Genomic DNA, 262,739 nt, shown 5'->3' with positions numbered 1-262,739 from the left:
CCCGGGAGAATCAGTTCAGCCCTCTTTGCGGATAGCAAACACTGCTGCGTTATCGCCAAAATAACGCATGTGGTCGTATTCACAATCACAGATGTGCTAATGGAAGTTACATCGTAGGAGGGGAAGTGTTGATAGCAGTAAATGGTAGTCCCTCTTGAAAAGAACGCTCTGTTGTCAAAACTAAGGATCAGCCCTCTTATGCCGAAACATCGTGAGAGACACCGCACTCGCTTTTGTTGGAGTATTCATTCATTTTTAAAGTACATGATTGTGTGGACCCTTTTGTGACTTTAGATACCACGAAATTGCTAAGCTGACTTCCCTTTTCCAAGGCAGCGCCCTTTCGCATAGCCCATTGCCACGAAGTGGTATATATCCATGTAAACATTGGAGAATCAACGCGCTGATATTATTGCAAACTTTTTTTTGGCCGTGATGGAACTAAACCTGACTTTCCATGCTGAAGGTCTAAAGTTCACTTCTCGATTCCAGAAGTCTCCATGAAAACAGAACTCCATCCCACACGATTGATGATACCCCTACCACGTGTGACTCCTTCGCAGACGTCATTCAGCAGAGGCAGATACCCTCACGCATTCAATGACCTAGAATGGCAAACCCTAACGCTCAACAACATCAAGTCAATTAACAAAAAATAACTATTTTATGTAATGTTTTTACTACTCAGTCTTGTAGGGTACTACTTCCCATTGAACCGACTGTGAAATTTGTTGTTTTAACTAAACCGAGAAAGTAATTCTGAGCATTTTAATAGTGGTTGATATTTTTTTGCTGCTTTCTTTACATGTAGGACAACTTATTTAATGGTTAGTTACTCTACTATTTTTTACTAATTTCTGTTGGTGTAATAGGAACGACCAGATCACATGTAGTCGTTTTTACTAATTTATATCTTACGAGTGTGGTTTCAGACTACATAACATCGACTTGTTTTTACCATTTTTAATAGAAACGTACTTACTTCCCAATTAGTCATAATTCGAGAAATCTGGTGGTCGACCGTTGACAATTTTATTTAAATTTCTGGCTGAATCTATAGTGCCGAATAAAGATTCATGTGTGAGGAGATTTGTTCTTATTTTTTATCGGAAAGGGTCGTCTTTTTTCCCCGTTGTCTTTTTAGCATTAGCCTGTGTTACCTGCCGTCTTTTACATGTAACCGTAGCCTTTTTTACCCGTTGCCTTTTTACCTGTTGCCTTTCTTACCTGTATTCTTTTTTCAATACCGGGCCTTTTCACCGAAGCATTTTTACCTAGATTCATGGAAAGATGAAAACAATAGTTGAAAGTGGCAGATTAGGTTGTCCCTTGTGGTCAGGGCAGTCAGCTCAACAACACCATCATCGAGGCGAAAAATTGATATGTTTTCGAATTTTTGAAAAAAGCCTATGTACATGTACAATGGGCACGATAGCTACAAGATGCTATATACTCTAAAATCTCGAATACAAGGTCTGAGGCTCCGCCCCATTTATTACAATGGTTTTGAATATGGATGGGCCAATAAGTCAGGTATATATTATTCTTTTATCAATGGCATTGGGCGATGGAGTCGCATGTGTTATAATCACGCTCTGATCTTGACTGTCATTGCCAATGAAACGAAACCAACATCACTGGTTATAGTAGGCCCTTTCTGCTAATAAAAGAGTCCCAGCCTACATGTATTACTTAGATTGACAGTCAATATCAGCGTCATTGGCTGACATAACAATGTGAAAACTTGACAATCCCTCCTTCATTGTAGTGTGGGGGCGAAGCCTAGGACCTTATTCGAGGTTTTAGAATCTCTCCTCCATTTTAATGAATTGGGACGGAGCCTCAGACCTTGTATTCGACGAGGTTTTAGAGTATATTTCATGAGCATCTAGATGATGGTACTATCCAACATTTAAAAGTGTGTCAGGTTTTTGTTTTACACCTGGTACTATCAAACACTTGTTAATCACCCCAATAATTTAAGTCACGGGTCAACGTCTGGCCGGCACGCGCCAATCAACCAAATACAAAGAGAAAGCCAGGAAAGGGCTAAGAGCACCTGTTTCTTGTTTGCGCTTGCACGATCCTCCATTATCCTTGGTCAATCGTATTGTTCACAGTTCCTCATATCATTATGATACAATGTACATTATGTGTGTAATGTTAGTGTAGCCTGACAAACTCGTGTTTGGTGACACGCGGGAGGAGGCAAGACCGCCATTGATTTTTAAGCCTTTCAGCAGTTATCAATCGGAAATTTGGATATGATATTCTGAATAGTCAGGCGAGTAACTGATGAAATTAAACTGGTATTTGTCTGCAGAAATCTTTCGTCGTCGACACATGTAATCGGAAAAGTTTGAGAAACGTTGATATTTCGACCCGTTTAAGCCAACTCGCAGAAACAAATTAGTATATAGTTGCCAAATTAGGCCGAGGGAATGAAAGTCATAGAATACCGTCCTAATGATTTCAAAAGTGCATGAGGCTTTTTTTCATTTTTCATTTTTCATTATTGGTTGAATTGAAGACCAATTCCCTGGTCAGAAAACATAAAAGTGAATGCCGCGCGTGAATGAGTCATTTTGAGTCTGACGTCCAATGAGGCCCCTTTTAATTTGTATTACATAGTACGCCTATATGGCCTTACCCTATATAATTTTTACTGTGTTTTTCTGCTTCTTTGGACACATATCGATCACCTGATTTGCAATTTGAATGAGAAATACCATTTCTATTGCCCAAAAAACGAGTGTTTTCATCAAAATAATACAAAATAATGAAAAATTTTGACCAAGGCTTCAAACCCATGAGGGAGGCGGACGGTATTCTAGGACTTTCATTCCCTCGGCCTTAGTAAATAATGTATCTAAATTATATTTTTTCTTGAAATTATTTCATTATATCATAGACTTGCCACAGCATATCTTTTGACTACCTCCTCAAATATGTATAGTGATATAATCGGAACCTATTGATCTGGTCTGGATCCTCCAACCTGAATATTCAATGATGGCCTTGTCTCGTGCATACACTGTGTACATGGAGTGCACCTCGAGACTACACCGCCTTTCATCCATTCTGCATATCGTCGGTTAGGCCTAGGGTTAACTAGTTGTATCTGCATTTTTGTCAAAATTAATTTTATTATCTTAAATTAATGCACACTCAATAACATTTAATTACAAGTTTAAATCGTACTTGTAGCTATGCCAGTTGATGTGTAATACACAAAACACTCCTCAAAACAACTGCATTTCCATTGAGTTTTGAATCTTCGATTGTGTTTTTCTCAGAACTACCGAAATGTCAGATACAACTAGTTAACACTGAGCTCGCTATGTCAAACCAGAGTCTTTCTATACAATATTGTATAGAAAGACTCTGGTCAAACTGATCAAGATCGAGCTGGATTAGTCTTCAGAATAGTCTGCCGTGTAAATGCACGCCAATGTTATCTGGCCTGGTCTGTTCTGGTTCGATGCCGTCTGAAAAGTTAACCTATCTCTATTATTAATCCACTTTGAAACGCGGTACATATTTTTAAGGGTTGACAATAGGTACCGCCATTTTGAGTAGAACTTGAACTCATAAGCAAGGGTGGGAGGCTGTTCTCCGGAAAACAAAAAACTGACTCCCGCCCTTGAAATGAGCATTCACTACGTTTTGAAGTAGTTCCAATTGCTTTATGATTTCATGTTCTAGCCAAAATGGTGGTGCCTATGGTCAACCTTTATAAAGACAATGCCATTCGACGTCTGGTCTGGTATGATTTGATTTGGTCCCGTTTAGTACATGGCTCTATTTTCCCTTTTTTTCGGGATCTTAAAAATGAGTTAATAGGCAAGCGAAATGACGAAATCTGGTTAAACCAACCTTCACCCTTCACATTGCTGAAAAAGGTTAATACAAATCATTTTTTTAATTTCAATAAGAATTCATACACCGCGAAACATATACACGATATTAAGTCAGACGACCATCCCTTTATGATTTTTCACTCTTAACGAGAATTACGTAACAAGCACATACACATTGCTAACGAGGGACGTTGTCCTCCACTAATGAAAGAGCGATGATAGCCACTAATTGATGCCATCCGACCTGTGAACGACTTAAGGGAGGTTGTTATCACCTCTACGGAGCGCGACACAGCAAAGGTGCAACAATTTACACAGGAAATTCTTTCTGCGGTGCGACGAGATGTCGGTAATTTTGTAACACTTCCTCGAGTGACTTTTCTCGTTTAAAAGCGCAGTCTGAAATGGTTAGATCAGTTGTCCTCTTCAAGCCGCCCAAGCGAACAGAGCAACCGAGGTCCAGGATTGAGTCCGAGAAATTTTCTTCTCCGAGTTGACGCCGAGTAACCCACAACCCGCGATCTTCCAGGCCAAGAAACGAGGTACCGGGTGGAGTCTGAGAAATGATCTTCCAAGAGATGACTCCAATGAACCGACGGGCAGATAACATCCACCGCACGAAAACATTGATCTAAGCGTGTACGTAAGTTTGTTCCGTAGAAATGTCCATTCCATTCACAAATCACGATCATGACTTTAATACCCAACCCAACACGTACCCGACTTTCCCCAGCAAGCACTTGATGTCGTTGACTCATGGACGTGATCGTAGTGGTATACGATGCCACGCCCATTTTGCAAAGTTTTTGATAATTTGTTCTCTTTTCGATGAGTTGTCATCACTATCATCATCATCATCATCATTATTGTCTTCGTCGCCATCTTGTTTTCGGAGTATTTTTCCATTTGAAACATTTTCTACCTGAAAACGTTCTGGGTTTCGTTCTGGGCAAATTTTATACATGTATAAACAGTCATGCTATTTTCTATGTTTTTGTTTTTATCTTTGCAGTCCTCTGTTGGGATTAATTCGAACGGTATATATCTCATATCTGTTGCATGCTTGCCTTGGTCACTAGTTTTGTATACATATTTTATGTAAAGGTTTGTCAAAAAATTGACATTTTGTTTGCTCTCAGTGAACGAAATCATGTTTTTGGTTTTCGAAATCTACGCCAAAGGTTAGGTGTATGAATGGGTGGTCAGAAACGTTTAGACTGTATAGCGCTGATTAAGCATATCATCTCTAGGTCTACTGAAAGGTTTCAGGAATAACCGGGATACAAGGCTGATAACCTCAACTGTAGTTGGTATCAGACTATAAACCCAAACATTATATTTTACCTTTTATCTTTTAGCATGTCGGTTCTTTTAATTGGGTTTCGAAATGAACAACCTAATGGTGTTATAATTATGTTGGTTTTCGAAGTGTGCGACCAAAAGGTAGTGGTCGGTTTTCGACGCTTAATACGACAAACGATTTTCATGGTTGCGATTGAGTGCTTGATATTGTGATGAAAAATCATTTGCCGAATAGTGTTCGCTTATTCCTAATCATCATTCTGAAAGCGATTATTTAGCTATGTCCATATTGGGTTCCCATTGTAATATGCAGGGATGTTTTCATCAACCGCTACTTCACAGACTGTGAAACTTTCATATTTCCTTCTTCAGACCTTTTAATCACGGTGATGAATGTAAGTGTTTTTCACTTGGTGGCTCTTTGTATGTGCACCGTATTCTAACACACCTCGAAAGCAACGTAGTATTTCAAACAGTGTCTCGTTTTTGTGGCAGAGGTCTTGATTTTCGATCGAGATAGGAATGCGCGATCGATTTTACGTGCTGTGTTGGATTCAGCGAAACAGATAGAGCCATAGCTGGAAAGAGTTTTCTCGTGTCATTTTAGGTGTGCTAGAATTGAAATCTTACATTTAACTGAAGGGTGCCTCCCTCTAGTAAAATATAGACCGACGGTTGGAGCTCACATTCTGACTACGGCTCAGGCACGATTGAGTCCGCCAATGCGGTGTTGATTCCTTAGTAATGTACGTAGACAACTTGCTGCTTAAATCTGGCCGTGCTATTTACGTAGACGCCTAACACATGACGTTTATATACATGTCGAAGTCCGTTGCGTACATGCACTTCGATTTACCATATTCACTATTTTGTCGGCGGCCGCCACTGACCGGAAGTTGCCAAATTGTCACGTGATGCTGCGACTCGTATGCTTGTAGATGAGGTTTTGTGCGATGATCATTGGTGGTGACAATATTCAATGACCGTCTTACAAAAGCCACCTCTGAGCATTTTTCACCGACACCAGAGAACCGAAACTGCAGTATATATCTTACAAAGCACGATCACGAACGGTTATGGAAAGTAACTTCCCTGCTAAGTTTATTCATGGGCCTTGGCAGTATCTTCACAACGGTAATCGAAGAAAATAATTTCCTTTCTAAATTTATTCATAAGGCCTAGCCGCAGTATATTTAACAATTATTGAAGGTAATTTCCTTGCTACACTTAAGTTTGTCATGTGCCTCAGCAGTACCTTTCACGGTTATCGAAGGTAACTTCCTTGCTTTTTAGTCATGGGCCTTGGCAGTATCTTCAACCTTATGCAGCTATTACTCCACGTGCAGGGTTTATAAATGGTTTTTAACAGGGTCTGCAACCGTATGAAGGTTACTTCCTTGCAAGGTTTATTCATGGGCTTTGAACAGTGTTTTGATTGTCCCACAAGCTTTTATGTGATTAAGTGGCCATTATTGTATATCAACTGTCAAGTTTTCCATCTTTGGCTGCTTTGGTATAACTGGTGTACCTGCATATTCCTATTAAGTTCGAAATGTCCAGCAAAGTCTCAACATGTGTACATGCATACGGACGCATCATTCGAAACCATGGTAACAAAACAACGATAATAACAGGTGTAAGATGCCCCATAGATAGGTGTCATCTTCATATTCTATACGTGTTACATAACTCTGCCTCCAAGCTAATTTTGCATGACAGTCATTTGAGAGAAGCAAGGCAGAACAAAGAAAGATGCTCTAGTGACACGTCCCATGGGTAGAATACAAGCATTAGTGTATTTGAGCTTATTATGAGATTTTATGTCTTATTTGATGGTGGTCTAACCAGGGTTCTATCCTTGTGGGAGGCGCCAGATACGTATCTCGTGGAAGCTGCCCTTTTCATGCCATCCTGATCACTGCCTCACTTCACTTGATGACTACTACGGCGTTGGTTGGATATTTGAAATCCATAGTTGAATTTACAAAATTCAAATTGTGTAAATACACACTGAATATACATGTCAACAATGCCTTTGCGTAGACCGATAAAAAATACTATAAATGCCTGGTGTAGTATATACTGATAATGCCCAACGGACTCATTGGTGTATAACAGATAATGCATAACGGAATGGTGTAGTACTGATGATACATAACGGAATGGTGTAGTATTGTACATAACGGACTCATTGGTGTAGAACTAATAATGCAAAACGGATTGGTGTAGTACTGATGTTCCAGTTTTGTTTCAATCAACTGGACGTTGGTTGCACCGTTTCTTGACTGCAAAACGCTGCCTGAGATTGACTTTTGTAGAAAATCAAGAAACTACAGGAACTGAGGAGGACACCGAACCAATCGTAATGGACGACTGTCCCGACTGAAGTATTTGATGAAGGCGTTTTCTGATTATTTATTTTTCATTTGCATGGCAATTAAATGCATTGGCTTTCATTGTATATACTAGCATTATATCCGTGGTGCAGGTAGGTTCAAATCACACTCCTGACGGAGCGGACCGGCCTCGTTCCTCACCCTAACTGTTGGGGGGGGGGGGGATGCTGTCTACTGTTACCCATGTAATAAGGTTCTCGAGTTGTTTATTACCAATTGTCTAATCAGGGTTTAGGCCCTTCGTTTATATAGAATAAACGGGTATGCCCGGGGCACTTCCACGCACCCATTCGCATTTACAGAGTGTTCTTGCCATCAAAGGTACATCACTGGCCATTACACATGTTACAAGCGTTTCGCAGAGATCCTAGATATTCCAAAACAATAAGGAAATGTCCTAAAGCTAGGATGAGAAAAGTGAAATTTGAAGTGGGAGAGTGCTTACGAGCACTTGCAGGACTATATATGTGTTTTACGAGCGAGTACAAAATGAATATCTGGAAGATCCCGCGCAGTTGATGTGACGCAGAACGCAAAAAGGGAATCACCTCGTACTCGGATTCGGGCGGTTGCTAATCCTGTCTATTAAACTACCAGAATCCACCGTCCATCGTCCGTCGTCATCGTCAATAGGCAAGTTTCACAACCCTTACGAACGACGAAGTACGAACTACGAAGTCATCGTGCTAATTCATTTACGTGACACTTGCAATACAATGTATACATGTACGATGAATCGGGGAAATGTTCTCAAACAATCGTCGATAATGTTCGTTTACGCCATTACGGACTGCATACTTTGTATAGTTCGTATTCCTCCTTCACGGTTGCAAAACCTATCTCTTGTCATCGCCATCTTTCCTCCTCATTGTTTTTGACCTCGTCGTCTGTCGTCGTCGTCGTCATCTTCATCAGCATCATCACCATTAGTGTATCCTGCATAAGTTGATACTAATGATTTATAAGATTAGTAAAATTGCATTCGTGGACTTTTCGGTTACAAAACCTAATAATTCCTATCGTAGTTCGTGAGCAGTGCGGAACCTCAGTTTCGTGTTATCATCAAAAGTCATAGCACCACAAAGCATCGTAAAGAGCGCTGCCCTTGACTTTCAGAAACCGTGTCCTTGGCATATCGGGTGGTATTGACGAGGTTGGGGAGATCAGATGGGACCTTGCTCTCTGTTTACTCCTGGCATGGATAGTGGTTTATTTCTGCATATGGAAAGGAATCAGAAGTTCAGGAAAGGTAACCAGCCATGGCAACTGGTTGAGATATGACCGCAACAACCGTCAGCCTGTTTCAAAGGATGTTGACATTAGCCGTTTATGACCTCTGACGCAAATTATCGGGTACCTCTGAATCCTGGTCTCTTTTTGGAGACTGACGAAAAAAATATTCCAAAATACGTTTATACATAACTTATTGGTGATCATCGGTAGAAAATTGTGAAACTCTTTAAGGATCGCCGTCAGTTTAACGGCAGTCTAGCCTGATCGCTAATGGTGTCTTTATCACTTTCCCTCACCCAGGTGATGTACTTTACAGCAACAACACCCTATATTCTCATGTTCACCCTTCTCATCCGAGGGACTTTGCTAGACGGGGCAGTGGACGGCATCATATACTACTTAAAGCCAGAGTGGAACAGATTGTTGGACATCGAGGTGTGGGTGGACGCGGGGACACAGATATTCTACTCGTATTCTATAGGCATCGGGACACTCACGGCGCTGGGAAGTTACAACGAATTTCATCATAATTCATATAGGTATGTGATCAGTTACAGGGATAAAAAAAACATATTGGAGAGATACACTTAGATTACTTTTAGTTGTTGGTAATACAATTTTCTTCACAAATAATATTGGCGAGAGTTAAAATGCCGGACAGGTTTAAGATTTAATATTTTGTGAGTTATCAGCTAGGTTTTGCAAGCTTACGTTTTACATTTACGTTTACATTTTCTTAAAAACGAAAACGTATGTAAAGTTTTCTGTCAGGTTATGTTTTGAAAAAGAATTACGATTATATTTACGTTTTCAGCTATACTTCCGGAACAAATTTCACCTCCTATAGCCCCGAATTTACACATAAACAGCTAACATGTGCATTGTACAGATTCTTGTCTATATTTCCTCATCACATATCGATGTTATAACCCGTGCGAAGCCAGTAGACAGAAAATCGAATCCGTAAATTGTGCGAAAGGACTTACGCGTGTCTCGCCGTTAAGGCGTTGACACTGAAATTACCTGGAGCCGCTCAGTGTCATTAACAATTACGCTTTGAAAATGTAAAACGTAAAATGGGAGCCAAAACGTAAGCTTGCAAACCTGCCTATTACACAAGGATTATAGGACTCTTGTAGATTATCGGCATAAGGCTGGGTTCGCATAGTGCTAGTATTCTATACTGTATTTGGTATTCTGACTATTCGTGTTTATGGTGCCCTCCGAATAGTTCAGTCCTATGTGATTCGGTAATTGACACAGCCTTGTTAGATTTCCACTATACCCCAGCCCTCCGTAACGTGCACCGAATACCGTATAGAGTATAGATTTATGTGAACCCAGCCTAAAGCAGATTACTAGCAGAATACAAGTATGCGCATTTACATGAACTTATCCCATCTACGTATAATTTTTGATTGGAAGTTATTTTGCAATTCCATAACAGTCACTGAAGTTGTAATCTCTCTTGTCTTATAAACTGCGCACGTGTTTTTGTTTCAGAGATTCCATTATATTCGCCCTCACGAACAGTGGAACCAGTATCCTTGCGGGGTTCGTTATATTTTCAGTCCTCGGCTTCATGGCCAACGAACAAGGTGTTGCAATCAAAGACGTCGCGGCCTCAGGTAGGTACCCGACACGATTCAGTTAAGCGTTAAGTTTAGTTCAGTTCAGTTAAGTTTTCTGGTGCGCCATTGGGTTATTGATCAGGCGACTCGGCGTAGGTGGTTGATCGTGCGACGGCGCCCGGTCGAATATGCACCGATGCGGACGATTTTGCCTTTAGCCCTCTAAAAAGCGGTAACCAAGATGCCAGTAGCACTTCTATGGAGCGCCATTTCACGCAGTTTCTCTCCTCTATTTCAGGTCCTGGTCTTGCCTTTATAGCCTACCCAAAAGCAGTAGCACAGATGCCGGTAGCACTTCTATGGAGCGCCATATTCTTCTTCATGGTGATTCTTCTCGGCTTGGACAGTCAGTTCGTCGGCGTGGAGGGCTTCGTCACAGCCTGCGTGGATGCGTTTCCTAAACTGCTTCGAAAAGGCCACAGAAAGGAAATATTCGTGGCTTTTGTTTGCCTGATTTCATATTTTGTTGGACTATCTATGTGTACAAATGTAAGTACCTCGCACTTCAGACTATACATTTGCCCCATCCGGTTTTACTCTTTGAATGAAAATATATAGAGGCCAGGCGGACTGAGTGATGATAACACATGATCATTCAGCTGCTCAGCATTTGACACAGTGCTGTCGAACGGCTTAGCAGTAAAACGTCGCCTCCACCAGATTTCTCCATTGACAAAAGACGTTTCAAACTCATCCTTGTGTTCTCTGAAAAAGTCACAATATTAGACAACACAATTCCATTTCAGGGCGGGATGTATGTGTTCCAACTGTTTGACTACAACTCTGGAAGCAGAATTGTCCTGTTGGTAGCTTTCTTTGAGTGCCTCGTCGTAGCTTGGATATACGGTAAGGAATAAGCAGACCATCTATACTGAGTAATGCCTTTGCAAACTTGCGCGTTTTCGCCGCGATTTTCATTTTGTCCAACGAATCCTTCAGGCATTGTGCACACCAGCAATTTAATTACCGGTTATACAGCTAGCTTATTGTTCAAAATCCAATGCCTGTGGAAGTTGATGCATGTGACTCGGATACACGCTTTCCTCGTTGAACGCGACATCTCGGATATAGGCATATACTGTCTTCTCCCACTTAACCGAGCGCCAGGAAAATGGCTCGAAAATGACTAAGTCCAGAAACAAGGCAGTCTGTAGTTTTTACCGGTGGGTTGCAAACATTCAATATGACAGCCAATTATATTAATCAATGGTTAAAGGAAGATAACCTTGTAAATGTTGTCAATTCAATAACGCCTGGTCGCGGTCAGGGCCAGTAATCCCTGCAGTCAGGGTGATGATTATTGAAGTTACGTAAGTTCATGTAAATGGTTGACCAATCCAGAGTCTTTCAAATGAATTTATTTTATCTAATCGATTATGGAATCGTTTTCTTCTGGGGGAAATCCAATAAAGGGCACTTTCGTGTCAAATATCATAATTGTTGTCTGCCATCTTGCCTTGACCACGTTCTTCTGGTAAGATGCACGCAATGCGATGGATTTTGTGGGTAGGCCTAGCAGGCACCCTGATGATGTTAACGTATGGAATGGAGCATGGAGATGATGTTGACAGCCCTGACACTGATACCACTACTGATGATGATGATGATGATGATGATGATGATGATGATGATGATGATGATGATGATGATGATGATGATGTAGATGATGCTAACCAGGCTGTACCTGGTGCATGTAGGCAACAGAAAAGCTACAGTCTCAATCAGAAGAGACATACCAATTGGAGCATGCTATAGGATTACGTCATGCTGAAACTGCGACATCCTTTGCTAGACACCACCGCATAGCACCGCAGACATTTAGACGTTGCTTAAGCACACAGGATGACTTGTTTGCCCTCCGAGATATATCAACTCAAGACCATAGAAGACGGAGGAGACAACGGCAACACGGCACTGATGCACAAGGTAGTGTTTCTACAAGCATTATATTCCTCGCTAAATGGATTTCCTTCCTTGTTGGCCTATACCGACCGGAATAAGTCCGCTTCTGTGTCATGGACGGAAGAATAAGTCGCACTATACTTCAAAGCGACTGACCCTGACCATTGCCTTTAACAATGTCAGTATTATTGTTCCTGGGACCTTTATTCCTAGGACTAACATTTCGTTCATACCTGTGGTTATCGGCAATCAATATTTCCAAAGATGTTAAACGTGTTAGCTTTTTTATTTCAGCATACTGGCCCGAAATGGAAAACAATTTGAACACCTGGTTCCTTGAGCGCCGAAGACTTGGTTTCCCTGTTTCCGGTGAGGATATTAAAGGGCAAGCTGAAAGAGAATTTCGGCAATGGTGGGCAGAGCTTCCGAACGAAACGAAGGCCGAAAGACAAGAACAGAGACCCCTGCGATACCTTTTCCATGCATCTGCACATTGGCTTAGCAACTTTATGGAAAGGTGAGTTTCATTCCGCTGTTGCATGGATCGGCCTTAATGGATTGTATGCGGTGAATTTTAACAATATGCAAATTCCATTTAAGGAAACAAATCAGCTATCGAAGGAAGACCAAAGATTCAAGGGGGTTACCAGACAACGCCCAGGCTTTGGTTGCCGACTACCGGGGAGATTTTGCCGACCTCATCAGAGACGCTGATTTTGATGTCATCATGAACATGAATGAGCTGAGACGTTCGTGTTGTTTGATATGGTGCCAAGATCAACAATGGAAGCGACTGGGTCTCAGAATGTTGACATTAGATCATCCCAAGGCAACCCGAAACTTGGATGCACGGTGACTCTAGTAGTTACGACAGACGGACGAAAAGGACGAGCCAATGTCAACTTCAGAGGCTTGGCACCAGATGGTGACGTCATTCGGCAGCTTCAGGCGAATGCTCCAGACAATGTGCGAGTGAGTATTGGCATAGAATACAAGTCCGTGCTTGTAGTACAGGGCATGTACCTGACGTCTATGGCAAGCCAGAGTGGACACAATTCGTATTTTATATCCTTATATATTGTTATTTTATGTGGATATATATTCATATTTTATGTCCATATATATTCCGACCAATCAGAATGAATTTCTTTATACGCACAATAATTCATTTTATATACACATAAATTCCATTTTATGTCCACATAAATTCAATTTTATGTCCACATAAAATCCGATTTTATGTCCATATAAATTATTTTATGTGGAGATATATTGGTATTTTATGTCCATATAAATTAGATTATATCTACACATAGATTAGACCGGACGAATTTATCACCACATAAATTCCCATTTTATATGGACATAAAATCAGCCAATCAGAATGCCGCTTTATATGTGCTTATATATTCCACTTCCGTATTGAAAACTTCTACTTCCGTATTAGAATCGGGCACTTCCGTATTAAAATACTTTTGGCCAATGGGAACCATCGTTTCATTGGCGCGCGCAACTCCATTGTATTGTGCGCGCCAATGAAACGATGGTTCCCATTGGCCAAAAGTATTTTAATACGGAAGTGACCGATTCTAATACGGAAGTAGAAGTTTTCAATACGGAAGTGGAATATATAAGCACATATAAAGCGGCATTCTGATTGGCTGATTTTATGTCCATATAAAATGGGAATTTATGTGGTGATAAATTCGTCCGGTCTAATTTATGTGTAGATATAATCTAATTTATATGGACATAAAATACCAATATATCTCCACATAAAATAATTTATATGGACATAAAATCGGATTTTATGTGGACATAAAATTGAATTTATGTGGACATAAAATTGAATTTATGTGTATATAAAATGAATTATTGTGCATATAAAGAAATTCATTCTGATTGGTCGGAATATATATGGACATAAAATATGAATATATATCCACATAAAATAACAATATATAAGGATATAAAATACGAATTGTGTCCACTCTGGCTTGCCATAGACGTCATCAGTGTTGTCAATGACGGTCATTCTAGTTAATAGTATTATTTTTTAGGAAAATCAGAACTTCTATGACTAAAATTATTATAGGTTTGTCATGGATGGAACCAAAACATTGTGCGTGTCTGACTGTTCAGAAAAGTAATGTAAATGTTCATACTTGTTGTTTATTTTACCAGGTAACTGGTAGTCCACAGGGTTGGGCCCGACACCAATCGCTAATCGAGTGGTTGCAGGCCCTGGTTGTGCCATTTGTAGCAGGGGCCACGTTCCTGTTACTTTTAGACAGGTATCCGGCGCATCGAAATCAGCAATTTCGTGATGCAATCACCGCAGAGAATGGTACAGACACTTTCATCCCAGGATGATGTACTTCGCTGCTGCAGCCCTTGGACTTGACCGTAAACAGGAGCTTCAAGTGTCACCTGAGGACCATTTGGAAAGTGTGGAAAATCGGCCACACTGATGATCAAGGACATTGTGAGCGGATCAACAGGCGGGATGTGGTCAGGATGATCAGCCTCGGCTTGGAAAGGGTCACACAACAGACGATTATGAACGGTTGGAGAGCCAGTGGCCTAGTTCCTGAGGACGATGACGAAGTCGGGGAGGGGGTAGAGATGGTAAATGATGAGCTTGAGCAGTTTGTTGAGGGGATTGAGTTTTGGGAAGGAGAAGAGGATGATGATGTTTTTGATGATGACGTGTAAATCCCGTTTGGATAATAAAATTGATTGGTAAATTGATAAGTAAATCTTTTCTTTAATTTATTCGTTAACAGCAAGACTTCTTTATTGGGACATTCTGCAGACCCATGAAGCTGGATTTATTATAGACCCCATATTAGAAATTTCTAATCAACGAACACTATAGGCATAAAATGAGGACGCAAGGTGTATTGTATTCATTCATTCAGTACAGGACTACCCCATGTCAATGTTCATGTCTTTTATCCACTTACGTGGAAGGCATTGGCAATGCCCACGAAAAGGGAGTCAATTATCAGCTGTGGCTGTTCTTTCTAATGTTCGCCTGCCACCAGTAAAATCGGCCTATTCATTTGGACTTAGTCATTTTACGATTCAGCCGCGCTCGGTTAAGTGGGAGAAGACAGTATTTACTAGCAAAAGAAACTGTCCAACAGAAAAAATACCCCAAACTTAAGATGTCTGTCGATCGTGCCTAGGGAAAGCACTTGTAACACATTTTGGGTAATATGTGATGTTGTTCACAGAAACAAATCTGATTGCGTAATTTGAAGTCATGCGACACCAATTGACGAATACAGGTATATGCGTCCGATGGCTATTACGTAATGAGTACTTTGCATAGTTCAAGGTGCTGTCTTAAATTTAGTGAAAAGGTCGGTTGTCTCAAAATTCCATTTATCATTCCGCTATCCGATCATTGGAAGTTGAATGCAAGATATGCAACAATGACGTTTTAATGCCCTTGGATCGGAGCAGCTGCCCTACTAAGACAGCATGGCTGGAAACACAATACACATGTCAAAGATGACAGTGCGTCATGGATGATGTATTGTACATGTGATGGGTAGACGAGCCTGAAATATCGGCGGAAAACTACCCTTAAAATTCTGAGTTCCATTCCAGAGAGACTTAATTTTGGACTTAATTTATTAGACTTGTAACTTGCAAATTTCACGCAATAACATCGACGCGACGGAGTCCACGGAAATAAGGGTTACATGTAGAACATTGTTGTGAGTGAACATTATTACGGATAATATTGAATTATCAGAAAAAAACTTGACATCAATGGGTTTTTTATCGATTACATAAAGATATATTTTAAACTACACGATACACAGTTTCTTTTGCTGTCGAGTTTACATGTAGTGAACGTTATTCTAAATCTATTGCGCATGCATTGTGTACATGGCATTGGTTTCCACGTAAAATTCGTAGCGTCTCGTTTTCGTTGAAGCTGTCGTGATTTTTCGATCGAGTTATAGGTGGCGCTATCTAAAGTTGTACGTCAGTGGGCTGTGTTCGATTTGAAGAGAATTTGCATCATGCTTTGTGCTGTTTCAAACATCTTCTCTTTAGGAATTCGACGTTTCTATGACAACTTATTAATGATGTATGGCTTCCGGATAAACTATTTCATGTACGGCATGTGGACAATAGGAGCACCGCTCTTCTGCTTGGTAAGTATTGGTGTACGTGTTACACAAAAATGCGTATACTTCCGTCAATCCCAGCTCAGAACTCTTGAATCTCTGTTATTCAGGAAAAAGTTCAAATAGATCTAAAATTGACGAACATGTTTACCTTGGAAGTTTCAGATGGTGATCGACATCATCTATCTTCAGTAGTTATGAATTTGACCGCTAGGTGTAGAGGCCAAACATTGGTCCCACACGTGTCTGGAGCACCATTCGTCTCCATTAATGTTGAATGTTTGAATGACCCATCTCGTAAATCTTGCTGACTTTCTGCCCACAATGTTGCAGTTATACCTGCCAATCGATTTTATAATTGTCTTTGGCTACGTGATCTGTGATGTCCGATTGGTTGAAATCATTGGAAGAGGATTCTCTACTGGCCCAAACCGTTTAAAGCTGACATGCACTGATAAACCTCTACACTGCATCATGCCAGAGTGACTACATGTAAGAATGCCCCCCGCCCCCCTCCATTCAGTTCTCCACAACTCCCCAGGGCTATCAAAGGGAAGGAGAGGGGCCAGACCAAAACAACAGTAGGGAAAAAATTATCGAATTGATATTTGTTTTACTTCCAGGTCATCTTTGTTCTTAGTTCCATCAGCTATTCAGAGTTGACATACGACCGTAAGGGGAGGGGTAAATACATATACCCTGACTGGGCCGTGGGGATAGGGTGGGCCATGGCCTGTGTCTCCGTCGTCTTCATCCCTATCACAATGGCCTTTCAGACAATCAAAACAGTTTGGAAAGGAAAGGTACGCATTTCAGTTTCTCTCAACATTTCGCTTGAAGTTAAAATATTTAGGCGAGAGCGCGTGAGCCAACATTGCACATTATTGGCTCTGAGAAAGTATTTGAATGACTTGTACTGTAGGAGGAAACCGGGCAACACGGGAAAGCCTATTCGCTGTCGAAGAGTCGTCCTATGTATTAGATGAAATACCGGACGTGAAGAAGAAGAAAATGTCTCCTTCGACAAAGCGCCGGGCCCTTTTGTATTTTGAAGGATACTGGTATAGGGTTAGGCCACATGACCGTCAATGGATCAGGGACCTGTTTCATAAAACTTTTTAAAGGAGTTCCTTTAAGGAACCATAAAGGAAGGAGTTATTTAAAATTTAAAGGAACAAAATCAGAGTGTTTCACAAAGTGGCTTGAAGGTACCTTTAGCCTGCCCTTCCTTTAGCAGGTGAATCTACGGTTCACCCACCAAGCGCCCATTAAAATTTACTCGAACGCTTAGTCGGAATTCAATTGAAATGCGGTAATATCTGCTCAGAGGCACTCTGCCGGTTCGTTATGTGATGTAATTATGTTGGATATAGGCCCTTCGTGCAGCGTGTTTGACAAGCATTTTGGCAAATGACAACCAAACTTTTAAAGGGGGGGGGGGGTCATTGATAAATAAACGAATATTTTTGGCTTTACTTTTACTTTGAGATGGTCCCTTATCCCCATGAATCAGTCTATAATGTTGCAACCAATTCCTCTCTTATTTGGTTTCCGTTCATGTCATTGTACCTTGGAGGAAACTCGTCATCCCCAGCATCACTATCAGAGGAATCATCGTCTGTACTATCCGGATCATGTAAGACTGGCAACTTGTATCTGACGGAAACATTGTGAAGAGCACAGCAAGACTGAATTACCATAGATGCTTTTGCAGGAGTGTAATGTAGCTCCTTCCTGAGGCATCTGAAGCGTTGCTTCAACAATCCATTGCAACGCTCAATGATGCTCCTAGCTTTACATTGCCTCCGTTGATAATGTTTTTCCTGTCGTGTTTGAGCATTACCAAGAGGTGTCATAATCCATCTCTTGGAAGGATACCCAGAATCTCCCAATAGCCAACCATTTGGTGGATTTCTCTCGAATTCTCGGCCTAGTGCTGAACTGTGAAGGACGTCGGAATCGTGTGTTCCACCAGGAAAACGGGCTACACAGTTATTTATTATCATGTCCCAGTCACACACAAGCATCGCATTGATGCTGTGAAACCCCTTTCGATTCACGTATATATTTTCGTTGATGCTTGGTTTGCTGATGCGGACGTGGGTCCCATCAATCGACCCAATCACGCGGGGAAATTCCGTTTTTTTTCGAAAAACTTCGCCTTCACATGCTGTAGATTGTTCGGGAAGTACACGTGTTGATCGATACGAGCCGCCAAAGCAGAGGAAACTGCATTTATGCATCGTGAAGTGCTTGACACACTAATGTGATGATTGTCCCGAACACTCGACTGGTTATTGCCACTGGCAAAAAAACGCAACGCAGTGCATACTTGCATTGACACAGTAAGGGCGTGGTTCCTCTCTGTCGGATGCTGAAGCTCCGCCGAAAGCTCTCTTCAAAAATCGATGCAAATGTTTTTTGGAAATCTGTATCGTTTCATAAATAAATCCTCCCGCATCGAATCAATCGGGTCAAATCGATCACGGAATATCCTCTCCCGCCGAATAGCGCGTCTCTCACGCTCTCGTATTAAGCGCAGCATGATGGCACGTCCACTCTGCTCGACGTCCGAAGGCAGAAAAAACTCGTAAAGGAAGCTTGAAGGAACCCCGAACCTCCTTCTGATTTGAAGGAACTCTGTTAACTAAAGGAAGGTTAATGGCACTACCTGAAACACTCGACGCAAGGGCCCAACGCGCCGCGTAGCGGCAAAAAAGCGAAGCTGGCGAAACATTTATAACGGGTCACCGTCACTTATTATTGGACTTATAGCGCATTTACGGGGTTGCAACTATTTTGCTTTATAGTGTCACCAGGAAAGAAAAGCATGCGACCTAACGCCGATCTATTTGTATAAAGTGATAATTGGAAGGTATATAGTAGGAAATATCAATAAAATAATCATTCCATGTCGTCTTTTGAGGGCATTTTTGATTGTAAAAAATATGTGTGTACGTCACCGTAGTCTCTGCAATGATAATTTTATCAGAGCAGTCTCGCGCAACTAGAAGTTCTTTACCTATTAGTTCTTCACTTATTAGTCTCAACGTCTGGCGCAAAGCCAGACGTTTTCCATTACGATTTCACTACGATGTTTGACAAGAAGGAGCAGTGCGCGAGATATGCTAATGAGCAGACTTCCCTCGCTTGAGTTTCTGAAGAATGTTCCATATCGCGCTAAGCTCATCACTGCTGATTATGACAGGCGTGCAACGGTAGGTATCTGCTCCCGAACTTCCACCCTAATACGGTACAATAAGTTACCATTTGATGGGAATGGGACAATGCCCTCACTGTGTATGGAGTCATAGGGATAAGAAGACATTATTCATTAGTGTTGGTACAAGTGATTTTGCCCAAAAAGCATGCGCATTCAAAAAACAAAATATGCAAGGTATCACGTACATGACCATGACGACGTGCAGAAAGTGCACTGGCCAGTGCATACCCTATGGCTATGTACTAGTAAACATGGTAAACATGAACAACATCATTATTCATCGGCAGTTCATTTTACTCCGAGCTGTTCCTGAAACATATAGCCATGATGATTAGGCCTACCATGTACCATGACCAATAACAGCACTAGACGCAAGGGCCCAACGCGCCGCGTAGCGGCAAAAAAGCGAAGCTGGCGAAACATTTATAACGGGTCACCGTCACTTATTATTGGACTTATAGCGCATTTACGGGGTTGCAACTATTTTGCTTTATAGTGTCACCAGGAAAGAAAAGCATGCGACCTAACGCCGATCTATTTGTATAAAGTGATAATTTGAAGGTATATAGTAGGAAATATCAATAAAATAATCATTCCATGTCGTCTTTTGAGGGCATTTTTGATTGTAAAAAATATATGTGTACGTCACCGTAGTCTCTGCAATGATAATTTTATCAGAGCAGTCTCGCGCAAGTAGAAGTTCTTTACCTGTTAGTTCTTCACTTATTAGTCTCAACGTCTGGCGCAAAGCCAGATGTTTTCCATTACGATTTCACTACGATGTTTGACAAGAAGGAGCAGTGCGCGAGATATGCTAATGAGCAGACTTCCCTCGCTTGAGTTTCTGAAGAATGTTCCATATCGCGCTAAGCTCATCACTGCTGATTATGACAGGCGTGCAACGGTAGGTATTTGCTCCCCAACTTCCACCCTAATACGGTACAATAAGTTACCATTTGATGGGAATGGGACAATGCCCTCACTGTGTATGGAGTCATAGGGATAAGAAGACATTATTCATTAGTGTTGGTACAAGTGATTTTGCCCAAAAAGCATGTGCATTCAAAAAACAAAATATGCAAGGTATCACGTACATGACCATGACGACGTGCAGAAAGTGCACTGGCCAGTGCATACCCTATGGCTATGTACTAGTAAACATGGTAAACATGAACAACATCATTATTCATCGGCAGTTCATTTTACTCCGAGCTTTTCCTGAAACATAATAGCCATGATGATTAGGCCTACCATGTACCATGACATGACCAATAACAGCACTCGATCATGTAGATGTCAACAAGTTCACATGAACCGTATAATCCCGCATGGCGCATGTGGGGCAAGCGTCGAAACCAAAGCCCCAAAATCACCTGTTTTGGTCTATTTCACTTGTGTTTCCCCCCTCTCCCAGTCCATAATACATTTACAGTTTACAATCCCCGATCATGGCCCAACAAAAGGTCATCGGTTGACTAAAGGAACACAACTGTTCAATGGATTTATAGTTGAATGCGATCAAACTACGTCTTTTCAATCGTGGATTGTAAATTTAACCCCATGGGCCTAGGGAAGGCCCTATAACAATACTTTCCACACAGTTATTATCTCCGCTGCCTCCACCATGTTACACGCAGTGCTCACTGCTGATTTTAAAAAATGCACCACCTAGTCAAAACAGGACATATGTTCTTCTAGGAATAGATCTCTTTCCAATATTTCGTCATTCCACTATCGTCATCACCTCATGATACTTTCATTGACATTACAGGCACACATCCACAGAGCACTCTTCAAATCATCTACACAGTGGTTATCCAACTAGGATTATAAAGGTAATTTCTAAGCCCCGCACAGTGGGTTTCACTCTTGATAAAGGGGCACTATTGCTAGCAGCTAGGTAGGCAAGATAAAGTTAGACGAAGTAGCCGATAGGGGTCTCTCACCCCTCAAAGTCCGTCACAACTATTCAAGCTTGTACAAGGAATACATGCAGCGCTGACTCTCACAAGACCCAATGGGAATGTCGCACAGTCATCTGTCAAAAACAAGACCTATGTTGTAGTATGATCTCTTGCCAATATTTAATAATTGCACTATCGTCATCACCTCATCATACTTCATTGACATTGCAGGCACACATTGACATAGACCACTGTTGCAATGAACGACACAGTCGCTATCCAAGTAGCATTATAGAGGTAATTATCATTATCATACCTCATTAGCATGTGAACCAATCGCGTCGCGTCCTTTGCGATCACGGCAAAGCCTTATGGAATCATGTCTTTCACCGTTGAATAATTTTTCATATTCCATGCCTACAACTTCAATTTCTTCATATTCCATGGCTAGAAGTTCAATACTAATATAATATCCAAGATAAAGTTACAAGAAGTAGTCAATAGGGGTCTCTCACCTCTCACTGTATGTCCACACTATTCACGCTTGTACGAGGAATACATTCAATGCTGAATCTAACAACACCCAGTGCCCTTACTCTGTATATTATAGTCACTGGAAGATGGCCCATTTCACTCCTTGCTTCTACTTCACCTATAGTCTCATTGCATACGCCTCAGTTCTATGATATCACATTCACTTTCAGCTGTCATGCAACGCAACAACTGTGCTATCTGCCATCGCACATCAACGAAGAAGTGCAGCCGCCCACATTCCACCTCACATCTGTCCGACCAGCTGCAATCCTCGAGGACGCCCCACTGTACCACGATTTCACTACGATGTTTGACAAGAAGGAGCAGTGCGCGAGATAGGCTAATGAGCAGACTTCCCTCGCTTGAGTTTCGGAAGAATGTTCCATATCGCGCTAAGCTGACCACTGCTGACCATGACAGGCGTGCATTGGACTGGTAAAGGTTGGAACTGAACATTGAATATGCTGGTGGTGACGCTTTCTGATGAGAAGTTGGTCGTGACTGATGCAGTATTGTTGGACTTGTCCACAGCATCGTTCAATCATTGCTGTCTGAGCTGCCTTGATTCTGTACTTACCCAAATACTAAGACCAATTGCCTGTTGACTGTGCTTTAAGAGAGACTGGCGCCATGCCTAGAGATATGACTGACCCCTATTGGCAAATTTGTATGACTTTATCTTGCCTACCTAGCTGCTGCCTATAGTGTCCCTTTAACTGCGGAACACTTCAAAGTCGATAAAATGCCATGTTCCACCTTTTAATGTGTTCAGACCGCCATTTTCAAAATAATCAAGTCAGGACACTGCCTTCTAGTCTCATAATAAATTTTGCTTTCCTCAATAATAACATTTCTTCTTCTTCAATGCTTTCATCATTCCAAACTTCTCCTCCTCTGACTTTTACAGGGGTACAGTCATGGCAATCAAAACCCAAATACTGAGACCAAATGCCTGTTGACTGTGCTTTAAGAGAGACTGGCGCCATGCCTAGTCTCTCTTAAAGCACAGTCAACAGACACCAACCCCCTCAGACTCAGAAACCACAAACGCCCAACCCTTCCTGCTACCTTAATACTTCTGGATCATGTAGATGTCAACAAGTTCACATGAACCGTATAATCCCGCATGGCGCATGTGGGGCATGCGTCTAATTCTAAAAGGCCTTAGTCACAGTATATCATTGTTTCTAATACAAAATACATTACGCCTCGTTTTGATCGGAGCGGTCTTGGTATCGTAACCAATGACCGCCTGGGTAGGTATAAAATTCTGAACTTTAGCAGACGAATTATTTTCACCAAGAAGCAACGACTCAGCCCCACAAAACAATGTCAAGAACACGAGATTTTGAAGTATTCCCCGATATTGGGATTTGTGAAGTAGGGAGGATACCCGAGGACTCTTTCGAGGTCGTCAGTCAGGATTCAGAAGAGGTCAAAGACGAGGAAATGGTAGAAATCGAGCTTGACTGGGAATTCTCTTGCTGCGTGACGTCATCTTCACAAGCAACAATATGGCGGAGTTCCGGACACCAGGCTGGATCATTCTTTGACGAAAACGGAACATATATACCTTTCAAATCGTATTTAATTTGTTTAATTTTGAAACCTTTTAGAATAGAAATTAATACCTCGCTGTTGGTCATTGGTTGTAAATTACGTCCAAAACCCTCGGCGAAGCGCCTCGGGTTTTGGACTGCATTTTCGGTCTACCCGAGCGGTCTTGATTATACAACCAATGACCGCCAGCTCGGCATTAATTCCTTAAACCATCTAGACCCACTTTTTGCCAACTGCTTGGCTCAGACCGCCCTTCAGCAGTCCATACTGCCTGGATGGACTGACCAAGATCTACTGTAGGTCAATCAAGGGGAGAAATTGACTCCTTGCGGTCCTGCTATCAGGATACCTCTGTATATCCAACCGTATTTCTTTGTCGCCACACGCATCTGATGAGTCTCTCTTGACGAAACCGCTTTTCCTGCACCTTCATGACCTATCAGGCACACATGGTTGCTTCATACCATCAGTGCACGGTGCCCACTAGCCAAAATCCTTCATTTTGGTCCTCTCTTGTTGCCATGAGCAACAGAGCATGCAGACGCAGGCTACGATGTCACTGATGACGTCACAAGGATGCCATGACGTCATCATGGTGTCATGACGTCGGGTCGACAATCACAGCTGTAAGACAGTCCCTGAATGATCTCTTCATTCAGTTGCGGTCATGCAGGCGCAGTGGACACCAAATTGCCACGTCAACATCATTTGTTATTATTTCCTTGGTGTCCACTGTCTGGGAACACCCCAGGGTGCTCTGGCTTTGGCACTGCACATCTGTAGTGCCTGTGATGAGGAAGTCTCACACTCTCCTATCTTCGTAAGTGGTCGATTTTTGTCGCAACCATTTGGGCCTAAGGCCCCGCACTCACTTCAGAGTGCATTATTAATGGGCTTCAGCTCCATGAAGCTTTCATCAGTGCACCCAGCCCCTGTGGATTTCATGTTCCCAAGGTAAGTATACGTACATTGCCACGTCATTTAAATACTATTTCCCTCCGTATACTTATTTCATTTACTGTCCAACTGTTTCAACCTCTCCGGTTTCACGTGTCTTCTTTAGGCACACAGGTTAAACTTTTGACCATCTAGACCCACTTTTTGCCAACTGTTTGGCTCAGACAGCCCTTCAGCAGGCCATACTGCCTGAATGGACTGACCAAGATCTACTGTAGGTCAATCAAGGGGAAATTGACCCCTTGCGGTCCCGCTATCAGGATACCTCTGTATATCCAACCGTATTTCTTTGTCGCCACACGCATCTGATGAGTCTCTCTTGACGAAACCGCATTTCCTGCACCTTCATGACCTATCAGGCACACATGGTTGCTTCATACCATCAGTGCACGGTGCCCAGTAGCCAAAATCCTTCATTTTGGTCCTCTCTTGTTGCCATGAGCAACAGAGCATGCAGGCTCAGACTACGATGTCACTGATGACGTCACAAGGATGCCATGACGTCATCATGATGTCATGACGTCGGGTCAACAATCACAGCTGTCAGACAGTCCCCGAATGATCTCTTCATTCAGTTTCGGTTATGCAGGCGCAGTGGACACCAACTTGCCACATCAACATCAAAGATTAGTAGTCTAGCAGGCTTGGTCAAATCAATCTATCGTATAGTATGTACACCATATTATCAACAAGATTGGCGTATGATGCATATCTGGATTATAAGATGGCCATTGACGCCTTATTCTGTGACTCTGGCATGCAGTTCACCCTCCTAATCAAGGCAGCTGGCAACTTTCAGCATCTGAACACTACCCGTTAATCCAGTCGTCTATCCTCGCACCTACTCACACAAACAGGGGATAGAGTGGGTTTTGCGGTGACCCCAGACTGAATTATTGAGTCTACTGAACACAGACTGAACAAAATCATGCAAATAATCATTTTTCAGTTTCCCTTTAGAGTAAATTCCTTGGATCTTCAATATGATTCCAGTGAAGAAACTGGTTCCTCGATTTAAAGTAACAGGAAGTCTTTTGATTTCTATATAAACAATTAGAATGTTGTTCATTGACAAGGTTCTTCATCACTTGGTTGAGAAACTGTTTACATAAAAAAACAAACCTTTATTTGTTGTGGGCTTTAGCTGGTTGAACTTTGTGAAGGGATCTTTGTAATTTTGATGAAAATATATTTGTAACTTGCGCAACTTGCAACTTGCATTTCCAACTTGCAACTTGCATTTCCTACTTGCAACTTGCATTTCGAACTTGCAACTTGCATTTCGAACTTGCAACTTGCATTTTCAACTTGCAACTTGCATTTCCTACTTGCAACTTGCATTTCCAACTTGCAACTTGCATTTCCTACTTGCAACTTGCATTTCGAACTTGCAACTTGCATTTCGAACTTGCAACTTGCATTTTCAACTTGCAACTTGCATTTCCTACTTGCAACTTGCATTTCCTACTTGCAACTTGCAACTTGCATATTAGCAAACGATGCCGACAATGTTGTTTTATGCGATTGATGGCTGACAGAAGGCATGGGAGTGTTATAGATGGCGTGGTGGGCAAAAAATATTCTGTTTCTCGGCGTTTTCTGGTCGTACGAGAGGTCCGAAGTGGAGGTGTCTCTCGCTTCAAATCTGGTCCTCGCTTGCCTACCTTTGTTTTTTAACTCCCTATATATTTTTTCCTAGCTAATCCCATTGTTTAGCCCGATAATCCCGCTAATTAGCATTCAGGGGCCTATGATATACTGTCGGGTATTTTTCAAGTGCTCGGATGATTTTATGGCCCGGCCCATTGAAAAGTTCTTTTGGTACGAATTTCTCCAAAGTTTTTACTGACCTCTGCTTTCAAGAATCCCATTTCTTCCTTTTTTGTGTGGTATCCGAATCTGGAACTATTCCCGACTTCCACTGACCCGAGTTGTTGACTGTCATCATCGATGTCTTTCTGCTGCAGCCTCTACTGTCCTATCCATTCGTATATATTTGAACAGAACTTGTGTTTAATTTCAGTTTATCCAATCTATGTGCTGTCATGCAAGCAAATGTTTATATACACCACGTCCTTATAGAACGTGTAATGAAACAAACTGCCGTGGGACTCAATTTTGTACCACCCACGGCCGGGACGCGGCCGGAATCTAGCGGAATAAAAATCCATAAAACAGAATGTTGCAACGATGAGTCACTACTGCGCAATTTATGAATATAATGTGATTTCAATAGTCGGCCAATCCAAGGAGGCAATCAATAATGTTTACAGTGTACGTGGGCTACTGACCTACATTATACTGTTGAGTATGCATTATCCGGTAGACGTTACATAGGATTGAACGATTCACTTTTCACTCTTCACCCCTGACGCCGCACGCCTAATCATTCACTCCTCACTTTTCATTGCTCATTTTCCCAACGTTACACAAAGTTCACGTTTTACTCGTTCATTTGTCACTTGGCATTTCACGGGTGCGGTAATGGACACTTCAGAGGACGAAATGCTTGCCATGTTGCTGTTTTTGAACAACGGACAAACTTTCTTTGTAGTCGTCCATCCTGACCCTGAAAGATTCAAATAAATCACTTGCGACTAGGTGTTTTGTATTGATCCTGTTTATCCCCTCATTTCCATGGAAGTACTATCGGTTTATTACGGCAAATGGCTGTATGTGCTGCAGTCATTCGAGGAAACTCCCACAAGACAAAATACGCACAGCTGTTGGAGGAAATCTTCTCTTGACAGTCAAAATGCGTCCTGCCTCTGGTCCAGTTCACTTCACAAAGAATGAACATGTCCATTCTTTGATTCACGCATAAACTTGATGAAGATAGGGTAATTTTCAAGTTAAAGCCTGGGATCAGCTAACCCCACATATAGGAAGGCCCAAAATACCATTAAAGTCTGCCCAAAATACACAGTTGAAGAAATAGAAAGTTTGATTATACCATCATGATTTATTAAAAGAATCAATAAATTGCGTTTGTACAATAAAGATATGAATGTACAATACAAGGAGTTTGGTGGCCATTGGTTGGCAATTGCCAACATCGCTGACATCTCGCCTGCTAACATCCTCACTGTTTGCCTCCGAACTAGGTTCAGCCCCACTCTCCTCTACCTCCCTTGTCTGTTCCGGTTCCACGACTTTACAGATTCTGATCTCGTTGTTTACACTCATCAAACCAGATAAACCGTCATGTAATACGTCACCGAAAATGAACATGTGCACCAGATGTGGTCGTGACGAATTAATGTGAGTGACCTTGAAAACTTCCCAATGATCATTTCAATGGCATCCTGGTGGTAAATTTTATGAGAAAATACTCCCCCATCGTCGCAGGTTCGTCGAGTTACCGAACTTCGCCGGCCACATGAAGCTGAGATCAATACATGTGTCATCCTTTTTGCCTGCTTAATTAAATTTCTGCGCGCAGGCAGTTTCAGTTTCGACACTTCTGCAGCTGAGCAGGAAGTAGAGTCTTTCACCAGTCTCGTCCATTCACTCATTACCGAGACTGGTACTTGACGGCATTTCACTCGTCATGAACTAGATTTGGGGCGTCGGTTTCCGGTGTCCAATCACGTGTTTTTCACAAAGATGGATAACCACGAGCCAAGTGAAAAACCAGGAATACCAGAGCGCTCGACGCAAGGGCCCAACGCGCCGCGTAGCGGCAAAAAAGCGAAGCTGGCAAAACATTTATAACGGGTCACCGTCACTTATTATTGGACTTATAGCGCATTTACGGGGTTGCAACTATTTTGCTTTATAGTGTCACCAGGAAAGAAAAGCATGCGACCTAACGCCGATCTATTTGTATAAAGTGATAATTGGAAGGTATATAGTAGGAAATATCAATAAAATAATCATTCCATGTCGTCTTTTGAGGGCATTTTTGATTGTAAAAAATATATGTGTACGTCACCGTAGTCTCTGCAATGATAATTTTATCAGAGCAGTCTCGCGCAAGTAGAAGTTCTTTACCTACTAGTTCTTCACTTATTAGTCTCAACGTCTGGCGCAAAGCCAGACGTTTTCCATTACGATTTCACTACGATGTTTGACAATAAGGAGCAGTGCGCGAGATATGCTAATGAGCAGACTTCCCTCGCTTGAGTTTCTGAAGAATGTTCCATATCGCGCTATGCTCATCACTGCTGATTATGACAGGCGTGCAGCGGTAGGTATCTGCTCCCCAACTTCCACCCTAATACGGTACAATAAGTTACCATTTGATGAGAATGGGACAATGCCCTCACTGTGTATGGAGTCATAGGGATAAGAAGACATTATTCATTAGTGTTGGTACAAGTGATTTTGCCAAAAAAGCATGCGCATTCAAAAAACAAAATATGCAAGGTATCACGTACATGTAACATGACCATGACGACGTGCAGAAAGTGCACTGGCCAGTGCATACCCTATGGCTATGTATAGTAAACATGGTAAACATGAACAACATCATTATTCATCGGCAGTTCATTTTACTCCGAGCTTTTCCTGAAACATATTGCCATGATGATTAGGCCTACCATGTACCATGACCAATAACGGCACTAGATCATGTAGATGTCAACAAGTTCACATGAACCGTATAATCCCGCATAATCCCGCATGGCGCATGTGGGGCATGCGTCTAAACCAAAGCCCCAAAATCACTTGTTTTGGTCTATTTCACTTGTGTTTCCCCCGTCTCCCAGTCCATAATACATTTACAGTTTACAATCCCCGATCATGGCCCAACAAAAGGTCATCGGTTGACTAAAGCCAAGGAACACAACTGTTCAATGGATTTATAGTTGAATGCGATCAAACTACATCTTTTCAATCGTGGATTGTAAATTTTAACCCCATGGGCCTAGGGAAGGCCCTATAACAATACTTTCGACACAGTTATTATCTCCGCTGCCTCCACCATGTTACACACAGTGCTCACTGCTGATTCTAAAATGCGCCACCTAGTCAATTGCACTATCGTCATCACCTCATCATACTTCATTGACATTACAGGCACACATTGACATAGACCACTGTTGCAATCAACGACACAGTCGCTATCCAAGTAGCATTATAGAGGTAATTATCATTATCATACCTCATTAGCATGTGAACCAATCGCGTCGCGTCCTTTGCGATCACGGCAAAGCCTCATGGAATAATGTCTTTCAACGTTGAATAATTTTTCATATTCCATGCCTACAACTTCAATTTCTTCATAATCCATGGCTAGAAGTTCAATACTAATATAATATCCAAGATAAAGTTACAAGAAGTAGTCAATAGGGGGTCTCTCACCTCTCACTGTATGTCCACACTATTCACGCTTGTACGAGGAATACATTCAATGCTGAATCTAACAACACCCAGTGCCCTTACTCTGTATATTAGTCACTGGAAGATGGCCCATTTCACTCCTTGCTTCTACTTCACCTATAGTCTCATTGCAAACGCCTCAGTTCTATGATATCACATTCACTTTCAGCTGTCATGCAACGCAACAACTGTGCTATCTGCCATCGCACATCAACGAAGAAGTGCAGCCGCCCACATTCCACCTCACGTCTGTCCGACCAGCTGCAATCCTCGAGGACGCCCCACTGTACCACGATTTCACTACAATGTTTGACAAGAAGGAGCAGTGCGCGAGATAGGCTAATGAGCAGACTTCCCTCGCTTGAGTTTCGGAAGAATGTTCCATATCGCGCTAAGCTGACCACTGCTGACCATGACAGGCGTGCATTGGACTGGTACAGGTTGGAACTGAACATTGAATATGCTGGTGGTGACGCTTTCTGATGAGAAGTTGGTCGTGACTGATGCAGTATCCTTGGACTTGTCCACAGCATCGTTCAATCATTGCTCTCTGAGCTGCCTCGATTCTGTACCCAAATACTAAGACCAAATGCCTGTTGACTGTGCTTTAAGAGAGACTGGCGCCATGCCTAGAGATATGACTGACCCCTATTGGCAAATTTGTATGACTTTATCTTGCCTACCTAGCTGCTGCCTATAGTCTCCCTTTAACTGCGGAACACTTCAAAGTCGATAAAATGCCATGTTCCACCTTTTAATGTGTTCAGACCGCCATTTTCAAAATAATCAAGTCAGGACACTGCCTTCTAGTCTCATAATAAATTTTGCTTTCCTCAATATATAATAACATTTCTTCTTCTTCAATGCTTTCATCATTCCAAACTTCTCCTCCTCTGACTTTTACAGGGGTACAGTCATGGCAATCAAAACCCAAATACTGAGACCAAATGCCTGTTGACTGTGCTTTAAGAGAGACTGGCGCCATGCCTAGTCTCTCTTAAAGCACAGTCAACAGACACCAACCCCCTCAGACTCAGAAACCACAAACGCCCAACCCTTCCTGCTACCCTAATACTTCTGGGTATTGACAGCGCATCCACTGTATGCACTGAACATGTATGGCTCGCCTAGGGTAAATCAACGAGGCTTCCTCGACCCTCTGCAGCGCGGCGGATAGGGTCGAGGTGACCTGGACTAAGCAGTTAGAACTGAGTGTCGTTGGTTTTTGATAGAAGTCAGATCAGAGAGATGCCATGACTGTTTTGATGTTCTGAGGGTGGTGTTACCTGGATGCTTTCTCTTTTTTGTCGGCACCAAGACTCCCATCGATGATACACCACCAAATATCAATTATCAAAGGTCACATTTGAAATTGAAATGTAACGGCGGTCATCATCTCATGGTCATTTTGAACGGACGTATTTGACACAATCATGCCAATTTCCAATGCCAGAGGTATCGGAAAGTGGCATCTGGTCTCCAGCGACAAGCAAATTATTGACTTCTCTGGCAATTGCGGACGTTTAGGAAAGGCTGGCGTTTGAATGTCGCCGCGGCTTTGCCACTGTATCCAGAACGTCATTTAAAAACCAGACATTTTATACACACCCTTTCCATTCTCCATTCAGCTTATAATAATGGCATCCTCCTCGCGCATGACCGAATCTCGTAGAACGTAGTATACGTGGTATTGTTCAGATTGGGGATATTATACAGTGAATTGCAGTGTAGTATACCCCATCCATACACGATCAAATGTAACTCAATTTTGTTCATGATTTCACACAAATGTTGAATTTTTAAACGCGTTATCTCATATCTAATTCTAAACTTGAAGGTCAAAAGTATCTGAACATACCTTGTTTGCGAGAGTCGGACAGGCATGACCACGAACTACATGTAGCCAACTAAGGTGAAATACTGTTGCAGATTTTTTCGTGAAAACGCGTATCGGTTCCTTGTTACTCAGTGATCCCATCAAATGAGGACTAAGAAACATACTATAGGTTATTACATGTTGAATATCGCACTTTTTATTTTGAATTTTACATCTTGATCAATCGAGATCCTTGTAACGTCCTGCAACTAGGATGCGATTACGGCTTTAATCTCTGCACTCAGGATGTGAGGCGCAGGACGACGGTTTCTTTATTGGGATACATTTACCAAAGGCCGGCCCAATACAATCCTTACACCAGTCACACGTCAAACCACCACAGCAGTTGTTTTCACACTGGGCACCGAGCGTCTTGCAGGGAACTGAAAAGAAGAGTCCAAAACTCAATCTCCAAAATACATGTACAGTATTAGCCGCGGCCTAACATTTCTGTTTCATGGCTGAAATTCTTGTTAGGTGAGAACATTTGCTCTTATAACTTTTTGACACTGTCGCATCACAATTTCATAGAATTGTGAAAGTTACATAATTCCATCACCAGAAAAACCACAGACATTCATTCATAACAGTACACATGTTACATGATCACCCCGGGATCTGTGTTATTATAATCGGCTGTTCTTCTAGACACACTCACTCCGATTGTAGGAACCATGATATGGACTCAGAAAATTTACCAGGCCAAGGCTGCAGCAAATTATACAAGTAGGTCCTGTATATTTGCTCTGCGCGAAAATATTCGCTAAACTGGGCCAGTAAATCACCTGGCAACGATTACCAATTGCGAAACTTGGGGATTGTCGAAACCATGCACGTGTCAACAAGCAAATCATGACTAAGAGGCTCCCTTCATAATAAATACTTATTGGTACCGTGTCTGATTCACTGATTCACTGCGACTGAATCTACCTCTCGACCTTGAATGTTCTCACCAGCTTCTCACTGCAACGCAGCCAATCATTGGTGCATCTCTTGCAGCATTATCTACGGCCGGGGCTGCTGCCTGTCATAAAACCAGCAGAGCTCCTGCGGCAGTAGTTGCCCTGATGAACCCCTCTCACCAGTAAACAAGACCTACCAACGCCATAACCTTCCTTGGCCATAACAAAAACCATGAGGATGCAAACGGTAAACAACATGTACTTCATTGCGCCTGAAGGGGAGAGAAAAATGGACATATTAGAAAAGTTACATATTAGGAACTCCAGAGTACATTGACGAATCCAACCAATGGCTGAGGAATACACCGAGACTGGTGACTGCATCATATCGTTTAGTGGCGCCCTTAATACGTACCGGGGATCTTTTAAGAAATAGTCGGCTTTTTATGCCGTAAGTTTGTTCTTCTTCTGGTTCATCAGTAAACTATTTTTCTGAACGTGTTTGATGCTTTTCCAATTTTACTTCAGCTCTTAAATAGTAGAAAAACGCGTTATTCTTTATTTTCAGGACGCACAAGTCCTTGGGTGAAATACCGTTCCCGCCACGTGAATGCACGCCAAGATCCGAGTTTACGTCACCCCGCTATTAAAGAAGCAACGTCGTTTCCATTTATCGTCGGAAAAATCGATATCAGCACCACGACGTCAAGGGGTAGATCCTAGCTCTAGGAAACGCCTTACTAGTGCATCGTTCCACGTGGAAAGAGTCGATGCGTGGAGAGCTAACTCGGGTCAAATCGGTTTCAACATCAGAAAATCGGAAGAAAAGAATAAATAATGTGAGAACGAACTCGACAGAAGTTGTTGATCTTAATACTAAAAATCTTAAAAATCTTTAAAAAACCGGAAAACTTTTTTATTTGCAAAAATGAAAAGGACAAGCAAAACACCAGAAAAATCAGAAAACATACGGAGGACTGTAACTGACGGCAACCTCAATGATGATCCTTGTGTGAGTGGCATATACTGCCTCTCATACCAGGCCATAGTGGACACGAAACTTAAAATGTTGCAATACAAAATTTTACATAGAATATTACCTGTCAATGCCTGGCTATACAAATGTGACCTCACAAACACCAATACATGTAGTGTTTGTTTGACACATAAAGAAACAATACAGCACTTATTGTGGGAATGCAACAAAACCAAAACACCCTGGCTAACCCTCTGTCAACAATTAAACATCCCACGCTTTATTTAGAAGCATGAGTTATTAAAGAATAGAAATTGGTACCTCACTGTCCGTAATGGTTGTCTCACCAATCACCAATAGGCTAAAGCTGCCCTTCCACTCAAGAACTCAGTAAGTGAGACGCCTTGGGTTTAGCAATTTATTGCGGTGCTTGGGTAGAGAAAACCAATAACCCCCCCCCCCCCCCGTTCAATGGCAATGCTTTCAACCTCGGAAGTCCATTCACCCAAGTATTTGCGAGTGCGTTCAGTGTGTGACATAGTAGGGTGATTCACACGGGTCCAAACCGATCTAGTCCAAATATATAATCTTGCCGCCTCGTGTCGATGATGTAGGCTGGACTTCGATTGAGCAATGGGAAGGGCTCGTAAATTGAAAAGGGAGAATGAAGTAATGTGTGATCGTATGAGATGGTATATACCTCCAGGCAGCGTTTCTAGTCCGAGAGCCGCTCAAGTAGCTCGAGGGTGAAAGTAAACTACCCAGAAATTTGGATGACACGGGGAGGTGATAAAGTCATCCGTGCAAGTATAAATGGCTGAATCTAAAAAGATTACCCCGACTTGAAGGATTCCCGCTCGGGGCGTTTAGACGTGTTCAAATATCACCACAGACTAAATGTATGGTATCACCAAGCGCGGCCAGAACAAGACAAATCACGGAATCAACAAAGTCACCACCGCCTCGTGTCGGTCAAGACATTTAATTTTTTTACAACCAAAAAGGGGGATGTAGGCTGAAGAGGAGGAGAGCATCTTGCACACACAACTTCCAGCGATAGTTTTACCAGCGGATTCTATCCTGATGGCAGTCACACGGTGGCGACTCAAAAATAAAAAAACAACAGAGTTTCGTACGTAATTTCGCTCATACATGACAAAATGCGTTTTTCTACAATTGTTCAGCGAAATAGAAAGGGTGACTGCTAATAAGTACTTTTTTAGTAACATCACCCGACACCCCTTCAAGACACTTGATCAACTGCGAATGCGAAAAGCGCGACTTATTTTAAATTCGATTAAAACTAATTATGTGTTTGAATCACCATGCCACCGTGGAAGATGCGATGATAAATTTGTGCAGAAATAACTTACCGTAAATAGATCGAAAGCCTTGCGGAGAAGATTCGTGATGACGTGTCTGTACTGCTTGGAGTCCAATGCTAGATGGGTAGAAGCCAGGTAAGGCCTAGTATTTGTAGCCCTATCAGTTCAAGGATGGTTCCGGATGCGCATTGGACTTCTGCGCAGATAGTTGTCGCGAATCGTGTGGTGAACTGCCTTTCCACTACCTGTTTACCTCGAACCACCACCTGTCAAACTTGATGACTGAAGTGATTCGACGCGTTCCGCCTTTGATGCAAATTTCTAAATAGAATCGATAAAATCGTATACCGAATTTCAGATACCTATATTCATGAATATAGGATATGCTTGATTCGGTGTACACCGTGGTGAAGTCACATACCTGATATTGCTTTGGTTTGAAAATATTGTAGGACGCCCCCCCCCCCCCCCCCCCATTAAATGATGTTGCATCTCAGGTTCCTGTCCGAGGCAGAATTTGCTCGGATGTGGTTCGCCATGATGACTTAGCTAGAGAGATGGGCGATGTTTGGAGAGGTTGCAGTCGAATTCAAATGGTGAGATTTATTAAGCAACTTCCGTCCATACATCTCACCATTCTGGTACTGTCATTTATTGGAGGGGGAACATCTAGGTCGCCAGTTTAACGCAGATGCGAGTCACGATTCGCAGTAAATATATTCACTACGCCGATAACATGGATATCAGCTGTCTTTGTACCACACTTATTTGACGTATCATCCAGTGAGGCACCGCTGATCATACGGTGTTTTGCTATGATTCGGTGCTTCAACGTAGATAAAGTTTTCTCGCTAAGGCATTTTCAAATTATGTACCGTACACATTTATCGTTCAATCATGATACTGACCTTGTTCATTGTTTTGATTCAGGGGACAGCGAGCACTAGACTACCATACAGAAACGCAGCTGGTTGCTACGTGCATATTGGACAGAGGAAAATACATCCAGTTAATGAAAGCCTACACAGCCAGTGAAGTAGTAGGAAATGTCATCCTTGAAAACGAGTCAGGCGCTATTGTATTCTGACGGATTATAGTACATGGTTCAATAAAAGCTATGACCACCAATAACTCAGAGACTTGAGCGCAGAATAGAATAATTTGTTCCCTGGTGGAATATGCTCATGCCGTTCCCATGTAGAATCTCCCATAAATGAACAAAAGGCTACGAAATTGTTATGCTAGTTTTTGAAATCCCCTAGGTTAATTCTCCATAACCATGGCAAGCCGTTTGTTATTTGTTCATTTTAATCAGACAAACTAGTCTATTTTGGCAATAAAAATTTTTCTGCGCATAAAAATCCAACTGAGTTTGATACGAACGGCTTGCCATATACAACCCCAACTTTGCGAAAGCCTCAAATGGTTGTTGATTGTTTCTAAACGAAGTCCTTTCTCTCTCCATTGACAGAACGATCTTTGCGAAAGCAGTTTGGTATTTTAGCATGCTTCCGTATCAATGAAAGCCGTATGACCTTTGCAAATTATAACACAACCTCATGATACATACAGTCCGGCTGATTGCTGGTGCCTCGATCACCGGATGATTCGTGGCCAAAACAAAACATTACAAATACGGTAAGATGACATTGACAGTGAATTTCGGTCTGATCTGATTCTTGACTTGCTTATTAGTGACCGACTTGTTTTCGATGATATTTTATGGTAGGTACTCTGAGCAATGATACATCATCCTATTGGTTTTTGATTTGACTACTTTTCAAGGTCAAAGAGATCAAATGGCTAAAATAGGTCGTTTGAGTGTAACAAAAGCACGTTTCTTAACCGCAAAGCTAACAACCTGAAACTTTTGTACACATGACTCTCCAGGTCAGATAACCTCTGACACCGAATTTCAGTCCAATCTAATTCTTCACTTGGCCACCACAGGGCAAAAACTGAAAAGGTAAAAAGTGCAATATCTCGTTTATTAGTTACTTGTTTTCAATAATAGGTACTCCAAGCAATGATACATCACATGTCATACCGACGTTGATTTGGCCTATTATACATGTAGCTTTTTTTCCCTAACCAGCATGAATCCTAACCACCAAATATCTATACGGGACAATGGATTCTACCCTTTTCATCGAAAGTGTTGCCTGATCGAGAATATTCGACATTTGCCTGAAGTTTGTAGCCAATAGAGCAAATATCAAATAGACAATTAATTATATTCAGGGGTGAGAAATATGTAAATTCCAGTTCTCTAGTCTGACCATTTGCACAATTTAACGTTCATTTGTCTATGTACTCATTTTTTGACAGATATACAATATAGTCGGAATGTGACGAAGCGGAATGTGACAAAATAACAATCAAGCGCTGCTGCTGTCATGTCGCAACGAATGTGAAAAGGTGGCATGAGGAATAGATATGTCATCGCTTTGTTGTTTACAAGAACGATACTGGTGGACTCCTAACCCGCCCTCAAATTCTCTGTACCATCCATTGCTACTGTAGACGCTATTTATAACCGGTTGAAGGGCGCCTGAGCAAAAGGCCTCTCGTAATATGTGTAATACTGTAGGCCTAGTATGTGAAACAGATGCATTAAAACAGGCTGAATTGCCTCAACACATAGTAACTGTATCTCAATTTTGCGTCTGCTCGATTGATCAGGATGAATGAAATTATTCCAGAGTTCGAAGTTTGAAGCATACGATTTTGATTTTACTCGGTTCGCTTGGAGGCAAAAAGGCGTAAGGTCAGTGCGTGACGGAGGCGAAAGTGTCATCCTTGACTTGCTGATTTCGTCATTGATCGTTCATATATCTTTCAATAAACCACATTCATCTCCATTTTGTTTATCGAGCTGTTGCTGTAGGCTGGATTAGGTCGTCCTACGCGTGGTTCCACCTGCGGCGGGTAATCCTGTGGTCGGAGCTGATGCGGCTGGAGACCCTCGGGTTCTATCAGCGTCCTTAATGGCTGGAAAAGATCACCAGGTCAACTGACAGGAGATAAAACCATAAAAAGCGGACCTAATATCTGCTCGAAATGTTGGAATATGATTGTGAACATGGCGTGACCTACATTGTAGATTCAATGATATTATAGTTGAATCATCACGCAACGTCTCGTCTCGTCTCTTCTACAAAACACCGCAAAAAAAATCATAACTTTGTTTATCTGTATGTTCAAATATCTGGCATGGTAAGAGATAAAGCAAAAAATAAGCATTAACTGAACCATAACACTTCGTGTAAATAAATGTGTAGATGCCCTGTAAAGCGTTACCTGGATACGGGCTGTCGGTGTTGCGCAATAGTTACATCAGCGCCTATAACATTCCAGGTCGTAGAAGTTTCAAATGTCTCCGGATAGAACGCCCAGGGAAGAAACGATTCTATTATACTCTGGGCTTAAATATCTGGGACCTGTTTCATAAAGCTTAATGGAGTTCCTTTAGGCCTAAAGGCACGTTAACGACGTTCCTGCCGTTTCATAAAGCTTCCATTAACTATCTAGGTTAATGGTGGCTTTAACCAGAAGTATTAAGGTAGCAGGAAGGGTTGGGCGTTTGTGGTTTCTGAGTCTGAGGGGGTCGGTGTCTGTTGGGTTTATGCCTGTTTCGCCTATTCCTGTTTCGCCTACAAAATTCCTGTTTCGCCTATTCCTGTTTCGCCTATTCCTGTTTCGCCTATTCCTGTTTCGCCTACTTTCCAGTACCCCTACAATAAATCGACTCTCCCACGGGGAACCTTAGGGATGCATGTCCATTTTATGGGGAAAATGTGAGGGGACAATTGGATGATGTTAACGATGTGATGACAATTTGACTAATCAAATGCCATCAACTTTGTTATGCCATGACCGTTTTGAAAGAGTCACCTTGAAAGCGGGGACAGTCCGGGACTTATTTGACCATAGGACCATAGGACCATACTGACACACAGTAAAAACTAATAGATTAAGTAGAGTAAAGCAGTCGTTTATTTTATGAAAACTGAATTCATGAGTTTTTGATAAAAATACATAATATTGTACATTCTCATAATTATTTGATCAAAATCAGCTGTAAAACCCATGTCATAATATACATGTAGGTACAGCACATATAAAGTCAAACAAGGTGGAAAATACATATCATGATATTATGTCAGACAAGGTAACTGATGGCATCAACGTAACTCATTATGTCCCTCTCTCCATTGACGTATTGTTTCAATGCGTACATATGTGGCTCTCCTCGGGTTTGGTCGGTCAGTAAGGGACGGTTCATATTCCTACGTCTGTGGGGAGGTTAGCAATACATTTGAATAGGCGAAACAGGAATTAGGCGAAACAGGAATAGGCGAAACAGGAATAGGCGGAACAGGAATAGGCGAAACAGGAATACACCGTCTGTTGACTGTGCTTTAAGAGAGACTAGGCATGGCGCCAGTCTCTCTTAAAGCACAGTCAACAGGCATTTGGTCTCAGTATTTGGGTTTTGATTGCCATGACTGTACCCCTGTAAAAGTCAGAGGAGGAGAAGTTTGGAATGATGAAAGCATTGAAGAAGAAGAAATGTTATTATTGAGGAAAGCAAAATTTATCATGAGACTAGAAGGCAGTGTCCTGACTTGATTATTTTGAAAATGGCGGTCTGAACACATTAAAAGGTGGAACATGGCATTTTATCGACTTTGAAGTGTTCCGCAGTTAAAGGGAGACTATAGGCAGCAGCTAGGTAGGCAAGATAAAGTCATACAAATTTGCCAATAGGGGTCAGTCATATCTCTAGGCATGGCGCCAGTCTCTCTTAAAGCACAGTCAACAGGCATTTGGTCTTAGTATTTGGGTAAGTACAGAATCAAGGCAGCTCAGAGAGCAATGATTGAACGATGCTGTGGACAAGTCCAAGGATACTGCATTAGTCACGACCAACTTCTCAGAAAGCGTCACCACCAGCATATTCAATGTTCAGTTCCAACCTGTACCAGTCCAATGCACGCCTGTCATGGTCAGCAGTGGTCAGCTTAGCGCGATATGGAACATTCTTCCGAAACTCAAGCGAGGGAAGTCTGCTCATTAGCCTATCTCGCGCACTGCTCCTTCTTGTCAAACATCGGAGTGAAATCGTGGTACAGTGGGGCGTCCTCGAGGATTGCAGCTGGTCGGACAGACGTGAGGTGGAATGTGGGCGGCTGCACTTCTTCGTTGATGTGCGATGGCAGATAGCACAGTTGTTGCGTTGCATGACAGCTGAAAGTGAATGTGATATCATAGAACTGAGGCATTTGCAATGAGACTATAGGTGAAGTAGAAGCAAGGAGTGAAATGGGCCATCTTCCAGTGACTAATATACAGAGTAAGGGCACTGGGTGTTGTTAGATTCAGCATTGAATGTATTCCTCGTACAAGCGTGAATAGTGTGGACATACAGTGAGAGGTGAGAGACCCCTATTGACTACTTCTTGTAACTTTATCTTGGATATTATATTAGTATTGAACTTCTAGCCATGGAATATGAAGAAATTGAAGTTGTAGGCATGGAATATGAAAAATTATTCAACGGTGAAAGACATTATTCCATGAGGCCTTGCCGTGATCGCAAAGGACGCGACGCGATTGGTTCACATGCTAATGAGGTATGATAATGATAATTACCTCTATAATGCTACTTGGATAGCGACTGTGTCGTTGATTGCAACAGTGGTCTATGTCAATGTGTGCCTGTAATGTCAATGAAGTATGATGAGGTGATGACGATAGTGCAATTATTAAATATTGGCAAGAGATCACACTACAACATAGGTCTTGTTTTTGACAGATGACTGTGCGACATTCCCATTGGGTCTTGTTAGAGTCAGCGCTGCATGTATTCCTTGTACAAGCTTGAATAGTTGTGACGGACTTTGAGGGGTGAGAGACCCCTATCGGCTACTTCGGCTAACTTTATCTTGCCTACCTAGCTGCTAGCAATAGTGCCCCTTTATCAAGACTGAAACCCACTGTGCGGGGCTAAGAAATTACCTTTATAATCCTAGTTGGATAACCACTGTGTAGGTGATTTGAAGAGTGCTCTGAATGTGTGCCGGTGATGTCAATGAAAGTATGATGAGGTGATGACTATAGTGGAATGAATGACGAAATATTGGAAAGAGATATATTCCTAGAAGAACATTTGTCCTGTTTTGACTAGGTGGCGCATTTTAGAATCAGCAGTGAGCACTGTGTGTAACATGGTGGAGGCAGCGGAGATAATAACTGTGTCGAAAGTATTGTTATAGGGCCTTCCCTAGGCCCATGGGGTTAAATTTACAATCCACGATTGAAAAGACGTAGTTTGATCGCATTCAACTATAAATCTATTGAACAGTTGTGTTCCTTTAGTCAACCGATGACCTTTTGTTGGGCCATGATCGGGGATTGTAAACTGTAAATGTATTATGGACTGGGAGACGGGGGAAACACAAGTGAAATAGACCAAAACAAGTGCTTTTGGGGCTTTGGTTTAAGGAATTAATACCGAGCTGGCGGTCATTGGTTGTATAATCAAGACCGCTCGGGTAGACCGAAAATGCAGTCCAAAACCCGAGGCGCTTCGCCGAGGGTTTTGGACGTAATTTGAGGTCTACCCGAGCGGTCTTGATTATACAACCAATGACCGACAGCGAGGTATTAATTTCTATTCTAAAAGGTTTCAAAATTAAACAAATTAAATACGATTTGAAAGGTATATATGTTCCGTTTTCGTCAAAGAATGATCCAGCCTGGTGTCCGGAACTCCGCCATATTGTTGCTTGTGAAGATAGTGCTCGCTGTCCCCTGAATCAAAACAATGAACGAAGTCAGTATCATGATTGAACGATAAATGTGTACGGTACATAATTTGAAAATGCCTTAGCGAGAAAACTTTATCTACGTTGAAGCACCAAATCATAGCAAAACACCGTATGATCAGCGGTGCCTCACTGGATGATACGTCAAATAAGTGTGGTACAAAGACAGCTGATATCCATGTTATCGGCGTAGTGAATATTTACTGCGAATCGTGACTCGCATCTGCGTTAAACTGGCGACCTAGATGTTCCTCCTCCAATAAATGACAGTACCAGAATGGTGAGATGTATGGACGGAAGTTGCTTAATAAATCTCACCATTTGAATTCGACTGCAACCTCTCCAAACATCGCCCATCTCTCTAGCTAAGTCATCATGGCGAACCACATCCGAGCAAATTCTGCCTCGGACAGGAACCTGAGATGCAACATCATTTAATGGGGGGGGGGGGGGGGGGGGTCCTACAATATTTTCAAACCAAAGCAATATCAGGTATGTGACTTCACCACGGTGTACACCGAATCAAGCATATCCTATATTCATGAATATAGGTATCTGAAATTCGGTATACGATTTTATCGATTCTATTTAGAAATTTGCATCAAAGGCGGAACGCGTCGAATCACTTCAGTCATCAAGTTTGACAGGTGGTGGTTCGAGGTAAACAGGTAGTGGAAAGGCAGTTCACCACACGATTCGCGACAACTATCTGCGCAGAAGTCCAATGCGCATCCGGAACCATCCTTGAACTGATAGGGCTACAAATACTAGGCCTTACCTGGCTTCTACCCATCTAGCATTGGACTCCAAGCAGTACAGACACGTCATCACGAATCTTCTCCGCAAGGCTTTCGATCTATTTACGGTAAGTTATTTCTGCACAAATTTATCATCGCATCTTCCACGGTGGCATGGTGATTCAAACACATAATTAGTTTTAATCGAATTTAAAATAAGTCGCGCTTTTCGCATTCGCAGTTGATCAAGTGTCTTGAAGGGGTGTCGGGTGATGTTACTAAAAAAGTACTTATTAGCAGTCACCCTTTCTATTTCGCTGAACAATTGTAGAAAAACGCATTTTGTCATGTATGAGCGAAATTACGTACGAAACTCTGTTGTTTTTTTATTTTTGAGTCGCCACCGTGTGACTGCCATCAGGATAGAATCCGCTGGTAAAACTATCGATGGAAGTTGTGTGTGCAAGATGCTCTCCTCCTCTTCAGCCTACATCCCCCTTTTTGGTTGTAAAAAAATTAAATGTCTTGACCGACACGAGGCGGTGGTGACTTTGTTGATTCCGTGATTTGTCTTGTTCTGGCCGCGCTTGGTGATACCATACATTTAGTCTGTGGTGATATTTGAACACGTCTAAACGCCCCGAGCGGGAATCCTTCAAGTCGGGGTAATCTTTTTAGATTCAGCCATTTATACTTGCACGGATGACTTTATCACCTCCCCGTGTCATCCAAATTTCTGGGTAGTTTACTTTCACCCTCGAGCTACTTACAGATGAGCGGCTCTCGGACTAGAAACGCTGCCTGAAGGTATATACCATCTCATACGATCACACATTACTTCATTCTCCCTTTTCAATTTACGAGCCCTTCCCATTGCTCAATCGAAGTCCAGCCTACATCATCGACACGAGGCGGCAAGATTATATATTTGGACTAGATCGGTTTGGACCCATGTGAATCACCCTACTATGTCACACACTGAACGCACTCGCAAATACTTGGGTGAATGGACTTCCGAGGTTGAAAGCATTGCCATTGAACGGGGGGGGGGGGGGGGGGGGGGTTATTGGTTTTCTCTACCCAAGCACCGCAATAAATTGCTAAACCCAAGGCGTCTCACTTACTGAGTTCTTGAGTGGAAGGGCAGCTTTAGCCTATTGGTGATTGATGAGACAACCATTACGGACAGTGAGGTACCAATTTCTATTCTTTAATAACTCATGCTTCTAAATAAAGCGTGGGATGTTTAATTGTTGACAGAGGGTCAGCCAGGGTGTTTTGGTTTTGTTGCATTCCCACAATAAGTGCTGTATTGTTTCTTTATGTGTCAAACAAACACTACATGTATTGGTGTTTGTGAAGTCACATTTGTATAGCCAGGCATTGACAGGTAATATTCTATGTAAAATTTTGTATTGCAACATTTTAAGTTTCGTGTCCACTATGGCCTGGTATGAGAGGCAGTATATGCCACTCACACAAGGATCATCATTGAGGTTGCCGTCAGTTACAGTCCTCCATATATTTTCTAATTTTTCTGGTGTTTTGCTTGTCCTTTTCATTTTTGCAAATAAAAAAGTTTTCCGGTTTTTTAAAGATTTTAAAGATTTTTAAGATTTTTAGTATTAAGATCAACAACTTCTGTCGAGTTCGTTCTCACATTATTTATTCTTTTCTTCCGATTTTCTGATGTTGAAACCGATTTGACCCGAGTTAGCTCTCCACGCATCGACTCTTTCCACGTGGAACGATGCACTAGTAAGGCGTTTCCTAGAGCTAGGATCTACCCCTTGACGTCGTGGTGCTGATATCGATTTTTCCGACGATAAATGGAAACGACGTTGCTTCTTTAATAGCGGGGTGACGTAAACTCGGATCTTGGCGTGCATTCACGTGGCGGGAACGGTATTTCACCCAAGGACTTGTGCGTCCTGAAAATAAAGAATAACGCGTTTTTCTACTATTTAAGAGCTGAAGTAAAATTGGAAAAGCATCAAACACGTTCAGAAAAATAGTTTACTGATGAACCAGAAGAAGAACAAACTTACGGCATAAAAAGCCGACTATTTCTTAAAAGATCCCCGGTACGTATTAAGGGCGCCACTAAACGATCTGATGCAGTCACCAGTCTCGGTGTATTCCTCAGCCATTGGTTGGATTCGTCAATGTACTCTGGAGTTCCTAATATGTAACTTTTCTAATATGTCCATTTTTCTCTCCCCTTCAGGCGCAATGAAATACATGTTGTTTACCGTTTGCATCCTCATGGTTTTTGTTATGGCCAAGGAAGGTTATGGCGTTGGTAGGTCTTGTTTACTGGTGAGAGGGGTTCATCAGGGCAACTACTGCCGCAGGAGCTCTGCTGGTTTTATGACAGGCAGCAGCCCCGGCCGTAGATAATGCTGCAAGAGATGCACCAATGATTGGCTGCGTTGCAGTGAGAAGCTGGTGAGAACATTCAAGGTCGAGAGGTAGATTCAGTCGCAGTGAATCAGTGAATCAGACACGGTACCAATAAGTATTTATTATGAAGGGAGCCTCTTAGTCATGATTTGCTTGTTGACACGTGCATGGTTTCGACAATCCCCAAGTTTCGCAATTGGTAATCGTTGCCAGGTGATTTACTGGCCCAGTTTAGCGAATATTTTCGCGCAGAGCAAATATACAGGACCTACTTGTATAATTTGCTGCAGCCTTGGCCTGGTAAATTTTCTGAGTCCATATCATGGTTCCTACAATCGGAGTGAGTGTGTCTAGAAGAACAGCCGATTATAATAACACAGATCCCGGGGTGATCATGTAACATGTGTACTGTTATGAATGAATGTCTGTGGTTTTTCTGGTGATGGAATTATGTAACTTTCACAATTCTATGAAATTGTGATGCGACAGTGTCAAAAAGTTATAAGAGCAAATGTTCTCACCTAACAAGAATTTCAGCCATGAAACAGAAATGTTAGGCCGCGGCTAATACTGTACATGTATTTTGGAGATTGAGTTTTGGACTCTTCTTTTCAGTTCCCTGCAAGACGCTCGGTGCCCAGTGTGAAAACAACTGCTGTGGTGGTTTGACGTGTGACTGGTGTAAGGATTGTATTGGGCCGGCCTTTGGTAAATGTATCCCAATAAAGAAACCGTCGTCCTGCGCCTCACATCCTGAGTGCAGAGATTAAAGCCGTAATCGCATCCTAGTTGCAGGACGTTACAAGGATCTCGATTGATCAAGATGTAAAATTCAAAATAAAAAGTGCGATATTCAACATGTAATAACCTATAGTATGTTTCTTAGTCCTCATTTGATGGGATCACTGAGTAACAAGGAACCGATACGCGTTTTCACGAAAAAATCTGCAACAGTATTTCACCTTAGTTGGCTACATGTAGTTCGTGGTCATGCCTGTCCGACTCTCGCAAACAAGGTATGTTCAGATACTTTTGACCTTCAAGTTTAGAATTAGATATGAGATAACGCGTTTAAAAATTCAACATTTGTGTGAAATCATGAACAAAATTGAGTTACATTTGATCGTGTATGGATGGGGTATACTACACTGCAATTCACTGTATAATATCCCCAATCTGAACAATACCACGTATACTACGTTCTACGAGATTCGGTCATGCGCGAGGAGGATGCCATTATTATAAGCTGAATGGAGAATGGAAAGGGTGTGTATAAAATATCTGGTTTTTAAATGACGTTCTGGATACAGTGGCAAAGCCGCGGCGACATTCAAACGCCAGCCTTTCCTAAACGTCCGCAATTGCCAGAGAAGTCAATAATTTGCTTGTCGCTGGAGACCAGATGCCACTTTCCGATACCTCTGGCATTGGAAATTGGCATGATTGTGTCAAATACGTCCGTTCAAAATGACCATGAGATGATGACCGCCGTTACATTTCAATTTCAAATGTGACCTTTGATAATTGATATTTGGTGGTGTATCATCGATGGGAGTCTTGGTGCCGACAAAAAAGAGAAAGCAGCCAGGTAACACCACCCTCAGAACATCAAACCAGTCATGGCATCTCTCTGATCTGACTTCTATCAAAAACCAACGACACTCAGTTCTAACTGCTTAGTCCAGGTAACCTCGACCCTATCCGCCGCGCTGCAGAGGGTCGAGGAAGCCTCGTTGATTTACCCTAGGCGAGCCATACATGTTCAGTGCATACAGTGGATGCGCTGTCAATACCGAGCGCTCTGGTATTCCTGGTTTTTCACTTGGCTCGTGGTTATCCATCTTTGTGAAAAACACGTGATTGGACACCGGAAACCGACGCCCCAAATCTAGTTCATGACGAGTGAAATGCCGTCAAGTACCAGTCTCGGTAATGAGTGAATGGACGAGACTGGTGAAAGACTCTACTTCCTGCTCAGCTGCAGAAGTGTCGAAACTGAAAATGCCTGCGCGCAGAAATTTAATTAAGCAGGCAAAAAGGATGACACATGTATTGATCTCAGCTTCATGTGGCCGGCGAAGTTCGGTAACTCGACGAGCCTGCGACGATGGGGGAGTATTTTCTCATAAAATTTACCACCAGGATGCCATTGAAATGATCATTGGGAAGTTTTCAAGGTCACTCACATTAATTCGTCACGACCACATCTGGTGCACATGTTCATTTTCGGTGACGTATTACATGACGGTTTATCTGGTTTGATGAGTGTAAACAACGAGATCAGAATCTGTAAAGTCGTGGAACCGGAACAGACAAGGGAGGTAGAGGAGAGTGGGGCTGAACCTAGTTCGGAGGCAAACAGTGAGGATGTTAGCAGGCGAGATGTCAGCGATGTTGGCAATTGCCAACCAATGGCCACCAAACTCCTTGTATTGTACATTCATATCTTTATTGTACAAACGCAATTTATTGATTCTTTTAATAAATCATGATGGTATAATCAAACTTTCTATTTCTTCAACTGTGTATTTTGGGCAGACTTTAATGGTATTTTGGGCCTTCCTATATGTGGGGTTAGCTGATCCCAGGCTTTAACTTGAAAATTACCCTATCTTCATCAAGTTTATGCGTGAATCAAAGAATGGACATGTTCATTCTTTGTGAAGTGAACTGGACCAGAGGCAGGACGCATTTTGACTGTCAAGAGAAGATTTCCTCCAACAGCTGTGCGTATTTTGTCTTGTGGGAGTTTCCTCGAATGACTGCAGCACATACAGCCATTTGCCGTAATAAACCGATAGTACTTCCATGGAAATGAGGGGATAAACAAGATCAATACAAAACACCTAGTCGCAAGTGATTTATTTGAATCTTTCAGGGTCAGGATGGACGACTACAAAGAAAGTTTGTCCGTTGTTCAAAAACAGCAACATGGCAAGCATTTCGTCCTCTGAAGTGTCCATTACCGCACCCGTGAAATGCCAAGTGACAAATGAACGAGTAAAACGTGAACTTTGTGTAACGTTGGGAAAATGAGCAATGAAAAGTGAGGAGTGAATGATTAGGCGTGCGGCGTCAGGGGTGAAGAGTGAAAAGTGAATCGTTCAATCCTATGTAACGTCTACCGGATAATGCATACTCAACAGTATAATGTAGGTCAGTAGCCCACGTACACTGTAAACATTATTGATTGCCTCCTTGGATTGGCCGACTATTGAAATCACATTATATTCATAAATTGCGCAGTAGTGACTCATTGTTGCAACATTCTGTTTTATGGATTTTTATTCCGCTAGATTCCGGCCGCGTCCCGGCCGTGGGTGGTACAAAATTGAGTCCCACGGCAGTTTGTTTCATTACACGTTCTATAAGGACGTGGTGTATATAAACATTTGCTTGCATGACAGCACATAGATTGGATAAACTGAAATTAAACACAAGTTCTGTTCAAATATATACGAATGGATAGGACAGTAGAGGCTGCAGCAGAAAGACATCGATGATGACAGTCAACAACTCGGGTCAGTGGAAGTCGGGAATAGTTCCAGATTCGGATACCACACAAAAAAGGAAGAAATGGGATTCTTGAAAGCAGAGGTCAGTAAAAACTTTGGAGAAATTCGTACCGAAAGAACTTTTCAATGGGCCGGGCCATAAAATCATCCGAGCACTTGAAAAATACCCGACAGTATATCATAGGCCCCTGAATGCTAATTAGCGGGATTATCGGGCTAAACAATGGGATTAGCTAGGAAAAAATATATAGGGAGTTAAAAAACAAAGGTAGGCAAGCGAGGACCAGATTTGAAGCGAGAGACACCTCCACTTCGGACCTCTCGTACGACCAGAAAACGCCGAGAAACAGAATATTTTTTGCCCACCACGCCATTCTATAACACTCCCATGCCTTCTGTCAGCCATCAATCGCATAAAACAACATTGTCGGCATCGTTTGCTAATATGCAAGTTGCAAGTTGCAAGTAGGAAATGCAAGTTGCAAGTAGGAAATGCAAGTTGCAAGTTGAAAATGCAAGTTGCAAGTAGGAAATGCAAGTTGCAAGTAGGAAATGCAAGTTGCAAGTTGAAAATGCAAGTTGCAAGTTCGAAATGCAAGTTGCAAGTAGGAAATGCAAGTTGCAAGTTTGAAATGCAAGTTGCAAGTTCGAAATGCAAGTTGCAAGTAGGAAATGCAAGTTGCAAGTTGGAAATGCAAGTTGCAAGTAGGAAATGCAAGTTGCAAGTTGAAAATGCAAGTTGCAAGTTCGAAATGCAAGTTGCAAGTTCGAAATGCAAGTTGCAAGTAGGAAATGCAAGTTGCAAGTTGGAAATGCAAGTTGCAAGTTGCGCAAGTTACAAATATATTTTCATCAAAATTACAAAGATCCCTTCACAAAGTTCAACCAGCTAAAGCCCACAACAAATAAAGGTTTGTTTTTTTATGTAAACAGTTTCTCAACCAAGTGATGAAGAACCTTGTCAATGAACAACATTCTAATTGTTTATATAGAAATCAAAAGACTTCCTGTTATTTTAAATCGAGGAACCAGTTTCTTCACTGGAATCATATTGAAGATCCAAGGAATTTACTCTAAAGGGAAACTGAAAAATGATTATTTGCATGATTTTGTTCAGTCTGTGTTCAGTAGACTCAATAATTCAGTCTGGGGTCACCGCAAAACCCACTCTATCCCCTGTTTGTGTGAGTAGGTGCGAGGATAGACGACTGGATTAACGAGTAGTGTTCAGATGCTGAAAGTTGCCAGCTGCCTTGATTAGGAGGGTGAACTGCATGCCAGAGTCACAGAATAAGGCGTCAATGGCCATCTTATAATCCAGATATGCATCATACGCCAATCTTGTTGATAATATGGTGTACATACTATACGATAGATTGATTTGACCAAGCCTGCTAGACTTTTTTAAACACGAGAGCACAGTATCAACCCCCTATCAAGTTGACACGTTGGGAAAGTTTCATGAGCACAGGTCCATTGGTATTTCCGCAAAGTCCCGTAGTCTATTCTTTTAATAGTATAGATAGATGGAGAACACAACATAGAAAATAACCCAGTACATGTTCACCTCACAATGACCATGGAATAGAAAATGGAATAGACACGTCAATATTTGAATGTGGGTTTAAAGATTTTACTGAAGAAACCCAATACTGGCCTACCAGATCTTTTCCTGCCATTTGGTTCCTTAGACAATCTATAGACAGCCTACCTCGAGTAGGCCTACCAGTAACATGGCATAAGCAATCTACTTTGAGTACTACATTGCATAAGATTTTCAATTTGATTGATTGAAACTTGCAACTTGCATTTTCAACTTGCAACTTGCATTTTCAACTTGCAACTTGCATTTTCAACTTGCAACTTGCATTTTCAACTTGCAACTTGCATTTTCAACTTGCAACTTGCATTTTTAACTTGCAACTTGCATTTTTAACTTGCAACTTGCATTTTTAACTTGCAACTTGCAACTTGCAGAAAAGAAACCCTCCACTTGAGGCGAGGAAGTTGATCATTGTTAACCATGACGATATCTCCAGTGCGAATTCGGTTTACTAGTGCGCCTTTCCCAGAGAGATTGTCTTTTTTGCGTAATACTGCAAGATACTCCTGGGACCAGCGTTTCCAAAAGCTACAGTGGATTTTTGCCAGTCGTTGTGAGCGTTTTTGCAAGGTTTCCTGATCAAAGCTAGGGTCCTGTAACTCATCTATATCCATGGTGTAGTACGGCAATACTGTAATGGGGCGTCCATTCAGTAAATGTGATGGCGTTAATGGCGGAAGATCATTAGAGTCAGATGAGACATAAGTCAATGGGCGATCATTAATCACCGCTTCAATTTCAGCTAGAACAGTTTGTAGCTCATCAGCTGAAACAAAGGCACGGCCTAGCACCTTCTTTAGTGTCATTTTGGTTACTCCAATGAGGCGCTCCCAACCCCCAAACCATGGGGCGCGTTTAGGAATGAATTTCCACTCAACTCGATGGCCCGCTAAGTAAGCCTGAACTTGAGGCGCTTTCATGAGTTTATGTTATTGATCCGCAGCTGAAAGGTACGTGGAGCCATTGTCTGAGAGCATTTTGCTAGGGAGAGACCTCCGGGCAGCGAAACGTCGGAAACAACGTAGAAAAGTTTCTGTACTAAGGTCCAATACTAATTCAAGATGGACTGCTCTGTACGGTGGCCCATTAGGGACATCATGTTTTTTTTTAGATTCAAATACGATTTTTTTTTCTCGAATTTTCTCCACGGAATTAAGTATTTTCTCCACGGAATTAAGTATTTTCTCCGCGGAAATAACATTTATCTCCACGGAAATAAATACTTTTCTCCACGGAAATAAATACTTTTCTCCACGGAAATAACATTTATCTCCACGGAAATAAATACTTTTCTCCACGGAAATAAATACTTTTCTCCACGGAATTAAGTATTTTCTCCGCGGAAATAACATTTATCTCCACGGAAATAAATACTTTTCTCCACGGAAATAAATACTTTTCTCCACGGAAATAACATTTATCTCCACGGAAATAACATTTATCTCCACGGAAATAAATACTTTTCTCCACGGAAATAAATACTTTTCTCCACGGAATTAAGTATTTTCTCCGCGGAAATGACATTTATCTCCACGGAAATAAATACTTTTCTCCACGGAATTAAGTATTTTCTCCGCGGAAATAACATTTATCTCCACGGAAATAACATTTATCTCCACGGAAATAAATACTTTTCTCCACGGAATTAAGTATTTTCTCCGCGGAAATAACATTTATCTCCACGGAAATAACATTTATCTCCACGGAAATAAATACTTTTCTCCACGGAATTAAGTATTTTCTCCGCGGAAATAACATTTATCTCCACGGAAATAAATACTTTTCTCCACGGAAATAACATTTATCTCCACGGAAATAAATACTTTTCTCCACGGAAATAAATACTTTTCTCCACGGAATTAAGTATTTTCTCCGCGGAAATAACATTTATCTCCACGGAAATAAATACTTTTCTCCACGGAAATAAATACTTTTCTCCACGGAAATAACATTTATCTCCACGGAAATAACATTTATCTCCACGGAAATAAATACTTTTCTCCACGGAAATAAATACTTTTCTCCACGGAATTAAGTATTTTCTCCGCGGAAATGACATTTATCTCCACGGAAATAAATACTTTTCTCCACGGAATTAAGTATTTTCTCCGCGGAAATAACATTTATCTCCACGGAAATAACATTTATCTCCACGGAAATAAATACTTTTCTCCACGGAATTAAGTATTTTCTCCGCGGAAATAACATTTATCTCCACGGAAATAACATTTATCTCCACGGAAATAAATACTTTTCTCCACGGAATTAAGTATTTTCTCCGCGGAAATAACATTTATCTCCACGGAAATAAATACTTTTCTCCACGGAAATAAATACTTTTCTCCACGGAATTAAGTATTTTCTCCGCGGAAATAACATTTATCTCCACGGAAATAAATACTTTTCTCCACGGAATTAAGTATTTTCTCCGCGGAAATAACATTTATCTCCACGGAAATAAATACTTTTCTCCACGGAAATAAATACTTTTCTCCACGGAAATAACATTTATCTCCACGGAAATAACATTTATCTCCACGGAAATAAATACTTTTCTCCACGGAAATAAATACTTTTCTCCACGGAATTAAGTATTTTCTCCGCGGAAATAACATTTATCTCCACGGAAATAAATACTTTTCTCCACGGAATTAAGTATTTTCTCCGCGGAAATAACATTTATCTCCACGGAAATAACATTTATCTCCACGGAAATAAATACTTTTCTCCACGGAATTAAGTATTTTCTCCGCGGAAATAACATTTATCTCCACGGAAATAACATTTATCTCCACGGAAATAAATACTTTTCTCCACGGAAATAAGTATTTTCTCCGCGGAAATAACATTTATCTCCACGGAAATAAATACTTTTCTCCACGGAAATAAATACTTTTCTCCACGGAATTAAGTATTTTCTCCGCGGAAATAACATTTATCTCCACGGAAATAAATACTTTTCTCCACGGAATTAAGTATTTTCTCCGCGGAAATAAATAATTGATTCCGCTGATATGATTGGTCCTGCATTTTAGAGGACGAGGTCAAGGTGAAACTATTAACCCTTAAAACCCCAACCTTGCGGTAGGCTCGGGAACCAAGCTGTACAGGCGCTGCCCGCTGGAACACGAGGCCGCTTGTCAATCCCGTTTGACATTGTCAGATCTGACTATACGTGTATAGTGTTGGCATGAAGACTGTGGAAGATGTAAGTAACACGATGATTGTCAGATTTGATACGTTTTGAATCATAAAAATGCAGTTGGTAGCATCTTTGTAGAGTGGCCTAGTATCAGTGAAGAAAACGGTACGTGGAGACCCACTGCCGATGTTATGTATAGCTAGCTATCGCGCGCAGTAGCTAGCTATACATAACATCGGCAGTGGGTCTCCACGTACCGTTTTCTTCACTGATACTAGGCCACTCTACAAAGATGCTACCAACTGCATTTTTATGATTCAAAACGTATCAAATCTGACAATCATCGTGTTACTTACATCTTCCACAGTCTTCATGCCAACACTATACACGTATAGTCAGATCTGACAATGTCAAACGGGATTGACAAGCGGCCTCGTGTTCCAGCGGGCAGCGCCTGTACAGCTTGGTTCCCGAGCCTACCGCAAGGTTGGGGTTTTAAGGGTTAATAGTTTCACCTTGACCTCGTCCTCTAAAATGCAGGACCAATCATATCAGCGGAATCAATTATTTATTTCCGCGGAGAAAATACTTAATTCCGTGGAGAAAAGTATTTATTTCCGTGGAGATAAATGTTATTTCCGCGGAGAAAATACTTAATTCCGTGGAGAAAAGTATTTATTTCCGTGGAGAAAAGTATTTATTTCCGTGGAGATAAATGTTATTTCCGCGGAGAAAATACTTAATTCCGTGGAGAAAAGTATTTATTTCCGTGGAGATAAATGTTATTTCCGTGGAGATAAATGTTATTTCCGCGGAGAAAATACTTAATTCCGTGGAGAAAAGTATTTATTTCCGTGGAGAAAAGTATTTATTTCCGTGGAGATAAATGTTATTTCCGCGGAGAAAATACTTAATTCCGTGGAGAAAAGTATTTATTTCCGTGGAGATAAATGTTATTTCCGTGGAGATAAATGTTATTTCCGCGGAGAAAATACTTAATTCCGTGGAGAAAAGTATTTATTTCCGTGGAGATAAATGTTATTTCCGTGGAGATAAATGTTATTTCCGCGGAGAAAATACTTAATTCCGTGGAGAAAAGTATTTATTTCCGTGGAGATAAATGTTATTTCCGCGGAGAAAATACTTAATTCCGTGGAGAAAAGTATTTATTTCCGTGGAGATAAATGTTATTTCCGTGGAGATAAATGTTATTTCCGCGGAGAAAATACTTAATTCCGTGGAGAAAAGTATTTATTTCCGTGGAGATAAATGTTATTTCCGTGGAGATAAATGTTATTTCCGCGGAGAAAATACTTAATTCCGTGGAGAAAAGTATTTATTTCCGTGGAGATAAATGTTATTTCCGCGGAGAAAATACTTAATTCCGTGGAGAAAAGTATTTATTTCCGTGGAGATAAATGTTATTTCCGTGGAGATAAATGTTATTTCCGCGGAGAAAATACTTAATTCCGTGGAGAAAAGTATTTATTTCCGTGGAGAAAAGTATTTATTTCCGTGGAGAAAAGTATTTATTTCCGTGGAGATAAATGTTATTTCCGTGGAGAAAAGTATTTATTTCCGTGGAGAAAAGTATTTATTTCCGTGGAGATAAATGTTATTTCCGCGGAGAAAATACTTAATTCCGTGGAGAAAAGTATTTATTTCCGTGGAGAAAAGTATTTATTTCCGTGGAGATAAATGTTATTTCCGTGGAGATAAATGTTATTTCCGCGGAGAAAATACTTAATTCCGTGGAGAAAATACTTAATTCCGTGGAGAAAATTCGAGAAAAAAAAATCGTATTTGAATCTAAAAAAAAACATGATGTCCCTAATGGGCCACCGTAGCTCTGAGTCGTAACGGCACATGTAAACAGGCATATGTACGACTTGTGTTCCTTGCCTGCTACAGTTACGTAACATTCTCCAGTGAAATCGCAGCCGGTAACAGTGAAGCTGGGGGCTTCATGCAATCTCATGGCATGAAGTGGTGCGGGGATTGGCTTCTTGTAGGGTTTCCCGTTAACCCTTTTGCACATGACACAAGTCCTCAGTAAAGATTTTACGTATTGTCTCAACTGAGTTATCCAAAACCGATGGCGGAGTTGAGTCATGGTAGCTTGTTGTCCTGAGTGTTTCACCATTGAGTGAGCGTCCATCACTAGGAGTTCGGTGAAGCGTGTTTTCGGTGGAAGTAGGATTGGAAACTTTGACCTGTAATCTAAAGGTGCGTTATGAAGCCTTCCACCCACACGAAGTATTTCATCAGCGTCAATGAAAAGGCGAAGTTGGCGCGACAATTGCCCAAGCGATTTCTCCTTTTTCCTCAGGGCGATGATTTCGCTCTCGTACGTGAGACTCTGAATGTCCTTTATCCATGACAGTTCAGCTTTACTGATTTCCTGAGCGGTGAGAACTCCAGTAGTTCGCTTATTACGATCGGTGCGGATGTTGTGTGTAAAGCGCAGGACAAATGCGGTAACACGCAGTAATTTTCCCATTGATGAGTGTCTGTTTGGGTCGATAATCTCCGCTAATCCTAGGCGCGTGGCTTGGCCTAGAAGGCACGTGGCCTTGTTGTCAACTTCTTCACGTGGTTCCTCGGCTACAGTCAAGGTATGCAGGATTTCGCTATCGCATAGTTTTGGTATGGGCCAGTTGCCTGTAGTTAACCACTTAGGTCCGTGCCACCAAATGTCACTGGAGGCAAGTTGTGCTGAAGTTATTCCGCGTGAAATCAAGTCGGCAGGGTTTTCATGCGAGTAGATAACCATGCACTATAGATCCCATCAGGGGGTCCCCCCATGTTTACAAACAAGTTTGTTTGTAAACATACCTGGGGGGGACCCCCTGATGGGATCCATAGTGCATGGCAACCCTGATTAGAACTATAGTGCATGGAAATTTATGCTGACGTCACTATTTGTTTTGGTCACGTGACCAAAGTGGGTAACAACTTTATTCGTAAAAAAGACATGTAAATTAGTGATCCTGGGGGGGGGGGGGGGGTGAGAGAACCTATACACATACTAACGTGTGTATAGAGTGAATGTATAGGGAGAGAGAGAGAGGATATTAACAGATCAGTATGTAGTACTATTTGGACTGTCTTGTGCAGTCAGTACATTCTCCTCATTTCTGTTTGGGTTAGTTAGGAGGGTTAAAGAAAGTTGTTAGGTAAAAAAAAGCAAAGATTTTCTTAACCAAACGAGAAGTTGGTACATTTCATATACATAGTTAGACAATTAGATAATGACTTTATGACCTCTACTGATAAATACAGCCCTATCCAAGCACTCCTGAACTAATATTATGCAAGGTACGTACATTTAGGCTGCGGCACCTCTCCAGGGAGTGGTTTTGCATGGAGTGAATAACAATTGGTTGGCTTTTGTTGATATTGATTTTGAGGTCTAGATATTGAAAAGTCTATTAAAAGCGGTTAGAAAAAGACATTGTCTGCTAAAAAAAAGACGTTACGTAATTAAGTGTTAGAGGGAATTTTCTGAAACAAAAGTGATAAAATCTAAAATGGTAGATTGTAAAACCCAGATGTGAAAAATTAGAAGTTCCAGATCAATTCTTCTGCATCATTGATGGTGCAGAAAGTGCCATTCCTGCACCACATATTGTCAAATACCATGATTTCATCCTCTAGTTTGTAATAGAGGTAGTCTATGTTGATACGGTATTTTAGAAATGATCTAAATATCTCTAGCGGATCGGTGGCTCCTTCACCAAATATTTTATGCACAAGTGCCTTGTAGGCTGCTGCTTGGGCGGTGACAAAAATGTAATTGATGTACCTGTTTGCGAGAGAGGTGAGGGGTAATAACGATATATAGTCTTTTATCGAGAAAGAGTATTCGTTGTTGACTTTCAGCACTAAGCTTGCTACGCATTGAGCTAGAGGGGTAAGATGATGACATTGTACAAAGGAGTGTACGTAGTAGGTCGTCGTGACTCCCACAAAACAGACAATGGGGGTTGTTTACAAAACCTGCGTTATATCTGAACAAACCAGTGGGCATTGCACCATGTAGAAGTCTAAAATGAATAAACGCGTGGTCGTCCTTGATAGGCTTTGAAAACGTAGAGGTGAAGATGGGAGCAACATCAGACCCGGCCAAAAAATCATCCCACCTGTGACCAGGCCTTCTGAAATACTTCTCCTGATAGGCATTCAGACAGAGGACATTATATGCCTGCTTGACTGTTATGGAGGCGAAGGGGAGGTTGTCCCCGTTTAGGGAGACATCATCACCCTTCTCATGAATCCTTGGAACTGCAACCAGAACATCCCTTAGCTGAGGCTTATCAAAGGAGCTAACATTTGAAGTTGGAGATGCGAGAAAATCTACCCATTTCCTAGGAAGGGACTCAACTAGGGCCTTTAGCTCCTTTGAAAGGAGTCGTTTGGAGTTGTCAGGTACAGCTCGATGAATTTCATCAATATTCCTGAAGGACAGATCCGACTGGAGAAGATGTCTAAGTAAAGTTACACCAGCCTTGGCTAAGAGCGAGTTTACTGGAGAGAAGTTAGGGAGAATATCCGGGTTAAAGAAGACTGGTTCGGAGATAATTTGTTCGAGGGTTAGAGTGTCAGGTTCACGAATTATGGAGATCTGGGAGATGGTACGAATTGACTCCGAATAGAACCTTGGGAGAGTGCGGATGATCTCGTTTGGAAAACGAGCAACTAGAAATTCCTGGGTATAGTTGAGGCCTAGAAGGCTCTTGAGGTAGTAGAGAGCAACAGCGTAGCAGGGATGACCCCTTTCCCCGTAAAGGACGTCTCTGAGGAACCGTAGTCGGAAAGCTCTGATTTTGCATTTGACATTGCCAAGCGCAAGGCCACCATCGGAAACTGGTAAAGACAAAATTTCCGAAGGTATCCAGTGTTTGTTGTTGGTCCAGAAAAAATCTAGCATGAGTCGCTGAACATCAGCCACCAATGTAGCCGGGGGTGTAATGACTTGAAGCTTGTATACAAGTGTCGACAGAACAAGACTGTTAATAAGCAACACCTTGCCTCTTTCAGACAAGCAGTTAAGGACAGGCGTCAATGCCCCAAATTTCACCTTGAGCTTCTCCATGGTGTTATCCCAGTTTTGTTTTTCAAACAACGTTTCGTTGCCAAGAAAGATTCCGAGACTTCTCACGCCCTTATTGTTCCACAACAACCCGAGTGGTCGATCAGGTCTATTCCGCCACGCACCGGACCATAGACCTGTGGATTTTGTATAGTTGACCTTGGACGAACTGGCCCTCTCATAAGTGCTGATACAGTTTTTTAAAGCCACGAACCCTGGATTGGATGTAATAAAGACATTTAAGTCATCAGCATACGCACTCTGTTTAGTAGGTGGTAAGTCCGTATCTGGAAAAGACAACCCTTGTATATCAGGATTCATCCGAATGTTATTGAGAAGAGGCTCAATTGCAATAGCATAGAGCGACCCCGACAATGGACAACCTTGTCGAATTCCACGAGTGAATCCAAAAGGAGCACCAAGAGATCGATTGATTTTCAAAATACACTCAGCACCAACGTAAAGAAGTTTGATACAGGATATGTAGAACTCTCCGAAACCAAGAGTCCGGAGGACACGAAAGAGCCAATCATGATCAATCCGATCAAACGCTTTTTCCTGGTCAATGGAAACAACTGCAAGATCTAGGTTGTTCTTGTTGTAGTAGAAAAGCGTATCTCGTAGAAGCGATATGTTATTGAGAATTGACCTATTTGGAACCGTATACGACTGGTCAGGGTGAATGACCTCCGGTAGGCAGTGTTTTAAACGGTTTGATAAGGCCTTTGTGAAGAGTTTATAATCACAACACAGAAGTGATACAGGACGCCAATTTTTTAGGCAACTGAGGTCCCCTTTCTTAGGCAAAAGTGTAACAACTGAGCGTCTACACGATATAGGTAGCTCGCTTTTTGCGACAGCATAGGTGAAAACATCTAGTAAGTCAGGACCTAGTATGCTCCAAAACGTTTTATAAAACTCAAAAGGTAGACCGTCTATACCTGGGGATTTATTACTCGAGCTGGTTGACAAAGCTTCCGTGAGATCATCGAGCGTTAAGGGACTATCACAAGAGTTCCTGAGGTCTTCGGATAGTGTTGGTAGATCACGAAGCAAATGATCCTGAGCATCGGAATCAGTTGGCTCCTTTGCGAAGAGATTGGAGTAGAAATCTTTTGCCATATCCCGTATGTCGTTGGGGTCAGTGACCACTTCTCCAGATTCTTTCCTCAGGTTAGAAATTGTCCTGTTTATGCCCTTCTTCTTTTCAAAGCTAAAGAAATAAGACGTTGACGCGTTAAAATGATGCAAGAACTGGAAACGTGACCGGACACATGCTCCGCGAATTTTCCTTTCCTTCAAAGTCTGAAGTAGCTGCTTTTTCTCCTCAATCTCAGCTGTATCGGCCAAGTCAAGTTGCTTGGGAAGCAAGTCCAACCTATGAATCCCTTGATTTAGTTTGTTCTCCTCAGCAGCGGCTATTCTGTTCTTCCTTATGGAATGTTGCTTAGAGATCAACCTGAGCCGATTCTTTCCAATCTCCCACCAAAGAGAGAGAGAGTCATACTGGGTTTTGCAGGCTTGCCAAGATGTCCAAAAATCACGAACTTCCCTGCCATATGCAGTCTCAGAGAGGATATCAGTGTTCAGACACCAGTGTGGTGAAGGAATTGACGTTTTGTTTGGTAACTGGATAAGAAGTTTTACCGGTGAGTGATCAGACCTGAAAGCTTTCAGGGTCTCCACTTGAGAAACGTGATTTGCAATGTAGTCTGAAACATAGAAACGATCAAGCCTCGCTGCGGAATTCCTTAGGTTCGTGCGACAGGACCATGTGAATTCAATCTTATCTGGATTTTTTGAACGCCAAATGTCAATTAGCTCATGCTTATCGATGACGTCTCTCAAAGCATGACTCGAAGCAACGTTGGTTTCCTTGCCGCTCAGTCGGTCAAAACTAGGCGTAAGGGTACAGTAATAATCACCACCCACAATGAAAGGATCATCGTTGTCTATGGAAGCGAGGTATGTACCAATTGTTTTATAAAACGCTATACGATCAGCCCCATTGTTGGGCGCGTAAACATTTAGGAAGTTGAGACCGTGTCCTTTGAAGGTACCGTGGATATGAATGCACCTACTAGCTACGGGATAATTGACCGAAACATCATACCCTACCATCCTGGAAGAGAAGAGAATGGCTACTCCTCTAGCATTTATGGTTCCGTGAGAAAAATGAATAGTGCCACCCCAAGCAACGTTCCAAAATGCCTCATCTGCTGAGGAAGCGTGCGTTTCTTGTAAGAAGTAAACATCCGATTTGAGCAATTTTAAGAAGCTAAGGGTTTCTGCACGTTTTAATGAATCGTGGCAACCATTAACATTAGCCGAAATAACGGACAGAGACATAATCAAGACAACAACCAAACAAGCCATTGGAAGATACGTAGGTAGATAGAAAGTTAGGATTTATTCAGATGGTCGACAAGTCTTGTTATCTTCCTTTGGGCCCCCAACGAAAGTTTGTTTGTACTTCTGTAGTTGCGAAGACTTCTCTGCAGCTTCCCGACATCATTAGTAAACTCTTTAGCCTTTAGCAGGGGCTTTGGAGAACCTTTAACGTATTTTAGAAACTCGATGACCCTCCTGTTCGAGAAGAGATCTCCTGATTCGTTTGCCTTTATGATTGCAAATGGGTCAGACTGTACATCTGAAGCTTGAGACAGGTTGTCGAATGAGACGGATATCTGGGACATTGTGTCAAGGGAGCGATCCAGATCCATAGCTGATCCATCCTCCGCATCATCATTCCCAAGCTCCGCAATGGGTTCATCAGGAGGTTGTGCGTTTGTTGCAGATATAGTTTTTTCAATACGTGGGACCTTGCGCGAGGCCGAGTCACTATTGTGCGGTGACGTTGATGGGGTAGGCGACAAAGACCTAGCACGCGACTTTCTAGTTGCTGGCTTGGATGGAAGGCACGCTTGATGACTGTCGTTCTTTGTCGGAACTGAATCACTCTCAGCAGCATTTCCAGATACGTAAGGGGCCGTTAGAGAGAAGTTCAAGCCATTGAGATTGAACGGCAAGCCCGTATCCACAGGAGTATCGACTGAGGGCGTGTCAACTGGTTGATGGGGCTGTGCATTGCCAACAAGAGGGTTGAAACTGTCTATTTGAGAGGTTTCCATAGGATCTTGCAGAGAATCCGTATTCAAACCTAGGCGTGGTTGAGTGTCATCTTGAGAGGAATCTAGGTTTTGACGGTCAGTGCTGGCCTTTGGGTCCACAACAACACTCCTGATTGATTTTGAAACATAGTCTCCAACGGACTCCTGCGCTGCAGGTCCTGCGACAGTGGGAATGGCTGGGGTGCTTGTTTTTGGATCATTTGTCGAAGCCAACAAAGCGGCTTGTGCTTTTCCTGCGACAGGAGGAGCCACAGTAGTTGAATTTGCTTTTGAACGACAACGACGCGTAGGATGGCCGATTTTCTTACACATATCGCACCGTAGATTGTTATCTGTTGACAAGTAGACCTTGACCAGGTCAGGACCAGACGGAACCATCAGAGTATACGGCAGCTCTGCCCCGGGATCGAGACTTATCCTAGTTTGTCTACGAAAAGACTTGATGTGACTTAGGCCCTTTTGCCTGGTACCAAGAGGGATGTAACGGATGTTATTGGTTACTGTTCCGAATTGACGAAGCTGCATTATTATGGCATCGTTGGGCAGAAAGGGTGGTACTCCGGAAATAATGAGGTTGGTAGTCGGCTTTCCAACCGGATGAACGTCTAAGAAGTGTCCATTCACAGTCAACCCATGAGCAGTAACAATATTCGCAAAAGTCATAGACGTGAAGAAAACCTTCGCTTTTCTCTCACATTTAGAAGCAGCGACAATATTCTCTGCTCCGACAATTTTAGCTATTGGGAGCAAGTAATCGTCCAAGGTAGCGTCATCAATAAACCTGCATTGTATTCCGTGTTCTCGGCTCATACCCCAGAAAAGGTCCTCTTTTATCAATTGACTCATTGGATTATCCAATACCTCTGCAAATGATTTGCTGCTATTGATTGGTGATCTAGGCCCGTCTGCACTACCAGTGCCTGACGTATGTGTAGGCCTATTGCATGGTGTAGTGTATGCCTTGCTAGGCCCAGGAACCTGAGAATCCTGCATGATTTTGAAAACCAAAGTTCCCAAAAGCCCACAAAGGCCACAAAAAGTGACCAAAACTTACCAGCCAGAAGCTAGCCTGAATATTAACGAAAACAAAGAACCAAAAAGCGAAAAGAAACGTGAAACCTAAATAAGCGAAAACTGTGAAACTATCGGAGACCGACATGAAACGTGACCTCCCCCTACGAGAGAGAGAGAGGATATTAACAGATCAGTATGTAGTACTATTTGGACTGTCTTGTGCAGTCAGTACATTCTCCTCATTTCTGTTTGGGTTAGTTAGGAGGGTTAAAGAAAGTTGTTAGGTAAAAAAAAGCAAAGATTTTGTTAACCAAACGAGAAGTTGGTACATTTCATATACATAGTTAGACAATTAGATAATGACTTTATGACCTCTACTGATAAATACAGCCCTATCCAAGCACTCCTGAACTAATATAATGCAAGGTACGTACATTTAGTCTGCGGCACCTCTCCAGGGAGTGGTTTTGCATGGAGTGAATAACAATTGGTTAGCTTTTGTTGATATTGATTTTGAGGTCTAGATATTGAAAAGTCTATTAAAAGCGGTTAGAAAAAGACATTGTCTGCTAAAAAAAAGACGTTACGTAATTAAGTGTTAGAGGGAATTTTCTGAAACAAAAGTGATAAAATCTAAAATGGTAGATTGTAAAACCCAGATGTGAAAAATTAGAAGTTCCAGATCAATTCTTCTGCATCATTGATGGTGCAGAAAGCGCCATTCCTGCACCACATATTGTCAAATACCATGATTTCATCCTCTAGTTTGTAATAGAGGTAGTCTATGTTGATACGGTATTTTAGAAATGATCTAAATATCTCTAGCGGATCGGTGGCTCCTTCACCAAAGATTTTATGCACAAGTGCCTTGTAGGCTGCTGCTTGGGCGGTGACAAAAATGTAATTGATGTACCTGTTTGCGAGAGAGGTGAGGGGTAATAAAGATATATAGTCCTTTATCGAGAAAGAGTATTCGTTGTTGACTTTCAGCACTAAGCTTGCTACGCATTGAGCTAGAGGGGTAAGATGATGACATTGTACAAAGGAATGTAGTAGGTCGTCGTGACTCCCACAAAACAGACAATGGGGGTTGTTTACAAAACCTGCGTTATATCTGAACAAACCAGTGGGCATTGCACCATGTAGAAGTCTAAAATGAATAAACGCGTGGTCGTCCTTGATAGGCTTTGAAAACGTAGAGGTGAAGATGGGAGCAACATCAGACCCGGCCAAAAAATCATCCCACCTGTGACCAGGTCTTCTGAAATACTTCTCCTGATAGGCATTCAGACAGAGGACATTATATGCCTGCTTGACTGTTATGGAGGCGAAGGGGAGGTTGTCCCCGTTTAGGGAGACATCATCACCCTTCTCATGAATCCTTGGAACTGCAACCAGAACATCCCTCAGCTGAGGCTTATCAAAGGAGCTAACATATGAAGTTGGAGATGCGAGAAAATCTACCCATTTCCTAGGAAGGGACTCAACTAGGGCCTTTAGCTCCTTTGAAAGGAGTCGTTTGGAGTTGTCAGGTACAGCTCGATGAATTTCATCAATATTCCTGAAGGACAGATCCGACTGGAGAAGATGTCTAAGTAAAGTTACACCAGCCTTGGCTAAGAGCGAGTTTACTGGAGAGAAGTTAGGGAGAATATCCGGGTTAAAGAAGACTGGTTCGGAGATAATTTGTTCGAGGGTTAGAGTGTCAGGTTCACGAATTATGGAGATCTGGGAGATGGTACGAATTGACTCCGAATAGAACCTTGGGAGAGTGCGGATGATCTCGTTTGGAAAACGAGCAACTAGAAATTCCTGGGTATAGTTGAGGCCTAGAAGACTCTTGAGGTAGTAGAGAGCAACAGCGTAGCAGGGATGACCCCTTTCCCCGTAAAGGACGTCTCTGAGGAACCGTAGTCGGAAAGCTCTGATTTTGCATTTGACATTGCCAAGCGCAAGGCCACCATCGTAAACTGGTAAAGACAAAATTTCCGAAGGTATCCAGTGTTTGTTGTTGGTCCAGAAAAAATCTAGCATGAGTCGCTGAACATCAGCCACCAATGTAGCCGGGGGTGTAATGACTTGAAGCTTGTATACAAGTGTCGACAGAACAAGACTGTTAATAAGCAACACCTTGCCTCTTTCAGACAAGCAGTTAAGGACAGGCGTCCACGCCCCAAATTTCACCTTGAGCTTCTCCATGGTGTTATCCCAGTTTTGTTTTTCAAACAACGCTTCGTTGCCAAGAAAGATTCCGAGACTTCTCACGCCCTTGTTGTTCCACAACAACCCGAGTGGTCGATCAGGTCTATTCCGCCACGCACCGGACCATAGACCTGTGGATTTTGTATAGTTGACCTTGGACGAACTGGCCCTCTCATAAGTGCTGATACAGTTTTTTAAAGCCACGAACCCTGGATTGGATGTAATAAAGACATTTAAGTCATCAGCATACGCACTCTGTTTAGTAGGTGGTAAATCCGTATCTGGAAAAGACAACCCTTGTATATCAGGATTCATCCGAATGTTATTGAGAAGAGGCTCAATTGCAATAGCATAGAGCGACCCCGACAATGGACAACCTTGTCGAATTCCACGAGTGAATCCAAAAGGAGCACCAAGAGATCGATTGATTTTCAAAATACACTCAGCATCAACGTATAGAAGTTTGATACAGGATATGTAGAACTCTCCGAAACCAAGAGTCCGGAGGACACGAAAGAGCCAATCATGATCAATCCGATCAAACGCTTTTTCCTGGTCAATGGAAACAACTGCAAGATCTAGGTTGTTCTTGTTGTAGTAGAAAAGCGTATCTCGTAGAAGCGATATGTTATTGAGAATTGACCTATTTGGAACCGTATACGACTGGTCAGGGTGAATGACCTCCGGTAGGCAGTGTTTTAAACGGTTTGATAAGGCCTTTGTGAAGAGTTTATAATCACAACACAGAAGTGATACAGGACGCCAATTTTTTAGGCAACTGAGGTCCCCTTTCTTAGGCAAAAGTGTAACAACTGAGCGTCTACACGATATAGGTAGCTCGCTTTTTGCGACAGCATAGGTGAAAACATCTAGTAAGTCAGGACCTAGTATGCTCCAAAACGTTTTATAAAACTCAAAAGGTAGACCGTCTATACCTGGGGATTTATTACTCGAGCTGGTTGACAAAGCTTCCGTGAGATCATCGAGCGTTAAGGGACTATCACAAGAGTTCCTGAGGTCTTCGGATAGTGTTGGTAGATCACAAAGCAAATGATCCTGAGCATCGGAATCAGTTGGCTCCTTTGCGAAGAGATTGGAGTAGAAATCTTTTGCCATATCCCGTATGTCGTTGGGGTCAGTGACCACTTCTCCAGATTCCTTCCTCAGGTTAGAAATTGTCCTGTTTATGCCCTTCTTCTTTTCAAAGCTAAAGAAATAAGACGTTGACGCGTTAAAATGATGCAAGAACTGGAAACGTGACCGGACACATGCTCCGCGAATTTTCCTTTCCTTCAAAGTCTGAAGTAGCTGCTTTTTCTCCTCAAGCTCAGCTGTGTCGGCCAAGTCAAGTGGCTTGGGAAGCAAGTCCAACCTATGAATCCCTTGATTTAGTTTGTTCTCCTCAGCAGCGGCTATTCTGTTCTTCCTTATGGAATGTTGCTTAGAGATCAACCTGAGCCGATTCTTTCCAATCTCCCACCAAAGAGAGAGAGAGTCATACTGGGTTTTGCAGGCTTGCCAAGATGTCCAAAAATCACGAACTTCCCTGCCATATGCAGTCTCAGAGAGGATATCAGTGTTCAGACACCAGTGTGGTGAAGGAATTGACGTTTTGTTTGGTAACTGGATAAGAAGTTTTACCGGTGAGTGATCAGACCTGAAAGCTTTCAGGGTCTCCACTTGAGAAACGTGATTTGCAATGTAGTCTGAAACATAGAAACGATCAAGCCTCGCTGCGGAATTCCTTAGGTTCGTGCGACAGGACCATGTGAATTCAATCTTATCTGGATTTTTTGAACGCCAAATGTCAATTAGCTCATGCTTATCGATGACGTCTCTCAAAGCATGACTCGAAGCAACGTTGGTTTCCTTGCCGCTCAGTCGGTCAAAACTAGGCGTAAGGGTACAGTTATAATCACCACCCACAATGAAAGGATCATCGTTGTCTATGGAAGCGAGGTATGTACCAATTGTTTTATAAAACGCTATACGATCAGCCCCATTGTTGGGCGCGTAAACATTTAGGAAGTTGAGACCGTGTCCTTTGAAGGTACCGTGGATATGAATGCACCTACTAGCTACGGGATAATTGACCGAAACATCATACCCTAGCATCCTGGAAGAGAAGAGAATGGCTACTCCTCTAGCATTTATGTTTCCGTGAGAAAAATGAATAGTGCCACCCCAAGCAACGTTCCAAAATGCCTCATCTGCTGAGGAAGCGTGCGTTTCTTGTAAGAAGTAAACATCCGATTTGAGCAATTTTAAGAAGCTAAGGGTTTCTGCACGTTTTAATGAATCGTGGCAACCATTAACATTAGCCGAAATAACGGACAGAGACATAATCAAGACAACAACCAAACAAGCCATTGGAAGATACGTAGGTAGATAGAAAGTTAGGATTTATTCAGATGGTCGACAAGTCTTGTTATCTTCCTTTGGTCCCCCAACGAAAGTTTGTTTGTACTTCTGTAGTTGCGAAGACTTCTCTGCAGCTTCCCGACATCATTAGTAAACTCTTTAGCCTTTAGCAGGGGCTTTGGAGAACCTTTAACGTATTTTAGAAACTCGATGACCCTCCTGTTCGAGAAGAGATCTCCTGATTCGTTTGCTTTTATGATGGCAAATGGGTCAGACTGTACATCTGAAGCTTGAGACATGTTGTCGAATGAGACGGATATCTGGGACATTGTGTCAAAGGAGCGATCTAGATCCATAGCTGATCCATCCTCCGCATCATCATTCCCAAGCTCCGCAATGGGTTCATCAGGAGGTTGTGCGTTTGTTGCAGATATAGTTTTTTCAATACGTGGGACCTTGCGCGAGGCCGAGTCACTATTGTGCGGTGACGTTGATGGGGTAGGCGACAAAGACCTAGCACGCGACTTTCTAGTTGCTGGCTTGGATGGAAGGCACGCTTGATGACTGTCGTTCTTTGTCGGAACTGAATCACTCTCAGCAGCATTTCCAGATACGTAAGGGGCCGTTAGAGAGAAGTTCAAGCCATCGAGAGTGAACGGCAAGCCCGTATCCACAAGAGTATCGACTGAGGGCGTGTCAACTGGTTGATGGGGCTGTGCATTGCCAACAAGAGGGTTGAAACTGTCTATTTGAGAGGTTTCCATAGGATCTTGCAGAGAATCCGTATTCAAACCTAGGCGTGGTTGAGTGTCATCTTGAGAGGAATCTGGATTTTGACGGTCAGTGCTGGCCTTTGGGTCCACAACAACACTCCTGATTGATTTGGAAAAATAGTCTCCAACGGACTCCTGCGCTGCAGGTCCTGCGACAGTGGGAATGGCTGGGGTGCTTGTTTTTGGATCATTTGTCGAAGCCAACAAAGCGGCTTGTGCTTTTCCTGCGACAGGAGGAGCCACAGTAGTTGAATTTGCTTTTGAACGACAACGACGCGTAGGATGGCCGATTTTCTTACACATATCGCACCGTAGATTGTTATCTGTTGACAAGTAGACCTTGACCAGGTCAGGACCAGACGGAACCATCAGAGTATACGGCAGCTCTGCCCCGGGATCGAGACTTATCCTAGTTTGTCTACGAAAAGACTTGATGTGACTTAGGCCCTTTTGCCTGGTACCAAGAGGGATGTAACGGATGTTATTGGTTACTGTTCCGAATTGACGAAGCTGCATTATTATGGCATCGTTGGGCAGAAAGGGTGGTACTCCGGAAATAATGAGGTTGGTAGTCGGCTTTCCAACCGGATGAACGTCTAAGAAGTGTCCATTCACAGTCAACCCATGAGCAGTAACAATATTCGCAAAAGTCATAGACGTGAAGAAAACCTTCGCTTTTCTCTCACATTTAGAAGCAGCGACAATATTCTCTGCTCCGACAATTTTAGCTATTGGGAGCAAGTAATCGTCCAAGGTAGCGTCATCAATAAACCTGCATTGTATTCCGTGTTCTCGGCTCATACCCCAGAAAAGGTCCTCTTTTATCAATTGACTCATTGGATTATCCAATACCTCTGCAAATGATTTGCTGCTATTGATTGGTGATCTAGGCCCGTCTGCACTACCAGTGCCTGACGTATGTGTAGGCCTATTGCATGGTGTAGTGTATGCCTTGCTAGGCCCAGGAACCTGAGAATCCTGCATGATTTTGAAAACCAAAGTTCCCAAAAGCCCACAAAGGCCACAAAAAGTGACCAAAACTTACCAGCCAGAAGCTAGCCTGAATATTAACGAAAACAAAGAACCAAAAAGCGAAAAGAAACGTGAAACCTAAATAAGCGAAAACTGTGAAAGTATCGGAGACCGACATGAAACGTGACCTCCCCCTACGAGAGAGAGAGAGAGAGAGAGAGAGAGACATCCTTCCTCGACCAGGTACTGAACGTGAATGATCAGTTTGTTTACATCCCTCGATTATGACACTTATGGGAATGACGTCAGACCAAAATAAAAACAAATCATCCAGTTGTCTATTTTAATACCTGAGACAGGTAAATTAAAGATTCCTCCAGGTGTTTTCAGAGAGGGGGAGGGAGAGATCCTTCCTCGGCCCAGGTACTGAGGGCAAATGAACTGTTTGTTGTTATGGTGTCTTGGTTATGACTGAGTGAAATTAATAAGATCACCAACAATATATTGCCGATTGCACAATAAAATGGTGTCTGACATTTTTGAACCAAAGAGGCGGTCGTCCAACTGGCAATACCAGATTGGTAAACGGTCAGAATGTAGGCATCGGTTTTAGAGGACGGATGGTAATTCTAGATAGTGCAGCAATGGTGGGTGGTGAAACTCTGAAAATGGCCGACATCCATATCCCCGATCACGAATATCCAGACTGGAGAAAGGATGGACAATTTGACTGTTTGTTGCTCTATCACGGCGGTGATTGTGCGGAGGCGGAGCGTGTGTGCCAAAAATTGCGCCAGAACAAACATGCCGATGAGAAACCTATTCGAATCTGTTGTATGGAGGCCTGCACAAATGTTGAAAGACTAGAGTATTTTTGTAAAAAGAGTACCTATTTCATGGTTTTTTTGAGTAAAACTTTCACCAACGATGCTGTATGCTCTGATAACCTGAATATGGTGATGAAATATTCGATTACGCAGAGACCTGGATTATGCAGCCTTATACCGATTCACACTGAAAATTGGCACAATCCTAAATCCTACAAGACACCTTTTTCTCTCATAGGTATTCGTGGGGTGTGTCTCGAAGACGATTTATGCGTGAACGGCGCTGCCCGCACATTCAAAGGGCGTTACAAAGACCGTTTAGATAGAGAACGTGAAGAAAATGTTAAATTCAAACTTTGGTACATGAGAGAACAGGGAATACGTTTTTTCGAAATCACGCGCCGAGGTAAAAAAGTGATGCTGAGAAAATAAAAAGGGAATGTGTTGCCTCTCGATGTCAAGGTGTATACAACGCAGCAGGTAGAAAGTTTTTTTTTTCTTACGCTTTAGTGCAGGTGGATAAATTGTTAAGCGGTCTAGACGGCAATTCAACACCGATCGACAATTTATACTGCCCTTGCGGGTTTTTTTCGAGTCCGATTGCTTCATCAGCCCGACAACGAGATGTTTCTCCCCAAGATGTATGGGGTGACCGTAGTTAATGGAGGTTTTTTTCGGGTACAGATTGCTTCATCAGCCCGACAACCAGTTGTTGCCCCCCAATAAGTATGAAAAGAGATATTATTACTGAGTAAAACGAAGTAAGACCATTCGAAAAAACTAATTAATATTCATCTAATCAATAATCAAGATTTTATATCAAACGAATCCCTTGACCAATAAAATAATTTCAGAATAACGAAACAGATATTTTACCAATCCTCATCCAATGAAATGCTCGGAAAATAAATTCGCACTATTTTTTTCAGGGGTATAAAAATGGGTTGATTGTTGAATGGTTGTAGTAAGATGAAATTTAGATTTTTGACATCAGTCATTGTCAGTGATACATTATTTCAAAGAGCATTTATATTCTTGATTCGGAATATAATTTTGTGCGAAGAGTCAAGATGTCAGGAAGAAAACCCGGTGACAGACTGCGTCTAAAAAGGAACCGCCCCACCCACGACTCTACGTCTTTCCGCCCGCCGTCAAAAAGAACTGATGCCAATTCGAATGATGAGAAGACAGGAGGTGACAGTGTGGGACCGTCGTTAAATTTAAGTGCTGATGTGGAGTGGGAACCGAAGACTGATGCTACTGCAGCTGTGGGTGGAGTTGATGTTTCAAGACCGGAATCAAATGAGACAGGGGATGATGCGACCACCAATCCAGAAGCAAGAAGAGAAAATGCGACAGCGTCGACAACACACAAATATTTAGATGAACCTAAGAAAGAAAAAAGGTAGGTGCCTCTCGTGTTCTTGATTCTCTTTCAGAAAGTCTATCGGTATTGATAGAAAACAGGTTGAAAAATTGGCTAAACCCTTTACCTACCCGTGGGTCAGATGGGTTTAGCGATTTTGCTAATATTTTTTCTACTTTAGGCGTTAGCCCAGGTTTGGGGGCATGTAATTCGCCAGCAAAATCGTCCGTATATTCTGCTTTGAACAGCCCCTCACCACAGTCACCCGTAGCTTTGGATGACTATGATGCGGACTTAGACACCTCTGTGTCAGAATCGTTCGTAAATTCGGACGATTCTGATGTAGAGGAAATTATTCCCTCCTCGCAGTCACCCGTACATGTACATGGTGTGGGTTCTGATGTACACAGTGTCAAATCGCAATTATCATCGGGTACACAGCCATTCATCCCCGCATCAGAGTCGTCCGTAAATTCGCCCGACGTCTCTGATATGGAACTACAGGCAAACAGGCCGAAATCAACTTCACCATGTCCATTGTCGCCGTGCACGCAGCCGTTCAGCCCTAGAGTTGAGGTTGGTGATCTCATTGATGTTGACAGTTCCTGTGATGACCCGGTGTTGAATGTGTTGGATACTAGGCTCTTTTACAGGCAGATTCGATCGCCTGGGTTACCTGTGCACCAGCCTGCGTCGCCTGTTGCTGGACCGAGCCATCAGTATTCTCCACCCGAACCTGGGTATTCTCCTGTGGAACCTGATCAATTATTACCTTTCTATACAGATTACCAACCTTACTCTACGGATGATGGTTATGTACCCCCCGAGTGCAATGTTGACTTTTATTTCGATTGGTCACAGGTACAGGCGCCCCAAAACAGTTCTCCAAATTCACCCGTGCATGATTATGTACAGTCCCCTCCATCAAATTTACCCCCACCGGATTATGATAGCGAGACTACGGTCTCTGTGTGCGAATCCGAAAATGAAACCGCGGTCCACGCTTTGGTGGAGATTCTTGACACGCTCGACCAGTCGAGTCAGGATTTTCACAGGCCAGCCTCGTGGGAGATCAGGAGATAGTCCACAAGGTAGGGGCAGGTGAACCCCTTGTTGATGAACATGATGATTTGAATGAAACAAGAGGAAGTGAGCAAAACGTTCCTTTCTATGAGTTTTTTGCTGGTGAGGAGTGGCATCATGACCATTTACCTGTCCACGGTTACACCCATAGGGTACGGGTGGGTGGTATTTCCCGAAACATGTCATTTAGCGATGTTTTAGATATGATTCATGGGTTGTTCACGGATGTTTTGAACCATCTGATGGGCAACGTTGCAGCATCGGATCTTGTTCATATTTTGATTAACGGCCAAGGGTTAAGAGAAGTTTCACTACCGTTTATGAGGATCGACCAGTTGACCGTGGAGGCGATATTGGAAGAGATAGAGAAGATTTGCCAATCAAACGATTCATGGCTTTTTTCGGGTGAATTTTTCATTACATTCCAACACATCGTTATGCCTGTCGGGGGTCGACGTCTTGCTGTCAACAAGGTGACAGATCCTGCTGAGAGAAAGAGACGAAAGAAGTCGATTATACAAATTAACAACAGCGACAATCTATGTTTTGCAAGGGCTGTCATTGTCGCAAGGGCAAAAATTGAAAAACCGTCCAACTGGAACTCAATCAGAGCCGGCAAAGGTGACCTAGATGTTCAGGCCAGGGCATTACAAAACCAGGCTGGTGTACCACATAGACCTGTGGGAGTCGATGACTGGCGCAAATTTGAAGATGTCATCATGCCGAAATACAAACTTGTGGTTTTTTCAAGTGATTGCCGCGATGCACCGGTCTACCGCGGAGAGGGAAGCGGAACACCAATATATATTTATCATGAGCCCGAACATTATTCAGTAATAACCTCAGTTGAAGGTTTCAAAGCAGCTGCTTACTATTGCCTGGAATGTGATAAGGGTTACACGGTCGCCAACACCCATAGGTGTGCCGTAACGTGCCCGTCCTGCCGAACGAAGCCGAAATGTTTATTTGTCGACTGGAAAACCTGCGGTGATTGTAATCGAAGTTTTGTAAGTGACATATGCTATGCAAACCACAAGAAGCACAACAAGGTTGAGAAATGTGTCTGCGATCAACTCCGTAAATGCAAATCGTGCCACAGGATGCATCCAGGGCGCAAAAAGCACGTTTGTGGGGAAGCATATTGCAGTAATTGCAGAACGAGTAAGCCATATGATCATTTGTGTTATATTTCCAAACTGAAGCCGGTTGAAAAAGATTCGAACAAACCGCAGACGTACATATTTTACGACTTTGAGACAGAGCTGATTTCAGAAACCGTTGTCAACCCTACTCACCCCGCTTACTCACAGGTGCCGAAAAGAAGGCACAGCCCCAATTTGTGCGTGGTTCATAAATGCTGTGAACATTGTATTTCCAATAAAAGCATCGAAGAAGAATGCAAAAGATGTCCGAGTGAAAGAGGAGAATTTGTTTTCAGCGGAGCATCTACCCTTGACAAATTTGGGAAGTGGTTGTTTTCGGGCAAAAACCAAGATGCCATATGTATCGCCCACAACTCACAGGGATTTGACATTTTCTTTATCATACAATATCTTTTCAAGACAAGCGGCGTAATTCAGCCTAAGATTATTGCCTACGGCCGGCGCATACTCCGAATGCAGGCACAACAGCTGACATTTCTTGATTATGACTATGCCTCTGGCAAATTTTCCAGCCACATTCCAGATCCCTGAGCAAAAAAAGGGATTTTTTTGCCATTTTTTCAACACCGAGGCAAATAGAACGTACAAGGGCCCTATCCCAAGTGAGGACTATTTCGATCCTGACAGTATGTCTCCAGTTAGGAGAAAAGAATTTTTCACCTGGTACATTGGCCAAAAAGACAAATTGTATGATTTTGAAAAGGAGTTTGTGGCTTACTGTAAGTCAGACGTTGACATACTGAGACGTGGATGTGGTCACTTCAACGAGATATTCAAATCTGTCACCAATTTGTCCCCCTTTGAATCGTCCATCACAATTTCAATGGCATGCAATAAAGTCTTCCGAACTAATTTTCTGCAAAATGAACAGATCGGCGTGATTCCCCCGAACTGCTATACGGAGGACACACATTCAATCAAAGCCACCAAATGGCTTGACTGGGTAGCTCATAAGGAGAATATTAATATACGTCATGCAAAGAATTCGAAACGCGAGTTTAAAGTAGGTTCGTACAGAGTCGATGGGATTCACGAAAAGACCGTGAGAGAATTTCACGGATGCTTACATCATGGATGTTTAAAATGTCATCGAGACAGAGAGACAAAGAACCCCTTCAACGGACACACCATGGGATACCTCTATGATCAGACCGCGAGTAAAGCTAAGTACATCCGAGATCAAGGATACACCTTGATTGAGAAGTGGGAATGCGACTTCGATCGAGAAAGAAGAGAAAATTCTGAGATGGATGATTTTCTGAAATCGCTAGAATATGCAGACCCCATCAACCCACGCGATGCACTATTTGGAGGGCGAACGAATGCTACGCGCCTGCATTATGAACCGGAAGAGAGCGAGACAATCGAATACGTTGATTTTACATCCCTATACCCTTTCGTGAACAAGTACAAACTGTACCCCATCAAGCATCCCGTAGTGTTGAAGGGCTCCGATATCAAGAAAGATCCGCTCGATTATGAAGGGCTAATCAAATGTAAGGTTTTAGCCCCACGTGCGTTATACCATTCTGTTTTACCTTACAAATCTGGAGGAAAGCTGAAGTTTCCTCTCTGCAGAACCTGCTGCGAAACTTGTTTACAAACTGCTTGCAAGCATGACGACGTCCAAAGATGTTTCTCGGGTACTTGGTGTATGCCTGAAGTAAGGAAAGCCGTAGAGTGCGGCGACAAGATATTGAAAACGTTTGAGATTTGGAGCTACGAAGAAACGTTGACGTATAACAAAGCAACAAATGAGCAGGGTTTATTGTCACTTTACATAGACAGCTTTTTAAAGATCAAACAAGAGGCATCAGGTTATCCATCTTGGGTAGTCACAGAAGACAAAGATAAATACATTTTGAACTACAAGGAACACGAGGGTATACTGCTCGATAGAGAAAAGATACAATACAACAACGGCTTAAGAACGATTGCCAAATATTGCTTAAACCAGATATGGGGCCGTTTTTGTATGAACATCGATAGAACCTCCATGTCCATCACCTCAGACGCAGAAGAGTTTTTGTCAAAACTAAATGATGACACTATTACGGTCAGTGATGTTCAATACATAAACGATCGATACGTTTCCATGGTTTGGAGGAAAGAGAAAAACTTTATTGAACCAGATGGTTCGATAAATGTGGTGATTGGAGCATACATGACAGCATGGGCAAGACTTCATCTTTATTCAGTTTTAGAAAAATTAGGCGAGCGGGTGTTATACTACGATACAGATTCCGTGATTTATATTCACAGGCCAAGTGAATATAATCCTGATATTGGTGACTACCTCGGTGAGCTGAAATCTGAACTACCACCTGGTCGAAGCATCTCGAAATTCGTTTCAGCCGGGCCAAAGAACTACGCCTACCAACTCACCAGGGAAGAAGATCAAGAACCCGTTTCTGTTTGCAAAATTAAGGGTTTCACGATGAACGTAAGAACCCTCGACAAGCTAAACTTCGATGCTATCAAAACCATAATTAAATCGCCCGAAGAGAAGATCACAGTTGATTACCCAATGAAGATACAAAGGAAGAAAAACTTTCAGATTATCAGCGATAACATGCGTAAAGACTACAGGTTTGTATAACTCGGTGTCGTACAATGTAAATGAGATGAATGACTTGAAGAGGGATCTGGATTTAGGAATCGCCAGTGGTTGTCGGGATGGTAATTGTGATGCCAGTCATGGTATTTCATTCCAAGAGGTAGTTGGTGGGATCAGGCGATTAAAGCGCGGAAAGACGGATAGTAATCCTAAAATAATGTCAGATCTTTTTATCAATGGGAGTCAAAGGTTGAATGTGTATTTGTCACTTTTATTGAGTTCCATGATGAGTCATGGTTATTGTCCCCGTGGTTTCGTTCAAACCAGAGTTATTCCAATTCCGAAGAACAGCAGAAAGTCTTTGAATGTCTCAGATAATTATCGTGGTATCTCTTTAAGTAGCATCATCGGAAAAATTATGGACAACATTTTCTTAAAAAAGTATGAGAAGGTTTTACAGACCTCGGATGCTCAATTTGGTTTTAAGACTGGTGTTTCTACGGCGGCGTGCAGTTCAATTGTAAATGAGGTCATTAATTATTATAAAAGCTGTAACACAGCAGTATATTGTGTCATGCTGGACGCTAGCCGGGCTTTTGATTGCGTGCATTTTGTAAAGTTATTCCGTCTTTTGACTAAAAAAGGGTTGTGCCCGTTTGCGGCAAGGTTTCTGGCATCTTTATACACCCAACAACGGGTGAGAGTTCAATGGGGGGAATATGTCTCAGCAGAATTTGCTGTCTCTAATGGTGTGAAACAAGGTGGTGTATTGTCTCCTGTACTCTTTGGTATTTACATAGATGAGCTAGTGGCGAATTTAAAGAAGGCTGGTTTTGGGTGCCATGTTGGTAACCTCTTTTGTGGCGTCTTTGCCTTCGCAGACGACCTAATCATGCTTGCACCCTCATTACGTGGGTTGAAGAAAATGTTGAGTACAGCAAGTTGTTTTTCAATTGACTTTAATATTTCGTTCAATGCATCAAAAAGTAGATTTTTAGTTTTTGGGTTAGATGATCCACCAAGGGCATTGTTTTTTGAGGGCACACAGATACTATTATCTATGGAGGAAGAACACCTCGGTATTATTTTGGGTCCTCGTGTTGATCGGAGAAGAGTAGAGCTTTTAATAAATGACTTGTACAAAAGAACTAACATGTTAATGGCACAGTTCAGATTTGCCCATGCGCATGTAAGGTACGCACTTTTCAAAAGTTTTTGTATGTCTTTATATGGTTCTCAGCTTCTGGGCTTGTCTAAGCCTTATATGGCGGAATTGTTTGTTGCGTGGCGGAAGTGTCTGCGACGGGTTTTAAATCTACCATACAGGACTCACAATGATTTACTACCGTGCATTGTTCACGACTTTTGTATTGAAATTGAATTAGAAAAACGGTTAATGAATTTTATGGGTGGTATGTCTTCATCTAAGAATGTATTTGTCAGCTTGTGTTTTAAACTTGTGTGTCAGGGGAGTGAATCTTCACTGGGGAGAAGTGTCAACATGTTGTATGCAAAATATGGGTTAGATAGGAACAATGTGGACAGCTGGGGAGATATGTTGAGGGTTTTTTTATAGTGAATGATAAGAACGGGCAAAATAGGTTAGCGGAACAGATTAGCGAATTGATGGTCATGCGAGACGTAGGGGATGCGGCGTTTAATCATAGGGAATTAACAGAAATGATTGATTTTCTGTGCACTAGTTAAATTCTTTGAACCTTGATTTTTCACGGATATGTAAATAGATCGTTGTAAACAAGCACCTAGCACCCAGCACAAATCTGTAAATGCACCACATGTGTCAGAACTATTTCTCGACGAATAAACACACATATATGTTTATGATAAAAGAGTGGTCGACACATCTATATCATAATACTATAAGGCGGCTCGCTAAAGTGCCATTTGGGGGTCGTGTTTCGTCTCGAAATTTTGCACGTTTGCAGGTGATATGTTATCCTGATGCAACGTCATGTTTATTTTCGGAAATCTACTTCAGCGGAGCAGTAATGAGGGATTTTTAATCGGACACGGTCAATTCTCCTTATCACTCACGGAAGCCAAGCCATTGCTGTTCAGTTATGCAGGGGATTAATGAATCACCTGCACTCCCTGTGGGGTGACTAACACTACCTGTTGAACGGCTGGCTGTAGGCATCCTCGGCACCCAGTGGTTTTCCATATGCTCCAGCTCTCGCTATTACAAACCCCTGGGGAAATCCATGCCCTTCAGACGGATTGTAGCGGTAGAAAAATAAGCGCCCAATCAGAGCGTCGGTTGTATTTGAGTCTCGGAAATTCGTAAACCACGGACCCAGGAATTAATGCTCTCAGATGCACTATCAATTGTATAGTCTTTTGCGCCATAGGGCTCGGGTCCGAGGTAGCGCCATGAAACGCGTATTTTCATTAGCTTCCTTCGTATTGCGCGCACCCCGCTGCAAATTTATTTCATTACTTAATTTAAACACAATTACACGTCTACACAATGTTTAACAGCATAGAATCGATGAAGTATAAAACGATTTAACGATCGGATTATCTTAAACTTTATTCATATACATTTTATTGTCATATAAAACACTATATATACATACATTACGCACAGTGTATCAGGTTATCAGAACAGCCACCCTTCGCTGTCGATTCTAATGGATTTTCTCAGGGTTTTGTATGGGACGTAGGAGTATCAAAAACCTGAAGCTCAGGATGGGCTGTAGGGGGATGATTGGAACAGCCTGTACACGTGTTGACCTGCTGAACCAAGGTTAATGTTATTTTCAATTCACGATTGTAGGTCACCTGATCTTCGAGATTTCGCGGGAAAGAAATTGTAAACAAACGCATGTGTGCAGTTCAAATGTAAACAAAAATGTATTTTGATACTTTTGGTTGCTGGACTTGGGTTTTCCCGCAGTAAGGAGCTGGGGTCAAATTGATGGTCTATCGCATATTGGTACTGTATTAGCCAGAGCTAGCCCTTGATTATGAAGGGATTTTCAAATTAAGGTTACAATGGTATGTTTATGTGCTCACCACAGCTTTCAAAACTTGATGTATCTGAAGAGGCACTCTCAGAACTTGGCATGGCCTTATCAAGGAGCTGCTCACGGTGCTGAACTTCTAGCTTGCCTGTCGACTAAGTGCCTTGCCCGAGATCATGCTACATGTAGGAGGAGCACGCATTTTAAAGTTTTAGTAGTGATAGTGCAATTGGTCCGAGCCATTTGGAGGCCGACATGTGAAGGCCTATCTGGGTTCTCCTTCATCTCCGTATAAAAAGGGACATATTGCTGACTAAGGAACGAGGTATATTCACATTGCCTCATCATCTCATTCGGACCAATTGATTTACTTTTATATGCACGCATACAGCACGCCACAGGGTCCGAGTCTGTGGACAAATGGTTGGTTTAATTTGTCTCTTCGATATTGCTCCTTTGATATTGCATTATATTTTCATTGCAATTCAATCTATTCAAGGTATAGCCCATTTGTACCTGCCTGCGCCACGGGTACAATGCTAGTCAACATATAATACATACCCGTATGGATATTAGTAGTCATTTCTCATCATGGATGCTAGGCTTCATCACCCGTTTAATATGCTATGTACAGGAGTATCAGGATCCGGAAAGACAGAATTTGTCAAGAAACTTCTAAGTTTTCGTCACTTAATGATTAATCCGTCACCTCAAAAAGTATATTGGTGCTATGGACAATGGCAAGATGGCTATGGTGAACTGTCGAAAGACGATATTGAATTCCGTCCAGGATTGAAACTGGATGACATCAACCCCTCAAAAATTAACCTCGTCATCATTGACGACTTAATGGGGGAATCAACCGAAACTGTCAAAGATTGGTTCACCAAAAAGGGGCATCACACATCAACAAGTATCGTTTATATTGTACAAGATATGTTTCATAAATCGAAACATCATAGGACAATATCATTGAACTCACATTACATGGTCATTTTCAAAAATCCTCGTGATCGTTCCCAAATTGATCATTTAGCTAAGCAAGTTTTTCCTGGAAATGTTAAATTCATGAGAAGTGCATATTTAGATGCAACTTCAGTACCGTATGGCTATCTTTTCTGTGATTTCAAACCTGAATCTGCTGATGAGGTAAGACTTAGAACGTCAATTTTCCCGACTGAGACGAATTATGTTTATTGTAAACCATGATTCATGCTGACTGACTTTGCTCGAAGATGGTGTAATATTTATTTAAGTTATCAACAAGTCTGAAGTTATTCATTCTCTTCAAGTGGCTGTTGAGGGACGCATTATGTCGCGGTTAAGAGAGCAAGCATTTGTACTTAAGAAACTCGTAAGGGCGAGGCCAAAGAAAAGGAAGGAAATGGTTAAAAACATTTCCAAGGAAACTATGGATGCCATTTGTGAATGTGCGTTGAATACATTGAAGGCAAATGTTCCGTTGAAGAAGCATCAGTTTCAAAAATTAAAACCTAATCGCACAAGACTTAGAAACCTAGCAAAGAAAAGTACATCACTTAAAAAGAACAAACAAATTCTTCAGCACGGCGGGTTCTTGCCATTTTTAATTGGTCCAGCACTTGGTGCACTTGGCTCAATTTTTGGGAGGGTGTTTGGAAATACTTAAAAACGTTGCATTTAAATCTTTCTTACTTTCTTTTGAATATGGAGAAGGTTCAGAAAATGGCTTTAATTCCTCAAGACCTGCTTTCAAGTCTGCAAACAAAAATAAAATTCAAGGAAATAGCTGCTCCTATGCAAAATATGGCCATGAAGCTGGACAACGAAATGCAATTGATTCTACAAAGAACTGACATCCCTGAATCTGAGAAGATGCATCTGTATAGCGAAGCACTTAGGAAGTTTAAGTCTTATACACCGTCAAGTTAGTGAGGTTTCGCAACCACCCTACGACGACGTTTATCTATTGTTCAGGTGAACTCACACAATAGATAAACGTCGTCGTAGGGCCTAACCGGGTGGTTGCGAAACCTCACTACTGGATCTACGTTTAAACCTCCCACTGTCTCACCATCAATAGTCTCAGAGAAAGTTCCACACGTATCACCACAACCTCTTGTTTCAAATATCGCATCCTCAGCATCATCATCCTCATTCTCATCATCACCAACTCATTCTAATTTGTTGTCAAATTCAGTTCAATCCCCAATAAATGTTTCGGAGATTTTGGATACGGTCCCAAAAAGCTATAGGTCTAAAGCAACTAAATTGCTTAAAGATATTGTTACTAATCCCGATATTAAATGGAGCAGCGATGGGGAACTCTCCATTCGTGGCAAAACAGTCAAAGGAAGCAACATCTCTGATATCATTAACGGTGCTGTGAGAAATAGGAGGCACCCTTCAATTACCCGTGGTTTGGATGAGCTTAGAAATGTTTTAGAAAGAGGCGATTTGACAGCATTTACACAACCTGTCAGACAACTACATCAAACACGCAAATTGTTTTCTCCTGCACCGTCAAAAAACAAGAAACGGAAGCAGTCGGAAAGTATTTTACATGACGACCGAACCCCAATATCGTGGATACAGTACTAACACTATTACATGTATTAAATCTTATTAGCCTTTTTTCAGCATGGATAAAGAGTTAACGAAAATTTATTACAGTCCAGCAAATCCTGCAAGCTTCAGCAGCGTGAATGCAATAAAAAAAACTACGGGAAGTAAGTATTCCAAGCAGAAAATCCAGCAATGGTTAGATAAACAAGACACATATACACTGCATAGAGATGTCCGAAGGCGATTTCCCAAAGGCAGAATTATCTGCAATGATATTGACTGGCTTTGGGAAGCTGATCTTTGTGATATGAGTAAGAGTAAAAACGAAAACAATGGCGTACGTTTTCTTCTTACTGTGATAGACTGCCTGAGTAAAATGGCTTTCGTAGTCTGTTTGAAAACCAAAAGAGGTGATGAAATCGTTGAAGCTTTCAAAGAAATCATCCGTTTATCGGGGCGTAAACCAAAGAATTTAAGAACAGACAATGGGAAGGAATTTGTTTGTAGCAACATGAAAATATTTCTAAAAAGTGAAAATATCCATCACTACACAACAAATAATTTTGTGAAGTGTGCAATAATAGAAAGATTTAACAGGACACTTAAAACGAAGGTTTCCCGTTACCTTTCGGCGAACAACACGCACAAATATGTTGATATACTTCCTGAAGTGGTTAATTCTTACAATAACACCTGGCACAGCAGTATTAAGAGAACACCGTCATCGGTCAATTTGCTCAATGCAGGAGAAGTTTGGCATACACTTTATGGGAAACGTAAAAAGTTTACAAAACCAAATAAATTGCTTTCAGTTGGTGATAAAGTCAGGATAAGTCGGGCAAAGGGTATTTTTGAAAAGGGATACACTTCTAACTTTACTGTTGAGATTTTCACCATTGCTGGTATACTGAAACATCGCAGACCAGCGGTTTATACATTAGAGGACTATGGCGGTGAAAAGATACAAGGAACATTTTACCGTGAAGAGTTGCAAGTTGTAGATGAGCCTGACGACAAAATTTACAAAATCGATGAAATATTAGAGGAGAAGGGGAAAGGGAAACAGAAAATGGTACTTGTAAAATGGTTGAATTATCCAGATAAATTTAACACATGGTTGAAGAAATCTGATATAGAAAATGTCAAAAACAGAAGGATCTAACGTATGCTCACATTTAGTAAAATGCAGTCGTCTGGTGAAGACACCACACGAAAAGACCCTGAGTGGTATGTTTGCGGACGGAGAATACCAAAGCCAGAGTGTGTCTATTTTTGTCAGATTATCTTAATTTACATTGTCATTATCGTGTCGCTTGTTAATATTTCTATTGGTAGCGGAGACAGTAAAATGTTTGTTGCAATTTTTTTCTAGTTGCCTTGGATATATAATGCCCAACCCAAAAATTAAAAAAATTTAATATCCCGCTCTGGTCAATAATTTTCATCAGCAATCATCAGATATGGATCACACTGAGTTTAGACACACTCTTCCGTCTAATAGTTCCATGAGATACTTCCCTGGCAACACCATTCAAAATTATATGACAAAACTTGCTAAGCCGATTAACCTGTCTGAACCGTCCGAATGGTCAGTTGGGTTGTCTGAAGCCCAAATACCGTACACTTGGTGTAATCTGAAGGAGATTGATACTTATTTCACTTTTGAGTTAGAAAATGTCAGCTACACCTATAGAATACCCGATGGGCACTACTCCACAGCAAAGGCATTGATCGACCAAATACAAAAATCTGTATGTAAGGACGAACATGTGAAATTTGATTACAAACCCCATGCCAACAAGGTAGAATTAACGTTTATGGTGTCCGGTTCTCTCAAACTATCCGCAAACCTCGCTTCATTGCTAGGGTTTGAGCCGATATCCAAAAATCAAATATATGTTATCAGGGGAACTCCCGAAAAAAGCCATTTTGAATCTCTTGTGGACATGAATGGCGGGATTTATAACGTTTATATATACAGCGATGCAATTTTGCCACAAAGTGTCGAAGACACTCAGGCTTCGTTGCTAAGAGCCGTCCCAATCAAAGGGAAGTTTGGCGATTTAATGCACTATTCGTTTAAACAGGTTCGTTATTATCCTGTAAGCTAGTCCTTTTTTGAAACAATTGAAATTGATTTAAAGGACGATATGGGGGATCCGATATCATTCCTTAGAGGAAGAGCTGTTTGCCAACTTCACTTCAGGAAACACTTGTAATCGTAACAATGTTAAAACCCTACGTATCACACCCCAACGCCTTTGATAATTACTATGTAAATCAGGGGGGTAGGGGGCTAAATGTCTTTAGAGGGGCTCGTTATCAAAAAGGTTATGGTTTAGGTGCAATTTTAAGTGGATTGTCAAAATTGGCCATTCCAATTCTAAAGAGCACTGCAAAGACAGCTGGGAAGCATTTACTTCCAAGAGGATCAAAATTAGCGTCAGATGTCCTGAAAGGTAGACCTATCAAGAACGCTGCAAAAGAACATGCTATAGCATTTGGAAAAAATCTTGGGATGGATCTTCTTGATAAAACCGCCCGACATGTTACTGGTTCGAAAACAAAAATCTCTCTAAATGCTACCACAAATAAAAGAAAGCGTAAACCTAGTAAAGGTGTCAGTTTGAAAGTAGGTTTGAAGAAGAGAAGAACAACGGACATATTTTCCTGAACTAAAGATGATGCACGCTAGTTCCTTCGAGTCCACTAAATCTGAGCTGGATCTTTTATTAGGACCTAGTGTCAACACCAGTATGGTAAAAGGGGGATGGGCTGAATACCAACCATTAGCAACTGTCGAGAGTAGCAGTCCTATTGAGTTCTTTGTAAGCGGGAAAGGGGACGAATACATTGACCTCAGTAATACGTTGTTTTATCTAAAAGTTCGTGTGAAAAAGTTGCAAGGGGATGGCACCTACGCTGATCTTGAAGAAAATGAAAAGGTAGGACCCGTTAACAACTGGTTACATTATTTATACAGTCAGGTTGAGTTGGCTCTGAATGGGGAGGTTGTGACATCATCCAGTGCGCATTACCATTACAAGTCTTACATGCAAACACTCCTGACCTATGGGGAAGATGCAAAGAAGTCTCAGTTAACGAGTCAACTTTGGTATTCTGATGATGGGGAAAAATTTGAACACATCGATCCGGCAGCGGCCGATGTTAATTCTGGTTTCAAAAAACGTCATAACCTTATAGCAAAAAGTGCTCCAATTGAGATGATTGATAAACCTCATCTTGATATGTTTTTTTCAAGAACGCTATCTCTTGAACGGTGTTGACATGAAGCTTTGTTTCATCCCAAGCAAAACTTCCTTTAATTTAATGGCGGCTCAAGGAAGTGATTACGGCATAAAAATTGAACAGGTAGCGCTGTACGTTAGGAAGGTTAAAATTAATCCTTCGGTTGTAAATGCTCATGCAAAAGCACTAATGACTACAACAGCGAAATATCCCATACGTCGAAGTGTTGTTAAATCGTTCACGATATCAGCAGGTGATCAAAACATTAGCAGAGATAATGTATTCCTGGGTCAAATTCCGAGACGAGTGGTGTTAGCTATGGTCAGCAATGAGTCATTTTGTGGTAGCAACAAAGCGAACCCATATAATTTCCAGCATTTTTCGGTCAACTCGTTGTCAATTTCGGCTGGAGAGCAACAGTTTCCCTCAAAGCCGTTGAAACCTGACTTTGCCCAATCCAATTACATTCGGTCATACTTGACTTTATTTTCGGGCACAAATAAATTGTTTGACGATCACGGCAATTCGATATCCCGTAGTGATTATAAGAACGGTTACTGGCTGTGGGCGTTTGACTTGACAGCAGACATGTCAGAGGGTCAACATATGGATCTGATTCAAGAGGGAAATGTTAGAATAGATTTGGGGTTTGCAACCCCGCTAGCCCAGTCTATCAACGTGTTGGTCTTAGCCGAATTTGACAATCTCATTGAAATTGATAGGGTTAGAAATGTAATGAAGGACTATAAATGAATACTTTTGAAATCGAAAGACTATGTACATTAGACAAATATCTTAAACCTATATTCAAAGGTGTTTTTGCATGTGACAAGATTCCAAATCATGTAAGAAAGGTTCCGGGTGCTTACATCTGTAATACGCACCCTAGTACTTATAAAGGGGAACATTGGGTGGCTATTCTGATACAAACCCCAGCAAAACAATAACAAACAATATTTTGTCACGTGCGTCCTCTCGCTTAAATGCTTCGTGCAGATACGGAAGTGGCTAGACTTTACAACGGGTACTGATAAGGACGCCAAGCCGATACGCGTGCCCACCAAGATCGGCGTGTGCCTCGATTGGGCAACTTGGGATAAGCTGAAACTGCAGTTGGAGAACGGGCAGACCTCGCACACCGATAAGCTGCGATCGACCCCTCTAGCACTGTTAGCATAATCTATCGTCGCAAGGATGCTGTTTAAACTATCTAGAACTGTCAACGAACGGAAATGTGAAGGCTGCGTCAACGGATATCCCGGTCAGCGTGACCACACGTGTTTATTTGAGAAAGAGACATTGGCAGAGACATTCGGTGACATTGTTCCCGACGCCGTGAAACTGATCGATCCTTTTGAATTTACGAAGGACTTGGCCGCTGAAGCATGTGAAAACAAAGTGCAAATGTGCAATCCTATGTATCTCCTGAGGGTTGCCACTGAAAAGTGGATGGAGGATATAACTCCGCTGATTTCAGATCTTTTCAATCAGTGAGTACGGATCGTATTAATCTTGTCTAATTTTTGACAAGTTCTTCAACTCTCTTTCAATCCTGTTTTTTTTTGCGGTTGCCCTCAGACGATACATTGGAGTGCATAATTTCGGTTAACCTTGTCGATTGTGGGGTTTTTTTTAACCACCAGTTTCATATTTTCTCGTTTTTTAAAAACAGATTTCGAATAATATGTCGAAGGTTTTTACACTGTTTGGGTGAGTTTTTTTGTGTGTCTTGAAAATAAATTTTTTGTATACCGTAAACCATACTCTCTGTTGTCTCTGAAGTTTTGTTAATTTCTTGTGTGGTTTGAATGCATGCAACGACGACCAAACACCAGACTTTGGTAATTGATGATTCGATCGCCAAGCTTTGATAGACCAATTGCAAGGCAATGAACGCATGATTGTTGTCAGGACTCTGAAAATACACGAAACGATTGTTCAACACTGGAATGAGGAAAACAACTTAACAAACTACTTCTTTTTTTGGTGGTTTGCCACACTATTTTCTTAAAATTGTCAAGTTGAAGCCAGTGTTCCTCAGTTGTTTTAAGTATTTGAACGGAATGCTTTCGATCACTGAAAGCAACCCATCATCGGAGGATAACTGAAGCCTCTCAATCGTGAAACACTCACGGAGTTGGAGGTAACGGAAGACACGCGCCCCCCAAACCGTTTGTTTGCCTCATTTATCATAATCGGGATAATCGGAGGCAAGAGGAAAATAAACGGTTCATTTGCCCTCAGTACCTGGCCCGAGGAAGGATCTCTCCATCCCCCTCTCTGAAACACATGGAGGAATCTTTAATTTACCTGTCTCAGGTAAATAGACAACTGGACGATTTGTTTTTGTTTTGGTCTGACGTCATTCCCATAAGCGTCATAATCGAGGGATGTAAACAAACTGATCATTCACGTTCAGTACTTGGTCGAGGAAGGATGTCTCTCTCTCTCTCTCTCTCATAGGGGGAGGTCAAGTTTCATGTCGGTCTCCGATACTTTCACAGTTTTCGCTTATTTAGGTTTCACGTTTCTTTTCGCTTTTTGGTTCTTTGTTTTCGTTAATATTCAGGCTAGCTTCTTGCTGGTAAGTTTTGGTCACTTTTTGTGGCCTTTGTGGGCTTTTGGGAACTTTGGTTTTCAAAATCATGCAGGATTCTCAGGTTCCTGGGCCTAGCAAGGCATACACTACACCATGCAATAGGCCTACACATACGTCAGGCACTGGTAGTGCAGACGGGCCTAGATCACCAATCAATAGCAGCAAATCATTTGCAGAGGTATTGGATAATCCAATGAGTCAATTGATAAAAGAGGACCTTTTCTGGGGTATGAGCCGAGAACACGGAATACAATGCAGGTTTATTGATGACGCTACCTTGGACGATTACTTGCTCCCAATAGCTAAAATTGTCGGAGCAGAGAATATTGTCGCTGCTTCTAAATGTGAGAGAAAAGCGAAGGTTTTCTTCACGTCTATGACTTTTGCGAATATTGTTACTGCTCATGGGTTGACTGTGAATGGACACTTCTTAGACGTTCATCCGGTTGGAAAGCCGACTACCAACCTCATTATTTCCGGAGTACCACCCTTTCTGCCCAACGATGCCATAATAATGCAGCTTCGTCAATTCGGAACAGTAACCAATAACATCCGTTACATCCCTCTTGGTACCAGGCAAAAGGGCCTAAGTCACATCAAGTCTTTTCGTAGACAAACTAGGATAAGTCTCGATCCCGGGGCAGAGCTGCCGTATACTCTGATGGTTCCGTCTGGTCCTGACCTGGTCAAGGTCTACTTGTCAACAGATAACAATCTACGGTGCGATATGTGTAAGAAAATCGGCCATCCTACGCGTCGTTGTCGTTCAAAAGCAAATTCAACTACTGTGGCTCCTCCTGTCGCAGGAAAAGCACAAGCCGCTTTGTTGGCTTCGACAAATGATCCAAAAACAAGCACCCCAGCCATTCCCACTGTCGCAGGACCTGCAGCGCAGGAGTCCGTTGGAGACTATGTTTCAAAATCAATCAGGAGTGTTGTTGTGGACCCAAAGGCCAGCACTGACCGTCAAAATCTAGATTCCTCTCAAGATGACACTCAACCACGCCTAGGTTTGAATACGGATTCTCTGCAAGATCCTATGGAAACCTCTCAAATAGACAGTTTCAACCCTCTTGTTGGCAATGCACAGCCCCATCAACCAGTTGACACGCCCTCAGTCGATACTCTTGTGGATACGGGCTTGCCGTTCACTCTCGATGGCTTGAACTTCTCTCTAACGGCCCCTTACGTATCTGGAAATGCTGCTGAGAGTGATTCAGTTCCGACAAAAAACGACAGTCATCAAGCGTGCCTTCCATCCAAGCCAGCAACTAGAAAGTCGCGTGCTAGGTCTTTGTCGCCTACCCCATCAACGTCACCGCACAATAGTGACTCGGCCTCGCGCAAGGTCCCACGTATTGAAAAAACTATATCTGCAACAAACGCACAACCTCCTGATGAACCCATTGCGGAGCTTGGGAATGATGATGCGGAGGATGGATCAGCTATGGATCTGGATCGCTCCTTTGACACAATGTCCCAGATATCCGTCTCATTCGACAACATGTCTCAAGCTTCAGATGTACAGTCTGACCCATTTGCCATCATAAAAGCAAACGAATCAGGAGATCTCTTCTCGAACAGGAGGGTCATCGAGTTTCTAAAATACGTTAAAGGTTCTCCAAAGCCCCTGCTAAAGGCTAAAGAGTTTACTAATGATGTCGGGAAGCTGCAGAGAAGTCTTCGCAACTACAGAAGTACAAACAAACTTTCGTTGGGGGACCAAAGGAAGATAACAAGACTTGTCGACCATCTGAATAAATCCTAACTTTCTATCTACCTACGTATCTTCCAATGGCTTGTTTGGTTGTTGTCTTGATTATGTCTCTGTCCGTTATTTCGGCTAATGTTAATGGTTGCCACGATTCATTAAAACGTGCAGAAACCCTTAGCTTCTTAAAATTGCTCAAATCGGATGTTTACTTCTTACAAGAAACGCACGCTTCCTCAGCAGATGAGGCATTTTGGAACGTTGCTTGGGGTGGCACTATTCATTTTTCTCACGGAACCATAAATGCTAGAGGAGTAGCCATTCTCTTCTCTTCCAGGATGGTAGGGTATGATGTTTCGGTCAATTATCCCGTAGCTAGTAGGTGCATTCATATCCACGGTACCTTCAAAGGACACGGTCTCAACTTCCTAAATGTTTACGCGCCCAACAATGGGGCTGATCGTATAGCGTTTTATAAAACAATTGGTACATACCTCGCTTCCATAGACAACGATGATCCTTTCATTGTGGGTGGTGATTATAACTGTACCCTTACGCCTAGTTTTGACCGACTGAGCGGCAAGGAAACCAACGTTGCTTCGAGTCATGCTTTGAGAGACGTCATCGATAAGCATGAGCTAATTGACATTTGGCGTTCAAAAAATCCAGATAAGATTGAATTCACATGGTCCTGTCGCACGAACCTAAGGAATTCCGCAGCGAGGCTTGATCGTTTCTATGTTTCAGACTACATTGCAAATCACGTTTCTCAAGTGGAGACCCTGAAAGCTTTCAGTTCTGATCACTCACCGGTAAAACTTCTTATCCAGTTACCAAACAAAACGTCAATTCCTTCACCACACTGGTGTCTGAACACTGATATCCTCTCTGAGACTGCATATGGCAGGGAAGTTCGTGATTTTTGGACATCTTGGCAAGCCTGCAAAACCCAGTATGACTCTCTCTCTCTTTGGTGGGAGATTGGAAAGAATCGGCTCAGGTTGATCTCTAAGCAACATTCCATAGGGAAGAACAGAATAGCCGCTGCTGAGGAGAACAAACTAAATCAAGGGATTCATAGGTTGGACTTGCTTCCCAAGCCACTTGACTTGGCCGATACAGCTGAGATTGAGGAGAAAAAGCAGCTACTTCAGAATTTGAAGGAAAGGAAAATTCGCGGAGCATGTGTCCGGTCACGTTTCCAGTTCTTGCATCATTTTAACGCGTCAACGTCTTATTTCTTTAGCTTTGAAAAGAAGAAGGGCATAAACAGGACAATTTCTAACCTGAGGAAAGAATCTGGAGAAGTGGTCACTGACCCCAACGACATACGGGATATGGCAAAAGATTTCTACTCCAATCTCTTCGCAAAGGAGCCAACTGATTCCGATGCTCAGGATCATTTGCTTCGTGATCTACCAACACTATCCGAAGACCTCAGGAACTCTTGTGATAGTCCCTTAACGCTCGATGATCTCACGGAAGCTTTGTCAACCAGCTCGAGTAATAAATCCCCAGGTATAGACGGTCTACCTTTTGAGTTTTATAAAACGTTTTGGAGCATACTAGGTCCTGACTTACTAGATGTTTTCACCTATGCTGTCGCAAAAAGCGAGCTACCTATATCGTGTAGACGCTCAGTTGTTACACTTTTGCCTAAGAAAGGGGACCTCAGTTGCCTAAAAAATTGGCGTCCTGTATCACTTCTGTGTTGTGATTATAAACTCTTCACAAAGGCCTTATCAAACCGTTTAAAACACTGCCTACCGGAGGTCATTCACCCTGACCAGTCGTATACGGTTCCAAATAGGTCAATTCTCAATAACATATCGCTTCTACGAGATACGCTTTTCTACTACAACAAGAACAACCTAGATCTTGCAGTTGTTTCCATTGACCAGGAAAAAGCGTTTGATCGGATTGATCATGATTGGCTCTTTCGTGTCCTCCGGACTCTTGGTTTCGGAGAGTTCTACATATCCTGTATCAAACTTCTATACGTTGATGCTGAGTGTATTTTGAAAATCAATCGATCTCTTGGTGCTCCTTTTGGATTCACTCGTGGAATTCGACAAGGTTGTCCATTGTCGGGGTCGCTCTATGCTATTGCAATTGAGCCTCTTCTCAATAACATTCGGATGAATCCTGATATACAAGGGTTGTCTTTTCCAGATACGGATTTACCACCTACTAAACAGAGTGCGTATGCTGATGACTTAAATGTCTTTATTACATCCAATCCAGGGTTCGTGGCTTTAAAAAACTGTATCAGCACTTATGAGAGGGCCAGTTCGTCCAAGGTCAACTATACAAAATCCACAGGTCTATGGTCCGGTGCGTGGCGGAATAGACCTGATCGACCACTCGGGTTGTTGTGGAACAACAAGGGCGTAAGAAGTCTCGGAATCTTTCTTGGCAACGAAACGTTGTTTGAAAAACAAAACTGGGATAACACCATGGAGAAGCTCAAGGTGAAATTTGGGGCATGGACGCCTGTCCTTAACTGCTTGTCTGAAAGAGGCAAGGTGTTGCTTATTAACAGTCTTGTTCTGTCGACACTTGTATACAAGCTTCAAGTCATTACACCCCCGGCTACATTGGTGGCTGATGTTCAGCGACTCATGCTAGATTTTTTCTGGACCAGCAACAAACACTGGATACCTTCGGAAATTTTGTCTTTACCAGTTTCCGATGGTGGCCTTGCGCTTGGCAATGTCAAATGCAAAATCAGAGCTTTCCGTCTACGGTTCCTCAGAGACGTCCTTTACGGGGAAAGGGGTCATCCCTGCTACGCTGTTGCTCTCTACTACCTCAAGAGCCTTCTAGGCCTCAACTATACCCAGGAATTTCTAGTTGCTCGTTTTCCAAACGAGATCATCCGCACTCTCCCAAGGTTCTATTCGGAGTCAATTCGTACCATCTCCCAGATCTCCATAATTCGGAAACCTGACACTCTAACCCTCGAGCAAATTATCTCCGAACCAGTCTTCTTTAACCCGGATATTCTCCCTAACTTCTCTCCAGTAAACTCGCTCTTAGCCAAGGCTGGTGTATCTTTACTTAGACATCTTCTCCAGTCGGATCTGTCCTTCAGGAATATTGATGAAATTCATCGAGCTGTAGCTGACAACTCCAAACGACTCCTTTCAAAGGAGCTAAAGGCCCTAGTTGAGTCCCTTCCTAGGAAATGGGTAGATTTTCTCGCATCTCCAACTTCAAATGTTAGCTCCTTTGATGGGCCTCAGCTAAGGGATGTTCTGGTTGCAGTTCCAAGGATTCATGAGAAGGGTGATGATGTCTCCCTAAACGGGGACAACCTCCCCTTCGCCTCCATAACAGTCAAGCAGGCATATAATGTCCTCTGTCTGAATGCCTATCAGGAGAAGTATTTCAGAAGGCCTGGTCACAGGTGGGATGATTTTTTGGCCGTGTCTGATGTTGCTCCCATCTTCACCTCTACGTTTTCAAAGCCTATCAAGGACGACCACGCATTTACTCATTTTAGACTTCTACATGGTGCAATGCCCACTGGTTTGTTCAGATATAACGCAGGTTTTGTAAACAACCCCCATTGTCTGTTTTGTGGGAGTCACGACGACCTACTACATTCCTTTGTACAATGTCATCATCTTACCCCTCTAGCTCAATGCGTAGCAAGCTTAGTGCTGAAAGTCAACAACGAATACTCTTTCTCGATAAAAGACTATATATCGTTATTACCCCTCACCTCTCTCGCAAACAGGTACATCAATTACATTTTTGTCACCGCCCAAGCAGCAGCCTACAAGGCACTTGTGCATAAAATCTTTGGTGAAGGAGCCACCGATCCGCTAGAGATATTTAGATCATTTCTAAAATACCGTATCAACATAGACTACCTCTATTACAAACTAGAGGATGAAATCATGGTATTTGACAATATGTGGTGCAGGAATGGCGCTTTCTGCACCATCAATGATGCAGAAGAATTGATCTGGAACTTCTAATTTTTCACATCTGGGTTTTACAATCTACCATTTTAGATTTTATCACTTTTGTTTCAGAAAATTCCCTCTAACACTTAATTACGTAACGTCTTTTTTTTTTAGCAGACAATGTCTTTTTCTAACCGCTTTTAATAGACTTTTCAATATCTAGACCTCAAAATCAATATCAACAAAAGCCAACCAATTGTTATTCACTCCATGCAAAACCACTCCCTGGAGAGGTGCCGCAGCCTAAATGTACGTACCTTGCATTATATTAGTTTAGGAGTGCTTGGATAGGGCTGTATTTATCAGTAGAGGTCATGAAGTCATTATCTAATTGTCTAACTATGTATATGAAATGTACCAACTTCTCGTTTGGTTAACAAAATCTTTGCTTTTTTTACCTAACAACTTTCTTTAACCCTCCTAACTAACCCAAACAGAAATGAGGAGAATGTACTGACTGCACAAGACAGTCCAAATAGTACTACATACTGATCTGTTAATATCCTCTCTCTCTCATAGGGGGAGGTCAAGTTTCATGTCGGTCTCCGATACTTTCACAGTTTTCGCTTATTTAGGTTTCACGTTTCTTTTCGCTTTTTGGTTCTTTGTTTTCGTTAATATTCAGGCTAGCTTCTTGCTGGTAAGTTTTGGTCACTTTTTGTGGCCTTTGTGGGCTTTTGGGGAACTTTGGTTTTCAAAATCATGCAGGATTCTCAGGTTCCTGGGCCTAGCAAGGCATACACTACACCATGCAAAAGGCCCACACATACGTCAGGCACTGGTAGTGCAGACGGGCCTAGATCACCAATCAATAGCAGCAAATCATTTGCAGAGGTATTGGATAATCCAATGAGTCAATTGATAAAAGAGGACCTTTTCTGGGGTATGAGCCGAGAACACGGAATACAATGCAGGTTTATTGATGACGCTACCTTGGACGATTACTTGCTCCCAATAGCTAAAATTGTCGGAGCAGAGAATATTGTCGCTGCTTCTAAATGTGAGAGAAAAGCGAAGGTTTTCTTCACGTCTATGACTTTTGCGAATATTGTTACTGCTCATGGGTTGACTGTGAATGGACACTTCTTAGACGTTCATCCGGTTGGAAAGCCGACTACCAACCTCATTATTTCCGGGGTACCACCCTTTCTGCCCAACGATGCCATAATAATGCAGCTTCGTCAATTCGGAACAGTAACCAATAACATCCGTTGCATCCCTCTTGGTACCAGGCAAAAGGGCCTAAGTCACATCAAGTCTTTTCGTAGACAAACTAGGATAAGTCTCGATCCCGGGGCAGAGCTGCCGTATACTCTGATGGTTCCGTCTGGTCCTGACCTGGTCAAGGTCTACTTGTCAACAGATAACAATCTACGGTGCGATATGTGTAAGAAAATCGGCCATCCTACGCGTCGTTGTCGTTCAAAAGCAAATTCATCTACTGTGGCTCCTCCTGTCGCAGGAAAAGCACAAGCCGCTTTGTTGGCTTCGACAAATGATCCAAAAACAAGCACCCCAGCCATTCCCACTGTCGCAGGACCTGCAGCGCAGGAGTCCGTTGGAGACTATATTTCAAAATCAATCAGGAGTGTTGTTGTGGACCCAAAGGCCAGCACTGACCGTCAAAATCTAGATTCCTCTCAAGATGACACTCAACCACGCCTAGGTTTGAATACGGATTCTCTGCAAGATCCTATGGAAACCTCTCAAATAGACAGTTTCAACCCTCTTGTTGGCAATGCACAGCCCCATCAACCAGTTGACACGCCCTCAGTCGATACTCCTGTGGATACGGGCTTGCCGTTCACTCTCGATGGCTTGAACTTCTCTCTAACGGCCCCTTACGTATCTGGAAATGCTGCTGAGAGTGATTCAGTTCCGACAAAGAACGACAGTCATCAAGCGTGCCTTCCATCCAAGCCAGCAACTAGAAAGTCGCGTGCTAGGTCTTTGTCGCCTACCCCATCAACGTCACCGCACAATAGTGACTCGGCCTCGCGCAAGGTCCCACGTATTGAAAAAACTATATCTGCAACAAACGCACAACCTCCTGATGAACCCATTGCGGAGCTTGGGAATGATGATGCGGAGGATGGATCAGCTATGGATCTGGATCGCTCCTTTGACACAATGTCCCAGATATCCGTCTCATTCGACAACCTGTCTCAAGCTTCAGATGTACAGTCTGACCCATTTGCCATCATAAAGGCAAACGAATCAGGAGATCTCTTCTCGAACAGGAGGGTCATCGAGTTTCTAAAATACGTTAAAGGTTCTCCAAAGCCCCTGCTAAAGGCTAAAGAGTTTACTAATGATGTCGGGAAGCTGCAGAGAAGTCTTCGCAACTACAGAAGTACAAACAAACTTTCGTTGGGGGACCAAAGGAAGATAACAAGACTTGTCGACCATCTGAATAAATCCTAACTTTCTATCTACATACGTATCTTCCAATGGCTTGTTTGGTTGTTGTCTTGATTATGTCTCTGTCCGTTATTTCGGCTAATGTTAATGGTTGCCACGATTCATTAAAACGTGCAGAAACCCTTAGCTTCTTAAAATTGCTCAAATCGGATGTTTACTTCTTACAAGAAACGCACGCTTCCTCAGCAGATGAGGCATTTTGGAACGTTGCTTGGGGTGGCACTATTCATTTTTCTCACGGAACCATAAATGCTAGAGGAGTAGCCATTCTCTTCTCTTCCAGAATGCTAGGGTATGATGTTTCGGTCAATTATCCCGTAACTAGTAGGTGCATTCATATCCACGGTACCTTCAAAGGACACGGTCTCAACTTCCTAAATATTTACGCGCCCAACAATGGGGCTGATCGTATAGCGTTTTATAAAACAATTGGTACATATCTCGCTTCCATAGACAACGATGATCCTTTCATTGTGGGTGGTGATTATAACTGTACCCTTACGCCTAGTTTTGACCGACTGAGCGGCAAGGAAACCAACGTTGCTTCGAGTCATGCTTTGAGAGACGTCATCGATAAGCATGAGCTAATTGACATTTGGCGTTCAAAAAATCCAGATAAGATTGAATTTACATGGTCCTGTCGCACGAACCTAAGGAATTCCGCAGCGAGGCTTGATCGTTTCTATGTTTCAGACTACATTGCAAATCACGTTTCTCAAGTGGAGACCCTGAAAGCTTTCAGGTCTGATCACTCACCGGTAAAACTTCTTATCCAGTTACCAAACAAAACGTCAATTCCTTCACCACACTGGTGTCTGAACACTGATATCCTCTCTGAGACTGCATATGGCAAGGAAGTTCGTGATTTTTGGACATCTTGGCAAGCCTGCAAAACCCAGTATGACTCTCTCTCTCTTTGGTGGGAGATTGGAAAGAATCGGCTCAGGTTGATCTCTAAGCAACATTCCATAAGGAAGAACAGAATAGCCGCTGCTGAGGAGAACAAACTAAATCAAGGGATTCATAGGTTGGACTTGCTTCCCAAGCCACTTGACTTGGCCGATACAGCTGAGCTTGAGGAGAAAAAGCAGCTACTTCAGACTTTGAAGGAAAGGAAAATTCGCGGAGCATGTGTCCGGTCACGTTTCCAGTTCTTGCATCATTTTAACGCGTCAACGTCTTATTTCTTTAGCTTTGAAAAGAAGAAGGGCATAAACAGGACAATTTCTAACCTGAGGAAGGAATCTGGAGAAGTGGTCACTGACCCCAACGACATTCGGGATATGGCAAAAGATTTCTACTCCAATCTCTTCGCAAAGGAGCCAACTGATTCCGATGTTCAGGATCATTTGCTTCGTGATCTACCAACACTATCCGAAGACCTCAGGAACTCTTGTGATAGTCCCTTAACGCTCGATGATCTCACGGAAGCTTTGTCAACCAGCTCGAGTAATAAATCCCCAGGTATAGACGGTCTACCTTTTGAGTTTTATAAAACGTTTTGGAGCATTCTAGGTCCTGACTTACTAGATGTTTTCACCTATGCTGTCGCAAAAAGCGAGCTACCTATATCGTGTAGACGCTCAGTTGTTACACTTTTGCCTAAGAAAGGGGACCTCAGTTGCCTAAAAAATGGCGTCCTGTATCACTTCTGTGTTGTGATTATAAACTCTTCACAAAGGCCTTTTCAAACCGTTTAAAACACTGCCTACCGGAGGTCATTAGACAGGACTAGCAGACGCCCGACTCCGACTCCGAGTACGAGGTGATTCCCTTTTTGCGCTTTACGTCATCAACAGTGCGGGGGTTTCCCAAGTGGTCACTCGTACTCGCTCGTAAACTCCGAGTTGGACGTCCTCTATTCGTAAGTGCGCTCCCAGTGCAAATTTCTCTGTTATCATCGAAGATTCGGAGTATTTCCTGATCATTTTTAAATGTAAATGCTTTCAAGGATATGTCAATGCCCAGCAATGTAGTTCTGGCGGAAAAAGGGTGCTCTGTATGGGCATCTTTGTTGGGTGGCATTCTCGCGATTTTTTTGCACATCGATGCGCATGCGATGCGTGCACATCATGTGTACATGACATGCATCATGTGCATGGTAGTAGTTATCAATGGTTATTACAAGTGAGGAAGCATGCAATTGCCCTTGGGTTATTTTTTGCTCCCAAGTCCAAGATGTAGGCCTATCTGCCATTTCTCTATAACTGGTTTAATTCACGATCAAAGGAAAATCACTGCCGATCAGCTGATTGTTTCCGTCGTCTGCTATGTTTACGTTTCGCAGCGCCATCTAACGTAAAACACCTGGAACTGAGATCAACTCTGACCGGGAGTCGTGACGTTGCTAATCGATCAAACTGAACATTCGCGCGCGGATCCGACTCTGACTCGTACTCGTACTCGGAGTCGAGGTCGGGCGGCTGCTAATCCTGGCTATTCACCCTGACCAGTTAGACTAGTCAAATTTCTGGGAAACGTGAATTCATGAGGCATTTTTGAGTAAAAGCAAGCAAGCCACTTTTTCTGGGGTAGTTTTTCGTGCTGAATACGAATCTGTTGTTTGCCAAGCCCAAAAATGCGTAATTAGGTCACTAATTAAGGTCAAAGGTCAATGAGTGCAAAATTCAAAATTTTTTAAAAAATATTTTATTTTACATCACCTATCTGTACATTTCAATTATTTAACAGTATTTTGTCTGGTAAGGTTACTACAGCTTTTCACAATTATGAAAGTAAAGGGAATTGTGAAGGGAAAAAATCAGATTTTTGTGAATATATCCGTAATGAAGCAACTTTTCGTTTTTTTGACATACTTTTTTAATTCACTTGAATTGTTGCCTTAAATACCATCAGTGAAGTGGTTTACCTGAGTCCTATATAATAGTGGTGTTGAAGCTAGATTGTTTTCTACACTAAATGCCAATATTTGACTAATTATCCACTTAATTAAGGCTAACGGTCACAAGGCGCAAAGTGCACTTACATGGCACAAAAGGCGCAAAATGCACTTCATGGCAAACATGTTTGGATTGCAGGCAGTTGATCATTATCACATGTATTCTTAATTAATCCTGAATCAATTGCAGTCTGTCAGACTGATTGGCTGGAAGGAGGAGCCATCCAGGGGAATGCCAATTAGCTTAACTGTGTAAGCTCTGACCCCCCCCCCTACTTTGGCCTGTTTCGACATGGTGTTTCACTGCATGGCATTGCACTTGCAGGCCTCAGTGCAGAACTGTTTCCCCCACTTCCGACATGAGCAACTTTCAGAACTGCAACCTTTCTTGCAACCACACTGAGTAAGTTCTCGACATCCCTTTGGAATTGACGGTAAAGTTGTAAGAACCGGTAACAACTTGTCATCAACGAGTTTCCATCCACAATCAGTCGGCGGTGGCAGATCTATCATTGGATTACTGGCCTCTCTCCAAATGAAACTTTGGTAGTTTGCACGCTCTATGTGGAACTTTGCTACATCACTAGAGGGAGGTAGGGTCTCCGTTGCATGGCATTTGTTGAACAGTTTAATGCGGGCTTGATTACAATTCTCAGATGGTTCCTTGTAGATATGGCAAATGAACTTTTCAGCATCTTCTGTGACCTTCTTTGATGGTGTCGGAAACTTGCCAAGATCTTGAAGCAGACTGTTGTGTTCAAGGAAGATACCCCATTCTGTTTTCTTTGAGTGTCCTGAGAAAAATGAAACCGTATCGCATCCTGTCAACGCATGAAATGCTGGTAATGTCTCATAGACATGATCAGCAAGTCCAAGTTCCAACTTTATGTCATGCACAGGAACATACTTCGGTTTCTTAATTGTTCCTGCTCTCATCCAAAGTTTTACGCAAGACATTTTACTGAAGTTGGCAAGCAACAGCACCAACACATCTGTGTCACGCGCTGCGACCACAATGTTTGGTGCATCGGCATGAAGGCGGTGTACAATCATTCTGGTATCTGCTTCCTCGTGATTGCTTTGTAGCAAAGTAGTGTTCATTGCAGGATCTGAACTCTGGACTTCTGTTTCAGAAGCGAAACCTCCACCAACAACAACCACTTTTTCAGGGGGTGCCGCTGCCAGGAGTGCATTCGACAGGAACTGAGCAAGCTCTGTCTTGTTATCAGTTGATGCGAGAAAGTCAGGCCATTTGTTGGGGAGTGGCACATCTCTATCTTCAATCAGGCGACGAACTGGCCTTGACTTCTTCGTACGTTTGACCCTAGTTCCAACTTTGATTGAAATGTCTCTATATCGATCGAAGGTAACATCAATTCGGCTGTAAGCCCGGCCTTGCCAGAAAATGAACTTTACAAATTAATCACCAAAGGTGTTCGCCGTGTTAGGTTTTCCAAGTGACATAACTGCAGCTTGCCCATCAATGATCAAACAGGAAGGCCCATAAAAGGCGATTTCTGAGGGGCATGATACACTCTTGATAAGAATGTCAAATAAAATGGCCTTAACACCCGTTCTAAGTTCGCCAGACGTATCAACAATGCTGATTGGCACCTTCATCAGTTCATGGTTAAGTATTCTAGCCAGTTCAACTGGTCTTCCAGCTCTGTACGCTGCAATTAGTCTCTGCAAAAAGTTTCTGTCTGCTTTTGTGGTTTCGATCTTTCCATTGGGTTTCTTGGTTCCTATTTCATAGAGTGAGGAAAACGTGGGAGCCTTCACCTTCGGAAGTCGATCTCGGTAATCAGTTGATTTTTCAACAAGTCTCACTTTGACAAAGTTTTCCACCTGCTGCTGCCCTAATGTTTTTGCGTTCAGCAGTGACTCTTCTATTTCAGAAGTTGCAACATCTTTTGTTGCGCAGTTAAGGAGGTTTGGTCGACTAGAAGATTCCTCAGCAAATACTTTGAATCGCAGGAGAGTTTGAAGTATGAGTTCTTCGTCGCAGTTGTCACGTTTAGTGCGGGATGAGTTGGCTTCATTATGGACGTAACCAGTGTCCACTCCAACATTCATCATTTCATACGTCTGCATTGAAATGCATGTCCTGTGGTTGTACGAGAGTGTCCATCTTGCCAGGGCTGAATTTGTTTTGGTTATTCCGATGATTCCACCACTTTTTTTCCCTACACCATTAAGCCATTCCAGGCTATGATCTGGATCTACTTGGTTGAATCTTTGGTCCGACCCTTTAACAACACAGTTGCCAAGAAGGAACTCCTCCTCCACTTCTGGTGGGAGCTGATGCATCTGTGACAGGTAAACACAGCCCCATCTTGCGTAATTCACGTGATCGTATCGGAAGAAGAATGGCAACATAAGTCGTATACGGTTCCAAATAGGTCAATTCTCAATAACATATCGCTTCTACGAGATACGCTTTTCTACTACAACAAGAACAACCTAGATCTTGCAGTTGTTTCCATTGACCAGGAAAAAGCGTTTGATCAGATTGATCATGATTGGCTCTTTCGTGTCCTCCGGACTCTTGGTTTCGGAGAGTTCTACATATCCTGTATCAAACTTCTATACGTTGATGCTGAGTGTATTTTGAAAATCAATCGATCTCTTGGTGCTCCTTTTGGATTCACTCGTGGAATTCGACAAGGTTGTCCATTGTCGGGGTCGCTCTATGCTATTGCAATTGAGCCTCTTCTCAATAACATTCGGATGAATCCTGATATACAAGGGTTGTCTTTTCCAGATACGGATTTACCACCTACTAAACAGAGTGCGTATGCTGATGACTTAAATGTCTTTATTACATCCAATCCAGGGTTCGTGGCTTTAAAAAACTGCATCAGCACTAATGAGAGGGCCAGTTCGTCCAAGGTCAACTATACAAAATCCACAGGTCTATGGTCCGGTGCGTGGCGGAATAGACCTGATCGACCACTCGGGTTGTTGTGGAACAACAAGGGTGTAAGAAGTCTCGGAATCTTTCTTGGCAACGAAACGTTGTTTGAAAAACAAAACTGGGATAACACCATGGAGAAGGTCAAGGTGAAATTTGGGGCATGGACGCCTGTCCTTAACTGCTTGTCTGAAAGAGGCAAGGTGTTGCTTATTAACAGTCTTGTTCTGTCGACACTTGTATACAAGCTTCAAGTCATTACACCCCCGGCTACATTGGTGGCTGATGTTCAGCGACTCATGCTAGATTTTTTCTGGACCAACAACAAACGCTGGATACCTTCGGAAATTTTGTCTTTACCAGTTTCCGATGGTGGCCTTGCGCTTGGCAATGTCAAATGCAAAATCAGAGCTTTCCGTCTACGGTTCCTCAGAGACGTCCTTTACGGGGAAAGGGGTCATCCCTGCTACGCTGTTGCTCTCTACTACCTCAAGAGCCTTCTAGGCCTCAACTATACCCAGGAATTTCTAGTTGCTCGTTTTCCAAACGAGATCATCCGCACTCTCCCAAGGTTCTGTTCGGAGTCAATTCGTACCATCTCCCAGATCTCCATAATTCGGAAACCTGACACTCTAACCCTCGAACAAATTATCTCCGAACCAGTCTTCTTTAACCCGGATATTCTCCCTAACTTCTCTCCAGTAAACTCGCTCTTAGCCAAGGCTGGTGTATCTTTACTTAGACATCTTCTCCAGTCGGATCTGTCCTTCAGGAATATTGATGAAATTCATCGAGCTGTACCTGACAACTCCAAACGACTCCTTTCAAAGGAGCTAAAGGCCCTAGTTGAGTCCCTTCCTAGGAAATGGGTAGATTTTCTCGCATCTCCAACTTCAAATGTTAGCTCCTTTGATAAGCCTCAGCTAAGGGATGTTCTGGTTGCAGTTCCAAGGATTCATGAGAAGGGTGATGATGTCTCCCTAAACGGGGACAACCTCCCCTTCGCCTCCATAACAGTCAAGCAGGCATATAATGTCCTCTGTCTGAATGCCTATCAGGAGAAGTATTTCAGAAGGCCTGGTCACAGGTGGGATGATTTTTTGGCCGGGTCTGATGTTGCTCCCATCTTCACCTCTACGTTTTCAAAGCCTATCAAGGACGACCACGCGTTTATTCATTTTAGACTTCTACATGGTGCAATGCCCACTGGTTTGTTCAGATATAACGCAGGTTTTGTAAACAACCCCCATTGACTGTTTTGTGGGAGTCACGACGACCTACTACATTCCTTTGTACAATGTCATCATCTTACCACTCTAGCTCAATGCGTAGCAAGCTTAGTGCTGAAAGTCAACAACGAATACTCTTTCTCGATAAAAGACTATGTATCGTTATTACCCCTCACCTCTCTCGCAAACAGGTACATCAATTACATTTTTGTCACCGCCCAAGCAGTAGCCTACAAGGCACTTGTGCATAAAATCTTTGGTGAAGGAGCCACCGATCCGCTAGAGATATTTAGATCATTTCTAGAATACCGTATCAACATAGACTACCTCTATTACAAACTAGAGGATGAAATCATGGTATTTGACAATATGTGGTGCAGGAATGGCACTTTCTGCACCATCAATGATGCAGAAGAACTGATCTGGAACTTCTAATTTTTCACATCTGGGTTTTACAATCTACCATTTTAGATTTTATCACTTTTGTTTCAGAAAATTCCCTCTAACACTTAATTACGTAACGTCTTTTTTTTAGCAGACAATGTCTTTTTCTAACCGCTTTTAATAGACTTTTCAATATCTAGACCTCAAAATCAATATCAACAAAAGCCAACCAATTGTTATTCACTCCATGCAAAACCACTCCCTGGAGAGGTGCCGCAGCCTAAATGTACGTACAGTCCTTCAAAAAAGTAAATGGACACACAAAAATCAAATTTTCTTGAAAACGGCTGGTGATAAATCGATTCGGTTTGCTGCATTTGATAGGACATTTAGTTGTGCATCATGGTATCTACCACATAAAAATTAGCCATTTCATCTAATACCGACTTTTATTGATTTACAAAAGGCCCCAAAATCAACTTTCTCGTTTCCGATTTTTTTCGTACTTTTTCTTGATAGGATGAATCACCATGATGAAAAACCCACGTCCCCATCAAGGTGATGAAAATATCTTGTGTTAATTGGTGGGAAAACAGCATTTTATGTCAAAATTTTGCACCTTGTTTATTGACTTTGGAATTACTTTGGAGAAGTCGACCATAGCCAATTATGTCAGTTTCAACATGCAGCCCGAGTGTTAATTCCTTATTGGCTGAGGTTTTGAATGGGGGTGGAAATGTTGTTAACATTGATGTATTGTAAACGCGAGGGTAAAGTAATATTGGTGAACCCATTGTCCAGCTGCCAAATCCAGGCCTGGGAGAGCTATTCATAGGCATATTAAACAAGGCCATTGAAATGGTGACATGATTCCGGTTGTCTGGGCCAGGTGAATAATATCAAGGGGGCATCTCCGCAGTAGAAGACCGGGTAACAAAACCCTTTTGCACAAATGGGTTAATAAGTTGCAGATTCAAGTGAAAACTGTGGAATTTCTTAGATATTCACTCATAACTCAACAGAAGCTTCCAGTCAATATAAAATTTGCCCCCAAAAAATGCGTGATAAAAAAGTTGATTTTGGGACCTTTCATAAATCGAAAAAATTGACTTATAGGTAAAATAGCAAATTTCCAAGTGGTAGATATCATGATGCACAACTAAATGCCCTATCAAATGCAGCAAACCGCATCGATTTATCACCAGTCGTTTTCAAGAATATTTGATTTTTGTGTGTCCATTTACTTTTTTGAAGGACTGTACCTTGCATTATATTAGTTCAGGAGTGCTTGGATAGGGCTGTATTTATCAGTAGAGGTCATAAAGTCATTATCTAATTGTCTAACTATGTATATGAAATGTACCAACTTCTCGTTTGGTTAACAAAATCTTTGCTTTTTTTTACCTAACAACTTTCTTTAACCCTCCTAACTAACCCAAACAGAAATGAGGAGAATGTACTGACTGCACAAGACAGTCCAAATAGTACTACATACTGATCTGTTAATATCCTCTCTCTCTCTCTCTCTCTCGTAGGGGGAGGTCACGTTTCATGTCGGTCTCCGATACTTTCACAGTTTTCGCTTATTTAGGTTTCACGTTTCTTTTCGCTTTTTGGTTCTTTGTGTTCGTTAATATTCAGGCTAGCTTCTGGCTGGTAAGTTTTGGTCACTTTTTGTGGCCTTTGTGGGCTTTTGGGGAACTTTGGTTTTCAAAATCATGCAGGATTCTCAGGTTCCTGGGCCTAGCAAGGCATACACTACACCATGCAATAGGCCTACACAAACGTCAGGCACTGGTAGTGCAGACGGGCCTAGATCACCAATCAATAGCAGCAAATTATTTGCAGAGGTATTGAATAATCCAATGAGTCAATTGATAAAAGAGGACCTTTTCTGGGGTATGAGCCGAGAACACGGAATACAATGCAGGTTTATTGATGACGCTACCTTGGACGATTACTTACTCCCAATAGCTAAAATTGTCGGAGCAGAGAATATTGTCGCTGCTTCTAAATGTGAGAGAAAAGCGAAGGTTTTCTTCACGTCTATGACTTTTGCGAATATTGTTACTGCTCATGGGTTGACTGTGAATGGACACTTCTTAGACGTTCATCCGGTTGGAAAGCCGACTACCAACCTCATTATTTCCGGGGTACCACCCTTTCTGCCCAACGATGCCATAATAATGCAGCTTCGTCAATTCGGAACAGTAACCAATAACATCCGTTACATCCCTCTTGGTACCAGGCAAAAGGGCCTAAGTCACATCAAGTCTTTTCGTAGACAAACTAGGATAAGTCTCGATCCCGGGGCAGAGCTGCCGTATACTCTGATGGTTCCGTCTGGTCCTGACCTGGTCAAGGTCTACTTGTCAACAGATAACAATCTACGGTGCGATATGTGTAAGAAAATCGGCCATCCTACGCGTCGTTGTCGTTCAAAAGCAAATTCAACTACTGTGGCTCCTCCTGTCGCAGGAAAAGCACAAGCCGCTTTGTTGGCTTCGACAAATGATCCAAAAACAAGCACCCCAGCCATTCCCACTGTCGCAGGACCTGCAGCGCAGGAGTACGTTGGAGACTATGTTTCAAAATCAATCAGGAGTGTTGTTGTGGACCCAAAGGCCAGCACTGACCGTCAAAATCTAGATTCCTCTCAAGATGACACTCAACCACGCCTAGGTTTGAATACGGATTCTCTGCAAGATCCTATGGAAACCTCTCAAATAGACAGTTTCAACCCTCTTGTTGGCAATGCACAGCCCCATCAACCAGTTGACACGCCCTCAGTCGATACTCCTGTGGATACGGGCTTGCCGTTCAATCTCGATGGCTTGAACTTCTCTCTAACGGCCCCTTACGTATCTGGAAATGCTGCTGAGAGTGATTCAGTTCCGACAAAGAACGACAGTCATCAAGCGTGCCTTCCATCCAAGCCAGCAACTAGAAAGTCGCGTGCTAGGTCTTTGTCGCCTACCCCATCAACGTCACCGCACAATAGTGACTCGGCCTCGCGCAAGGTCCCACGTATTGAAAAAACTTTATCTGCAACAAACGCACAACCTCCTGATGAACCCATTGCGGAGCTTGGGAATGATGATGCGGAGGATGGATCAGCTATGGATCTGGATCGCTCCTTTGACACAATGTCCCAGATATCCGTCTCATTCGACAACCTGTCTCAAGCTTCAGATGTACAGTCTGACCCATTTGCAATCATAAAGGCAAACGAATCAGGAGATCTCTTCTCGAACAGGAGGGTCATCGAGTTTATAAAATACGTTAAAGGTTCTCCAAAGCCCCTGCTAAAGGCTAAAGAGTTTACTAATGATGTCGGGAAGCTGCAGAGAAGTCTTCGCAACTACAGAAGTACAAACAAACTTTCGTTGGGGGACCAAAGGAAGATAACAAGACTTGTCGACCATCTGAATAAATCCTAACTTTCTATCTACATACGTATCTTCCAATGGCTTGTTTGGTTGTTGTCTTGATTATGTCTCTGTCCGTTATTTCGGCTAATGTTAATGGTTGCCACGATTCATTAAAACGTGCAGAAACCCTTAGCTTCTTAAAATTGCTCAAATCGGATGTTTACTTCTTACAAGAAACGCACGCTTCCTCAGCAGATGAGGCATTTTGGAACGTTGCTTGGGGTGGCACTATTCATTTTTCTCACGGAACCATAAATGCTAGAGGAGTAGCCATTCTCTTCTCTTCCAGAATGCTAGGGTATGATGTTTCGGTCAATTATCCCGTAGCTAGTAGGTGCATTCATATCCACGGTACCTTCAAAGGACACGGTCTCAACTTCCTAAATGTTTACGCGCCCAACAATGGGGCTGATCGTATAGCGTTTTATAAAACAATTGGTGAATATCTCGCTTCCATAGACAACGATGATCCTTTCATTGTGGGTGGTGATTATAACTGTACCCTTACGCCTAGTTTTGACCGACTGAGCGGCAAGGAAACCAACGTTGCTTCGAGTCATGCTTTGAGAGACGTCATCGATAAGCATGAGCTAATTGACATTTGGCGTTCTAAAAATCCAGATAAGATTGAATTCACATGGTCCTGTCGCACGAACCTAAGGAATTCCGCAGCGAGGCTTGATCGTTTCTATGTTTCAGACTACATTGCAAATCACGTTTCTCAAGTGGAGACCCTGAAAGCTTTCAGGTCTGATCACTCACCGGTAAAACTTCTTATCCAGTTACCAAACAAAACGTCAATTCCTTCACCACACTGGTGTCTGAACACTGATATCCTCTCTGAGACTGCATATGGCAAGGAAGTTCGTGATTTTTGGACATCTTGGCAAGCCTGCAAAACCCAGTAAGACTCTCTCTCTCTCTTTGGTGGGAGATTGGAAAGAATCGGCTCAGGTTGATCTCTAAGCAACATTCCATAAGGAAGAACAGAATAGCCGCTGCTGAGGAGAACAAACTAAATCAAGGGATTCATAGGTTGGACTTGCTTCCCAAGCCACTTGACTTGGCCGATACAGCTGAGCTTGAGGAGAAAAAGCAGCTACTTCAGACTTTGAAGGAAAGGAAAATTCGCGGAGCATGTGTCCGGTCACGTTTCCAGTTCTTGCATCATTTTAACGCGTCAACGTCTTATTTCTTTAGCTTTGAAAAGAAGAAGGGCATAAACAGGACAATTTCTAACCTGAGGAAGGAATCTGGGGAAGTGGTCACTGACCCCAACGACATACGGGATATGGCAAAAGATTTCTACTCCAATCTCTTCGCAAAGGAGCCAACTGATTCCGATGTTCAGGATCATTTGCTTCGTGATCTACCAACACTATCCGAAGACCTCAGGAACTCTTGTGATAGTCCCTTAACGCTCGATGATCTCACGGAAGCTTTGTCAACCAGCTCGAGTAATAAATCCCCAGGTATAGACGGTCTACCTTTTGAGTTTTATAAAACGTTTTGGAGCATACTAGGTCCTGACTTACTAGATGTTTTCACCTATGCTGTCGCAAAAAGCGAGCTACCTATATCGTGTAGACGCTCAGTTGTTACACTTTTGCCTAAGAAAGGGGACCTCAGTTGCCTAAAAAATTGGCGTCCTGTATCACTTCTGTGTTGTGATTATAAAATCTTCACAAAGACCTTATCAAACCGTTTAAAACACTGCCTACCGGAGGTCATTCACCCTGACCAGTCGTATACGGTTCCAAATAGGTCAATTCTCAATAACATATCGCTTCTACGAGATACGCTTTTCTACTACAACAAGAACAACCTAGATCTTGCAGTTGTTTCCATTGACCAGGAAAAAGCGTTTGATCGGATTGATCATGATTGGCTCTTTCGTGTCCTCTGGACTCTTGGTTTCGGAGAGTTCTACATATCCTGTATCAAACTTCTATACGTTGATGCTGAGTGTATTTTGAAAATCAATCGATCTCTTGGTGCTCCTTTTGGATTCACTCGTGGAATTCGACAAGGTTGTCCATTGTCGGGGTCGCTCTATGCTATTGCAATTGAGCCTCTTCTCAATAACATTCGGATGAATCCTGATATACAAGGGTTGTCTTTTCCAGATACGGATTTACCACCTACTAAACAGAGTGCGTATGCTGATGACTTAAATGTCTTTATTACATCCAATCCAGGGTTCGTGGCTTTAAAAAACTGCATCAGCACTAATGAGAGGGCCAGTTCGTCCAAGGTCAACTATACAAAATCCACAGGTCTATGGTCCGGTGCGTGGCGGAATAGACCTGATCGACCACTCGGGTTGTTGTGGAACAACAAGGGCGTGAGAAGTCTCGGAATCTTTCTTGGCAACGAAACGTTGTTTGAAAAACAAAACTGGGATAACACCATGGAGAAGGTCAAGGTGAAATTTGGGGCATGGACGCCTGTCCTTAACTGCTTGTCTGAAAGAGGCAAGGTGTTGCTTATTAACAGTCTTGTTCTGTCGACACTTGTATACAAGCTTCAAGTCATTACACCCCCGGCTACATTGGTGGCTGATGTTCAGCGACTCATGTTAGATTTTTTCTGGACCAACAACAAACACTGGATACCTTCGGAAATTTTGTCTTTACCAGTTTCCGATGGTGGCCTTGCGCTTGGCAATGTCAAATGCAAAATCAGAGCTTTCCGACTACGGTTCCTCAGAGACGTCCTTTACGGGGAAAGGGGTCATCCCTGCTACGCTGTTGCTCTCTACTACCTCAAGAGCCTTCTAGGCCTCAACTATACCCAGGAATTTCTAGTTGCTCGTTTTCCAAACGAGATCATCCGCACTCTCCCAAGGTTCTATTCGGAGTCAATTCGTACCATCTCCCAGATCTCCATAATTCGTGAACCTGACACTCTAACCCTCGAACAAATTATCTCCGAACCAGTCTTCTTTAACCCGGATATTCTCCCTAACTTCTCTCCAGTAAACTCGCTCTTAGCCAAGGCTGGTGTAACTTTACTTAGACATCTTCTCCAGTCGGATCTGTCCTTCAGGAATATTGATGAAATTCATCGAGCTGTACCTGACAACTCCAAACGACTCCTTTCAAAGGAGCTAAAGGCCCTAGTTGAGTCCCTTCCTAGGAAATGGGTAGATTTTCTCGCATCTCCAACTTCAAATGTTAGCTCCTTTGATAAGCCTCAGCTAAGGGATGTTCTGGTTGCAGTTCCAAGGATTCATGAGAAGGGTGATGATGTCTCCCTAAACGGGGACAACCTCCCCTTCGCCTCCATAACAGTCAAGCAGGCATATAATGTCCTCTGTCTGAATGCCTATCAGGAGAAGTATTTCAGAAGGCCTGGTCACAGGTGGGATGATTTTTTGGCCGTGTCTGATGTTGCTCCCATCTTCACCTCTACGTTTTCAAAGCCTATCAAGGACGACCACGCGTTTATTCATTTTAGACTTCTACATGGTGCAATGCCCACTGGTTTGTTCAGATATAACGCAGGTTTTGTAAACAACCCCCATTGTCTGTTTTGTGGGAGTCACGACGACCTACTACATTCCTTTGTACAATGTCATCATCTTACCCCTCTAGCTCAATGCGTAGCAAGCTTAGTGCTGAAAGTCAACAACGAATACTCTTTCTCGATAAAAGACTATATATCGTTATTACCCCTCACCTCTCTCGCAAACAGGTACATCAATTACATTTTTGTCACCGCCCAAGCAGCAGCCTACAAGGCACTTGTGCATAAAATCTTTGGTGAAGGAGCCACCGATCCGCTAGAGATATTTAGATCATTTCTAAAATACCGTATCAACATAGACTACCTCTATTACAAACAAGAGGATGAAATCACGGTATTTGACAATATGTGGTGCAGGAATGGCGCTTTCTGCACCATCAATGATGCAGAAGAATTGATCTGGAACTTCTAATTTTTCACATCTGGGTTTTACAATCTACCATTTTAGATTTTATCACTTTTGTTTCAGAAAATTCCCTCTAACACTTAATTACGTAACGTCTTTTTTTTTAGCAGACAATGTCTTTTTCTAACCGCTTTTAATAGACTTTTTAATATCTAGACCTCAAAATCAATATCAACAAAAGCGAACCAATTGTTATTCACTCCATGCAAAACCACTCCCTGGAGAGGTGCCGCAGCCTAAATGTACGTACCTTGCATTATAATAGTTCAGGAGTGCTTGGATAGGGCTGTATTTATCAGTAGAGGTCATAAAGTAATTATCTAATTGTCTAACTATGTATATGAAATGTACCAACTTCTCGTTTGGTTAACAAAATCTTTGTTTTTTTTACCTAACAACTTTCTTTAACCCTCCTAACTAACCCAAACAGAAATGAGGAGAATGTACTGACTGCACAAGACAGTCCAAATAGTACTACATACTGATCTGTTAATATCCTCTCTCTCTCCCTATACATTCACTCTATACACACGTTAGTATGTGTATAGGTTCTCTCACCCCCCCCCCCCCCCCCCCCCAGGATCACTAATTTACATGTCTTTTTTACGAATAAAGTTGTTACCCACTTTGATCACGTGACCAAAACAAATAGTGACGTCAGCATAAATTTCCATGCACTATAGTTCTAATCAGGGTTGCCATGCACTATGGATCCCATCAGGGGTCCCCCCCCCCAGGTATGTTTACAAACAAACTTGTTTGTAAACATGGGGGGACCCCCTGATGGGATCTATAGTGCATGGTTATCTACTCATGCGTATTACAGTAATTGAACTCGTTTATGATACTGAAACTCTTGATCTCGGTGACTCTGTTCTGAACGAAACAAGGAAGTCTCTTATCACTTGCTAACCAGTGCAAAACGATTTGGCTGTCTGACCAAAGTACGCATTTCTGAATTTGCATCGGACCTTTCAGGCTGTTGTAAGCAAAGTTAATCAGGCGCGTGCCAAGTAAGGCTCCCATCAGCTCGGCGCGTGGTATTGTCAGCAGTTGTTTGACAGGGGTCACCCGGGCCTTGGAGATGACGAGAGATACAGTGTTAGTGTGAATTTGGCGTAGGTAGACCACCCCACCATACGCTTTGGCGCTGGCATCACAGAACACGTGTAGCTCATATGATGCGTCACTTGGCATGGAGTTGAAATATGGTGTGATGACGCAAGTGTTCCTGACAATCGATAGCTCTTGGCGTAAAGCGATCCATTGTTCACGAAGATCAGCGGGCAATGCAATGGCTCGTCACAATATAGCTGATGTGACCACAGTTTCTGGAGAAACATTTTTGCAGTGATATGTGTGGGGGACACATAACCCAAGGGGTCATACAGGCTAGATGTTAGTTTAAGGCATTCGCGTTTGGTAATCAAGTCACCATGGTTTCCGGTCAAGTAACTAGTCTCTTTGTTTGGGTACGTGATTACGTCATCGTTGGTATTCCACTGTAAACCTAGCACGTTCACGCTAGAGTTAGTGTTCACGGTGTGATCATTCGCGGCTAAATCGCGCAGTCCCTGGCTATTGCTGCTCCATTCTCTGCGATGGAATCCACTAGATGTCATGAGTTTGTTGGCCTCGGTGTAGTAATCCATGGTGATTTTATCATCAGGGCATCCACTGATGAGGTTATCGACATAAATGTTCTTTGTTATATCGTTTGCGACATCCGATGCGTTTATCTCGAGATGGTGTTTGATGGTTGCGTTCAGAATGAACGGGCTGCACGACGCTCCAAAGAGGACCACTTTGAATTGGTAAACGTTGAAACTGCTTTCTGGGTCATCAGGATCGGAGAGCCATAGAAATTTCGTGTACGGCCTGTCATCAGACTCAAGCCCACGTTCAAAAAAGCCTTTTCGATATCAGCTGAAATCGCTATGTTGTGCGCGCGGAATCTTAACATTATGGATGCCAGATCATTCAGAAGTGGTGGCCCAGTCTCTAAACAGTCATTTAAACTCGGGTTTGCGCCAGTTTTGCAGAAACAGTCATACACTATGCGGATGGGCGTTGTCACAGAATCCTTAGCAACCGGGTGATGCGGCAGATAGTGACCTGTTTTGACATTGTCATCGGGAACGAGTTCAACAAAGTCACGAAAGAGCTGATCCTTGATAATCCTATCATACGTTTCCCTAATTTCAGGTTTGAGTCTACGTACCATGTTCCGTGTCCTCGCGTTGCATACGACGAAATTAGTCGGCAGGGGTGGATGATCCTCTCTCCACGGGAGCTTGGCAGTGTAATGATTGTCTCGCATGCTGAGATGAGTTTCCGTATACGAATCGAACGTCATTTCCTTCTCCTTAGGGTTGTCTGTAATCCCGATGTTTTCAAGATCCCAGAATTGTTCCAATTTGGAAGTTTCAAGCGCAACATGACCACACAACGTATTTGTATCCTTGACAGTTTTTCGATGATGGGTATGTCCACAGAGGAGGTATCCTAATCTCGAAGATATAGCGGTGGGGCCTTTACCGCGAACTATACGATCTCCAACGATTGAATAGTAATAATCCGCGCCGACAAGAACTGATATCTCGAATGGATTGGCCGTATTGACAGGGTGTGCCAGTTGTAATCCTCTGAGGTGTGGTAAATCCGCGATGCGTTCATCGATATAATTCCTGAGAGGCGTCGTTATTTTCGGGACAACTAGAGCGCGCATATGGACTGTCGATCCACAGGTCGTATGTACTGCAACCGTAACGGCATTTAGGCGTTTCATTCCCGTTGAGTTTGCGCCTAACGTCGAAATGTTCACCATCTCCGTATCCAAGGTTTCGTTGAGTTGAAATCCTAGTTTCGTGGCGGCCTCTGCTGTGATGAAGCTTTTCTGCGAGCCATCATCGAAAAGAAGTGCGGCACTGGTTTTGTGTTCACTTATGGTGGAAGAAATGTCTACTACTGCAGTTTTTAGTAGCACGGCTGATATCTGGTTGATGTGATTAACTGCAGTGTCATCGGGCGGTAAGACACATGATAGTCCTTTGGTGTCTGAATTGTTAGCGGCTGGTAGGTTTGGACCATCGGGTTTCTCTTTGCAAAGAGTAGAATGATGCTTTTGGCTACAGTGTTTGCATTTGTACTTGGATGTACAGTTACGGACTTGATGCGGTCCAAGACAGTTCCAGCACAACTGGTCTCTTTTTACGATATCTCTCTTTTGTCAATGTTAGTAACAACCACACAATCCAGAGATCTGTGTGATTGTTTGCAGAACACACATTTGGATTCTCGGGGACCTCGTCCGGCATATCCAGTGGCCTGAGGTTTAGGCCTACGCTGTTTGAACTGTGAATTTGAATCACGCGTGAAAAACGATGCTGTAGCCATGCTTTCATTGAGTGTGTGCATCGTATCATTGGTCTCGGCAACGTCCATCGCCTCGATCTCCTTTGCCAGTGCCTCACGTAGTGACCTTAGAGTAAAGTCAGCTGTCTCGTTACTCCGGGTAAGCTGCTTCCTAGTATTGGGCGGGATTTTATCTAATAGCATTGGCACTAATAAGTCCCCATAAGAGTCTTCCGTTTTGTTGAGGGATTGTAGTCCTCTGACATAAGTTTCAATCTTGTCGACGAATGTTCTTAGTCCACGACGGTCTGGGCAGCTCCCAGAAGGCGCGCATAAGGGCACTGATCACCTTATGTTTTTCCCCGTAACGTTTCCTCAGCAACTCCATGGCATGGGCGTAGTTAGCATCTGTTGAACTCAGTCCGGCAATGATGTCGGCGGCTTCTCCAGACAGTTGGGCTCGGAGGTATTGCAATTTCTGGACGTTGTCAAGGTTTGTATTGTTGTGGATCGCGGCGGCGAAGACATCGTTGAAGGTTTGTCACTGTAAGATGTCTCCCGAAAATGTTGGTAATGTCAGCTTTGGTAGCTGTACATTCTTCGTTCTTGGTGCGAACGTTGGCGCTGTTGGACTAGGTGGGACCGGTGGCTGAGGTTCAGGTGCGGGCTTTAGTGTCAGATGATCCGACAGTCGTTGTTCAATCCGTTTGAACGTTGCAGCCTTTCCCTCAAGTTCTGAGTTATAGTCATCGTACTCGACGATCACATCGGCGACGTGGTCGTCCTCGGTTTGCAGCAGGAGTTCTGCATCCAACTTCTTGATCGTTTTCCTTTTGGTTTTTAGGATTTGGAGTTTGGCGTGTAACTCGTCGAGGTCTTCTGGTGTGATCATAGCTCGATCCATTGCTTTTAGGGTGACCGAAATCTTATCAATTGCGGTGATAGTTTTGGTGGCTTGGCCCCTGTGGGCCGCTCGTGAGGCCTTTATCCGGTCGGCCATCGTGAATGTAATGTATCCTGGTCACGGCACCAACAATGTAGTGGGTTACATTGAGGTATAACAGGTTCGTGAGAAACAACTCTTAAACAACTTGGTTAATCTAAGACTAAATTGAATCTGCTTTATTATTCACAAACATATCATATACGGGTTACAAATACGTACAGGATGAATGCAATTACTCTGATTGGTGCAGAGAAAGGGATTAAAATCAGGAATGGTAATTAAGTCGTCTCATTGACTGCAAGAGGGAGGAGCTTAGCGGCAAGCTGCAAGTGGTATAAACAAGCATGGTTACATACATAATTAGCTGGCGGCGACAGACTCATCTAGCCATGACTAGTAGTTACCGTGAGTGCCCCGGCCTGGTTGATTCCCGTTATCTCTTGTCGATCTCAGAGCAATAGCATGCCGCGAAGTTACTATTTATAGCTCACAAGATCATTTGCATAAGATATTGATGACGTTTTAGTCACGTGACAGGCGGACATCGACATTTATTTCTACGCATTTGAGGTTATTCCAAAGTAAATTATCTTTGACCCTGCATTGTTTTTAGCTTGAATGATACCATAGAGTCAGAGAGAGAAATATTCAGAACAATTATGTAGTATTTCCAACACTCGGACATGTGCCAGATTGAATCTAACTGCCCTAGTTAGAAAGCCTGAATCCATTACGAAACCGCATGTTTGTCCGACATTGCCTGTAATTCAGCGATGGGGAAATAGAGGGCAGCAGCTGCAGTGACGTCATCTTCGCGGAATGATATTCGAACAAGAGGTAATTGGAATGAGTGACAACTTTTACCGTGTAGAAGGTGAGTTCCTCCTTCCATGATCTTCCTCTCCTGAATGTTGTTCGTTGCACTCCATCAGAGAGCGCCCAATCAAATAAAAACACTGCTGTAAAAGTGTTTGTGTGTTTCCGTTTCTGAGTGTTTCCCCTGATTGTTTGAAAGCGCGGAAAAAGATATCGACGCGGTTTTTTTGTGTTTCCTTCGATTAATAAGTCATGGCGATCTCTCCTCTTGAGTACTGTTCGTTAATGGGCAAAACATTAATTTGTTCTATATTCAAAATGTAGTAGCAATTGATTGCAACTATATTTATTAGCTGTATTTTCATATTTGGTGAAAGGGAAACGATCGTTGGTTTCTTTGAACAAATTTAGTGAGCAGTGAAACTCTTTTTCCGCGTACAATTTTCCATTTTCATAGGCAACCCGTCTCCCAAAAGTCGTCAACACATGGTTTCCGTTGGCTCATACCACAACAACACGGCCGATACAAATTCAACGAATAGCACGCCAAGTACCACTTTTGTCATTAATCCGTAATAAATACTCCATATAAAGTTCTTTTTCTCCGCCACTAGTCTGTCGATTCAGGTAATTTGCGCAATCTTTACAAAATGGCGTCTGCATAAGGCAGAAAGCGATCGATGGGTATCAGGACAATCCCCCGGACAATTACCCCCCGACAATTCCCCCCAGAAAATAGCCCCCCGTTAAATCGCCCCAAAGTAATATTGCCCTTAGAAAAATTGCATGAGATCGTCCTGTAATGAATTATAAATTGCATGGTAGTGAAAGATCACTTTCTCCACAATGACTCGATGAATCTTTGAGTTTCACCGAATCCATAATACAGGTACATTGTTTGAAGATCCCTTGTAGTAATAGCCATAGATAATTTGAGAAATGGAGCTATGACTGATCGGAAGCTTCTCTTAGATGTGTTTGCATAGATCTTGGCAGGAGGGAGGGAGTCTCGGGCGTGCAAACTGAGGAAAATATGTTGTCCAAGAACTAGATCGATGGTTGTGGGTTTCAAAGCGCACTGAAGGTCAATCCCAATTTTTTTAGCATACCGGCGTTATGATTACCAATTCAAATCATAATTTCAACAGAATTTCTAATTCCCCACCAATTTCTGGCACTTACCAACAACATATGCAATGGCTTAATATACAATGTCCGTCTCCCATTTTAGGCGACGGAACCCAGGGATACAGTGGCTGCAGCAGGGAGCCAACCAGGCGCCTCCGTCTTTGACACAGACCAAGCGCGAACAGACACTGATGTAAAAAAGCAAAAACGCTCATAGTCATCAACGGTGTTCAATGACGAGGAGGTCGATGAGATGGTCCACGAACTCGACAAACTAATAGGATAGCGCCATTAGGAAGTCCTCCAACAAAGAAGAATAAGATATCTTTTATTTCTAACACCGGCACATTTCATACAGTACGTGTACCTTAGTTTAGATTAAACAAAGTACAAGATACAAAATAGATTATTAGCGTATGCTCCTTTTCAGGACGTTGATCGAATAAGAGCTGCGACCTTGGGCGGCAGAAGTCGAACAATATTTCAAGATCTTGCATTCGGTTACGGATTCGCATGAATAAGTTTCATTTGGGAGCGACTTGACAATTCACTGCCTTTTCCCAAAAAGGTAATTAGCCTCGGTGAGTGACGAAATAAAGGGCATTTCTCATTAGAGCAAAAAATTGGCAGTGAATTCTTCAGTCAGGCCTTCCTTTGGTTTATACTGCTTGGTTTTTAGCTCACCTCTGGGGAGCTTATACAATACCGTGGCGCCCATCGTCCGTCGTCGTCCGTTAGCGGAGCACGTATCGTCACCACTAGGGCTAGATGACTAAAACTTGGTGTGATGGTAGCTTTGGGCAATATGCACAGATTTCTTTTCCTTTTTTGCAATATGACCTACTTTCTAGTCTCCAGGCGGTCTTCTTGGATATTGTTTTGACGCAATTTTTATGGTGGGTGTATCTAATAAGGTTAAATGACTATCACCCGGGTTTTTGATTTGACCTTCTTTTCAATAGTTCACTAAATCACCGATATGTGGCACGTTTCTTTTCTATTTGAGGTGGAAGGTTCTAAGCTTGTAAAGACATGTATCTAATACCCTCTATTCTACCCCAAAAATTTGTCCCGATCGGACTTCAAATATGGCCGCCAGGCGGCCATCTTGAAAATTAAACAAAGTCGGATTGCAACCAAATTTCATGTGATTGTATATCTATCTTCTCTCTACAACATCCCTGATTTTCAGTCAAATCCATCAACCGATATGGCCGCAAGGCGGCCATCTTGAAAATTAAACTATTACTAATTAAGTCCTATTACTCCGAAACTAATAATCGGATTGCGACCAAACTTCATGTGATTATGTACCTATGTACTCTTATCAATATCCCTAATTTTCAGTCTAATCCAATGACAAATATTGAAAATCCAACGAAGTTCTATTACTCCTCTACTATTAAACAGATGTCAACTAATTTCCATGTGACATGTACACTCTTCAATAACCCTAAAATTCAGTCACTTTATAACCAAATGCTATACTTAGATGTACCGGTAATTTTCATTTGTGCCATTGAGCCGAGAAGAATAATATTTTTCAATAGAATCTAAACTGGTGAAACAAGCCAGAAACTGTTCTCTCCATATCCACTGCAAATGACATGGATTACATTACCCGAGGTGACCATTAGTGCTTATCGATGCGCATGCGTAACCGGATGCACGATATGGGAATTCTGTTGGGTACACACTAGTAATACAATGCCAATGCATTAAGTGTCGTTGTGGATTGTGATCATTTCAGGGTTTGGGGGCCTGAAGTTTTGGTTGTCATTTTGGCGACCATTTTTGACCCGTGAATCAACTTTGTGGCCGCGACGGGTTAATTTGACCCCTGTGACCACAGTATTTAGGCTACTGAACTGAAACTTCATCCTTATTTTCCTTTTATAGAGAAAAAATATCATAATTCATAAAAAACACATATTTATAATGGAAGACACACATCCATACTGGTGACAGACCATGTATCAGAAATTCGAATTCATTTTTTTGCTATATAACCTACTCTCGTGTACTGAATTACTAGTGTGTAACCTGTAAACTGACTCTGCGGTGTTGATTCAAAGGCTTCAAGTGAATCTTGAAGAAAAATAATTTTAAGAACATTATTGTATATTATGCTCGCAAGGGAATTTACTAGTAGATGCATTGAGTGCTTTGTCATCAACAAAAATAGATGTATATAAAGTATTGTTTTTACAGTTGTACGGGAACAAAAAAAAGAAAAGGAGAGCGGTCATTTCAGTTTAGTGGACCATACTTGTGGAACTCTCTGCCCGAGGATATAGTTGTGATAAATGACTCAAAATCTTTCAGGCGTGCCTTGAAAACCCAACTTTTTAAAATTAGCTTTTGACCTATAACTGTTTTGGATACTTTTACTTGACACTTTTTACTTTTTAGCTCACCTCTTAGCAGAGGTGAGCTTATCCCATACCGTGGCGTCCGTCGTCGTCGTCGTCGTCGTCGTCGTCGTCGTCGTCGTCGTCCGTCGTCCGTTAGCAGGGCACGTTTCGTAACTGTTAGAGCTATTGAGTTGAAACTTGGTACACATGTACCCTTATGTAATGACACCTTGGAGACCAAGTTTCGGTCCGATTCGTTTCATGGTTTGGCCACCAGGGGGCCAAACGTTAAAAGTGAAAATATGCAATATCTCCCTTAATAGTAGTCGGGAAATTTTGAAAAAAATATGGTAGGTACTTCTAGCAAAGGTGCATCATATATCCTCCGGGTTTTTGATTTGACCTCCTTTTCAAGGTCACAGAGGTCAAATGGTGTAAATTGGCCGTTAGGATGTAACGATGGCACGTTTCTAAACTGCAATGACTATTGATACCAAATTTGGTACACATTTACCCCTTAGTCAGGTGATCTCAGGGACCGAAGTTTGGTCCAATATGATTCACCACTTGACCACCAGGGGGCAAAATCCAAAAACCTTAAAAATGTGATTATTCCTTAACTTCTTGCCCGATTGCCACCAATTTGATATCATGGGTACATCTAACCACCATACAGTATATGTCACCCAGGTTTTTAATTTGACCTTCTTGTCAAGGTCACAGAGGTCAAATGGCGTAAATTCGCCGTCAGGCCGTAACTATGGCACGTTTCTTAACTGCAATGACTATTGATCACAAATTAAGTACACATGTACCCCTTGGTCAGATGATCTCAGGTACCGAAGTTTGGTGCGATCTGATTTGCCGTTTGGCCTCCAGGGAGGGGGCCAAATCCTAAATTCTTCAAAATGCCATTATTCCTAGTAATGACTTGCCCGATTGGCACCAATTTTATATCATAGGTACATCTAATTCTAACAACCATTCAATGTGTCACCCGGGTCTTCTTTGATTTGACCTACTTTTCAAGGTCACAGAGGTCGAATGTTATGTAAATTGGCCATTTTGGGGAAATTGTAATTGCTTGGACCTACATCAAACCTAACACTACATGACACAATACCATGCTCTTTATCCATCTTTCCTCCACATGAGGTGAGCACAATGGCCCTGGCCATTTCATTACTTGTTAAGATATTCATCTTTTTAGATTTATTTTCGCAATGGACATTTTAAAATGCTATAATCTCTGGACAGTGCCCTGGAGCAAGCCTAGAGCTTGGACATGGCACTATAATATGCTGTACTTTATTATTATTATTTATGATCGATGTTATATTTGTGGCTACTCGATCATAGAGAGCGTTGCAATTTTGCAATTGTAATAAGTTTGGAAGAGGTCTTTATAATCGGCATGTCTTTTATTCTATATTACCCAAGTACCACTATCGCTCGCCATTAGTTTCTAGTATAACTATTAGCAAACTTCTGTGATATTTTTGCATGACTGTGATAAGCTATCTGTAATCAAAACTTTTTTATAATTAATTTAACATGAGAGCGGTGTTGTTTTATTCTTTCCGTATGGATACATTGACTTGGACTTCATCACCAGCCCCATACCAAACTTTAAAAATACGGCATGCGTTGTCTTGGTCAAAAGTAAATGAACACCATGAAAATCCTTCTTACATGGCTGATATCGGAGCATGTTCTCCACCAACACAATATGTAACTTGCTGAACCGTCCAGTTAAAGACAATATTCATTGATATCACCATTTCATGGAAATATCACAATTTCAAAACATAATATAAAGCAAAAACCAAAAAATAGAGATCTGTATTATTTTTTCTTTTGAATGACTTTCACAGAATCAATAATAATTCACCCGGCGATTTTTAGCGGAAAAATATTCGAACACTTTGTCCAGTTTGCCAACATTCTCCAATCTATATCATAGGTCACCAAAAGTCTGAAAAACGGAGATCTAAGTTTAATTCTTTTTTTCTTTTTTCGATATTTTGAAATTGTGATATATTCGTGATATGTTGATCTCCTTTTTTACAGTTGAATGAGATTTTCGAGGACAACTCACTGAAATTGCATCTTTTATCAATGCATGCTTCAAGAGAAGCAAATGATTTACATGTTTTCATTTTCGTTTGACTGAGATCAGTCGATGCATGCGTTCGAAGGACTCGCCATCGATGAGTGCTTGTGGATATAGCCGACCTAAAACAAGGGTAGGCTAATTTCACCAAACGAGAGAGGAATATAAGCTGGTGTGATTTTGGAGGTATTGCTGATCGCATATAACAAGGGGAAAAGTACAGGGAACATCTGATTAGTGAGCACACACTGCTAAAGAAATGTCCTCCATGAACTCACCACCCCATCATGCCTCAAAAAACTGAAGCCCATCGAACCAGTCACACAGCTATGGCATGCCAAAGTGGAATTTATCCAGGACTTTATTCTACAGCAGACTGAATTCGAAATTTACCTCACAGCATAAAAAATCTATATTCTGCCAAAAAATCGTTCTGAAACTTTTTTTATCCAAAATGCAAAATGCGTCAGAATTGTTTTTCCGGGCAGGACGTTTTTGCCGGCAGGACGAAAAATTCAACAGAATTCACATGACTTCTGCCTGTAATTACGTGACTCCTGCCAGCGATCACGTGACTCCTGCCAGTTATCACGTGGCCACAAAAACGATGACGTCGCACCTCATCGATGCATTTACTTTTGCCCATTTTCATGTTTCACCAATTCGCATAATCCTGCAATCGAAACATGACAATGAGTTATTCTGAAGGGAAAAAAATACATGGATCGAATCATTAACTTGTTATTGTCAAATTTCGGTCCTGAGATAAATTTTGTACAGCTTCGCAATTTGTAGCATTATTCTGGCGTAAAATTTAGTCCTGATGTAAAAATCGGTCCTGAATAAATTCCGCTTTGGCATGCCATACACATCATCCAATAATGGGATCGGGGCCAAAGCGGATCACTCCCCATCCTGCCTATCACGCCGCAGGAAATTAAAGCCCGGCCAGATATTTAATGACCAGTAACCCGGAATGTAAATTCGGTGGCTGCCAATTCGGTGGCTGCCAATCGAAGATGGTCGCCTGGCGGCCATGACTGATATTGGTTTTGGACGGAAAATCGCTCTGCACTACCTATTAGCCCCGACGCCTCCGATAAATTTCACAGTTAAAGTCTTTGTAAGTAGGGAGATTAATCTGAGATCAGGGACTTATCACGGCTCCTTATACACCCCGTATGATATCATAACACACGTAAGATACGTAGTTGGCAACAATATCAAACGGTAGAAATGGCGGACAATCGGCCAAAATCACCGTCCCTGACGCAGATATTTGAAGATATTGAGAAAGGGGATGGGTAAGTTGACCAAGCGATACTTCCAAGATGTGGCAAACATGTCTGGATAACCATTTAGGGGTGGTTGTTAGAAGCAGGAACATCTAGGTCGCCAGTTCAACGCAGATGCGTGTCACGATTCGCAGTAAATATTCACTACGCCGATAACATGGATATCAGCTGTCTTTGTACCACACTTATTTGACGTATCATCCAGTGAGGCACCGCTGATCATACGGTGTTTTGCTATGATTTGGTGCTTCAACGTAGATAAAGTTTTCTCGCTAAGGCATTTTCAAATTATGTACCGTACACATTTATCGTTCAATCATGATACTGACCTCGTTCATTGTTTTGATTCAGGGGACAGCGAGCACTAGACTACCATACAGAAACGCAGCTGGTTGCTACGTGCATATTGGACAGAGGAAAATACATCCAGTTAATGAAAGCCTACACAGCCAGTGAAGTAGTAGGAAATGTCATCCTTGAAAACGAGTCAGGCGCTATTGTATTCTGACGGATTATAGTACATGGTTCAATAAAAGCTATGACCACCAATAACTCAGAGACTTGAGCGCAGAATAGAATAATTTGTTCCCTGGTGGAATATGCTCATGCCGTTCCCATGTAGAATCTCCCATAAAAGAACAAAAGGCTACGAAATTGTTATGCTAGTTTTTGAAATCCCCTAGGTTAATTCTCCATAACCATGGCAAGCCGTTTGTTATTTGTTCATTTTAATCAGACAAACTAGTCTATTTTGGCAATAACAATTTTTCTGCGCATAAAAATCCAACTGAGTTTGATACGAACGGCTTGCCATATTCAACCCCAAATTTGCGAAAGCCTCAAATGGTTGTTGATTGTTTCTAAACGAAGTCCTTTCTCTCTCCATTGACAGATCGATCTTTGCGAAAGCAGTTTGGTATTTTAGCATGCTTCCGTATCAATGAAAGCCGTATTAGTTACTTGTTTTCAATAATAGGTACTCCAAGCAATGATACATCACATGTCATACCGACGTTGATTTGGCCTATTATACATGTAGCTTTTTTTCCCTAACCAGCATGAATACTTACCACCAAATATCTATACGGTGAGCACAATGGACTCTACCCTTTTCATCGAAAGTGTTGCCTGATCGAAAATATTCGACATTTGCCTGAAGTTTGTAGCCAATACAGCAAATATCAAATAGACAATTAATTATATTCAGGGGTGAGAAATATGTAAATTCCAGTTCTCTAGTCTGACCATTTGCACAATTTAACGTTCATTTGTCTATGTACTAATTTTTTGACAGATATACAATATAGTCGGAATGTGACGAAGCGGAATGTGACAAAATAACAATCAAGCGCTGCTGCTGTCATGTCGCAACGAATGTGAAAAGGTGGCATGAGGAATAGATATGTCATCGCTTTGTTGTTTACAAGAACGATACTGGTGGACTCCTAACCCGCCCCCAAATTCTCTGTACCATCCATTGCTACTGTAGACGCTATTTATAACCGGTTGAAGGGCGCCTGAGCAAAAGGCCTCTCGTAATATGTGTAATACTGTAGGCCTAGTATATGGGCGGTTATTTCCGCATAAATAGAGGTTGTCTCAAATAGACATTTTATGTCGTGTTATGACTCGAATAGACGTTTGGTGGCGCTTTTCAAATAGACATACACTCATATAGACGTTTGGTGGCGCTCGTATCTCAAATAAACATATATTGTCGTGTTTTCTGATTTGTGTGTATAACTCAAATAGACGTTTGGTGGCGCTTTTCAAATAGACATACACTCAAATAGACGTTTGGTGGCGCTCGTATCTCAAATAAACATATTGTCGTGTTTTCTGATTTTTGTGTATAACTCAAATAGACGTTTGGTGGCGCTTTTCAAATAGACATACACTCAAATAGACGTTTGGTGGCGCTTTATTTGAGATACGAGCGCCACCAAACGTCTATTTGAGTGTATGTCTATTTGAGATACGACACAATATGTTTATTTCAGGTACGTCTCCGTTAAAACGAGCGCCACCAAACGTCTATTCGAGTCATAACACGACATAAAATGTCTATTTGAGACAACCTCTATTTATGCGGAAATAACCGCCCATACTAGTATGTGAAACAGATGCATTAAAACAGGCTGAATTGCCTCAACACATAGTAACTGTATCTCAATTTTGCGTCTGCTCGATTGATCAGGATGAATGAAATTATTCCACAGTTCGAAGTTTGAAGCATACGATTTTGATTTTACTCGGTTCGCTTGGAGGCAAAAAGGCGTAAGGTCAGTGCGTGACGGAGGCGAAAGTGTCATCCTTGACTTGCTGATTTCGTCATTGATCGTTCATATATCTTTCAATAAACCACATTCATCTCCATTTTGTTTATCGAGCTGTTGCTGTAGGCTGGATTAGGTCGTCCTACGCGTGGTTCCACATGCGGCGGGTAATCCTGTGGTCGGAGCTGATGCGGCTGGAGACCCTCGGGTTCTATCAGCGTCCTTAATGGCTGGAAAAGATCACCAGGTCAACTGACAGGAGATAAAACCATAAAAAGCAGACCTAATATCTGCTCGAAATGTTGGAATATGATTGTGAACATGGCGTGACCTACATTGTAGATTCAATGATATTATAGTTGAATCATCACGCAACGTCTCGTCTCGTCTCTTCTACAAAACACCGCAAAAAAAATCATAACTTTGTTTATCTGTATGTTCAAATATCTGGCATGGTAAGAGATAAAGCAAAAAATAAGCATTAACTGAACCATAACACTTCGTGTAAATAAATGTGTAGATGCCCTGTAAAGCGTTACCTGGATACGGGCTGTCGGTGTTGCGCAATAGTTACATCAGCGCCTATAACATTCCAGGTCGTAGAAGTTTCAAATGTCTCCGGATAGAACGCCCAGGGAAGAAACGATTCTATTATACTCTGGGCTTAAATATCTGATCCATTGACGGTCATGTGGCCTAACCCTATACCAGTATCCTTCAAAATACAAAAGGGCCCCGCGCTTTGTCGAAGGAGACATTTTCTTCTTCTTCACGTCCGGTATTTCATCTAATATATAGGACGACTCTTCGACAGCGAATAGGCTTTACCGTGTTGCCCGGTTTCCTCCTACAGTACAAGTCATTCAAATACTTTCTCAGAGCCAATAATGTGCAATGTTGGCTCACGCGCTCTCGCCTAAATATTTTAATTTCAAGCGAAAGGTTGAGAGAAACTGAAATGCGTACCTTTCCTTTCCAAACTGTTTTGATTGTCTGAAAGGCCATTGTGATAGGGATGAAGACGACGGAGACACAGGCCATGGCCCACCCTATCCCCACGGCCCAGTCAGGGTATATGTATTTACCCCTCCCCTTACGGTCGTATGTCAACTCTGAATAGCTGATGGAACTAAGAACAAAGATGACCTGGAAGTATAAAAACGAAATATCAATTCGATAATTTTTTCCCTACTGTTGTTTTGGTCTGGCCCACTCCTTCCCTTTGATAGCCCAGGGGAGTTGTGGAGAACTGAATGGAGGGGGGCGGGGGGCATTCTTACATGTAGTCACTCTGGCATGATGCAGTGTAGAGGTTTATCAGTGCATGTCAGCTTTAAACGGTTTGGGCCAGTAGAGAATCATCTTCCAATGATTTCAACCAATCGGACATCACAGATCACGTAGCCAAAGACAATTATAAAATCGATTGGCAGGTATAACTGCAACATTGTGGGCAGAAAGTCAGCAAGATTTACGAGATGGGTCATTCAAACATTCAACATTAATGGAGACGAATGGTGCTCCAGACACGTGTGGGACCAATGTTTGGCCTCTACACCTAGCGGTCAAATTCATAACTACTGAAGATAGATGATGTCGATCACCATCTGAAACTTCCAAGGTAAACATGTTCGTCAATTTTAGATCTATTTGAACTTTTTCCTGAATAACAGAGTTTCAAGAGTTCTGAACTGGGATTGACGGAAGTATACGCATTTTTGTGTAACACGTACACCAATACTTACCAAGCAGAAGAGCGGTGCTCCTATTGTCCACATGCCGTACATGAAATAGTTTATCCGGAAGCCATACATCATCAATAAGTTGTCATAGAAACGTCGAATTCCTAAAGAGAAGATGTTTGAAACAGCACAAAGCATGATGCAAATTCTCTTCAAATCGAACACAGCCCACTGACGTACAACTTTAGATAGCGCCACCTATAACTCGATCGAAAAATCACGACAGCTTCCACGAAAACGAGACGCTACGAATGTTACGTGGAAACCAATGCCATGTACACAATGCATGCGCAATAGAGTTAGAATAACGTTCACTACATGTAAACTCGACAGCAAAAGAAACTGTGTATCGTGTAGTTTTAAATATATCTTTATGTAATCGGTAAAAAACCCATTGATGTCAAGTTTTTTTCTGATAATTCAATATTGTCCGTAATAATGTTCACTCACAACAATGTTCTACATGTAACCCTTATTTCCGTGGACTCCGTCGCGTCGATGTTATTGTGTGAAATTTGCAACTTACAAGTCTAATAAATTAAGTCCAAAATTAAGTCTCTCTGGAATGGAACTCAGAATTTTAAGGGTAGTTTTCCGCCGATATTTCAGGCTCGTCTACCCATCACATGTACAGTACATCATCCATGACGCACTGTCATCTTTGACATGTGTATCATTGTGTTTCCAGCCATGCTGTCTTAGTAGGGCAGCTGCTATGATCCAAGGGCATTAACACGTCATTGTTGCATATCTTGCATTCAACTTCCAATGATCGGATAGCGGAATGATAAATGAATTTTTGAGACAACCGACCTTTTCACTAAATTTAAGACAGCACCTTGAACTATGCAAAGTACTCATTACGTAATAGCCATCGGACGCATATACCTGTATTCGTAAATTGGTGTCGCATGACTTCAAATTACGCAATCAGATTTGTTTCTGTGAACAACATCACATATTACCCAAAATGTGTTACAAGTGCTTTCCCTCGGCACGATCGACAGACATCTTAAGTTTGGGGTATTTTTTCTGTTGGACAGTTTCATTTGCTAGTAAATATATGCCTATATCCGAGATGTCGCGTTCAACGAGGAAAGCGTGTATCCGAGTCACATGCATCAACTTCCACAGGCATTGGATTTTGAACAATAAGCTAGCTGTATAACCGGTAATTAAATTGCTGGTGTGCACAATGCCTGAAGGATTCGTTGGACAAAATGAAAATCGCGGCGAAAACGCGCAAGTTTGCAAAGGCATTACTCAGTATAGATGGTCTGCTTATTCCTTACCGTATATCCAAGCTACGACGAGGCACTCAAAGAAAGCTACCAACAGGACAATTCTGCTTCCAGAGTAGTAGTCAAACAGTTGGAACACATACATCCCGCCCTGAAATGGAATTGTGTTGTCTAATATTGTGACTTTTTCAGAGAACACAAGGATGAGTTTGAAACGTCTTTTGTCAATGGAGAAATCTGGTGGAGGCGACGTTTTACTGCTAAGCCGTTCGACAGCACTGTGTCAAATGCTGAGCAGCTGAATGATCATGTGTTATCATCACTCAGTCCGCCTGGCCTCTATATATTTTCATTCAAAGAGTAAAACCGGATGGGGCAAATGTATAGTCTGAAGTGCGAGGTACTTACATTTGTACACATAGATAGTCCAACAAAATATGAAATCAGGCAAACAAAAGCCACGAATATTTCCTTTCTGTGGCCTTTTCGGAGCAGTTTAGGAAACGCATCCACGCAGGCTGTGACGAAGCCCTCCACGCCGACGAACTGACTGTCCAAGCCGAGAAGAATCACCATGAAGAAGAATATGGCGCTCCATAGAGGTGCTACCGGCATCTGTGCTACTGCTTTTGGGTAGGCTATAAAGGCAAGACCAGGACCTGAAATAGAGGAGAGAAACTGCGTGAAATGGCGCTCCATAGAAGTGCTACTGGCATCTTGGTTACCGCTTTTTAGAGGGCTAAAGGCAAAATCGTCCGCATCGGTGCATATTCGACCGGGCGCCGTCGCACGATCAACCACCTACGCCGAGTCGCCTGATCAATAACCCAATGGCGCACTAGAAAACTTAACTGAACTGAACTAAACTTAACGCTTAACTGAATCGTGTCGGGTACCTACCTGAGGCCGCGACGTCTTTGATTGCAACACCTTGTTCGTTGGCCATGAAGCCGAGGACTGAAAATATAACGAACCCCGCAAGGATACTGGTTCCACTGTTCGTGAGGGCGAATATAATGGAATCTCTGAAACAAAAACACGTGCGCAGTTTATAAGACAAGAGAGATTACAACTTCAGGGACTGTTATGGAATTGCAAAATAACTTCCAATCAAAAATTATACGTAGATGGGATAAGTTCATGTAAATGCGCATACTTGTATTCTGCTAGTAATCTGCTTTAGGCTGGGTTCACATAAATCTATACTCTATACGGTATTCGGTGCACGTTACGGAGGGCTGGGGTATAGTGGAAATCTAACAAGGTTGTGTCAATTACCGAATCACATATGACTGAACTATTCGGAGGGCACCATATACACGAATGGTCAGAATACCAAATACAGTATAGAATACTAGCACTATGCGAACCCAGCCTTATGCCGATAATCTACAAGAGTCCTATAATCCTTGTGTAATAGGCAGGTTTGCAAGCTTACGTTTTGGCTCCCATTTTACGTTTTACATTTTCAAAGCGTAATTGTTAATGACACTGAGCGGCTCCAGGTAATTTCAGTGTCAACGCGTTAACGGTGAGACACGCGTAAGTCCTTTCGCACAATTTACGGATTCGATTTTCTGTCTACTGGCCTCGCACGGGTTATAACATCGATATGTGATGAGGAAATATAGACAAGAATCTGTACAATGCACATGTTAACTGTTTATGTGTAAATTCGGGGCTATAGGAGGTGAAATTTGTTCCGGAAGTATAGTTGAAAACGTAAATATAATCGTAATTCTTTTTCAAAACATAACCTGACAGAAAACTTTACATTCGTTTTCGTTTTTAAGAAAATGTAAACGTAAATGTAAAACGTAAGCTTGCAAAACCTAGCTGATAACTCACAAAATATTAAATCTTAAACCTGTCCGGCATTTTAACTCTCGCCAATATTATTTGTGAAGAAAATTGTATTACCAACAACTAAAAGTAATCTAAGTGTATCTCTCCAATATGTTTTTTTTCCCTGTGACTGATCACAGCATACCTATATGAATTATGATGAAATTCGTTGTAACTTCCCAGCGCCGTGAGTGTCCCGATGCCTATAGAATACGAGTAGAATATCTGTGTCCCCGCGTCCACCCACACCTCGATGTCCAACAATCTGTTCCACTCTGGCTTTAAGTAGTATATGATGCCGTCCACTGCCCCGTCTAGCAAAGTCCCTCGGATGAGAAGGGTGAACATGAGAATATAGGGTGTTGTTGCTGTAAAGTACATCACCTGGGTGAGGGAAAGTGATAAAGACACCATTAGCGATCAGGCTAGACTGCCGTTAAACTGACGGCGATCCTTAAAGAGTTTCACAATTTTCTACCGATGATCACCAATAAGTTATGTATAAACGTATTTTGGAATATTTTTTTCGTCAGTCTCCAAAAAGAGACCAGGATTCAGAGGTACCCGATAATTTGCGTCAGAGGTCATAAACGGCTAATGTCAACATCCTTTGAAAGAGGCTGACGGTTGTTGCGGTCATATCTCAACCAGTTGCCATGGCTGGTTACCTTTCCTGAACTTCTGATTCCTTTCCATATGCAGAAATAAACCACTATCCATGCCAGGAGTAAACAGAGAGCAAGGTCCCATCTGATCTCCCCAACCTCGTCAATACCACCCGATATGCCAAGGACACGGTTTCTGAAAGTCAAGGACAGCGCTCTTTACGATGCTTTGTGATGCTATGACTTTTGATGATAACACGAAACTGAGGTTCCGCACTGCTCACGAACTACGATAGGAATTATTAAGTTTTGTGACCGAAAAGTCCACGAATGCAATTAACTATTCTTATAAATCGTTAGTATCAACTTATGCAGGATACACTAATGGTGATGATGCTGATGATGTGAACGATGATGATGACGACGACGACGACAGCCGACGAGGTCGAAAACAATGAGAAGGAAAGATGGCGATGACAAGAGATAGGTTTGCAACCGTGACGGAGGAATCCGAATTATACGAAGCGTAATGGCGTAATCGAACATTATCGACGATTGTTTGAGAACATTTCCCCGATTCATCGTACATGTATACCTTGTATTGCAAGTGTCACGTAAATGAATTAGCACGATGACTTCGTAGTTCGTACTTCGTCGTTCGTAAGGGTTGTGAAACCTGCCTATTGACGATGACGACGGACGATGGACGGTGGATTCTGGTAGTTTAATAGACAGGATTAGCAACCGCCCGAATCCGAGTACGAGGTGATTCCCTTTTTGCGTTCTGCGTCACATCAACTGCGCGGGATCTTCCAAATGTTCATTTTGTACTCGCTCGTAAAACACATATATAGTCCTGCAAGTGCTCGTAAGCACTCTCCCACTTCAAATTTCACTTTTCTCATCCTAGCTTTAGGACATTTCCTAATTGTTTTGGAATATCTAGGATCTCTGCGAAACGCTTGTAACATGTGTAATGGCCAGTGATGTACCTTTGATGGCAAGAACACTCTGTAAAGTTGACGTTTTTGACGGGTGCAACGTTTGCAAATCGTCGGACTGAGAACAGTGACGCTGCTATAAACTAGGTGAACTAAACACTCTAGCCCAGTTCCGAGTTGGACTCGAACTCATAGTCGGAGTTGGAGTTTGACAGTCGCTTATCCTGTCTATAGTTGCCCCTTAACCAGTGTATGAATTAGATTAACCGCCGTGGCATGTAGTTTGGTACATTTTCCCAGCCCACGAAAATGCGCTTTGGTGCAATAGATGAATGGGGCGGATAGAAGGACCTTTGAGGAAATCGAGAAATCGAAATTGAAACCTTGCATTTGATTTTCTTACTCCCAATATTCATTAACCGGATCCACACCACTTCTAGTTCCGTTAGCTGTTTTATTGTAGGCTATTGAACAGTTCTCCGTGTTCCAAGGGTTATCACAACTGGACCAGGGTAAGACAGAGGTAAAACTGGCAAACATGTAGTAGAAGGCCCAGCAGAGGATCACATTGTAGTAGCAGTTTAATAGGAAGACGATGATGGCGCAGGCAAACCCGATACCTGAAACACAAAAAATACAAAAAATCTAAAAATAGGCGATATTTTTAAGATACAGTAAATCCTATGAGCTTCACCCTGAAAACCTTTGGTCTGCATTATTGAATTGAATAAATCATTTTCTGTTTTTTAATATGATTGTCACATTGTTGAGATTATTTACAATTGGCTTTTTTCGTACCGGTTGAAAAGCAGAATATACATTAAACACAAAACGTTCTGCAGATACATTCAATACACCCTGCAGTATAAGTTAGAGTCCCTGATCGGATGAGCATTCCGGCATCCATTGCCGAAAGGATTCGGTATCTCGAGAAGCAATATTGAACGATCAATGTTTTTATATCCCGAGAGGTAATTGAACGAACAGTGTTTCTATATCTCAAGAGATCATGGACTGTCAACGTTTCTACATCTCGAGTGGCACTACTGCAATTTTGAAGTGTCAATGTTTTTATATCCCGAGAGGCAATTGAAAAAACAATGTTTCTAAATCTCGAGAGACCATAGACGATCAATGCTTCTATATCTCGAGTGGCACTACTGCAATTTGGAAGTGTCAATGTTTTTATATGCCGACGGTAATGGAACGATCAATGTTCTATATCTTGAGAGACCATGGACTATCAATGTTTCTATATCTCGAGTGGCACTACCGCAATTTTGAAGTGTCAATGTTTTTTATCTCCCGAGAGGCAATGGAACGATCAATGTTCTATATCTTGAGAGACCATGGACTATCAATGTTTCTATATCTCGAGTGGCACTACCGCAATTTTGAAGTGTCAATGTTTTTTATCTCCCGAGAGGCAATTGAACGATCAATGTTTCGATATCTCGAGAGACCATGGCCTGTAAATGTTTCTATATCTCGAGTGGCACTATGATATCTCGAGAGACCATGGACGATCAATGTTTCCATATCTGGCAATATTGCAATATTATGAACGGTCAATGCTATCCGGAGAGGCAATATTGAACGATCAGTGTTTATATTATCTGAAAGGGGGAAATTTAAATACATCGAAAGGTCAATGTATAAGACCGGGATTACCTTAAAAAGGGTGTCAAATTGGTATCTGATCAAATACCTCATTTTTTTAATGCATAATTATTTGTATCGTGGTGATTACTTTTGCAGCTGTTCAGGTAGGCAGCAAGATTTCAGCGTATTATGTTATCACGCGTCGATCACCCCTTCCATTTGCTAGATAAACTGTGAACACCTTGACAACAGAAATTAGTTATGCAGGAGCGATGTCGCGTATGAATAAAATAATTTGTCTTTATGATCGGATACCGTGAGTGAGCACAGTTGGGGGGCTGGGTTGCGTTCGATAACATGTCTTATGCAAAGTAAATCATCAATTCTTGTACTGTGAGATAGGAGAGACACCTATTGGCGACTTCGTGTAATTTCATCTGACCTATCTGTCTCGTGCCTATATTCTCATTTTACATTTTAACTATAGAGTGTTCCAATATCCTAACTTACCTTTGAACAGGGGGCAGATACTCCACGTCCCCACGCCGCCTATACCCATAAATTGGCCAAGGGCAACTTCCAAAATAAACAGTGGTATGCCCCCTATTAGGGCACATATGAGGTACGGGAGAAGAAACGCACCTAGAAAGAGGAAGAAATTAGTTCCGAGGGGTTCCTCCACAACATTGTAATACGCTATAGCCTGATCGGGAGCCAGTTGTTCGATTCATGCACCAGCGTCGACGTAGTCTGTCATAAAAGGTACAAGTCGCACACAGAGCGCTTTGAAAGACGAGGTACGAAATATGTAAATGTGAAATACGTAAATGTAAGAAATTTCCTCCACTCCTCCTAAAACGAATTAAGTTTTATGATGATTGTATTGTGCTATTTCATTCACGCCACACTCGCAAATCTTCATCCATACTTAGCGTAACAAAAAAAATATCAAAGAAACCGCAAGACGTTCTACATAATATACTCTCATTTTATACATATCTTATGTAAATTTCAGCACCGCAGCGATGAGAACCTAAAGGCAAATAATGAAACAGCCCAAGAAGAAGTCGGTCATATTGGACCGCATCTTCATCGGATTAGATCCCCAAGCCCCCTCCCCTAATTAGAAGAGGAAAACCTACTCTGTTATTATGGAGACATAGCTCTGTTAACAAGGAGATGGGAACCTCCAGACGTATCCACTTCATCCTCATGACCCCACTCCCCCCATGGAACAAGAACACCTACCTCCGCCATTCTTGTAGCAAAGGTAAGGAAACCTCCAGACATTCCCTAACCCGACACTGAAACCAATACAGGCCAGCAAGAAGTCTATCTTATTCGTCCATTTTTCCCGTTTGTGTTCCTGCTCTGGTTTCTCTGGGATGTCGGCCTTTCCTAGCACCCTGACGTCCTCGGGTGTCGCTTTCTCCATGTAGTAGTCTGTCAAGTTCAGCTTGGCAGTTTGAGCAGGGTAATCCTTCGTTCTACCCCTGAAATATTTTGGAACAGTGCACCATTCTATTAGTCTAGAGAGTAATGAACTCTCTCAACGCTAGAGTTATCTTGAAATTCCTCAGTTATTCAACGAATTGCAGTGTTTGAATAATTTATTCATGTGTCGCCTGGCCTACATATTTCACTGTTTGTTTTATGAAAATTCGGTTGAGGACTATCAAAAGCAAGATATAAAAGACCTGCCAATCCAAACGCGATATGTTTTTCCAACAAGACAAAAATTACTCGTAGTGGAAGTTCACCATTCATTTACCCCCTAGATCGTTCGGATGTAGTTAAGTAATCCTTAACAAATGATGTGATCATACGTTAATTACTTGATATAAGACGTCATGGAAGTTGCAGCGAAAGCAGATTCTGGCAGAAAAATATTTTTTGAGCATTTTTCAAAAATTGACAATCAGTTTGGAACCGATCAGAATTTGATCCTGAAAAGAACCGTGTCTCCATCAGAAGTACGTCACACGTCCACCCAATACACCATAAAACAGGATCACTGTTGACACTTTCAAAGAAATCAAGTTACCAACAGAGTTTCATACCGATATTCAACTATACTGTTTTTCATACTCTCGGACAAGTTACACATTAAAAAAACAAAGCTCGGTGGGGCATGTTGGGAGAATCCCAAAAAGTAGACAAAGTCTCGTGACCGACTAACTTTGAATTGATTTTGACTCCGGACGAAACTGAAATAGTCAATTTTTGTACAAAACCATCCCCTTCCAAGATCTTACGACATAATTACCTACCTATTTCAAAAAATGCTGTCGACTGTTTCTTTTATAAGCAAATTTCATTCGTGTCATTGAAATCTAGTGTACGTGATATGTAGTATTGTTATATCTAGACTTGTATGCATGCAATGACCAACAAATTATCACATAGTCTTTGCTTACGGCGATTTGGAGATAGTATGACCTCATTTCCATATATACAAAACGTAAATACACGATTAAAATGGCTTTAAACCCGAGGTTATCAGATAACGATAATCCATGGGCCTATTTTCACTATTTCAATGTTTTTTTACTTTGACCCAAAAAAACCAGTGTAACTTTAGAATCTTTCCCGTATCTTTTGATCTTGCCTTGTTTTAGCGGATTTCGCAAATTCCTTCGATTTGCGAAAAAAAATTGCGAATTATGTATTTTTTATTGGAAAAATATTTTCACAGACATTTCAAAATTAAAATCGTGAAAATACTTTCACTTTTGAGAAACTTTCGCGAAGCGCAAAATAGAGAGGTGTATCAATAGGGAGGCGCAAATATTTGGCGGTATACAATATTGCGGGGAACAGTTACTCTGCGAAACGGAGCTGCTTTAATTACCTCGGCTACCTACCCCAGATTCAAGAATATTCTATGGGTTGACGTGCAATATTTATTTTATCATGCCTCATGCCCGTTTTAATAAGTACGGTGCATTATAATTTGAGTCGAGTCGGCACCTGGACGGTGCAATAACGCGTCATCGATGACGTCATCAGTAGAATAATGCCATAGAATAGTAAAAATTATCGCAAGGTACGTTTAATACGGCGAATGACGCGACGTGATTGGCCCAGATACTAATGAGGTATGATAATACTAATTACATGTATGATTAAATAAAACTACACAGAATCTGCAACAAGGCATGTTTAAGAGTTCAGTAGTTCAAGTGGTATTGGAAGGCCTACTTTTTGAAAGTAAGTCAGCTCCTTCACATTAGGGTTGATTTTTTTGTCGTACAACTCCCCATCTCACTCCATTTCGCAAAAGCCGATTTTACTGCTAAATCGGAGGTCCCAGAATAATACCCCCCCCCCCCCCAAATACTGTTACTCTTGAGTTCAGATTAAAATGAACTGAGACTGACAGAGACGTGAATTTGGCGCCCGTATTAGGCCTTATACCACACTTAATTTTATACTGTATCTTGGTCTACAGAATGATATGTCACAGCCTACACGTTACATGAACAGTCGATGAAAACATGACATCTGCCCAGTTGGGTTCACACCGCAAAAATATCTTTTAAATGAAAATATATAGGCCTACATGTATTTGTGGTTCAAAGGGGGTAAATTCATTCACAATTATACTGATCCTTTGCAAATCAAGATCAAAATAAGTGGAAAACGAAAAAAATGACACGATCGAGTAAAAAAAAGTCGTTGCAATCAAGGAACACTTCTTGCCGGAACACCAATTGTAATCTGCAAGAAGAAACGCATACCGTGTGAGACTTGCGTCTGAGAAACATCAGCTTACATTTTGCATCGCATGATAGACCGGCGTTTGCGATGTTTCACCCTAGTCGTGACGGCATTCACCGTATACCATCCTTTTCTTGTCATTATCCCCCGCGTCTACAGCACAAAAAGTCGACAGAAAGACATCTAAAACGCACAGAATCCTCGGGTATATCTTACTTCCATTCATCCTGACTGTTTACCGTGTACTGGTCGGTTTTCGACATGATCTGAATGTTAGGCATTCCAGGTATTTTCCAATAAGTCCAGGTTGTTTTCCAATGGCTCCGGATCCATTTGGCTACATTGTACTTCATACACTGTCGAACACTCTCTTTGCATATACTCGGCCTGGACTTTGTAGGCCCTCGATCTGAAATACAAGACAATTCACGATTGAGAGCCGTGGTATTTTCTTTCATCCGGGGTACCCAACCACTTGTTTTCGGTACTTGAAATGATTGAAGTGGTTTTCGCAATATGCTGTAAATATCCCTCACTACTGAAACGTCACTTGTATTAAAATAAAGGTTTGATAAGGACTATAAGAGTGTGGAACAATACTACAGCATCATATACAGTTCTAGGTATCAAATTCTGACAATGGGGGACTTTCACAAATAGCTCTGCTCCTTTTTAATGTCTATCACTGAAATTTACCAATTGATAGCATCGTAAGTGTCGCGAAACACTGCTATTTATGGACGAATACTTCTGACAGTATGCCAATCGCCGAGGTTCATCGCCACTTTCCAGCTCGATAACCGATATTTCTGTCAAGTCCAGGCAAAGCTATTACCATACTTGTGCATACAATTCACAGGGATACCACAAACCTGCCTGCAGTCTCTCTTTATAGTCTATACTGACCTTGACCATATCCGGGGAGCGGATAAGAAGGAAGTATCCAACTTTTAATTTTCTGGTGATTATCATGCTATTCTTTTGAGCGATGATAGATGGAAACACAGACTGTTTGTTTTCAGTACCAATTACCCCCACTATGTCGCTACCGGTAACAACCATTCGCACGTGGCAGATATGCCATGCATCACCAGTGTCAATATTCCTTGAGCTGAACGATGACGCGGTGAATGGAGAGGCTTCATCTGTTAGCAGTCGACATCTAAACGCATCATTGACCAGTTGTGGAGCCCTGTTGGCTATTGGATCCCTCAATAAGGGGGAGTTTCTGGTCGTTTCGGAACACGTGTTGGGCGGGAATAGCTAAATTTCAAACTCGTGGATTTGCAGCCGGCATGTTTCTTTTGTAACCGGTTGGAGTTGGTACGATTTTAAGTGAGGGTTGTATCTGCAGGATCAGATTCATCGTCTTTAATTTAAAAGGCCGACCGTGAGGATAATTCAGATGCATTTACTGCATTGTAGTCTGTGGATATGTTAGACTAGATACCTTTTACTAAAAGGCAGTTGATATACTATATATCGTACGTTGCGCATACCCGTTAGACTAGTGGCTAGTTTATGTCAGTGGATATTTGTAAACGTATATAGTGATTAGTGGTGGACGGCGTCGATACTTGAAGCATTCACTGGCCGACGGACTGTGGACATTTTAGTACTGGTCCAGTTTTAATGGTCTCTGTCAATACTTAGAACATTCAGTGGTCTTTTACTTGACTGTGTGGATACGTATAATTTGATGACAAAGGTCTTTTACGGATATCCTGTTGATACGAATTAAACACAGAGGCTGGGATGAAACTGGCCTGGTCCTGTGATGGAGAATGAATTGGAAATGCAGGTAAGAGTCGTGATCTCATGAGGTGCTTGGGATATTCGTCATGGACATTTATACAAATTTTCCATATGGATGGTCCCCATATCATGTATCATAGTCCCTTTCATTAGTTTTTTAATAGCCAATTGAGCACAAACAAGCAAACAAGCCTTATTTTATGTTGAATTGGTCGTAAATATTAATAAGGTTATTGTAAAAGAACAATGGGCACAATCTATATTGGAGGTCTTATCCGGATGGGCGCGAGACCGTGGTCATATCCGGATACACCTATACGGCCTCAGTACTCTACAATGTAGCCGAATAATGATATTTCGGAAATGAGCACTGAGTTTACTGCAGGACAACCGTCCTAACGAGGAATAACATTAACTATCGTGATCGTATATTTACATGTATCGCCTTTAATGAATCGAAATATTGGTAGTTTGTAGCATAGGCCTATCGAATTTACACTGTTTCATGATCATCCTCTTCCAAATTGATTCCGATAATTGGAACGATCGATCGTTCTCAAAACATCAATATTAAAAAAATAATCCAAATAACTCGAAATTCTTATTTTTAAGAGTGTAGAGTACAATGTATTTGAACGATTCTGTCATAAATATTGTGGATTATTGACCCGCAAACGTACAGTATAAGGCTCCTTCAATTCACACTCTGTGAGGCAATTTAACAGATCATGTGTGAATATCTTATTCATGTTGGAGAATGCTGTCAATAATATCGGAGCGAGCATATAGCGCTGCTGCTTGTTTCTCATATGTTTGTGCACTATCGATTTAATCAGACGCAAACTTAAATAATTTTCCTTTTGTTGTTGCATCATTATCGGGTCTTCCATTGGCAGTCAATGACACATTATCATATAAAGTGTCATCTAGAATGTTTTCACGGCTAGGAGGGTAGAACAATGAATTGTCATGTGTGACTTACCTAAATCTAATACTGTCATGGTCCTTTGGACTTGCTTTCTTTCGTCCGTCTCGCCAGTATGACAGGTGATGACGTCACGTGAAAGCAGAAGTAAAGAAAAAATGTATACAGTTTGGTTCAATATCAAGATTTTGTAAGTATCCATCAGTATTGTTATCATGGTGATCACGTGGATAGAGACATTTGTGACTGCCAAAAATATCAATTAGTCAGAATTAAAACTTAAAGGGACAACTTGGGCGTAGTATATACCTGGCCAGCTGGATAATGAACCTGCTTGACACCATGCGCCGCCACCTGTGGTATCGCACTAATATTGAGTTCTAATTATGAATTTGGACAGTGGCTGGAAGCAGTTTTGGCCATGGCATGTGAATTTGAGGCAGGCCTATCATTACACCCCATTCTAGTACTTTGTTTATTGCAGTTCAATGACTTTTGAGTTATCCTGTTGGGAGAAGTCACGGTCCTGCTGGAAGCCATTTTTGTATAAAAAAACAACATATCTCATACCCGAGTTGTCCCTTTAAAGTGTATAAATCAATGAGCTTTTGCTTGTGACTGATAACCCTCACGCATTTCTCGGTTTGCGTTTTCAACAAACACTGACAAACAACCTTTTCATTTCTCTCTTTATTATGTCTTTTGCTTATGGCCATTTGCTCACAGGGGTGGAACTAGGCGTTGGACATAGAGGGGGTGCATCAGATACAGAGGGGACACCTAGTTAGCATGCCTAGGTGTTTTTCACATAAGTGTACCAAAATGCATCTCTCTCCGGTCAGTTTCGAAGAATTTCTCAGGGCGGACTCAAGGCACTTCCCCTTGCACAAAACACTAAAAGCTTGTTTCGAAGGGTTAATCAACACCATGTACTCTATATAGTTCGCATTATCAAAGGCATTTCCTTTTACAGTGGTTTATTGTCCGATAAGTAAATATATTTAGTCTTTATTGATTCCTAATAATATGTTTTTACTTTTTTCTCCTAAGCTGCTGGGCAGAAGAGGACAGGTAGGTTGTTTTTATGATACTCGCTCTATTCGTCTAATCCGCCAGATTTTCGCGGGTTTTTTCCACAGGCTTCGCGGATACCTTCAGTTCACGAAAAAAAGCCTACCCCTGGCCATTCCTACGAATCGTCGAGCTATAGAAAAGTTTGGATCCTAAAAACAAGCTGCAAACCAAATGTTATGCTTCAGAAAAACATGTGTGGTCCTATTCATCATAAACCAAACAGAAGTTTCTTTGAAAAACTCCTTGGAGCGTGAGCCTTTTTGTTTGATGATAACTGCCCTGAGGGTATGGATATGAGGATATCTCCTAGATTATTCCTGTCCCAGTATCTAACAGTGTCGACTAATTCTCTTCTTAAATGTTTCGAACTGTTGTGGATGAATTATATATGAAAAATTGTCCCTTTGTGAAGTGTAATACAACTGAAAACACCCAATTACTCTTAAGAATTCTGAATAAAAAACATGGAAAGACACACCACTTCAAATAAAGAAAAAGAAAAAAGAAAAAACCAAACTGATTCTCACTAAGAATTATATCAATGTTTGAAAATCAAGTTGTCAACTCACAGCAGGAAATGAAACACCAACACGTGCTGCACTTGGCAGAGGTCACGAGGCTTTCTTAATATCAAGCCCTTCATTGCAGTCCCTTAAAAATCAAGTGGTCTGTCGTATTTGCCAGTTTCATCGAGCAATATTTTTGGGTACATAACTCTGATATTGACTGATCAAAAGTTTTGTACCAATCATGGCCTTGATGTCTACACCAAACAATTCTGTTAGGTATCTCTTGATTGGCCAATACCTGATCTGATATCCCAAATTAAAAATGGCAACGAGTGATGAAATTCTGTCAATGGTTTATCTCTGCTTTTCAGACGTTTTACTTTTCTTCCTTTTTTCGCTCAACAAGCATGAATTTGCCGAAGCTTTTTCTAAATATTTGTCTGCAGTTATTTATCAACACGATATCGATGTTATTGTTTGTTTTGTCTTACTTTGACTCATGTTATGACAGGTTTACTACCGGTATTGCCTCCCAGGATATGACTGGGCTGCACTGGGTTTCCCAAAGTGTTCCGTACATACGAACTGAATGGCTCCCCTGGTTGGTCTGCAAGCCTGGAGCGAAAGAAATTGCGTTGCTTACTTTCAGTTAACTTGCTGATAGAACAACATTTCATACTGTAAATTTCATAAAAGTAGCTGGCATGGATGAGTACTTGATGGGGAATCCACGCCAGATATGTCTCTACCATCATCCGCCTGATGGGACTACATGTATAACAGAAATTACAAGAGTCTTGAGATTTGGTTTTATTTCCCTTCAAATTTCGAAAACAAATCATGTGAAAATTCAAATATTTCATATGAAAGGAAATCTTCTGATAATTTCAAAACAAATCCTTATTTGATAGCAACAGGCAAATCAAGCATTACTCTAACCGGTATATTTAAGAAGTACTGGAGCAATATTTGGGAATGCATGAACCGAGACATCGGGCCCTACCAGCTGAGCCATTCTTACGATCATAATCCGTTACAGTTGGGAGATTGGAATTTCAGCTCTGATGATCGTATAGCAGTGGAAACAACAGCCACACCTCTGATGTGACGAGGGAGAGCATTGACGTCGCAACGTCATTGGTGCACGTAAGCCTACTAGTTGTGTATACTAAGAAAATATCTTTCTCATCAGTAAGCCAAAGCTCTAAAACCCCACAGGGGATTATTTTAAATCAGCGAAGATTGCTACTCTTCTTTTCTAATCATCAGTTACGTTGTAGAAAACCATTAGCATTCTGACCCATTACAAAGATTCACAGCTGCGGGAGCTCGACTCTCAGATGCTTCATCATCCTAAGGTATCTTTTGTGTAAGAAGATTTCAAGTCGAAACATAATTTGCATGCATGCTTGTGTACTTGTATACTTGCGACTTTTAGGTAACATCTTATTCAGTCTATTGTACATTTGCATGTGCATGTTTATTCGTTACAAGGTCATTGTTAGACTCTTTGTTAAGATCTTGGCAATGAATGTTACGAGACTTGTGTAATGAATTCACAAGCACATGCACACTGGATTTTCGGCCGAGGGTGGGGGAGGGGCACCATCTCCAAGAGGCAAATCATTACTTCTTATTTAGCCCTTATGATATCAGATGCCCAGAAAACGCATTATTTGGTACATGATTTTATAAGTTATTTTATAGAGGGGGTGTCTTTAGATCCCCCTGCTTTCCAAGCTAGCGCATCATCAGTGTTCTCTTTAGTTGGACTGCGATCTCTTTTCTCACATTTCTTGATTCTGCATATTTAAACAACAACAACGTACGATTACAAAACATTTAAATGCAAGCTTAAGCATTCATGCATCTGATGCAACTTTCATAATGATGGTTTTGCTTTGGCAGGAAGGCTATAAAGTACTAAATGTAAAAGTTTGGAAATTTCAACTCACAAGGGTTGTAGATGTACATCGTAATTCAGTAATTTGATGTTGAATTGGCCGTTCTTCAAGCATTATATCTTAGTAAAACAGATTTAGTACAACTATGGCGGCAGAAAATCTTCTGTAAGCCTGCATATTTTATGCTTGGCCTTTACTCTGCTGTCACACCCCCTATCGTCTTCTTCAAACATGTTTAAATAAAGCTACTAACGTTTTTTGCCAGTGACAACGGTAATGTTTTGCTTAGACGTTTTAGACGATTGAATTGCAGAAGGTGTTTTAGGGCAACGCCAATGTTTTCCAAAACATACCGCCGTGTCCGAAAGGAGCTACTAACATTGCAAGCAGCCGTTATCTGCTTCATCCCTCGCAACATGGGGGTCCTCAGGTTGATAGTCCTTTTAGGTGTGTGTGTGTGGGGGGGGGGGGGGGCAAGCCTACCAATTCACATGACCATTACAGAATCAGAAATGAACTGCTTCTTACTTCAAAATGCGTGGCATGTTCTCAAATGGATGTCACTCAGCCTCGAGTAAGCGGGATTGCTGCCAATTTTTTCACCTGGTTAATCATCCAAACTGTTCCCACCAAACCTTTATCATTCCTTCAGAACACGACATCGACATAAAATCGAAATCCATTATCTAACCGTATAGTACTGGCGCAGAACCTCCGAAAACAAACCGCCGACAGAAGTAGCGGCAGAGAATGGCGTGTGGTATGTGTAGACAATACTGATGCAAAGCCCCCCTCCCCCATGTTGCTATTAAGACATACCTTCTATGCAAAATCTACTTGTTGTTTATGAAGCAAGCATTTAACATACCTGCATAAAAAAGACACGTAGTCTGAATCAAATTCACGATTATCTGTTTTATAAAGGACGGATTATCCTAATAGGCAAGCCAAGGATCTTATTCAAGGGGAGTTTGTCGACTGTAATTCGAACTCTATTGAAATGTCACGACAAAAGATAGATCGTAGGTTCTGAAATTATTTTAAACCTAGGAAAGAGCTAATTGCCTGTCGTCGAGACTTTCACCAGCCGTTTATCAATTCGTTTCATTCCACCAGCGATCATTCCAGTGGGAAATTGTGATCTTAGTGAAAAATCTAAAAGCCATTAATAAGTGGAGCGACTTTGGCGTGCACTAGCTGAATTTGCGTAATAAGAGCGCATTGTGAAATAAATGGACATTTAGATTTATCAAACAGTAGTTAAAAGTGCTCGTTCGCATCAAGGAATCGGGTTTTAAAGCTCACGGATCAGATATTCTTTTCCGAGTAAGGCCAAAACCGGGCACTTGGGAAAGTTCGTGATGTGCAATTAGAACTTTAACTGAATATACCCACTACCCCTGGTGCACAAACGAATTAAGCGAGGCATTTGTCTGCTGGCACCATACACTACGTGTGAAAACTACATGTAAGACCGATACGCAATCCGAAAAGGATATGAAATGTCCGACCAAACACGTCTCATTCACATGTCTTTGATTATCACCAAGGGTCTGATTCGAAACGTTAGTGTGTAAAGATAGGTTAATCAAACTATGTGTAGCTTTAAAATCAGTTCAACACCATGGCTCTTGGTCCGATATCAAGTATGTTGTTTATTGTCGAGTTGATTAAAAAAAGATGATGATGCATCGATCAGTTTTGTTGAATTGATATGTGTTAACTAATTTATCCGAATTCGATGTTTCACTGAGATTGATCATGATATTCAGTTCCTGCTTTGATAATTCCTGGTATAGTAAACATGTAGGAATCCGGTCTAGAAACATTCCCAACTGCTCCACATCCGCTCTTTGTATCGTCATAATAATTACAGTAGTTCCTCGCATAGCTCGCCGTCTGGCCCAGGCCTGATTTGGAATATTTTCTAAATCCAGCGAAGTTGTAAATTTTTACTCTAACAATAGCGGGTTCGACAAGGGGCATTGATTACCCTTCCACTGGGATTATAGAGATAATTTGATTATAACTTGTCTAACTATACAATAGTAGCAGGGTAATGATGACTCTGTCGTAAAGATAATTTACTGAGACTTGTGTGAAGCGTTTATCCGATCAGTATTTTGATAACTTGTTTCATGTGAAGTATTGGTGAATAAGATGTTCGCTCTTGTGTTCAGTATTTGCTGTTCCTGAGCCGTTGTACAAGTACATTCATGGCCACGAATTCCCGATATCATCCTCATTCGCTAACCAGTTCCGAAAGGTTCGTCGATGAATTTGATATCTCCGCGTGTACGCTGTAGGTGTCTGGGAATGAGCGTGACTTAAAAGGTGGGCCTGGATGTAGTCATCCAGATACCGAATCTTCTGGGCCATCGAATAAGCATTCAGATGTCGTCTAGGTGCCCGTCCATCGGCGAATCAATACCATCACCATCCACACTATTGTCATCTTCGCTGTCTCGCCAACCAGAATGATATCAAATTAAAGATGCTATAGTGCCAGAATGAAATTATGCCTTTTTCCCTTTCGAGAGAATAAGTAGGAATCACAATGAGCCCAATGGAAAATACACAAGGATAGCAAAGTTAAATGCGCACACCGGATTATTGGTCGGTCATGTCTACCTCAGTATCCTCACCAGGCCTATATCATTGTATATAGAACGTAAATATACGTAACAAAATGCATCATCAAAATAAAGGTATTAGTTATCTTTATTCAATCGATAACATTATTCATTGTTCATGTTGAACGTACGGCTCCTACGGTTATACCTACCATATCATTTTATAAAAGAAATCTACCATCTAGATGGGTCGCATTGTGAAATAAACGGACGATTGGGTCGAATCAATCTTGCCTTAAATAACGCTTTGAGTCTTTGCTGCAATGGCCATCCAGCCTCGAGGAAGCTTGCAGTCATTCCTGGATGCCTTTATACGAAATCTACTGATAAAGACTGAGCTCAACCATGCTCCGCTCTGTCAATTGCCTCGGAGGAAATAGGTTCATTGTCTGTCACAGCGAGGACTTGGGCGATACGATTCCTAAGTGGGCAAGGATTGTCGGAGCAATTTATTTGCCGGGATGTCTTAGTATGGAGAGACGGGACTGCCAGTGGTGCTGTGCACTGGTAATTAACTCGAGTCACGGATGTCTGAGCAAAGGGCACTTTGTCTAGATGGCTGTCTGTTTGTTATTATATCTTGAAGTGGCTTCATGTTTCGTGAAATGATATAAGGCAGGTTTCGAAATGCGTGTACAAACAACGAAATACGAAGGTTTGTTATGACACCGGGTTATATGGCAAGTCATATCCACGGTAGTCGTAAATCATCCTGCAATATACTATTTGTAGGATGAATCGGGGGAAATTTTCCAAAAAAATGAAATGAATGACATTTGCGTTAATATAGCGCAAAATCCAATATAATTCCTCTATGATGAGTTGCGGTTAAAAAAACAAAATTGGGTCTACCACAGTTATGTTTTTTTTTAAAGATCTTGCACGGTGGAATAAAATCACGACTTAACTTTGCAAAAATGTGCAGTATTGTTAGTGAAATGGCCCGGCGCTCTATCTGTCATCAGTTCAGATGCACGTACATGCTGTCCCAACGGTTTCATACCATCCAACCCTACCAATCAGCCATAAGGCTCACTCCGTTCGTTAAAAAATTGAACTTTGTGATCGGATTGGAAAATCTTCAAATTGCATAAATAACGTACCGGTACTAAATGTTAACACGGCCGTTGTGTGACGCTGTACATGTACATACATGTATACTAAGTTTCAGCAAATTTCCATGCATGAAAACTGTACTGCGGCTTTGTGTACAACTGTATTTCTATTTTCATGACCGATGATTAGATACAAACGGAGTACACACTTATCCATCACAAAATAAGACAGACAAAGGATGTCAATTTGAGCGATTTCTCAACTACAACATTACTGAAGAACTGTTCGAGACACCTGCACTCCGAACTCTGGAGTAAATGTAGTTTACAGCATGATTGCGGTAAACTGTCCCTCTCCAATCTGTCATCAGTGCTGTTGCTAAGTCCCACCGGATTCAGACCCGCCAACGTGGTTAAACCAATCAGTCTTAAACTCATCAATTACAAAATCAGACAGAACAAGGATGTCAATTACAACTCAATTTCCTTCAATAGTTGAATTAGTTCGGTTTGGCTGGTTCGCGTTGGCCGATGTAAATCTAATTTTGACTTTCTTTATAAGAAATATGCCATTTCCTTTGAAAATTCATTTGGGTAACGACTGAAGTTTTGATTTTTTTCAAGCGTTGGCAAATTTTTTCAAGGGACATCCGGACGTTTGTAGTCTTTCCTACTCTCTCTTCACTCATATAAGGTCAGGTTAAAAAATATTCATTTCGCCCATGGTCATGATAATAGTCCTAGCTTTGATTGATGACAAATGGACCAACATCATCATTATCATAATCATCATCATCATCATCAATATTATCATCGTCATCATCATCATGGAAGACCAGATCCGGAGATATTCCATGCGCATTGGCGCATATCACCGGATGGTGACTGCAGAGCAACGTATTAGAGAATCCACCGCGTTCCGTCATTGATATGCAAATTGGATGCGGGTGATTGGTCGATTAGATTAATAGTGATATCGGGACGTCTTCCAGGCAGATAATTTGATTAATTGGGTATTGATCGATCTATTGGAAGACTAAATTCGTGTATTGAACGCTTGGCTTTCAAAGAGAAGCCTGCTCATCCAATACTCTGATCTCACAAAGTGTGCATTTTGCTGTCGAACAGAACCCTGCTAGCTTAGGCCAGGTAAACTTGAAAAACTGGTTTTCGTCGCAGCCCCGCAGCCCCGAATAGATTTTCTCATTTAACCATGGCCAACTCTTATGTTTTATCAAACCACACTATATACGCGACCCGTGCTGATCACACCCCTGTTACATGGGGAGGGGGGGGGGGGGGGTGCATGAGACATCTGCCATTAAGTGCCCCCAGCAGTTTTTGGAAAGTTTAACAAGTGGTACATCGGTCGCATTTCTCTCGAACCAATGTCTGCGGCTTTAGGAATACCAATTTCTGACAGAGGCTTTTTGATGTACACGTAGGATCATCCGCTTACTCATGTGTGGCAGTACACCTCTTTTCCTTTTAATAAAAGACCCAGAACCGCCGATTCTCCTCAAAACTTGACTGTCAGTTAGTGGTTCTCACCGCCTTCATTAATCACTGATGACATTCGACAAATGCCTATTCAATCCGTGATTATATTATTGGCTAGAGATCAAAGTCAACGTATTTTAAGCCACACAGCCAATGACATCCGATATTGATTCGTACAAACTGTTACTTTGTTGGCTAATCAACGCATTGGTACGGATTCAAAATCAATAGAGCCCCCAGTATCACGTTTATGGTCTCGGATGAACATGCTAGCTGGTTCATTGATTTCGTTAAATATACGTCACCCATTGTCTAACAGATGCAGCTCGATGTTGTATGGTTTTCTGTTTATGCTTGATGCTGTATGGTTTCCGGTTCAAAATCAACTCCACATGTAAAATCAATACGTTTCTTTCCCTTTTCGTATCGATCCCAACAAACGCTGTTTCGTGGGGTCGATAAGATAACGATTTGAGCGAGTTGCGAGCGGGCTGTGTTTTAGGCAGACGTTACATAGAGCTTCACGGTTCACTCCTCACGCCTCATGCTTCACGGTTTACTCGTGAACCGAAGAATTAACAAGGCATTTCAATGAGCCCTGTTACATACGAAAAAATGAGGGCCTAAGTTGAAATACCTTGTTAATTATTCGGTTCACGAGTGAACCGTGAAGCATGAGGCGTGAGGAGTGAAGCATGACGCTCTATGTAACGTCTGCCTTGAAGACAGTACACCGTGTATTGGGCGAGGCCTGAATTGTTTTAACTGCGAGGTAAAGGGGGAAAATAACTACTTCTGTAACTGATTAGATTAAGTTATGACCCGTCCACCATTACAACGAATCTGTTCGGACATCCGTCGTGCAAATCTGATTGTGCGACGTACATCTATGTACATGTGATAACTTAGATGGAAGACAAAGTTAGGTTTTACAATTCATAGCCTGGCTGTGTTCCAGCAAGCCTAAAAGTGAGTGCCGCAGTTTTATTGAAACACCCTGTAATTTTGACGAGCTCACGTGATATGTTCATGTTTTCTTTGTCAATCGATCGCTCGTTTGTCGTTAGTCGTACGAATTTAGATACAATATGCAACATACTCTTTTACTGGATCTCTTTGAAATAAATCTGTAACTAGTTTCCGTAACTTGCACGAAAAAAATTCTTTTTGAAATACGGTTCTTGAGGGTATTGTTGCATGTTGTTGAAGCGAATAAAATGTGTTGAAGTAGACATTGAACAAAAGATGCAACAGCCAGTAGTCTGCGATGCTTCCGTTTCACGCGCACTTGCAAAACTCCGATGTACATCGCCGTACGGTTCGATGTGGAGGCTTTCTGGTTGATCCCAGCATTCATAAACAGGTTGCTGATAAAACCCGGATTGAAATCATCGAAACGAGAAAAGAAGTCGTCGCATTGCGAAATACAGTCGACATGGCAAGCTGTGAAAATCGAACCTATAAGGATATTGCAAGTATTTATATAGTTCGTGGGTGCACAGCGGGACCATTGTTGCAGATAAACTTCCATTTGGATACAGAATTTTGGTGTCGTTTGAATAGATCCATTTTCATTATGATATTTTATCTCGTTTCGTCTAACTCCTGGTTTCATCACTAAACATACCATACGTTTTGGTCGAAAATAACTGGATGTTGGCGCGGTGTTGTAAGGAATCCTATTCATGCTTCAGTTCGTGTGGTTATTGCCGCACATTACACAAAGCCACTGAATCGGAAGACATGTTGCCACGGCGCAAATGAAGCAATACTAATAAAGTCACCTTTTGATAATGCTATTTCGATGGCTTCCAAATCATGGCTTGAATGGCGTAGTTCTTTTCGCCATAGCAATGCAACTTGTCCCATCCAACTAGACTGACTTAACTTAGTTCATACGGTTCCCGGAGCAGATCGAGGAGTAGTGTTTTTATTATTCCTAACGTACAAACAGGCCTCCCCTTCCCCTTTCCAAGCTCGGTACGAGCTGGGAAGGAGGAGATGTTTCTGGCCGTTTTTCATTTTGAAGACAAACGGCGGGAGTAACTTAAAGGGACAACTTGGGCACGATATATGTTGGTTTTTCATATAAAAATGGCTTCCAGCAGGATTGCAACATCACCGAACAGGATCATTGAAAAATCGTGGAACTGTAATAAACAATGCTCTTGAACCGGGGTGTAACCATAGACCTGCCTAGCATTCACAAGACAAGTCCAGAACTGCCTCGTAACACCGGCAAATATCTTTATTAGAGATCAACATTGGTGTGATACTACAAGTGGCGGTGCATGGTGTCAAGCAGGGGTATTATCCTCCTGGTCAGGTAAGTCCCACGCCCAAGTTGTCCCGTACGGAGTGCAGCATACATCATGAACATTTGTAACTACTAGTAAGACAACACAACACGTTATCATTAATAAGGCAGCTGCGCGTACCAAACTAACTGTCTTACAAAACCTAGAGGTCCATTTATAAAAAGAAATTCCGGAACCTTCCAAGTTCTAGAGTTACACATCGATTCTTCAGCGGGAATTAGGTGATTTACGCATCCACCTGGCTCGTAATATCAAAGCACTCGTAGCTTGATTAGCACTAAAGTAATTAGCATTTTTGAAATACCTTGGATGAATTGGGTAAACCTCGTGCAGAATAATATGTTAACAGAGAGTGAAACGGGATGCTACTGCAAACACTACCAGAATGGTTCACTATTTGTCTTAAAATACTGAACTCGATATCTTGATTGACTTACTTTAAGCCGTCGGCCTTATCACACTCTCAGCCTTAGGCCTAGCTCACGCTCATCAACCTTAGGCATTTCATCCTAGTGTCTCGAGGATAATTTTTCCGCGGTAATTTGCCACCTATGATAACTCGTTTCCGGATCCGGATAATTCGTCCCCGGATAACTCGTCACAAAGAAGATATTCGTCTCAGGGTAAATCGTCCATAGGCCGGATACTTCGTCCCCAAAATTTGAAAACAAACTGATGTCATTTTTCATTTTCCAAAACTTTAGTCATTTAAGACAGAAGTAATTACATCGCAGTGCGAGAGCGATCTTAGGCCTGATAAATCATCAAAGATTACAAAAATTAAACAGAAATGTTCAATTATATATTGTGCAGTAAAATACAGAGATGTGATTAGTGTAGTATACGAAAGATATACAAGAAGATCACTATCTACAGCGGTTGCAACTAATAATTCAAGACATGGAGCAGAAAGGGACCCAACCGAGGCATAAAATAATGATATACATTATGTCTGAGGTAGTTCAGAACAACGCCTTTGGAAGGGCCCGTAGAATTTGTACAATAAGGTAGCGGACGCGACCATAAAAACCTCTCAATCTTTAACCGACATATTAAAAAACAAAATATTGTTCGCCCCCCCTAAAAAAAAATTACCTTCTAAAACTACACGTTTATCTCATGAATCAATAAAACGTAAAGTTAAAAAGAAAGTGCACGGCGGAAACGACAGCCGCCACAAGACCACAATGCTGATATTTTTTATAGCGTTTCATACTATTTTAGGGTTGCTCCAGCATTTTTTGTGGCACCAGCTACGAATCAACCCGGCTCCGTATCATATCTCGAATCGCAATAACTCGATAATGTTTATTATGATATCAAACAAACCCAATAACCCAAGCTCATGATATTATCTTTAGTTGTGGTTTGTCGGAGGATTATAGGTGTATCGTGCTGAAACATCTTACTCCAGATACCAAGGCGGGAAATTGTCGAAATTCTGGAGCGGCAAGGTGGTAACAGATATCATGAACGAGAGTAAAGAAGCTGTGCTTTATCCGGGCTCTACATTTCGTCAGTGCTTCCGCGTTTTCGCCTCTGCTTTAGCTTTTTACTTTGTGCTTTCTCTTCATGATAACTGGATGATACCTGGAATGGACTCATCGAAACAAAATGAAACATCGATGAAACAAAATATAACCCGCGAAATGCACTCCTCAATATATAAAAGACGAAATTCGGAACGATGAAGGTGCTGGACTATGAGACTCAACAACAACAACAATCGACTCCATCCGTTTACGCCAACGTGCATGGTTTCAAACAACCCAGCCCATGTCGTTGTAATGTCTTAATTTGGAAAATGACTAAATAAAATACTTAATTCATATTTATCTGATAGGAAATTACAAAAACTGTCATACATGTATACAGGCTAAAGGATAATGATTGATACTAATTGATGATTCAGTGAAACTGAAGATTTTATTTGACGACAGCAACGGAGCATTATGTTGGAGTGGGACAGGAGTCGCATTGTGGAGCGCAGCATCTGACGTGTTACCCACCATAGTTTAGATTTGCCCATTAAAATATAACCGAGGGTTCACAGGGCGAGATCCAGATTTGACGATTATAAGATTCTTAGTTCAGATCTTATCTAGTTTCGTCTACACCTGCATGCATGTTCATTCGATACAAGATTCTTGTACAATTCGTAGTTAAGATCTTTAACTGAGAATTTTGCAAAAATCTTGAAGATAATGTTATTGTTATTGTAAAGATCCTACCTAAGAATCTTACAAAAATGCTGAAACGAATCCAGCTATATCGTTTCTGTAAACAACTGAATACGAACTAATAATGGATGTTCTATACCTGGGTAAAACATTTCTCCTGTAATTAATTTTGTCTAATTAAAACTAAGGTAATTAGACTGCTTCCTATCACCTGTGGCAGAGATGGTAAATTGCCTATCTCACTTTTCATTACCGTTTTTTTCTGTCGAAATTGCTACACATTTCCAAATAATATAATGAGAATAGCATGCAATAAACAGTGGAGGCCTCATCAGCGAGTATTCGAAAAAGCTGGATCACTGGACGTCTGGATATACCGGATTGTGACTCATGGATTATCACCGCCTGAATGGATTGCCCAACTTCCAAATCCCTACTAACGTTTCCCACCATGTGCGTCAAGTGCACACACTGGCGCTGCCAATATGGATTCCTCAGTCTCAGAATTTTCACCAGAGAAATCGCAAGGCTATTACCGACGGTTCTGCTGACAGAAGGTTTGTATTGTAGGCAATGTATGAGTGATTATGTTCTTGAGTCGGGGCATTCGACTGATAAGACAACATGAGGCTGAATATTGCAACATGCATGGTAGGCCTACCAGTAGGCCACACTGTGCAGAACAGCATGCAGTGGCAGCTACAACAGCTTTGGTTGTGCGTACAATGTCGATACATAGGCAAACATTGTACTCTTTCGACATGTTTGAATGCCTCTGCTCAGTGCAAGTTGTTGATTTTATGAGGAACCAACACATGAATATCATATTTCATTTTCCGAACAATCCCCAATCCAGGTGGTGGTGATCCATGAGTCATAATCCAGTGAATCCAGCATTCCAGCGATCCAGTTTTTTCGAATTCCCAGCCTCAGTAAGTTTTATTTCGAGTCTGATAATCTCGACTCAGCTGGTGAGCTGTGATATATCGTGAATATACTCTCACTGTTTATTACTGCTTTAGATAAACATGATAAATAATCGTTGTGATATATCACATTGATTAGCAACTGATATTTATGGTTGCCATGGAAATATTTTAGTTGTTTTTCTTTGCCGACTTTTTTTGCGAAACCCTGGCTAATTGTTGCCTGTGGGCTTTTAAGATACTGATATCGCTACTTTGCAGATGACGGATGAATAATTCAGGCAGGCCTATTAATTGAATACTGGTCTCATTCATGGCAAAGATAACTTGCATGATGTAATGGCGGACGGCGTCAGGTCACGCATCTGTTGTACAAACCTCGAATTTATCACACATAACTTACATGTACAACGAAAATGTCATGGTTTGACAGGCTTCCATGGATCTATTTGGCTGATTTAGTCTGGTAAAAAGTTATGAGCGTGGGGATTGTGCCAAATTAACTGAAAAACGGCTTTGGCGTTAATTACAGTTGCACGACAGTCAAGAAAGGCACAAGAGCCATGTCCATTCTACCAGACGTCACTAGCGACGTTGCTCTGTTACGTTCTATCGTGTGGTACGTTCTATCGCAGCCTCCGTTATTTCTCTATGCAAGTCATCTGTAAGCGAGTTTAAAACAGTTGCGATAGTTCCAGTGAAGTGGCGTTTTCTGCATCCTCGGTGTGCTCATTTGCTATGGGCCAATCAGAAGGCATGATTCTGGGTTAGTTCCAATCAAATACTGCTTTCGGATTTGGACGAATGTGCTAGGGCCTACGCCGTTCATAAAAATTCGAAATATGTAATTGAAAATTTCCAGTCAATACGTACTGAGTGATGAATTTCAACATTGCCATTGTGTATAGACAGACATGTCATGCATACTAAAGTTTTCAGCAAAGTTGCATGCATGGTAACTGCCCTACGGCATTGTGTACAACTGCATTCTATTTTCTTGACCCACGATTAAATCCGAATGGCGTACCCCTTTAAAGACATATTTAAACAAGATTCGCGGAGATATTTTAATAAGTCGATATTAAACAGGATTGAGACTTCACCCTGAGAGAAATTGTGTTTTCTTTGACAAGTCAAAAGGAAGGTTCGATCCACAATATCACGCCGTGACATTTGGGGAAAAATACAGCCACCCAGGGGTGATTGGGTGCCAAGTCAACAAATACTAGTATCATTCTCCTTTGGCGGGGAAATTTACATCAAAATTAGTTGCTCATGTCCCCTGGGCGAATGTGTCATTCAAAGAAATTCATGTCATATTTCACATTGAATAAACTTAGGTATCTGACCTCGGGAGAAACGTGTGATGCCTCAAGATGCTAAATGCGAAGCAAGGGTGTCGATTTTAGGAGAGGATAAAGCGACATTAAGCTGTTAAATTCTTTGCATATCTATGAACATGGTGAAAAGGTCCTAAGCACAAGATATAATACATGTATATCTAAACATGGTGTATTATGACACTCTACTTACATTAGATGTAGTTTTAAGAAACAAAGTATTCCTGAGGGTACCATTATTTGTTGAGAGTCAATTCAGTGTGAACAAAGAACTCGCTATGGTACTTTTAGTGAATAGTTGCCGAAGTGATCATGTAGGCAAAGGTTTTGAAACTTGGCAATCACATGGTATCACCGTACACAGCGGCATTGTTGAAATCGAATTCAGTGCGTACATTTACTTTTACAGGGAATCGACAAGAAGGAATGATAATGTCTAATGCTTGAAGGCACTTCTAATACCGTTATGAGTTATGAAGACTGCAAAGCGTAACTCGGAACGAAACTTTGTCCGCTACCGACACTGTTTGGCTACCAGCGGCATTCTTTCTCCAAAACTTTTGATAAGCCTTTTGATGAGATCAATGACGTGATAATTTGGTTAAATGTATTAATTTTTCTTGATGCAGCTTCATGATCGAAGGCTACGAGTTGTACAGCTAATTAACTCGTGCTACGAGTACAAGTCGAGCCAATATAAATCAAGATCATTTAATCAAACAATATGGTAAATGTGTCCTGCAGCTGATGCGGTAGTAGGAGACACCTAGCATGTAGCCGCAACCAGGCCTAAGCCAGATAGTGTTTGGCCAACTGGCCTTGTCGCGAGTATGTTGGCTGCGGAGCTGTCTTGCGTCGTACGTATGTGACGTGCCATACGTACACTTAAGAAAGAGGGTTTTTGCATGAACTCAAGCAAATTACTCCGTAGAATTTTTTCAAAGACCTCAAACACCTTCAGGCATTCTTTAAGGGGTTTGTCGTTTTTACTGAAAAACTGCCAGGGGGTGCATATATTTGTGTTAGCTGCGAAACCTATTTGCTAAAAACCTTTTTAAATGTGTAGCAAAAGCTTTTTTAAAGGGGTGGCATGCATACGACGGGCGATCTTGGTTGAGGTCCGATCAGCCCGTATGGTGTCCACCAACTTGGTGCAGTGACTCATGTGTGTCAAGGTTTGCAGACGTGTGGCCCCTGGAGCCTTCTAAACGCAAACATAAAGAACTGTAAACGTCCATGTCACCTTTGGACTATCCGTATCAAAAACATAGATCATTGCTCCTCCGTTATTGGTATGACTTGTAGAACGACATCATTAGAGAATAATTTCTCCAATATGTCGTATACAGGCTAGACATTTTGACACTCTTCCGAAGAGAATACAATAAAATACCAAGCGATAGACTGACATATACAAAATGACAAAAACTGTGACAATGGACATGACATTTCCCTTGTGTTTCACACTTCAAACAAGGCAGACTGTCACAATGTTATTGAAAAAAAACACGACTGTTTGAACAAGTCGTTAGTAAACTAATGTCTGTCATTGTCTGTCTGGACCTTTTTTGCTGTCAGTAATATACTCGGGAGTACTGAAAAGGCAAAGGAAGATTAAAACATGACTTGTTGTCTTGATCTTTCACCTTTGATTAGAAAAAAATCATTGTCATTTTCGGATGTCTGAGTTGGAGATGTCAGTTTTCATAGCAGATCGTCATTTAAAGGATTACATGTAGATGTTCGTTTACTTTTGTGGTCGTTTCAATGAAAATGACGCGAAACGACGCACGCTACTGCGGCCGTCCCGGTGTAACATCTGTGGTTGTTTCCCATGTGTCAGTGTTTCCAAACAATAGGCAGCTAGAGAGACCATGACTTTTCAATAGGGGGGATACACAGAAAAACTCGTCAATCTATTTTTTAACGTTCCCAAACAATGAGGGGAAACACTCAAAAACAGAAACACTCAAAAACATTACACTGGCAGTAGTTTGGACAGATTTGCGATGATTGAAACGTTACAACTAACTTGCAGTATTCTCATCAGCGATCAGAAAAATTTATAAACACATCGATTGTATACAAATGACGCGCAAGCACTCGGCCGTGTCGCATGACTAACTATTGACGTCGCCTGGCGTTAGAAATAGGAAATAGTTACAGTTAGACCAACAGCAGCTCGTATTAGTAAAAGTAAGAACGACCTCTTTAAGTGGTTAATTTTAAATGACGTGGCAATGTACATATACTTACCTTGGGAACATGAAATCCACAGGGGCTGGGTGCGCTGATGAAAGCTTCATGGAGCTGAAGCCCATTAATAATGCCCTCTGAAGTGAGTGCGGGGCCCTAGGCCCAAATGGTTGCGACAAAAATCGACCACTTACGAAGATGGGAGAGTGTGAGACTTCCTCATCACAGGCACTACAGATGTGCAGGGCTTACTGGACTTTGCGCAACGAAACGAAACGAGCGAAATGGGGGAGCGACCATTATGTTTTACCCCGGTACGTCAAGTTCGATACATGGTGTCAGTCACCAGTATGGATGAGTGATGACCCACACCCACCCAGGCAGCTGAGACACATGTCTTGTTGGACATGCCTGGCTACCGATTTTTACTAAATAAAAGCATAACTTCACTTCACACTTTTCGGGGTTGAAAATGTACTCACGTAAATTACCAAAATTACATGCCAAATTCGCACATGACCTGTTATTTCTCAAAGCTTGGAAGCTCAAATGTCTGAATGTAATGTATGCTCGTAATGTATACTCTCAGCAAGCGAATAGTTGTGATCGTTGGTTTTTGATACGAATCGTTTCCTGTATCGCCGTTACAAGTCGTTGTCTGAATATGATGTGAACCTGTTTACCGTTCAATGCTGCTCCCTGTGACGCTGTACCCGCAAATGTTCAATGAAAAAAATGCTGATAATGACTTACACGGCTTGTTCGCATCGTAAACATAGTCGTACCTGGGTTAACTGTCTTTGCGTTTGGCCTAATTTTACAACGATTACTCCCCATGTAACCACGATCTAGGATGGACAGGCTGTGTATTATGAATAGGAAAAGTCACCTAGGGACCATTGCGTAGAATACTGTTTTGGCGAAATATTGCGCAAAGTCCAGTAAGCCGATGTGCAGTGCCAAAGCCAGATCGCCCTGGGGTTTTCCCAGACACTGGACACCAAGGAAATAATAACAAATGATGTTGACGTGGCATTTGACCTCTTTAAGTGGTGGAACAGTTATCCTGGCCTTAATGGTTTATGCTTCTACTTGAAGGGTATAATTCAAATTGATAAATTGCCAAAACATTGGGGGTCAAGATCGGGAAAGGTAGCCAAAGTTGGTCAAATTGACCGAATTATGTAAGTTCCGAGTTAGCAGAATGTCGAGTGATCGGTACACATAAGTCAATAAACGCACCTATTTACTCAGTGTGTCCGTGTTCATGATGATATACTGTAAACAGTTAAATGTTGGCGGGTGTTTAATTTTCAGGCCGCATTTCGTGAATAACAGACTTTCGCGAAAATAAAATCGCAATTTCAGTGTAAGGTACATTATACCAGTTGCAACTCCATTTTGATCGAAAATATGACAGGTTATTTTTTAAATTTTACTGTTAGAGATAGATATTTGCCTGTACCCATCATAGGCTAGCATCCAATAAAGGTTTAATTAGTGCTTTGTTTGCAGTAAGTGTTGTGCAAACACAATCTATTAAACGGTATTGAATTCGTCACACATAATGGCTGCATTAATAACGTCCATTAGCCTCCTGTCAATTCTAATTAAAAAAGTAATTTGAATATTTGATTAATGTGTTATTAGTGTGCTCGAAATTTCAATTTGTGCACGAAACGATATACAGGGTAGCCCAGAGAAATACAGGCAATCAGAATGCCTTGCTGACCAAGACTCTTTAATCATGTTAAATACTCTTGTTTCTCACTCCTCTACATGTGCACATTTCTAGGCCCGTAGTGGGATAATTTTTAGATCTTCTATAATCCTCTAGTATTTGAATGTGAATAGCAATAGTTGTAGGCGGAAATTGAATTGGGTTTAGATGCTGGGTGTCTTACACCTATTAGAGTTGTTACCTACTCAGGACAGTCCCAGTCCTGACACTGTGTGGGGGAATATGACACAATTTTCTACTATTATTATTATTATTATTGTTATAATGTAAGGCCTAGTTAGATAACACAGAACTGGGCAAGGTTCTGAATTCTGGAATACAATTGAGTCGCATGAGTGAGTTTAGGCCTAAACGGTAAGACCCTGATCTATTAGGCCTACATCAATAGCACATTATTTCCAATGCCAAGAAAGTTAATTGAAAAAAAAACATAACTGGTTGCTGTAATCTCGAGGACAGTCTGGGTTGTGGTACCGCCATTGTATTGGCCCAGACAGTCTTGAATCACTGTCAGTTGGACTGTCAGCAGGCACAGTACAGATCAGAATGGCAAGAAGGCAGCGCCCAGATGCAGTAACCGATGAGGAAATCCAAGCATTTCGCGAAGCCCAACATGAATTGGGCAATGACAACGCCAGGATCGGGGCCTTCCTGGCAGGACGGGAGGAGTTGAGGCCACATGCGCACGCCATCTACAATGGACACCTCAATGGCATCATCAATCGGCGCCTCCGCGTTGTTCGTCGAGCTATAAGAAGACGGGAAATTGTAGATGGCCATCTGCCTGCTGTCCAAACAGGAGGGATGATCGATTTGTATTCAATTTTGATGATTAAACAATCCAGAAGAGTTAGCTGTAAGTATGCAATGTTCGAGGACCAACCTTGTCTGATGCTTTGAAATGTTTTAGGTAATTCAATACTTTTATACTTTCCAAGAGTTGCTCTTGCAAAATCATCAATCAACCAATCAGTATTCGTGATGTTCTCGGGATATTTGCCCGCATGTGTTCGGCTACTACTGGCGTGAAAGCAGTTATATTATTGATTAGTCTGGTCAGAAAAAACTTGTGTCATACCTCTTAAACTTTATTCATCCAGGCTCAGATGAACCAAGCAGAGGCCAACGAAGCTGCCGACCCAGTGGCAAGAATGAACGATGGCGGTGAACAAGACGGTGGTCAACAAGAGCCAGTCGGACAAGAGGGAGCTGCGAATGAACTTCCAAGGTGATAGTCTTACATAAGCTGATGATACATCAATAACCTATTGCAGATGCTGGCCATGTCTAAACTGAGATACTTATCCGACTACTAGATGAAGGAAAATAGTATGTGTTCCAAACCACTCACCACTGCCCTGTCCTGCCATCTAAATACTTCCCTTGATTTAAAACAGTTTAACCTTTTTGGAACAACGGATGATAACTATTGGAACAACTGATGATAAATTTGAATTTCAGGGGTGGACTCCGACAATTGCAGGCGCAGAATCAGTTGATGATGAGAGACATGTTACACAGGATGGCGGCAAGAGAGGCCGAGGAAGATGAACTTAAGGGATACATGATCCGATTTATGAGACAGAACCTGCATCTTGATGATGAATGATCCAACAGCAAAGGCCATGTATAGATAAGAATAAACTTTATTCGTATCTTTACAGTATTTTTCTTTGTTCTCTTCATTTTTCTTATACCGTCTCCGCTGGTCTAAACCAGCAATGCACTATATACAAAGAGAAATACTCTAATCTTTTTTGTAAGAGACCACGTGACTCCACCAATGTTGGGTGCTTTGAATAAGCCTAAACTGAAGTAGTTAATGGACTGAAAAATGACAGGCCACATAATAATGAAGCACCAAACACTGGCCGAGTCAGGTGGTCTCTCCGAAAAAGGAATTGAGTATAGCCTGGTCCCTGCCCATTAAAATAATTTCAGATTCGTTTAACTTTTACTTAAAACGGAGGTAGTCAGAAATTGGTGCCTCATCTATAAAGTGGGACATCTATAAAGCTCTAACCCTAAATGACTTAACCAACGAGGACATTCATTCTTCTGAAGCTGTTTCTGCGCATGTTCCTTAAACCACCTGCCAAACCAAAAATTGCGGGAATTGTTCTTCGGCGATGTCGTGACCGAACACCTGCTGCCCGAAAAATCTTTATGTCATGAAGACAGTGTTCGATTCTCACCCGTCCAGCCCTGAACTCTCTTCCACGGCCATGGGTCACCACGAGTGGGACCTCATCTGGATACCCTTGATCTGCCAGAATGTTCGTCCCGTGTGGTACCAATGGTTCTTCCATTATCCTACAAAAAATCAGGATTGAGGAATCTGTCCAATTTTCACTATAAAACCAAAACCAAATGTTTCGTGTGTTTTAGTTGCCTAGTTCCTACATTCACCATCAGGGGATAGCATCGTTAACTTATGAGATAATGAATTGTTACTTTTAAAATGATCTGGTTGTTGGTAACCAATAAAAGAAATTGCATATCAGGAACTACCTGTAGCAGAGAGCATCAGTGGTTGATCCCTGGAAACCAGGACGGCATCTGATTACGTAATTCTCCGAATCAACCAGCAACTGCGCGTTCATCACGTGGGAGTGGCGGTGACCTGAGTAGAACAGTTGTTGCAGGTTTCCTCGCTACGGCCTCCTGATCAGTTGTGGCGAACCATCGATAATCCCAACTCCATTGCCTGGTAATCTCCTCATCATTGCCCACTCCTGAGCATTCGGCCATCTGATATGACGTCGATATGTAGAAAAACCCATGTACGGTATCAATTTGGTCAGCAACTTGGAAATGTACACTTCGTTTACTCCAAAGGTGTGGGAGAGCATAGCATAAGAAGGATACTGACGAGCCCAGATGAGTAACAAAAGTAATTTGTTCATAGGTGTTAGCACATCGGGGCGTGTCCCGGGTACCAAGGCCTCTCTAACATTGTCAAACATATGATGAAAATCCTCAACAGTTACTCCCGTTAGAGTAAAGAAAAGACGTGGGTGCAAGACTAACCCCGTGAAGCCATCCTTGCCGAGTCGAGGCCCTTGAAAATAACCAAAAAGCGCTTTGTAAATGTCCCCTATCTTGTCTTCAAAAAGAAAGGCTGCAAGCAGACCACAACGTAATCTCTGTAACTCCCGATGATTCATTTCATACACCAGAGCAAGGAGAGCAGGGTTATCCATGATTCTTGGACACACTGTAGGCCAGGAAACCATAGACCTGTGTTTATCTAAGAATAAACAGGCTTCATGATTGTGACTACATGGTAGGCATTACATCACATAGCTTTAAAGTCTTCTATGATCTGGATATTGGTTCGAAACTGACATAAACACTGGGCCCGCCTATTGAAATCAATTAAGTCATATTCCCCCAGACAGTGTCAGGACTGTGACTGTCCTGAGTAGGTAACAACTCTATTTAGGCCTAAAGAAACTTACTCCCGTCGTGGGCCTACCAAAATGTACACATACGCTGGGTTACTACAGTGGACCTTAGGCGTGCGAAACTAGAGTATTTGGTCCACAAGAGATGCAGCACTGGCAGTGGTCACTATAATGTTAAAGGCCTACTATGTCCGTGCGCGTTGTTTTTGTCTGCAGCTTGTTAACATGGTTCATAGTAACATGTTAACCATGGTTACTTCTATACATATTCCCCGAGTTCCATTATCCCCAAGTTCTATGTTCCCCAGTTCTATCCTCCCCTGGTCCACTATCTTCTGGCAACTAACATTAAAAAAACATTTTAGTCATTGTCTCTTCGTGGGAAAAATAATGGCGGAAAAAACCCTACTAAAACATTTATCTGCCATTTTATGCCAAACATGGAGCAAGATAAATGCAACTGATTAACTAAAAGCAGGAAATTTCATTGCATGGCATTCTGTGCATTCGAATACAGACACTGTGTCAATAGTGTAAAAAGACACCAATCATCGATAACTCAAATACACCAAGCACCTTTAGTGATTTAGCAATGCAAAGTGCTTTATGTAGGTTATGATCATGCAGTGACGCCAGACATAAGCGTTGAAAAGCCCGTCACAGAGAAATAAACCAGAAACCCGTCTAGTTCACTTGCGTCTCTGATGAGATCATATAGGATGGCATGGACCACAACTAACAGTAACTATGGTAGGAACATTCACTCAAATAATAGTAAGAATATTTCTGCAGCTCTGGATCTTGCTGACCAGGTAAGAATCTAGGGCTTGAATATACCAACCTTTTCAAGAATAGGACGATAAGTTAGATAGTTACAAAGTCGTTCGATTTGTGCGTGCCCGAACTAAAAGCTCACAGGCCAGAGCTTGAATTTGGTAGCAGCGAAAGGTTCTGATTATCAAGGGGATCAGTCTCCCTTTAGATGATGCTTTCCTTGCAAAAAGTTTGAAATTTGATCAGATAGCCCATTTTAGTGACGAATACGTATACATATAACTCAATCTATTTCGTAAACTCTTAAAGCATCACCCTTCCCGTAGTTCTTGATTAATTGAAAACTGTTTCTACACCGGATGAACACGCTTATAATGCACGACCTGCATGAGCACTGTGAATCAATTAAAGGGTTTAATTCGTTGAACAACTTTAGAGCGTTTTGGTACCTAAATTAGTAGGAAACCTTTACTCATTTTGTCATCTTAGATATGGGACGATCAAACCAGGGGCGTATTCCAGCTCGAAGACGGCACTGGAGTATATAGGTGCAATATCCTGTCTTGAAACTTAGAAAAAAATGTGAAAGAGCCGGTAAGTTTAATTGCGGGTTTCCTAGCGCAGTGTCGGAGGACTTCCCCTAGAACACATCAAAAATGTTGAAGGCCATGCGCAGGAAAGGCGAAGGATGTCGCGTCTGACCCGTGTTTTAAGACCGGACACTCTACCAGTATTGCATATGGGACAAATATTAGACTCAGCAGGACATAATTCGGACTGATCGTAATCAGGTCTTAGGTCAGACTTTTGTCTATATGCATGCAAATTCCCTTTTCTCATGGTGTCTCTGCTCAAGCTTTGGAAAAGATAGAGCCACTTTTCTCAACATCACAAATCCAAGTTTACAGTATTATCGTCTGCCATCTTTTCTCAAAAAATCATTGATTCAGGTGATAAGTCCGACAGAATTCACTGAACAAAAGCAATGGAAATTATACTCGGGGCACATTTTTTTTCGGACAAAAAATCTTGACAAAGTAATTTAGTGTTGGTTTTGATAGTCACAGGTTCTGGTCAATATCTTTGGAACTTGCGCGTGAGCAACCACGCTGTATCCGAAGACAGAAGGCGCTTCGAAATGATGCTGAGAGAAAGAGAGCGCCGCCATAGAGGAAGCGAATGAGCATCTAAGACAAGAAAGCCAGCGACGGATACAAGCGGAAAAAGAGTTCAATTTTGAATTTTGAATTTTGAATGAGCATTCTGGGCTTTCGTACATTAAGGTCTACTAAAAGGTTTCAGAATATTCACCAGAGCTAAAGTGTGAAGTCGGATGGCAACCTTAACCGAGGTTGATATCGGATACGATAAAAACGTAACGTAGCCGGCAAATCACCAACTGGTCCAGCACTTGACAAAAGAAACCCATATAACTGTCATTGTACTCACAAGATCCCTACACTCGCATCTGCGTCAATATCTCGTAAATACCATTTGATAACATTACCAATGGAGGCGCCCGTGCAACACATGTACTGTATCGTATATTGAATTATTTGTAACTGAATAGATTAAGTCATAAGCATTTTCGTAACCTTGATTGACAAATTGAGGGACCATGATATAGATTTGTCCCCCCCCCGAAATAGTACCTCAAATGCTGAGTTATCAGGATCGATTCATTGGCTTAACCTCGAGGGAGACAAGTCCAGATCATGAAGCTGTTGCTTCGGGGTACGTTTCTAGCTATCCCGTCGAGAGGATAGATTACCCTAACAGCTGCACGATTCACATCGTTGCATTTAGGTAACATGATTTGTTAGTGATGATGATCTCTATACGAGCTGTCAATCATTGAATGGAATCGGGAAATTGCGGGACCTCTCATGGATGGTGCACAATACTGTATAAAATTCATAATCTCTCGATAGGTTACGCTACAATCTGTTATGGTTTAAGTTTGATTTATTCGTCTGATATCACGATTTCAACTGCCTGTGATACATGTCCCAGGAAAGTATATCCGATACTGTAATATACATGTAGCTAAATGGGTGAGTAATCAAAATAATACAGGTTATCCTTGCCTATAACGTCTTTGGATGACATTGCAATGAGGCCCAATGGGTAGTGGTTCTTGAATTATCATATGTAACCGGGCAAGACTAGGCCTAGAGGGCAGAGTTTACTACAAAGATTTCTTGAGTATTTACACCCACACCTGGTGATAACCCTTTAAGGGCCTAATTAAATGCATGATACATCTTCAGTTCTACAAGAAGGTATAGAAGACGTTATAGCCAAGGATAACATTTATATATTTTACATTATTTTTCAACAAATGGGAGTTATGCTTAAAAGAATTAAACGCTGCGTTACTTTAAAAAAAGCACATAAACCTATAGTGGTAGATCTAGAGTAGTGATGAATGATTTGTTTTCTATCTTTTAAGTTTTTGTGTCAGGTTGTTGAGTGTACAAAAAATAGCTACCCATGTACAGTTATTAAATTGGGACCTTAAAAGGCCAATGCGCATTATTTGAAAGCCACCAGTCCTGCCAGTTTTCCCAACGGGAAGGTCTGGTAGAATACATCTACGAATACCAACGGGGTGTGGCTCTCGTAATTCTGAAATTGATGGCAATCGCATACCCACTCCTTGAATATCTGACTAAATTGGGTTCCGATTGTAAACGTATTAGTCCGTATTTGACATTTGAATGTGTGTGCAAGGATATTCCTGTTATTTCCAAGTTGTCTGGTTTCAAACCTTGTACATTATTTAGCTCACAGAAAAAGTCAAAGCTTTCGCACACCCTATGCTACTCCAGTCTTGCGCATGCGCGGAACCAGTGCGTGATTTCAAAGACGTTGCCTCATGTGGGACAGTATGGTGTGGCCCCTCTCCATCTTGCTATTTGTAGCTTAAAAGCCCATATCCACTGGGTGCGTTATTACGTGCGTTATCATGCAGCGCACTGCGCATATGTAACGCGTTGCGTAATACGGGCGTAATACTATGTCCATTGGTCATCATGCCTTCCTTGATCCCTTTGCACATATTGCCACCCTTTCATATCCTAGGCCTATGGTCAGTTTCTATTGGCTGATCACATAACACGGACCAGAACTACGTTGCGTGATCCGCTTCATAAAGAAAATTTCTTTATCGGCCGTATTACGTAGCGCAGTGCAGACCGTGTCATGCACAAAAGGACAGGGTTCTTCGAAAAGCCATTGAACTTTACAATGCGCAGTTTCTATGCGTAATACGCTCGGTGGACACAGACCTTTACAATCATTGGTCACCGCAAATATCACCATAATTTCTTCGGCTGATTTTCTGGTTCTGGTATTGAACATTCACGAATGCTTCGGGATCAATCAATGATATTGATTACTCGTTGTACGAACCGTCAAACAGGCTTCAAATATCCACGAGATTTTTCTATAAAGCCGTGTTTCCTACGATAAAACACTGAATATAACAACAACGATGCCTCTAGCAGACTTCATCTATGTTGTGAATCTGTAAAATGAAACCACTGTTCCGCCGGGGAATCAATGCTCAAGGGAGAATACTGGATTCACGACTGATTGTCGGTTCGTGTTTCTTTTTTGATCAAGTCCTGAAGGCATTGCTTCTTCTGTGAGGAGAAAATAACTTCAAAGGATATTATTAAAAAGTTTGGCGTCAAAACTTCGCTGCAACATTAGATGCTGACAATAAGATTTTTAATGTTTGCTTGATGTGGTTACTATTGCTGTCCATCAGGATATCGCGTTATCTAAAAGCAAAGAACGCCTTCACATCTCCAATATCAACAGAGAACTTGCGACATCTAACGCGAAAACGTATACTTGCAGCAAGAATACTTTTGAGAGACAATACATGTAATTTCCGAATTCAAAGTCACGCTCATCCTTGTTCTGTTTTCTGTTCCTTGTTCTAATTTAACCAGAGCCTCGTTTCGAGCGTCGTACATAAAACATGTCAATAGGTTTGAAGATACATTGCGTAAATGAATGCCAGTGAGAGTATCTCTGCAAATATGCAAAAAAACAACTTTCAGTTGACTCCTGCCGATTTTTATGCCGATGACCAGAGGACTTCACAATGCTGCCACTATCAGGCATTCGTAGAAATATAGGTTCAAGCCTTCAAAAAACCCTTCGGAGGTTTTTTGACCCACGCAAAAATGCACCCCGTAGAAGTTTTGTGGGTAAAATAAAAACCCTTGTTGGTTTTTGAGATTCTGAAAAATCTCTAACATTTGTCGAAGGGCATTTCGTTTCGCCAAAAATCTCCGATACTAATTGTTAGAAATCAAGGCAAAATGTAAGTTATAGCTTTCAAATGCCGTAAATTTGGTATATTAGTTACACAATCTTCCTGGAGGTACATGTCGGATACGATGTTGATTTACTCGCCAAGCGTACCCAAGCAGTAAGTTGTTAGCTTTCTCCGTCTCGGGTACGTTCTCAGATTGCTAATAAGTCAATTAGTTACTCGTGCTAGACACACTCGGCATCTGTTGCGATCAATAGCTTTTACCAGTTGTAGTATCGGCGCGTTGATCCGCTGAGACCAGCTGGCGTTATTGTTCCTGGTCCTTGTTGGATCAGTTATTAACCATGTTCTGTTTGTATGAAGTTAAACATGCACAGTCGAAAACGTCAGAGGATCTTACTATACTAGATTTTAACTGACTTGAGCGCGAGGACATACATGTAGTTATGTCTGTAAAATGCAGTTGACAGATGGGAAAATGAATCCCCGAATGAAATACAGTTGACCTGGGTGGTGCTAGCTTTCTGGCTAGATACGCCGCTGGTTGACTGTACATTCTAGACAGTTCTGTCGAAAGACGACTTCCTTGCTCCATCCCCAACAGAATGTTCGATACTCTAGTCAGCTAGTTCTTTAGGCAGGTTAAGTCACTTTACTTGGGGGTAATATTATTGACGTTATTCTAATCGGTTTTAACACCAAATGAAAGTTAATGCCATATTTGAATACTGACTGACTTGTTTTTAACAAGCACATGCATTGGTTACTTCTTTGGCGATGTTAGGAAATTGGAAGCCTACTAGAACTTGTCCAACTAAAGGGCAAGCGCACTGTTACGTGGGTCGATCTGTCTTGCAAATCGATGAGCACAAGATAATGGGCTCGTCAAATCGACAGAATGAACGTTAGAATTGTTCCAACGCTTGCGGATGCATATCTTTGGCGCCCTCTTCACAGAAAACATGTTCCATCATATTCCGTTCCGACATTCCGTTCCGTTCCGTCAATTCGACGAGGCCCTAAAATGTGCATCCTCCGTCACTCTTCAGATAACTTTTACGTCATATACTTACCTCTTTTATGATGGTAAGAAAATCCGTGAAACAGATGAAAGTCAAAGTTCTCAAATTGTCCAAGATTGTGCTTAATGCTCAATCTTTGATGTAATCGAGTATGGTACCCTTGGGGCAAAGTCATTTGAAACACTCCTACGTGAATCCATTAACTTGGCACAATGGATGGAAACTGACGTATTTGATAAAACAAAATAAATGACATCAAACAGTACGGTAAATAGGAGTCAAGTGGCGTAATTACCCAAAGCCATTACTGAGCAACAGTTGTTGTAAATTCGTGTAAACCAACAAAGGAGACATAAGACTGTATCTCCGGGAAGTTTTGTGTCATTAGGATTATGTGTCATGCGACATTCAGATATCAAAGCAGGTTGCATCTATTTGCATAACGGAAATACAGCGCTTACCTGAAAAATCATGAAATGCAACCCGGCTGCTTTTAGTGTATGCAAAAAACCAATGGGCAAGAAACGGTTCTATCAACAGTAGGAAAGGCTGGGGAGGGGGGGGGGGGCTCCCTCGCCGGCTAAAAAAAGAGCAGAGAAAGTCCGCTTATCAAATTATTACAGCCACGAAAGACATAGATTCGTATTCAAGATGGCAAGAAAATGCGCTTCCTTACTCTTTCCATCCTGATATCGATCAGGCTTTTTGTACTCCCACGACATGGCGGAGTATATGAAAACAATTCGCGCCAGGATGTACATTTTCACACTTTCTTGGAGGGGGGGGGGGGGGGGAAGAGCCCCACTGACCACAAATGTTTAACCAAATCACGATGAGTCTACCATTGAGGTTCCGCAGTTAGTTCTCCATGCTTCGACACTTCGACACTTTCCACGTGGAACGATGCACCAGTAAGGCGTTTCCTGGTGTTAGGATCTAACCTGTGACGTCTTGGTGCGGGGTGACGTGAACTCGGATCTCGGCGTGCACTCACGTGAAGGGAAAGGTATTTGGCACCAGGACTTGGGCGTACTAGAATATCGAATAACGCGTTTTTCTACTTTCTAAGAAAGTAGAAAAGCATCAAACACGTCAAAAGCATCAAACGTCAAACACGTTTTGAAAAATAGTTTACTGGTGAACCAGAGGAAGAACAAACATACTGTAATAAAAAGTCGCCCATTCCTTTAAGCGAGGCACTGTTTTCATCAAGGAGTTGCTAGTGCAAATTTTGACACTGGTTGCGTAAGTGCTGTTACAAAAGCCTTTGGCCTCCTACGCTGATTGTATTCGAAGTCAAACGATGCACATCAACAGTTTCTACAGTAATGGAGAACACGCTTGCCTTGGTTCGATTAGAGCAGGTGGCCGAGGCAAGTGGGGTGGAAGCCGGATAGAAATGATTTGCATGAGCCATCAGTCAGGAAATGAGTGGTGATGTCGATCTCATCGTTCCATTTGCAGAGCGAAAATCGGCCATCATTATATCTCCCGGATTAAACTATGACTTGGTCAAGAATCTGCTGCTAAAAGATTCGAGTACCCCATCACGAATCTTTATCTATGCTGGGGATGGGCAACACGATATCCTGGCGTAGTCATTAATCTAATCGCACACCTTGATTTGCAACCTGTTACACTCCGGTGGACAAATACCGAGCTGCAATAGTCGTACTGAGAAGAGACTGAACTGCTTTCTCGATAACTCATCACGCCGAAACTTCCCGACTTGATTTCTTTTTGGGAACCTGAATTGGTTCTGTAAACTGCCACATTTTTGTGCCTTTTTACATTTGTGATTCGCGAAGATTTCTGAAAAATGATAACATTTAAGATTTTTCAAATAAAAAAGGGCTTCGCTGATTTCCCGAATGGAGATAATTCGCAAAATTTGCAGAAATAAAAAACAACTAGCTGTCTCCAGTATACATTCCTATTCAACCATATCATCAGTCTGATAGAAATCATATCTTCTTTATTATGGCTACACACGACACCAATATCATAACCACCGTCCAGCTTATTATCTCGTAACGAAAAGACATCTGCCTTATTCTGGTTGGAGTGATGAGGGAACCTGACCCCCTGCCCCCAGCTCTCATGCTATCTCGACAATGCTCGAGAGGCGGTGTAATCAATACATCATCAGAAAGGAGAGATCAGATGGTGAATATATCGAGTTGCAGGTTCAGTAACATTATGACATGGCTGGAGCGACTACCAAGTCCTGATACAATCTACTTTTCTCTATACACGAAAAGTACGTCAGCTCTGTTGAAACCACCAGATTTTCGAGGGTGTTTTATCATGAACATCATATTTGTTTGAAGAAACGCTGTATATGCATGAAGTGGTTCACAGTAATGGCTTGCTAAGCATAAAATGTACCAAATATAAAATTTGTACTGGGCAGACATACACTTTTTGTTCGAAGCATTAGCCCGGGTCACAATCATGATCATGTCCGATCCTCATCTTAGTCCCAACCCTAATGGTTTATTTAACACTCCCTATTAATGGACAGAAAAAACCCATGGATTTGTTATGCATTCTTAATGGAAGTAAGGTCTTTGAGCACCTACTGTAAAATATGCGATAAGCGAACGGCCCACAAAACTGGTTGAGAGGAAATCCTTGCGTATACATGTGCAGGTCCTTTGAAATAGGCCTAGATGACGCTAATGACACGATTTATTGAGCATGTACATGTGCCACAAAATCCATGTCTGATATCACTTTGAATTTAAATGAAATTGAATAACCGATTTAACGCTGGCCTACTCGTGCATTTAAGATTGTCAATCGCAAGTGTCAGCAAGAAACCAAAATGATGTGCACTGCCTTTTTTGGCATTTTGGTAATGTTTTCTGATTTCGTTCATCCAATGGATAATGACGACATCAATAATGTTGATGAAAATGTCGATGCCTTACAACCTCCTGCTCGGCGTCACCGATCGTATTCACTGGCGGAGAAAATCCGTCTATTCGATGACTATGAAAACGAAAACATCAGGCAGCCTCATGGGATTTCATCGGCCCAGTTTGCCAGGGAGCATAACATCCCCTCCGGGACTATGCGCCGATGGCTCCGCGAAGAGGATGACCTCCGAGAGAGACATCGCGAAACTACGAGAAGGCAGGTCAACAGGGGCAGACAAAGACAAAGGGGCATTGGTGAGTGCTGTATTGTACTTTTAACAGCAAATTAACGCCATCTTCCATGTCATTTTCTTTTCAAATTTGATGTCCATGAGAACCTGGAACTTTATATTTGAAATTGTTCTTTTCTAAAGTCCACATTTTTTTCAGCCTTATGGCCAGAGGTTGACAGGTCAGCTCGTGAATGGATGGCAACAAAGCGACAACAGGGGGTACCTGTCTCGGGCGACGACATGATGATTAAAGCTGAACAGTCTTTCCGAACATGGTGGGCAGTGCTTCCCGAACAGCAGCAACAGGAATACCGGCAGCATCGGCCACAATTAACAGACTTCAGGGCGTCCAGAGCGTGGCTAACTGGTTTTATCTCTAGGAACGAGATTAGTTTTAGGAAACAATGCAAAAATTCTACGGCTATTCTCGAAAACGCGGATGAACTTGTGGCCAATTTTCAGCAAAATGTTGCCCAGACGTTTGTTGAAAATGGGATTGAACTTGTGATAAACATGAATGAAACGTTTGCTCTTTTTGACATGGCGCCACAATACACCTACAATGAAAAGGGGGCAAAACAAATTGATCTTCGCACGTCCAGAGGGAATCCGAAACTAGGATGTACCGTAACTTTAGGGATTACAAGGGATGGGAGAAAGATGCCTGCGAGTGTGATACTCGGAGGACTGAGGGCTGACGGGGAAGTAATCCAGGATTTGAGGAAAAATGCACCGGACAATGTCGAGTAACCGGGTCTGAAACGGGTTTGGCAAACTGGCGGACACTACTATCGTAGGTTAATGACAGTCTTCTCCCTTTCGTAGATGATGCCTTTCCATTTTTGTTGATATGGGACATGTTCCCAGCCCATAGAAATGCCCAGGTTCAGCATCACATTGAAGATGCGCCTGGTTTTATCCAGTTGGTTCCAGCAAGATGTACTTCTTTGGTCCAGCCATTAGAAAAAACTGTCATCCGTTCCTTCAAAATTAACATGCGCAAAATGTGGAAGGCCTGGAAGATCCAAAGTAATGATGAACATGGTCGTTGTGAGCCAATTACTAGGGATACGCTTTTGCGCATTCTCAGCGACTCCTGGGCCCCTACAACGGAAGAGGCAATCCATACGGCCTGGCGTGCGTGCGGACTGCTTCAAGGAGATGAGCCAGTGTCTAGAATTTGTAGATTTGGACGAAGAATTGACTTAAACCAAGTATTAATCATCACAGCCTGTTTGTCTTTCTTTTCATCCAATTCAACTCAATGAGCCCAAGTGCTTTTGCACGAACGCGGTAGAAGTCTACCACCAATAACCTTAGGCTATCACCACAAGAAAACGACACTTGTCATCAGCGTCATCTAGGCCTATTTCAAAGGACCTAAACATGTATACGCAATGATTTCCTCTCGACCAGTTTTGTGGGCCGTTCGCTTATCACATATTTTACAGTATGTATCGCCTTGTTAGGTTAGCGAGGCTAGAGGTGGTTATAGCACCATATACAAATTGAAAACAACATGTAAGGTCATCTCTTCGCAACACCACCGATAATGGATGGTCTACTTCGTAAATTGAATCTGACGCTAGGGTCGTCTTCTGGTGGCTGCAGCGGTGAATTTCACTCCCAAGTACAGGTAGTATTATGCTGATTGACCGACTCTCTTATTTGTGCAGTTGATGGGTCTGAACATAAATCTGTGTGTATTTGGTGAATCTTCGAACTTTCTCCGTAAAGCCTTTCTTCACTCATTGGCCTGACGTTTTATGCACGCTTGACGGAGGGCAACCATCATGTTCTTGCTATCTTAACAAGATGAACAATAATTGATTTTCTTCAGGGAATCTTAAAAGATAAGATGCATTCTTGGGGGACACTGGCCTCCGTAACCAGCGTCGGCAACCGATTAAAGAGAAGAAAGATTACAATTTTGGGTGAAATCAATGGCATAGTGGTTAGAGTATCGGGTTTATATTCATAAGGTCGTGGGTTCGATTCTCAGAAGGATCACCGCTGTTTTGCCTTTCTGTCCTTGAGCAATTAGGCACTTGACCCTACTTGCTTCTCTCCACTCAGGAATAGACTAGTACCTATCGGGCAAAGATGGCAAAATATGAATGTTAGTCCTGCAGTTCAGACCTGTACTTCTCCGGGAGAGGAAAGCTTGAATCATGAATGTACATGCCGATAGCTAGGGGTAAATGTGAAGCGCAGCCGTTGAACAAGGCCTTCATTTGTGACACACGACTTTCGGAAATACTAGATTGGCGCAAACATTATCACGGCGTACACGGGGAAAAACACTCCTGACTATATCCCCAGCCGCTGCAGCAATTTGCTAAGATGCATCTATTTGACTTGCCCTCAGCCGTTAAAGGCTCAAAATTAGCATTCGGGTTGTTGCGATCTCGTAATTCTTAACCATGGAGGCAATAATCGCAACTTTTTTCCATTACATTCGAATCAAAATGAACATAACGTCCAAGCGCCTGCCTTTCCCATCAATTTATCTTGCAAAAAGTGTTGAATTTGTGCTATCAAACTTTCGGTTAAGCGTAGTGGTCATTTACAATGTATCTGATTGGTTGGCGACACTGCCGCGCCCATCCGAATATACGCTAACATTAACGGAAACTCTCATATTGATTGTACCCATACGGATATTTCGTTTATTTGGCTTTTGTAAGATGTTCAAAACGGTTTAAGCGCCTTTAATATCTCTTCAGTCACACTTATTTCTTTACATCATATTCCATTCACCATATAGGATAGTGTTATCAGTCCATGTCGCAGTATGAGGAAACAACAGGTGTTTCAGCCCCCCCCCCCCGGCAGTACCCAAACATCGGTGAATATGGGTATAGTGTCCGATGCGTGTTTTGGCCCCTTTAGGCCCTTTCATTAGTCTTCTATAACTGTATTAAAATCTTGTGATGATCACAATCAAACAAACAAAGTTACAGTGTTTTTTTCATGCCATATGGGCACGATCTATATGGGAAATAGGCCTATCCCCATGGTTGCGTCGCTAAAGTGGCGCATGTCCGGATAGGCGTGATCGGCGACCATTTTACTAAGATCAAGAGATAAAACAAGCGCCAGAACTAAGAAATATATGTAAATTGCATGTCTAATTTTCGTTAAAGGCCTTCGCCATTCGTTGAAAATTAAGAATTTAGAATTAAATTTGAAAATTTTAAATTGCAGAAATACGTACTGCAATTTTCAACATTGCCGTTTTGTAGACAGATCAATATATACCAACACCACCGACTTTCAGCAAAGTTGCATGCATCATAACTGCAGAATACGACTTTGTGTTTTTCGGCATTTTTATTTTCATTGCCCACGATTAAAAACGAACGGCGTAATGATATTATAGTCGAAATCGCTGCTTCTAAATAATAAACATCGAACCCGGTAGCCCTTTTTAATACTTACTGGACTGATCAATCATAGAGTTAACAAGATATGTTGTCAATATTACCCTTTTCATCTTGCCCATTAAGAAATGTCGCCAACCAACTTGTATCGCTTCTTTGTCCGTGCCCGTCTCATATCAAGTTATCAGGTATTGTCCCCGGGGAAAGTATCTATGGGAGAATACTTATCCCGGCAATGAAAGACGAGAAGCCGTACATGAGACAGTTATGATACTGGCTGTCAGGTGGAGAAAGCTATCCCCGGCGGTCTGTCAACAGATTGTTAGGGAGTGGTACTTGAATACTCTTATGTTGCTTGTATGTCCCGATCATCGTGCTTCAAGACCATTTGTGCCGTGTCGATTTCTTATCAAGTTGAAGCAAGTGATTGTAATGTTTTGGACATGACATTTTGACGTAAGAAGAGACATTTAAAAGTACTTATATTCTCAAAATATGTCTTTGTCTTAAAAATGTTGAACCTAAGAAAACAAATTTGTATTTTGCTTATGTTTTCTGCATGCTGTAGTGTGTTTGAAGATCAAATCTTATGAGCAAATCATGAATATTGAAAACGACTACCAATTACCCGTGTATATACCCAATATATACTGGTTATTTACAAATACAGGTATGCTGATTAGATACTTTTAACTGAAACAACGTCTCTCTGAAAAATTACCAAAGGTTTAAAACCGTGTTCCATATAGATTCTTTTTTGGATGTCAAGGTTCGGAGAAGCATAATTGCACCCATTTCAAGATGAGACGAACGGTTGGCATGCCGTCATAGTAATTCTAAATTATGTGCAAGAAATCAAAGGGATAGTTGTCCTGTTTATACGTTTCATCATCAGACACTCAAATGACTTTTGGAGGAGACCTGCAACATGCTTATGAGCATGTTGTCGATTTTGAGGATCAAGTCGTGTGTTGGCGATTGTTTAGGAGTAGGCCTATGTCCGATAAATCTGTAATGACTGCATCGACAACATTGGTTTTTTCTAATGTGATGTGACATTCCGATGGGATTTGAATAGAATCTGTGAACATGGTGGGACTATGTAGTTGCCGTTATGTTGTATATGTACCTAAAAGTTGTCCGTTTCGGAGTTGTAGTGACCACTTGGCGTATATATTGGTGTTGTTCGAGGCTCGGAATCTATATATATACATACTTATATTACATTAGTTTGTTAAACTAACAACAGGCGGCGCGCACGCGTGTCACGTCGGCCTGGCTTTGTCATTTTGTTCGTCTTAAAAGTAAAATTTATCTGGTTTTATGGACAGTTATGCATTTTAAACGTGGTCGAATTCCATCCACAAATTTATGTAACAGTAAGTATAAAGTAAAAATTCTGCGCAATCAGATAGGAGCGTAATTCATTTTTTTAGATTTTCACATTTGGCCCCCTACTGGCCAAAGTTTGAATCTCTCGGTGGCCATTATAAAGCTTATCGGAGCCAATGTCCTACTAAGCACATCTCAAAAATTTCATGATGAAATTTTCACCGGTTACAAGTCTGCAAGCTGATCAAAACATTTTTTGACCTTTTAAGGTAAAAAAATGACCTACTTTTCAGGGTAACAGAGATTAAAATCTCTGATACACTGAAAAGTAGACGCGGGTGTGATATAGTGTATTTTTGTTAGATCTACCTCTGATAAAATTTGGTAAAGATTGAAACAATAGTTAAAGGAATGGACCATTGGTATTATTATGGGAAATATTACCCAGCTGTCGGCTACCTCCTATTCTACGTAAGTAGTTTCCATCAACAAATTGCACAAAAAGAAAAAAATCAAAATCTGACTGAATTATCACGCTTTGCCGATGCTGACTTCGATTTGACCAGAGTTAGCTTCCATGCATAGATGCTTTCCATGTCGAACGATGCACTAGTAGCCATGGCTCTACCCTTTGGCAACTTGGTGAAGATATCGATTTTTCCGACGTCACGCTGATGGTGCGTCGTATAATAGCGGAGTGAAACGAACTCGGATCTCGGCCTGCACTCACGTGGCGGGAAAGGTAAAGAATAACACGTTTTTTCTACTTTTGAAAAGCATCAAACGCGTTCAGAAAAATAGTTTACTGATGAACCAAAAGAAGAACAAACATACTGCAATATAAAGCCGCCCATTCCTTTAAGACATTTAAAAAAAAACTCGGGTGTTATAATTATGCTGTATCTTTGTTCGATCTACCTGTGATAAAAAAAGGTAGATATTGAAGCAATAGTTAAAGCGTAATTGTACATGTATTCTTATTTTTTAGATTTTCACATTCGGCCCCCTAGTGGCCAAAATTAGAATCTCATGGTGCCCATCATAAATAATTTTTGAGATATTGATCTACTCAACACACCTTTGAAGTTTCATCGAAACATTTTCACCGATTAAGAGTCAAGTGAATCCGCAAGGTCAAATGGACGGAGACGGTGAGCGTTGAACGGACGCCCGGTGATTACAAGTTCCCCTCCGAAGCTTCGGGGGACAATTCATTCCAACATATGCCTACCGCTGTTAAGCAGTTAGGCATTGCAACTCGTCGAGATGAAAATAAAGAAATGAAAAACACGAAGAAAACAACATTTCTTGCAGGCTGTAGTGAGATCAGGTGCTTTATCACTGATCGTTATAAGTATACGGAGAGAAAAAAACACTTATATTGGTAATCCTGCGCTAATTATTGACTTGTATTCATTAAATAAATGAGATGAGTTCGTATAGCAAGAGGAGATCACAGCCTTTCCAGTGGCGTAGAGCACCAATTCGTCCATCTTTTAAAAGCGCCTTCAAAACGCATTTTGTAATGGGTGTCATTTGCAATTGAGAGAACATCCTGACATCCTGATATCGCGCACGTTCGGGAAATCTATTGAGCATGACCATGAGGTGAAATTTTGATATGCTCAGAAATAATTAACTTTGACTGTACCATGAAACTATGAACAATGATGCAGTGATAAGGTTTTCTAGTTTTTCAGTTAGTTAAATGGGTAGCTTTAATGTGTGGATCTGTCGTTCTTTTTTTTACGGGGTGGGAAAAAAGGGCAAATCTCCACTTGCTTGTGTCTTTATACCAAGTAGTTTCGTTCTCTGCCACTCTTAACGATGATTAGATACTTACTGTTTTTTCTTGTACATTTTGAAATATCGCCAAGCGACTTGTAATAGTTTATCAAGTTATCCCTGCTATAAAAGATGAAGCCGTGCAGGTGACAGTTATGATACTTGCTGTCAGGTGGAGAAAATTATCCCCGGCGGTCTGTCAACAAATTGTTAGGGAGTGGCACTTAAATACTCTAATGTCGCGTCTTTGTCATCTCGATTCAAGACCATTGTACCGTGTCGATTTCTTATCAGACTGATCGTAATGTTTTAGCATTTATGACATTTGACGTAAGGAGAAATTTCTTGGATGAGGTATAATGTGTCTTATATATATAGACCTCTCCAAGGATTTCTAGACATAGTTGAATAGGTATTTTATTTTTAATGTGTTGGTTTATTCTTACTTTTTCTACGGGACAGGAAAAATTATGCAAATCTATGGTTACTGGTGTCTCAAGTTACCTGTCCTATATAATTTTTTCAAAGCTTAAAATGCAATCCTTTATGATAACTAGATTCTTTCCCTTTTTTTCTATCATTCACCCGGATAGACAAATTCATATTTTTTGAATAGTAACATTTCTTTACTTCAGATCTGGTAACTACTCTTAATCACAGCTAGCAATCTCAAACAAAATGGTTTCTATCTACATGTAGGGTCAAGTTGTAAAAGTAGTACCCAGTGATTGTAGGAAGCACTCTAAGTTATCGCAGTCAACCAACTAAAACAATTTTCAAGCTCACTTGATCGTTATGAAAAAAAGTATCAAATGATACTACGTCTTTTATTACGAAGGCTATAACTGAATACATAATCGACAGCGTCAGCAGTTCCCGCATAACTATCATCATCCTCCAGATAAATTAACCCCAGATGCGCTAATTACCAGCTCACGAATAGGCCACCTAATGAGATACTTAGGGTGCCAGGACAACCTCTCGCTGTTAAAGAATATTGTCGTTTTCTTCGCAAAAGACTTCAAAACGGCATAATTGATTATTTTAACAAAACTGATTTTGTAGCTACTAATAAGCCCGTGACAGTGGGGCACTTGTGTTAAACATCTCTCATTAATAGTAAAGTGTTAACCTCTGCTGCTAATTGGAAGAAACTTACCAATTAGTGGTAGAAATGCCAATAGAATTTTAGGAAGAGAATACCTACTATGGTGACTAGAAGAAAATACTATAACTAACAATTTAATAGGTGTTGTTTGATCTTCCTAATTATGCTTTCACTCCCGAATTAGCCTGTGGAATTTATCACTTCACATCGCATCACATCACATCATAGCAAATGTAATCAATTCACGCCTGATCCGAATTGGGACAGAGCTTTCTCGGGTTGTGGCGGGTTGTGGCGGTTTCTGAGATTGTTGCGAGATCTGCGATATGTATCTAGATAATATAAGCTCACATGCATTTCGTAGCTTCGAATCGTTCACATTATTCTCTGGCAAGGAAAAGACACCAGACAGGTTTTGTGATTCTCTATCTAATAGCCCCAATTACACTATGCTAATATCAGCCTGCGCTCGACCCGGGTGAAAAATATCTTCCAATTTGCCAAGATGGATCGATTTAACTTGCTCTCTGCCACTAATGGCTCGCGGTTCGCAGCCCGGATGCTGCCATCTTGTACACTGCTGATCCAAGACGCATAAATCGCGAGAATTCCTTGACATTCTATGAATGTACATTAAATTGATATCGCCAAAGTGCTCACTTTCTCATCAATTTGTCTTGCAAAACGTATAGAATGAGCGGAGTTCTGGCCATTTAGCCTACTTATGGGATGGGTTTGAGATCAAATAACTTATTCTTAGGGCATGTTAAAAAACAAACGTAAAATTAAGTGATGGGCATGTGACAATGACGCTGTAGCAGAGAGAGGATATCTCTTGCACTGGCAACACAGATGCTGCTAAAGTGGACAAAAAGAGTGGTTTTCGAGGAAAATAATCTTCATGAACATAAACACAACGAGTTCTGGCATAAGATATACGGCAAGTGTTATTTGTTCAGTTTAATGACTTAGTTTCAGTACAAGTGATCGCCTGCAGCGCTTGGTTTTGTCTCCACAATACAAGTATACTGCGAATATGCTTTATCACATATACAATGTACATGTCCACAAAACAATAACGCAAACCTCTTCTATTAACATATTCATAGTTTTTACCAAATACGCTTTTAACCTTTCAAAACCCAACTTTTTCTGACTCGTTCAAAAAAATCTTACCAATTTCTATACATGTACTCTTCTTATTCATATAACTATACATTACATTTAAAGGACATATCCTCAGGCAGTTCAGTTTATTGGAATCTAATATTGCTTGAGACTCACAATACGGTAATCAAATGAAAATCTGAGTTAATAAACCTAGGGTGTTTTTCACCTTCCTTAACTTGTGATACATATTTCTGGAGAAGATATTACTGTATCACTTTACTGCTCGGGGCTTGTTAATAAGAAATTTAATTCCGGTTGACAGCTTATTCTAGTTCGAGTCAATGCCCAATACCTGAATTCAGGAACGGATGATATGTTGACGATAATCAGAAAGGCGTTCTTCGTGTTTGTTGGTGTGGTACAGTAGATTTTCATCTCAAGGAAGACGATAAGAATTGTTCTTGGATTGTTTTGTGACGAAATTTTAAGAAAAAATAGTGACTTGCAGCATCACTATCACGAAACACGATGATCATCTGACGAAAAAGAATTATTTGTATTCATGCACATGTAATTCAATTTTTATCCATTACAACGATTTGCCGATTGTGGTGTCCACCGTCCTGCGCGAATTCATTCACGCGTCGTTCGTAAATTGGAAAGCATTATTTTCATGTGACAATGTACTTGTCTGTATATGGTAAATTTGTCCTGGAGCTGCGGTAGTAGTAGACAAAACCTACAGCGCCACTTGCAGTCTTTCACTTTCGTGCTTGGCCAGCCACCTCCCAGGTTGAAAATCCAAATGAGACCATTGTAAGATTCCTAATTAAAGGACCGTCGGTATAATTATTAAGGGCAATATCACCCAGCTGTCGGCTGCCCAGTCACCTTCTATCATAAGTGCATGTAGTTTCCATCAACAGATTGCACAAAAAAAGGAAAAATTCAAAATCTGACTGAATTATCACGCTTTCCCGATGTTGACTCCGATTTCACCGGAGTAGCTCTCCATGCGTTAATCCTTTTCATGTGTAACAATGCACTATTAAAGCGCTTCCAGGAGCCATGGATATACCTTGTGATGTCTTGGTGTAGATATATAGATTTTTCCGACGTCACACTCATGGCGCTTGATTACCTCGCTACTGCAGTGATAAAGGAAATTACGTTGCGTCGTAATAGCGGGGTGACGTGAACATGGATTTCGGTGTGCGCTCACGTGGCGGGAAAGGTATTTCGCGCAAGGGCCTTGTGTACGGTGGCCCATAGAGGACATGCGTTTATTTTCAATATATTAGAATATTTTTCTTTTTACAATGCGATTTTCTTCTCTCGAATTACAACCGCCGTCGGATTCTCACCGCCGAAAAAATAATTCCCACCGCCGGGTTAAAAATAATAATTCCCACCACCGCGGTGGAAAATAATATCCACCGCGGTGGAAATTATTTTCTTTGGCGGTGGTGGGAATTATTATTTTTAACCCGGCGGTGGGAATTATTTTTTCGGCGGTGAGAATCCGACGGCGGTTGTAATTCGAGAGAAAAAAATTGCATTGTAAAAAAAAAAATTCTAATATATTGAAAATAAACGCATGTCCTCTATGGGCCACCGTACTTGTGCGTACTAAAAATAACGAATAACGCGTGGCATCATCAGCTATATACAATGCATCTATCCGCTGCAGTTAGTTACTTGTACACGTAACAGAATCTTTGAGAGAAATATATACAGAGTTATATTTTTGCCGATACACAAATCAATCGGTAGGCCATTTACAATTATAGAGCATTTGTGTTGGCCATAAACAAAAAAACACCAAAACATTTTGCTCGATTCGAATATCGTCACAACCTCATTGGCAATTTCAGTGCCGTTTCGGATCCATGACTTTACCAGCTCTGTAGACTGCCGGTGTCCTTTTCATCCCCGCTGCGGATACAGATTTATCATCAAATAAATTTAACATATTATATTTAGGTTTTCCATTTAAATTAATGGATTAATATTGTTACCTCTTGCGATTAATAACAACCATCAGCGAGAAGTGCCTGTATCTTCCACAGAAATCCCTTCCCTACTCATAGAGATGAAGTGACAATTAGTAGGTAATGTAATTAATAGTGAGGATGACATTATCTTCGGATGCAGTTTCCTCCATCTTACAAACATGTACTATAGGCTGCTGGAGGGTGTTATGAGATGATATTTCAGTACCAATTTATATTTTTCTTTCTCTGGATTAAAAATGATTATCATGATATAAATGAATATTTTGATCAATATTATTTTGATGATAACCAAAAGCTAGACTGATTAGCGAGGCACAAATACCCCACTTGCTTTTCGCAACCCTGTGTAGGGTAAGTCGGTACCTAGCTGACAGAGAATGTTGTATGTGAATGTCAGTCCCGACTTTCCTGAGCGCTGATGATACGTGAAGCTCGGACATAATGACACTCAACAGGGAGTTGGCTTGAATCTGAAATGTACAGACTAGTGGCTGGGTCATTAATGTGAAGCGCTTTAAGTGATGAAACTATTGGATTCCGGAAAGCGTTATAGAATTTTTCAATCTGTCATTGGGTAACATCCTCATCACACGGCAAAAAGATGGTTATGTCTTTAGCACAAAATGAATCATTTTTTTCCGAGCTTGATAGTGCATCTTGGCACACAAGGGTAACTGTTGCAGCTCATGTCCTCAGTGGATTAGCCCGTATGACATTCGTATCAAGTGCACACGTAAGTTCATGAGAATACTGCACATCCCTGCAAAGTATATATGAGGTCTCGTTTAATCCACTGAGCATGAGAAATAATGGCATCTTAATGAAGCATACCATGCAAAGGAAGAACTACTTCATTATTGATTTGTGCAGATTGATAATCTAGCTGGCAGTTGATTACAATAATTAATTATTTATAGCAGCGATTCCATAAGTGCACATAAAGGTCACTGTACTGTTCTGCCTAAATAACATTACTGCTAGTATACAATGTAAGTCTAGAACAGCCCAGTTGGACATATTTTTCGAAAATATCTTGTTTTACTCTCGTGTTATTTTTCTAATGAAAACTAAATTGCTCCTCATTTTGGCCGCGGCGGTTTTGTGTCGCAATCATACTCAACATTATCACCATACTCAAAAATATCCTTTTGTGAATAGCGGTGCTGCTTGTTTTTGAGACAGTAGTTTGATCCACTTACTAAAAAAAGAGTGGCCTTTACCATGCATTCAGCTAGAAATCGATATTTTTTTCCTTAAAACACAAATTCACTTATGTGAACAGCAGAATAATCAGCAATCAAATAACATGATGACTAAATCCTTTCCAGCGAACTCGGAACCAGATTACAAAATGACAGATTGGATCACGTTAGCATTGATATTCCTCCATAGACGAGTTGTAGATAAAGGGGGGCGGGTTATTGAGATTGACAAATCATTGACAAATCAACTTAAAAGACGCTGTGCCAGCGTGTTGGTGCAGGGTGAGTTTTGTGGAACTACGTAAATAGTTTTAGTTTTTTTATGGGTGGGGTTGGGGGGGGGGGGGGGGAGGGTACTTGTGTATTAAGTCTTATATATGCCTCTATCTTTTCCTGTGTTGCTCAAGTACTCGCGATGACGGCCATTTTCCAAACCGTGCAAATATTTCGTCCACTAGAAATGTAGCAATAGTAGTGGCCTTCATATCAGCAGCAGGGAAGGCCTCCGGCCAGCCACTGAAATGGTCGATGAAAGTTATCAAGTATCAGTTGTTGCGGGGTGTCTTAGGCAGTGGGCCTACAGCACCTACCGACCATCTGGAGAAGATGGGAACCAAGGGTAATGGTTGTAAAGAAGAGCTTTTACGACTTTCTTGGAAACTGCCCGAATTTGATAATCCACTCAAGTCTTCACATACTCCTTGGTATCCGTATACATTTGCGGCCAATAAAACCGCTCCTTCAGTTTGAGGTAAGTCATATCGGCACTGACATGTCCGGCAAAGGGTGCCTCATGGAATTCATGTAGGACTTCCCCTGAGTGCACGATAGCTTCATGTGGGGTTTTATGATGTCCTCTTATTTGATGGTTTGTAAGTACAGAGTACTCCATTCTTGTTAATGGCGAATCAATCAGCTGATAAGAGGATTTGTCGTGCAAGTCTGTAATTTTTCGGAAATGTTCTAGTTTGGCAATACTCCTTGAAGGCATTGATATCCGGCTCTTCGCTTTACAATCTTTTAATGTTTACAGTCTCCCACTGTATTGTGTGTACATCATAGGTGCGCCTGCCAATACAACGCATCCGCATCGCCATTTGACTTCCCATTTTTGTGAGAATTAGGTAACTTTGCAATAACTTTATATGCAATCCGTCCAGTTTCTGGAAAATTCAATAATGTCATCCAAGTACACTAAAACGTTTGGTTAATCCATGAGACTTTGATTCATGAAGCGCTGGAAGATAGAGGGTGTTGATACTTAACATATTGGAAGCCTAGTAAACTCCCACAAACCATTTGGGACCACACAATGCAAGTTTTCGACCTGATGATGGAGATAACCAAAAATGAAAATATCCCTGCTGTAAATCCATGGATGAGAAGAGGCTGGCGGGACCACAACTAAACAACTGTTCATTTGTTACGGGGAGAAGATGGGAATCACATCGCTCTGATTTGTTGACATTTTGATAATCGATTACTAGCCGATGCCCCTTTGGTTTTGGTATCAAAAGAGCGGGGAAGACCAATTTGAGTTTGATTTCTCAATAATCCCAGCTTGGTGCAGCTTTTGAATTTGCTGATCCATTACATATCGTAATGCCATGGGAACTCTATAAGGCCGTTGACGAACTACCTTTCCCGCTTCTGTTTCAATCTCACATTCAAAGTTCTTGGCTTCTCCTTACTCGGCAAGGTCTTCGGCGAAGGCATCATTATATTCCTCCAATAATTGATCCCATTCCTTCCGCTCCGTTTAATACAAGGAACCCTCCTCGATCTGGCATTTTTGTTCTGCAGGAGAAGTGCCTGTATCTCCCACAGAAATCCCTTCCCTACTCATAGAGATGAAGTTACACTCGTATGCTGATTGATTCAAGTCTATGGAGGATGCGCCGGCCACGTCCGCTCCTCTCCGTAATGTGACAGGGTAAGGAGTAGGATTCTGTTCAATCTGACCTCTCTGATCAGGACATAGTTTTTTTCAGCGTTCCCAAATACAGTGGAAACATTCAATGATGTTACACTGGTGCCCGTTTATTCACCGGGGGTAGGGTGGCCGGACTAAAGCAAGTTATTAGAAAAAAGACTTGGCTAAAGTATCACAATGGCATCCGTATGGCATCCGTGGTTCCAGCTCCCATCGCATGGTCACAAAGACTGTTCAGCTTTAACTCTGTATTAGTGTCTCTGTGATAATTGTATTTTGTATATTGTAAATTTCTGAAAGTCCTCATGGGGTTTTATTTATAATTAAATAACAAGCCTATCGGCCTCAGGTTCACAATTGGATTGGTTAGACCACATGCCACTGACAGTTATTTGCTGTTTTATAGCTTGATATACTTTTGGCACATTGCCATTGCCAATTGCCATTTGCCAGATATTGAACTAACCAATGAAAAAGCTCGAGGTCACATGACATACAAAATGGTGGAAGAACCAGAAAATGTAAACAGCGAGATTTCAACATGAAAATTGTTAAAAAAAACACTTTTTATACGGACTTGATCTTCTCTTGAAAAAGATTGGATACATAATTTAAAACATGGGGATGACGAAGGTAAAGTTGTCATTAAAAATAAAAGCAATCTTACGGACCAAAACGCTACCGTAGTCGTTTCAATATTCAGTCTTTAGCCCTTCGATTCAAATGTTACCGCCTTGAAAACTTAGGAGGCGGTCCGCACTTATGAAAGTCAATGACGCAATATTCTATAAGAACACCAGTAAGAACACGACGAAATTATCCTCAAAAATAAGAAATGACAAATCACCACAAAAACTCTTTTTCTCAACAAACTAGCGATTTAGACCATATACATCTGACGGGAGACAAAACTGCACACAAATTTAGCTAGATTTCAAGGAGGAAATCGACGAAGAAAAAAAATTTGTAGGCAAAAATAAATGACTATTCATGTAGACAAAGAATAAAATTACATCATTGTATACAGTACTACAAGCCTGTGCATTGCAAAACTAGTGCCTACAAGATTAATTATCAATGTTCTATCCACAGGCCCATGATGGTAGAATCCCAGCCATAGATCCACGAATTGATTCCAAGGTTGTATCTACCATGGGCCCATCATTGATCCATGGATGGAATCAGTTTTAATATTTTGACAGGCCATCAAAGAATTATTGGTGAACAATTCTTATTTTTCGGAATTCTGAAGACTGTTTCTCAAATTGGTCTGTATTCTACTTCATACGTTCTTTTTTATGGGACCCACCGTCGTTGGGCCTATGATGGAACACCATTCAATGGATCGTCCATGGGCCGTCGGTGAATCTACCATGGGGATCTGTATTTAACATAGCTTGTGATAATCATCATTTATCCATCCATGGGGCCATCAATGATCCGTGCATAGACCGTTTTGCCTGTGTATAACAACTATACCATTTGGTGGCCATTTTTGTTGTCAAAGATAACTTTGGTCCTGGAGCACCCTGGATTTTCACAGACAGGTGGCAGATAGATATGAAGAGTAAATGATCTCTACCGCATTGAAGAAATTTGCCGATACTTCATGATTATAATTTTCTTATTGTATTTTATCGGCACTATTAGTAAATGGCCATTCTGATCTGTACCAAGAGAAAATTTTCTTGCTGCCATACCATGCAAAATGATTCCGTTAACGACAGACTTATTCATTCTACGGTTGCTGTCAATTGTTATTCTAACCAACATTTTTGAATTGTCGTTTACATTCACTGGAATCAGTAGCGCTGTGTTGGCATGATCCCAACATGCACGGATCGCATATCTGTAATGCTTATGGCGAGTAAGCCAAAAAACATTACAAATAGACCATTGTATTCCTATTCGGGATTCATCTGTATAACAGAACACTTCAATTTTGGGTGGACATTGGTACTGGTACACGTATATATCTTGCTTGTACCATGAAACAAAATGATGAACGGCTCGATAAACTGTTTTGTACGATGCGACCAGCGTGACTTTTCTGAGCCACAACTTCTGAGTCATTGTCTGCTTCACGATGTCAAATAATATCAACTCTTGAGCATATGACTTTCTTCCTCTATACCAGCATTGCGCCTTTTTTTGTGTCGAGACAGACGACCAGACAAGAATCTTCTTTTCATCTGGATATATAGCTGGTCTACCTAACTGATTATCTTGACTGGTAATCTGATAATCAACTGTGATGTCTGATACCTTATTTCCTTCTAAAGTGTAAAGTGCAAATTTCACTTCGAAGGCTCTCCTGCCTCTATTTCTGAACATTATAATCAGTCCATCCTGGTAACACAGAATAAGACCTACGTACACGTGAAGGCGAAATGATATCTTCTGATGCGAACTTCTGTAGGTGCTTCTAGGATAGTAGGATTTTACAAATGTTGGCATGTTTCCTCTTAATTCTAAACTGACAAACAAAAACACTTCATGGTTTGAGCAGTATTCGATATAACAATATCCCTTTGTACGTGTTAAACTAATCGATGCTTCGTATATGTATTCTTCGTGCCTTGTGTTTATCTTTTCATAAAAATGACAAAACTGTACTTTAGGACGGTTGTCAATCGCACAGTGACCAATTAAAAATGGAGTCGAGTGAGTGATTAATTAAGAGTTCAACAGGTTTAGAATGTTTGAACCTGTTTTGAGGAAACTCGAGGTGACTTTCAGATTACGAATTTTTTGACTCGAAAATTCGCCAACAGTCGACAGGGCACTATTAATAGCTTTGTAAACAGGCATAGCCACGGTTTCGAGACGATTTCGGCCATGTGCATTGGCTTATTTGTCGTTTGTCATAGAATTGAAATGGGTCGCACTCCGGTTGATTGACGACAACAAGTTGTTGATAATGAATTACATTGAATCACCAATCAAAAGAATGTGCGGTGAAATTTTTTTGCGATGAATTGCAGCTTGCTGCAATTCATTTCATGGTAGCAAATCTGATGTCGCCTAAATATGACTTCGGAAAAAGGATCCGGGTTATTGGCGCAACAGTGGATATTCTCAGGATAGTCACTCTGGCTTGGTTGTGAGTCTTCCTTTGGGTGCAACAGCAATAATTTACCAACACATACTTTCTTCATCCACATCCGGACGTTAATCTCCCCGGCTCTGAATGAATACAGCTCACATGTTTCCCCAAGTGGTTGAAAGTTGAAGCTCGGTGATCGCTCCTCCAGGGATGCTCTAACTGAACATTGTAACAATGAACAAGCGCGTGACTTGTTGAAAGATGAATAGGCAGAATTCGGTCTTAATTTTAGGAATTGTTCAGAAATAATTCCAGATTCACAGGTGCCACATAGATAAGACGCAATAATGTAACACACCAATTGTTTCTTAATGGCAGACAAGATGCTGATTACATAAAGAGCCATACTTCTCGTGTGCACTGAAGCCTTGGAGTTTGGTCTTAAGACCGGACCTAGGACATCATTTGCCGTAAAGACCGCGTCGCTCATACTTGAAATGAAACTTGTGTGAAAGTTTGAAATGTCCTGGGATGTGATATCCCAGGCAACAAAGGATTCTCCTACACTCTAAAAAATTCGGGCTAAAAGTAGTTAATTCATTTACTATTTTGAGAAGTTAACGTCATATTACTACTTAAATGATTATTAGAGGTTCTGATTACTACTTTCGCAGTTGTTTTAGTATGTGCTGTTTACTATTTCCGTGCAGTTAATTGAATTGACCAATCAAAAGTGTCTATTCCTACATTTACTACTTTGGTAGTAAACGTCTCGACCAATCAAAGAGCTTCCCGTGCGCAGACGGTAATTTAGAATCGCCGCCATTTTTTCCCGCTTCGATTTTTTCCAAGACGCGCAACAGCATTTAGATGGAAAATCATTTAAGAGCATGGGGGATGGAGGAGCTCATTCCAATATTTGAAGGTAAGAATATATGTAGCACCTGAAGAAAGAAATATAAATATATATTTATCGATCAATACTGAAAAAAATCATGATTTCTGTCAGCCGTGTTCAAGTTGCGCACCCGCCGCCGCCATTGCGACGGACGCGCTATAGGAAATTTTTTCGGCCTTCAATAATCCGAAATCATCTGGTCTGGTTATGGAATTATAGCGGCAAAACATATCGGAAAATGTTTTAGATGATATTTGGGATTATTTTTCGCCACTAACAAGGCAAATCGGAGAGACAAAGTTAGGAATGGGGACTTAGAAAAATAGTATACAAATTCAAATATCCCGCCAAAGAATGTCGTCATCAAGAACAATTCAGTTCAATTTTTCAAGTCATGGTGGCGCAGCATCCACTCAGAACTGACAACATCCGGCATTTCCGGCGTAGATTTTACATTTTGTGCAATTGTTTTGTGGCGTAGCTAATCAGTGGCTAATAACTGCATGATTTGATAGACATACAACCGAATAAGGGCGATATATATTCGTCAAATACTTGGCGTATTCTGACACTACCGTATTGTCGCCCTGTCAGCACTGACACTGTGGCTGTGGTGGTGTTTTGACTTCGAGACTTGACGAGAGTGTTTCGCTTCGGCCTTTTTTAGGCCTCGTAGTAGCTCAGCCTATCATCATCATTGACATTCATGACATTGGGAACCGACAAAGATAGATTGACAAGTTTTCCAGGAGTTAACAATCTCAAGCTGGCTACATTGCTGTACGTGTCATGACCAGTCATCATGGTCATGCCAGTGACACCCTGACATGTTATTGACAGAGATACAACAGCCACTGGGCTTAGTCAACAACCGGAGATAGAGACGAAAAATCGTGGAACAACGTCTAGGAAATCCAATCATACCGGCAGCCGCAAGGGATGAACCGCCCTGACGCTCAAATTGAGACAGGAAAACGCCGGCGTATCTCAACGATTTTGTGTAATCAACTGACACTCGTTCAAACGAAACGTATCGATACTCAATGCTAGATAAACGTTTATTTTAATACTTGCGATATATATACACGTGTAAGCCAGTACTATAGATCTAGGGTCAGAATAATACCCTGTACTGAGCTCAGAGTTCAGGTTGTCTACCCTGACTCTGTTATAGTTTGTGTGTTCTCATGGTTCAGATGGTCTACATGTAGCTGTGTTTTGAGACTCGTTTATGGTTAATTGCGTTTTAAAAGCAACCTCCAGGTTTTGAGGTCTGTATTTGAGGACAATTGTGCCTGTTCTTTATTCCTGGTTATATTCTGGACAATTGTAATTTCATTCAAGTTATTTTGTGAATTCTCAATAGTAATTTGCATACTGAGTGATATTTTGATTCTAAAAGACTGGTGTTGCATAGGACTGAACATTATACTTGAGGACTTTCATTTCAAACATAAGGAGGGATATACATCATGACCTCACACGCTGTATCTTGGTCGAGAGAACATGGCGAGAGAAGTGTCAAGTGCATTCCCATATCAATCGGTCAAATAAATCCATAATTATACATTGAACATACGTCCTTCAATGTCAATGATATTCTAGTTCTACAATCTCACATTACTGAAAAGTTGCGGTCTATCTATAGTCTATTGAGTGGAAACACTGAAATCTGGTGAACATAATAAGGCCTTTCTCACCCCACAGTCCGAGACTAGATTTGCTTTGTTGGCCATTTTCTCGGTGAGGCAGGAGGTGCTCGGAGAGGTTGCAGTTGATTCCACAGGGTGTTTTTGATAACCAAATTCTTGTCGTCATGTTGGGCCCAAGACCTAAAAAAACATTCAGTCTAAAGTCAAGACAATGCAGTCCTGATCTTGTCCTTAATATCAATTCAATGGACTCTACATGTAGTAATGTACATGTATAATATCCCACCATTTCCTAGATCATCCTGAATACTATTTACTACTAGGACCTTTCATGCCTCTTGGCTTGGTCATCATGCGTGCATGGTCATGCATGTGACCATAATATGTATCGGTACAGGTAACATGATCGACCGGTGGCGGTCGACAATTTCAAACAGGGCTTTGTCCTTGTGTCTAATTTACATTGTAAGGAAGTGGTGTTCCACCAACCATTGACCATACCACACACTGTACACGTTGTAAAATTGAGAGTAGACATCTCAATTGCAAACTTCATTGCATCTCATGATCTCGGATGTTATGTTTATTAACTGTAAATTATCAAGTTTTAAAGTATGCTTAAAATATCTCTCATTTCATGCATTTCAGAACAAGGTATTGATGAAGAAGTTGCAATTTTGTTAGACGACGTCACCCTAAGGGAGCTAGTGCCAAGGATAGGAATTCGGCTGAAACTCAAACAACTAATCTCATTACATTTACAGGTAAGCCTGTAGACTGTTTATACTATGGAAACCAGTAGTCATCATTTTACCTGTTTTGTTTGTTCCAATACTTTTCAAGGACTTCAACCCCTTTTTTATCATTTGCGGACAGACCATGCGATAGTATATTCGAGTGATTATTTTGCCTGTGCTGAAGATGGATGTCAGCGGACATTTAGTACCCATTGGCCGTATAAAAGACATCTACTTAAGCATGTTCTTTCACTTGACACTGCAAGCCATGATGTTGGTGAATGCCCAATGGAGGTTTCCCCCTTAGACAATACCGTTGATGATGAAGTGTCAGATGGAGATGATCCAGGAGAAAGCATTCATGGTTATGAGCAAAACACACCCCAGCCTCAGAGTAGAAGTGAATCTGTTACGGTCGACCTTCATGTCATTGCTGCCAATTTTGTTAGTAAAATGAAAGCCAAATCAAATGTCCCATTATCCTCTTTACAAAATATTATTGAATGTACCTCAGAGATGTTCAGTGAGATCGTTGGAATGCTAGAGAATGAAACGCTGCGTGTGATGGAGGAGACTGGTGTAGAATTGGAAGGTGAAAAAGTTCAACATCTGAAGAAGATTTTCAAAGACTCTTGTTCTCCATTCGCGGGTTTTGAAAGTCAATATAAGCAGGAAAAATATTTCGCAGATAAAGGTACGTACATTCCCCCTGTATCAATTCCACTTGGTGTAGCCTTCAATCCAAAGCGTGATGCAGCCACTGGAGGTGTTCGACAAAGCCAGACACACGATAGTTTCCAGTACATACCAATCAAAGATGTTTTACGTGCTGTCCTCAACCAAGATGGTGTGCTTGATAGCATAGAGCAGTACAGGTCAGCAACAGCTGATGATGACCTGAAGGACTTCAAGGACGGGGAGTTCTACAAGTTCTACAAGTGTCATCCATGCCTCGGCCATCAGGACTGCGTGAACATTCTTTTGTACTTTGACGAGCTCGAGACGACTAATCCATTACGAGGAAACGGGACTCATAAATTGGGAATGTTTTACTTCATTATAAAGAATTTCCACCCTGCATACCTATCATGTTTAGATAATATATTTCTGTTGGCTGTTGCCCGATCTGAGGACATCAAACACTATGGCATAGATGCTATTGTTGACCATATACTACCAGACCTGAAGAGCCTTGAGTTGGAAGGACTTACAGTTCAGAATGGTGATGACACCTCATCAACTCTGAAAGTTCGAATTGCCCTCGGACAGACGACTGGGGACAATCTTGGACTCCACACACTTTTTGGTTTTGCTGAAAGCTTCACTGCAAATTTTCCATGCCGTTATTGCAGCATGCATAGAGATGCCGCCCATACTGCCACCAGGGAAGAGAGTGAATTGCGCCGCACACGGGCCTCATATGATGAAGATGTCGCAACCAACAATGTTTCTGAGACGGGGATAAAGAGAAACTGCCCTCTTAATACTCTCAGCAGTTTCCATGTTGTTGACAACTATGTGTTTGATATAATGCATGATTTGTTGGAAGGAGTCTGCTTGATTGAGGTCAAATTGGTTCTGAAATCTTGGATTGACCAAGGCCGCATCACTCTCGATACAATCAACACTAGATTGACTAGTTTTGACTACGGATTTTGTGAGGATAAGAACAAGCCAAATATCATCACAGATAATTCATTAAAAAAAACCATGAATGCCACTGGACAAAAGGCAGTGCAAACCGCCTTCCTCATCAGACACCTCCCCATTCTGGTTGGGGACATAATTCCAGAGAATGATGAACATCTTGAACTGATTCTCCGTCTTCTCCGCTGCATGGACATCATCTTTTCTCCTCAAATTGCCAAAGGAGAAACTGACTTGCTTGGTCAACTTATCCAAGATCACCATGAACATTATCTGTCAATCTTCCCTGATAAGCATCTCCTTCCCAAGCATCATCATATGCTACACTATCCATCAGCTATAGAAGCAATAGGACCCTTGATCAGATTCTCCAGTCTTCGATTCGAAGCAAAGCACAATTACTTCAAACAGATATCCCACATATGCTGTAATTACAAGAACATCTGCAAAACCATGGCCCTACGTCATCAGTTGACGTTGTCTGACCTTTGCTTCAAAGGAAAACTGTTAACACAGAAGCCTGTCAAAACTGGAAAGGGATCTTTCCAGAAGGTATCCAACTTCAGACCCAATGCTGATGTTATCACTGATGAAACTGGTGCACTGATTGATGAGGAACTGTTTGTATCAAGCTCTGCAGAATTCAATGGTATTGAATATCGCCCTGGTATGATGGTAGCCATTGATGTTGATTCAGATTGTGGCAATGTCGTGTTTGGCGAGATCAAAAATGTCTTCATTAGAGACCATTTCCTGGTCTACCTCTTTGTGCATGAGTGGGAGACCCTGTGGTTCGATGACCACTTACATGCGTATGCACTCAAAGAACATGCAGAGAGTCAGACTGTCGGAAAATACAGATGCGTGACATGTTATGAACTAGTGGACTACCATACCTTCCATGCTCTTAAGTCATTCAAGGACGACACGTATCAGAATAGCTTCATTCCTGGTGTGATCCTGCCCTTGTCAACATGAAAGGCATTATTAGGTATTCATTAGACTTGTAAAACTCATTCGAAAATCATTTTCATGTCAGTTGTTGATTTATTTCATCTTTTTCAGATTGAACAGGATTATGATTGTTTATTCGAAAATGGTAGCCAACTCACCAAACTCTGGGATGGCTTTTTTGGCAAACGGATCATTACATATGCCTCAGCTGGTAAGCATGGCAATTGGCGTGAGAAGTTAGGTGTCAAAGACGTCCTGAATGAAGGTAATTGTTGTTCATTCACATCACTACAAAACAATTTTTATAATTTCAAAGTAAATGCTATCATAGTACCAACAGAATGTTCATCTCTCTCTCTCTTGGCATTCATTCTAATGAAGTGAGTGATTGCTGTATTACTGTAATATTTACTGGCCATAGGAGGGAGTCCACAACAGGTTATGCATATACCCTCTCTTGACACTTGCTGCCATATGCTGGCAGTGACGGGAATTGAACCCACGACATTGGGATTACAAACATAATGCCTTACACAAAACGACCACACTCCACGACACGGTTGTTCCATGCTTGGTTTAGTTTCGTAACCGCTTAGTTTTAGTGACCGCTATCACTATATTAGGGTCACCCTTGAGGTGCTGCTAAGACTTAGTGGCACCCCATGGCGGAGGCCTTGTGATTCAACTTACATAGCAGTGACATAGCGACCGCTCAGCTTAATGGCACAAACTTGGCATGGCAGCACGCTAAGAAAACTGATGCTTAGCGGCCACCTTACCACCATTAGCAGCCAGCAAAGCTTTGAACAGACAAGCCCTGGTCCATTATGAAGGACAACATATTTTATTATTTATCTCATCTTTTATTTTTAGATGAAGAAAGTGTGGTGGCCCTCCAACTGTTGCCACACATACTACCACCAAAGCCAATAAAGTCATCAAATGTGGTACATAGACCATCAAACTTGGAAGCAGCCAATGCTTTCATCAGGTTCAAACAGGTAAATATCTGTTGTAGGCATACATGCCTTGTGCCTGCTACATGTATGCTATATAAAGAAAATTGGACTCGGAAGTATTAATGAACCTGGTGTTGTGTGTAATTCACTCAGGAGTTATATTTGCTACTGATCATTATCTCCTTACACTTTAATGGGGTTGTAACTTCTGATCAGTTCACAGGATTATTTGTGATTATTTCTTATTTCTGATTCTGATTTTTAATGTTTCATCTGATGTTTTACATTATTGTTTGTTTGTAATATGATACGGAATTAATGCAATGGAAAACAAGACATGATGCTTGATTTTTTATCTTGAATTGTACTTGCAGGCAACAACAAACATAGCAGCCTTCCTCGACACTGTAGAGGGAGAGGTCCAACCATTCATTCTAGCTCTTGGGGATCGCCATAAACCAACTCAATCATTTGTTATTGTTGAGCGCAATGCAGTGGAGCAGACATCTCTGTTGAAAGCAGTTGACTGCTGCTTCAAGCTTTTCTTTGTTCTGGACATCGCTTATCCAGCAAGCTGTCACATTGTTTGGGAGTTTCTGCAGGATTTGGTTTACCAAGTGCCTGTCAGAAAGGGGCAAACAGCCATCAGTAAGAATGTGACGAGTTTAAGGAATTATTTCAATGTTGCCAAGTAAATATGATGTTGCATCAAATAAGCAACTGGTTTTTGATCTGACCTACTTTTCAAGGTCACAGAGGTAAATACACAAAACCACTCGAGTGGGATTTCCGAGGTATCGGACTACACCCCGAGTGATGGTCTTTGGCTGGAAACCCCCGAGACTGCAGGATGTGACGAGTTTAAGGAATTATTTCAATGTTGACAAGTAAATGTGATGTTGCATCAAATAAGCAACTGGTTTTTGATTTGACCTACTTTTCAAGGTCACAGAGGTCAATATGCGTTCTCGGGGGTTTCCAGCCAAAGACCATCACTCGGGGTGTAGTCTGATACCTCAGAAATCCCACTCGAGTGGTTTTGTGTATGTAAATTTCTTTCGATCATTTTTAGTGAAAATTTGGGCAAGAAGTTTGATTTCGGCTGCAACACTGTTTCAACAATGCAAGTCTGGATTCGCACGTGTGGTATCTGGTATTTTTATCTCATGGCCGGACTGACCGCTGTTTCAGTCGGATTTCCCCGGTCGTTTATTGTCTTTGAATATGCAATCACTGGCGTTGGGGCTATCATAAACCATCAGTCGTGCTTCGAAAACAGTTGTGGGCTACATTTGCGCCAATTTCGGCTGGTTTTGTGGAATAATTATGTTTTGATACGACAAAACGTGACTTTGTGCACTGGATTTCACTGACATCGGGCATGGGATAAACGTTTTCTATGGCACTGCCATTTTGCAAGACAGCATGTTTTGTAACTGCTTTAGCTACAGATTCCTAACTTGGTACAAATGTACCCCTTGGTGACCCCTACTCATGGACCAAACTGGGGTCTTTTATAGTTCACTGTTTTGCCACCAGGGGGGGGCAAAGGTCCAAAGTTAAAATGTTTAATTGGTCAGATTTTCACGAAATTTTGATGGTAGGTACATTAGCAAGGGTGCATCTCAGAACTAATGGGTTTCTTATTTGACCTTATTTTCAAGGTCACAGAGGTCAAAGTCAGCTGAATCTATTTGAACACACACGTGAGCACATGATTCATGGACCATTTCATCCTGCCAGTGGCAGTTTTGCTAGATAAAGAACTGTGAGAAAAAATCTTAGATTTACAACAACCCTATCACAGGTGATCATTGGAATCTCATTATTTAAGCACATTTGGAATTTTGCAAGGTCCTATTACTGGTAAGAAACATGCTATAAAAATTTGTTGGCTTTGGGCCCAGGATGCTACTTTTTGGTACTTTGGCAGTTTTCTAACACAACAAGTAAGTTCTTTGAGAAAATGTTAGTGGTTCCTTAAGATATGCAGTATCTCAAATCAGATGTTTCTTATGTGCAATGTGCACTGCCTTGGAGTGTATACCAGTAAATATAGATCCATACTTTTAATTGGGAACAAGATTTACATAAATTTTGCCACTCTATTTTATTGCTTTTCTCATGGTCTCATCGAAAAGTAAAGCATACCATTGGAAAGAAAAAGTCTTCCAAAAGTTAGCAGAAGAATCTTCCGAAAATGTATTTTCCAATGAGATGAATTGGCATGTTAACTTTTTTGTAAATGATCGATGTTCCCAATCAAGTGTATAGATCTATAGTATGGCTCTGACTTTGGCTCTACGGAAAGAACAGTTAACTCCCTTTGACTGTGAGATTTCATGCAGATTGAGTTGATTTCAAAAAGGTAGAGGACCTGTAAAAACATGTAAAATGTTCATTGTTTGATTTATGGCAGTGATGTCTTAATGTTGGTACAATCGGGTAGTACTTTATTCCCATTGTCAATGATGTTGTTTTTTGGCTCATAATATTGTCTATCGGTCTGTCAACAATGGTGGCTATTTACTTACTCTTGAATCTAGAAAGTTGAAACTTTGTGTGTGGATGTCTTATGACCACTTAATTTGACATACCAAAAATTATCGCACTTTGACTTACCTTCTGGGATACGGGCAACCATCTTTAATAACCGTATTTTGTCAATATCATATGAAAACTGATGGCAGTGTATTCCTAATACTAGTATCTAATTTGTGCCAAAATCTGTCAAAATAATCTTAATCACCATGAAAATTTGAAATGCCAATCTCGATCTCCACTGTGTTCATATCCACTTTTAATATTTGTTGCCAAATCACAGGGGGGCTAAAATTGTGAAGTTTTATTCGACTCTAGTCATATTGTGTTTGGAGAGAATGTTAGTACTGGTTTCAGTGTAATATCTTTAATCAAGTGATATTGCCCAACTTTGTGATCATATTGCAATGGTACTTTTCATCCATTTTGTCCAATATAGAAAAAATAATATCTCTTGTGGGTGTATACATAAATTCAAAATGTACATGTATGAAAAATGGTAAGCATGTATTTTATCAAGAAGTCTTGATACACTGATTTATATGATATAGGACACATTCTTTTTTTAAGATATATGGAGAAAAAAAAACTATATTCTGGGGGGGGGGGGGGTCTAGGCGAGGAAAGGACAAAATTACCCGTGTAATGAAGAGATTAATATTGCACATATTATCACTGTTATTGATATTCATTCATATACATGTACATTACCTTGTTATAATTTATATCCATAGGTGGACATTAAATTGTATGTTGTTTAGTACAAGGTGTTTTGTGATATAAATCTTTTTTTGTTATTTGAATTGTTATGCTGTCAAGCAAATACTTGAAACTGACATGGGCCAATGAATTTCTATTCAGAGAGGGAGCGCAATTTGTGTATTTATACTTATGTATACATTCCATTGCTTTTATTACAGTGATATGGGGGGGGGGGGGGTGGAAGCATTGGTACTTACTGTTGTAATACACTATGATTCAAACTATGTGATATGTGGTAGTACACTGCAGTTGATGTTTCTTATTGAATAAATTTTAAATTGTTGTTAAAATTAAAATACTCTTTTCTTCCTGTTGTGGACAGACTATAGATTCAGCTGGATGTCTTGTGGCGTCTCCATCTAGGTGAGGGCAGGATGGAAGTGACTAAAGTAACTAGACTGGCGTCCAATGGCATGCTTGTTTTGACTGTTGGATACAAAAATGCAGCAGAATCATGTTTTCCTGCCCCAAAATACGGCCCACGGATATTACCACCAAGGAATAGTAATGGCAACAACAACTCTCAGAAATAGTAAAAATTTAACTATTTATGTGGTTCTACAGCAGTAGAGGAGTGTTCAACCAAAACCACCAGGAATAGTTAACTATCAAAAATAACTATCAAAAACAGTAAAATAATTACTATTTAATTGTAGAAAAAGTTACCATTTATTTGGTTAAACATCTTAACTACTTTGAAGTAGTAAAAATTACTACTTCTATGTGGGTGCAATATTAATCCATTAAATAGTAACAATTTTACTATTAATGATAAAATAGTTCTTAGAGTGTATGCGCTTTTAGACTCTGATGTAATGACAGTAATGGCCAATATAGAGCGAGATACCATGAACGGTCAGAATTTGATAGGGCCGGACGTGTTTCCTGACTGACAGTCATGGCCAATACAGAACAAGATATCATGATCGGTCAGAATTTGATAGGGCCGGACGTGTTTCCTGACTGACAGTCATGGCCAATACAGAACAAGATATCATGATCGGTCAGAATTTGATAGGGCCGGACGTGTTTCCGAGGGGACATTTTCTACTTCTCAAGTATCTAGATGGTTTTACACCATTTTCTACACTTGGGTGCACTCGAATTGATACTGGGCCAGGTGTCAAGCAAACACATGAGTTAAAACGTCTTGTCATGCGGGGTTTTATTCATTTCCAGTTATTTACAAAGAGCAGAAGTTAGAACTTAGTGGCAATGACGCTTTAAGCTTGACGTAGATCATGTTCATAATAGTGGGATATGCTATGCTATTTCAAAGTAATCTTTTCTGAGGTTTTGGCGATCGTTTGTGCATCCATACGGTGTGTTCATTTCCTACGAACTAACGAAGTGCGACTGCTGAACTGGCTTCTGTCCTAAATAATCTTCAGCCGGCCAAGGAAGGGTACCAGATCTCCATAATATAGTTGCTCGATATCTTACTAAAAAGCAAGAACTCGTTGATCGGGCAACAAAAATGTCAGCTTTAGTTATCCTAAACATCTCAGGCAGCACTGATGAGTGACGAAAGAACTCGTGAAGTAAAAGTCTTCCATTCTGCTATAACCCGTTAGAGCTAGTATAGCGAAGGAACGCGAAGTGTACGAGATGGTGACTTGACGGAGTGATTGATCTGATAATCGATACGATGACAATCGATACTGTTATCAATAAGTGTAGGCTCAGAAATGTATTGTCTTCTGCAACAAAATGAAAAAACAGTACAAAGCCAACATTTCAGTTTACCGCTAACACTTTTCAATAGGTGTGGAGTCAATTTGTAAAGTTACAAGTATTCATGTCTATACTCCATAATTTTACTTCACTATGACATATGGATCCTAGCTGCCCCAGCATGCTTGCTTTCAAACACAGATCTAGAGATCCATGACGCTAAAAAATGCTAGTGCAAATGTGTGGCGCAACACATCAAATCTCACCCCTAGAAAACTCTATTGACCTCGCCTAAGTGCCGCCTTATAGTCTTCAAAGTATACATACCGATTTATGACCATTTTGAAATTACTTGGTGCCATTAGAGATTAATTTTTGGGTAGGGGGGGCCAAGCATTCCCATGCTAACATTTCGTCTTTTTCCCATTTTCTGGCGTTATCAATTTAAAGTGCTGATGCCATGCACAGCATTTTCATCAATTAGTCAGTTTGAAGGGGGAAGAGGTAATTCAAAGAGGATGAGAAAGTTTCATCGCTCAAGGCATCATTCAGTTCTGGGATGATCTCAAAATCCATCAGACTGGTAAAGCCGTGTGTCCAATCTTCAGTTATGATGTAAACTGTAAACGAAACCAATGTTCCGCCGGGGGAGTCGATACTGGAGGGAGGAGACTGGCTTCGAGACTGATTGTCGGTTCCTGTTTTCCTGACTACTTTCTGAAGGTACTGCACTGCCTTCACATTATGAATCAGGTTGGTAAAAAAAAACCTTATCAAAATAAACATTAGAGACTGACAATGAGATTTGTAATGGTCGATTAATGTGGTTATCGCTGTCCATCAGAATGCGTAGAACACATTCAGGATGTACAACCCGTGACTTACAGACACATCTCGAAGACCTAAGAAAACAAACATTAGCCTTTGCCATAACAAGTGGTCGTTGAGACAAATAGCCTTACAGGAACCAGGAAACGCTCCTGAAATACTCGCTAAGCGCCTGAGAAGTTGTTACGTGTAGCTTTCTTTCTGCTACATTCTCAAATTCCTAATTAGTCAATCAGATACTCGTACTAGACACACACTCGACATCTGTTGCGATCAATAGCTTTTATCAGTTGTAGTATATCGGCGCGTTGATCCGCTGAGGCCAGCTGCCATTGCGTCTTACCTGCTACGCTATACAGTTAGAGTAGTGAAGTAAGAAAGACGGAATGACAATAAATAACGTCAGTAACTATGGATTTTAGCTTTAGCTTAAGGAAGGGGTAACAAAAATTCGGATTTGACTGGTCGGAATGGTTTTTGGACCATGGTTTTGGGATTTAGCATCATAGACAGACATTCACATGGTGCTGATATAAACAGTGCGGAAAGCGAAATTTTATGTTAGACCTGATCAAAGGTAACATGATTAAGAGATGATACAGGAAACGTCCACAACGTTAACAAATAGCACCACGAATTCTGATAATTTGTACCAGTTGTTAGAAAAACTAAATGATTACATGTACTTAACTGTTTTAAAATGTGCCCAAGAAAGCACTGCCATGTACTTGCGATGTAAAGCAACATATTGACGATAACGATATCTACTCACGTTTAAAAAAGAAAGGTCACATGGGCGGGTGCATATAAGAAATTCCCGGATTCTATAGAATGTACCCCGGGGAGCATATACCCCTGGGTCTATGTTCCCCGGGTCCGATGCTCCCCAAGTATCGCTCCGCGAAACCTCAGGGACAAAAGAACGGTGGGAAAACCCTCACCCTAACGTATCCCTAACCATAACCGGCTACCCTGGCTGGCCCTAGCCCTGACCCTTGCCCTTGCCCTAACTCAAACTTGAAATCGATTAGCCTCTGCTGTGATCAAGTGCCAACATCATCCCAGCCATTTTCCATAGCAGATCTCCGTAGAAAAACATCAATCGGCTATTTCACCGTAGAGAACCTGCGAACATAGAACTCCGGGGTAAAAGAAATGCAAGTCCCCCCGGAATCTAAGTCCGGTCCTTTTGTTGAAGTGAATAGAGTCGCCGAGTTCCTTTGTTGAAGATTATGTAGCTAATCCTAATCAAACCATTAACCACATTGGTTGACAATACACAGCTATTGTATGGGGTCCAGCATTCCTAGGAAGTCCATTCCTTTTACACCAGGACATAGGGGCGCTTCTAAAACACCATATCGTCATCTGAGAATTAACAAGGTCTATCTGACATTATAAATTGCTCAATAACGCATATACACGCTAAAACATTGGCTGACCGCCAGATGAACGGTAGGTTATCAAAGTTTCTGAAAGTTTTCCAATTTTCGGCGAATGGTTAGATATTAAAATTTACTGCTGATAGAATAGAATATTCTCAACAGGCAACACAGTTGGAGTTTTGAAAAAATCTTTTGCGATGACTTTGTAATCTTCTTGCAAATCTGGATCGCCTAATGTACAGTGCATTACCTTTCATTCTTTTACGTGTGTTGTCAGTACCTGTGGGGCTGTGCTCTTATTTACAAGTGCCTGTGATCAGCTTTCACCTCCAAAACAAACAGGATCTTTTCATTTTAGTAACCATGGTAACAAAATATTTTTTGTATGCAATTGTGTACATTGACGTAGTGCATTGAATTTGGACATTTTCCGCTCTGTACGGTTTATCTCTAGACCAATCTGGATAAGGTATTCAGGTTATTATGATTAAAGGGGGTAGGTTAGCAGCAGACGAACGATGGTTTTGCGAGGGGCAGGAGTTAGAGGTTGTAAATTAATTGATCTACTTTGGTGTTAAGTTTACACCGGGTCTGTCCGAAAATAGTATGGTGAGTCATAGAGCAGAGAAGGAAGGGCAAGAGGGATTCGGTTATTCTTTTCAGTTCTTTGTACAGATTTGGAACATTGTGAAAGAATATGTTTTTTAAAAGTTTTCGACTCGAAGATCAAGCCGATCCTTTTATATGTAAGTGAAGTTTGGGGGCATAAGGAGTTTGGATGTATTGAGAGGGTGCAATATTACTGTTGTAAACGTCATTTGAAGGTACCTTAACACTCGCACAACTTAGCAGTGATGGGTGATTGTGGCAGGTTCAAGATGGTATGCGAGTCGCGAGTTCAGTGCCTCAAGTATTGGTTGAGAGTATTAGAAATGTCACGCAATGGGTATACTAAAATGACCTATGAAAGACTGGTTCATGACTTATTTGGTGTCAACCTATCGTACTTGTCAAAACTGATTGAGAGGATCGTGGTTTCACGTCTGAAGGAACATATGTCTACTCATGGGCTCTACGACCCGAACCAATCGGGTTACCGCGAGGGTCACAGTACGGAAACGGTCCTGTTAAAGGTCGTCGACAACATTCTGTCATGCATGGACGAAGGTCATGAAGCGTTTCTAGTTCTCCTCGATATGTCAGCCGCATTTGACACTGTTGATCATGAGATCTTACTCGCCAGGCTGCATGACAGAATAGGTTTGACGTCTCAAGCCTTGAACTGGTTTGCTTCATACCTTCAACAGCGACAGGTATCTGTTTCAGTAAATGGTTGTGTGTCAGATAGTGTCGAGCTGAGGTACGGTGTCCCGCAAGGCTCAGTTTTGGGGCCGATCCTGTTCACTATATACACGCTTCCCCTTGGTGACCTGATCCGTGAGAAGAGGATCACCTTTGAGATGTACGCTGATGATAATCAGCTGATGGACAGCTTTCGCTGTGGTGACAAGGAGGACGGTGCTCAGGTACTCTCTCACGCAGAGGACTGCATCAGTGACATTGGAGATTGGTTAATGGACAATAAACTTGCTCTAAACGCACCTAAGACCGACATGGCAAACTTTGTGTCCTCCAGAAGGACTGGCTCTATTTCGTCCATTGTGGTTGGCGGTCAGGACATTCATGAATCGGATTGTGTGAAGGACTTGGGCGTTTGGCTGGATAAAAATATGACCATGAAGAAACAGGTCTCCTCCATCTGCAGGGCAGCTAGTGCAAGCCTTTACAACATCGGTCGTGTAAGAAAGTACCTCGATCAAGCTAGCGCAGAGCGTTTGGTTTGTGCGTTGGTCAGCTCCCCGTTAGATTGCAATAATGGCATTCTGTATGGTCTCCATGAAAGTACCATTGCTCCACTCCAGCGTATTCAGAATTGGGCTGCCAGGATTGTCCTCCGTCTTAGGAAATCTGCGCACATAACCCCTGCCCTTCGGCAATTGCACTGGCTCCCTGTTAGGTCAAGGATCGAGTACAAGATCTCGCTGACTGCTTATAAGATCTATAGCGGTCTTGCACCACAATATTTCGATGGGTTTTTGAGTGCTGCACCTGGCCGACGAGAGACGCGGTATTCTGGGCTTGATCGGGTCTCCGTCAAAAGAACCCGAACTCGGCTAGGCGACCGGAGTCTCTCGTCTTGTGCACCTGTTCTTTGGAACGCCCTCCCTGGCCACGTCAAGGCATGCCAAAATATCACCAGTTTCAAACTTCAGCTAAAGACGTGGCTTTTTAAGAAGCACTTCTCTGAATGATGTTTTCCTTTTTGAACGGGGTGGCGCCTTGATCAGGCTCTTGGAAAGGCGCCGCCTATAAATGCTTTTCATTCATTCATTCATCTGCTCGATCATGTGCCAAGAATGAATGAGAAATATCCAGAAACAAAATATGGCCTGTTCTGGGGATCCTCAAAATGGCCATTGAACTTTGTTGAAGACATTTTTTTATTTCGGCATTGAGAATGCTGAACCTCTAAAATTCTGTTTGATTTTGAGGCGAGGATCAATAAAAAAAAGACTTCAAAGAAATCCGAACAATAGTTGGAGTTCCACTACAGAAATGTACGGTGTCTGTCCGGCTCTATTCGTGTTCCATTACAGGAACAACGAGTCTAATAAACACGGACATAAATAACACCGGATCTATTAAATACGGAGAGCATCGCCGTATCAGCACCGCACCTATTAAGCTCGGTGTTGATAGACCCGGTGTTCCTGTAATGGAACGAGAATAGAGCCGGATATAACTGTAGTTTTGTGTACGGCGGTAGGTGGCTCTACTATCGATTGCGCGGTTGAAGTGGAATTCTACACTGCCACACGCTGCGTCACGGAAAATAAAAAACTGCGCATGCTCAGATGTATCGGAAGTAGCCTATCGCGGTTTTTACACAATTTACACAACGCCTCCTAGACGATCCTTGAGAGCATGGCACATTCTCTAATGCCTCATTCTTACGGGAAAGTATTGTCTTCACGTAAAAAAGAATGCAAACTTGAAGAGACTCCTTCATTTTCTTAAGATTTCTTAAGATTTCTGATCAGCTGTAGTAATGGCCGCCGAGTAAACAACAATTCTTTACCTCCACGAAAATCAAAAATTGGAGAGCGACTCACGTGCTGCCATCTGTGGCCGTATCAACTAACCCTGTATAACAGGTTTAACACATCGACTTGGGTATAGTCGCGTTCGAAGAAGTAGAAGCGTGGTGATCAAGACATGGTTTAATCCGGGAGATATCATGGCCGATTTCCGCTCCGCAAATAGGACGATGAGATTGACATCATCACTCATTTCCTGAGCGACGGCTCATGTCAATGAATTCGCCCCGGCTTCCTCCCCATTAGCGCCGGCGACTTGCTCTAATCACTGCAGGTACAAAGTGTGATAAATATCGAAGTTATCAAGATAATAGAGTATATTTTCTTAAAGATGGGTATCTGAAGTTTTAACCTGAGGAACATTTGCTAGAGAAGTGGATGTATTCTTCAAAGATTAATATTCACCATAAATTCATTGACAAGGGTTATCACATAACAAATTGAGACTAAATTTCAACTGTGTGTCTCGTAATCCTTTAAAGGCCATGACTCCAGGTATTTTGCGTTTTCCTGCTGTAAGACGATTTCAAAAGTGTACCTAACAATTTGTACAATACAGAAAACCCCATGCAATTTGCTCCATCCATTTTGGAGATATAGCCATTTATACGAAAGCTCAGAAGGCTTATTCGACAAAACTTACTTCGACAAAATTGACTTCGACAAAACTCACTTCAACAAAACTTGACTTCGACAGAACCCACCTCAACAAAGACTTCGGCAAAATTGATTTCGACAAAACTCACTTCGACAAAACTCACTTCGCCAAAAGTGACTTCGACAAAATCGACCAATCAAAGCGTGTTTTACATAGGTAGGCCAGAGATCGGTATTTAGGTCATAATAGCTATCGTGGCGGCCAAGGATCCACCCAACACGAGAGTATCAATCTCTGATGAGCAAAACTCGTTCGTATTTATTTTCCGAAACCACGAGGCACTAAAGGTAGAAGAGCTTGGTGAGTACACTACTTATAAATGAGTTTTATGAGTAAGGGCCTGGCCTAACGGCCTGCGGTAATTGTAAGACGCATAGGTAGGTATGTAAAACACGATTTGATTGGTCGATTTGTCGAAGTGAGTTTTGTTCAAGTGAGTTTTTTCGAAGTGAATTTTGTCGAAGTCAGTTTTGGCGAATGAGCCGTCTGAGCTTTTGTACATTTATGTGTTTGACAACTAGATTGCCTAATCAGTCTAGCAACTAGCTTGTTAGAGCCAGGCGGCGGGTTCACAAAAGTTGTGATGTAGATCAGGCTATTGCCCTACTTGGAGGACAATAATATCCATTAATGCTCTTAAAATTGATATATGAAGTCAGATTTTCATTGACATATTCAATGTTCAAGTAAAACCGGTTATATTACATGTAATTATAGAAGCCAAATCTCACATCTCAAAAGTGTTATTTGAGCTAATTCATCAAATGGGAAAACAAAATCAATGCCTAAAACAACCCCCACAATTATGGTCCAATAGGTGTTTTAGACAATTTAGGCAAATTTATAGAACTTAATTAATTTTTCAAATTCGATTCTTTTTACCGAAAATTGCATCAAATGCAACAATTTATACAATACTCAAACTATCACAATGTATTTCTAATTCGAAGCTTCGATATACCTTATAATAAGGTAAGGTAATACAGACAAATTGATACTATTTATAGTAAGAAATCCAACATCAGCCTGATCTATGTCAGTAAACCTGCCGCCTGACTTCACTTAGAAACCTAAACAATAAAACAGTTAATTTACTATATATGTGGACTTGGTGCTTCAATTTTGATCAAACTCGATTTAATGGGGTGCTTTCCATCATCTTCATTGGGGTTACTTTACTTTCAGCACTGAATGGGGTCGGCCATAAAGCAACATCAATGCAATCACTGATCGAATTCATTGACATCACCCATTAATTCCTGATTTACCGAGATTGAAGAGTATAATACGATTTGGACAGGGAAGTAGTGACATTGCTGATAAAATGCCGTCGTGACCTCTAATTATTTCTAATGATTTCGATGAAATTTAAACATTGTTTCTAGTTAAAAACTCTTTTCAGTCCCCTGGAAACTACCAAAACTGAACCCAAGGCTCCTTCTCTAACCACACTTTAAGACGATCCCACAATATGAAATGTATCATTATACATTGTGATCAAAAAGCGTCCTAATGCTCGCGCTACCGTACAAAAATTATGCTCGGATACTAATATTTTTTAGTCGTGGATTTCTAGATCAGTGTTTGAAAGCAAGCATACATGGGCAGTTTCGGATCTATATGTCAGTGAAATAAAATTATGGAGTACATGTATATAACTTTACAAATTGGCCCCATGCCTATTGAAAAGTATTAGCGGTAAACCCAAATATTGGCTTTGTACTGTTTTTAGCTCACCTCTTAGCAGAGGTGAGCTTATCCCATACCGTGGCGTCCGTCGTCCGTCGTCGTCGTCGTCGTCGTCGTCGTCGTCGTCGTCGTCGTCGTCGTCGTCGTCCGTCGTCCGTTAGCAGGGCACGTTTCATAACTGTTAGAGCTATTGAGTTGAAACTTGGTACACATGTACCCTTATGTAATGACACCTGGGAGACCAAGTTTCGGTCCGATTTGTTTCATGGTTTGGCCACCAGGGGGCCAAACGTTAAAAGTGAAAATATGCAATATCTCCCTTAATAGTAGTCGGGAAATTTTGAAAAAAATATGGTAGGTACTTCTAGCAAAGGTGCATCATATATCCTCCGGGTTTTTGATTTGACCTCCTTTTCAAGGTCACAGAGGTCAAATGGTGTAAATTAGCCGTTAGGATGTAACGATGGCACGTTTCTAAACTACAATGACTATTGATACCAAATTTGGTACACATTTACCCCTTAGTCAGGTGATCTCAGGGACCAAAGTTTGGTCCAATATGATTCACCACTTGACCACCAGGGGGCAAAATCCAAAAACCTTAAAAATGTGATTATTCCTTAACTTCTTGCCCGATTGCCACCAATTTGATATCATGGGTACATCTAACCACCATACAGTATATGTCACACAGGTTTTTAATTTGACCTTCTTGTCAAGGTCACAGAGGTCAAATGGTGTAAATTCGCTGTTAGGCCGTAACTATCACGTTTCTTAACTGCAATGACTATTGATCACAAATTAAGTACACATGTACCCCTTGGTCAGGTGATCTCAGGTACTGAAGTTTGGTGCGATCTGATTTGCCGTTTGGCCTCCAGGGAGGGGGCCAAATCCTAAATTCTTCAAAATGCCATTATTCCTAGTAATGACTTGCCCGATTGGCACCAATTTTAACATCTAATTCTAACAACCATTCAATGTGTCACCCGGGTCTTCTTTGATTTGACCTACTTTTCAAGGTCACAGAGGTCGAATGTACTGTAAATTGGCCATTTTGGGGAAATTTGTGTTTGCTTGGACCTACATCAAACCTAACACTACATGACACAATACCATGCTCTTTATCCATCTTTCCTCCACATGAGGTGAGCACAATGGCCCTGGCCATTTCATTAATTTTGTTGCAGATGATGATACGTTTATGACCCTACACTGATTGATAATAGTTTTGATTATCCGATCAATCACTCCGTCAAGTTACCATCTCGTTTAACTCGCGTCGTTTCGTTTCACTAGCTCTACCGAGTTATGGCGGAATGGAAGACTTTGACTTCACGAGTTCGTTCGTCATCCATCAGTGCTGCTTGAGATGTTTAGGATGACTTAAGCTGACATTTTTGTTGCACCCATCAACGAGTTCTTGCTTTTAGTAATATATCGAGCAACTATATTTTGTATATCTGGTTCCCTGCCTCGGCCGGCTGGAGATTATATAAATCAGAAACCAGACGTTCAATAGTCGCACTTCATTGGTTTGTATGGGTTGAAGACACCGCAGAGGGATTCACAAATGATCGTCAAAACCTCAGAATAGATTACTTTGAAAGAGCATAGTATATCCCAATATTATGAACATGATCTACGCCCAGATAAACGTCATTGCCACTAAGTTCAAATTTGTTATCCATACATGTACACGTATAATAAACTGGAAATGAATAAATCCCCGAATGACAAGACGTTTTGACATATGAGGTGGAATGAAAGAGTTATGATACCGAGCCCAGTATCAATTCGAGTGCACCCAAGTGTAGAAAATGGTGTCATCTAGATACTTAAGAAGTAAAAAAGGTCCCCTCTGAAACACGTCCGGCCCTATCAAATTCTGACCGATCATGATATCTTGTTCTGTATTGGCCTTGAGTGTCAATACCTCAGATTCTAAAAGTGCATAGCAGAATCCTTTGTTCCCTGGGATATCCCATCTCAAGACATTTCAAATTTTTACACCAGTTTCATTTCAAGTATGTGCGATGCGGCGTATTAACGGTAAATGATGTCCTGGGTCGGGTCTTATTACCAAACTCCAAGGCTTCAGTGCACACGAGAAGTATGGCTCTTTATGCAATCAGCATCTTGTCTGACATTAAGAAACAATTGATGTGTTACATTGTTGCGTCTTATCTATGTTGCATCTGTGAATCTGGAATTATATCTGAACAATTCCTAAAATCAAGACCAAATTCTGCCTATTCATCTTCCAACAAGTCATACGCCCGCTCATTGTTACAATGTTCAGTTAGAGCATCGCTGGAGGAGCGATGACCGAGCTTCAACTTTCAACCACTTGGGGAAACATGTGAGCTGTATTCACTCAGAGCCGGGGAGATTTACGTCTGGATGTGGATGAAGAAAGTATGTGTTGGTAAATCATTGCTGTTGCACCCAAAGGAAGTCTCGCAACCAAGCGAGTGACTATCCTGCAAATAAACATTGTTGCACCAATCCCCGGCTCCTTTCAGAAGCCATATTTAGGAGACATCAGGTTTAATACTCCGGCACTGATTAATTTAAAGACGAGGCGATGAAATTAATTGTAGCAAGGTGCAATTAATCGCAAGAAAACCTCATCACATATTCTGTTTATTGGGTAAGTCAATGTAATTCATTATCAACAACTTGTTGTCGTCAATCACCCAGCGTGCGACCCATTTCAATTCTAAGACAAACCACGAATAAACCAATGCACATGCCCGAAATCGTCTCGAATCTTCACAAAGCTATGTAATACAATGGTAGTTGATAAAACTTGGAATCGGTGAAACCATGTAACCAGTGATAAACCTTGGAATAGTCAGTACATTGTAGTAAACCATGGAATCACTGTGCATGTACCGCGTGTAATCGGGCGTGTTCCTTCCACGATTTATACCCTCCCAACTGCCAATCTCGTCCCAGCTGACTTTATTGATAGCAATTTGCCAGTAGTTCCAGAATCAACCTTTTTGTGGAGGATGACGTCATCATTGAATGCATTGGAAATGTGTTGTTGTCGTTAAAAAATAAACTTATATCGTGACGGGCCGCCATTTGCAAATATCTAATTATTGCTCTTCGATGAAAGCAAAAGTAAGCTTTTGTGATTGTTTTCTATTCCATAACTAAAATAAAACGTGTTTATTAGAAGAATCCTTTGTATATATAATGCTCTGATAAAGCTCAGTAGATATGACAAACATTCACACGGGAATCACTGAAAAATGTGTCCGCTTAGAACTGGTTACATCACGAAAATATCTCTACATCCCTCGATGTGTACATGAATATTTACGAAATCGCTCACAGCGAAGGAATTTATTCACATTTTTCACCTCCAAACCCGGCTAAAACCTTCGGTAATAAACCTTCATCTACGTTTCTACGGATAAGTGCCAACCGGTACTGCATGATGTAGTCAATCTTCTCTGTATCACCCTGTATGATCACGCCGCTCCGTAGTTCAATTAGGCCCCGTGTGGTGGCGTAGTAAGCGGAGCGCTGATTGGTCCATATTATGGGTGTGTGGTGGGCGTGTCGTGACGTGCATGCGTATATTTGGGAGATCAGTAATATACACTGGAGGCGAGGTATGACTGGGTTGTTCTAAAATATAGATTATTGAATCGGCTATGCGCCTGATTTCTAAACTACCGTCAAATTCCGATCTGATCATGTAAAAATAAGCTCCAAATATTGATTCGTAACCACCTTAGGTTCAAATGGCATTATTTCATGTTTTTATGCATTTTTAGGACTGATTCCAAGGTTTATCACTGGTTTCAAGGTTTCACTGGTTCCAAGCTTTATCACCTACCGTAATACAATGGGTGAGTTTACAACTCAGCTTACACACTGTGTTATGCGTCAGTGTATCAGATATGTTGACATTATGTTAACCTGAACCCCTAAACTAGTGGTTCAGGTTAACATCCTGTTTATCATGGTGTTGACATCATCTTGCTTCTTTCAATGACAGACCACTGTGGGTTTGACAGATCTGTTTACATATCTGTCACAATAACTAAGAATGTGAACTCGACACAAACATTAGTGTTACATACATATAATACTGGCATTAGTGTTACAGATCTGTTGAAAACGAAATATTCTTGCTTTATTGACTGCATGACATGTACAAAATCTCAGAGACTGGATTTAAAGCTTCAAGTGTGATCAAAATTGAAGTATTCAGTCCAGAGATACAGCAAATTAACAGCATTGGTTTCTAAGTGAAGTCAGGCAGCGGGTTTCATGACATAGATCAGGCTGATGTTGGATTTCTTACTAAAAAAGTGTCTGTATTACCTTATCTCATTATAAGGTATTACCCTATCTTATTAGAAGGTATGTCGTAGCTTTGAATTAGAAATACATACTGATGGTGTAAAGTATAGTATATATTGATAAATATAAATCGACCTGATCCTATTCACGGTTTTAACACTAGCAAGACCAGGAGGTGTTTGCTATTAAAAGAAATACATTCGCTCAACTCAACAGAGTTTCACTGAAATGTGTATGGCACAAGTGTGTATACACTGAGGATGCATCATATATCACACAAGTTTGTGGTGTGACCTCATTTTCACAAAGGTAACGCAGGTCAAAGTTCAATGCATGTACATGTAGTTAATTATTGATCCAACGACTAACGGCGTAAACGCTCTAACTTGACACTGATAGTTTCCTTTTCGTAGGCGGTCTTTGAATGTTCTCCATATATTTTACTTTGGAAATGGTGTACATTATATAACACTATGATGTGAGGCCTAAAGATATGTTGAGATTTCCTTGATGTATAAATTACACGAACACCAAGACAAACACACGTAACACAAGTCAGTTCATATTTATGATTAGCGTAACATATCTGCTACAAATCTGTTACACTAGCACCTAACACCAGGTTTAATCAGCAATGTGAACTCACCCATTGTAGTGCCGTGTCGGCTGTTTGCGAATTTTCGAGTCCAAAAAATTCGTAATTTGGAAGTCAAATCTTTCCTTCAACATGTTCAAACATATCAGAGCTGCTGAATTCTTATAATCACTCGACTCCATTTTCTGTCTTAAATTTTTTTAAAAAGTTATACACAAGGCACGAAGAATACATATACGAAACATCGATTAGTTTAAAACGCACAAAGGGATATTTTCATATCGAATACTGCTCAAACCATGAAGTGTTTTTGTTTGTCAGTGTAGAATTTAGAGGAAACATGCCAACATTTGTAAAATCCTACTATCCTAGAAGCACCTACAGAAGTTCATATCAGAAGATATCATTTCGCCTTCACGTGCGGGTGGGTCTAATCCTGTGTTACCAGGATAGACTCATTATAATGTTCAGAAATAGAGTCAGGAGAGCTTTTGAAGTGAAAATTGCATTTTACACTATAAAAGGCAATAAGGTATCAGACATCACAGTTGATTATCAGATTACCAGTGAAGATGATCAGCTAGGTAGATCAGCTCTATGTCCAGATGAAAAGAAGATTCTTCTCTGGTCATCCGTCTCGACACGAAAAAAGCCGAAATGCTGGCGAAGCGGACTAAAGTCATATGCTCTAGAGTTGTTATTATTTGACATCGTGAAGCAGAGAACGACACAGAAGTTGTGGTTCAAAAAAGTCATGCTGGTCGCATCGTACAAAACAGTTTATCGAGCCGTTCATCATTTTGTTTCATGGTACAAGCAAGATATATACGTGTACCAGCAATGTCCAGCCTCAATTGAAGTGTTCTGTTATACCGATGAATCCCGACTAGGAATGCATTGGTCTTTTTGTCATGTTTATAGACTTGCTCTCAAAAGGCATTACGTAGCGTTTTCGTTCTATGCATGTTGGGAACATGCCAACACAACGCTACTGATTCCAGTAAAAGTTAAAAACAACAGCCATCCCGAGGAAAAAATGTTCGTAAGAATAACAATTGACACTGTCTGTAGAATGAATACGTCTGTCGTTGACGGAATCAGTTTGCATAAAATGGAACGAAAAGCACTTTCTCTTCGTACAGATCAGAATGGCCATTTACTAATAGTGCCGATAGAAAATAATAATAAGAAAATTATAATCATGAATTATCGGCTAATTTCTTCAATGCGGTAGAGATCATTTACTCTCTTCATATCTCCCTGCGACCCTGGCTGTAAAAATATAGGTGCTCAAGGACGAAAGCTATCTTGGACAACGAAATTGGCCACCGAATGATATAGTTGTTATACATAGGCAAAACGGTCTATGCACGGATCATTGATGGCCCCATGGTTGGATCTATGATGATTATCACAAACTATGTTTGATACAGACCCCCCCCCCCCCCCATGGTAGATCCACTGATGGCCCATGGACGATCTGTTGATGGGTGTTCCATCATAGGCTCAACGACGGTGGGTCCCATAAAAATTAGCGTACGTATATGTATGTAGCAGAATACTAACCAATTTGAGAAACAGTCTTCAGAATTCCGAAAAATAAGAATTGTTCACCAATAATTCTTTGATGACCAGTCAAAATATTTAAACTGATTCCATCCATGGATCAATGATGGGCCCATGGTAAATACGACCATGGGGTTAAGTCATGCATGGATCCATGATTGGGATTCTCCATCATGGGTCCGTGGAGAGAACTTCAGCGCTACTGATTCCAGTGATAGTTCGAGAATACAGGTACCACAAGGCAAATTTTTTGGTAAGAATATCAATTGACAACAACCGTAGAATGAATAAGTCTGTTGTTAACGGAAACAGTTTGCCAGATATGGCAGGAAATAAACTTTACAGATCAGAATGGCCATTAACTAGTTGTGCCGATAAGATACAATAAGAAAATTATAATCATGAAGTATCGTCGAATTACTTCAATGCAGTAGTCGAGTTCATGGTTGTTACCGCCGTTTTTGAATCTCGCGGCATGAAACTTTTACCTCCGGCACTTTGCGTTTTGTTGTAGATAGAGACTTTCGCTTCTTTTACTTCCCGTGATTGTGAACTCCGTTGTTAGCTAAAACTATGGACGTGGATCAGAATGGAACACCAACGTCCTGTGAGTATTTGTTATTATCATATTTTTAGTCTTTCTTCTGAGTAGCAGTTGAGAGAAGATTGTACACCGGTGACTTTGGTATAAGTTTGGGAGTCGTGGACAAATTCGTCCGACAATCTAACGTGGTACTATTGTGGCCGAGAATGGATATTTGCCTGTTTCTTATGGAAGTTTTGCGTAGTACTTTTTAGTAAACTGCAAGCCGCAAGGTGCAAATCGCTGACCACGAACGTGTTTAAGCATTTGACAGATGCCTGTATGTGATGTTGCCAACGAATGTAGAATTTGAATAAAGGATTGCGCGTTTTGGGATTTTGGCAGTTTATGAGTTGTTACGTCTTTGACTACGAGATCGATCGCCTCCACAATGGTGCTCTCTTCATATCTACCTGCGACCCTAGCTGTAAAAATATAAGGTGCTCCAGGACCAAGGTTATCTTGGACAACGAAAATGGCCACCGAAAGACATTAAGTGAATATTTTATGTCCAGGCGTAAACTATTGGAAATTATATGTCGGGTAAAAACATTATTTCCGGGGGCTTTATCATAATGAAGACTTGATGCAAGGACCCAACGCGCCGCGTAGTGGCAAGGTAGCAAAGCTGGCGAAACATTTATAACTGGTCACTGTGATCTCATTATGGACTTATAGCGCGATTATGGGGTTGTAACTATTTTGCTGTATATTGTCACGAGGAATGAAAACAAAGAATAATGTACCTGGGCCGACTAGAAGGCTTGTACTAATGTACCAATCTTTGTCTGGATTTGTCACCTTGGTTTGGCTTATGTTTTGGTAGCTGTTATCTCGACTAATATGTTGTCATGAAGTTGTAATTTGGTGATGTCACTGATGTAACCTGACCGCGAGTGGTTCTTATGGCAAGTAGAGACCGTCTGTTGCATGCATTCGTACCTTCGCGATTAGACTACAATGGCCTTCCAAGACGACAATCGTACCACAGCAGCGAGTGCAAAACTGCAATTTTACTAGAGGTGTCCGGAGTTTGCGGGGCAAACTCGGAGGCTTTCCAGCAGTGGTTTTCTCATGCAACTTGGTGAATTAACTGAAAAAATTCCCACCCCACATGCATTGCTCCAACTTATCACGTATCATCCCGGCAAAGTGCAGTGTTCTCTGCCTAGCGACTAAGGAATAGTTGTCCAGAAACGAGTTATTGTCATTTGATAATTACCTAAAACAAGAGGGCTCGTTATCTCCATACTGAATTTCCAGTGGTATTGCCTCCGTAGCCCCGCCCATTTTGACGCGCGTTGTCTGAAAGCTGAGCAATGTCAATACATTGAGGGTCAAGATGGTTATCTCATGAACGAAGCAAAATATCACACTTTTGCAAGGACTTAAAGTTGTTGCAAACCACCTGATCCATGACATTAGCTATAATGATAAGTGAGTTGCGAGATTACGAGGTAAACAACAAGGGAGCTCATTATAATGCAAATTAGTTTCATAACTGGAAAAAAATAAAACCCACAAGCACATCTTCAACGTATTGCTTATCATCCCTGAAGGTTTGAGCGCTTTGCGCCAAGCGCGGTTACGTAGGAGTTGTCCGGAATTAATTTTTTGTTAAAATTTGGCCAACATTAGCCATAAATCAATAGATGCAAATTACGCAATCAATAATAAAAAGGACAGTGCCATATCATATCCCCACGACAGTGCCGCTTATATCCCCAAACTGATATGTGTGTCAAATTTCATTGAAAAACTCCTAATTTTTTGGGCTCCAGAGGTGAGAAGAACAAGAACAAGAACAAGAAGGAATATTTTTTAATTGTCGATGAGTAAATCAATTGTCTTCCCAGCTTGTTGGCTGGGAAGCCTAGTCAAGCGACATTTGAGTGAAAGCTGATACCTTTAAACAAGGTTGCTGCCACACAACCTCCCCAGAATTTTGGATCTTTGAGTCGCGGGTGCCTCCAACGCGTGACGTCATCCGTGGTCAAGGTCATTGAGGAAGCTTCCTGTTAGAACATAAAGCTTTTCGAAGGTTTCTCCCGGGAAACTTACTTTTGAACAGTTTAAGTTTGGTATTTACTTCTCAAACCAGGCTCTATTGATCAAATTTCTTTACCACGCATTACTGTTTTGTCATGCAACTTTTTTCCAAACAAAGTAACTACCAAAGCTTCTACACAATAGTTTGTGATAGCTCAATTTCTAGTGGTCTGTGTTCATTTTAGGCGAAATTACAAGTACTTACATTGTATGCCCCAGGTTCTGTTAGAAATAAAAATTCGTCGCATAAAATATCTTTTTATCATTTTGAATATGTATTTTTTAGAAAGGTTGACTTCGATAACAAACTACGAATTTATACTAACCTATACAGTTATATAATCCCGCCGACCATCACCATGGTATTTAAATCAATCCATAACAATGAGAAAGGATGGCATTCCGGTGGCATCTGGGGAGCGGATATCGGTGATAATCAGCCATTTATCCGCCGAGACAACCAATCATTGCAATATCAACATGTCACTACTTTTACTAATCGAAATCCATTATGTATACGCTGGCCATTCTCCCGCAGATAAAACGCTAATACCAGCTGACATTGCTGAAGACAGTAATGAAACCAAAACCAATGATGTATATTGAGAGAGGAAGCGTCAGCTAGGTCGCTTCTACTTCCAAGATGGAGGGATATCCCCAGATTGACGAAGCCCATCCATCTACTGTAGTGACGGGCATTGCCCTCGAAATCACTAAAAATTGAAGATGAGCCGATTCATTCATTCTAATTAAGTAGCGTACGCGACCTGTCACCGCCTATGGCCTCGGTCGGAACAAGACTCTGATTTGCCCCCACGACGCATGATCCTAATATCAAACCTGTTGTATGAAGAAAATCAAATCTGCTTTAATTCATCCAACCTCATGACCCTTTTTAATCTGAACAATCTCATTGGCTCTTTATATCAGACGTCAGCATTTCAACATGTCAGGACATCAGAACTATTTCTGTCAGCCAGATAGTGCTGATATTATACAAATCAAGTCCTCTTATCAGAAGCATTAATGCTAGTGTTATGTATTTGACATATTACATTACACACACCGTGGGAACATTTTGGATACTTTATGTTTCGTTAATATTGGTTATTAAGTGAAACATTAAACCGATTGCGGTAAACGACGGTAAACCAAATGGGTGTCTTCCGCCAATCGACATTTCCTGCAAATACCGATCCGCTACCTTCGTACATCCAAGCACGCCAGTTGTCCCGACAATTTCCTGGCATTAAGTAGGACAAGCAAAGGTTGCCGAATGCACAAGACTCGTGCAAAAAAACTTAACCAGTTATCAGAAGCCACTGGCATGCAGCTTGCACACACGAGCATGTGATTTATCACACAAATTAATAAGAATGAAGCAATGTCGCTTAACATTTATTCCATCTGTCACCCCTGGTAACGATGTCAAGTAAGAACATTTAGTTACAGTATATTTGTCACAGAGTTGCAGGAAGAAGAAGGTCTGGTCACGGGCTGACTCGAGTCGTTTAAGATAAGGCATAAGATTATAATCAAGATAAATACTTTGGCTCCTATCATACACATGTGACTTTCCCGCAGTGGCAAGGCAGACTTACAGACATTACCCAAAGCAGACACATTATTCAAGCATGCGTATTAGCTGCCATGTTGTACTATCATAGTCACTGTACATGACACATGTACATTGCGATCGCGCAGTGTATAATCGGACGGAAAATGCCTCGCGGCCACAGATTCGTACAACAGTTGGGGTGTATAAATTTTCAAAATCGTGTCGCAGAGGAAAATTTGACCAAAATGTTTTAATGTGTCATTTTAACCATGTCACAGAATTATACGTGTATATAATAATGAATTCAAGCAAGGATCAACATATCAGAAAGATAGATTTCCAGTCCTGCGCGCAAAGAGGATGACTTCCACATTGAAGAATAACGATGGAGATATCTTCGGAAGGATCAAAGCAAAAATATATGATTTTAAAAAAAATCCAGGAGTTCTGGCGACCGAGCGCAGCGATGTTGGCTACAATGGACAACATCTGGCATTTCAAAAGACCAGTACAAAAAAGGCCAATAGGCTATTTCCGCAGATTCTTCGCCACGGATATCTTTATACTGATCATCCACCAGCGATTTTTTCATCTTTCCCTTTTTATCTTCGTCAAGTCTGGACGCGGACAGACAAGCCATTAGTATCGACATCACTGTGTCCATAAAATATAGCATTGCCGGCAGAGCAAATTGTAATCCATTGCGACATTGTCTGAGCGTAGGGAATTCATTGTCCAACTTGTTATTATAATATGACTTATCGGTCTAAGAACAGATCTAGAAATCTTCATTTCAAAAGGTCAAACAATATCTTAACATCTTCTTACGGAATTGTCAGTAACTGCAGAGCATACCTCGAGTCCATTGTTGGAATTTTCCACGGAAGAGTGACAAACATATTGGAATTACCCAAAGGGAAAGTAAAACAATTTTGTAGTCAATTGAGAAAGAAGGTAATGTTGGAATTGTTCGCAGCTTAGAAGCGTTATTTTAAAATTGTCAACAGAGTAATGTTAGAATTGTCAACAGAAAAAAAGAAAAGTATTGCCGATAAAAAACTGATCAAGTAGATCAGTAATGCGAGATTGTCAACAGAGATTCGAAAGAAGAATATCCTCTCAAAAACAAGTGGAATGATGCTGAAACTGGGCAAGGAGCAGAGCAATTTTGATTCATTATTTGAGTTAAAATTCGTGTCATCAGTGAGAATGGGACATTATATATGTTTATTTCGTAATGAATAGAAGTACATTTACACTAGTGTATGTGTGAAAGTACTAGCGTGCAGTGTGCTTAACATGTGATACTGAGGTAAAACATATAAATACAACATAGTGATTTGGTACACCAATACTAATACACTGAGAGCGCCAATAATAACATTCAGATATTGGGGGTTTTCAATGCATGCACGTACAGGAGCTCAATGATCTCACTGGTTTCTTCGCGGGTTAGGAGGTCGGGTCCATAGTCTCTCCGATTCAAAAGTTCCTTAATCTGTGTTCCAACATGTTTCACTCATTCCTCGATTTGGGTACCACAGTGAGGTATTTAATCTGCAGTAAGAACATGTTTGTTGATGTTGTACTTATTACACAAGTGATTGACGCTATTGCTTAATGGCGATCTGCTCCAAGCAAGGGCTAGCCGCCAACCAAATTTTAAGTACTGATTAGACGATGCTGCTTGAGAGTTGAAAAAGTTCATAGCACACTTTTCAAGGGTAATTTGTATATCACAATCATCAATTATAATCAATCGGAATCAAGTTGCAATGAGTCCGTGGAGGTATGCACATTACCCGTTGGACACATTTTCTCCATGCTATATACACTGATTGAATAATTATGAGGTTTGGACAGAACCCACATTTCACATCCATACAATGACATACAATGACTTCTAAACAGATTGTACCTTACTTCAGCAGCGGCGCTCTTGTAGGTAGAGTGTCGGGACGGAGGTAGAAGTAAACAAATGCAACGATATCCAGTCTAAGTCTATTCATTTCAACACAAAGGGGTGTCATTGAAATACCTAATAACTTCTTCAACCATAAAACTGCAGCTTGTAGTTGACAACATATTTTTGAAACCAAATTGGCTGTCTTTTGTTAACAAAAACTCACCATATTCATCTAGAATGAAGTAATCTAAAACCTTACCAATTATACTACTAAGTGCAATACCACAGACTTCTCAGAAACATTCAATGATTTTCTCGATTCTTAATTAGGAATAGGGACAACAGTAGACGTAGAGAAATCACTAGGGCAGAAACCATGAGATATCATTGTGATTAACAGAAAGGTGAGACAAACATGCAGCTTCCGGTGTGCATTTTTTATATAAAATTATTACAGGATGCGTTATTTTATACGTGTCCTTTTTACCCTTCTTCAGGCGTTTAATAGCGGCTGCTACATTGCCTACTTCGACATGTGGGAGGTTTTGCATTTACCGACACAACAATTGATTATGTTGTCATTTTCTATTTTACCCTGCAACAATTTCAAATCATCATCACGATATATTAGACAGAGTTATAGAGCGCTCTGAACTTATCTACAAACAGATTACCTATCTCGGCCATTCCAACCTTCCCATCCATCTTTGTGGGTAATGACTTCCCCCGTACTTTCTTCACTCTTTCCAAAAAACACGAGTATCTCTTCCATGAAGAGCATCAGCTAGTTTTTCAGCAGCTGCGCAGTCACGTTCCTGCTTCACCCTTTTAATTGCAAGGTGATACTTGGCCCGAGCCTCCCAACGGAGATTAGCCGGTATACCTATTTTAGGCCTACCGTTGTCTGGTGTAATCTAGTATTGAATACATTGGCGAAATTGGATTGGAAATCTGAACTGCCCCTTATTACGACGTTAACAAAGTGTGCCGGGATCATTACCAAGTCATCACCGCAATACCGCGGAGGAATACGGCAAAAGAAGCGGTTGAAAGGAAGCTATTATTGAACAGGAAACGTCTCTATCCCCGTGGTGCATGTCTGGCGGTCGAAGAGCAGCTGACTCGGACATTGCTGAAGGACCTGGAGAGCATTGGCTGGAGTTGATCGATAATAGATAGAAGTTGCTTTCTTGCAAGGAAATGCTTAATTGACCTGATATGATCAACGAAAGGAAACGCCGCAAGATCATGATATTGCAGATATCTCCTTGTAAGAACAACGAATGTCTGAGGAAAATTTATAGTTTGATTCCGATTTTGAAGTATTCATCGTAGTAAAACTAAAAAGAACTTGGTGGTGTCATGTCACTAAATTTAAGACAAACAGCAATGGTATCTACTTTGTGCAAGGTGGGGTCCATGTCTTTGTATTTGTACATCTGCTTCGAGTAACTTTGTCTGCTGCCGGATCATACATTTTATCAATAAACCCAACTCATCTGATCTCAGTGCACCATGAAAGCAGTGCTCACATAATCAAGCAACGTTGGAAAACAATGTGACGTACTAGCGGGTGTTCGGGGTGATCGACGGACTTCAGATATTGGACTTATTAATACCACCTCTAAAAACTGCTCTAATAAACTACTGGTCGTTGCAATAACCTGACCCGGACAATGCGTGCATGCATGGGTTGGGCGCTGCAGATGTGCTAACTGTAGATTTTAAATCTCTCTGCGCCTGTTTTTTTTTTAAAGTCCAATATTGATTGATTTTTATCATTATATGTATTAATTTTTAGGGGACCCCTATTATGGGTCTATGATCCCTCTGGGCGTCCCTATTGAGTGCCATCATTGTGTTCCTTCGTTTGTTTGTATTTCTATTGTTTATGTTCTGTACTCTTGTATATTGGTGCTCAATAAACTTATATTAAATAAAATAAATTAAATAACTTCTTGGTAAGCCAATGGCTAATATTTAATGGTAACCACTACCCACGGGTTTATTTATGAGAGGTAGCCCCTTAAGGGCTACCGCAGGCGTGTTACTCTGTGAGGCGGACTCCAAAGGTGAGACCAATAGCTTTTATTTGGGCTCTATCTCACAACTGATATTTGGATTTGGCGGCCGAACCAGCAGCTGGGGTCTGCAGATTACAAGACTGGGTGTTTTTGGGGTTTTTTCTTCACAATATGCATGAAAAACACAGATGTATGGCAATTGGAAAAGTAGAAGTTTAGGATTATCTCAAGAACTTTTAATTGATGTTGCATCTCAGGCATTTGTCAGGCTTAGTGTTCGAATGAAAATCTGTGTGCCTACGGGAAAAAAAGAACACGACGCATCCGAACTTTTCCTGTTCAAGCACCGAAGACATACATGCAAGATCGTACCACAATAAGGAAGTTGTAAGTTGGGCAAAGTATAGCTGAGGTAGATTTCAATCGGATGCTGGGTTCACTCGGAGATTGTTATAGCGTTGACTCGGAGAGGTGGGCAACCCTCGGATCGGAGAGGTTGTTGCTGATTTCTCAGCGAGATTATCTCTGACAATAATTGCCACTTCTATGAGCTGCGGACTCATTATTTTACAAATTGACTTGGATCTCCCCTAACCAGAGATTTAGCCTCATCTTACAATAAAGCAATGAGACATCTCGGTTATACATCCTCCTTGCTTCTGTCCCAACCTTTTAGCGCCATTGTCCAATATCCTCTTAACGAGAAAACATCATGACCTATGATACGAAATACTGCTAATAACCGATCGCGAGGACCAGTAATTGACAGTTTCATGGTTGAAGAGACGTCTGGCAGCTGGTTATCAGCACAGATCATGCTCCTTCCTTTCTTCATATAGGACGTATTGCAATCCCGCGAGTTTTGGTGCTGCGACCAGCAAGAGTTATCGCTGTGACGAGCGATAAAACTATCGACCATCTGCGAGTGAACTGGTGGTCGCTGGGTTTGATATTTATCGCAGGTCACCTGAGTTGACCGTCGCAAACAAGAGATTTTTGTCGAATGCAATCATGATATTACAAGTCGCAGCGACAATACCCCCACGTATGCCTGGCGCTTAACTGACCTGGCATGGTTAAAGTGACTACGGGAGGCTGATGAGGTTCGTTGGCAGAAAAAGCTTGAAGTTTGGAGATTATTCCGTTCTTGATTTCAATACTGAGTAATATTTGAATGTTCATAATAATTCGATGATAATAACCTGGCAATATAGCCTAGATGAGTTAGGAGAGGTCATTTATTTATAGCCACCTCGATTAAGTCGCCGCGATATCGAATATTAAGCGGATGGTCTTCTGGGATCTTTTTGGACAAAGAGACCCCAATTTACCATAATATGGAATCATATTCCTCATCCAGCAAACCCCATCCTCACCATTTATCAAACCGGACCTTTCACCGGGACAGTGTCCACACTCTCTCGCAATATCCGATTCGAATGTGCAGCTCCCTAGCACCATTATCAAAATGATACTGAGTGTAAATGTATCAAGTCTTCTCCCATACTTTCACGTTGAGGAAAAGAGATAGTAGGATATATTTTCTCACTGTATGTTTACTTGCCTTCCTTTTGTCACCATGTCTCTCTGGGCAATATCCGAGCTTTTGATAGCCTGTACTATACGTCCTTACGACAAGCTGCTTTATACGTGTAGCACCATTAACAAAGTTACTTGATGTAATGGATCCAGTGTATTGTTCTTCCATCTCCGGCAGTTCATGTGTAAGCCTTTTGATTCTGTTTTTAATATCTCTTATAGGTCCATAATTAACAAATAACAGCACTCGAGGGAATGGAGGGGGAAGTTAAACTATAAGATTTTTTTTTTCAAATGTACTTCAACATTTATCAAGCATATCTGGGCAGGAAAGAAATATTAAGTTTAAGGAAGAGTCCACCTTGTCCACCTATCTCCTAACAATATCCGAGCCTTTGATATTCACCTCGTTGTCTGTGGTTTAACCGCGCGCCTTTATTAAAGGTCACTTCATGTAATTGAATCAGTAAATTGATTCTTCTTCACAGTTCTTGTCTCATTAGCTTTTTGATATCGTTCTGCAACAAGCCCATTATATTTGTAACGCAGAACCACCACTCAACGGAGGAACGTTTATCAAAAAGATGGTTCCCCCTGCTAGCCCTGATTTAATTTATTGAAACGTTTCTGACGGGGAAATGGACTATCAGGAATAGCTTTATATTGTCTTATAACCCGATCCTTTCATTTGTCATTTTGTCTTACCCGCCAAGCTGTTACCAACATAGTCCAACGGGTAATCCCCCCCCCCCCTTAAGCAATACTCGAGCCTTTGATATCTTCTTATTTGTCGGTATCTCATGTGGCTTCCTTGCACCATTATCGAAGTCTGGCATGTAATTATTTCAGCTTATTGTTCTTTGCCGGTATTTGTTCAGTTCCTGTATTATTATTACACCCCTCTCTTATTTAAAAGTGTTAGTTTTTTGCCCTCTAGGTCCACAGCGAGTTATCTACCGCCTCAATTCACCACTGCTGGGGGAAAAGGTAATTTTGAAACCATTATAATTTTAACACATTAGCTATAGATATAATCATTAGATTATTAGATATCATGACGTAGCATGTACGTCACGACGTCAATTGTACGTCATATTATTTCTTAATAGGCAGTTATGATTATTTCATACCATATTCCTATCCACTTGTAAAACATCAGTATGGTGTATAAAATCAACGGTTTCAAAGATATCAAGGATATATTGGATTATGCTACATAATTAGCTACTGTTCTGATTTTTGCTAATCTCGGATAATATTGTTTAGAAGAGTCCACACAATAACTTTCAAGCAAAGACGCTTTCTGTTGTAATTTGTTCCAGGCACACCTCACTGAATAATAGTATTTACTTGACTTAACAGCCCACAATACTAACAATTCGCAGATGTTTCTATCGAGGGAATGATACATTGTTTTCTGAGCCGCCACATGTAGCATGACACTAATGCTCATCTCTGTTAATGAATTTTGCCAGTGTTGCAAGGCAGTTTAGGACAAGGTTTGCGAATTTCAGGCAGGCCTGATGCTGCATCACCTTCTAGTGTATTGTTATTGGCAGTTTTAACATTATTTTGCAATGAGCTAATTTGGAGAAGTTGCAGTCCTGTGCTAGATGCCGGTTTTGCACGAAAAACCAATATGTCATATGCCTAAGTTTGCCCTTTCGTAATCTTATTTACCGGTATGCCTCTCATCCAAACTTTATCCCACGCGGCCGATGAGCTAGGGATTGCCAAAAGAATTGTAGAAACATTTTGCAGTACCGAATCTTTTGTGAAAGAAATTGATATGGCTGGAAATCCACATGTATCGTGTATCTACCACAGCCTAACGGTAAATGTTCCTCCCTATCACCTTTGTCAATCTAGTAATCACCTCTCTCCCAACAATATCCGATCCTTTGATATCCTCCATCCTCCTCCCTCTCTGTGTCTCGTGTAACTCTCTAAAATCATTACCAAAGGTCACTTCACGTAATTGCTTCAATATATTGATTCTTTTCCCGCCCGGTAATTTCTCAGTTCATGTCTTATTAACGTTTCTTTCTATCTCGGTCCGCGAGACTAGGTTGTATAGAAAATTTAAATTACAAGGTCTCAGTCACCAGTATGGATGTGTTTTCCATTATGAATACATTTTTTTATGAATTATGAATGCCTTCTATATAAAAGGTAAATAATGATGACTTTTCAGTTCAGTAGTCTAAACATTGTGGTACAATTAACCCGTCGCGGCCGAAAAGTCGATTCGCTGGACAGAAATGGTCGAAAATAGTGACCCCCAAAACTTCAGACCACCCAAGCCTGAAATCATCATTAATGTTATGGTTTGAAAAACTACCATAGGTAGGTCTACTAATATTGAAGTTGTGCATGTGGGTATGACTTTTTTCAATGGTAGTTTCCATATGCTGCTCAGAAACAGCCCGACGTGCATGCTGAGGGGATAAACCTCCCGATTGCAATGCCATGGTTTCTTCAATTGTAGCATCAGTATTGTTTGATGTCATAGCATTATCCCTTGCTAACCAGTCAAAGGTCGAAGGGTAGATGTAATAGCTTGGTATATTAATGTATTGACCATCCAGTTCCTACCGGTAATTGTCTTTTTTCATCATATTAGTCCTTTGATCTTCTGTCCTTCTTTCTCATTTGCTCATAATAGGCAATATCCTTCAGGGATTTTACTTGGCTGGTCAATATCGTTTCTTTTCGCCTGGTATGGTCCATGAGGCTAGGCCTGTTGGTCTTCTTCTTCGGAGCTCAAGAGGGGTGACGGTAGCGCATCAGTCAGGATGGCTGCGCCGCTGTCTTTCATTTATCAAGTTTATAGATTAGAGACTAAGAATGAACAACTCGAAATAGTCCCATAAAAACGTACATGTATTTTGTAAATTACATGGTACCCTGTTGCTATTGATCCCTTAGCCGTTTGCAAGGGTTGCTATTGAGGCAAAGACCAGTACAAAAATGATATACCTCGCTCATCTTCATACCTGATATGACAAATTAAGCTACTTCGATTTGTGTAAAAGAGAAAGACTATGCAAATACTGTATATACATTCTCTATTTTCTTAATTGGTCACGTACATGTAGATATGCACTCTCAAAATAAATATGTTTTAGCATGATTAGCAGATTTTGTTTGCGGGGTGGGGAGGTAATAAAACAATCCATGCAGAAGCACTCGGGTAAAAGTTCAACGGTTAGGACTAATATTATTGAATTACAAAACACCCCTATATTCAGAAATAAAACGAAGTGCCAGTTTATATCTAGCCAATAGCTAATTAAACATTCTTCTTTGATCCATACTTGATATTATTGATGTACGGGAGGATTTGATTGTTTTGTACGCCAACTTCTTCTTCTTCTTCTTCTTCAGCGTTCGCTCTGCACTTGGAGGGGTCATTCTCCTAGGAGTAATCCTCCTCCAAGGCGGGATGAGCGTATCCTGCGTGCCACTACGGTTAGGCGCCAATTGGGTTTATTGGCCTAGTGGTCCGACTTTGGCGAGAGAGATAGAGTCCACGCAAGCTACTCATGTTTCTCACTTGGTGGGGTCTTAGCTTGCCCTGGCATAGACACCAGGTACAAGGAACCTCGGTTTTGAGTCTCATTCGAAGGACTGTGAAGAGCCAGGAATTTTAGTTCCTTGAAAGCCACGCCGGTTCATCCAGACATACGATCATGGGTTCTTCCCGGGATCGAACCCGGGCCCTATTGCGTGGTGGCCAGCAGTGTAACGCCAACGCCAACGACTGGAGACTTTTAATCAGCATGACCAGAGTCTTTCTTATGAATATATTTGAAAGACTAGTTCTCAACCTCTCTACTGTCTTCGTTACTAGGTGTACAGTGAATATATTCGTAACTAGGTGTACAATGAATATATTTTAAAGACTAGTTCTCAACCTCCCTACTGTCTTCGAAACCTGGTGTACAGTGAATATATTCGTAACTAGGTGTACAGTTAATATTGAAAGACTCTCTCACATTATGAAGGATCAAGGCCTTGTATATGCTTATACACACCTAATATTATGATCACTGTATGTACTATGTATTGTTCATGTATACTGGTGTGACTGATTGTACATACACTTCGTTCCCTGATGCGCGACATTATGTTGTTGAGCTGAATCTAAATTTGATCCTCCTGCTGAAAATTGATTACTATCCGCTCCGCTGATAAAATTTTTTGGGGGGTGTCTGGCATGGTTCATCGGTGCAGCCTCTTAAGACGCTTAAGTGCATTGCATATGATCACTTGTGGTTCAGTTATTGGCGAAATGATAAGAGGATATACATTGTATCTGTCCTAAAAGTTATTGTATATAGTTATCAGATTTTTGATTTCTGAGGTACCGTGCAGACAACACTATAGGAGCATCTTGACCTTCAATATATTGAAATTGAGAGATCATGCGAAGATCTTCATCTTCACAAACGGTCACAGGTCAAACCAGCTGGTCACACATCCGCAATTGCAACGTTGATTAGATTTTATTAATTATTATTAAAAACATTTTTATAGCGCTTAACGTTGTTAAAACTTCTAAGCGCTTTACAATTTATAATAAAACATAACATTAATACATGATAGAATAAAAGTCATTGCTAAAGAAAACGTGCAAAGGATTCAAAAGAATTTCTTAAAAATATGAGTTTTTAGTGCAGTTTTAAAACGACCCAGGGTACTCTGGCCACGAACACTATTTGGAAGCTCATTCCATAGCTTTGGTCCCGCCACTGCGAATGCAGAGGAGCCTATCACCCGGTTTGTGCGGATTTCCTTACACAGACCCATTGTACTTGACCGCAGGGAGCGTGAGGGTTTGTAAACTTCCAAGCAGTCTGCGAGATATTTTGGTGCGTAATCATGTAGACATTTGTAGACCATTAGATTAACCTTGTACTCGAGCCTTGCTTTCAAAGGAAGCCAGTGGAGTGCGCACAGAACCGGAGTGATATGATCCCCTCTGGACACCCTAGTGACGAGACGAGCTGCCGAGTTTTGAACCAGTTGAAGCTTACGCACATTGGCCTCAGAGATGTTATATAGCAGACTATTTGCGTAGTCCAACCGCGAGACAACTAAAGTCCGCACTGCACTTGTTGCTGCTGATTTACTGAGCAAAGATCTTATCTTGCTTATACGATAGAGATGGAAATTTGCCGCACGGCATACATTGTTAACATGCGTTTTCATGGACATTTCTCTGTCAAATGTTACACCAAGAATCTTGATGGTATCACTCAGCTCAATTTCAGTATCGCCAATTTTCAATTTCAGATCAGACACATACTTCTGTAGGTTCAGATCAGACACATACTTCTGTAGATATCGATGTATCGGCATTGCTCAGCTTCCAGACAACGCGCCTACGGAGGCAATAGCGCTGGAAGTTCAGTTAGCTGATCGAGGATGGTCATTAGCTTTGAGACTGCGTTACCACAGGTTAAGGGAGTTCTTCGCGAAAGACTAGATGCAACGATCTTGGTTAGCACTTATCGTATTAAATCTCTAAAATTATAAATTGTCAATTATTTATGAGAACATCGTCAGAGTGTGAACAGGTTAATGCAATCTCATTGTTCGAATTTAAGATTAAATTCACAGATGAATTATTGAAGCAATGAGAAAACCGGGTGGGGGTGCAGCGGTCCATGATTATAGATAGGAAACCGGTAAAGGAGCGACCCCGGGCGGGGGGGGGGGGGGGAATAGGTAGTCTGGTATTGGCTATTAAGCTTTTCGAATATGTTTTTGAGCATTCGTATTTCAAGAGCTGAAATTAAGAGTCACAAAGTGACATTGTTTTGCATGAGTACATAGTTTGGTGTGATTGTAATAGATGGAAGTGAAGTGTTGGTTGGTGTGTGTTTAATTTGTATACTTGGGGTTTGTGGCGCTGGGAGGTATTTCCTGTTGGACTTCCTGTGAAGAACATGAGATGATTACATGTATATATTTGCACCTTATATTTTATAGAGAGTTTATTTTTTATATAACACCGTCCAAATGATAAGAATGTGTCATTGGGCTGGGCTCCTCGGTTTTGACTAAATAAATACAAGCCAAGTCAACAGAAAAAGTTATGTGTTTCGATTGTTTGTATACAAAATCCTGACACTCGTGAGTAGCGGCCCCTTGCTATGTAAAGACTGATGCTCAGAAAAATTGCCGGGGGTAATCGAGAATCAGAAGTCGAATGAAGCGATACTGATGAATCTAATGTTACGTCTGCCTGATCGCTTGTACTGCACCACCTGGCCATGGAACTGGTTACCCGCTTGATAGCACGTAAACAAGAGAGAAAAAACTGCGCACTTAAGACTACAGAAACCACCCAACGCGTAGTGTCTCAATAGGTAACATCATAAAAAAGCGTTGATCAGGAAAAAAAACTAAACTGTGATTGAGATAGTGTATTTATGACCAGGGTAAAGATACATCGGACGCAATCAGGAAAAAGCAACTATAATCATGGATAAATGGAAAGAGAAATCCCGCTGTTCATCACGTGATTGGGATGATACGAGGGAAATTACAAAGATGACAGATTCGCCTCTCTGCTGGCTGATACAGATCACTGTTATAAAAGAAGTGCATAATCTTTTGAGATTCGTTGGGTCACTTTACCTATTGCCTCGTAGTTGTAAGAATCCAGGTCTATTATCTTTAAACAAACCCCGCTCATACCTGAATTGCCATTGTTCCAGCAGTGTCTTATTAAAGGGTAATCAGGGTAAATCTTGAAAACGTCATTTCCACGAAACAGCTATCATGGGCGTCGATATACCAAAACCGGCAAGGACAAATATAAATGTGATGTTTGTTTCTTTGCTCTATATTGTATTCTTCCCTATGCTCTTGCACACGGATGCGGAATAATTGCATGAGCTGTAAAGGGCAAACCATTTGCAGCAACTATCCTTCATGACATTGGCACTATTTACACTTGTACGAGGAATCCCCTTCATTCACGAGTCAAAACAGAGTCAGTTTACCGCATGTGCATTTCAGTCAAGACACCAGTAGTTAGACCATCTAAACCCTGCCTGCAATCCCCCTTGAGCTTATGTCCTTTAAACCTTTCTCTTTGCAGCGTGTAAAAAGTGATTCCAAAGACGCCCTAGCCCTGTCCGACGGGAGTAGCTCTCTGGCACCACGGACGATGGTGTGCAACGACCATTACGCCTCTGGGATATATGGGTGGCGGAAACGGTGCCTGTATTGTTCCATTGTATTCCTCCTCTCCGCCATGATCATCAACTTCGCCCTAACCGTATGGATACTCAGAGTCATGGACTTCTCAATAGTAAGTCGATCACATCAGATTCATTCACACCCTTCAGAAAGTTTCCTTTCCATGAAAAATACGCTTTACTATAACCGTGCTTTACCGGTAATGTGTTGGTCTCTGTAGCGAAAGACCTTTTTAGACCTCTTACAGAAGTTTGAATCAGCACCGCGGACGGCAGAAGATCGAACAATTTTTCCATATTTTGGATCCGGTTACGCTTACGAAAGAACATAATGAATACGTATTCCTTGGTAACGGCTTGGTTACTTATCAGTGCGCATGCTTAACCGGAAGAAAAACCTGAAAATTGTGTTCAAATTTCTGCGTACCGGGTGGTGCCTCAAAGTATTGTATTGTGGAGCAGCTAACTTTGAGTCAGCATAACCAGCCGTTTTCTCCAAACGAAAATACAAGTCCGAATGCCTTAGATTTATAATTTGTATGTTGGCACTTAAAGTTTCATGTACATGTACATCCTAATTCAGTGTCCTTTAATGAGAAAAAAACAACAGGTCACCAAATAAAAAAATCCCAGAAACTACGATTCCCCCCCTAATTATTCAATGATATAGACCCTCAATGTCCACTCCCTATTTCTACGTGACCTTCAAGTGCTGCAATTGCAGTTCATATCATTGGTAGAGACATAGTACAGTACCTATTTGTCGTAAGCGAAAAGTATTTTCAAAATATCTTCCAGATCGAATCAGCTACGTGGTTTTGATGTTGATGGTCGATTCTTTGTTTCGTGACTCATGATACGTACAACGATTTGAAAACACCCTTTTTCTACTTGTTTATCAATATCAAGAAAATATGCTATAACACATGTACATGTATAGCTTTAGTTTCTCAACACGCTTAAGCGGGATTGGAATCGACCACTTTGACGACAATTCACGTTGAGTCGCATTATGCATCAAATCAAAAATATAACGAGCAATCTGAAAAATCGAAGTTCGAATCGATTTCTGTGTAGCATTTTTCTTGTGTCTCTGTCAGTGACGGATGTTTAATCATAACTCCCGCCATGTACAATCAAAGAGGCGGCTATCGGCACGTGATCCCGGCAGTGCCGTTTCTTATCATGAAATCACGAGGCTATTGATTTAAATTCTCAATCAGAAGGTCAATTTATTCACAGACTGCTTCAGACACATGTGAAAAGCCGTCACCATGACTTCTGGAGCTACACTCTTCACAGAAAGGATTTTATGTTTTTGGTTTAAATACAATTTCTATAACCCCCATTTTGACCAACAGAGGTTTTGATAAGCAACCATGACCTCTTGGGGTTGAGATACAATGTGCATAATGTATGCGCCGATTCTCGGTGGATAACGCCATTAATATATCTAGTCTGGGGAATTTTAGAATAGAAAGTGATAACTCATTGTTGGTATTCATAACCTAGCGCTTGAATGGACCTGTCATTTCATTAAAAAACCCGTCGGTTTTAGTCTACAGTTTAGTTAGCGCCATCCTCGTGATGTGCAGTGAGGCCACAAATACCTCGAGATCGGTGTCAATTATAAATGTAAGCCAACCCAAATATCCAAACCCTTAGAGGTTCAGAGAAATGAAATACCCTGAATTTGATTGAACTTCTGAGAAACCACAAATGGATTGTCATTTTCCTGAAAAACCTCAATGTATTTGTGTTGGCTAGGTTTTTCAAAAATTCATAGACCATTATTTTAAGAGCGTTTTAAGAACCTTGTGTAATCGGAACGTCAACTGAAAACTGTATGTTTCATTTCCAAAAATATCCCGGTCACCCCACAGTAAGAAAATATAGTTGCCGCATGAACAGGCGCAACTCTTTCTCCTCGGTCAGCCTGGAGTAATTGATTACTGAAAACAGGATGAACAGCCTAGAGAGAGAGGTATTTGACGCTCAAAGTACTGAACCAGATTATCAAGTATTTTTCATCACGAATTACACCCATTCACATCTCTATTTTCAGGACGGCATGGGGAAGTTACGAATCACAAAGAAAGGAGTTCGTTTGGAGGGAGACGTTGAGTTCATCAAAAATATGAAAGTTTCAAAAATTGGATCATATAAGGTACTTACATTTAAATGCATTGTCTATCTATTTTGACAAGAACTGATGCGAATTCATGCGTGATATGAAAATGAATAGATGAAGTAGAAAATGTCCCATTGGAAAAAGTATCCGCCCCTTTCGTGCCTGTTGTATTCTGACGGATTATGGTAAATGTTTTTTTACAGGCCGATGGCCGTCAATCACGTAAATAGTTTAACCATCAAGGCGCGAAAAAGAGTCCTTTGTGCCCCGGACAAGTGCTGGACATTCTGATATCGGACATTTCAAACTTCTGCACCGGTGAATGCAGAAAATGTTCCCCTTGAAAGTGTCCGAGCTATTGTATTCTGCCGGATTATGATGTATTGTTTTTGAAGGTAATGGCCATCAATCCCTCGGAGATCAAAGCACACACAATATAATTTTTTGCTCCCCGGACATTCTATCCTAGGACTTTTCAAACTTCTACATCTGCAAGCTATATGGCTACATGCAGAAACCTCAGTGGTGCCATCTTAAAACATTACTAAAGTTTACTCAGGTATGTCTCGGTGAGGAGCAACCGGTGAGGAGCACGTCTCTGTCGGCCGGGCCGTAGACATATCGAATAACGTATGGTGTACTTGGATGTGTGAAAGACCACATTTGTAAATCCATACGGATACGTCATATCTAGGGTGCAATTTTTCAATTTGATTACGACATGGCGAAAGCGCTCAAAAGAATTGCGGTAGGCCTTCGATCACAAATGAAGGGTGAAAAATTAACTCCTCGAAGCCTAACCTATTTGTTCGGTCGTGACATCGTTATGAGGAGATCATGCAAACAGGGAGCTAGTCGTTCGCGTTGACGTTTCGGGAGCTTTGCGAAACTGGCCTAATAAGCTACTGTGCCGGACGCGGATGTCGTATTTATGAAGCCGTACTACATTGTACCTTAAGGGAGCCGGGGGAGGGACGTCGGGATCTGGGAAAAAAAGGTCGGAATTAATTGGTCGCAGAGCGCATTATCAATAGGATTCTGCTAATCGGGAAATAGTGTGAACAGTGACGTTGCGGGACGTCGAGACAGGCACAACTTCCGTTGCCTCCCCGAAACTCTTACGCAGAATCAACCAGAGCTGCAGTACTCTCTCCAGACTTTAAATCAGCACCACTGTCGGCAGGAGGTAGAACAAAATTTCCAGATTTTGTATCCGATTACGCATGCGCTTGAAACAGTTAACCTCGGTTAGTTCTACTCGATGTCTGGAGTTTATTCGAAGTCCTCCAACGAATCACTAATTAGCTGATATCGTTCTAATTTCTATTTTCAGAATAAGCCATTGAAAATACAGTCGGACACAAACATATCTATGCAAACTACAGTGAATGATGTGGTTAGAAGTAAACTCATCTTAGGTAAATAGAATACACTCTGTCATTCGTACAAAATGTTGGGGGCGAGGTAAAAATGCCCTTATGATGAATAAGATGATCACATCACTTGATAACAAGTTTCCACAAAGTAGCTGCATGGCGTTAACCGGATATGCTGACTTTAATCATCAGAATATCCAATGCCAAGAGCACTTGATTTAGTTCATCTACTGCCGTCTAGGTAGCCGGACCATCTTCCTTCAATCCTTCCACCTAGAAGGCAACTAGTGAACTTAAACTGTGCCATCAGCTAAGCGTAGTTGATTGGTTTACGAGCAACTATTTTTTGCGGGAACTTTGCTTTATGTATGTTTTCCTGAACACGAATAAATTCTGGGGTTTTCAGATTTTTCACAGACAAACGAGAGAATAATCATAGAAGAATTTGCTAATGCATCGATTCATGTGGTTACCAGTGGTTACAGAGCATCAGGTCTTTGCCGTCACAGTCATTGCGTCCTAATGGATTTCGCCACCCCGTCCCATTCCATTCGGTGCATCCCTCGTCTTTAATTGCAGTGGAAATGATGGAACAACTAATTTCTATATCGGTTTACCTTGTACTAATACAGTAGAAAATCCCTTAGCGGATATTTCTCCATTAAGGCCAACCTCTCTATTAAGTACACTAGTTTTGGTCCTAAATTAAAATTGTTGTTTCCATTCAATTTGACCTCTCTAAATAGATGACCTCCCTATTAACTCTCTGAGGGACAAGTTTTTTTAGGATAGATTTTAGTCAAAATACCCCAACGAATATGATTGACATGATTGTGGGCTTAATAGGAGAGATAGAGTATAGGTGTAATGGTATTATTTTAGGGGTAGTGAACTGCCTTTCAGGTGGGACCTAAGTAAGCGTCATAATATTGATGTTGTTGCCATGGCAACGGTTGAAATTCTCCAGAAAGTCTTAAATTTCCACAAAAATGTTATGTATTCCCAACATAATAGTCTTTACACAGTTTCCCTGGTCAGACACACCAAAAATATCATCAAAAATGAATTTAGTAGATAATTTTTATCAAGAATGGTGAATTAAACATATCTCTTGGAACAAGGTTGATATGGCAAACCTTTGGGACAGTAGGCCGACCCATTAGGTCACTATACTATAGCACAGGGTAAATACTGATGCAGACATACCAAAACCACATACATTATGTGTGATGATATGAACTAACTTTGACAAAAAACACTTCTTGTGTGAAACAAGATTTAGGGCAGTGAACTGCCTTTCAACTAGTCCAAGAATACTTGTCATATTTTCACCCCGTTGCCATGGAAACGCACAGAAACTGAAGAATACCACGAAAATTGCAAGAACCTTTCAGTTTTCTGACTTCTGAACACTTTCTTCGGGCAGATACACCAAATTTTACATCATGACTGAATTCTGGAGGCAATACTCATCAAGGATGGAGAATCTGGCAATAAAATAAGGGGAAATGAGGTTCTTCCAAAACGATCTCCCATAATAAATCAATTATGAACGAAAAATGACAGAAAGAAAATCACAAAACAAACATAAAATGCGAAATGAAAAATGTTCAATAAGCGTATACTTTTCCAGCAGACGATAGAATGCGACACATAGCGGAATTTTTGGTACACCAAAAGATCCGGTCGTCTGCTGACTTCAGAATACCGCAGGAAGTTTGAAATGCTTAAAAGGGGTGAAAAAAACGGCATTTTTCGGGGGTTCAAAAGGGGTTTAAAAGGGCGGAGGACAGTACTTGTCAGTCCCGAGATTGTCCTTTTTAATAGCGAGGGTCTACCCTGATTGTTTCTCTCGCCAATTTATATTTTCAGCGAACAATAGAATAGAAGCATATAGCGACGCCTTTGAGGTGAAAAACGCAAAAGGACGCCAGCTGTTCTATGCAGACAGTAAGAAAGCAGTGCTTGGGGCAGAAATTCTTAAAATAACAGGTACATGTACATGTGTTCTAGCATTTTGGTTTATAGGGTGGCTCTATCAGAAGCCAGGTAGGTCAGAGAAGTCGCCGGTAGGGGTCTCTCACAGTACATCGAAACTGTTGATCAGGCGCTTGTGTAAAGAACAAAATTGTCGCTGAATCACACCATGGAGGTACTATTAAACTATAAACTATATCTATAAGCAATGGTACAGGCCCATAAATGTGCTTACTAGTCCCCTGAGGACTACCAATTTGACTTCCTAGATCCTGCCTTGTCCTTGACATTAATGAGCCTCACTGAACCTTTGTTTGAAGCGGTTGGTCTCTAAGCATGCACAAGGGTTCTCCTCCTGGAAGTAAGTGATACGTCATGTATATTGTTGGAATGATACCCATTAATAGAAAATGCTATCGAATAGAATTGGGAGTAAAAGGTTATTTTCGTCACCAATTAATGATACAGGTACATCAAGTACTTAGCCCTTTCTAAACCCACTGCATTGACAATGTGGTTGAGACAACATGATCCTCGTCGTCTAATTTGTATCAAAATTGTAGGTGCCAAAGGAGCTGCATTTAATGGTTCCGTCCAAACACCAAGAGTACGTTCGGATGCATATCACAATCTCAGGTATGTCCTCACTTCCTCTCATGATAATTCTGTTGATCATACCTCACTAGTACGTGGATCAATCACGTCACACCATTGGCGATCACGTGCCATCCGATAATTTTTACTTTTCCATGCATGGCATTATTCTACCGATGTCGTCATCGCTGACTGGTTGGTATGAGGAAAAACGTGTTCGCCATCGTGATTCCCCAGTCTAAAAGTTGGAGGAGCGGTGCAGTAAATCAGCAAGAGAGATCAATGAAAATACAGTATACTGTATACTGTTTCCCAATTATTTTCTGTACTCTTCAATCCCCACGAATTCCTCTCTTCCTTTGTTCAATTGTTTTTAAATGTATCAAAAAATCTTGTCCGGCTTCATGTGAAATGTCTTTTGTACTAGGTGGACAAGAACATTCAAGCGTAATTGAATTGTCTTTCCACAACGTGCCAAGTGAATAATACGGTGCTGTTGGCTAATCTTTTACATGATGTTCACTTTTTCTGACTGTTTGTTGGGTAGCTTTAGACTGGTGGGGAGGTGTTGTTCATGTTGTTTCGCAAGTGTTGAGAGAGGTTTTCTTTAAATTAACATACATGCACTTTTCCAGGTTGGAGTCTCCCACAGAATATGTCCAAGTGTCTGCCCCACGCGGTGTCAATCTCTTCTCTCCGGCTGGAGAAATCAGCATCACAAGCCTTTATGACATGAAGATACAGTCATTAGATAATGCAGTAAGTTGAAGCGCTAATCAACAGTAGCCTGGCAAAACTATGTGCCAAATAGGGGAGTCCTCGTCAGCAGTCATACCACCCCACGGTCGGATATAAAATGATTTTGATATTCAAATATTGTCTCTGTAACCTTTCTAACAAATTTGACAGTCTCACTCGACTGGATTCTCCAATGAGCCACCACTTTTCTTACAGCCGTTTCGTGTGGCGACAGATTTTATGATACCAGTATCTCACCTACGCCCCAATCATTGCACAATACAATGTATTAACAATATAATTACATCTACGTGTATAACAGTATTGATCAATGTATTATTACCTCAGAAATATATTTTATTCTTATTTCAGATCCGGTTAGACTCCGACAATGTCCAATTTTTAAATCTTCCTGTCAGTGAACCAATTGGAGATGGGACGCGCTATCCTGGAGTGTATCAACTATGCATATGTGGCCACAATGGACGACTGTTCTTGGCCCCTCCAGACTCTAGTTGCGCTGCTGTGGAGAATACCTGCACGTAGCAAAATGTTTCTGAGTTTTACTACGATTTTCACCCAGATCGAAGTACAAGCTATCAGAACTGGTTTGAGGACCATGGGCCGGGTTTACATAGAGTTACAAGACACGTGTGACATTAAGAACGAACATGTCATTTCAAACAAGTGGGTTACATAGGATTCACTTTGTCACATTTCACTATCCTGTTTTTAAGTATGAGTTAATGAACGAACATGCTCTTGATAAGTGACAAGACACGTGAAATCCGGATTTATGACAACGAGAATCCTATGATATAAACTCAGCCTTATCGAGCAATGGTATGATTAGAAGAAAATGTGTGGAATTTTTAGCAGTGTGGGCAGCTGAAACATGGTAAAGGAAGGAGCAATCGATCCGTTTGCGTTTCAGTTATCAGCATAAATATTAAGGTAATTATCCTATCATCAGCATAAAGATACATTTGTGATATATGCTGAGGAGATATAGTTGAAGAGATTTCAAACAGCAAGCGTTTCTTGTGTGTGGGTGTCATTAAATGTTGATCTGGACTCATGTATTCGAACTTTTCATTCAATGCCATTCTTTATATCAACAAAGGCGCATGCATGTTCACAATATTGTTTTTGCAACTAGCAAAGTGGAAGATAATGCTGCTAGAGATATTAAAGATGATGATGGTGACGATACAAATAATGATGAAGATGATTGTGATGATTATGATGGTGGTGGTATGACGATGATGATAACATCACACTGGTATTTATTACTTTATCACCATTGCATAATTGCTAATACAAGTTTCTCAATGAGAAATACATGTACGTCGTATAATTTTGATGACTGTCGTGATTTTTCTTGTGACTCCATGCTAAGAAATGTATGAACAGTTTGTAAATATTTCGTGTCAACATTTGATGTAAGAAAATATATGTATATGTAAAACAATAATGTCTAATAGAATAAACTCGAAACATAGAATTGTATATTTTCTTCTGACATTCAAAGGAGATTTTACGGACTACGAAGATCTGTCGTGACATTGCGTCCGATCCAGTGCTTATTCAATACGTGACACGTATCATCTTGCCTACTAATTAGTTGACCGTGTAGCCGAAGAATTTCAAAAAGGTCTTCGATACAGGGCATTTAACTTCGTAAGCGTTGCGAAGCCCGCCGTATGTCTGCTGCAGAGAGAGGTGGGACAATAACAACAACTCTGATAATGTATCATGAACTATTGGTGTTTTACTCTTGGTCTTATCCCAACAGTCACCTAGTAATCCATGGAGACTGGTTGCCCTGGGAGAAACTGTCCAAGAAAACGAATTGTCCGTAAGGACGACTTGTCCTTGAAAATGAATTGTCCTCATGGATGATTATCTGTCCCGGGGACGAATCATCATCGGCAACAGATTGTCCTTATGGGTGGCAGGAGTATCCGAATATTGTTCATAAGTACGACTTGACATTAAGATATTGAGTTGAGCGCTGAGCGTCAACTGAGACATTATCAACTCTATGAACAATATAGTTGATTTAATGTATGTCATAAAGGAGGTAACTGGAAGAGCCCTGTGAGAGTGTTGGGTATTCTCTTTCAAAGTATCGACTCAACTTAACCTTAACGTGGAAACACTTTTACAAATGTACATAGTTTATGGTCCCTCAAATACGTAAATTCATGTGATTTCTTTTCAAAGTTGAAATGGAAATACTACAATTAACTTTTGTATTTTAGCAACCAGGGAAAGGTAAACGGAAACGGAAAAAAGTAAACATAATGTGTACTTTTAGAATTTATCTCTTAATAGTTGAGCAGAGGTAACTGGCTGGACAGTAACTTGTTGCAATTGCAGTTTTGAGTGTAAGGCGAGTTATCCCCACTTCTCATATTATATTGGGAAACCATTTGCTGCAAATTTCGTTTCAGTTCTTAGAAAGTAGAGATAAGCAGGATTTGTTATTTTGATATGTAATACAAACGTTGGTATACAATATAATCATTGGACTTTAAATGGGTGTTCCAAAAACTTCATTGTAAAATGTATGCACTATACATGCACAATTTATAGTACCAGGTACACTTTAATAACTACACACCTCATGAAGAATTGACCCGAGCGCACATTTTGCAATTAGCGCCCAGTATGTTGAATCCAGGATTGGGACAGGGTTAAGGTGTTCTTTGCAACCGGAGTTTGAGTCGGATATGCCAACAATGGTAAAAATTGAAAAACTTGTAAATATTGATGCGTTTATTTTTATTTTACGGTACAATTCTAACAACTGTAAGCTCACTTTCCCAAAATAGTGAAAGAGTGAACTTTGGACTACGACCTACGGAATTGCGGTAAAGACGTTTCTAGCTCAGTTGACGAAGTCAGCGAGCTGGTAGAATAGCTATTGAGATTCTGTCTGAGGGTCTGTCCAAGAGTACGTCGGTCGGGCCGCCCGTCTGTCGGGCCGTCCGTCTGTCGAAATGAGGCGCACGTTTTGTAACCGTACGACCTAGAGATTTCAACTTACTTAATGTCTAATTTTAGGGTATATTTTTCTCTGATCAGAAACCAAAAATCAACGCGATTCGACCTAGATTAAGCGTGCGAGACAGCTTTGTTTAAAAAAGGCTATTTCGCTTACTGGACGAAGAAAGGTGTTCAATTTGGGTTTGAAGATTGGTTAAAATTATAAAATTTCCGAGATAGATATGCATTAGTTAAATATTTTCCGGCAGGGGGTGTTATTAACCCAGAAAATTAAGAAATCTTTAAAAAACGCACTTTGACGTCATAGTTGCGTAGTCATATTCTGCTCTCCTGATTGCACCTGGAGCTGCATGCACGTAGACCAAGCATGTAATGTAGAGCCTAGCTTTTTTGTTGTGCTTGAAGCGTATGAAAATAGAAGGAATAAAATCACCTCAAATCAATGGTATAAGTCGATCATCCGCTCAACAGAACAGGTTAGATGTCTAGATGCCCTTGGGCCTCTTGTTAGTTCTAGCGATTGTGGGTTTTTTTTCGTAAAGTTTTTAAAAATGCGGCTCGAATGCTTTCCATCATCTCCATTCTGGTTGCTTTACTTTCGGCACTTCATGGGGTTGGTTATGAAGCCACCTCAATGAAATCACTGATCGAATTAATCAGTTGACATCACCTATTAATTCCTGATTGACATGGGTTGAAGAGAATATATACGATTGGGACTGGGGAGTAGTGTCACTACTGATGGAATACCGTCGTAACCTCTGATTAGTTCAAATGATTTCGATGAAATCTAAACATGCTTTTTAGTAAAAGAGACTCTTAGGGAGAAACAAAAAAGGTCAGAATAAAGTTACGTGATGACGCCAATAGGTGTCTCAACTATCTCACAGTAGATAAACACTGCTTACGCCAGAACCATACTCTGTTCCTTATCTCTATATTGCCCATGGACCCATAGATATATGCTTGAAAGCAAGCATGCTGGGGCGGGCTAAGGATTTATATGTCATAGTGCTATAAAATTATGCAGTACATGTACATGTATAGTAAACTTAAATGTTGGCTTTTACTGTTTTTCATTTTGTTGTAGATGATAATACATTTATGAGCCGATGACACTGATTGATAATAGTATCGATTATCAGATCAATCACTCCGTCAAGTTACCATCTCGTTGAAATCGCGTTCCTTCGCTATACTAAATCTGTCAAGTTCTTGGAATGGAAGACTTTGACTTCACGAGTTCGCTCGTCACCAATCAGTACTAACTGAGATGTTTAGGATAACTTAAGTGGACAATGTTTTGCACCCATCAACGAGCTCTTGCTTTTAGTAATATATCGAGCAACTATATTTTGGAGATCTTGTACCCTGCCTTGGCCGGCTGGAGAATATTTAGGACAGAAGCCAGAAGTTCAATAGTCGCACTTCGTTGGTTCGTAGGAGTTGAAGACACTGCAGAGGGATACCCAAACGATCGTCAAAACCTCAGCATACATTACAATGTACTTTGAAAGAGCATAGCATATCGCACTATTTTGAACATCATAAACGCCCAGCTAAATGTCATTGCCACAAAGTTCTCACTTCTGCTCGATATAATCTACTGGAAATGAATAAAACCCCGCATATGACAAGACGTTTTGACATATGAGCTGGAATGAATGAGTTATGATACCGGCCCAGTATCAATTCGAGTGCGCCCAAGTGTAGAAAATGGTGTCATCTAGATACTTGAGAAGTAGTAAAGGTCCCCTCGGAAACACGTCCGGGTTATCAAATTCTGACCGTTCATGGTATCCTGTTCTGTATTGGCCTTGACTGTCAATACCTCAGAGTCTAAAATGGCATCGCAGAATCCTTTGTTCCCTGGGGAGACAAGACCACTAATGAATATTCATAGGTTGGAGGGTCGAGGCCTATCAATTAGACGAGTGCATGTTTTTTACTCTCAAGTACATATTTGGAGAGGTATTGAAAAAATATTTGCTGTGGCAAATCTACCGATATAAATAAATTGTTTGGTGAAAAAATAATTTTGAATTTCGACAACCTGGCCATAGGGGGGGGGGGGGGGGGGGGTGGTTCAAATTTGGAGTGAAAATGGCCGATATGGGTAAAAATGTCTACTTGTGTCAAACTTGTCAATTTAAAAAAAAAATTCCGTGGTCAATCACCAATTTAAATCGCACCAGTTACTCGCAAGACTAACCCGTATATCCTATCCGAATTTCAGTTTCACTACTTGACGCATTCTTTGATGCGTCGCGGTCAAACATTGACAATTTAACTGCCAAAAGGCTTAAAAAATCAATTGTGGTCTTGTCTCTGGGATATCCCATCCCAGGTCATTTCAAACGTTCACACCGGTTTAAATTCAAGTATGAACGATCCGGTGTAATGGTAAATGATGTTCTGGGTCTGGTCTTACAACCAAACTAAAAGGCTTAAGTGCACACGTGAAGTATGGCTCTTTATGTAATCATTATCTTGTCTGCCATTAAGAAGCAATTGGTGTGTTACATTATCGCGTCGTATCTATGCGGGATCTGTGAATCAGGAATTATTTCACAATTCCAAAAATCAAGACCAAATTCTGCCTATTCATCTTACAGCAAGTCACACGCTCGTTCATTGTTACAATGTTCAGTTAGAGCATCTCTGAAGGAGCGATCACCGAGCTTCAACTTTCAACCACTTTGGGAAACATGTGAGCTGTATTCATTCAGAGCCGGGGAGATACACGCCTGGATGTGGATGAAGAAAGTATGTGTTGGTAAATCATTACTGTTGCACCCAAAGGAAGTCTCACAACCAAGCCAGAGTGACTATCCTGAGAATATCCACTGTTGCGCCAATAACCCGGATCCTTTTTCCGAAGTCATATTAAGGAGACATCAGGTTCCATGTTTTGGCACTGATTTTTTCAAAGACGAGGCGATGAAATTAATTGCAGCAAGTTGCAATTAATCGTAAGAAAACATCATTGCACATTCTGTTTATTTGTGAGTCAATGTAGTTGATAACAACAACCAGTTATCGTCATTCACCCGGTGTACGACCCACTTCAATTCTATGACAAACGACGAGAAGGCCAACGCACATGCCCGAACTAGTCTCGAATCTTTACAACGCTATGTAATACATGTACAATTGGTGTGTTCACGAGGTCAAGTATTGGGCTTTAGAGAAAATCCAGAAGTATTAAGGTAGCAGGAAGGGTTGGGTGTTTGTGGTTTCTGAGTCTGAGGGGGTTGGTGTCTGTTGACTGTGCTTTAAGAGAGACTAGGCATGGCGCCAGTCTCTCTTAAAGAACAGTCAACAGGCATTTGGTCTCAGTATTTGGGTTTTGATTGCCATGACTGTACCCCTGTAAAAGTCAGAGGAGGAGAAGTTTGGAATGATGAAAGCATTGAAGAAGAAGAAATGTTATTATTGAGGAAAGCAAAATTTATTATGAGACTAGAAGGCAGTGTCCTGACTTGATTATTTTGAAAATGGCGGTCTGAACACATTAAAAGGTGGAACATGGCATTTTATCGACTTTGAAGTGTTCCGCAGTTAAAGGGAGACTATAGGCAGCAGCTAGGTAGGCATGATAAAGTCATACAAATTTGCCAATAGGGGTCAGTCATATCTCTAGGCATGGCGCCAGTCTCTCTTAAAGCACAGTCAACAGGCATTTGGTCTTAGTATTTGGGTAAGTACAGAATCAAGGCAGCTCAGAGAGCAATGATTGAACGATGCTGTGGACAAGTCCAAGGATACTGCATCAGTCACGACCAACTTCTCATCAGAAAGCGTCACCACCAGCATATTCAATGTTCAGTTCCAACCTGTACCAGTCCAATGCACGCCTGTCGTGGTCAGCAGTGGTCAGCTTAGCGCGATATGGAACATTCTTCCGAAACTCATGCGAGGGAAGTCTGCTCATTAGCCTATCTCGCGCACTGCTCCTTCTTGTCAAACATCGTAGTGAAATCGTGGTACAGTGGGGCGTCCTCGAGGATTGCAGCTGGTCGGACAGACGTGAGGTGGAATGTGGGCGGCTGCACTTCTTCGTTGATGTGCGATGGCAGATAGCACAGTTGTTGCGTTGCATGATAGCTGAAAGTGAATGTGATATCATAGAACTGAGGCGTTTGCAATGAGACTATAGGTGAAGTAGAAGCAAGGAGTGAAATGGGCCATCTTCCAGTGACTAATATACAGAGTAAGGGAACTGGGTGTTGTTAGATTCAGCATTGAATGTATTCCTCGTACAAGCGTGAATAGTGTGGACATACAGTGAGAGGTGAGAGACCCCTATTGACTACTTCTTGTATCTTTATCTTGGATATTATATTAGTATTGAACTTCTAGCCATGGAATATGAAGAAATTGAAGTTGTAGGCATGGAATATGAAAAATTATTCAACGGTGAAAGACATTATTCCATGAGGCTTTGCCGTGATCGCAAAGGACGCGACGCGATTGGTTCACATGCTAATGAGGTATGATAATGATAATTACCTCTATAATGCTACTTGGATAGCGACTGTGTCGTTGATTGCAACAGTGGTCTATGTCAATGTGTGCCTGTAATGTCAATGAAGTATGATGAGGTGATGACGATAGTGCAATTATTAAATATTGGCAAGAGATCATACTACAACATAGGTCTTGTTTTTGACAGATGACTGTGCGACATTCCCATTGGGTCTTGTTAGAGTCAGCGCTGCATGTATTCCTTGTACAAGCTTGAATAGTTGTGACGGACTTTGAGGGGTGAGAGACCCCTATCGGCTACTTCGGCTAACTTTATCTTGCCTACCTAGCTGCTAGCAATAGTGCCCCTTTACCAAGACTGAAACCCACTGTGCGGGGCTAAGAAATTACCTTTATAATCCTAGTTGGATAACCACTGTGTAGATGATTTGAAGAATGCTCTGTGGATGTGTGCCTGTAATGTCAATGAAAGTATGATGAGGTGATGACGATAGTGGAATGACGAAATATTGGAAAGAGATCTATTCCTAGAAGAACATATGTCCTGTTTTGACTAGGTGGCGCATTTTAGAATCAGCAGTGAGCACTGTGTGTAACATGGTGGAGGCAGCGGAGATAATAACTGTGTCGAAAGTATTGTTATAGGGCCTTCCCTAGGCCCATGGGGTTAAATTTACAATCCACGATTGAAAAGACGTAGTTTGATCGCATTCAACTATAAATCCATTGAACAGTTGTGTTCCTTTAGTCAACCGATGACCTTTTGTTGGGCCATGATCGGGGATTGTAAACTGTAAATGTATTATGGACTGGGAGACGGGGGAAACACAAGTGAAATAGACCAAAACAAGTGATTTTGGGGCTTTGGTTTAGACGCATGCCCCACATGCGCCATGCGGGATTATACGGTTCATGTGAACTTGTTGACATCTACATGATCCAGTGCTGTTATTGGTCATGGACATGGTAGGCCTAATCATCATGGCTATATGTTTCAGGAAAAGCTCGGAGTAAAATGAACTGCCGATGAATAATGATGTTGTTCATGTTTACCATGTTTACTAGTACATAGCCATAGGGTATGCACTGGCCAGTGCACTTTCTGCACGTCGTCATGGTCATGTACGTGATACCTTGCATATTTTGTTTTTTGACTGCGCATGCTTTTTGGGCAAAATCACTTGTACCAACACTAATGAATAATGTCTTCTTATCCCTATGACTCCATACACAGTGAGGGCATTGTCCCATTCCCATCAAATGGTAACTTATGGTACCGTATTAGGGTGGAAGTTGGGGAGCAGATACCTACCGTTGCACGCCTGTCATAATCAGCAGTGATGAGCTTAGCGCGATATGGAACATTCTTCAGAAACTCAAGCGAGGGAAGTCTGCTCATTAGCATATCTCGCGCACTGCTCCTTCTTGTCAAACATCGTAGTGAAATCGTAATGGAAAACGTCTGGCTTTGCGCCAGACGTTAGGACTAATAAGTGAAGAACTAATAGGTAAAGAACTTCTACTTGCGCGAGACTGCTCTGATAAAATTATCATTGCAGAGACTACGGTGACGTACACATATATTTTTTACAATCAAAAATGCCCTCAAAAGACGACATGGAATGATTATTTTATTGATATTTCCTACTATATACCTTCCAATTATCACTTTATACAAATAGATCGGCGTTAGGTCGCATGCTTTTCTTTCCTGGTGACACTATAAAGCAAAATAGTTGCAACCCCGTAAATGCGCTATAAGTCCAATAATAAGTGACGGTGACCCGTTATAAATGTTTCGCCAGCTTCGCTTTTTTGCCGCTACGCGGCGCGTTGGGCCCTTGCGTCGAGTTAAAACCAAGTTTATCTCGGTTTTAAAACCAACTCTCGGTCTTAAATTGACCACATAAAACTGCCCTAGGATTAAGACTAGACTGAAACCGAGATAAAACCTAAGATAAAACTAAGATAAAACCAGTTCTCATGCATCATGCGCTGGTTTAGTCTCAAATGCCTCTCAATTGGTTCTCCGCTGAAGGGAGGCTTTCTTTCAAAGTTGTCCCCTCTTTGCTGAGCAACAGTAACTCTTTCTGATAGAGCAAACATGTCTGTTGTTTTTATTCTGATATTTGACCTCAGTACAGTCTAAAGTTCTATGACTTAAAACCGACCATGTACATTTGGTAGAGCATTTGTGCAAAACTTTTAGCTCTCTGTTCATATTAAAACTTCCAAAGTTTTATCAGAGTTTCAAAATTTGTCTTAAATCGGTCTAAAGACAGTTTCAAGACAGTTTTAACCAAGAATATATATATATATATATATTGTTGGGAGGTCAAATACCAGTTTTTTGCTTAAAATTTTCTTAAAACCGGTTTTAAAATCTGGTTTACAGATATGTTAACATTATATATGTTAAAATAGACACCTTAATTTTTGGTTCAGGTTAACATCCTGTTTATCATGGTGTTGACACTAACACCGGTATATAAACTGAGATCACACTAACACTTGTTCTTAACACCAACACCGAGTGGGCAGTTTATTTCTGATGTTAACTCTGTGGTTAGTGTTAGCTTTGTTAAGACTCGGTGTTAACACTTACTTTAGAATCACCCATTTATAAATGCATCCTTTGGTTATACATACCTGCATAGGCCTACCCTTTTTGGCATTGGCTCATCCTAAGTAGGCTGAGACCTCATACAATTTAAAAAACTTGCAGAAGAAAATGGCTGCTAACACCTTGTAGGAGCCATAAACTCACGTTGGTGTTAACACCTAGTGGTTAGTGTTAGTTGCAATAGAAAACCCATTGGAATTCTAGCCAAGATAACAATGCCTTGATATTAAGGTCAGTGTTAGTGTAACACCAACATCGCCTGTAACACTAACACCGGTCTATAAACTGAGATCGCACTAACCCCTGTTTTTAACACCAACACCGAGTGGGCAGTTTATTTCTGATGTTAACTCTGTGGTTGGTGTTAACTTGCTTTAAAATCACCCAATATCAGTTACACTAATACCATCACAAACACACGTAACACAAGTCAGTTCACTAGCACTTAACACCAATTTTAATCAGCAATGTGAACTCACCCATTGGGTGATTTCAAAGTCGGTTTTAAGATGAGGTTTTAACAATAGATCTGACAGTAAAACCACGGATTAGACCAAGATTGAAATCATGCTTGGTGTAGAATATAGGTGTAATGCTTAGTATTAGTTTTACTCCTGTTTCAAAGAAGGTTTTGGCATCACACCAGGTTTTACACTTACACTAAGAGATGGTTTTGGCGACAATCAAACATTTTAACTCATACTAAGATAAAACCTTGTCTTAACACTTAGAAACATGTGCTTCTTGGTGTAAAGATTAAAATATGTTTTAAAGCCCGAAAATGCAACGGATTCAATTCAAATTAATGTTCTCCATAGTAATTGTTTCGATGAAACCTATTGGCGAAAATAGACATTTCAATTTATATTCATATTTAAATTTATCGCCTGGTTTTTTTAGTATTTCGCGCCTCGTTAAGCTCTCGCAATTTCTCGTGTTGGAGCGCACTTTCGTCACTTTGCCACGAAGTGTAAGACAAGCAAGTCGCACCATGTTTAATAATAGGATTTTGTTGATGACCCGGTTTGGTGTAAGATTTATATGCATATCTAATTGCGGACTGTAAGACTGATGTCATCATCATCATCATCATATCCCGCAGCCATGCGGCCATTGGGGCGACCCTGTTTTATCGACGATTCGGGACCATATGGTTCTGTCTTCCGCGAGGCGGATCAGGTCACTGGTCTTCCTTCCAGTTCAGTCCTTCACATCGTCCATCCAAATTCTCTTTGGTCGGCCGCGTCGTCGGTTCCCCTCTACTGTGCCCTGCAGGATGGTATTGGCTAGCGTTCCCTTGGCGCTCTGGTGACGTGGCCGAACCACCTCAGCTTTCTCTTCTTGGCAATGGTTAGGAGGCTATCATGGCGCCCGATGTACTGGATAACCAGCTCTCTTACTCGGATGTTGGTGGTGTGGATGGCATAGTGTATGCCGAGCAGTCTCCTGTAACAGTTCATTTCAAACGCGTTGATCCGCTTCTCGATCTTGCTGTTCATGGTCCAGGATTCTGCCGCATACAAGAAGACTGAGATCACCAAGGATCTTAGAAGGTGGAGTTTTGATGCATTGTGATGTTTCTGTCGCGCCAAATTATCTTCAGTCTGGCTAAGGCAGCTGCAGCTTTGGCTATGCGTGTCTTCACCTCCTTGACGGACGTAACGTCCTCTGTTTGTGTGGCTCCTAGATAGATGAACTCTGCCACTTGTTCCAGGTGGTAGTCTCTGAGGCTCACGTCAATCGATTCACCTCCGCTGGATGCCATTGTCTTTGTCTTCTCTAGGCTAATTTCCATGCCATATCTGCCACTGGTTTTGTCAACCTTCTGTGAGTGGTGGATTTGGTCACTTGCTGAGCCGTGTAGGAGATCGATGTCATCGGCGAACCTCAGATCGCTGATCGTTCGACCCGATATCGTCAAAGGTGACTCCAGTTCGACGCGCGACTCTGCCATAATGTTCTCGAGGAAGATGTTGCACAGGGTTGGTGATAGGAGGCAACCTTGCCTTGCTCCTACCGAGTTGGGAAGCACTCGCTGAAATCTTCTCCTACTCGAACCATGCTCCTCGCTGTTGCGTACAGTGCCTCTATGGACTTGATGATACCAGGGCTGATGTTGTACTTCCTCAGAACTGCCAATAAACCTTCCTGCCAGATACGATCGAAGCATTTCTTGTAGTCGATGAAGTTGTGGTACACTGGTTTTACAAGCTGCCTATGCTTCTCACACAGCACCCCGAGGTTGAATATTTGCTCTGTTGTGGACCTGCCTTTGCGGAAACCGGCTTGCTCCTCAGATAGGATGGCCTCTGCTTGTGGTCGCAGCCGGTTGAAGATGACCTTCAGGATAATCTTGCTTGGATGGCTTATCAAGCTTATGGTCCTGTAGTTGTTACATTTCCGCAGGTTCCCCTTCTTGGGCAGAGGTACAACAATCGCTGTTGTCCAGTCCTTAGGCCAGTTCCCTGTCTTGAACACATGGTTGCAGATTCTGGTGTACGCTTTTTCCACTGACTCTCCTCCATTTGCGAGGAGTTCTGCGGGGATGTTGTCAAATACTGGGGACTTGCCATGTTTGAGACACTTCAGGGCAGCCTCCACTTCGCTCTCCAGGATATCAGGGTCCTCTTCAACCTGGTCCGATGTCTGGTCCTTCAGCTCTTGGAGGACTTCTTGCTCAGCCGATATCTGATAGTTATACAGCTCGGAGCAGTACTCGTGCCATCTCTTTCCAATGGCTGGCTTCTCGGAGAGTAGGGTCCCATTGGCGTCTTCAATGCAACTTATCCGGCTCGACTAAAACTGATGTCAACGTAAGTGTTAATTTGTTTAAGGTTTATCGTTGAATTTCTGATTATAATTGCTCATTTAGCAGGTGAATTTTGTGCTGAATGTTTTAGTTGGGAGAGTAACGCCCAAAATCAAACATGCCAAAAATAGTTCTTCTAATAACTCATGACTTATATATATTTGGTGCTAGATGTCGTGTATTTTTACAGGTTTTAAATAAAACGCCATTCACTACATGAAACGATATCAGCTTTCTTCTGTTCGGAACCCCGGGCACAACAGTAATCATCATATCTGACTAGAAAACCACTGAGAAAAGTATTTCAAATTCCAAAACTAGTCAGCTGATGCATGTTGATAACCAACACCAACTTTGACATCTGCTCGTTGTTAATGCCTAAGGCATAAGTGTTATGGTAATACAAAATGCATTGCTTGTGCTGAGAACATTACACCAAGCTGGGATTAAGACCGCACTCTTGGTGTTAGTGTGACACTTAAACCCGGGGATCAGACAAAATCTAGGTGTTATAACTAACGCTTTACCAGATTTCCATTCCGGTTTCATCATTAGTTTTCGTTTTAGTGTCGCTGTAAGTATTAAGAGAAAACAAAGTATTAGATTTAATCTGATAGCAGGATAAATAGCATCAGATTAACACGAAGATTTACACTAAGATTAACACTAAATCTCAGTGTCATAACCAAAACCAACTTTGAAATCACCCATTGTAGTGCCGTGTCGGCTGATTGCGAACTTTCGAGTCGAAAAAATTCGTAATTTGAAAGTCACATCTTTCCTTCTTTCCTTCAACATGTTCAAACATTTTAAACCTCCTGATTTCTTAATCACTCCACTCCATTTTTAATTGGTCACTGTGCGATTGACAACTGTACTAAAGTACAGTTTTGTCATTTTTATGAAAAGTTAAACACAAGGCACGAAGAATACATATACGAAGCATCGATTAGTGCAACACGTACAAAGGGATATTTTCATATCGAATACTGCTCAAACCATGAAGTATTTTTATTTGTCGGTGTAGAATTTAGAGGAAATATGCCAACATTTGTAAAATCCTACTATCCTAGAAGCACCTACAGAAGTTCATATCAGAAGATATCATTTCGCCTTCACGTGCGGGTTGGTCTAATTCTATGTTACCAGGATAGACTGATTATAAGGTTCAGAAATAGAAGCAGGAGAGCTTTCGAAGTGAAATTTTCACTTTACACTTTAGAAGGAAATAAGGTATCAGACATCACAGTTGATTATCAGATTACCAGTCAAGGTAATCAGTTAGGTAGAGCAGCTATATGTCCAGATGAAAAGAAGATTCTTCTCTGGTCATCCGTCTCGACACACAAAAAGTCGAGATGTTGGCATAGAGGAAGAAATTCATATTTATATGAGTTGTTATTATTTGACATCGTGAAGCAGAATATGACTCAGAAGTTGTGGTTCAAAAAAGGCACGCTGGTCGCATCGTACAAAATAGTTTCTCAAGACGTTGGTCATTTTGTTTCATGGTACAAGCAAGAGATATACGTGTACCAGCAATGTCCACCCAAAATTGAAGTGTTCTGTTATACCGATGAATCCCGACTAGGAATGCATTGGTCTCTTTGTCATAGACTTGCTCTCAAAGGGCATAACGTAGTGTTCTGGATCCATGCATGTTGGGATCATGCCAACACAGCGCTACTGATTCCAGTGGTTATTGGGGACTACAACCAACCCAAGGTAAAACAGTTGGTAAGAATCACAATTGACAGCAGCCGTAGAATGAATATGTCTGTCGTTAACGGAATCAGCTTGTTTGGTATGACATGGACCCTGCTTTCTCTTGGTACAGATCAGAATGGCCATTTACTAATAGCGCCAATAAAATACACTAAGAAAATTCTAATCATGAAGTATCGGCAAATTTCTTCAATGCGATAGAGGTCATTTACTCTCTTCATATCTACATACGACCCTGGCAGTAAAAATGAAGGTGCTCGAGGACCAAAGTTAACTTGGACAACGAAAATGGCCACCGAATGATATAGTTGTAAAATAAGAGATAACGGCATCGAAAAGAGCAAAGATGACATTGGATTGTATCTAGTAATCAAGATAACACTTTTTATCCTTCTCAATATCAACTATACATATCAAATCAAGGATGTAAAAATTCGAGAAGAAAAAAATTTACACATACTACGTCATCCTTTGGAGGCATTTGAAATTATAATTTCAAAGAACTCCCTGGGATGACCCTTTATTGTCGGACTTCGGACTTATGACACCTTTCTCAGAACGTCGGGCTTGTGAGATGTCGGACTTTGACTTACGTACGATTCTTTTCTCTGAACTCTAAACTTGTGGGATGTCGGAATCGTGGTACATTTTAAAAGATTATTTCCCATTGTCGGACTTAATTAGTGGATGTCAGGCTTATGGGAAGACACCTTTTGAGATTACCCCCGAGTGATGGCCTTTTGCCTTTGGCTAGGAAACCCCTGAGACCGCAAGTACTTTCGTCATGCGCAATGTGTCACTACAGCATACACTGGGACTGCCACATCTATGACATGTGCAGCATACATGTATCTCGTACTAACGTTTTAAGCCGTTTTCCCTTTAAAATGGTACTTTCTATTCTACACGCTCATAATTTTTTCCGAGACGTAATCTGGGAGGGACACATTCACAGCCAAATAGACCTATCCTAGCAAAACATGAAATTTACATTGTACTTTATACATGATAATTTCAGGGGGGTCTAAAGTCAGGGATGATTTTTTACGGCTTTTAACCCGCGAGTCAGCTTTTTCAGCACGGCGGGTTGGATGGAGCCTCAAAACCACATTATTAAGCTAATTGTAATGAAACTTCACCATTTTCTTCATTTTAAACACACCTTACTCACAATTTGGAAAAAATGCAAAACACCATTCAACTGGTGTGGTGAGACCACGCATTGATCTCAACTGCAGAGAACTACTATACATCTGTATTTTCAACTTTTCCAAAACAAGTTAATTCCCAAAGCTTCTACACAATAGTTTGTGATAGCCTAATTTCTAGTTGTATGTGTCCATTTAAAGAAATGATGAGCTGCTTTTTATTGCAGTATGTTTGTTCTTCCCTTGGTTCGTCAGTAAACCATTTTCCTGAACGTGCATGTTTGATGCTTTTTCAGTTATAATTCAGCTCTTAAAAGAGGCGTTTATTTGATATTTTCATTACGCACAAGTCCTGGCGGGGAAGACCTTTCCCGCAACGCGGTATGTGCACGCCGAGATCAGAGTTTACGCCACCCCGTTTATATACGACTCAACGTGATTTCCATTATCGTCGGAAAAGCGTGATAATTCAGTCAGATTTTGATTTCTTTTTCCTTTTTTTGGGCAATTTGTTGACAGAAACTACATGTAAACGTGGAATACGAGGTGCAGACTTGGCAGCCGACAGCTGGGTAATATTATCCTTATTAAGATCCGAGTTTACGCCACCCCGTTTATATACAACTCAACGTGATTTCCATTATCGTCGGAAAACCGTGATAATTCAGTCAGATTTTGAATTTTTTCCTTTTTTGGGGCAATTTGTTGATAGAAACTACATGTAAACGTGGAATACGAGGTGCAGACTTGGCAGCCGACAGCTGGGTAATATTACCCTTAATAATACCAATGGTCCTTTAAGACGAAATCACAAGTACCCAATAGCCAGGTCCCATAAAAAAGTAATACATCACATTATAAAGTATCATTTTATCATTTGAAATGTGTATTTTGTTTACTTGTTTGTCATCGTGATTCAAGAGCAGTCGTGCTGTGTCGATTTCTTATCAATAATGATAATAATGATATTAATAATTTTTATATAGCGCCACTTAAAAGTTAATTGTCAGTGGCGCTTTACAAGAGATAAATACACATGACAAAAATAGTAAAACATTTTAAAGGGACAATATAGGCAACAACTTCATGTAGGCAGGCAAGATAATGTTACACAAAGTCGCCAATAGAGGTCTCTCACATCTCACAGTACGTCGAAATCATTCACGCTTGTACGGGGAATACATTTAGTGCTGAATCTGACATGACCCTGGGCCCTTACTGTGTATATTAGTCACCTGCAGATGGCCAAATTATCCCCTCTGCTCCTGCCTATAGTCTCCTATCCCCGGCAGTTAATTTCTTCGACCGTTTCCACTCCAATGTTGGAGCTGAGTGATCATGAGCTCTGGTGTCTTGTCTCAATCCGTGGAGTGGAAGTCGAAGATAGTCGGGGCCTGTACCATGAACGGCTTTGAGAGCAAAAATTAAAATTTTAAATATTATACGTTGTTGAACCGGGAGCCAATAGATCAAGTTATAAAGAAACAGATGTGATATGATCGTATTTTCTTGTACCCGTCAAAAGCATGGCTGCTTGGTTTTGAAGTTTCTGGAGGCGGTGCGTTTCACAGACATGGAAACCATCAAACGAGGAATTACCGAAATCAAGTCTTGATGTGATAAAAGCGTGCACAAGATTGTTCAAATGGTCTTCAGGCAGATATTTCTTGACAGATGCAATATTACGCATATAAAAGAAACCGGCCGATACAACCTGAGATATACTGTATGTGAAAGGTTAACTTACTATACAAAAGTATACAAAATTGCGTGCCGACTCACTTGAACGAATTTGAACGTCACCGATTCTTAGATTGACATCACTAAGCACTAGTTTATCATTTTGATCAGGAGAACGTAGCAATAAAAAGCTCTAAAGCATCCGCAGGCGCACATCGCTAAGACAGTTTTCAATCTTGTAGCGATCACTTGGGCCAACGATGTGGGGTCATAAAAGCTAAAGGCGTGCCAGTTCTGTGTGTCGTCAGCCGAAAAGTGAACACTGTTGTCATCACATGCGATCACTTTAGCCAATGGGTAGGTATAACAAGAAAAAAGCAGTAGTCCCAAGACACTTCCTTGAGGCACCCTGAACAGCATATTATATATGTCGGACAGACTATCGCCGATCTTGACCCGAAATTAACGACCAGACAGGTATGATTCAAACCATAAAAGCGCACTACCTTGGAAACCGAAAACGGTTTGCAAATGCGAGATCATAATCTTGTGATTAATGGTATCAAAGACAGCGGATAAGTCTAAGAGAACCATTGGGACACCGTCTTTCTTGTCGAAACTCTCGAGAACACTGTTGGTGATGGATAGCACTGCAGTCTCCACATTGTGACCAGGACGGTAAGCAGATTGATTTGGGTGGTACATATTGCTAGCCGCAAGATGGCTGTGGAGCCTTGCTGCTACCACACGTTCGTAAGCTATGAAACAAAATGAACAACAAATTGGAGACGGGTCGATAGTTCTTAAGATCAGACATATCCGCTCAATGTTTTTTTTCAGAATATGGGCTATGATTGCTAGTTTCATACTGTCAGGGAATTCACCAGTCGACAAAGAGCAATTGATGTGCTCGACCAAGGACAGGAATATATTCGGGTCATTCCATGCCATTCCACTCAATTTTTCGCCGACCCCCCTCTGATTTTGGTTTAATTTTGCACACTTGTGGGCACCCCTAAAAAATGGCCACATGCCAAATTATAGCTTCATCCGTCTTTTTTTCACGGCTCTAGAGCATTTTGAAAATCTGACTGTTTTGGCCTAATTTTGCAACCCCGCATTGGAAATCGGACCATACTCCCTACTCCTGGACCCGAGAAGCATAAATTTGGTATCATTGGAAAGGATAGGCGATACCCTTTCCACTGATATGTGACACGATGACCTTCCAAGGTCAGCCAATTTTCAAGGTCATTTGATGTGACCTTGACATTTGACGTACTTTTTTAGGGTATGAGTATCGATCGATTTTTTTCAAACTTTAGGAAGTTTTAGCCAATGATGTGGTCAATGTTGCCACAAAGTTTCATAATGGGGAATTCAGTAGTTTTGGAGATATTCAAGGAAAACTGCATGAATGAGTGGCCTTCAAAGGAAAAAAAACCTTGCACATACATATTAATTCACCAACACAATTTATTACACTATACACTATTTGTGCAAAGATCTTGCTATAAACAGTGTCTCAGTAACCTGCACCATTGAAATACTAGACAAGGACCGAGCAGGCTCAGTGCGTTTGGTATGGCCACTGAGAGCCTTCCTTTACTTTTGTCCTAGTGGAAAGAACGCATTTTGACAGTATTTCACATTGATTTAGCATTGCTGTTGTCCAAAGGAAAAAAGCAATATCACAAGTACGCTAACAAACTATTTGCTGACCTTTAGAACTTTGACTTTACTAGTTTCGGATGCATTTGAATAGCGTTTCACGGAAAGTTTGTTTGGTTCATCTGCTGGATAGAAAGAATGCAATTTCTGCGTTCCTGTTATTGTGATCGCATCCCCAAGTCTTGTCTTTAACCAAACCTCATGCTCGGAAATGTCATCCTTTGGACACCATATGGAAATGATACCTGGAAGGCTGTCATTAGTCCATTCAAAGAGATGTTGTGGTGTCTTAATCTGGCAGTCAATAGGTCTTTGAAGACTTGCCCTAGATGCAAGTCTCTTTATAGTACCACCTACTCCATCACATGGGCCTTTCCCATGTGCAGTTGCGAAAAAATGCCATTCTGCTGGCATACCAAAGTCCTCCTCATGAAAGTATAGATTGACAAAATTCTTTCTATTCTTGTACTGAGCGGCCGAACCGTCTGAAAAATATACAACCTTTTTAGGGGTGACCTTCGATTTTATAACCTGCATTAACTGTTTCTGAAAAAAACTTACAGCCACTGTGTCGTGAGTCAGACAGTCAGATATCATCACACAACTGATAGAGTGAATAATGTCATTTGTCTTGTAATAAACCACTGAAGGGTGTAGCGTCACCTGTTCATTTGCCCAGTAGTATCCTTGTGCGGCATCCTGCACCACAAACGCATAGTTCTCGCTAAAGTCACTAAGAACGAGAACCTCATCGTTGCCTAATTGCTCCTTAACCTTGACCAAAAAGTCTGCCTGCTGCTTGGCTATGAAATCGTGGGGTCGTAGACGCAGAAGTTTTTCACAGAGAGTTTCACAGAAGTCATTAATGTCACTTTCAATCGTTATGAGGTCACACCTGTCCGTGGAAACCCATTGTTTATAAGTCACTCTATCCACACCCTTTTCTTTAAGTTCCTCCAATTATCTCTCTTTCATGCCAATAACCCCCGGACAAAATTTGCATTCGCCCAAAAAGCACTCTGGTTTACCAGGGTTACAAGACATCTCAGCGAGCAAGTTATGGTATGTTTTTTCCCCAACAGCGCTCAACATTAACTTACAATTCTGATGAATCGTACACACACACACATTATGTGTTCCTGATGCTCCAGCTAAAACACATTGTTTTGGCCTATGTTCCGCGAATTTTGAAAGTCCGACTTGAATCCCGGGATTTTCTGATTTGAATAATATGTAAGCTTACACAAGGTTACACAAAACGAGACGTTTCTGAACATGTATCCTTCTCCCCTCTTCCTCTGAATATATTGACTTAAAGTCCTTCTTCCCTGGCATAACACGGCTGACGGTGTCTGATAAATAAAACTCACGAATAACCTGGATCACATCGTCCCCAAGTTTACTCCCGAGTTTTGGATTTGGCGAAGCCATTATTCCGTGTTCCTCCTGGAGCCTTTTTGCCGTTCTCCTGCTCCAGCTTTCGTTTACCGTATCCTTGGAGCTTTATCCTTTTGGGATCCAAGGGCGTCTTCCCTAAAACCGAGAATGTTTCGTTGACTGTTGGCAGAGCGAATGTTTCTATCATTGACGTGCTGGCTGTAGGCATAATAGTTGGATCTTCTATCTCGGAATTTCCTTCACCTGAAAAATAATGTACATTAGTTATAGATCCTGCCCGTTGAACGTAACTTCTGGACTCCGTGCAGTGCTCAACAAGTGCTACAATTTCGAATTGAAATAGCTACGATAAAGCCCAATGTGGTAGAAATTCTTCTCCTAGCAAGCATCAGATTTTCACGCGCGCGGTTGAAACAAAATGTTTTGTGTTTCAAGTTTACATAACACTGCAGTTCGCCATGTCCTTCATGCGGTTACAGGGTGCGGTTGTAGGCCTACATTTCCTGAGGGTGTCCTGGTTTCCTCCTACATTACAACTCAATGAAGAATATACATTGTAATGCCTAAATGTACTTTACCTTGTGTGCTACTACCGCTCTCTTGCTCTGAACCATTGGTATCATTATCAGTATCCGTATTCGATGTTGTAGGCCTGTCACGTTTTGGCACCTCAGTGCGACAGTCTCTGCAAAGTTTCTTGCCGGGTATCAGTCTTGGATTAGGATGGAGTTTTGAAAACTCTAGACTAATTTCACGTAATCCCCGTTTCACAGCCTTCTCTGGATGTATCGCAAAAGGGTCCATGCACTTGTTTTCATTGCATGAATAAAGCCTTAAGTACTTGTCATAGTGATGATTACATGCAGACGTCAATGTAATACCGGCACTTATATCACATCGAAGATGCAGTATTTCCAGTTGATTCTTATCCAGAGAACGAAAGATGTCCGAAGGCCGGGCACGGCAATCCTCTTTAAGATAGGTTCCTATGGAGCAGGATTTCTCCTTTGGGAAAGACATATTCTCCTTCTGACACAGCACTGTGATGTAAGCACAATGAACATAAAGATATGGTGCAATACCAGGTATAAATGGTTCGGGGAATCTGCATTTCCTGGAAATGATGCAATGCCTTCAAATCATTCTTGAATATCTCCAAAACCACTGAATTCCCCATTATGAAACTTTGTGGACACGTTGACCACATCATTGGCTAAAACTTCCTAACGTTTGCAAAAAATCGATTGATACTCATGCCCCGAAAAAGTAAGTCAAATGTCAGGTCACATCAAATGACCTTGAAAAGAAATGGGTATCAATGGAATGGGTATTCCCTACCCTTTCCAGTGATACCAAATTTATGCTTCTCGGGTCCAGGAGTAGGGAGTATGGTCCGATTTCCGATGCGGGGTTGCAAAATTAGGCCAAAACAGTCAGATTTTCAAAATGCTCTAGAGCCGTGAAAAAAAGACGGATGAAGCTATAATTTGTCATGTGGCCATTTCTTAGCGGTGCCCACAAGTGTGCAAAATTAAACCAAAATCAGAGGGGGGTCGGCGAAAAATTGAGTGGAATGGCATGGAATGACCCATTCGGTAATACATTATTTAAACGTTGGCAGGGAATGGGATCCAGTATGGATGACTGTCGTTGACTTCATTATTTTTTTCAATTGAGATATTGTACATGGTTCAAAGTCAGACAAAAACATATCAGATGTCCGAGGTGTTGAAGCTGTTTTATAGTTGAAGCAAGTGATTGTTTTGCTTAAGATATGACATTTGACGTAAGGAGACATGCATAGTTATATTCCCATTGTCCTAAAATTTTGAACCTGTTCACTGACGAGGTTTTCTAGTAATTGATTTGTTGAATGGGTAATTTTAATGTGTTGATTTTTCGCTCTTTTTTTCTACGGGGTGGGAAAAATAGCAAATCTCTGATTACTTGTGTCTCTATACTAAGTAGTTTCGTGTTCTGTAGCTAAGCTTGAATGCATGTACCGTTATTTGCGATGATTAGATATTAAATCATTTTTCTTCATCAAGTTATCCTTGTTATAAGAGATGTGGCCGTGCAGGTGACAGTTATGATACTGGCTGTCAAGTGGAGAAAGTTATCCTTTGTGGTCTGTCAACATATTGTTGGGGAGTGGCACGTTCTGGTAGGAAAATGCTGATGGTTCCCAATAACAAACCTTTAACATTCTTAGGTAGTGTCTTCAATAGACACAGGACTGGTTTCTTGCTTTTTTAGGATGTTAAGGATGATTTGTTTTCCATTGGTAAGAATCAGAGAAATGATGTATACAAGTATTGCAAGGAGGTTAACGTTTTTATCAACTATCGCGTTCGCCTTAACAAAATTAGAGCTGCGCGCACAATATTTGCGTCTGACAATGGCAACCTATTACTTGTCCGTCCTTCGAGAATTCGTAACATCGGCGGTGGAAATAAAATGATATCAGTCAACTATCTTAAACTGCTGAAAGTTATTGACAAGTGTATGTACTTAACCTTCGCTTGGAGCAACACGATTTCGATATTCTTGCTAGAGGTTGCCACACTTTGCGATTTGTGTAGACTTATAATACAGTGATCTTGATAAATCATTGCGATATCGTATTAGGAAAATCATGCAAACAGTATCATCATGTTAATTAGAGCGTGAAATGGCAGAAATATGGTAGATATAATCAACATATCATGGACCGAGGACTTGGCAACACTCACAGAAACTGCAACTACTCAATGGAAAACGACAAGTACACCTCGTTGGTACTTACTCAACAAGTGGTCAGAATTCGTATCCATCATCGAGATATTCGGGAATGTCATTTCACGATTCCTCATAACCACGAAGAGGGAGTATATCCATATCAGTGCATGCCTGTGGGCCCAGTAGTGTCTTTGTTATTCTTTCTGGGTAACTTGCGTTTTTTTCTTTGGTCTCAAGTTTCAAAACTACCAAACATTAAAACAATACTTCGGTAAGGATGCTTTCTTTACAAACATTATGGAAGTATGAACAGCGTATTTACTGCATTCGTCTTCAAAATGCTGCTTTATCTAATGCATTTAAGGCATTAGCTAGAACTACTAGGAGCTTTGCACCTTACAGCTGCTCGTAGCACATATTATTATGCACTATCAAAAAAGGAAAAGAAGATAAGTGCATTATACATGTACATATTTCATGTACTCTGAGGTAAATATTTTTCGAGTGATGCAAAAAAATAAATAAAAAAGGATGCTTTAAAAATGTTGTATATATGATATATAAATCATTGCTAAATCCTTTCACGCAGACAATCATCTACAATATTTGGGACAATAATGAACGTGCATTTTACACAAATCAATATCTTTTCCATTAGATATACATTTTTCATACAGATTGATTGGCATTTCAGTGCTGGACTGTAATATACTACCATTTCAAATCCATACGATTATAGACTGATTTCATATATGTACCACGGCGAGTCGACTTACATGTTGTACTATCCATTGTTTTTGTGTTTGACGCATGTAGAGCGCGAAAATACTGACAAGCGGAGGGGGGGATTCTAAAATAAAGTGGAGAATATAATTATTTGCTAATGTACTTTGTGATTTTAATCATCAGATGGGTGAACTATTCATCTTATTCCAGTGCTGCGTCATCAAGGCGTGCACTTGCCGCCAATTCTGCTGATCGCGCGTGCGCAGTCATGTACCCGTTGAAAGCAAAAGCTATGTGTACAGTGTCACATGCAAGGAAGATTGTTGCATTGTCTAGATGTCTTGTTAATATCAACATGATGTTAACATTAAGTCCGATTAATTGAGGGTAACATCGATAGTATTGTCCTTAGTGTCAAAGAGTATCCCTGGGTGGAAGTAATCATAGCGGTATATCAGTCTACTGTCTTGGTAGTCATTCCATTCTCTGTTATCCTCATATCTAATATTCTAATCTTATGGGGCGTCATTCAGGTGACTGCGTCGAATAGGAATAAACTTGGTGAAGACGAAAAATCAGGAGAATTAGAAACCAAACGCTTCACCAAAAGGCTTCTGTTAGTGTCCTTTGCATTCATCATATGATGCACATCATACGTGATCTCTGAGACAAAAAAGATCAAAATATCCGTGGTAGTGGTGATTGTATGGACAGCTTCAGCGATCTCTGGTAAACCATTCTGTCAACTTTTACCTCTACGTGCTTGGTGGAGGGAAGCAGTTTACAACGTATTGCCTGAACGTGTTGGGTATTTGCTGCCGTAGACATTAACACGTCAAATTTTGGATAGCATCAATGAATATTTGCGTCCTGTATGTTTACCTTCGGTGGCTGGGAAAGGCCACGCATAACACAATATTTTCGCTTTCGTTAAAGCGAATATTTCGTTGCACGCGACTATACACACGGTGTCAGGTAGGCTATACAACTGCTTATACATTTGGCACTCATATAGCAAATACACAGTGCATCTAGCTCCTTGAGGTGAAGTTTGCCGGCCAAAACGGGCCTTTTAAAACGGAAAGAAAAAAGACACAACAATACTTTAGAAGTTATTATTTCCACAGTCGATAAAATGAATATTTTCCCCTTGCCTCATATAAATCCATACAGAAATCAGGAGACTGAGAAATTTGTATTTGATGATCACCCACGTGGTTGAGGAGTTTCGTTCTGAAAATACCTCGTGGCATAGGTGGTTTCCGTCTTAAAATAACGTGGCGCTGCAGGGGGACACTACGAAAACTTATTAGTGTTTGACCTATCATGGCT

The 262,739-nt window shown here is 41.3% G+C and overlaps 4 protein-coding genes and 1 long non-coding RNA gene across 7 annotated transcripts; 3 read left to right on the top strand and 2 right to left on the bottom strand.

Moving 5' to 3' along the window:
• Window positions 1-8,676: 8,676 nt before the first annotated feature.
• On the top strand, window positions 8,677-17,454 carry LOC135493562 (sodium- and chloride-dependent taurine transporter-like). Its single transcript, XM_064780970.1, has 8 exons — window positions 8,677-8,807; window positions 9,092-9,330; window positions 10,295-10,419; window positions 10,661-10,911; window positions 11,169-11,268; window positions 16,399-16,499; window positions 17,096-17,275; window positions 17,395-17,454. Exons 2-8 carry the CDS (start codon window positions 9,095-9,097, stop codon window positions 17,452-17,454), a joined length of 1,053 nt encoding a protein of 350 aa, XP_064637040.1. The 5' UTR covers window positions 8,677-8,807; window positions 9,092-9,094.
• Window positions 17,455-32,025: 14,571 nt separating this feature from the next.
• LOC135493260 (uncharacterized) lies at window positions 32,026-35,147 on the bottom strand. Its single transcript, XR_010448216.1, has 3 exons — window positions 35,100-35,147; window positions 32,948-33,022; window positions 32,026-32,231 (listed from the first exon to the last, which is right to left on the bottom strand). It is a non-coding gene; the product is annotated as an uncharacterized LOC135493260 (long non-coding RNA).
• Window positions 35,148-122,970: 87,823 nt separating this feature from the next.
• On the bottom strand, window positions 122,971-136,305 carry LOC135493559 (sodium- and chloride-dependent creatine transporter 1-like). Of its 2 annotated transcripts, none has more exons than XM_064780965.1 (12): window positions 136,290-136,305; window positions 133,602-133,846; window positions 132,864-132,995; window positions 131,155-131,371; window positions 129,874-130,006; window positions 129,351-129,589; window positions 128,261-128,385; window positions 127,769-128,019; window positions 127,412-127,511; window positions 126,123-126,223; window positions 125,344-125,523; window positions 122,971-124,607 (listed from the first exon to the last, which is right to left on the bottom strand). In XM_064780965.1, exons 2-12 carry the CDS (start codon window positions 133,786-133,788, stop codon window positions 124,455-124,457), a joined length of 1,818 nt encoding a protein of 605 aa, XP_064637035.1. In that variant the 5' UTR covers window positions 133,789-133,846; window positions 136,290-136,305; the 3' UTR covers window positions 122,971-124,454. The 2 variants fall into 2 exon arrangements, with proteins under 2 accessions (XP_064637035.1, XP_064637034.1); XM_064780964.1 differs by lacking the exon at window positions 136,290-136,305 and adding an exon at window positions 136,129-136,209.
• An 829-nt stretch (window positions 136,306-137,134) lies between these two features.
• Window positions 137,135-238,913, top strand: LOC135493560 (zeta-sarcoglycan-like). Of its 2 annotated transcripts, XM_064780968.1 has the most exons (10): window positions 137,135-137,874; window positions 139,804-139,824; window positions 224,317-224,366; window positions 230,494-230,706; window positions 232,659-232,760; window positions 234,058-234,142; window positions 235,973-236,092; window positions 236,641-236,713; window positions 237,307-237,430; window positions 237,782-238,913. In XM_064780968.1, exons 4-10 carry the CDS (start codon window positions 230,563-230,565, stop codon window positions 237,953-237,955), a joined length of 822 nt encoding a protein of 273 aa, XP_064637038.1. In that variant the 5' UTR covers window positions 137,135-137,874; window positions 139,804-139,824; window positions 224,317-224,366; window positions 230,494-230,562; the 3' UTR covers window positions 237,956-238,913. The 2 variants fall into 2 exon arrangements, with proteins under 2 accessions (XP_064637038.1, XP_064637037.1); XM_064780967.1 differs by lacking the exon at window positions 224,317-224,366.
• On the top strand, window positions 190,721-195,927 carry LOC135493501 (uncharacterized). The gene is made up of 4 exons (XM_064780879.1): window positions 190,721-193,471; window positions 193,628-193,790; window positions 194,453-194,580; window positions 194,913-195,927. The coding sequence occupies exons 1-4, from the start codon at window positions 191,267-191,269 to the stop codon at window positions 195,231-195,233; spliced, it is 2,817 nt and encodes a 938-aa protein (XP_064636949.1). The 5' UTR covers window positions 190,721-191,266; the 3' UTR covers window positions 195,234-195,927.
• Window positions 238,914-262,739: the final 23,826 nt, after the last annotated feature.

The sequence above is a fragment of the Lineus longissimus genome, chromosome 9 (genome assembly GCF_910592395.1).
Source record: "Lineus longissimus chromosome 9, tnLinLong1.2, whole genome shotgun sequence".
NCBI classification, from domain to species: Eukaryota; Metazoa; Nemertea; class Pilidiophora; order Heteronemertea; family Lineidae; genus Lineus; species Lineus longissimus.
The sequence above is the reverse complement of the archived record's forward strand: the minus strand, read 5'-3'. Positions and strand labels throughout refer to the sequence as shown.

What these genes read in the sequence shown, in the direction of transcription:
- LOC135493562 (XM_064780970.1), top strand. Translation starts at nt 9,095, where the DNA reads ATGTACTTTACAGCAACAACACCCTATATTCTCATGTTCACCCTTCTC. An exon ending in TTTCATCATAATTCATATAG is followed by an intron (nt 9,331 to 10,294) that starts GTATGTGATCAG and finishes TTTTTGTTTCAG; the next exon opens with AGATTCCATTATATTCGCCC. An exon ending in CAAAGACGTCGCGGCCTCAG is followed by an intron (nt 10,420 to 10,660) that starts GTAGGTACCCGA and finishes CCTCTATTTCAG; the next exon opens with GTCCTGGTCTTGCCTTTATA.
- LOC135493559 (XM_064780964.1), bottom strand. An exon ending in TTGCTACAAGAATGGCGGAG is followed by an intron (nt 132,996 to 133,601) that starts GTAGGTGTTCTT and finishes TCCTCTTTCTAG; the next exon opens with GTGCGTTTCTTCTCCCGTAC. An exon ending in GAATCAGAAGTTCAGGAAAG is followed by an intron (nt 129,590 to 129,873) that starts GTAACCAGCCAT and finishes TCCCTCACCCAG; the next exon opens with GTGATGTACTTTACAGCAAC.
- LOC135493501 (XM_064780879.1), top strand. Translation starts at nt 191,267, where the DNA reads ATGGAGGTTTCCCCCTTAGACAATACCGTTGATGATGAAGTGTCAGAT. An exon ending in AACATGCAGAGAGTCAGACT is followed by an intron (nt 193,472 to 193,627) that starts GTCGGAAAATAC and finishes GGTATTCATTAG; the next exon opens with ACTTGTAAAACTCATTCGAA. An exon ending in CTTTCATCAGGTTCAAACAG is followed by an intron (nt 194,581 to 194,912) that starts GTAAATATCTGT and finishes TTGTACTTGCAG; the next exon opens with GCAACAACAAACATAGCAGC.
- LOC135493560 (XM_064780967.1), top strand. Translation starts at nt 137,851, where the DNA reads ATGGAGAATGAATTGGAAATGCAG. An exon ending in AGAAATTCTTAAAATAACAG is followed by an intron (nt 236,093 to 236,640) that starts GTACATGTACAT and finishes TCAAAATTGTAG; the next exon opens with GTGCCAAAGGAGCTGCATTT. An exon ending in GATGCATATCACAATCTCAG is followed by an intron (nt 236,714 to 237,306) that starts GTATGTCCTCAC and finishes GCACTTTTCCAG; the next exon opens with GTTGGAGTCTCCCACAGAAT.